This window comes from Gobius niger (genome assembly GCF_951799975.1).
Source record: "Gobius niger genome assembly, chromosome: 4".
Lineage (NCBI taxonomy): Eukaryota > Metazoa > Chordata > Actinopteri > Gobiiformes > Gobiidae > Gobius > Gobius niger.
In genome coordinates, this window is record NC_136855.1 from 26414045 (window position 1) to 26676217 (window position 262173).

Sequence of the window (262173 nt, forward strand, 5' to 3'; positions counted from 1 at the left end):
AATCAGTGTCTCTTTTTAGTGAGAACCCCTGCTTTACTTGGTTCCCATAGGCCTGTGATCTTGTACACATTAAACAGGCAGCAGCGGAGAGCCCCTCCATTCATGCCGCTGTTACAGATTTATAGAGACAACTAGTACATACCACTTTACTCTGGATTGAAAAGGCTTGTATCAGCATCAAAAGCACAGCAGGGCGTGTGTGTGTATGTTTACGCGTTGACTTGCACCCTTTACCTCGGGGTGGGAGCAGAAGGAAGGTGACACGTCTCCTGAATATAAATGCAGAAGATATGCTCCAAGGGATGACAGTGTACACTATACTCGTCCAGGAACGTGCAAGCTTTTCCCAAGGTCACAGCTTGCCGCCGGGCCCGGATCCCTGCTGAAGCAACAGCAGCACCACCAGCACCTAGCTCATTTGTCACTCGCCTTCCAATTTAACATGGCAACTCGATGGGGACTGTGCGGTGCGGGGAAGATCAGCCACGACTTCAGCGTGGCCATGAAGACTCTACCTCCTGGAGACCACCAGGTATTGTTCACACGATAAGCCAAACCATGGAACAGTGTGGAAAATGTGTCCAAATGAAGATGAAACTATATTACTAAACTATACTACCAAATCATCCAGTAGGTGTAAGCCTTTAATAGAAACAATGTGTATAGTGTATAGAATAGGTAAGCCAAAACACAAACATAGAAACTCTCTAGTTCTTCTAGTTTTGCAAAGTGGCCACTTTTAAACACATACTTTTGGGGAAAATGCATTTTCTTTTGTTAACAACTTACTTGTTACTTGTTATCAAAATGCAGAAAGTGCTATGCCATGAGTAATTATACAGATAGGGGTTAATTTACCAAGTGTTTGCTCATGTGCAAAAGGAGGAGTACGTGCTGAAGTGGATCAGCAGGCGAGTCATTTGTTTTTGTTGTTGTTTTCTGCACACGCAGCATTCTGTAATTCACATATCAGAATTGAGGCCCAAATACTGTGATACAGACAAAATAAAATGGTAAATTAGGTGCAATGCGTTCACAAAATAGCACATCATATTATTCAGCTTGCACTCGCCATTTAGCACACGTGTTGATGAATAACCCCGAAACTATTTTGTTTAAATTTTTCTTATCCTGAATGTTTGCACTCATTACCTTGACCACAATAACAAAGCATAGTATTCTGAATGTGTCTTTCTTATCTACAGATAGCAGTTGTTGCATCAAGAAGCTTAGAGCGTGCCCAAGAATTTGCAAAGAGGCATGGCATTCCTAAAGCCTATGGCAGCTATGAGGAGTTGGCCAGTGACCCAGACATTGGTGAGTTTATGCATCAGCGTTTGTCTTGTGGAGATAACCCCTGAACATAATTATCCCCGCAGACGTTGTGTACGTGGGAGTTCTTCACACACAACACTGGAAAGTCGGCCTACTCTTCCTCAAAGCTGGCAAAAACGTACTGTGCGAAAAACCCTTTGCCATGAACAGCAGACAAGTGCAAGACCTGGTCGCCGCGGCTAAACGGAGTGACGTGTTCCTCATGGAGGTGAGTGCATATGGATGATGTTATTGCTCAGTGAACCACTTTCCCATATGTTTTTTTTTTTTTTGCATAATGCTGGTTAGTCTTTGCTTATTATGCACACAGATGTTCTTGCTGAACCCGGTATGTGTCAGTAGGAGACTGCTGCGCATTATCCTTCATGCCAAGTCAATTTCATTTATAACACTTAAAGCACTTGATTTGACTCAGCGGGGTAATAGACCCTTATGGTGCAACATTATAATTGATGTAATAAATTGTTTCCACATTGAATTGTTTTTTTAATGTACTCATACAGAATGGTGTGGCTGCTTAGTTAATATGACACAAAATGGTTGGTATAAATATTGATGTTATGGACTAATTCTTTTCATTTTCTCTCTGCCTCATTACTGCCGTACTTGCTACTGCCATTATTGCCTCACTTATAAACCACATGACTATTTTAAATTCATAGTATGCCCATTACTGTGTCTTTGTTCAGGCTATCTGGTCACGTTGCTTCCCTGTGCATGCTGAGGTGCGGAGACTGCTGGCTGAGGAAGTAGTCGGGGAGGTGAAGCTGGTCAAGGCTTATTTCGGCTCCCCTCAACTGCACATCCCCCGCTCGGTGGAGAAGGAGTTGGGAGGAGGAGCGCTGCTGGACATCGGAGTGTACTGTCTGCAGTTTGTCCTGATGGTGTTCAGAGGAGAGAAGCCTTTGTCCATACAGGCCAGTGGTGTTCTGCTGGACTCAGGTAAAGACGCAGCTGCCAAAGGAGATTCTAAAGCTATTCAGTTTATTGCCTGAAATTCATGTTATGAAAAATAAAGAGCTTAGAAATTGATGCAAAGAAAAAGATAACCTGTAAGTGCTAATCGTCTTTCATTCTTTTTTTTAATTCACATTGGTATTTTTTGAAAGTGACAAGATAATGAAGTAGTAACAAGAATGATGCTCTTTCAGGAGTGGATGAGTCGGTGGTAGTAGCATTGAAGTTTTCCCGGAACAGGATGGCCTTCTGTGCCTTTTCCATTTCAGCCCGTCTACCAAATGATGCTGTCATCTGTGGCACCAAGGGCTCCATTAAAGTAAGCCATGTGGGGATGTTTCAATTCTTTAACCAAGGACTGAGAGACGCAGCAACAGGGGAGACTACTAATTACTTTCATTTTTAATTAAATTGACAGATTCAGAACCATTGAGACTATTCTGAAACCACATAGATATTATGCAGATTATCTTCTCCAATAGCTTTCCATTTGCATGTTAATATGACAGATCGCAATATTTTCCCAGGTGCTTGGCCCTATGCACTGTCCTACCACGCTGGTGGTCAATGACAAGGAGACCGAATATCCTTTGCCCGAGCCCAGTCTGCCCATGAATTTCACCAACAGCACAGGGCTGCGCTATGAGGCTGAGGAAGTCAGACAGTGCCTCCTTAAAGGTATAATAATATTTTGCAGAATTATGATTTGTATTCTTCTTCTTCTTCTTCTTCTTCTTGTGTGGTATCTGCTTACACAATTTCTCTCCTCTGTCTTGCTCTAATTTATGCATTGTTTGATTATGCACAGACACCTTTCTGGATCAGTGTGCCTGCGCTGTGACCACACTAATGTTGTCTTCATTCACAGGACTGAAGGAGAGCCCATTGATGCCTCTGGCAGAGTCTGTCCTGCTGACTGAGGTCATGGATGAAATCAGGAAGCAGGTGGGAGTAGTCTTCAACCAGGACAGCCAATGACAGCGCTCCAGAGCCAAGCTGTTTCACCTGATTTTAAGCCACATAGATGGGTAGACAGAATGGGCACAGTTTATTTGGTTTAGGCAAGTGAGAGACAAAGTTAACCATCATTGATTGAAATAGAGTTTGGCAAAACACAGATGTAAATTTGATTTTTATGACAATACAACAAAACACAATTCAGTTAGTTACCTAAGTTACATGACAATCTCATTCAGTGCAGGAACACACATGCAAGAGTGTTTTGCCATTTAGACTAAAACATCTGTGAATCCTGCATTTACACTAGTATTAACAACAAATAAAATATATGTTTTTTTTTAAACAGTAATAAGTCTGATATTTCTGCATGTTATTTTACCTCTGTGAAAAAGAGAGTAAGAAATGCTGTACAATATTGAAATAAGGTCCATGGAAGATGAGCACATCGGTCTCTGGATGTGTAAATGATGAAGCCAATAAAAAGTCAAATTCAGCTTGTTTATTTCATTTCATTTCCTACTTTTCTTTTTCTTTTTACTTATTTCAGTCATGTTATTTACATTTTTCACGTTTCATAAACAACTTCAAATGATTATTATTATTATTATTTTTAACATGATTGAAAAGGAGCAGAAATTAATGTTACATACTAATATTTACAGTAATTTGTAGGAGTTCATATTTGTTCATTTGAACTGTCATTCCACAGTTTCACTCCTGCCACGGTTTATTTCATTCACTGTAGCTTAATATGTGAATATGTGTGTAACAGCCCAATGCCACTTCAAACCTAACATGGCCATAAATGAGCCTATGATCTTTGGCCTTGAGTTTTTTTTTTCTCTCTCTCTTTTAAACAAACAAACATACAAAAACATGATGAACAATAATGAGTTCACTTCCTTGAATAAGTGAACCAATGCTTAATCAGTGTGGCCACATTAGATCCTCGTCAACATCCCAGATCCCACTGAACTAAATACAGAATACATTATTGTATAAATATTTGTATTTAATAGGTGACCAGTGGCCACGTCACCTATTCACTCATAGTGCTCTATCTCCCCCTTGTGGTCACAAGGGGTTACCACGCGTTAATCCAAATGGTTTAAACCGCGAGACCGTGAAGTTTGTTTGTCAGTGGACGTTGGACAGTCACCACGGCAGTAATGGCAACCAAGTGGGGAATCTGCAGCTCGGGGAAGATCAGTCATGACTTCACCGTGGCCCTTAAAAGTCTTCCTCCTGAAGACCATCAGGTAGCACACTCACTCTCTGTTCAACTAGGCTAAGTCTGTGCTTTTCTTTTTGAGCGTTTTTAGGTTCACTATGACATAATTCAATCAACTGCAATTCATGAGCATTAATGCAACCTTTCGTTCACAAATAATGAAAATGTTTGTAAATTCCTGTTTGTCTAAACTCATTCCTAACTTTCTTAACACATTTCTAGCATCCCAATTCTTCACAGGGAGTTTATAAGCAAGTTCCACAGCTTACTGTCAGGGAGCAATACTTTAATATGAATGGCAATGTAAATAAAAACAACAACAGCAACAACAACAACAACAACTTGCTACTAGTTCACAATTCATAAAAAAAAGCTTTATAATCGGATGTAGCAGGTCCTACGGCCCACAAAGGCCTTTGGTAAGATTTGCTTTTATTTGACTGGCACAACAACACATGACCAAGACAAGGTCAGGAAAGATGCTTGGAGCCAGGTTGTAGCAATACTAATTTACACCTGTAGTCCTTGGGCAGGTTGATGTATAGACAAGAAGACTTAAACATTTACAGAATTAGTGAAATGTGAACTAATCAACCACTTAGATGGTATTGATAGAACTAGGTTACTATGTTTTATATGTATCAACAATCACAGATATCTGCTTTTACAATATACTCAAAGACTACACTATCTTTACTCCACGACAAGAAACTAAATCTGGTTTAGGGCTTTTAAAGGTCTTTTGAAGAAGGGCACTCTCAAAGCTTTTTGAAATTGTTTGGTTCTTATCTAATGCGCTTATAATAAAACAATTAGCCTCGGTATATGTAACTGGTTTGGTAATGTGGAAAATAGCCAATGGTGGCCAAAGTGTACGGCATCAAATCACATTTATGACCAATAGACTGGCTCATGTAACATGTAGGTGGAAAGAAAATGTAGAAAGGAATTCATGAGAAGAAAAAGCTTACTCTTGGTTAGTGGTTCTCAAATCACCTCACCGAACTGAATCGAATCTTGAATAAGAGTACATTGCTTGGACACTTGGAGTCTCTGTATGTCATCAGTGCTAAATGTTTGTTAAATTGATGTTTGATCTCACAGGTTGTTGCAGTGGCAGCTCGCAAGCTTGATGATGCGCAGCGTTTTGCTAAAACACATGACATCGCCCGCGCTTACGGGAGCTATGAAGAGCTGTCCAGAGATCCGAATGTTGGTCAGTATATCTATGAATTGAAACTTGTTACAGTAGCCTGTGCACTGGTGATGCATATTTTATAACCATACTGGGCCATAGCGAGTGGCACAAAAGCAAAATGACCAACTAGGAAGTATTATACTGTGCTGCTTTGATGCTCTAATTGGTTAATGATTAATCTTTTTACATTTGACCTTCACATATGACTAAGGACACTGAGCTGATACAAGCTCCTTATTGTGTACCAACTAAAATGATATCCCAACATCAAATTTAAACAAGGGTTACTGCTGTGCTTGTAATAGATTTATGTTTATTTTTTCTTTGTGTTTTGTTGCAGATGTGGTGTATATAGGGGTGATTCATCCTTACCATCTGAAGGCATGTCTGCTCTTTGCTAATGCCAAGAAGCATATCCTGTGTGAAAAACCACTGGCCATGAACACCAAGGAGGTTCGGGAAATCCTTGCTGCTGCCAAAAAGAACAATGTCTTCTTAATGGAGGTAAAGATATGGCAAAGTCAAGTATGAAAGGAATAGGCCACCGTTTTTAAATCTGAGATTTGTTCTTACCTTAGCTTAGACGAGTTGATGTGTAGCTGTCTGGTCTTTACACGTGCCCTCAGTCACGTAAACAGAGCACAGATGGCGTGAAGACCAGACAGCTACATATCAACTCGTCTAAGCTAAGGTAACAACATATCTCTGTATTTATAAACGGTGGCCTATTCCTTTAATGCAACTTTATTTTTTGGTTTGTCTATATATGCTTGTTTCTGCTGTTACTGCTAGTCGCTAATGTGCAAATATTTTGCAGGCGGTCTGGACTCGTTTTTTCCCAGCCTCTGTTGAGATCAGAAGGCTGTTGGCTCAGGGAGAAATAGGGGAGGTAAAGGTTGTGAGGTCTGAGTTTGGGGAGCCTCTTACGACTGTGCCAAGAGCTGTGCAGAAGGAACTGGGTGGAGGAGCTCTCCTGGATATTGGTGTGTACTGTCTCCAGTTCACCAACATGGTGTTTAATGGAGAGAAGCCAGAGTCCATCCACGCCGAAGGATTCCTCTTTGACACAGGTGTACTAACAAAAACCCCTGGTGCAATGTCTTAGTGTCACATCAAAAGAACAATATCTTCATTAAGTCACATTTACAAGCAAGGAGTCCTGCAATTATAGTATTTTGTTTTAACCTTTATCATTTCTTTCAGGTGTGGATCAGTCTGTGGCTGTCACTTTGAAATACTCAAAGAACAGGATGGCTGTGTTCACATGTTCGAATGTTGTGCAGCTAGAGAGCGATGCGATTGTTGGCGGAACAAAGGGCTTCATAAAGGTAGACACTATTACTTTCACTCAATAACTGTTGACAGTAGTGATAGGCACGTTGATCACACACAGACAGCAATTCTTCCAAGCTGTGTCACCTGCAGAAAAGTCATGGGCCAACTTTCATGGTGTCATTTTGTATATCATTATGTCACACGCAACATGCGGTAGTGAGCAACAGGGGGTGCCAGTTCAATGAGAACATGGTCAGACACATTTTTTGACGTGAATTTATCATAATATGCTCTATGCTGTTTGTTGTTAAGTCTTTTTAATTACATTAGTGACTTGATATCGCTGAATAACTATACTCTATGTTAGGCTCAATCCAGAGTAGTTACGTCTGGTTGAATTAGGTTTATCACTTCAGCTGGTGAAACTTATTAAATTCACATTTTTACTGCTGTGATGCATTTTTCACCACCAGATGGCTCCCGTGCAATGTGGCCTGCCAACACTGAGTGGCACTGTACTTTAAAAAAAAATTGTGATCAAGTATTTTGTACTTTGCACAAATGTATTGTTTTTATAAACCATTTCAACCCCACCTCATGGTGCCTCCTCTCAAACCCCACTTAATATAACATTACAAGATGTGTTGTTTGTCTTGTAGGTCCCTGCTCATATGTGGTGCCCGACATCACTAAATGTGAATGGCAAGGAAACAGAGTACCCTGTTCCAGAGCCCTACATTCCCATCAACTTCCTGCTCAGCACTGGGATGCGTTATGAGGCTGAGGAGGTCCGGCAGTGTTTGCTCAAAGGTACTAGAATGACAACTATATACATTAATTTAGTTTGAAGGCGTAAGCTTAAGAGTGCATGTTCTGACTTATTTTCTTATCTAGGGCTGAAGGAGAGTGCCATCATGTCTCATGCAGACTCTCTTCTTCTTGTTGAAATGGAGGATGAAATTCGCAGACAATTGGGGGTTGTGTACCCCCAAGATTCCAACTGAGATGAATCAACAAAGTGCTATTTTGGAATGTCAGTCCAACACATTTTCGAAAATAATGCATGTTTTGAAAGTTCTTTAGTTCATAACATTTAACCAGATATTAAACAGAAAAAAAACATGTGGTGCTATCTCTTTATTGAAATAAATCCAGTCTGGTAGGGCAGCTCAGTAACACCAGCTAAAATATTTTTTACACATCTCAAGCATTACAATCAAAGCATACAGACAGAGCTAAGTGGACCACTAACACAGGAAAGATGACCAGCAGGACTTTCACCGTCACTTTACATCCTCCATGGGGAAACCCCAGAAAAGTGCATATTCATTATCAGTTAACTTATGATTCACACAATTCAAGTGCCAGAGATAAAGATACAACCCCGATTGAAAATGGAAAGGCTTAATAACACAATACAGTAACTCACTCAAATACATTTGGACACCAAAATGTGCCGATATATTGACAGAACATACTGTGGCATGACAGAACATACTGTGGTTACAGTCAAATTTTAAAGTAGTCAAGGAATGCAACAAGTTAAACAGCCATTACTGCAATAACTGGCTTAAGTGACAAAGAAAAAAGGCAGAGAGGAGCTGCAGTAGCACTGCACAACAGTAGTATTGGAGTCTACCCCATCGGGCCTTGGATTTATACTTGACATTGACATCAAATACAGCAGACAAAACAAGCCGTTGAATCGGAGCCCCTATTAGACTGGTTTTACTGGCAAGAAACAAAAGGGAATGGATAGGGAGTGTAAAGGAAACGCCTTTCATTTAATTTCATAATTTCATTTTAATATCTATAACTCTGGATGTATGAGGAGAGCAGTGGAGTGTGTGAGGAAGAGCTATGAAAGATAGATGAAGGGAGAAAGCAGCAGAGCCCGTGGCCTTTCAGGGCACCAGGACCACACGCATGGTGTTAGTGTAACCAGAGCCAGGACGCCAACCAGTGAGGACGATGACAAAGTCTCCCTCTTTGAAGAAGCCTCGGGCTTTCCCTGTAAAGGATACAGAGTAATTAGCTTAAGTGTCTACGTATTTAAAAAAAATGAGAAATTTGTCATTTTCATTTACCCATCTCCAGGGCAAAGTTGACACGCATGTCCACATCCTCAGCCCAAACGTCATGGCCAGGCTTCGTGTATAAAACTGGGAAAATGCCACGGTATAGATGAGCTTGGCGAGCCGTCTGCGCATTACGGGTCACCGCAATGATGGGGGCACGAGGTCTGTATCTGGAGAGCAGATGAGCAGACCTACAAACACAAAAGTAAAATTGACACGAAGCAAATTTAAACGAGCAAAGAAATAGAGCATACATTTTACATGACATTTAACTTTATTTGACAACTTTGAAAGGGACTAGATGGAAGTTGATGTTTTTATACTTGCTACTGCCACCACAGGTCTTGTGTGTAACTGCACTTTCTAAATTAAGCTGTGCATGACTGTACTTTGGACCCCAATTAACAACATTTTGAGTGACAGTGTAGGATTTTAGAGGCAGTTGTGGTGAATGTCAGGACTCATTCTACTCATTAGGACATTCCTGGAAAAACTCCATCTAGTTCCTTTAAGCAAGTAAAATATGCATGACATACAAAAACAATTTAAGTCAAATTAAAGCGACTTATGGTTAGGTTAATTATGCAATTCTACAAATTATTTTTGCCATCCACAATGATTACGGTACATATTATTAAATGCTGTCTTTCACTCACTCTACCTATTGCTATGTTCACCCATTCACAAAGCCATGTAAAATCGAAGGTTTAAGGGCGGGAACAAGGCACTGGGCAGCGCTACAGCAGATCCTTACCTCTTATGAGCGAGTCTTCAGTCTTACCTTCCACTCTTGGTGAGAACAATAATGGCACTAGCACGCGACTTGAAGGAAGCCTCGACAGCTCCCACAGCTACAGCCTCAGAGGGGTCTCTGGTCAGCTGGGAGTGTCGTCTGAGCTCCTCAAACAGCTGTCTGTGGAAGGTGGATGCCTCTGCCTCTCGGGCTATCTGTGCGCCCAGGTGCCATGAGGAATGGGTGAAGCAAGGAGGGTTACACACAGTCACTATGATTGAACACACTCACACCCCTGAGCGCAGCCTTGCAAGACTTCCACCAACTTCCTGATTGCTTTGTTTTTAGATAATGGCATGTTGACCTTTGATAACATTAACAAAAAAGACAATATTGTTGTGCAACGGTAGTTTGAGACAGAAGTTTTGCAAAACTGGTCCAGGCACATACTCAAGACCTAACTTTCCCTACTCTTAACTTGGAAATCCCCTTGAACCCCCAACTAACGGTTTGATCTTTTATGTGAAGACCACATCGCCTGCCTACCTTCCAGAGCCTGTGAGCACAATGATTGCGGAGGCTAGACTCTTAAAGGATGCCTCGACTGCACCGATTGCAATAGCCTCAGCGGGGTCTTTGCAGTGTGGGGTGGAGCGGCGCAGGTCCTCAAACACCTGCCGATGGAACATGGCCGCCTCGGCCTCACGGGCAATCTATCACAAGCCAGGTCAAGATAGAGACGAGGCATTCCAACATCAGACACGAAGAGATGCGGGAACAGAGACAATAAAAGACAGAAGAGATGCAGGTCAGTGTTAGAACACATGGAAAGGAAAGGGTTAGGTGAATTACAGAAATTAACCAGAAGATGTTAAGAGAAGTAGAAGAGGGGAAAAAACAACAATTTAATGAATCTTATTTTTCAACCAAGTACGATAACCAAAGAAAAAAAAACAACACCCAAATTGATTGAATACTAAAAGCAACTTTGCACCATAAATGTAATTTCTTTCATGAATTCAGACAGCAGGCACATAGATTTTAGTTAATAATGCAAGCTAAAACATCACACATGCTTTAATATTATTTTATTACCACATCTGAGTTGCCAAGCAAAGTTGGAGGGCAGCATTCAGTTTGTGCAAGTTCAGCAGATAGTGCCTGCTGAGTCACAGTGGGCTCTGCATAGCAATGAAGCCAGGAGAAAGGACAGGAAGGATACAAGTGCAAGCGATCCCATATCACTGACCACCTATCCCTGACCAATACATGATGCATGCGATAAATAAGTAGCATTTTTATCACACTGTATTGCACGAGTTAGTGAAAACAAAACACAGCAAGTACAGGTGAAACTCAGAAAACTATAATATCGTTCAAAAATTTATTTTATATAACTTATTTCGGTAATTCAATTTTTCTGAGTTTCACCTGTAGTTATGAAACGCTGAGATAATGCGGGTTATTGGCGGAAGGGTTGAATGAAATTGTAAGCCAGTTACTTGCAAACAATAACCATTGATTACTCACCATGTGCTGAGTGCGCACTGCTTCCAGAGGGTAGTCTCCTTTGGCTGTCTCTCCACTCAACATGATACAATCGGCTCCATCCAAGACTGCATTGGCAACATCACTCCCCTCAGCACGAGTGGGTCTTGGTTTCTTGATCATACTCTCCAACATCTGTATAAATCAGAAATCAGGCATCTTAAAAGGAATTTAAACTATTTCATAGAATAAAATATTGCCATATCTGACCTGAGTGGCACAAGTGATGGGTTTGCCAGCTTTGTTGCAGCGCCCGATCATCATTTTCTGAGCCACAAACACCTTCTCTGTGGGGATCTCAATCCCAAGGTCACCACGAGCCACCATAATACCATCACTGGCCTCCATGATCTCATCAAATCTATAAAAAAGAAAACTTGTACTAAACTTGTCATTCTAAAACGCATGTGGAAGATGTCTACAAACCGGCGCACGCCCTCATGGTTCTCAAGCTTGCTGATGATCTTGATGTTTTTGCCCTTTTCTCCCAGAACTGCCCGGACAGCGTGTACATCAGCTGCTTTCCGAATGAAGGAGGCAAACACCATGTCCACCCCCTGCGCCACGCCGAATTGGAGGTCCTGGATATCCTTCTCTGAAACAGCGGGCAAGTCCACAGCCGCACCAGGTAAATTCACTCCCTTCTTGCTCCCCAGGCATCCCCCGTTCTCAATCTCACACGTGAGGTAATTAGAGCCTGAGGAGACAGTATGTTATTTTGTTTTTCCCTTAAATCCTATCACTTCCAAAACCAGCAAATATTACATGGCTACTTACCAATCTCCATCACCTGCAGTGATATAAGCCCATCATCAATGTAAATTTTACTGCCCATTTCCACCACTTTGGTAATGTTTTTGTAGTCGAGCCACAGAATCTCTTCACTGCACTTCTCTTGGTATGCATCATCCAGGGTTAGCTTGATCATGTTGCCCTTGACAAGCTCCACTTCAGCTGTGCCACTCTGGAAAGTGAGAAAAACTCTTTATACACATGCTATATTTTTATGCGATGGTGCTTGTGATCAATAAAAATACAGACCCCGTGGATGAGCCCCGTTCTGATTTCTGGTCCTTTAGTGTCCAGTGCGATGCCAATAGGCCTGTAGCTGATGCTGCCAGGCTCAAAGCTTTCACATGCCTCACGGACATTCTTGATGGTCTGTTCATGATACTGCAGAATGGACGAGATATAGTTGCATGTGTGACCTTTAACCACTTTTTAAAATTTTATGAGCATTGTAGTAGTTTACAGCTATAAAACCTTATGAAACCGCAAGTATGCTGCAAATGAATGTCTGTACTGTGGAGTGCGGGCTTGTTTTAACAGCCAAACATATTCTACGTTGAAGATTACATTTACTGTCATTATAAAGTTTGAACCCTTGTGTGAGCTAGAGTTGACTAATGTAAGAATATCATCTACACCTTACCCAACAGGGACTGTTAAGGCATAGATGATAAACGACAATACACCATATCACAACATTATCAGCTCAGCAAGCTGTGACAACAGCCAGGAGCAGACAGTGGTGTGTGCAAAGAACAGTGGAATTACAGACCTCATGAGTTCCATGGGAGAAGTTTAAGCGAGCAATGTTCATTCCTGACTTGATCATCTCCTTAAGCATATCCACTGAACGGGAGGCTGGTCCTGTGTAAAGAGGAGTATTTTAATGTTGTTTTAAAAGTATAATGTTTTATAAGAAAAGCTACAAACCAATGGTGCAGATGATGCCGGTGTTCCGTGCAGTGGTGGGCTCTGAGTCGATGTCCAGCAGGCACAAATGTTCTAGGAAAGTGTCAGCCATCGCAGCATTGAGCTGCTGTGTCTGGATGAAGGCCGAGCCCATGTCCTGAACCTTTTGCTGTGGCATGACTTTCACTGGTGTAGAGCGAGTAGTCCTAAAAGATTCAAACAGAAAAGAAGCCTTTTAAATATGCCATAACCTTGCCTCTATGTCATCTTCAACATCAACATGTAATATTAAAATCATGGCATCAAAATCAACAGGTTTTTGCTAAACTATGCAATGAAATTCCACACGTGCAAGACACTATTCTGTTTAACACCTCTTTATCATTTGGTACATTCAGTTCTCCCTCTCTACTCTAAAATCACCATGGCAACATCACCACCACAGGGCTCAAATAGGGGGCACATATTTCCAAGATTTCACCATGACAATTTAACAGTTCCTCTATCAAAGACAAATATTGCACATAAAAGAGTTCCTCTTCTGTTACAAAATACCTGTGTGCCTTAGAGATCTTGGTTAAGTACTTAAGTATGATATGAATGAAGCAAGACTGCAATATACAGTTCCACAAATAGATTAATTGCTGTACTTACGCAACAGTCTGCCCAATGGCATTGCTTCTTCCCAACCCTTTTTGTTCTAATAATTTTAATATAAAAACAGGTTCAGTTTTAGTTTTTGAATCACCAAAAGGTTCATTCATTCAATCTGACCTTGACAGTGAGCAACATTCACACAACCACCTCAGCAAATGACTTTCCCCAACCATTCTCACCTTTTCACCTCAAGTAAAGCAAAGCACTTAGGTGGAATTTCAGTTTGTGTTACACTAAAACTAGTCAGGCTTTGTTCCACTCTCGTTCTCTTACTCATTCCATCTTAGTAAGAAAGAAAGTAAGTAAACTTTATTTATGTAGCACCTTAAAAAAAACAGAAAGTACACACAATATAAAAGGCCAAGGCAAAAGAAAAAAAATGTAGCTAATTAAAAGTCTAAACAAATAAATGAGTCAAGTTTGCTCTTGAAGGTGTCAAGAGTCAATTGAGCGCAAAGAGGGCGGAAGATCATTCCAAAGCCTGGGAGCAGAAGCCTGGAAGGATCAATCATCTCTAGTACGAAAAGGAGTGCGTGGAACCTTCATCTTAATTACAAATGCATCTCTACAGGGGGATCCCAGACATAAGCACTACACAGAACAGAAGCTGCAGTCTGCCTGGTGACGTAACACAGGCGGCGCAGTCCCACATACTAATGCCAGACCAATGATGTACGTGAGCAGAATCACATCCCACTCCTGCAGCAGCTCAAAGCATCAAAGCATCAAAGGCCTGGGATAAAGCCTACTGGACACGTTGGCATAGACATGTGGTGGAAGAAAAACACTGCCACCTACATTATTTTAAACTTGGTGTGACAACTCTTAACAATGGAGTACCAGCTACTCCAACGTGCAGAGCCAACTTTAGAAAGAGCCTGCAAATAATCCTCTACAATCCCCTAACATAGTATACAATGCAACATGCAGTTAATAAGAGCACTATTATACCACCGTTTTATTAGTTTGATGGATGTTAATCTTAAAATCAATTAATCTCATACAACTGTTGCATACTCAAACCATGCCAGATCCCAATTCAATCATAGTTCAGTCAGCATGCTAAGGTTCAAGCTACATACCACCAGTAGATATGCCTGTTTTGTCTGGGAAAACGCAGACACCTAACAGGCACTGCCCTCCACCACAGCCCCAGAGCGCTGGAGTGTGTACTACAGCAACCAGAGTCAAATAACCTATTCCCTGCGACAGAACTGCAAAAGAACACGCGCAGAACTGCTGCTGTTCTGCGTGTGCATACATACGACACTTTCAGGAGCTTCAGAGTAAATCCCATCAGTGAGGATAAAGGGCTTGGTACAAGGTTGTTTTAACTAGGCCTTTACCATGATCTCAGAGTGAACTTCCATGGAGTATCCTCAAGCAGTGAGCATGCAAGTCGACTAAAAGCCCATGTCACCGAACACCACACGCTAAAATGGGAAAGCCCAATATAACCTTCACAGTGGTTAGTTGAAATAACACATTTTAACCATCGTCAAATCACAAACTTTTCATTCAAAGGGGAAAAAAGTAAGCGCTTGTGTGATGTCTCTGAAGTTAAGAAATGTTTAGAGGATTTTCAAATTTATTATAGTGTTTACAGACCCCAGGGCTGTGTCTGTGTGAGAAGGAAACCCCTTGAATGCACATTGTTCCAGGGAGTATATTAATCTGCTTCATGAGAGCCATGGCAGCTGTGAACTGACCCACAACACACCATACAGAGAGCTAAGCAGGTCAAGATAGACTCATGAAACTATACAACGAACAATTTGGAACAATAGAAAGATAAATATATAATTGACACTGTATCCGATTCCTACAGGCAGTAAGTCAGTGAGATTTCTGCCATCATTGTGCATGGTAGACAATAAAGTCACAGCACAATACAAGAGTCTCTACTTTGCTGTTTACTTTTAGGCGTGTATGTTTATTTGCAGCTCAACTGCAGTGTTTACTGTTAACATTGCAAAAACAGTATTTTGTTTGAGGGGGGTTCTTTGTATTACTGTAAACGTGTCAATAAAAGGTCGAGGGCAAAACCTACATGACACTTCAGACACGAATTCCAGAAAAAGCACTGGCAAACAGAGTTGCTATTGAGAAGTGATAGTCTGTCCGACAGTCTGATATCGCGTGTCACTGGTGCACCGTCAGCCACAGAAACTACTGCAGTGAGGCGCTGCTCTGAGGCTGAGCAAAAATCTGAGGATTGCCATAGAAAATGTTGCACATGACCATCAAAAAGGGGTGTTTACGTGATTGTAACCTATTTATTCGCCCGCAACTAATCAGATTTTGGGATACTATGCCGATGCGGTGGAGGTCACGTTCACATCACTGCGTCACATTTTCCTGAAGAAGGAACATGACCGAGATGAGCCAATGAGCGAGCTCGACACACCCACAACAGGAAGAAACTTTTCTATCCTCAAGCAGCTCACGCATCACTGTGAATGTATTTTCACGCCTAAAAATGATGTTTCACGAAAGTGCACAAAAGCTGTATATTGTCATTAATTGTACACGAGCTACCATTAAACACCCAGTCTTGCATATTTAATCAATGAGTAGATAATCGCGGTTTCTCGTGCCCTGCCAAGTTGGGGGAATGGAAATGGTCTCTCTCAAACATAGACTGTAATCTAAGCTCTCCACAGATACAAAGAAACCACCTGAACGTTTCTTGTGTTCAGCTTGTGTCCATAAAAGCCATCCCTGTTGTACGAAAATGTTAATTGTTGTAATTGTGTTCTAACAACGCGCAACGTGACATTGCTGCTGCCGCACTGATCGCTACCAGTTAGCAGCAAGATGCCCAGAATCGCCAAAGTGGCAATGACTTTTGAGCAGCTCCTAGATCTAGAGTAATCGTAAAAATACCAGAAAGGCTGACCCTTCTCGGTACTGTGATAGACGCATACCCACCTTATCAACGGAGAACAGCTCAAAAGTGATGTAACAGGCGGTTCTCTGCAGCAGCTCAAGGTGATCCTGCTCTTGCTACAGGACTATTTAAAAGGGATGCTGAGTGAGAGATATCCTTCCGCGTGTCTGATGTCACGCCGTAGCTGCATTCATTAATTCATTCATTTAATAACTATTTTGGAAGCTTAATGAGGATGCTACTATCGATGCCAAGCTGCTGAATTCAATATATAATGTATTGTCCAAGCGAGAGTTCATTAAATTACAAATGTACGGTATGTGCGGAAGGACACAAGTGCGTTGGTGGCAGTTGGCAGTGCTGTGTAAACTTCGCCAACCAATCAGAGAGCGGAATAGCATCATGCCTGACATGACATGTGACTCAGGATGGCAGCTTCCTGAAACAAAGTCGATTTTAGCAATTCATGCCAAGTAGCCAAATACAATAAGATGCAGATGCAGGTATGCCTTTTCGTCATAGATTGCCATATACTGTCTCTCATATTGTCTCGAGACTACCATGTCTAATCTATCCATAAATATGTCGCACAATAGACGATGCTTTCTCTAAATGTGTGAAAATCATGTAGCTAAACTGTAGGCTTCGACGGACAATGCTTTTATGTAAACCAAGAGTTTTCAAACACAACTATTGCCAAACTAAGAGTAGCCTTTTTAGATGCTGATGCACGCTGCAGGTTCGCCTGTCACAAAGTAGTACTACAGCGTCACCTAGTGTTCCTTTGTGTGCAGTACATTCAGCAATGCTATTTGTTTATATCAGTAATAAATAAAGTATATAAAAAGGAAAACATGAAATACATATAATGACTAAATAAATAATTAGAGTACAGCAGGCAATTGCAGCAAAAGAAAGGCATTAATTTTGTATCAACAACATTACTTATTTCCCACTTTCAGATCATTTGTCTTACTGGCTGATAACTGATAAACAATATAGTAAATTTATAACTACATTTATTTTCTTACCTGTTCACAGCTGTATTGGTGGTATTGCTGCTACTCCCACTTCCCATTGCATTAGTTCATTGGCTGTACACAGAGCCACTAATAAAGACCAGCACGGGTACCTGTCCAGGTGAGAACATGACTGCTGCCCAGACCTCCAGCCAAAATCCTAATGTCACTCAGCATTAATCACAGCCACTCAGCCCGGGCGCACTAAGACGATTTGGGAATATAATGCTCAGAGATGAGACAAGTAGGACACTCAAATATTATTTCTGAGACAGCATAACGTGTACTGTGTTATATTATTGTGTTTTATACATCAAACAATTATAATAGTAATATGTATTTTGTAATTTTTAGCTTAATTACTTTTCAATCAATTAAAAATCACATAAATGTTTATGCCCATAGAATATATTTTTAAATAACAGAATGTTATTAATTTTTTAGGATGCAAAACAATATTTTATTATTATTATTATTATTATTATTTATTATTTTAATTATTTTTTTGCTTTTAAGTTTACATAACTTATTTTCCTATAATAAACTGTAGGACTTTACAATGTTTGATATAAACATGTTTGTGTATTTTAGTTCTAAACAATATTTAAATACTTTAATAAACTATTCATATTGATTATTTATTGTGGATAATAATTGGGCATAGAAGCCCTCAATGATCAGCTTATTCTAAAAGTGTGTGCCTCACACTCAATTACTAAGACATAACTGACTGCACACAAACAATCAAAGTGTTACGCAACCCATGCACACTTGCAACATGCAGACACAAGCGGACAAAGGGGTGTATGTACACACAAATGGAAGCTTTATTTCTCCATTTTCTTTGCCTTTTCTAAGCATGCAGTGCAGTCAGCTGTGAGTCACATGATCAGCTGCCAGGCACTACTGAGCATGCTCAGAGCTCTCAGTGTTGTCAGGCAAAATATAAGACAGCAGTAGGAGCGAGATCTGCAATAGATAAACACACCAGATGGTTTGCTCGCTGACACACACTGCTGGCACGGATACGCGGTTGTTGTAAAACTGGACGATTGTGAATCTCATGTAGCCGATTTGTTGTAATCATTTCAGACCGAGACGTGGGGGTAGAAAAAAGCAGGTGTGCCCTTTAAGAGGGGGAGCAGCTGAGGAAAGGACAGCATCCCAGTCTCCATCCTCTCTGGAGGTAAGTGTGGGATACAAAGGGGGAGGGGGAAAGACGCCTGACTGCATCTGTGTTTGCATTAAAAAGCCTGAAAATTGAGACGACCAAAAGAGCTGGGGGGGTTACAAGAACTGTCTCAGATCTATTGGTATGAGAAACGGCAATAGTCAGATGAATGGCGGACAATGCTGGCATGATGGTAACCGTGTCATAGAATCAAGGATGGCTGTGGGTTGCTTCTAGAGAAATGCGCCGTAGAGAAGATTTATACATGTGTCAATCCAGTATTTTGAAACATATGTAGCAACAGCACTCACAGAATGTATATTTTATGTTGGATAGAAAATCTGAATGGCAGCCATGATGTGCTTCTTTTGTCTGATAGCAGTTATGTCACTCTTTGATGGTTTCCGATAGTGAGCTAGAGCCTATTCTATGTAACTACACCGTAAGACCAGGAAAGGTATATGTAGAAGAAGCTGTTGTATTATATTCTTACCAGAACAACAAACAAAGAAAAGTGGCCATTCTGGGCTGTGAGCGTACAGCACTATCTCCCACACATTCCCCTCACAGTGATTAATGCCACTCTGAAAGGAGGCTGAAATGGCTGTTGCTAGGATACATGGCAAGGTGAAGTGCGGACGATTCAAAGAAAGGAGGAGGAGGGCACTGTTATACTGAATGGCATCACTCTAGCAGCTTTTTTTGTTTCATAATCTCTCTTTGTTGTTTTTGTGTTGTTTTTACGACTACAGTTTTCAGCAGGGTTCTCACTGCGTGGAATGGCTGCAATGGTTGGTAACGGCCGAGGGCCTGTCTGAGTGAGCCTATGATCAAGAGACCTAATGGTAAGGCAATTTCTATTCTGCGATCTTTTCCCGAAAATGCTATGTCATTTTGTCCTGACATTCGATTGTATCACGTATTCCAAATCAAGCACTCTCCCAAAATAAAACGTTTTAGCTTTGATGCTTTAAAAAGCTACCTTTTGAAGCTCTTCAGTGGACGCTAAATATAGAGGAAGAATGTCACATGAAAGGATGATGGCGGGAGGACTTGTTTTCTTTCCACTTCACCATATTAAGCTTTTGCTAATGTGTGGGCCCACAGGACATCAAAGGCCAGTGCTGGACAGATGAGGAGTCAGATGGGGAGAATGAGTCTGAGCAGTTTCTCTATGGCATTCAGGTAAAGCCTGTTCCACATTCATGCATTATAAAAGACAGCTCTATGTGGCATGTTGTAATATTCATGAATGTCTATGCTGACTCATGCTTTTGTTGAATGTCATCGTGTAATAAGATTCATGCACGGTTGAAATTCAAGTTCCGCAGTTAATACTTTCATAAAATTTCATACATATACTTTCAGTTTTATTGACGCATATCACTGCATTGCATCATGTTATTCTTCACTAAGTGGTTGTAAACTGTGCTGTTAATGGTCTGTACATTAAGACGCTTAGTTATTTTTGGTGGTAATGTTACACTGATGGAGAACATAACTGAAATTACAGCTATAGTCCACCGTGTTTGAAATGTGTCACTTGCACACATAATCTTAATTTGCAAGTTAAAAGTTAAATTCAAATCTATAACATAAAGAATTAAAAAAAAAAAAAAAAACATTGCTTGTAATTACCATTAAATAAATTTGAGAAGGAGAAAAAAGAGTACAGCACAATAGCCGAGGGCAGGCCTATTCAACTCAAGGCTCAGGGGCCAGGTGCGGCCCTCCAGCTACTCTGCTCCAGTCATTGGTCCAGTCGCTGATTACTTTTTATGTATGCTTGTTTTAGTAATGTCCTTTTCTTCACTAAAAGCCAACTGTAGACATAGTGTTTATTTTACTATTTATTTGGATATTAAGAGTGGTGGTAAAAAGCAAGAATAACATGTTGCTGATTTGAGTACTGTATGTCCTGCCCTCAGTCCATCTCCTTCCAAAAAATCTGCCCTCCACGAAGATACAGTTGAATTGCCCTGGTCTAGGGATTTGTGCTGTAGCACTTTTGCTGGGCTCTTTGCCAGCATCTGTGTTATGAGTCTTTGCACCGACAATTTGTTTATATATATTTTACTGTTGTAATGTTTACAGGGGAGCTGTGCCGCCGACCTGTACCGTCACCCGCAGTTAGATGCAGACATTGAGGCCGTGAAAGACATTTACACTGAGACTGCTATCTCCGTCAGGTACAGCATTCATTTTAACACAAGCATCTGTCGTTACCATCAGTATTATTTTAAAATCCATTGTGTCTGGCGTTCTGTACACAGGGAGTACGGGACGATTGATGATGTGGACATTGACCTTCACATTAACATAGGCTTTTTAGACGTGAGTCAGCATTCTTACAACTTCTTCCATTAATATTCCAGAGTTGACATTTTACAAAGCAGCACATCATTTGTAATGCACTGTGTGTTCATAGCTTTAATGGATTACTCTAATTAGGTATTTAACTGCGTGTAAATATGTGTGTCTGCCCTAGGAGGAGGTTGCAACAGCTTGGAAAGTAATCAGAACAGAACCCATTATATTAAGACTGCGTTTTTCTCTCTCACAATACCTTGATGGACCTGGTAAGATGTTCTCGAGTAAATATAGTCAATAGGTCATTTACAGTGGCTACAATGTTTGAAAAAAAGTGTCTCTATCTATACACACAATGATATTTGTGTTTTTCTCCAGAGCCATCCGTAGAGGTCTTTCAGCCTTCTAATAAAGACGGATTCAGTCTCGGCTTACAACTAAAAAAGTAAGTTGTAAACTTTTTTCATTGTGTGAAATAGCCCTTATGTTTTTGTTTTTGCGTCGATGTTTAAATACGCATATATGTATATCGTTTCTGCAGAATTCTGAGCACATTCACCTCTCAGCAGTGGAAACATCTCAGTAATGAATTTCTTAAAGCCCAACAAGAAAAGAGGCACAGCTGGTTCAAAGCTGGAGGAACTATCAAGAAGTTTCGAGCTGGGCTGAGCATCTTCTCACCCATACCTAAGTAGGTTTATGCTTTCTCTCATAGTATTCAATCTACATTCACAGTGAGCACCGTACTCTAAGCAGCACGCATGTGTTGCCTGCAATGGTATTTCCAAACACATGTTTAAAGTGACAACATAAAGGCTAAAATGTACTGTGTGTGTATAAAATAAGCAACATCTGTATTGTCTACCTCACTACAGTATAATCTATAAGCTATAAACTCAAATAGCCATGGCCCTATATGAAAAGGGAAAACAAATGGCAATTGTCTATTAATCTTTAAGTATTGTAATTGTGGATTAAAGAGAGTAACAAAAACCTGGACGCAGCATTGTCCAGATTGACAATTTAACATTTAGACAATTTCCCCACAGGGAAAACTCCTCTAGGCCATGTCTTACTGCAGGATGCTCTGACAGTTATGAGTGCTCTGGACGGAGGTCAGCCTCACTAACCACTGGGTTGTCTTGACAACTTCATGACTCGACCAGCATTTTATGTCTCGGGGGATGTAGTGTACAAAGTAGAGAGGTGCAAGGAAAGGCTTTTTTCTGATAACACCATTTTCTAAATATGTGTAGAAACACAGTTTCTTACAATAGTGGTCATAACTTACACACTTACACACCAGTTTTCAATCAACCCTTGAAAACAGCCCTTTACAAAGCAGACACAGTGCAATCATTTTCTTCTTCCATCTGCAGATCTCCGAGTTTTCCTCTGATTCAAGACACAGTTTTAAAAGGAAAGCTCAGTGTTCCAGAGCTGAGAATGACCCGCCTGATGAACCGCTCTATCTCTTGTACAATGAAGAATCCAAAAGGAGAGTTGTTCAGTTATCCACCAAATACTCAGGTCAGTGTCATAATGAAACTACAGTTACTTTACTTTCTATAATTTGTTGTTCTTTGTCTGCTTCTACCCACTCTGAACCTGCAATTTGGTCCTGCCATCTGCACTGCACCCACCTTGTCCCTCCCTACCCCATGCTGTTAAATGACCAGATTGCCTGTCCCATAATGTTTTGTCTCACTTGCTTCATCAGACTGTGGCTGTCCCAGCGGCCAGGGCCCCTGCGCAGATTACCACGAGGCAGCTGATTGAATTGTTTTTCTCATCCCAGGCGGGAGGGCACTGCAAGAACATCCCTACACTGGAGTATGGCTTCCTAGTGCAGGTCAGATAAACGCATGGATTAAAGCTGTAACCACATAGTTTGACAGATTGTTCATTTATTTTTAATTTTTTTTATTGTTACATTTTGCCACTTTTTGCCTCTAAGTGAGGATACTGCTGTGCTTTCTTTCCCGCAGATAATGAAGTACTCTGAGCAAAGGATTCCCACTCTCAACGAGTACTGTGTGGTCTGTGATGAGCAGCATGTTTTTCAAAATGGTTCAATGTTGAAGGTATAGAAGGCAGAAATACCACTATAAATTCTGAAAAAATTCTGATGCAAAGCAAAATCAATAACCACATTTAGGAAAAGCATAAATGACTGTAAAAAAAAAGAAGATACAGACTACAAAAGTTTGGCATATATTGGAACAATAAAGATACAGTACTTGATATATTAAGCTGTATATAGACCCCATGCATTTTGAGAGAATACATCAGATTGAAGTAAAAAAACAATGACCTTTTTAATTGTTTGTTTGTTTGTTCCCCCAACAGTCAGTATCTTGATTGATATCTTTGTTTCAGCCTGCAGTGTGCACTAGAGAGTTGTGTGTGTTCTCCTTTTACACTCTGGGTGTGATGTCAGGAGCTGCAGAAGAAGTAGCCACTGGAGCAGAGGTGATGAGACATCTTTTTTTATGCAAAGGGTGTCAAAATGTATTAAGCTAAAAATAATTTGCTCCCATGTTCTTGCAGGTGGTGGACCTTCTGGTGGCAATGTGTCGAGCAGCACTGGAGTCGCCTCGAAAGAGCATCATCTTTGAGCCGTACCCATCTGTGGTAGATCCCAATGACCCCAAAACCCTGGCCTTCAACCCTAAGGTCAGTGTCTACTTCACTACAATATGGCTCGTTCTGTTGCATTTGACTATACAAAATGCACTGCGGTATACATTTATGTGGGAAGTATTGACATATACAACTTCTAAAATGTTTGTTTACCTTTTCTCTTCGTTTCATGCACAATGGTTGTCTGACTTAAACAATCAACACAGAAGAAGAATTATGAAAGACTGCAAAAAGCATTAGACAGTGTTATGTCAATTCGAGAAATGACCCAGGTGAAACAAACTGAAGTACTTTGTAGTTTAAACATGCACCCACACTTATTTGTAACCTCTTTTACATTTTGTTTTAGGGTTCTTATCTAGAAATTAAAAAGCAGATGGACAAGCTGGACCCCCTTGCCCACCCCCTGCTGCAATGGTGAGACTTGATTGTTTAGTCTATGTTAAAATGTGTAAACTTCGGTTTCTGAACTTACGCTGGTCTCTCATTAGGATTATATCAAGCAACAGGTCACATATTGTCAAGCTACCTCTGAGTAGGGTAAGAAAACACATTTCATAATCAAGTAACTATCAAAGTAATCATACAAATTATATTCATTTCATTCTATTTGTCTTGTGGTAGCAACTGAAATTCATGCACACATCCCACCAGTTTCTGCTGCTGAGCAGCCCACCAGCCAAGGAAGCCCGTTTCCGCACTGCCAAGAAGCTTTACGGCAGCACATTTGCTTTCCAGTGAGTCCTCCTTGCCCCTTGTTTGTCTGTCATAAAGTCTATAAGGCTCCTACTCTACTGTAAGTTGTAGGATATAAATTGTTAACTTTATGGGTGTTGAAAATGCTATCAAAGACAGCAGATCAAACACATGGCCAAAACATTCATGCATAATTTAGATTTACAGCCGGACACCGTGTCAGACACGCACATGAGTCAGTTTAGCACCTGGTTTTTATGTAGAGTGCAGATTTTATTAAACCATAACCAACAGGCACACACAGCCTGGACATTCTGCTGGAAAGAGGGGCCATCAACCTTTGCCAGCACATGCAGCCAGAAATACTATCTGTGATGAAGACTCCTATCAAGGCAGATGGACCTCAGCTGACTATACTTCATTAGATGCAAAAAAGCATTTGAGGGGCAGCTTTGCTTAACTAGCTACAGTTCAGTTCAAAAGAAGAGCTATGAAAACAGAAATGTACTTTTATGGAATAGAGAAACTCTGCAGTAGATCTCCAGGCTGCACGAGTGGCATCTGTTATTGTGTCATTAAAATACACGTTTTTGCGGACAAAATTCCTCCTCACATGAATATTTATTCAGCAACTTATGAGACATAGATTAGGGAATTTAACCCACAAAGTGTTGTTTTGAGCTACACAGCACAATCAACCTGCTGTTTTTTTTATGTTTTACTCTCTTCACTTTTCACAGTGGTTCCCACATTGAGAACTGGCACTCTGTTCTAAGAAATGGGCTGGTCAATGCCTCCTATACGAAGCTGCAGGTATGTAAGCCTGACCTGTCATGTTTTTTTTTCCTTAAACTTTGACAATGTCCCTTATAATTTCAAGCTATTTAATTAAGCACGATTACAGTATTATAAAAAAAGAAAGGCAGTTGCATGCTCTCTGTTACTTGTATGATGAGACTGTGAGGCAGAGATGATATTCTGCTACACAATATGTACTTTCATTATTTGCTGTGCCTAGATGGCCTCTATTGGAAGTCAGTGCATTATAGCAGAATGCAGCCTCAAAAGAAAGTGGAACTTGTCAGCTGTAAAGATTTTTGATGAATGAAACACCATCGAACTTTCTCATTTGCACCTCAGAACTGATATTGATTGCTATAGGACATGATGATGCCGTCTGAAAATAGATTAAACACACAATTAAGTTTGAAATCTTTGAGATGTCTCACCTCAGTCTGGAGTGCTCTCCCCGGCGAAGAGATTCATTTATGTCTTCTTTGTTCTCCAACTTTTTGAACTGTCAATGTTTGATCCGGCCTGGGTGCTCATCTGCCTGCTCAATCTCCTTTCCCTTTTCACCTTGAGCGCTGACACCCGCTGCACCTCTGTCATTGTGTTTTGAAGGAGCGAGTCTGCCCACAGCTCCAGCCATCACACAGAATCTCCGCTCCATTATTACTTTTGATTCCTTCCAGATGTGTCATGGTCTCGTCTCACACTTCATTTCATGTATCTCAAGTGTCTCTTTGTTCTCCTTTCCTTGGTCACATTTCATGCACCTAGACTACTTTGTGAATCTTACCATCTCCACACCGAGAACTTTCTCCAGTCTTGTAAGTTTAATGTCCATCGTGTTTCATCTTCTCCCCTTTCAAGTCATTACCATATCTCACATTTTGAATTTTAAAAGAAGGATACGGACCTGTCAGGGCCTCATTGAACTTTAGGCTTTTACATGTAGTGTATTATTAAGACCTGTCCATACAATTTGTTCCACTGTTTTTTCACCTTTCTATCACTGACTAGATTCACTTTAGCAGGTGCAGTAGCAGCTTGATCACCACACAAGCCAGTCTTCACTACTTTGCATCTTGTGTATTGTGCACTGGGTCTTTACAATTTGAGATCATAAATCAAAGTTCAGTTGTGCTGTGATGGGAATATTTGTATACAATACATTGCATTTAAATTATTTAAGTTAATGTATCAAGATTTCTGGTGGTGCTTTGCAAATGGTCAGTGACACTTCCCTCTTGCTCTTTTCAACGCAAGCTGCATGGGGCAGCATATGGAAAGGGCATCTATCTAAGCCCCATCTCCAGCATATCTTTTGGATACTCAGGTATGAATGGTTTATTCCTCACCATTGGACGCTACGTGAGTCCATTCAGCTCCCTTGCAACTCTGTCATGCGCCGTGTGGGTTGAGTTTGCTTTGTGTGTCACATGCTTTGGTTTTCATGCTGGGAAGCTCCATCTCCACATGTGGGGTCTCTCCATGGTATTACCTGTTGTGCTGCATTTATTGTCCATGTTGGCTGCTGGTCTGTTCAATGAGCTGTGCCCTGCCTATCATCACACTTTGTGTTGTGGCTACAAACATTAGTATTTAATAGGTTTGATTGTTTCAGCATCTTTTATGGCGTTACTATATTTATATGTTTTCTCATATTTTTTGCGATAAGTCCCCACAGTACTGTGGGCAGTATAAGAAATACAATCTCAACATTGTGCTTATCTAATCATGTTAAATTAATATATAATTCCGTCATGTTTCAGTGAATGGTGAGAAATGTGAATATATTTATCTGGAAAATATTATATTATTAAAGGTTAATTAGATGTTCCAGCCGAAGTTTCTTGATCATAGGGCACCATGCATTTACAGTTACACAGTTGTGCATCGTTGTGAACAGTCATCCAGTTTTTGTGTACGTTGTTTAATATGTAAAATTATGGGCACTGCTGACCTCAAGGGTAATCTCCATTTCAGATCGCTTGAAGTGAGATTACGTCCACATTGTTATGGAAGCCAAAGTTACTCTTCTAAAGATTTTCTTCTGTGTGCAGGAATGGGGAAAGGACAACACCGCATGCCCACCAAAGATGAGCTAGTGCAGCGATACAACCGAATGAACACCATACCACAGGTAACACAATTCACCTAGTTGTGTTCATACTTTTGTGTGTCATATATTGTTTCATTTTTTTTACAATATTGTCACTTTTCTTTTAAACAGAGCCGTCCAATACAATCAAGATTTCTTCAGAGTCGAAATCTAAATTGCATTGCTCTGTGTGAAGGTATAACAAAAAAGAGACAAAGCATTATTGACTGTAAATATTAATTTGACTAAAACATTCATGTTTTTAACAGTAATTACATCAAAAGATCTACAGAAACATGGAAACATTTGGGTGTGTCCGGTGTCTGACCATGTGTGCACTCGATTCTTTTTTGTGTGAGTATTTACAAGGGTACAGTGTGTCCTGACCTATATTATTTTGATCTTACATTTCTAAACATGTATAGGAATAAATGTTTGAACCCAGATTTGATTGGTTTGTTGAAACCTGTCTTGTGTGTGCAGGTATGAGGACGGACAGGTAGGAGATGCCAATATCAACACCCAAGAGCCTAAAGTGCAGAAGGAGATCATGCGTGTGATCGGGACGCAGATCTACTCCAGCTAATAGAGTGGATCTATGCAGGAAAAGTGTCTCATACTTAAGGTCCAAGGAGCTTTCAGCCCATTTATTGCATTTATCCCATTTACCCACCTTACCTTACAAGTTCATAGTGCATATACTTTTGAACACTTACTATCTAGATCAAAACGCAGAAAACTTGCAAAATAATTCCAAACCGAAGTATTATTTTGTGGAATAGGACTGAGATTGTTTACAAACTACATATCTTTTACAACGCATACAACACTGCTTGGACTAGCAGCTAATTAGATCTTTGCCAAAATTTTGATCACCAAGCAATTGAATCATGTACGATGATGAACGTAATTATAATCTTTAAGAAAAATACGCTGTACCACTCGGACTACTAATGAGGTGTTTTGTCTGTCCTCATAACATAGTAATAGTCATCGATTTCATTTAAGCCGTGTCCTATTTTCAACTGACTGTTAGTTTATGCACTACATTCCCAATGACATGATATCGCACTTTACGAGATGTACATAACGGGTGGATCAGCGGCGAGGTTAAGGTCCAAGTCGGCTCCCATTTGTCGAATCCCAACCTGCTTATTACCGAGGGAAATTTACCGCTCCTATGTTTTCACCTTGGAGAATGGCAACCTTGTATAGCTAATCATGTTCATCAGTTAGTCATGTACTTTATGTATGTACGTGTGGGTTTGTATTCTCTCAACATTATACTAGACCTTGCACTTATTCTGCATATGCCTGAATCGGGATAATGGACATTCCTGGAATTAGCAGTAAATTGGAAGGCAAGAGAGTCTGTGTGAAACATCTATACGAAAGGAAACTTTGAAATGGACATTTTGCCTGATAAATGGACTTTGGAGCACCGAGAGGCAGTGCTTTGTACATAAGGACATTGGAGACCATTATGAAATGTATTGCTGGGAAAAGGTGCACATGTACAGACTACTCCTTTTTGTGTGAGAGCCAACGCCAGAAATGAAAGCTGCAAGTGTCTTTGAGAATCTTTTTCCTTTTGCTGACTGTCTCTGGCGAGTAGCGTTTTCAGAGATGATGTTGACGATAATGATTGCAATTATAATGATGATGAAGATGAAAGGAGCTGATGCCGAGGGAAAAAAAAGAATAAAGCTTGATTTTGCACAGTTTTACACACAAACTGTCCCTTTGATGCCTCTGTGGAAATTGGTATCATCAAGTAGCCAAGAAATCTTTTTCTGCCTGGAGAGATGTGTAAATATGACGAACAGAAGGGGGCAGTAGTACTCCACAAACCCACTGCCGAGAGAGACAGTGTGGGTGAAATAGGGAACATAACATAATGTTCTCTCTCATCTTAGTACAGACAATTTTGATGTCTTTTGAAATGTGTAATAGCCATTTTAACTAAAGGGTAACGTTAAATGGGTCTAACATTATATCTACTATACCGAGACTGTAAAATGATGAAGAAGTAGCAGACCTTATTTGGTGGTTTTATAAAGTGGCATCAAATGTATATGGTTATTGCTTATAATCATCCTATTATTAGAAATAAGATTCAAATAAGCAATAGATTACATCTTTAATATAATAGTACCTGTTCATATTCCACCAAATCTGCCACAACTTTCAACTGCCTATATCGGTGAATGAGTAGCAGATGATGTGCAAGGTTTACTGTCTGCAGCTATGATCTCTGAAAAACCCAGCACTTATGTTAGACACAGTGTTCTGGTTTGGCTTGGGCCTCTTCACCCAAAGCCAGCTGGCCCGAGGCAAACCATTGTACTGAAACACACACACAAAACAACTCTGCTCTAGCAATCACCACTAGGGGGAGCTCTCGCTTTACTGAACTCCTCAACAGGCTTTTTGTGCATAGCCTATAGTGCACATATGCAGACTCACAAACAGGTAAACAGCACACAGCGGTTGTTTGGCCAGATAAAAGAGTCCTGACAGGGGGGCAGAGGGGTCACAGCGGGTGTCTGGCCCACGGCGAAAGCCAGTGTTCACGGCCTGCGCCACCTCCGCTGCCTCTGTAATAAGTGGGACCTGCCTGGTTCCAGCCGAAAAAGGAGCAATTATGGGGAGTTGTTTAATCACCCACACTTTTATTGAGCTTGGGGTCTCTTAGCTTGCAGCTCAGGCCCCCGTTGGCGTTGGTAAGGAAGGTAGCGGGCGACAGGAGTGACAGAGAAGGTCGGTGGTTTAACAGGGCGAGAAGGGGTCTCGTTTGAATTAAGGCTATTCGGTACGCCGCCTGAGCCCCCGCGGGACAGAGACAAAGAGGTGGAGGAGAGGACCGCGAGACAGCCGCACCACTGAGGCGGAGAGATAGATGGACTTAAAAGAGGAGAGACGGGAGGACTAGAGGGCAAGAGTTTGGGGGACACATCAGAATAAGAATCATTTTCAGCCCAAGTAAGATAAATCTGTGGAATTTCCGAGAGGAGAGAACATTTGCAAATATTGCTTTCAGAACCCAGCCTACAAAGGCAGCACTTGTTGAACTAATAGCAGGGAATGCAGGACATCAGATGAATAGCCCATACAAAAAGATAAAACCTACTGATACAGCAAACAGCTTGAACAAGCCCATCATTTATTAGACCTATAGGCTATCTTGATCTGAGGATAAAACACATTTTTCTAGATGTTGTCACTCTTGGAATGAGAAACACCCTTATGGGACTATGCTCTTGATTCCATGTAGCTTTACAGAAGAATGGTTCATTCTGTAAGGTTTGCTGCCAACAATTATCCCAAAGGTGTAGATGAAAGCTTAGCTTACTGGAACATCCTTTTTTTTCTCTCCATGAAAATGTGCATAAACTATTTGAATAATCAAAACCCAGTATCAATTTCTGCAGGAATTTGTACTTGAATCCTCTTCTCCACCAGGTCTTCAGTCCAGTCCATCAGGATGCCATTTATGCAAACACGTACTTCTTAGGAATCTTGAGCTGTCTGCTGTGTCTTTTCATGCACCACCGGCCTTGATTTGATCTTCATTGCATGAAGTCTTGGTCCTGGTACATTCTGTTCTCATCCATGACTTACCTCAGTCAATAGCACCACAGCAGTGGACAACAACAAGTGGGACTGACATTCAAACCGCTTTCATTTTTTTTTAAACAAATGGGCTATGTGTGAGAAAGACAACCAAATTTGATTTTCCTACTTTACAGTCAGCCCAGAGCCACAGTCAGCCTGAGCTCCCATTCAAAACAGCGCTGTCAGTGTGCTTTTTATTGAATTTTCAGCTCGGGTGTTGGTTGTGTGTGAGTGTGAATGTGTATGGCCTCCTCCTTCGCCTCTTCCCTGGATATGAATGATGGAGTACAAGTCCTTGTCCAGTCCCTCTGAGATAGTGAAGTGCAAGGGAAAAGGCAATGGGGGGCAGTGATGGTGATTTGCAGAACTCCGGTCCAAATATATGCATTTTGTTCACTGCAATTCTGCGAAAGAATATGGTTTTCTTTAACCACACTATGGAAATATTCATACAAAACTGATAATGTATGACATTTTGGACTTTTTTTAAATATAGCTTTTACATTTCAGGCATTTCAGTCAACATTGCTTACCATTGTCTTATACAGTGTGGCCTTTGATTTAGCAAATATTCCAATGCCTTGTAACAGTTTTATTTCCCTTTGTATGTGTTGGAATATGAATTGAGATTCTAGAAGAAGAAAAAAAGGTCTAAGGTCTAAACTTGTCCAGTAACAGACACAAGCCATCATTTAAGAAACTTTTCGAACTCCATTCTCCAGAAGTTTCAAAGAATCGAGCCCGAACACTCATGCCCAACACCAGCCCATGTCCAAACTGCTGGGAAAAGAGCAGCTCCTCAATGTATTGTTGACAGTGGGGATGTGATGAGGGATGCAGATAGACAGATACAGAGATTTAAGAGTGGCAGTGGATGAGGGGTGTAGGGAGGAAGAGCGTACACCATGGCTGCTCATAAAGCCAACAGCTGTGTGGGTAATGTTTTGTGACACCAAGCCACTCTGAGCCCTTCTGTTTGCCAGAGAGCGAGGGAGACGCCATATTCCGCCGTCACAAATGGCTCTGTCATTCACCCCCTAAGTCTTAATTATCGCTCCCGGTTTTTTGGCCACATTTTGCTCGGGCGTATGGATCCATCTGCACGCTGTATAATTCCACTCCGCAATTTACAAGTGGCATTTATTACAATGGCCTATGTGGCATATCCTCTTTAACACCAGCAGCCTTTTCAGAGAGACGAGGGGGACAAAAGAGCAGCGCAATCTGGCAGCAACAGTGCCCACTCTCACTCCTCTCAATAGTCTTTGTCTTCTTTTTTTTTTTTTGCTCCATCTGTACCCCAGCTCTCTGTGCGACTCCAGATTTCCACCCCCGTACTACTAATTTTCTGCTTATACTTGTGAGTTTCCCCCCTTTGTTGTTAATTTAATTTTTATGGAACCGCAGTTACTCGCACAAGCCGCCCCCTATCTGCCTCCAAGCAGAGGAAAAGGAAATAGCTGATGTTGATTCCCCACCCCCTCTCTCTCCTCTACTACTCACCCCTTTGTAATTCATTTTGGATTAATTCCTCCTGTCTTCAGAGACAATCCTAATTCTTTATTATTTCCACTTCACAGGCTTGATGACATCCCCATATCCACATATCATATCCAGGGGAAACTTTACACCCGGTAGACTTTCTTGTTTTTGTCTTCCTGTCTCCTTCCTGCTCACACATGTGGCACCTCTTTCAGTTCCTCTCTTTCTGGTTTGCCTGTCTGTCTCTTTGTTCTGTCATTAAATTCATCCCTGCCCGTTCACTTTGAGGTTTTATTATGCGCCAAAACAAAGTTTCCTGTCGAGCTGCTGGTCTCCCATCTGCAGTTAGCGGCACCCAGCTGAAGTCAGCTGTCTGGTGCCCACATATTTCCACAGCATTCTGCCCATATTGTACATGCAGTGATAGTCAAGATGCGTGTGAGAATCGATTGTTTTTTTGGGAACTTATCACTCACATTATAATGTGATAATTCATGCCATTTTCTTCTGTTTTATCAGGGGCCGGGTTACGCTTATGAAACAGCAGTCTAGGCAAAGATCCCCACATTTCCCAGTTCCATGGATATTTCCTCCAGCAGGGGGTCTTGCAGTGCATATGACATGATATGATATTTTAAAATATGACTTATTTAGATGGAGAACATCAGTTGCAAGTTCATCAGGTGCATAATTTTCATTTTACTTCAGTGAAACGGCCATTTTAATGGAGAAATGTTGGGCAGAAAAGTTATTTGTATTGGAATTTTTAAGCTGACATGTAAGAAGGTAGCATTCCATAGCAGTTAGACTCACTCATTCCCCATTGATTTAATATGGTCGGCACGGCAACAGTTTAAAATTAAAGTTTACCCTCTTCTATGTCATTTCCTGTCAGTGTCCAATAAGGAAGTGAAACTATAAATATCACAAAAATCGCCAAACTAAAGAAAGCTGGGTAATATCTTTAGCAAAATCTTAAATATAATCATGTGAACTATATTTTACCAAAATTGTTGTCTAATTTGTCATGAGGTGTTCCAAGGCAAAAAATATAGTCCTGCCAGCGTGCCCAGGTGGGACATGCCTAGGAGACACCAGAAACAAACACCAAAGCCACCTCAGCTCCTCTTAACGTGAAGGAGCAGTGGCTCTAATCTAAGCTGCTCCTGGGTAAATTAACTCCTTACCCTATGGCATAGCTGTCAAGTGTCCCGTTTTTGCCGGGAAAATACCATATTTTACCCCCGTCTTCCCGTATTATCTTTCTCCCGTAAATTTCTTGCATTATTCCAAAATATACAAAAAAGCAGTCCTCTGCCCCTCCGAACTGAACTCTGTTACGAGCCTCGCGAGAAATGCCGCCTGCAGAAGGCTGAGTGGCAGTTGTCGCGAGGTTGTATACCTGTCAAGTCTCCCATTTTGGCCGGGAAACCACCGTATTTCACCCGTCTTGGAGCTTGATCGGGCTGGTGAGACGGCTCGCAAATGGGCTCACAGCGGGCCCTAGAAAATGTCCCGTATTTTTTAAACCAAAACTTGACAGGTATGCCCCAAGGGTCTGCTCTGCCACCCTAAGGGGAATAAATATTGGATCGCTTGTTTCCACTATATTGTCCTTTTGGTCTTGCCGAAATCTCATGAGCATAATAGTGTAGGAACGTATAGATTTACCACTGTCCGATACCATCAATCTGCACTGATTCATCTGTCACTCTGTTACTTGAACTCCTCAACTTGAAGCAGCAACTATCCACAGAACTGGTCAGGGTAAACCTCCTTTTTACAGTCAGGAACCATGGTCTCCGATTTGTAGGTGCTGTGTGGAACTAAAGAACTTAAGGTACTTTAGGGGGAAAAAGTTACCAAAACTGACAAAAAAAAAAAGAAATCTTATGATACCAAGTTTGGATGCCGTATAGGGAGAGGGTGCTATTTGTTGCAGCCTAAATATATGTAGATTGTTCAAAAAACTAAATAAAAATAAAAATGTCATTGGAAATTATACGTACTAAAGAGGTCGCTTAATCTCCTAACCCCCACCTGGACCAGGCACATTTTCTCCAGTTTGGCATTACCCAAAACTAAAAGCTTCTTGAAAAAAGTGTCAGTACGACGACAACGTGACAAAAAGTTAGGATCAGTTTTGTAGGCCTTAGCTTTCAAACGAGGCATAACACTGTTGCTCTCCAGTTGAGAAGCTTTTAGATTTGGGTGAAGTCGAACTGGAGAAAATGCACTTGTTTAAGGCGGGGGTTAAGAGGTTAAGGCTTCACAAGTCCACTCCATGCACTTGCACTTCCCCTTTGCCCTTGAACCAACAGCCAATGAGGAAACTTGCATGACAAAGATCAATATCCATTGCATGGGGGGAGTATGTAATGGAGGATTTTTGTTTTTAAATTTAGTCCAGAAGCTTGATCAAATGGCATAATATGTTGCAACATTATCAGCTGTTTTCAATAGTGCCAGCTCACATATAGTTTGTGAAACGTCAGCTGAGTTTCCCCCCTCACCTTTGTTTAAAACAAGCCTGGCTCAGATAAAGACGACCATTTTCACCCTTGTCACTGGCACTTTCCTTTGTCCTGCACCGTCCAAACGCTCTCACATATATATGTCCCATCTCCAATTCAGTATTAAGTGGGCCCTGAATTTCCCCTGAGCTCCAGCGTTGGTGGAGGCAGCCTCTGGAGTCCGGCTGAGCTAGATGTGTTGTCTGCTCCCTTACCATTCAATTACCCCCCTGTAATCTGACAGGCTCCTCATGGCCAGCACCGGGACAATCACAGCTGTGTGTATCTGCGCCGTGCGCCACAGTGTGTGTATTAAATCTGTCTCTGCAAATGTGTCTCACATAGAAAAGCTTTTGGAACCATCGCCCTCACTTTCCTTTTCCGCTGGCTTGAATGGAACTTCTCTTAGTTCGCGCCTTCCAAAATCTCTGGCCTGAAGTCACTGGGCATCCGGCCGCAAAAAATGACTAAATGGCAGCAAAAAGGCAGCCCATTGTGATTGTCCAAACCCGAATTTCTTATTCCCAAGTCTCCACATATTTTGATAGAGTGTGTACTTTGTGCTGCCAGAGTTTGGGATTGAATGTTATGGCAAAAACCTGCCATTATGTTGATAAAAGGCAACAACTTCCTTAGTTGTCAAAACAATATTCAAATAGTAGCAAAATAAATCTGAAACAAACTCTACATGGAATCAGAATACTTCAATAAGTGATGCAGTTATGACAACACAATCCTATCTTTATTTTTACATACAGAAAGAGTGTGCAGGCGCTACTTTTACAAATTAAAAACTGCAAGGAGCTTTTTCGATGAGGACATTCAAGAAGCCTAACTATGGTTAGATAGATTGCCTGTATAGAAATGTCATTGATCCCAAAGGAAATTACAGTGTTATCAGCTGCTCTCATTCACACAGCACAACAAATAAATAACACATTAAAACATTACAACACATTAAAAACCCGTACCAAATTGAAAGACAAATATGTTGGCTAAGTCAGAGAGTTATGCAGTCTAATGGAATGAGAGACAAAAGACTTTCTCAACCAACAATATTTAACGGAATAAAACACTGTATATCTGACCTATATACAATCATGCATTGTATGGAGCAAAACAATTACATTCTAATCATTTCAAAATTCTGTGTATATTTTTCTTGTAGGCCTAACACTTTGTAATGCTGCACAGCATATTTCAGGTAATTTGGGACATTGTGAAATAGCAACAGAATTATATTTTTCACCTGGATACTTTAAAAAAAAAAAAATTCATGATCAAGAAAGTCATGTTATCAATCTGAACCGTAACTGCGCCGTGGAACTTGCAAAAAGTGGTTTGAATCAGTCGTGCAGGGAGGATACTGCAGTAGTAATATTAAAAACTTAAACCACACAAGGACTGCCTTTAAAGGAGTCGAAATAAAATTAACATTTGTTTTTTAATTAAGTTTCACAAAGCATTTGAAAATATTTACTGGAACCTTACTGGGACTTGGACTGAATGGTGCTCTCACATTTTTGTGTTTTGTCCTGATTTGTATTTGTCCAGTTCAGTTCTGGTTCCTTTTTGGAGACTCTAAAACAGCAATTAAGTGGAACTGGACTGCATGATTACCAAACACAACCCCAAAAACTTGCTCTCTGTCAACCCCAACAAAATTGTGAGTCACATTTGTGTAAAAACATCAGAAAAAATTCAAATTTTAGAAAAAAGAAAAAAGACCCTGTGGATTTTAGAGATGTAGCACATGCTGGGGCATTGTCTCCATTGCGGACACGAGCGAGGTCTTAACATGAAAAATAACAAAAACTGTCCCAAATTACCCATGGATAAATTGCGTTAAACACTTTAGGACTACACTTCCTATGAGTCACTGCGAGGCTGATGAAGCGAAGCAGGGGCAGGTGAAGATACGGCACTTCTGCAGACGACTTATAAACTCTCTTCAACAAAGAAATGGACAAAAAGCCGGCGACTGAAAGAGCACGAGCTTCTAAAACAGGTTGGAGACGGTCACATGGCGAGGGGTGAAACTTCTGTGGTTTAGCTAATCATGTGCGCATAAAGTTGGCATTGCAAACACTAGCGAAATAAGGATGGTTTAGTCACGCAACGTGTCTCTGTGCGTCCTGTGACTCTCCATGGGGGCGACGGTGGCGCAGATGGCAAAGCGCGTCGTTACAATGTTCGGAAGGCCGGGGGTTTGAATCCCGGCTCCTGCAAGTCCGTGGGCACTTCACCCTCCTCTCCTCCAGTGTCTGCGTAGATTGGTGTGTGAATGGGTGATGTAAAGCGTTTACATGCGCTGTACAACTTCAGACAATTTAGCCTAGGCTACCTTTGACCATTTACCATAGGCCTAAGGTTAGTGCCCTCCGATGATCTGCTCCGCACTGGTGCATAAACGGCGCAGTGGATGACACAACAAATAGTTGGATTGATAAAACCCCTAGAACCTTAAAAAATATAGCTAGAGATAGGCTTTAAAGGAACAGGCCACCGTTTTTCCATACTGAGATATGTTCTTACCTGAGCTTAGACGAGTTGACGCGTACCTGTCTGGTCTTTGTGCGTGCCCTCAGTCACGCAAAACGACCAAAGATGTTTTTAGCATTTGGCCTCTTCCAATGTATTTCTATAGCTCCAAACAGGGGTGAAGTTAGAAGCTACCACGCTCTCCCACAGGCACGCACAAAGACCAGACAGGTACGCATCAACTCGTCTAAGCTCAGGTATATCTCAGTATGGAAAAACGGTGACTTGAACAAAAAATAAAAGTAGTTCAATAATTATCTAGGCTACTCTTAGTTTGTTGCGCCCAGACCAACACTGTGTTTGCATTTTTGGGCGCCGCTCCAAATGAGCTTGAGACCTCTGCTTTACGATGTTGATGTAAAGGTTTTCAAATTTGGTAAACGAAAATGTAACTATACATATGTGACCGGTGGACTTCTGCGTTGTGTAGTTTATGCAGTTTGTGATGTGTTAAGAAGCCACGAGACACAGCGGTTACTTTTGGAGGCGGTCTCCGTTTACTCTGGCGAAAATATATACAAAAATACAATCAGCATGTGCCGCTAACAAGATCCAGCCCAAACTAAAGGAGAGAAGACAATGGACAATATTAGCATCTCCCCGCATTACTTCACATGAATAAATTAAAAACATCGGGGTATGGACGAAGCTCAATATCAACGTAAATACAAATGAAATATGTTCTCAGAAGAAAATAAGTGCAAAATACTGACAAAAGGACTCTTAAAACATAGGATTACAATAGATGACTGACCTCTTCCCAATATCAGATTTGCAAAGGGAAGAGGCAGGGGTCAAACCCCGAATATATACAGGGGCATCTCAAAAGTCAACGAAGAAGAAACAAAAACATAGAAGAAGTGGCTGGAGGACCAAGTCTGCACAGTGTATCAAATGCCAGGTATGGACAAAATTCAAGTAAACAAAAGGACAATTTTGTGTAATTATACCGTTATTACTTATGAACGGGTTACACATATGCATATCAGTTATTTCGTCAAGACAAGCATCACATTTGGTACATAAAGGAATAAGTGTAGAAATGTATAAGGAGTGTTTGGTGATGATGTTGGATTTTGACTCCCTCTTCACAATCAATCTGCCCCTATAGACAGCTGTACCTAAAGAAGGAGTTAAAAGAACAATGTACTAATGCAAATCTTTATGACTTGGAAAGAAATGAGCAACATGTATTATTATTATGATAAACAAAAAGTGATTAATCATTTAAATATGTCTTCATGTCATGTCGCTGCAAATGTATCCAGCTTGGAAAAGCTTTTGGAACCAGTGCCCTCACTTTTCTTCCCTCTGGCTTGAATAGAACTTCTCTTAGTCCAAGATCTCTGGCCTGAAGTCACTTGACATCCGGCTGCACTCCCAGAAAATGACAAAATGAAAGCAGCCCATTGCGACGGTCCAAAAACCCAAGATTTCGTCCGCTCATCCCCATATGTTATTATTTCTCCCTGCAATCTCGCGCTCCCATTCTTATCATGCCATAGCCTTTCCTTTCTCTCCACCATTTTATCAGCCTCCCCTAATCACTGTCCCCATGTTTGTCGGCTTTATCTCCGTACTTCTCCCTGTTCCTCTGCCTGCGTATGCGTGGCAGGATGGCTCTCGGTGTTGACCTGAGAAGGACTGACATTCAGAGGCCGGTCCCCTGCCTGCAGCACTGACATTTCTGCCAGACTTTGATGGCGCCTTTGAACAGAGATGTGTGGAGGGGAAGAGCTGCTGCCTGCCTGCCTGTCTGTAGCGCCTTCCAGCTTCAGCGCTGTGCTCCGAGTGAGACGTAGCTACTGTAGCATGCCGCTCCCCTCGCACAAACATTCGCACATACATGAATAGGAGAAGAACTTATTCAGTCGGCTTCAATCGGTTAGGCAGCCATCGCTCACGCTAATGTTCCCGCACGCATACTTCACTGCAGATTAAATTATGCACATTTGTAAGGAAAAAAAAAGCGGGCCCGTACAATCGATGCATGCATGCAATCTCCTGCTGGGATGCTTTCAAAGACCCTCATTGCCCCCCCTCTGATAAAACCGCTGCACAAAGATGGGACCTGGTTAACTCGCCCCAGTCTACACTACCCCCTCACGCCCCATCTACCCCGCTGTGGAGCCTTCAAAGACACCCATCCCGTGCGTGTAACCCGGTAGCATCCCCGTCTCCAAGCTTTTCCAATCTGCTGCATAACCACCTCCTTCCTCTCCCTCTCTGCCTTTGTTAATGGATCCACGCCAGGCTGCAAAACACAGAAAGGAAACAAAATACAAAAGAAATAGAGACAGAGAATTGCTTGATGGGTGGGCTGCATTTGTGACAATTTGAGTGCAGCGTGATGTAAAAATGGCGCGCAATTCTGTGTTATTCAGTGTGTGAATGCCATTTGCGAGCCAGTGCCTTTGCCTGCCCCAACGCAGTCCCCCGCCAAAAGGAAAATGGAATGCTTCTTTTCATGAGTTGGAGGTAGGGACCAAATTATGTAGGGGCCGTTGGGCTGATTAATATTTTCCACTATGCACAATACAATATAACATTCTTTTCCCCCCAACAAATTAAAACAAAAGAACTAGCATGAAATTGGATAGAGCAATCATAAATGGCTAATTAGCAGTGCGGCTGTATACAACAATGTCCGGCTGGGCATGTAGAGCGAATAACATTTTTCATCTTGTTTGCATAGCCGTCGATAGAAGGTCGAGAAGAGGAACCTGGCCACCTTGTAGGCAGTGCAAGGAGACTGATGACATGAAAATAGGAGTCAAATAGTCTTTTTCCACACGAAATGAAGCGCATACCCTTGTTTTGTTGCTATTTACATTTTAGAGTGCCAGACCAGGGCTGATCAGCACTCAATTTGGAACCATCTCCCCCCCCTGGGCCAAGGATAGCCGTCCTGATGCTAACGTGATGTGAACATACTGCTGGCCTCTGATTTGCCAGAGGAAATTTAAGATTTCACTGTGGTGCTTGCCTTTTGAAGTTGTCTTTTAGATGCCTCTTTTCTTCTCATTTTTGGCTTGACCCTTCAGAATAATTGCATGAATTCCATCAAAAGACGTTTTTTTTCCTATAGTGTTCACCTTGCCGCCCATAGATTTTCTTGGTTGTATTGTAGCTGCCATCATTATTGTGGGTATTGCAGTTGTGTTTCCTCCATAGGAACGCCCACTACTGCTGCTTATAAATGAAACACTATACAGAGTAGAGTTCAGAAGCGTGTAGGGTTGACACATACTAAGTGGAAAACAGCTAGAGGTGTCAGATCAGTGGTAATTTTATAAAAGCATTGAATAGTTAGTTGTCAGTCATTCAATGTAAATGCACAGTTCAAATTGAAATTGTTTTATCTGCAGAAACCAAATGCTTGAACTGTATGAGAAAGGATAATTACTTAGCCGTATGATGACTTCAGCTTTAACAGTGCTTTGTATTGGATTCACTAGATGTGCTGTGTTCAAGCTATTCTCTTCTCAAAATCACAATAAAGCCATGTTAGCATGTTTGGCTGCTAAGATTTTATGAGTATCAGTGTTAACCCCTTAACGCCTATTGGCGTAAATCGGCAACATACCTCTTCTTGCCAGACTGTGGCTAAAATAACGCACGTTTTCCCTTGATACCTGTTTGCGCACATCCATGCCGTACCTAGGAACGTTTTGCAAGCACTAGTTTCTCGTAGGACCGGTCAGAGAAGGAACCACAAGCGGGTCATGGTAGCTATTTAGCGGAAATAGCATTTCTGCAAATCGAGGCAGCAACTTTGATGAAATCTTCAAATGTAAATTGAGTTGTGCTAAAATAAAATTATGCAGCAGCTCCTTGTTTCCATCTTTAGATTATTGATTGGAATGAACTTCGTGTGATGGATTTTTTTTTTGTTATTTGAAGATTTAGGTACGTTGCCAATCGGCAACATCAGGCCATAAAGGAAAACTGCAGTAGCTCCATCTGGTGGCCACAGTGACCGCATTTTAGTCGTATTTAGATGTATTACAGTGCTAAAACGTTTTTTAGAACATGCCATTTTAGTGAAATTCTATAATCATTGTAACAATAACATACAAAGATATAAAAAAAAAAGTTAGCCCTTTTTTTACACAGAACAAAATGAAACCGTTGGTGTTGTTTGCAAAGCGACCACAAGGTGGACCTACTGGACCACAAACAAGAGTTCCACGTCCGAAAATAATGTGCAATTATAATATAATTTGCAAATAAGTAATGGTACATAGAGGTATCTGATGTACAATGTATTATAAAACCTCAGGAAAGGGAGCAAAATCTGATAATTAGTCATAAAAATTGTAGATATTTTGTAGATAAATTGTCTGCACCTTTATAAAGTGCTTTTTTTTCACCTCCCTACATCAGGTGATGAAGCAGCAGCAGCAGGGAAGGCACTGATGACAGGAACAGCAGTAATGAAGATGTTACTGAACATCCTGATGCCCTTCCTGTTACCAGTGCTGCTGCTGCAGGACGGCATCAGCTGCTCAAAATCAACACTTTGCAAGAATTTAGTGAAAAGCGTTAGCTCTGTTTACTGTTCTAATATCCTAACCTGAATACACAAGTGTTCAGTGTATCTTACAGTGCATTTACATTTGTAATAATTGTGAATAAATACATTTTGTCATTTTCATACATTTACAACTTTTGCCTGTTGTTGCCGAATTACAACATACCCAAAATTGCACTTATGCCTGTTGTTGCCGATTGGCAACATACCTAAAACTATATCTATACTATGTGCGACATAAAAATTTACAATCTCCACTTAATTTAGCATCAGCTTGAAAGCAAAAACACTGATAATAAATTTTTTTATATAATGGGAAATTAGTTCAGGCGTTAAGGGGTTAATTTCATTGACTAAAATATTTTGTCATAATTTTGTCAGTGATATTTTTTTCTGACTAAAATTAGACTAAAACTAAATTAAACGTGGTTTATGAAACTAAAACTATGACTAAATAAAAATGAAAAGAAGATACTAAAATCATCCAAACCTCCAATGACAGTTTGGAAAAGCCTTATATAATTTAACATCACTGCCAAAAGAACAGCTCTGTGCTTTGTCCATGTGATAGACGAAACATAAAGCAGAGGACCTAGATTAAATACTATGATTATAATAACTATTATGAATGTAAAGTTGACTAAATTCATCTCAGATTTAGTCGACTAAATTTACATGCAATTTTAGTCGACTCAATTGAAGATAATTATTATATATATATACAAAATCTTGACTAAAACTAAATGACATTTTCATCAAAAGACTAAGTTGAAATATGTTTATATACTATATAGTGTGTATAAATGAACATCGATGAGCATACATGTCAGGGACTTCATAGAGTGATTCCAAGCCTCTCTGTCTGTGCAGTTTTTAGGTTACTATAGTAGTTTCTTAGTTTTTTATTAGTTACATCCAATTGTGTTGGTACTTCTTGCACTCATCCATTTTTGATATGTAACTTAGGTTTTTATTTAATTTAACTTTTTTCCTTTACATCCACAAGTTTTTAACTAACTAAAGATTGAAAAGTGTGGACCTTTGTCTGGCTTTACTTATATTGATTTTATTGATGTTCCTCGAAAGAAGCCCGGGATTAATTTACCACATGAAAGCTATAACACCGAGTGTCCGTCTTGTGGTATTTTATCTCGTTATCTTTAAAGTCTGGTGTGTTAAGAGAACAATAGTCGAGACAAATTTGTGTGGGCCCAAAGCAGCTCAGTCACTTTCAAGTGCCTTCTTAAATCAGTTGACATCTAGAAAAGAACAGAGGAGTAATCAACCTCTTTAGTCTCTCACTCCATTTGAACAAAATCCCCTGAAAAAACATTGTCGTTGTGAAACATGTCTAGAATGTTATAAGCTACTAGCTGCTGGACAATATGGCAAAAATTGTATCTCTCTTTTTTTTTCCTTATATTGATTGATCTCTATTTTTGATTTGATTGTATTGTTTCATAGAACATACAGCTGATTCAGGAACTTAGACAGTCCTTTTATACAAACTCTAGTGTCATTTAAACACACAAAAATCTTCCATTTTCACCAAACTCCAACACGAGGTTCTGTTTCGACCAAAGAAATGGCTGTAAACCTGTCGATTAAAAAGTCACATGACGATTATTTGAGATTGACCAAAGCAGGGATTGTGATTTCGATTACATTTTGATTAATTGCCCAGCCTTATAGCCTAGTATTTATGTGAAAGTATAGTGGACGGTAGTTTCAAAACTGCCACATGCACCACACACCATTGAATATCGAATCAACTTATGGCAACAAAGTGACAATTCCCTTCCACTTTCAGCTGCCCTGTCGCACCAATCTGGCTCCCCCCTCAGCGTTCCCTTCCTTCTTCTTCTCGTTCCCCCTCAGAACTCCTCCCTCTCTCCCCCCTTCCCCTGCCAGCCTGTGGGGGCCCCAGGGTGCCTGCCGCTGCCGCCAACGTAACCAGCGCTATTGATTGGGACCAGAGCTGCATCTCACCTGCTAATTGAAAGCCGATCGGGGCCCTGGGGCAGAGCTGTAAAACAGGCCCCGTGTGGCATTAAAAAGCTTGAAGGCTGACGGGCCACTGTAAATCCAGAGCTGCTAATAGCCAGGCCGTATATCCATCTGCATTAGTGAAGCCGAGTGTGTCCGTGCATATAGCGCGCCAGTGTGTTTCATCTGCTTAAACACGGCGCAGACCTACACAGGTGGTTCTCGGTGACAGCCTGATGTCCCATAGCAGCAGGGGAACAGTCTTGTCGGTAATGGACACATCCGTTCTCCTCTTCTCAATCCTCCTGACAACAGCTGCGGCAGCGTCTCCTCATCCTCCGCCGCTTCACTCGCACACACTCGCACACACTCGCACACACTCGCACACACTCGCACACATTCCCTGCCTTCGTGTGTGTGCGTGTGTCTCTGTCGCTTCTTTTCTTTTGTCTCAGCTGTGATCCTTCTTAAAGACACCCTGTTAGTCTGCCCAATGTTTGTTGATATCCACATACATTTGGTGCTTTTGGTCTACTCTAGCCCAAGAGACCGCCTGTAGGTGTATTTCCTTGTATAAGCACATGAGGGCTTTCAATACTTGGATATTATTGCCATGTGATAAAAGGTTTCCAGAAAAAAACAGTCTCTTCAACTAACAACTTATTTCACCAGTTCAATTAGTCGCTAGCCTGACTACCCCTAAATGAAACAGCTCACATTTCTTAACCTCCAGGCAGACATCATCTACACTCTCTACACTATTGTGAAAGTGTGGAGTGTGGAGATGTAGAGATGAAGTACTCAATAACATCAGCTTATGAGCCTTGCACAATCTCTCCTGTCTCCTCAATTTCTGCCTGCTTCTGTTTGAAACGTGTGCGCCTCCTGTATATGTACTGTATGAGTAGCGTCTGTGCTTCGTTGGTTATTCAGTTTGATCCAAAAGTTGAGAGATTGTGCTGGGAACAGTAAGTCATATCTCTGATTCCAAAACTAGAGTATTAAATTAAACATACATGTATTATAGCAACATGAGTTCAAACCCACCATAGACAATAATTGCTGCAAACCCACACATTCTAGTTTCTGGCGGTTCTTCTTTAAGCACTTTTACTCTGCGACATACATGTACAGTATAACTATAGTGAATAAATGACCTGGATAGAGTAAGTGAGGGCTATCTCAAGTACCACCTCATAAATAGTTCAAGGCCTAGCTCAAGATCAAATCAGGACTAGAAACTAACATAGCCCACAAATTCAAGCATCAGCCTTCACTGAAACATGGACCATTTTCAATTCTAACATTCATTCAACATTATTGTTGTCAGCATTTCTTACCTTTTTATACATTTTCTGCTGTACTTTTCTTTAATCTAGGTTTGTTTTTTTTGCCAAGGCAAAGGGCTTTATGTGTCATTGTACAACTGTAGAACACCTCCACCTCCTAATTCCTCTTCTTCCTGCACAGCTCCCTCCGCTCCACAAGAGTCTTTCACCATCTTCTCCTTGTTTGTCCCTTCCTTGTTTCCCATAGTTCCTCTTGTGAAACCACTGTGCTGCAGGTGTAAGGGCTCATGGTGCCTCTTCAGTGTTTCAGAAAGACATGTGTAGGTCTCAAATGTCTTTAGCTCATAAGCTAGCTGTTTGTTTACTGTTAAAAAGCTGCTGCCCTGCTGCTTCAGGACCATTATGGAAATAAAACAATAAAAAATAGCCTAACGCCGTGAAGACGTACAAAAGCATCCAGTAATATAGAACACAGAAACCACAAATGCAGTTCGCAAAAAAAGGAAGCTGTACCAAGAGAGAGGGAGGTTGCTTCTTGTTTATGTGTCACCATGACAGCCATCACACTCATCCTTTTTGTCTATTTCTTCCCTTCATTACATTATTTGTTTTTGGCTTGCTCTCGGCACGCCCGGTTCAGTGTATCTGAGTGGCTTGGGCCTCTTTGCCTCTCCTGTGCCCTTGGCCTGAGACCTGGAGCTGTCATGCCCTGAAACCTCTTCTTTTAATGCTTTTCACAAGAATAGGCATATAAAGAGGGGGGAAAAGGAAAGAGAAAAAGGGGAAGAAAACAAACTCAGGCATAAACACGGGATCGGGGACAAAACAAGACTTGACCAAGACGATAGTTATGTAAGGGGATGCGTCGGCCTTACCTGTTCACTTCGAACGGGCCGTGTCTGGGCATCAGTAGAAAATAATTTCTAACTTATGAAATATTTATTTCTATCCACCCCTCATGTTTTGTTTTTTCTTTCACTTTTTCTTTCTCTTTTTCTTTATTCTCTCTCCATCTCCTATCTTCACTTCCTCTTTCCTGTCCTTTGTGTTATTATTTTATACCCCTTTTTTCCTTTTCTTGTTGTTACGTGTTTTACCATATTGTGAAGGGAAAATAAATAATTGTGATAATTATAAATATAGATAAATAAATTAAAATGTAGGCATTCATGCATATCGTAGTCAGCCAGCCACGCACAACTCCTCTCTCCCTATTATATACCCCCCAGTGTTGTGCTATGTATTATCTGTTGTCTCAGGTCCCCCTCATCTCTGGAGAAATGTATAGATATACTGTACACCTTCTTCACTGTTGTAAATAATGTATGTTTGCAAAATAATAATGAAAAAAATAAATCAAGACTAATCTCGGTCTAAAAAGGGTCTAAAATAGACATAAATTGGACTGCATTATGCCTAAACTAAGTGTAGAAACCTGAAAGAAATTCAACATACTTGCATTACTAAAGCATAAATGAAATGCAAGTTAGGCTGATGGAAGGGTGGCTGCCAATCTGCACCAACGGCCCCTCCGACATCCACCAACCACTCACGCTCACATACTAACCACATTAGCCTATCACATGTTTTTAGTGGTAGGGGAAATCGGAGTACCTGGAGGTAACAGACACTACTTGACACTAGCCAGGCATCCAGAATGATGGCCCTCTGTATTCTTTATATACGGATTATCAGTCTCGGCAGGATGCCACGGCTGCCAAACTCAAACGGATCCGTACAATCAGATTTGTTTATTTGCAGTCACGTGTTGTTCGTGAGCAGTGTCACTCTTGGGATGCGGAAGTCCCCTCAGTCACAATCTACGGACAGCGCACGGGAGAGAGAGCTTTTTTCCAATTGACGGTAAATGACCAAAAACACATCGACAGTAGGTGAGTTTTGTGATTCGTCAGCCTGTTCAAATATTAACGCAAAACTGCTAAAAACACTTCTGATTGGTTTACTCCACTTCCTGTTTGCTTGCGTATGCTCCGCTGTGGAAATGTAGTTGATGCCGTTCTTCCAGGCAAGAACAAACTCCACACTCTACACAGTCCTGCCGGGGATCGAACCTGTTACCTTCTAGCTGTGAAGCACGAGCACTATCCGCTGCCCCACTGTGCCGTCCAAACTGTGGTACACGTACAAGCACTGCTCTAAATAATATAACAATATACACAGTAATACTAGTTCACCTGTGTGGTGCATGGGAGAAGTTGAAATAATGTTCTTTTAATAGTTGCAGTACAATTTCCAACTTGCGACACATTATCTGATCTGCCACACAGTGTTTGTCAACCCCTTGGTCTTTTTCTTGTCTTATTGTCTGGTCATGTCTCCTTATGTCTTCCTCCCCCTCTCCTTCGCCCCTCAGTCGTCTCTCTTCCCATCTCATCCTCAGGCCTGCCACGCTCTCATTTGTCACATTTACAATGGAAACATCCAAATTTACAGATGCTATCAATTAATCACCTCCGCTCTAATTACAATCCAATTAACCTCGGTTTCAGCGCGCCATGCTGCAGGACGGCCAGCACCCTGTGCACTCAATCACACTGTTCTCACTCAGTCCCTCTGAAGACACGCCGGAGACCTAATGGAAGAAATACTGAGTCCCAACAAGGCCAGGATAGATACATTATGTGGCTTAAACTGAGATCTCCACTCTCCCAGTGGTTTTGTATTCAGAGATAGGCTCAGTGCTTCCGACAAACGCTCAATCAGAACTGTAGAGTGAATATGTGCGTTTGTTTCTGTGACATAAGTGCAATTAGTTTCAGCAACAGTAGAAAACATAGCAACGGCCTAAGTACTTGCGCTATGGATAAGTTCTTATTCATTTCCATTGAATTATTTGTTCATGTTGCAGAGAAGCTGAGGGAAATTGACCAAAATGCGTCTGGAATGTATTGTAATGACAGTCGTCTGCTCGCAGCTTGAGGGTTCCTCGGCTCGCGCTCGTGTACATGTGTGCACTCTCGTGTGTAACCTGGATCTATCAGAGTGGTCGTTCCGCACATTAAGCGAGCCCCAAGTGCAAGCAGGACAAGAAACTTTATTTGGAGAGATAAGACTCCGCTTTCCTGAGCGATCTACTGTTAACTTGCGATCGACTTAATGGGCACCTCTGATTTACAGTGACATTTCCATTGACATTTTCATTGACAGTACAGAGCAAGTGTATCACACATAACATTATCATTACTCGGGTAAAAAAAAAAAAAATGTATTGGCAGCTATTTGTACAATAAGTAGTCAAGATGTGGAGGGTAAAGTAAAAAAGGGTGTAGTTCGTCTGCAGGGTAGGATTCTGGCAATAGAAAACCTTAGTACCAAACTAATATGGTAGAGAAAAAAACACCAACGTCACCATAACTACAGATCTTGGGGATTATCCCCTGTCTGCATGGGTCAGTATGAATCAAAAGTTTTGCAAGAAATGAACAGATTTCTTGCAAAGATTTCTTGTATGTGGCTTCCAAGAAAGGTGGTAATAGTACTTAACATCATAACTATTATTAGCATGAGTCATAAGGTATTATCGCTGTATGCTGCTGCGGGTCAGGCGCATCCTCTGATTGAAGAGTGGCAAAAAAATAGAAAAGATGCAGTGAAAATATTTGCTGTTGTGGTTGGAACGGCAGTCGGATCGCAAGGATGCGGGCCGGGTGTGTTTGCACAGCTGTCTGTCTCCCAAGCTCGGAGATTATGAGCGCGTGCCTGCTGGAGTGCATTTGTTTGTCAAAGTCACTACGTCTGTAAGTTGCATGCACCTGGCGTTTGTGCAGTGCCTTATATGTGCGAATATACGGGCATGCATGGGTATCAAAGTGTGTGTTTGTGCAATGGTGGTTATCCAGGGAGAAGGGAATCCATCTGTCTTGCTGAGGAAAAAGATGCCAAAAACATAGAAGGAGAGTTTCGGATCCAAGAAGGAGGAAGCGAGCCAAGCAGATGCCCTTATAACTCCTAAACTGTTTCCTTGTCGCCTGCTTCCCGCAAGATGTTCACCAACTTGTTTTATGGGAGTACTTCTGTGCTCTAAGAGGATATGCATTAGCCAGTTACATAACTTTTAAAGACATCCATTATTGTTTGTCATATATAATTCCCCATTTGCTCTATTAGTTAATTTTGTTATTGCCAATTAATTTTCAGTCGCTACTTGAACATTGTTTGTTTAATGATATTACTCTGACCAGAATAAAACATCTTAAAGTTCAGCATTACATGTTCAATTTGATATGACAAGAAGCTTTTCAAATAATTTGTGAAACGAAGCACTTTGCTGCTTTTTACTGGCTGTTGTGCCTCTCTGTTGAGTCGCTACCTTTGGCACTATCTTGTAATGGTAGAGTGTTTGTTTTGCTTTTTAATTGGGCTTTTTTACTGACCAACACTTTCACCCTGTGCACATTTTTAAAGATCTAAAACTGTTGCGGCTTGCACACTGTGTGTTTAGAGTGATATTTTCTGCCACTTAAGGTTACAGCAATAAACATATAATTTTATGGGCTATAATCAGCATCACTTTGTCATTAACTAATTTGTAAACAACTTTATCCTTCCGCTTAATGCTATCCAAATGAGGCTATTCATGTTTTGCACTCTAAACACAACAAATGATTCCTGCACGTTTCAACATGACCAATTACGGCCACAAAGCGTTGCTGCACACGAGGCGAGCACTTGTAAATTTAGACATACATTCTTTCTAAGCGACATAAAGGGCGGTGTTATTTTTTTTTAAAAGACAAAGAAATGAGCCTTTATGTCAACACTAAAATTGGGCTTTTAGATTATGGCTATTATGCTTGTGTAAATGCTGATTACAAAGGGAAAAGCTCTGACAGATTAATGGGATTATGTATATACGTATGTGTGTGTTGAAATAAGCACACCGTGATTTATTGGTTCACGAAATCATTTCCGCTAAGCATATTATCCGCGGCAAAAGTGTTGAATATATACATGAATATAGTTTCTTTGTCCCTCACTTGCACTCACTTTGCGGCCGCCCATCAGTCAAGTCCAATTGTGTCTCTCATTTGTCCGTTTGATATTTGTTTCATTATTGCTGCTGCTATTATCATGGCTGTAGTTTGATGCATTCCCCGACAGCTCTTATTTCCATTATAAGTCATCAATTAATATGGAGAAATGTAATTATTTTGACAGGGCATCTAATGTAGGGCCGCGGGGATGAGGAATGGGCGGCAACGGGGTGTGCCTCCGACTGTCAAATATACAGTGCCGAATTCATGTCGACCCTCGCGATCACACAGCCTGCATTACCAAAGCCCCAGCCTGCTCTTTATTCCGCGTTTGATAGAACTAAATGTTAAAATTTCATGAGGGAACACAGCGGTTTTCACAGCAAGAGTGTCTTTTGTGATATTAGAGTGAAAAGAAAAATCTCTGCGCATAGTTTTTGGAATAGAAAGTTGTTTGTGCAGCCAAGGTAAGTTTTGAATAATTAACTTAGATTCCAAATGATTGACTTGTCTTTATTACTTCTAGTCTTTTTCCCCCTTCTTGGATTGCCACAGTAAGTCTGCCTCCTCATGATTTGGTTATGTTTTTCTCATGCCAGATGCCCTGGCACAACTGTCTCCATAAATTAAAGCTAAGATGCAGCACATATTGTATAGGGCCTACTTGATGCTATGTTTGCACATAACTCACTTTATCACACATAATTATCTTTGTCTTACTCTGAGTGGCATGTAAATTTGATGCGTGGCTCGTAAACGGCCAAGCAAAACACGCAGCATTTTGTAATTGTGAAAAACATTATTATTGTTTTGAAGAATCAAGTTATTGTCATTGCATCGAGCCATAAAAACAATGGTGGAAAACTTAATAAGAAAAAAGTAATAAGAACTATTAAGTTTGCGGTATCATTAACAATTTCATTAATTCAACTTTGGACCCAGTTGATTTTTAATTAAACTTTATAAAGGTGCCATTTATAGCTACAGCAAACTCAACTCAATTGAATTTGCACAATGCACTTAGCAACAGCCAGAACACTTTGAATTGATCTACGGGCACAGAGGGAAAACAGATTCAACAATATGTAAAGTCAAATCTATATAGGCGGAAAAAAGGACTTCTATTTTGCAGCCGTCTCAGTTCAGCATCAGTTTAACTGATTTTTAACTGTTAATATGAGGACTCTTGTTCCCAATTAGAGCAAATGGAATATTAAGAAAATGAAAGGCCATTATCATTATGCAGGCTGAGTACACAGCCGTGTTTAGACAGCGTGCTGAACTGTGTCTAATATGATTACATGACATTCCTCACTTCTCACACCGGGCCCACAGGCTTGTGCTTGGCCCCACGTTGACCTCCGTTTCTCGTCTGCCCCGGCCTTGACTCCTCCATGGCTCAGTCGGCTTGTCCTGCAGACTCATTCTAAGAGTAAAACTCACGCTCAGCCTCCCACTCTGGCATCACGCTGCATTCGGCTCTTTATCCCTCCTGGTTTCTGGGCTTGTCCTTTCTTGTTTCATCTGGGCTCATCCTGCCAATCTTGTGTCCTTGTTATCCGTATACCTTTCTCTCCTATGTCTCCCCCATTCCTTTCTTGCTTTCCCCACTGCTGTGGAGGTCAGCCATGAAGAGGAGCCAGAGAGCTTGGCCGTGTTTAATTACATTAATAAAACAGCCTGTGAGGTAGAATGACCTCGCGCCCTGCAGCTCGCTCCGTACCCCTTTACTCCTCCGCCTCTCCCCGCGCCCATCTCTCCCTCCCTGTTGTTTAGCAGGCTGGGGTCCGTGGAGGCTCCCCGCAGCTCTGCTCCAATTGGTGCCAGGTTGCATTTCATGGCTGATTGCGAGGCATGTGTTTCTCTCTCTTCGGTGAGTTGCTGGTTACGCCCTCCATCCTGAATCTCCAGTGGTTTCCGACAAGCACACTTCACTCGAGGTCATGTCAGAGACTTCCCCTGCCTCCCCGACCTGCCGCCGGTGAAGGACATGGAGCATGATGGGGAAAACCCAAGCTCTCCGCAAACAGCTGTAATGAGGGACATGCCCTTCCAGATGAGCTACTCGGAGGTTACAACCATCCAGATCGCCTGTATTTCCCTTACTTGGTCCCATTTCACCAGGAGCCTGAGCAGCTTTACAGATTTGAACACATTGACTTCATGGAGAGAAGGTGGAGGCACGCTACATGTGGCAAGGTATTTGGAATGGCTGGATGCTGCTCCTTGCGTCATAAAGTGAAATCTCAGGCACACAAAATGCCCCCCGGTGCAGGAGACAATGGCCCCATGCACATAAATTATGTCAGAAGCAGCATGGCATATGACAAGTAGCAGTAACTTACTATTATTGCCTGCAACCAATGATGACAATTTCCCGCTGTAGCCAACAGGTCGGAGCAATGTAATATGCATAGGATTCATGCAAATGGGAATGCCTCCAACACGTGTCAGAAATATCATCGCCACCGGGTAGAAAGCCTGTATCTTTGTAACAGAGTCTTATTTTCATATTGACAACCAAGCATTCATATTGTAGTTTATGAATAGAATTTGTGGGCCTTGGGGTCACACATCTGCCACTTCCAATAAAGAACCACATAAAGCTTTAGCCCGGCTCGGGAGATGTAAAATTACCAGTTGGACTCCCAACCAGCAGCTCGTCTCATTGCAGCTGTCTTCGTGTTTTCCATGAATAGTCAAAGGCACAGCCATGAAAAGTGGCATCATCTTGTATGGGGACATTACTGCCTAATGTGGACACATAACTTACGTGTCCCATACAATAGCGTACGGCGGCGCTGTTAAAAGCTCTCCACACTTTGCTATTTATGTGCCACATTTCCTCGCAGTGCATGTATGTTGATCTAGCAGTGCCATTGTGCCATGTTGTTGCCAATATATTATGGGCTAATGGCTAAACCACAGGGGCACTCTGGCACCCTAATGGCTTTGATGGTTGATGCTTTCAGTTAGATTGTGAGAGCAAAAAGTAGTTAAAAGTGTCCGGGGCTGTAGGCGGTGCCAGTGTTTTTGGTGCTTTTCTAAAGACTGACATTTGTGTCCTCAGAGAATGGCATTTATCTGAGAGAGGGACATGAAATATATGGCAGGGAAACATGTCTCAGATGTTTATTTGATAAAAAGCCGTCCGCTGATGAAATAAGATCATTGCATGTCCCCTTGGGTCAGCTTTTAAATCTTTTCCTAAAGCACGCCTCACACGAAAGCTCTTTATATTGTTTTCCTTTTTCTTACTATAGACGCTTGTTTTATTGATCTCAAATACCTTTTCCAATTTATGCTTGACATTTTTATGGCTTATCCTTGTGACATTGAATTAATGCTCTTTCACTGTCGGGAAAGCATTAACTGCCTTTAATAGCTGTACAAACACCTTTATTGGTGTAATTATTTCCTATACTCTCCAGCTTCTGCTCCCCCTCCCTTTTTTTCTACTTTAGACACCCTTCTTTGTCGGCTTTGTTATTTGTTTGGAGTATTTTCATTAGATTTCCAAGCTTGCAATTAGAGCCCCTCTCCAAAGCGAAAACCGGATTGTGTGACTCAATGCCCCATCTCTTTATTGCACGGTTAAGCACCCTTCAGACTCACATGGTTATTAATACCACCGCTACTGAATCACACAAAATGCATTGTAGCTAACTAGGTTACAGCACTGTTTACTTTGCCTCAAAACATCAGGTTAAACAAATTTACCTTTCCCCTCTTTCACTTTCTCTATCCTCTCTTTCCCCACTTTGAACATGGGCACAAAGAGGCACCGAGAGGAAAGTTAATTAGATAGAGGTCCAGGGAGGTAATGGAAAGGGGCTGTATGGAAACAGATGGCCCAGGATTTATTAACTTGCAGGAGCGCTTGAAGGAAGCCACTGCGACCAGACATTAGGCCAGTCAGTGTCTGGGTGTGGGCTAGCAGGCAGGCAGGCGGCATACAGGTAGAGGCTGTCACGACCCAAAAATAGCACGCAGATTTATCTCTGTGTTGTTGCAAATCATCTATCAAGGAGAAGGGGGGGGGGGACAGTGGATGCAATCTGGCTACCTACTTGACAGTGATTCGTAATGCCTTGCGAGTCACTCCAGTACAACACCAGCACAACCTTAATCTCATGTAATAATGTTCATAGGGAATTGATTGATTTATTGTTCATAACCTAAGTATACAAGGACAGGGCCGTGGTGGGTTTTGGATTGACCCTCCTCTCGTTTACATATCGAAAGGTATTCTTAAGCAAGTTGAACTCACCGTCTTTGGAATAATAAAATGAACGTCATTGTTTTGAGAGCATATTTGGTTGCAAAAATAACTTGCTAAAGACGAACTAAGTAACTTGTTTACTTCATTTTCGTAGTCCCTCTCGGGGTAATACAAGTGTTAATGGGATGATTTGGGGGTCTTTCATCTCCCCCTGGTGTCTCTGTCCACAAAACCACCCTTGCAACTTTCCCTGTGCTGGGACAGAGGCGCAATACACACTATTAAAATCATGGACCGCTAACAGGCTAACGGGCAAAGCTAACTGTGCCACTTAGGCAGTATTTACAGCCAAGTTTGAGTGAAAAAAATATCTCCATTGTGTCATTGAGTCGTGGCACAATGTACATTATCCCTCTCTCCCTTTGTCTCTTTGCCTCTCACAGACAATTAATGAGTTAATGAACAAAACGCAACAAGCTACGACATCTGCAGTGGCGCTTATGGCCTATAGGGGAATGAGTTACTTAGTTCTGCTTTAATGGATCATTATTACTTTTTATCATTTTTTTAATATGTTGATCGAAATCCAGGTATGGGCATCACATTGCAAGACCGGATCAATGCCTTGGCAGAGGTAATTGCTTTATTTTCCTTTTTTTTTGGAGCGATATGTGTGTTTGAAACATTGTTGTGCAGAATACAGTGCGCCGGCTCAGAACCCATTTACATAATTGTAAGTAAATGTTATTTGTAAAGTGCCTAAGTAGCCTAAGGTCAACATTAGCTCATCATGTCTGTAATTTGCTGCTATGCCAAGGTGCGCTATTACACACACACACAAAAAAAAACAGCAAGTCATTTAGCACTGTGACAGACAAATTTAAACCTCTATGTTTCACTTATGCAGATGAAGGAATGTAAAATAGGTTTCATAAATTAGAACAAAGTTTATAGGAAAACATCTCGGAGTGCAGCATTCAGAGCCTAACCTTGACTGCTTGGAGACACAAAACACATCCTTTAGACTGCAAAACAAACGCTTCCTGTCCTTCCAGCACAATAAACAGCACTATATTGGATGGAAGCACACTATTGGGAAAAGAAAATTCTTAGAAAATAAGTATAAAACAACAATATTATGTGGAGCCCCAGAGGTCCTCCGACTTCTGAAGGAAGGTGGATCTGTGTGTAAACTCAAGCTGAGTCACACAGAGCACAGAAATATGAGGCCATATAGTGACTGAGGAGAGGAGCCTGCTCTGTTGAATCTATAGCCGGGGCACTAGTTAAATGAATGTAATTTATCATGGGCCAATAGAGACGCTCTGCCACGTTTTCTTCCACAGAGGTTCTCAAACTGTAGTGCAGATTTGTGGTCTTCAAATAGAACTTCATTTGTGTGGTGTAGTACTGGTTTATTTGGTATTTGTCTACAGTGGGAGGAAAAAAACAGCAACATACCAAATACTAATACCACCCACACATTTACACTTTATCATATTTTTATTGGCCATAACATGTAAACATTCACAGGAGAGTGTGGAATAAGTAAGTTGACCATTGTATTAAAAAGCTGTTTTTTTGGCAGCAATAACTTCATCCAGACGTTTCCTCCAGTTGCAGATTAAACATGCACAACAATCAGGATGAATCTCGGACCATTCCTCTTTCACAAAACGGCTGCAATTCAGTGAGATTCCTGGGTTCACTTACTTTTTCCTCCCTGTCCTGTGAATGTTTACATGTTATGGCCAATAAAAATATGCGAAAATATTTGTTGTTCATTCTTGTGATTTTGATGAAGATCAGACACCACATTTTATAAGCAATTGAGGCAGAAATGTAAGAAATTTGGTGTACTCACTTTTTCTTCCCACTGTATGTCATGGGGATAGTGTATATTATGTTGGATCCTAGACATCGGTTAGTTTCATTGATTTATTCTCAAAAAACAAACTCTACAGTGTGCACATATAATCGAGTTGAGTAAAGTGTCTTTCCCAAGGACGCAGTGACCGTATGTACCAGTCAGAACTGGATTCTCAGGATGAATGCTCTCACCTCTGAGTTATTGTAGTCTGTAGTTGTGTTTTAACCTCTTAACCTCCACCTGAACGCAGCACTTTTTCTCGAGTTTGGCTTCACCGAAAAAAAAAAAAAAGTAAAAATGGTGACAAAAATTAGAAGAAAACGCAGCAAAAAAGCGCCAAAATGAACCGATGAAAGTGCGACAAAAAAGTGATGAAAAAGCCACAAAAGAGCAACAAAAATTTAACAAAAGCTCATCAAAAAAGCAGCAAAGATGTGACAAGAATGTAACAAGAGTGACAACAAAAGTGATGAAAGTGCAACACAACAGTGGCAAACATTAGATGGTAAAAGAATGTAGAACACGGCAATAAAGCAAGGCAAAAGATCTGTTTAGATCAGTTTTGTAGGTCATAGCTTTCAAATGAGGCGTTACGCTGAAGCTTTTAGGTTTGGGTAAAGCTGAACTGGGGAAAATACACTCACACAACATGGGGGGTAAGAGCTCAATTCTAAAATTTGCTATCCTTTATTCATAGTGTATTATGATATTATTTCAGACCATTAGTCAGTCACAAGTTTAACTCGGTGCTTGTTAGAGTGAAAGACTTTACTAATTTTTGACACCACCATTAGAAACATGTCCCAGACTCAGTAGGCTAATGCTCAGGTCAATGCCCATGACCTATGTCTCTGGCTCGGATCTGGAGACGGTCCCCGGGTGAGTCGGCCCACCTGCGCCACATGATGGATGAGTTAAATGGAGACAACCAAGGCCTGGACAAAATGTGTGTTGTCTGGAACTGTAGAGCAGGAGTAGATACAAGTAGTGTGCAATAATACTAACAATGCTTCATGTAATAGCTGGTGGAACACAAGGTTTTGAGCTTTTGACACAGACAGAATAGTAAAAGATTTGAACTATGGGTTAAAGCTCAATTATCTGTTATTTCAAGGATGATTTAATATTAAATTTGTGACCATTTCTCATTGCAGAAAAATAACAGATTATGCGTGAATATCATTTGGTTATATGCAAAATTCAGCAAGAGAAGTGTAACATACTCACTTTCTTTGCTCTAAACTACTCTTCACTTGTGTTCCCTCACAGTGTATTTACGTCTTCACTATTCTTGGTCTCAAACAGGAACAGATCTTCCAAGGGTTTTAGAACTTGTAAAGCAGATGTCTTTGTTTTGATGTGTTGAGTTTGAGCTCAAAGGAAACTCTGTTGAAATCAAACACTGTTGACAATGCGGTGCAAAAAGCTAATGAAAACCGCACTTAGTTTAGAAGATGTTACTTTATTTCAGCCCTCTCTAAACACTTTTGTTGGATGGAAAACAACACGTGCCGGTGAACAGCTTGTTGTGTAGGCTCTGTGAAGCCGTGCCGTTTGTATGAGTCAACTTCAAATGCCATGTCCCTGATGCTGCCAGGCCTCCACCAAAGTAAAAATAGAGCGTGATGACAACTGTGTGCTGACATAAAGACGCCTATTAACAATGTATGTTTCTGCTGCCGCTGAAGGCGGCTCCGGTTCAGCCCAGCACGGCCTGTCAGAGCCACCACATACTTTCTGCCTTAATCAAACGGTCTCTATGACTTACATCACCACTAACCAAAATGCAGTCTTTAGAAAGGGGCCTCCCAGCAGAAGCTAACACTGGCTGACTGGATGCTGTGCGATACTGTGTTGCTGCGTGTGATGGGAACTGAGGGCTGGCTGTTAGGGAGCAGTGCATCGAGTGTGACAATGGCAGAAAGAGGCTAAGCTCTGCTCTAGACTATAGGGAGGAGCTGTGTGCAGTGTAGCTGGAGGCACTGTCCTCAAATGACTCTTTTAGTATATGTACAGAAGAATAGGTCATAATACTTCAAAACAGAGGCATGATTGCATTTGTGCATCTTGGTTCTTTGTTTACTTCATTCATGGTTAGTCTGCACTTCAGTTCGTCTTTTGTATCAGACAGTGGCTACACCAGCTTTACCTGTGGAACATTAAGCTGTTCCATTAAGCTGTTTGACCCCTTTGATACTTCTCAGGCAAGATCTCCATCATTACTTTCTTGGTCAGTCGAGCTCACCGACCATTTTCTTGCTTTTTATAGAGCCTGGCTGTAATGAAAAAGTCACTACATTGTGAACCTTTAATCAAATATCTCATATTCTGCTGTTTATTTCTGATTGGCAATATAACACTTCAATAAACACATAATGGATATTGCACAAATACACAACAAGGGCATGCTTGCACCACTCAATATGTTGCCTCATACCCTCTATGGTACTGATAGCTATTTTCCATAATGTACAGTACATACATGTAATGGGATGTCTTCATTTTACATTGACTTTGCATTGCCTTTGTCTTTTTTCCACAACCTCAATCTAAGTATAGCATGCCACAAGTATATGTGTTCATAATAAGGCTTCTCAACAGATGTAGCCAATCACATTGTAAGTGGCTTTCATTTACTGTACATGCAAATGAGAAAGCAAAATTGTTTTTGAGTAGTGTGCACAAAATACATCAGTATAATTAATTGACCCCTTCTGTTCTTTAACAAATAGACTACAGCCAAATTCCTCTGCATATGCCATAATAGTCCAAGTTGTACCCATGTATTTCAGCCCTGCAAAACGCTGTAAGTTATCAAAATCTCAAATAGAAAGAATTGTCTACCAGGAACATTACTTTTCTAATGTGAGCCCGCAGTGACATTATGCTAAACCCATTTCTGAATCGAGCACTTTCACGATTAGATTTTTTTTATTGTGTCATGATGATTATGAACAGATAACTGACTGTAATTTCCATAATGTTAATGGTGCTTTCAGGGGGGCTATGCTTGAGCTTAGGTATTAAAAAAAATGTTACTATGAATTCCAAGGACACTGCAGCACATCAACGCTTCCCTCTCTAATTTTACATATAAACATCTGTCAGAGCTTCCCCGCCGCAAATTGTACCAGCGCTTTCCATTCGGATGTTTTCAGATGCAGATGACATTGTGGCGATGTTATTGTTAGTAATGGCACGCTGTAAGGGGTGCTTATTTTAAAGCACTCACGACAATACGGCTTTGAAAATGTCTTTTTGCAAGCTGTTGAGATGCCAATATCGTTTTTATAGTCGACAGCTATTATCTTGTCTTTGCATAGGCTTTTAATCTTCCAGTCTGAGTGTAGTCAAATAAAGGACATTTATATCATGGCTGCTGCATGTAGTGTAGACATATTAATCACTGCAAAGCTACACTGCACTTTTGTGTTATGGTCCTTATTGCGCTGCCCTAACTGACAAAGCGATAAAGGAATTTTCAAACGACTTACTTGAGTACTGCTCATGTCAAGGGGGCTATCAGCTCATCTCGCTGTACACAGAACTGTAAGATTTGATTGCTCTATGATGATGTTCCGTTATTTATATTGCAATAAATATGATATGCAGTGGGGAGAAGATGCAACAGGGCTTTGCCTGCAGACTTTTGCAACATAATGTAATGTAAGCAAAGTACACAAAGAACCAACAGGAGTTTTATTTTCCAAAATCTTTTCCCCCCTACCAGCATTAGCCGCTTTACTATAGCACTATTTCTTCAGAAGTGCACAGTAGCTCCTCTGTTTGGATTAGGAGGACTACATTTGTAGATATGGACCACTGCAGATCCAAACCACTGCAGACTATTGTACATCCACACATTCACTTGGCATGAGTTAAATGACATGTAAATAAGAACTGTAGGGAAACAGTTTTTCATAAACAAAATCAGGAACCAGATGAAAGTGTGGGCGATAATAAACAAGCAAAGCAGCAAACAAACAAATAAGACTGATTAAGCATATCCATAACAAAATATTTCAGTTTTATTGATACAGTGGTGCGATCCTGTAAGTACATGTGAGACTATTTTACATTTGTAGTTCCTGGCTAAAACCCATACAGTCCAAATCACTTACTGCAACCTTGTCCTTAGCTCACCAAGATCTCCTGACCTCATCTCCTTCACATCCCCCCTGCCTCCTAATGCAGTAAAGCTCCACAGTATAATCTAATGAGGCACGCTCTTTGTTAGTTAACTGTTATGTAATTGTCTGCCTCACCAGCGTTTGAACTTTCTTAGGCTTGCCGACAGAGCGTTGTGTGCGGCTTTGTGCATGCACGCAAGTTTGTGTGGAAACTTTTCAAACATTTGCAAGACAAAAACTAGGTCAACTTTATCAAAGAATGGGGCATGAAACAATTCAAGTTCCCATTGCCTTTGAAAGGGGGGACTTTGATTCATTTTACATCAAAAGTCAGATATGGCGAAGCTACAACCTTTAATAAACTTGTGAAATGCGAACCGTGATTTGTGGTAAAATGAGGAAAACGGTCTTTTGCATGATGTGCTCATAGACAGACAGGTGCTTAAAAGAGGAATCAAGGATGACAGAAAATTGACATCGAAACAACAGCCAGAGGGAAGGGGGGTGGGCGGAGAGCGTGTACGCTACTATTATACCTTTTGTAAAGCACAATGAACTCTATTCATTTTGCAGCGCACTTCGACACGTTGAAAGCAAAGTGTTGTCAGAAGAATGTCACATTTAGTCATATATCAATTGCATTCAACACTGTATTTTCTGCACTGCATGTGTCCCTATTTAACTCTGAGCTTTTAAGGTAGATGAGGGCGGATTGGATGTAAAGATGTATGTATTTTGTCCATGTTGTACTGCTCTTATTATTAAAAAATCATAAAAAGTCCCAACTCTGTAAATTTGATGACAGGTTTTAGGTATAGTTAAAATGTGTGAAGCAGAGAGAGTAAAAAGTACACAATGTTCCTCTATCTATACTCACATCTGCAGGTTTGCTAATGTGCAGAGGACAATGTTTACTCATGCGCCCTCCTCCTTGACCTCAATGCCCAAACCTCAAAACTACTTTTGACTTCATCCCCTCAAGCAAAAGCCAGAGCAACACAGTCACTTCCCAGTTAATGCTAACCAAATTGTACATTTACATGCAAAAAGCAGAGGATGTAAACCCAACATAGCAGTACTCTGGGGAGGCCCGCCGCAGTGCATTGTGGGATTCATTATCTGCCAGAAAGCCGATGACTCATTGCGCTCTCCGTGACCTCTGATTTGTTTTTCTCTCATTTAGCCATTACTTTGCATAACAAGTGATGCTAAGTGTGCAGCAGAGAACGTGTGATTCCAATATACTACATCAAGCTACAAAACAGAACACACCTTTTCATTATGAAAAACTTAATTCATCAGATTTTTACTCAGGCTAGTAGCAAGTGGTGCCAGTGCACATTTTCCCCCACAGCGCTGAAACAAATGAACTGGCAAGGAAATTGTGTTTTAAGAGAAAATGATAGTGTATGATTGAATGTTTCTGTGTAGGTGGGGGATGTTGTGGGCACCTTTCTTGGCGAGCAGCTCTCTATGGTTGAGATTCCAGTCTGCTCCAGCATTACCATATACACTCACACATTCACAAAAAAACTACTGTCACACCTCGTACGGCCTGTGCCATGAATATCAATAGCTGCTCCTCTTGTGCGCTCACATACAAAACAGAGAGTAAGAAATGTTCATACATGACTACGTTCCACTTGGCCCACCGCATACACCTTGTTAATGGGATAATGAACGCACAGTGTTGTGCATGGCACCGGGGTGTTAGCCACAATGCCTGACTTATGCCAGTGATTTTGCCTCCTTCAAGGGGCTATATTTTGGTAGCTTTTTCAAGTGGAGTGTCTGTGACATTCGAACAAGTCACCTTGACAGTGGTGTGAATAATTTCCGTAATAAAAACAGCAATGGTGCCAGCTCATGACTGGAAAATAGTAGCTGAATTGTGTGAAATGCTTATAAATGTGTTTTCTTTTTTTGCCCCAATGGAAATGAGGTTGCTGACACATTTAGCGCAGCTTCCCATTTAGATTCTTTTTTAGGCAGAAATAACCTTACATTTTCTATTAGAATGGATGAATATTAAGACAAAACAGCCCTGCAAGTAGAAATGTTTACCTCGAGGTTGGTGGAGCTTTGCTTACAGATTTGCACACCGGTATCATTGGGAAATAGAAATACTATAACAAACAAACATCTTTACATACACATACATATGAGGGATACCACAGAGAGCAATTTATTCAGCTCCTGTTCAATGCTGGGGCAATGGGGTTGAGGTGTTTGGACCAGGGACAACAAAATGAATTGATTAAAATGGAAATCCAAGCCCTGTAGGAAAGGGGCAAGCTTGTAGACCTCAAGAATAGCTATTGAAATAACCTGGGACTCCTTACTGTAAAATGTGGTCGGCAATTATGTTATTTTCACTTGGCAACTCATTAAAAATCGGGTTTAATAACATTGCATTTGACTTTGTTAATTTCCAATTTCAATAATGCTGTATTAAGCATTTAATTAAAAGTACATCATATACAGTGTCATGTACACCGCGTTCCAAATGATTATGCAAATTAAATTTTTCTCTGTTTTTCTAAACTGTCAACTCAAATGAGAGTCAGCATAATTTTCAAGTCTTTAACTTGTAGAAGGTAATTTAAATGTGGTTGAAAAAATCTCCCAGTGACAACAGTATATTTTTCAAAAATAAATGTAGTAAAAAAACTCAAAATCTACTGTTCCAAATTATTATGCAACTCATCGTTTCAATACATTTTAAAGCTTTTAATTAACTGTAAATGGTCATTTGTTGAATTTGCAGCATTAGGAGGTCATATTTACGGAAATCAAAAGCTATTTCAATCAAAAAAAATCTTAACAGGTCAAGTTATATTTTAACATGGGAACCCTTCTGTGAGTCTTGAGAGTTTCTGCCTGGATTTCTTAGCAAGATGTCAAAATAGCCTCCCAGAGCTGCTGTTTGGATGAAAACTGCCTCCCACCCTCATAGATGTTTTGCTTGTTGAGGCTCCAAAGGTTCTCAATAGGGTTGAGGTCAGGGGATGATGGGGTCCACATCATGAGTTTCTCTCCTTTTATGCCCATAGCAGCCAGTGATGCAGAGGTATTCTTTACAGCATGACATGGTGCGTTGTCATGCATGAAGATGATTTTGTTCGGGAAAACATGGCTCTTCTTTTGGTACCATATAATTTAGTGGTCAGTCAGAAACTCCACATATTTTTCAGAGGTCATTTTCCCACCTTCAGGGATCCTAAAGGGGCCGACCAACTCTCTCACCATGATTCTGGCCCAAAACATGACTCCGCCACCTCTTTACTGACGTCACAGCCTTGTTGGGACATTGTCACCATGCACCAACTATCCACTACTCCATTGATCTGACCATCCAGGGTTACACGGCCTCATCAATGAACAAGACTGTTTGATAATAAGTCTTCATGTATTTGTGAGCCCATTGCAGCCGTTTCTGTTCAGGAGTATTCAATTAACGGTTTAGGGTTTATGAAGGTTTATGCACAACTGCAGCCTCTGGAGGGTCCTACACCTTGATGTTCGGGAGACTCCAGAGGCACCAGCAGCTTCAAATACCTGTTTGCTGCTTTGTAGCAGCTGTTCTATTCATATGATGTGTTTTTCTGGCAGAAACCGTCCATATTGTGCCTTTATCTGCACAAACCCGTGTGTGCTCTGAATCAGCCACAAATCTCTTATCAGTACGATGATTAAGCTTAATCTTTCATGAAATATCGAAGGTTTTCATAGGTAGACCAAGGCATTCAACTATTCATTTCATCAGCAGAGAGATCCTTTTTCTTCTCCTTATTGCTTGAAAATGATGGTCTGCTTAATAATGTGGAACGTCCTTCTTTAATAGTTTTTCTTTTAACTGGGCTTACCTGACAACTACTCATCCAAGGTCTCTGAGATAGATGTCTGTGATTCAAAGAGCCCTGAGACACAACACCATCCATGAGTTTCATTAAAAACATTTTTTTAAACCTTTTTGACACTGAAATACAATTTGCATAATAATTTGGAACGTATGTTTATTTCTAGTGTCGAACCCCACTTTGGAAATCCCAGCAACAAGGCTTACTGTATGTGATGTCCAAATATGTCCTATTTTAAGATTTTTGTTCCCCTAATCTTTCCTTCTGGTATGCCATATTGCTGTTGAAATATCAAGTATCCCTGCTTTAAGGGAAGAATAGTGGGAGGAAAAAAATCTCATAGGATTTTTCATCCAGAAATAATTAGTATAAAATGTGTCTCTAGGTGAGAAACATCCTCGAGGGACATTATTCTTTTGACTTGCTCTTTAAATCACAGCTCGAACGACACATGCAGTCCTTTTGTCTGGGAACAAGGATCGACAAAGGTGCCCTGTGCAACCATCCAGGTGTTGAGCTTGGCAGAGACAAGAAGAGGTATCCTGTCAACCTTTCCGCTGCGCCTGCCCATGTTGGAACAAAGAGGATGCTTACACACAGGAATAATTGACGAGATCATGTGGTACTTGCTTTTCCTTTTGGCAGGTACTTTCCAAGTCTACACAGCTGTGCCGGCAAGCTTTCCGCTGAGAGATGACAAAAACCAGGATAAAGAAAATCTCCAAGCCAATACACAACACTAGAGCTAAATTAGCTGTGTCTTTGAATTGAGAAGGAACAGCACATGCGGTATCAACAAGGGACACTCATTGTAATTTTGATTTCCATTCATAATAGAGGCTCGGCAGGACATTGGATAAGAAGGTCTGTGAAGACATGATTAAATCGGAGTTAAATAAATATTCATCACAAAGCAAAGCACCCTGCCAGATGTTACTGTTAGCTCTCGAAATTCGACTGTCCCACATGCACATGCCTCTGACAGACACCAGGGGTTAACAAACCGGTGCACACACGGAGAACAGGAAGCGCATAATCCATCAAAAGCTAAACAAGATCCGCACCAAATTGCACCAGGACACTTCAACAGTAGACTGGTGAGCATGACGTCCAATTCCCCAAGGACTGACACCTGATAAATGTGCGTGCTTATCATACCAGGCAATGTTTTGGGGAGAGGTGGCCACCCTGATGTCTAGTTGTGATAGATAATGCTGTTCACTGATATGGGGACACTATTTAAGTCGAACAAAAGGCTTGCAAATGTCAAATTTGCATGGGGACTGAGAGAGAAAGAATCAAAGTCTGGCACATATCACCTAGAGGAATGGTTCATTTGGCTGCTGGAATGTGTGTTCTTTTAATATTATCTAAAGGCCCATACAGAGAATTTTCACTAAATATATTGTCATTTATTTACTTTAGCTACACTGTAGCTTAACTGTCTCAGAAAACAAACTGAAAAAAGTCTACTCAGCTCTAGAGGGTTTTAAGTGTGCATTCAGCACCATGGACAGCGAAACGGCCACTGAATAGTGAGTGTTGAGCTGGAGCGGTTCAAAGTTCTGTTTGTCCACTAAATATGTTTCTGTCATCAAATATTGAGGGCTAAAACAAGTACATTTGTTTTGAAAGAGCCAAATTGATGCTGCTACATGTTTCTTCTCAGCATGCTGCTATCTTTTTAATTATTCACTCCACTATGCTTTTGATCTGTGCACCTTACTGTGCTGCCGTCTCCCTCTCAATCATTTGTAAAAGAGAAAAATAACTTGACATGAAATTCACAAAATAGACAGCAAAAAAAAAAAAAAAACACATCAGCAAACAGAATATATAATATATTCATATAATATCAGTTTAAAAAGACTTTAACAATTTTATATTATTTTACTCACTTTTTTTGTATGGCCAAAAGGTTAATTGAAATAAGCGTGGGAATTGTACAAAACCACGAGACAAAGCTGATGTTTTCACACGTAGCTTAGTACCCAAAGGAGCTCTGATTTTCTACCTCCTGGGTAGTTAATAGCATTCACCTGGTATCCCAGGTGAGAAATAGTCCCGTTAGATTGTTAGAATGAAAATCAGCAGGACCTGAGCTCCTGAGGACTGGCTTTGACAATTGTCGCTATAGAGAACATTTCTATACAACTCCACAGCTGTGTTGATCATAACCGCTACTACTGTGGGCTCACGGTCCTGCTGTCATACTCCTGTGTCTGACAGTGACTTCTCGATCAACTGAAAGGCATAATGAAGGCAATTATTTACACAACAGCAAGCTGCATCATAAAATCAGTGGTGCGTAGAAAATAATGGAAGGCATTAACATTGAAATCATTTGCCTTCAGTCCATAACAGGAGAAGGGTTGTTATTTAATGGCCTATACTATGTTTAAAAGCTCTAAAATAGTAAGACGGGATTTATAAGCCCCGAGCTCTCCACTCCACACTAATGTTTGCGTTCGTACTCTGTCCTGTGGCGTCTTCAGCCTTTGGTTCGCTCCCATTGGTCAAGCCACCGCTTATTATACCAAGTGGGCGGGGCCTCATCTGAGGAGTACGAGTGACGTCACAGCCAGTGTGGCAACTGATGGGACGGGGTGGGTGGATGGCGGGGTGGGGTTGGACTTATAAAAAGAGGATGAAAACACACTAAAAAGCACAGTCCCGGAAAAAAATTAATAATAAAGGCGCCCGTGGTTGGGACTAAACAAGGGAATTTGGTTCAAAAGGAGAGAAGGAAAGGATACGGATGAGCCGAAGGGAGGAGGAAGGGGGACATATAACGAGGAGACTAGGGGGTGTGCGCTGTGCAGTTGTGAGGAGTGACGGGGGTAGGAGGAGAGATAGAGTGGAGAGAGAGAGTGGAGAGAGCCGGCCCCATTGAGGAAAGATGGCTACAGTCACTGCAAACGGAGTGCAGCAAGAGAATGGCTTCAGCACCACGAACAGCGCCGGCAGGATGAACGGGCTTACCATCGGCCAGAACACCATCCCCATGAAGGACCACGACGCCATCAAGCTTTTCATCGGCCAAATCCCCCGCAATCTGGAGGAAAAAGACCTCAAACCGCTCTTTGAGGAATTCGGAAAGATATACGAACTCACTGTACTGAAAGACAGGTTCACGGGAATGCATAAAGGTTGGTCCGCTACGCTACATCTCCCCTACTTTAGCCATAACAGTAATTGTCACATAGGCTATGTTTTGACCGGGGCACTTCCTCCTCACACGTGGAAGTGAAGTGGGGTTAATTGTTCGCGCATGTGAATACTACAGCTGCTTTTGTGTGTTTACATTGGCTCCCGTTAAGGGGGAAGGAAGGGGGCGGGACACGCGTGGACGCTATAGCCCCGCTGCCTGCATGCTGCCGCGCCGTACATGTGCTGGCTCGCTAGCCCACTTTCTTTAGCACGTCATTAGTGTTGGAAAATAGTGTTTACATGGCAGCTGCATTGTAACGCGGCGGCTCCGTGGGCGGCTGGCGTGCAGTCAGGAAGTACAAAGCGGGATAATGGCAGAGTCTGACATCCAGCAGGCTATCTCCTCGTTGGTCCTGTCAAATCCCCTTTAGGTCCAGAGCGGGGTAGTTATTAGTGAAAGATCACAGCTGGGCCATTTCTCTCAGCACTTGTAATAAAGAATAGTGGCTTTGTTTCCCTTGACAGTGATAACGTTTAAAGTTCTAAAATGTCTAAAACACAGGACTGTGAAACACTTCAAAAACTTTTTATTGGAAATGTATAGAATTTGGAATAAACAACAACCCAATATTTTGCAATTATTTGCTTTTTCTGTAACAGATATTTATTATGCCTAATACAACACGAGCTGGTAGCCCTAGCTATTTTGTGTAATACTTTTGCTTTCGCACAAACCCTAAGTCACAAATCTAATTGCACAGATTTAAATACCACTTTTTTATTCTTCAATGAAAGTGTAAAAGGATAATAAAACGTATGCATCAATAATAGGCCTATTTACTGAGTTTACTGTCACTCGACTGCTTATAAATAATCTATACAGAAAGCAGGCAAATTATGTATGACATGTAAGTCAGTGGCCATAGTTCATGATGTTATTGATTTGCCTGAGTCAAGCGCTCTTGAGGGAGAAACAGCCTCAGTCTGGCTTTCTAGTGTGTGCACGGACCCTGAAGGTCTTCATGCGCCACCTGTTCCTCTCAAACTACCACCACATGTCTGCCTACTTCTTCTTTTATACCACTGCTCTGCTCCTCAGAGTCCCGTGATCGATTAAAACAATACTCCTCATGTTTGTGTTGTTTACGCCTGTCCTCCAGCATCCCTGAATGTCAACACTTGAAGGAGGACGTGTACCTCGAGTAGGATAATCCTTTTCCAAAGCCAGAATGCATTGCCTGCTCCAATCATGCTCCTCCAAGGTCCCTCTGATGTATGCATTATGCCCACTTCATCCTGCGTGACATTCAAAGTCACTTTGGGAGCGCAGACATGCACACTTTTAATAAAATTTCACAAATGCATTACATGGATGAGTTTTTCTTATTGGCCACTTACCTCGACTATGTTCATAGCTCTCGCTGCATCAGTGGGTGATACCTGCATGAAGCATGCAAATACCATAGTAGGAAAATGGGATTAACTGTGGTGGAAAGTGAGCAGAAGGAGTAGAGAGGGAGATTTAAAAAAGCCCTCTAATGAAATAGAAAGTATACTCAAAATAACAAGATTCAAATACCAAACACAAATGTTTTAACCCCCAGAATTAGGAAAGGTTATCTATAATAAACGCTTATACAGTTGTACCAACTTCGTGAGCCTAACAATGTGTGCAATGTGAAAAGTCATTTTCACAAAAGTCACAAAAGGCAACTTTTATTGAGTCAAATGAATTTGCATATTATATAAATGTAGATGTGGAAACCAGAGATCAGAAAATAAATAAATAATCAAAAACAATGACCTCTGTTTCCTCATACGTTTGCATATCTGTCGTTTATTTTTCTGTTGCACTTTTTAGCTCAGTAATAACATGGTAATAGGATGGAAATTGCATCGTAGCTTAATGCATTTTGCAGTCAAGAAAATACTAGCCATGTTTCTGGTAATTTATAGTCTTCACATCGGGTTAGGGCAGTGATTCATCCTTTCACAATTAAATAGATTAAGTATGTTTCCTGCTTCAGTGTATTTACCATAATTGCTGTGTTATCACACTATTAGGTACCATGGTTATTCCATCCAATTTCCATGTATTACTGTGCTAAAAAGTGCCGTCTATTTTTCCAATGCTACTTTTTTTCAAAGATAATCTTAAACAGTAATAAAGAAGTAGCTTTAATTCATTGCTGCAGCTTTTCCCCAGACCTATATATATGTGATAAACACATTTTCTTTAAAGTAATTCCACTGTCGGCAACATATTTTCATAAGAGTTTGGCTGTTCTTATTCATCCTCATTCACCCGAACTGTGGTCGTTTTTTATTGTTATTGTCCTTCTTGCGCCAGTCCCAAGCCTGAATAAAGGGAGAGTGCTTTCAAAATGACAGCACACTAAGGTCAATGTTTTTTTCCCCCGCTGTAATCCCAGAAGCAACAAAAGCCCAGTGCATTTCTTTGTGTGATTCAGAAAATTGATAGTAATACAAACCCCAGAACTGTTGCATATTTGTGCCTTACAGTGCACCTCACTGTTGAGAGAAATGCTTAATATGCCGGCACACAGTGGAAGGCTATTATGATAAAGGCCTTGGAGGCAGCAGATAACATTATCACAGATTGAATCCACATTTTCTTCATAAGCAGTAACACAAACATATAAGTGTAATAAGAGTAGGAGGTTGTAATGAGCTTGGCTGTGCTATCCAAAAACATCAAGTTCATGAAGCTTTAGTGCCTGCATTTAAAGCATATTTTTAAATTCAGATTATTAGTTTTAACCAGATGGAGCGAAGTAATATAAAGTAATACCTTTTTTCCAACACACTTTTTGCGCGCAGAGAATTACAACATAATTATAGTCTTAAAGGCAGATCAAAATATGGCGTGTTTGCTCATGACTAATTCATGTGGATTATAATGCATGAATTAGAGCAGATGTTTTGTGCTTTGCGAATTCTAACTTTGGGCATTTCTGGGATCTCCGGGGACTCGTGGTTGTCTTGGGAGTTTTCGCTTTTTCCCAATTTTTGCAGCACCACAATGCCGATGCGCTCTGTCACTTGTCAGATCCCCTGCTTGTGCGGATGATTATACCTTGTAGTTAGACATTGCGTGTGTGTGTGTGTGTGTGTGTGTGCTCTGAACAGTTTGCAGCAAGTGGGGATGACTTGACACTATTGCTGGACCACTGTGTTGCCCAGCCAGGTTAGGCAGTTTAACATGGGCCGTTTAGCTAAGCAGTACATTATCATAATACTTAGTGGCAGTGCCAGAATGCATGCATTGTTCAGACACGCTGAATGCCGGCGGGGGGCAAATCTTTCGGTTGAGTAGCGGTATCTATCAATCCGTCTCCGGTGCTGAGAGGAGGGACTTAGAGCAAGCACCACGCAGCCGGGAGGAAGGGAAACAAAGAGTTGTTAAATATTCACATCCATTCTGCTCTCCTTGGTTGGTCTGCGCAATGTAATTGACTGTAAATAGCCTGGAAAATTGACGTAGAAAATCCACTAAGCCATTGAAATGTCAAAAGCAAACCGCAAAGGGCGCCAATATCTAATTTGAAGTGGAAAAGTCAATGCTGGTGTGCCCTTGCAAAATGCACGTTTGAGAATTATAATATATAATACTTTCACCAAAATACACAATGAAAGATAATTTTGTTTAAGGACAAAACAAGTCCAGGTCTAGTCCCTTAATCGAGAGCAGCTCAGGCGGTCGTGTGGGTCGTCTTATGACTGAGGGGTTGGCTGTTCGAATCCCAGGTCCCACAGGTGCCATTGCCGTTGTATCCTCGGGCAAGAAACTTCACCTACCTTCCCTCCAATCTCTGTGTACATTGGTGAATGGGTGAGTGGTTCCTTGATGTGAAGCGCTTTGAGTTGAGTGCCTAATGTAGATGGAATTGGAGACCACTTACCATTACATATTTATTTTGTGATGCTCTCTCTTTCTGGACATTTCCATCTGAACTGAAGGATCTTGTAGTGCTGGTGTGGGAGCTACATGTTTTTTTTTATTTATTAACTTATTTTATTACTGTTTGTCCACACTGCAGAAGGAGATGGACTTGGTTGATTGGGTAGATTCCTGCATGGCTGAGAGCCTACACAAACATGTTGTATATGTTTGTATGAAGCTGTATCTTCAATATAGTGCTTCAGGATGGGCCGGGCAGTAACTGACAGTTGGTGCCGTGTGAGTGACAGGTGTAGCTAAAGTCTACAGATGACCTCTTTGATCATTAGGAGGAGGCTGTGTGCGAAGCAGACAGCTCCCTGCTCTGAAATGAATGTAGATGGATAGACAGCTAAATATAGGGGGAGAATGTGCTGCAGGTAATGTGTGGTATTATTGGAAAACCAAGTGCCAAATGGGGTCAGTTATTATTATTCTTTGCGTAAAGCATTTGGTCACTTTTCTTACTTAAAGGAATAAGCCTCCATTTTTCCATACTGAGATATGTTCTTGCCTTAGCTTAGGCGAGTTTATGCGTAGCTGGTCTTTACGCATGCCCTCAGTCACGCAAACAGAGCACAGGCGGCTTTGGCATATAGCCTCTCCTCTTCTCATCTATGGATCCAAATGGAGGTGAAGTTAGAAGCGACCAAGCTCTTCTGCTTTCCCTATTTAAATATTGTTACATGAGCCTTTACACGATCCAAGTATAGTTACACAAAATTAAACATGTTGATTTTCTAAGCGGATAAAAAGGGGAACTATTTTGCAAGGCGTAGTAATATTACGAAGAGCTTGGTCGCGTCTAACTTCACCACCGTTTGGAGCCATAGATAAGAAGAGGAGAGGCTATATGCTAACGCCGTCTGTGCTCTGTTTGCGTGACTGAGGGCACGCGTAAAGACCAGCTACGCATCAACTCGCCTAAGCTAAGGTAAGAACATATCTCAGTATTTAAAAACGTTGGCCTATTCCTTTAAGTTGTACCCTGTGTCTTAAGAGAACGCCATCGCTCAAATCGACCACGAGCGAATCTTTCACAAATTTACCGCTACTGACTTAAATTTTTCACGCAAATTTCTTCACAAGTTTTTTTCAATTACATTTGTCTGCTGCCTTGAGAAGCTTTTATTGCCTGGGTGCAAGCAGCAGTCAGCACAACCTAATTTTCATTTTAGAACAAGAACGATTACAAGTAGGAAAGTTCTTTTAAGTAATTACCACAAATGTGTTGAGCAAACGCACAGGCACATCCCTCTTTGGAAGTGTTTTCCGGCCCGGCTTCTCTGAACTGCCTTAAATACAATGTGCTGAACTCCTGTCCTCGGCTGAAATTATAGTGAAGTAAATTGTCTTTGATTACCAAAGTATTGCTTTCACCCCACTTAACCTTACATAACAGAAGAAGAACCAGAGAAACTTTATTCCCATGAGACGACTTAAATCTTGTCAAGTGTTTGGTGTGGCAGTGCTGGGCCGTGGACATCCTAAATCTTTTACTCTCTGTTGCATCACTAGACCAATCGACGTAGATCCTTTGGTATGGATGAATAATAAAAGAGGGGACACCAAGTCTGTATGACACCAAATATGAATTTAATTCCATGCCAATTAGTCAACTTAAAGTTTGGAGCTGACAGCTGTAACCCACTCCCAGCTGCTAAATCCCTGTTATCTCCTCCCAAGCATTATGCCACTTCTCTTTGGTCTCCCGTCTCATCTGGTGTACAGCCGGCTTACCGGAGGGCCAAAATAGTCCCTGAGCCAAAAGCTATAAACTATTTCACCACCTTTTTCTTGTCTATTGATAAGTTCTATGTCTTTCAAATTCACTTCCCATAAGAGACAACCAACAAACAAAGTTGTCTTTTATTAAATTAATATCTGTCTTATTATAATGTATTAATATTATTGTTACTATTATCATTATTATACATCAGCTGTCAGGCTTAAGAGAAAGCAGGCAATCTTTTATTTCATGTGATCACTGTGCATAGCGGTGAAAAATATAAAAGCAAATGTCAAGCCAATGGCGACGAGAGTGTCATCCCACAATTACCATAAGGTTTAGTGGGACATGCTCCCGAGGGGGTGCTGACTGCTGTCCCACAGTTTTGCAATTTTTTACAAAGGATGAAGAGTCTTTCCCGAGGCGCCCAAACTTTTCTGCTTCTGCCGCGTGACGTGCGGTTTCATCAGTGTCGTTCATGCACTGTTTTCTGTTCTTCTCTTGAATTACTGCCTCATGGTGGCGTTGGGTGAAGGTTGTAGTGAAGCTCTTTTGGCCAGATGCCAGGGTGCAGTGGTTTCAGGGGTGATGGGTGCTACACGCTGCAAACCGGGTATCATTTGTTAATGCATGTGTTATTGAGGAAGTCTGTGTCATTCCCATGGGAATCCTAGGCGGCAGGTGTGACACGTAGTAATGGGAAATTATGCTGCACAGTGCAGAACCTCTGTGAATGGGGTCACCCACTGTCAGCTCCACCAAGCACAGAGCAGGCCAAGTACTGGGCCTTTAATGAAAGCTGTCACTTACTGACGTATATTCATTCTCTTTACACTGAATTTTTTAAACTTCAAAAGTCTCGAGAGATGGCTGAAGGAATTTTAATTACAGGGTTTTGAAAAGCGTGGCCTTTTTTTTTTTCTGTGCACTTATTCATAACTATAGAAGTGACATTCTCCAGTGTGAGGAGTTTTAGCTCATCTTTGTAAGTGACACATTTTCCAAGTTGTTTTAAGCATCTGAGGATTTTTTTTTTTTTATCCTGACACGGAAATATGACTCAGCCTTGTTAAAAAGAGTTCACATTTTGATTTCCTCTGCAAATTCAAATTCATTCATTGATGTTAATACATTGGAACAAATACGTATTTGTCTCATTAGTCTTTGCGTCACCACACGATAGATAACGCTTAAGATACTGCTAAAAAAATTTACCCCATTCTGTTTTAAAACCGTAGGGTTGTTCTGGAAAACAAACAAACAGATGAAACTCACAGCAATCCTTTAGAAAGTTGTTTTATTCAGTTCATTTTCTGAAGTTTGAGTTGAGCCTTGTAATGAAATATCTGTGTTATATGTTTTTATGATGGCCAATGAAAATAACAGTAACACATGTATTTATTTTCCTTTCATATGCTTTCATATTTATGGCTTATTATTACATCTTCCAACAGCGCAACACTTTCAATGGGACTGTAACTGTCATTGGCATAAAGGCTGCTAAGCTCTCCAAAAAAGCACGACACACATAAAATGTTTGCTAAATAAATCCACAGTTGCCATAAGCGCGTGCATTAATGCTGGGTAGTAGTGAAGCTGTAATCTTTTCTTGTGTCTGTGGATGTTGCAGGATGTGCCTTTCTAACATACTGTGCCAGAGAGTCAGCACTGAAGGCCCAGAGCGCCCTCCATGAACAGAAGACTCTGCCAGGGGTAAGTGCCTCCAATCTGCCCTCTGTCTGCGACTGCAGCCCCCGGAGCCCCAAATCACAGCAGTATTAGCACATCATCATAAATTACTAAGCAAACATAAACTCAGTGTCGGGTATCTGTGAGAGGGGAACGATATAAGGAAGCCATTTTTTTTTCCAACCAATTGAAATAAAGCAGAATATATATAACACATATTCTTCAGAACACTTCACTCACTTTATCCCTTTCCGATACATCTTAGATAAACACAACCGATCTAAGGCTGTACAATATGAGAAAAACAGTGATCACTGTCTTGAATGTTGCCATAATAATATTGCAGCAGGATCAACAAAGTATTTTATTATTCCAAGCTGATTCCCCCCCCCCCCCATCATATTATGTCAAACCAAGAAAAAAGACAAAAATGGAAATACATTAAAGAATAATCAATACAGGTTTTTGTTTTAGGCTGTGTTTCCTACAAAAGTGAACATCCCCGTCTGATTGAAGACCTCAGGGGTCACATAATAATGATAACTTGCTGATGCATTGTACAGCCCTAATCCAAATCATTGCTTTTAACTCCAACCACACAGTTCTACTCAAGTAATTCACTTGCTGTGCTGGCAGGGAACATCCACCAAAATGTGTTTTTTTTTTTCTAACAATAGGTTCCTGCGTTCCTCAGAAAATTTGGACGGTCGATTTTGATAACTACCATCACTAATCGGTAATAGCTACAAATTGAGGCGCAGGTATCCAACAACATGTTATGCTAAGGAGTTTTATTAGCATCCTTGTTTGGCCAGTGACCAATGGTTGCTAAATTAGGGCTTGGAATGAGCGCAGGTTTCTTACTCCCCTCGTTTCCACTCAACACGCACACACACACACACACCACACACACACACACACACACACACACACACACAGACTCGCAACCCCCCCACGCATGAGCAGACATAAAACAGTGCGAGTGGCCTATCTCACCTTGCAGTGTCTTATTACACTAATCACCCCGGCGGAGATATTTGATAAGCGCTCCTTCATAACAGGCTGTGTCGTCCTTCCCCTGTCCTCTCACAATATGGCTGCCACACACTCTAATTGCCTTGAGGAATCACACTTTCATTATCACATATAATCAAACAGTAAGTATAAACAATCATTTTTGCCATGTATATCACCATCTGCTGTTTTGCTTTTATTTCCTTTTTTTTTTTTTTTTTTTTTTACTCAGTGCTGTTATTGTTTGCCTTTGGCGGCAAGGCAACTTTTTCAATTAAAATAATGGACCCATTTAAATGACACAGGTAAATTGCGGCCATGGCTGTAGATTTTTAAGCCCACCCAGGAGGAGGCCCTCGGTGTGGGATGAGGCTGAGCTGTTGCTGTCTGTCTGCACTTGAGCGCTGTAGTGGGGATTGGGCTCTCACATCAGGGGAATTATCGAGGTGTGATTGAATTACACCCACGGGCCACTAAGTAGGAGAAGCAGATTCACCAGCTCCTTATACCCACACCCCCCCTCGTCTTTCCTCGTACCTCTTACCACACACCGAGACCCCCCTCCGAGGTTGCGGATTTAATCCCAATCTCTGGATATCAATTCAAATCTCTCGGGAGATGAGGAGCGCCATCAGGGAATACATGGGGAAGATACAGAGAGTTGTGTTTTGTGTTGTTGCGATCCAAGTTGGATTTTCAGTAGTAAAAAAGTCAGACTATAGCGTGTTATGAATCGCTGTCCAAGGAGGTAGCATGCCAAATAATTTTGATAAACCGTCATCTCCACTTAGGCATGTGTAGAAGAAGAATGAATACAAACCACAACTATTTTAAAATAATTTGTTACTGTATTTGTTTGTACATCAGAAGAACATTGGGAACTTTTTGGAAAAGCTAGACTGAACACAGTAAATAGATGAAATCTGGGTGAAATATCGCAAGCAAAAGAATGTGCTGGTTATTTTGATATTAATGAAGAACTTGTAACTTGTTTACCATAATAAATCCTCTTCGTAGTCCCTCTCGGGGTGATACAAGTGTTGATGGGATGATTGGGGATTCCCCCTGGAATCTCTGTCCAGAAAACCACCCTTGCAACTTTCCTGCCTCCGGCGCAATACACACTAATAAAATCACGGCTAACAGGCAAAGCTAATTGTGGCCTAGCGACACTTTAGCAATGTTTACAGCCAAGTTTGAGTGAAAAATATTATCCTTACAATATATATGTACAATATCCCTCTCTCCCTTTGTCTTTTCTGTCAGCTTAGTATTTACTCTCACGGACAATAAATGAGTGAAAAAAACGCAACATGCTACGACACCTGCAGTGGCGCTTATGGCCTCTAGGGGCATGAGTTACTTAGTTCTGCTTTAATAGATAAATATGCAACACAATTCATATGGTAATTACCGTACAGTAACATCCACATAAAGCCCCCAGAGGAAAGCACGGCTGTATATCACAAAGCTATGATATATTTCTGCCACCTACATGTTGCTAAATGTTTATTTGCACAGCTCCAGCATTTGATTGCGTTGACGCTCCCAGTGCAGGCAGCTCCATATAGCTCCACGCGTCGTCTTAATAAGTTGTTTGCACTCGACTGCATTTCAGCGGTACTTCACTAAGTGTTAGACACACTGGTGCACCGCAGAGAAAATGTCCCTCGGAGACAGGGCTCTCCGGGTCATTACTGCCACCCACTGCTCCGTAATGAGATGATTGTCATGATGGTCCTGGATAGGTTGTTCCCGGCTCGATTGTGTGCCCTGGCGAAAGCACATTCTTGTTTGCCTTGTGTCTCCAAAGAGGTTAATGGCATGTACTGTGGGGTTTGCGTAAACATTTCCCCCTGTACGGCTCACAGCGAGGGGTCAGCGCTGCAATCTCAGGCAGAGCACGGGCTGCATACAGAGGCCTAATAAAGATGTGCTGTCTTCACTGTGTGCGAGGGTGAGGGGACGGAGGAGGAAAGAGGGAGCAAAGAAGCACTAACGGAAGAAAAAAAAAATCAGGGCGAGGTGACACTTCTGGACAAGCCTCATTGTCATCGTCATGGCCTGATGGTTTGAAATGCTCACTCTTATAATGCTGCCATCTCACTGTGTTTTCTCTCCAGTGTTTTTGGCTGTGCGGTTTTTGGAGTCTGCTTTGGACGAGCTTGTGTGTGGTCGCTGGCCACACATCAACGCTACAAGTTGAAACACTGTGAAAATTCATAGTCGTAATCACAGACCATTGTGAAATAGATGGTAGCGTATGGCGACACTTGTGTAAGACGACTTGAGTCTTCTAGGCAGAGAATATAGGCTGTTGATTTGAATTATCTTTTACCTCAACTCTGCAGGAACACTTTCAGAACGAGTGGACAGTAAATATGTTTTATGTAAATGCAAATACTATCCTGGAATCTAATTAAAATAGAGTAGCAACCAGGGAATCCAAAGTCAACAATGGCTAATATTTGTTCATTGAAATGCTTTTACCTATTTCTCGACACTTTATTATGCATTTACCGTGATAATTAGCTATTTTCAGTTTTATTGGAAATGTCTTCATGACACTTCAGTCAGTAACTACATATTTACTTATAATACAAGTATAAAAGAAGCATCACGCTCTCAATGTTGGGTACTGGCTCCGAGTAATTTTGGTGCTTTCGAACAGCACCGCATTTAGAAAAGCATAATTTTGTCCTGGAAATGATTGAATAGGCTTAAGAAGACACTTCTGGACAAGCCTCATTGTCATTGTCATGGCCTGCCGGTTTGAAATGCTCACTCGTATAATGCTGCCATTTCACTGTGTTTTCTTCCAGTGTGTTGGCCGCGTTATTGTGCAGTCTGCTTGGGACTTGCTTGTGTGTGACTGTCGGGGCAGCCGAAATGCTAATTTTGTTCCAGTGAGACATCTGGCATTTAAAAAATAGCTACTATTCTTAGGAGCTGCCACGTTATTCAAATGTAGTGCTTTAATGAATGAAGGAATCAAATATAATAGACCTGACTTATTCACTTATGTCAATTATGTTATATATACCGTTTTCAAATGCATATATTCATGGTAAATAGGTCCTGAGCTAGGCAGACATAGAGATAGAGCCTAGTCTGGCACAGCCTCCTCGCTCCATCAGTGTGGAAAATATTGATGGAGATTGTTGTGAATGGCCAAGAGACCGTAGAGATCTCATAAACGCTGAGGTGGTCCAAGTACCTGATTTCATTACTTGGGTAAGAGTACAAATAACAGTAAAAGTCGCTCTGTCAAATTAGTACTTATGTGAAGTATTCAAGGTAGAAAGTACAAATCCTTTAGACACAAACACTGTGTCCGAATTCGCCCTATACACAGCAACATGACATGGATAAAACTTCTTTCTCATTGTGAGTCGGTGGCATTTGACCGAACATCTGCACAGCGCCACCTACTGTTCATAGAATGTGCATTATTACGTTTTTCAAATAAAGAAAAAACATGGCCAAATGGCACTTTGGAGCCTTTTTAGAAATGTATTGAAGTACAGAGTATATATTTATCTTGATAGATAGATAGATAGATAGATAGATAGATAGATAGATAGATAGATAGATAGATAGATAGATAGATAGATAGATAGATAGATAGATACATACATAGATACATAGATAGATAGATACATACATAGATACATAGATACATACTACTACTTGTTCATGATTTGTATTGCTGATGGGATTATTAATTTTGAGCTATGTTGTTGCTGACTCTCTGCATAAATGCTATAGTTTCTCTTTCTACAAGGCACATGTAAATGTTTAGGTTGAGGCGAAGAGGAAACTTTTCCAAGCAAACATTGCAAGGCAAGACAGGTTTCTGATTATTAAGGACAAAACATAAAACAAAAACAAAACAATATGACCACACACACACACACACAAAAAGACTCTAGTGAGTTGTTTTGACATTATTCTTGGTAAACCTAGAATAAACTTTGCTGGTGGGAATTCAGAAAGTAGCTGAAGTACAAAGCCAATAGGGGCTCACAAGTGTGTCAGGCCCAAACTATGGTAAATGGGCTCTGTATGTCAAAAATGGCCTTCATCTTCAAACAATGAACCAAATCAATAAGTGCATAACATTATTAACAGATAATTTGCTGTGGCAGGCAACCTTGGAGGCACTATAACCCCAAAAGGAAAGTTGCTTCAATAATAATATGATCCTGGCTTCCATGTCGGTTTTGACTCAACGATCAATCAATAGTAACCAACATATACCTGTACAATTTCCATATTGTGTCAGAAAGAGCAAACTGTATAGCATTGTATAATTGACTGAGATGAACAAATAAATTGTGCAGAAGTGCTCAATTGAGAGTAAAATTACAGACAGGAAATGAGATGTTTCATTGTAAACAGTAAAGATTGCCTAAACATTCCTACCTTTTTTTGTGCCTCCTCTCTGGGACGCAGGTATTTACATGTTGGCAGAGCTCCACAGATATAGGCCTGGCAGCGAGACCGCGAGCAGGCACTGGTATTTATGTGTGTGTGTTCTCTCAGCAGGGTGCCACCATCTTAAATCAGCTCCAGATTGACTGTGAATGTTCACACCGTCATCAGTCACTTCATTGGCTTATTTACTAAATCTTGTAGTGTGTGTAAAGCGTTCTGGGTGTCGCCGGGGAATCCAGCACTGTCTGTTGTGGCTGAGGCAAGCTCTGTTTACATTGTTTGATTAATTGCATGTAAAGAGCGTAATGAGCGCTCGATGTCCTGTGCATCAGATCTTGTTGCTACATCTTACTGTAAATGTAATCAGAGGTGTGCATTCTCGCCCTTGTTGAACTTATTGCGTGAACAGGCACATTAGGATTGTTGTATTGTAGGAAGGGGAAGGTGGTAGTGTATGGCTGGGCAGGATAACAAGTGACAATATATCACATGGATTGTTTATTGCATTAGATGCGGTTACAGAAGGACCATACTTTTTCAAATGTTTGATTCATGATTATTCTGAGAAAAAATATTGACTTAATGATTAGTCACGATTATTGAAATTACTGAGAATTTCTCAAAACCTTTATACAATATACACATTACATTAAATTATATGTACATTTTTATTTTTATTTAAGGCTGTTTTAACTGAAAACCTACTTTTAAATGTATAATAATGATTTTATAAATAATGAATAGGCTATAGAATGCTATTGCCATCTAATCTTATCTAAAGGAATTGGTGTGAATGTTTTCAAAAGATCTTCTATAATAAAATAATTCCTCTCTCATTTGTTCCTGATCATTCACCATAATTTCAAGAGTGACCTAAACAAATCAAACTAGACTATCAGCTGATTTCCATATGCTCGCACAGTTGCGCTGCACATGGTTCTTTTGGGACTCTTCCTTTAGCTTTCTTTCGCCTTTACTGATGAGTGTGCACCATTGAGAACACAAACACTATGGCTCATGAGACGTGACAGCAGTTTACCGTGGGTCCTAAAATTCTTGGGGATCCTAAAAAAAACTGTGTAACTACGTCAATTACACACTTCTTTATTTGTTGGTTTTGGTCGTGGCAGTGCATGTTGTGAACACATGTGAGACTGATGCTTGTAAACATATTATGATGATAAACCCAGAGATAGAACATGCAAACTTAGTCACTGGGAATTAGGAGTGAGGAAAGAGGGCTACCTGTGCCACAGTTCCACTCAATTGTATCAACTAAAACAAGCATGACATTACAGATAATACAACAGAGCACTAAGCCGTAAGATGTACTGATGTTATGTTGCAGGAATCAGCCACTAACCTTTTGGTTACTGCGCAGCACACACAACATTTGTTAAAAAAAAACTCTTTCAGTACTGTCTTCAGAGTTGGCTCTAGCTGTGGACAAGGATGGGTTCAGCATGTGCCCACCCAATCACATCTACTAATAAACAATACATCTATATTTTTGGTCTGCCCACCCAAATTCAGTGGGCTACCGATAAGTATACTATGACAAATACAGTACACTCCAGATAGATTGTTAAATAATCAACAATAGAATATTTGAATTATAATGTAATGGATTATTTAATGGATGAATAAAAAAATTCTAGTTTTGACTCTTTGATTAGTTGTTGGATGCCCACATTAAGCACAACACTGCTCTTTGTCTTTTGTTTCCCTGGAGTCTGGAATGTGGAGATGATTCCTGGCCAGTGCATGGCTTCCTCTCTGGCCAATTATCTCCAGTGTTCACATGTAACAAGCATGCTAATTGGCTGCTGCTGAGGCTCAAAAGCCAATTAAAATTCCCTAGAAAAGAGAATGTGTATATGTGCATAGCTTCCTTTTTGTCTCTGTTCTCACCCTTGGCTCCCTAAGCTTCTCAGCTCTCCACAGAACTCAGCCCCATTGTGTTTCGGCACATTTTCTCCACAAAATGTGCTGAGTGTTAAGTGGCACCATAACCTTACACTTGTCATTTTCAGGGTATGGATTTTTTTTTTCTCCTTGGGATCCATTTCTTGGTTTCTGAGTGCCAGCACTACCTGACCTCGGTATTGACTGTGAAGATTTTGTTGAAAAAAAAACCTCGCTCCCTTGTTCTTTTTACTGGTGCTATCTTTTAGTTGGTAAATGGTTGCAAACAAAAAACAATGCATTGTGTTAAAAGTCAAATCAGCAGGTTAGCCCAAAATAGAACTCCAGATAGATTTATATTCACAAAAAGTATTGAACTTCACTACAAACAACCATAGCACAATGAGCCATAAACAAGCAAAAGACATAAAACTGTACTGTAACATCCCAATAATTACTTGCGCCGCACCCAGGGCTGATAAGTCGGCAGCCCTGTTTGTACAGATTGAAGACAAAGCTGTATCATTTAGTCAGAAAGTTTACATGGACATGATCAGAACCCTCAGCCAGCCACACTTTTCTTATTCTGCACAGGGGTTACAGACTCAGGGTTACAACGTCATCTCAGCAAGTTCCAATGGGCATAACTGTTAGGCCAAATAACAAAGAAACACATGGTCTGAAACACACATACCTGAGAAGAAGAAAGGAACTGATAAAACGAACACAGAAGATTGAGAATTAGTGCCCTTTGCAGACAAACCAACAGTTAGCTACTAAACTGATAATAGCCCTAGTAGTTGAGGGCAGGGGACAATACAACTCTATGGGAGAGATACAGTTTTTGTTGGATTGGATTCACAAACCCGCCATATTACTACTTTTATGCCTGACCAACATCACGCTGATGTTTTTCAATCTTATCACCACTTTTGGACACATTACAGAGAAAACAAGTGGACTTTAGTTTATACTGTATGAGCTGACAGAGAAGACGTTGAACTTTGAGACAGTTTTCGTTTCATGTGGATTCTCCCAGTAATGACTGAAATAATAGCCAAAACCTAAAATAAAAATATTTGCAGTTTGACAGTTACCGACTATTACTCTTTAGAAAGTTGTGATGTCAATAGAAAACCAGATGCTCTTTTGAAAATAAAGTGGCTACGTTGCTAGGAAAACTGCCAACCATTTGAGCCGTATTTTTTTGTTCATTCAATCAATTATTTTGGATAAATACTTAAATGCTCCGGCAGAATATGTGCCTTTATGGACTCAAGTTGTTGTGTCGGCAGAGTTCTGTTTTCTGATGGTGCCCTATCAAAACTCAGCTCCAGCACAGTAAGTCCCGTCCTGGACAGACATGCAGTTTAAACTAATAACACAAGCCACACACGGCTGTTGCCCATTCTTTTAAGGGACAAATTGTGTTCTGTTACCGATCAATTTGTCCTCTGTGCCAGATTTGTCAACCTCCAATGCCCCTAAGCGTCTGCTATTATGAGAGAAAAAAAACCCGGCATGGCCAGTGGACGTGAGACCTCTGCAAAAGCTCCCCTCGTTCTCCTCATCATCAATTATGTCTATATCATTTTCTTTCTGTGGCTCGTGTTAAGAAAGAAATTAGAAAGCCCCATTGTTTTTCTTATCCCCTTGAGAAGAAAGCCTTTACTAAGCTACAGCACAGTGCAAGCCATCGCACCGATTAGGGAGTGAATGGAATCACAAACGAGGGATGCTCAGTCGCGTCTTTTATTATGTGGTTGGTGGCCCTGAATATTGCACAAAAATTAATTTTGTTCATCTGATGGGATTTTCAACCTTGGAGAGAGCAAAATGTTAATAGTGACAGGCAGAGGGGCGGACATGCTAGAATAGCTGTTTTTATTCTTCACTCAGTGCCAGGACTGGGCACAAACAGAGCTGCTGTACAGAGCCAATAAATGACCTATAAAGATGGCAGGCCAGAGGCAGCTCACAGATGAGCAGCGCAGATAGCACTTTAAAGGCTCACGGCACAAAAGGACATTACAACCTGCACCGTTTGTCCTTTTGATCTTGAACTTGTTCTTTCTACAATACAAGCATTTTAGGAGGAATATTCAAGTACAAGAAGGCATATTCAATTTAAACATCATTTGACTTATAACTTCCTTTTAGCTTCGCCAACAAAACAAAAATGTGTTTTTTCATAAACACATTGTTTTACATATTGAATTGCATGATAGTGATATGTTATTTCAGGGAATAGGCCACCGTTTTTCCATACTGAGATATGTTTATTCAAGTTTATTCATACCTGTCTGGTCTTTGTGTATACGCTCGGTCATGCAAATGTTGTTAGCATTATGCATCTCCCATCAAAGGTATAGCTCCAAACTGGGGTGATCACGCCTCGCAATATAGTGTCCCTTTTTATCCGCTTTATTTTTGTGTAACTATAACTGTATATATATATAACTGTATTTAAATATGGGAAACATTGAAGAGCTTGGTTGCTTCTAACTTCACCCCAGTTTGGGGCTATACTTATGCTGGGAGAGGCTAAATGCTAATAACATTTGCGTGACTGAGCGCACAGACAAAGACCAGACAGGTACGAATCAACTCGTCTAAGCTAAGGAAAGAAAAAATGGTTAAACCTCATAGCACTTTACTTTTGTCCATATTTTATTTTTGTTTTGTCTAGCTGTAGCACTTTTTTTTTTAGCATTTCTGTTTTACCTACAATAATATTAAAACAAAACCCGATAGCCTACTTTTCTCTGCTGCAGAAGCCTTGGGTTTACATTATGTCTCTTTATATTTACGTACATATTTGTACTAAAATCTGTCTTGTCCTCAGGGCGCCCTCTGTTCCCGTCTCTTGTCAGTGTGTCAGCCTGTGTGCCTGCGCTCCTGTGCTAATTCATGCACTTCTTTAGCCGTAATGAGGCAGAACTGGTAAATGTGGGGACAGCATTGTTAACATTGCTGCTTCACCGGCGAAGAGGAGAAGGCTGACAAATAGCAAAGGCAGCGATGGAAATGAGCCTTGTGCACTGTCATACCTTGAGGAATGATGCTTTTAGTGTTCCGCGTGAGCCTCGATCACTGTCTCTCCGTTACGCCACGCAGCCAGATATGACATTTCCTAAACCAATTAAACATCAAAGATCTGATTGCGTTGAGTTTGGGCTTTTTGGCAGGGAAACGGCTCAAGAAATGGGATAAACAAACGGTTAAAAAAATAATGTTCTGGAGCGTATTTTTGCCTCCCAGAAAGAAAAAAAAAAAAAAAAAGAGAAGAAGTCTTGGGATAAAGCCAATTAAATCTAAGACAAACAAGGTGCTAATCTGTGAGTCAGGTAGTTGAAAGGCGTCTGGGTGAAGGGAAAGCGTTGTCTCATCGCAAACAGATGTTGACAGCCCACATTCAGATGGTAGCGCGGTCTTTTGTGCAACAGACAGATGTGGTTTGAAAAAAAAAAAAAATCCAGAAAGGCACCAAAGCCATCTATATGTGTTTGTTCAAAGCAGAGAAGAAACTAGGAAGGGAAAGTTGGTATGTTTCCCTCATTTAATTGCTTAGGTTATGTGACAGCTAAAACGTACATTAAGTTTATTTAGATCAGTGACATAAATGTATCACAATTTTTCTATCATTTCATATTTTCAGATGGGAATAGATTTCAAAAATAAAAGTTTCCAGATGAGATGAAAACGTATAGGAAAAAAAAAACATGCAGTATAATTTATGCAGCTCCCCCAGCACATTATAACAACAATGGGAAAAGACACAACAGAAAACAAAACAAAGAGATAGAACAAAATATAGAACAAAGAGAGAGATTGATGAGTCACCATGACAGGGACGAAGCGCCGAAAGGAAAGGCTTGCACCACGCGCATAATTAGCAACCGAGCTTCGCCGGGGACAAACTCCTCCATCAGCGTGTCCAAAGGATTAACTACGGCGTGCTGCCTCCTTATCTGGCTATACCCTGCTTCCCTTTTAAAGAAAACCAAAACGACCTTGCGCTTGTTTACATGCTGATTAAAGACAGAAGGGAGAGGAGCCCGTGATGGTGAGAAAGTCAAACTGTAATCAGAGGAGTTTGTTAAGTGAGGTATTTTCGGCGCACGCTCGGGCTCGCTGGCTGGCTTGTGCATGCGTTCTCAGCAGATAGAGCGGAGGGAGAAAGAAGAAGAAGAAAAAAAAAAAGTGAGAGAGAGAAAAAGTAGAGCTGGGGAAGAAGTGTGTCACAGCTAAAGCAACACAGAAAAACAAGGCGCTAACGAGCAATGAGTGGGCTGGGACAAAGAAGACGAGAGTGTGTTTGTTTGGTGAAGGTGGTGCGCGATAAAAAAAAAAAAAGTATGTTTTGCGTGGGTGCTTCCATTAGTTAGCCGGGGCCTGTTTTATTGCATTGGGACTGACTGCTGCTGCTCGGGCTCTGGCAACAAGTCAGTTTATATGAAGTAGTATTTTGCATGGCATGTTGTGTGCGCGAAATGTGTTTGCGTGAGATTGTGCTGTGAGCTCGTAAACATCAGGGGGAAGTTTTCAGAAGTGTGAGCGAAAGGCATTTATTGTGCCTGAAGCTCGCGGTGTTTTCGCGTGCATTAAAAAAGAAGAGAGAGAGAGAGAGAGGGAACGTTCCCATAAAGATTGGAAACAACGCTGATCCTTTTTAGATGATTTCATTCATTACTGAGACCTTTTTGGAGTACATTTGGCCTCTTATTTTCGGCAATGGGGCACAATTATGAAAAAAACAAAGCCCGGATCAAGCCGCGTCCAACGAAAACCAAGGCAAATAAATAAATGCATGCGGCACTTTGTCTGTGTTCTGTTAATTATCTGAGCCGTGAAGTATGAAGTCAGTGCGTTTCCTTGGGGTTGTGTTTGATCTTGCTCTGTCTTTGGAGGGTCACTCCCGAACTGTTTATCGTCTGCGAAGTGTCTCTAAAGTAATGAGAATGATGTGACGATTGGATTTCGAAATGATCATCTTTCATCACGTCTAGAATTGATTATTGCAATTCTGTTTTTGCGTCAATAAGACCGATCGCGACAGACTTCAGATTGTACAGGTACGTTCAAGACAGCCCACATCACCTTCCATTCAAATTTTGCATAGACCACAAACTGTCTGTAACCTCTCTAACGTGTTGTGGACACTGGTCTGCTCAGTAACCATTTAATCTTTATATCTTTATTAAGTTAGCTGAGGGTTTCCCTATGAAATAAAGGACAGGTAGGTCTGGTAACAAAAGAAAAAAAAAACAAGAAATAGTAGAAAAAGTGTACAATTCTTTATTTAGCAATAATCAATACAAAATAAAGCAGCACTAAGTAACTTGTTTACCTTAATAACTCTTTTCCATAGTCCCTCTGGGGGTAATGCAAGTGTTAATGGGATGATTGGTGGGTCTTTCATCTCCCCCTGGTGTCTCTGGCCAGAAAACCACACTTGCAGCTTTCCTGCCTCCGGGTCGGAGTCACCAATACACACTAATGGATCACTTAAACCGTATTTACAGCCAGTTTTGAGTGAAAAAAAAAAGATCTCCATTGTGTAATTGGACGTACAATATCCTTCTCTCCCTTTGTCTTTTCTGTGCGTAGTATTTACTCTCACGGACAATTAATGAGTAAAAAAAAGTCAGTTTTGTAGCCCTGCCTATTCACCTTATTCCGCCCCGCCCACTTTTGCCTCTTTTTGCCTTGTCTTGGCACTTCCTTTGTATGGTCACTACCAGTCGAGCACGAAGCCCGTTTATTAAGCGGAGAACAAGGGAAAATATTCGCTGCTAAAATCTGAGGTTTAGTAGATTGATTTGTGTAAAATGTCCAATGTTCATTTGCGCCAACAAGTCAACACTGCATTGTTTCTCTGCGCGGCCTAAAATCGGCTTTGTTTTCGTTTAGTAACTGATCTTATCTTGACTTCTCCAGTCCAATGTTAACTGATAGGAGAGAAGGGGCGTACACAATTCATGCCGCGGGAACTTCCGGAATAAGGTGAATATCCCAAACCCCAACCCAACGATTGGGCCATAAACACTAAATGTAGCCAAAACAAAAATGATTACTTTTTTGCTTCAAGTATGTCTCTGCTGAAAGAAAGAGAGCACAGAGTAGCTTGGCGTGCCCCTGTATACTGCTGAATATACTGCGATGTACGGGGGGGTGCGCACCCTTCGACCTTCAGGCCAGGGTCTTCTGAAGGTCCCAAGAATCGTTTTAAAACCCCAGACCCTGGAATGACTCACCCCTGTCCCTCCGTATGGCTGATGCTGTGGACTCATTCAAAAAGCAGCTCAAGACACTGCAATGTACTCGGTAATCTGGAAGAAAAGCAAACAAAGAAACTTGAAAAATATTTCCAGTTAACTTCATAGGTGCTTTTCCTGCTAAAAGCAATATAGTTGACGGACAGAGAAGCCATAGCTGTGTTGAATCCAGTTGTTTTACCCCTCGCAGTTTATCCATCACTGTATTTGTTTGTCCCAGGCTGCAGGAGACGTTTATACAATTGTGTTTTGCATCCCTGCTTACCTCATAAACATTACTTGAAGTTTTGGAAACCTAAGCGGGGGCCATTTGCACAGACATTCAGTCATTCCGCTGCGAGCTCTGGGCTGAAGTATGGAGTGTTTTTTACATGCGGGCGGCTCATTTTAATAAGCAACATTTCCATAAAGATCTGAAACAATGCTGATATTTTTGCTCTTATTGCTGCGCTTAGGATTTCGGGAGGATATGAAGGCCACACATCTCCTGCTGCGATGGATTTATTCTTCTTTTAACTTTTCCCTTTTCAAGTCGGCTTCATTCTTTACAGTCATATTGGGAATAAAAGCAATTCCTGTGTTTGAAATGAATGGAGGTAGTCTATAACTCAATGTCAAAACGATATAAAATTACCTCCAGGGGTAGTGCAATACTGTGCAATATTAAAATAGCCTTCATCTATGAACGGAGACGAGTCCAATTCAAGACTAACATTTGGATAGTTTCCAAGTTAGGAATAGTTTGAGAAGAAAAAGGCTTATTAATGCCTATAGAGCACATCATCAGTAGAGTAAAACTAACCTGTCTCAGCATAGTTTGCTGATTTTTCTGCCTGTCATTTTGACCCAATCTTTCTTTCTTTTTTTCAATTTCCCAATGCAAACTAATTTGAACAGATTTACATATTGTCTTTCCATGCCTTGTTTTATGATATATGCGTTTAGAGAAAGCCTATTGAAAATAATGTTTTATTGCGACAGTCAAATGTTTTGTAGTGTTTGAGTCTCTATAATATTTTTTGTTGCTGTTGTATTTTTTCTGTAGGCAAGTTCATGGACAATTTCGAGTTATATCGTATTGGATACACTTGTAGATGTTTTCACAAAAGGGAAGAGGCTTTATGCTGCGGTTTGCTTCTCTCTATGCTGTCTAAATTGCATCAGACCTGGCACGTTTCGCTGATTGGCTGCGTGTCTATCAATTTGAATTCAGTCGTGTATTCAATTAATTTCTGTTTGCTTAATTACAATGCCTGGAACTTCATCTTTCACAGAGTGTAATTTGTCTTCACACAAATAAGGTGTTTGACCTATCTCGCAATGATAAATATGTCGTGCCAAAACGAGGATTTGATCCGTCTAGTTTGGGGGTAAATGCACTGATATTGTAAACCCCGGTTCTCTGTCGCAGTAGTAAAGACAGGCTGAAATAATAAAATAACTGATTATTTGCTGCTCCAGGATACGATTGTCATAATTAACAAGTAAACCATTTAATAATAATAAAAAACGAATAAAGTAAAATCCACCAACTGTGGGAAAAACACATTAATTAGGGTGGCTGCCCATGCTAAAGACCTTAGAAGTCATTGTCTAGCTCTACTTGTTTTATTCCACTACTCTTCTAAATGCAGCTTTTTCTACTTCTCTAACTAGCTTACAAAAGTCTGCTTGGGGAGAATTTTGACCTGTAACTAATGGGCACTCATGTAACACTGTGTTTCCTAATGAGCAGGAAAAAAGCTTGAGGGAACACATGCTCGATACAAAGGAGTAGAAAGTTGTGATGGAGAATTTGCGGCTCAAGTTTGCCTTCAATCGACCCGCCACTGCACAAGGAGCTACTGACAGCAAGGTGTCGGGAATAGCATCAAGGCTAACACTTCCCCCTCCTGCTTATTAATACATATCTCGCCAAGCCACTTCGCATAGACGTTCAGGCACACACACGCACACACACACACACACACACACGCACACACGCACGGACACACACACACGCACACACACACACACACACGCACGCACGGACGAACACACACACACACACACACACACACACACACACACACACGCACACACACACACACACACACACACACACACACACACACACACACACACGGGCGAGCCAACGTACAATAACAAAGTTCTCACAGCTCCCTGGCTTGTACAAAAAGGCCGGCGCACACGCTTTTTCATTGGTAACTTACACACACACTTACACACAGCATATTGTCAGATCAATATTGCATTAGTGCGCTGTGTTCTCCTCTGAGAGGTTACAGTGATAGGTGAGAGGGGTGTGAGTAAGAGACCTTGTGGTGTGAGCGGAGTGGCCGGGCTCGCGGGGCACATCTGAGGAGACTTCGCGGGCTCTGACAGCTAATTTCACCTCTTGACTTGCCCACTGTCACTTTATGGCCCGCGATCATATACAACATGTGTACAGGTATGTCGGCCCGGGCGTAGAAACATGTGTCGGAATGCAAGCCAGACGATACGGCTCTGCTGGGACTGTTAGTAAATGTTGTATAATGTAGTAGATATCAGTTTGCTAAATAATCAGTAATGGCATGAAATATGGACAAATGGAAGTTGGTTTGATGATAAATTTAAAAACAGGATTACAACCATAGCTTTTTGTCCTGAGAGCTTATGTGCATTTAATACATACCCTTTCGAGCTTTTCTATATGGTGCCAGCACATCAGAGCAGGTACTATTTTCTTACTCCCTTGGCCAAAGGAAGCCAAGGAGGTGCTAAATGCGGCGTCAACAGACTGCCGGCTGCTGTCTTCCAGAGGAGAGACAAGACAGCCCTCTGAAACAAGCAGAGCGTGCGTGATTTAATATTTTACAGCATAACGCGGTCGTGAGAGGTAATTTTCACAGACTGTCAGCTACTAGCATTAGCCACTGCTAGCCCTATCTTCCCTCCTGTGTTTTGGCTTGGCACTTCTGAACAGCTCCATAAACTGAACATCAAGAAGTGTTTTTTGTGGCCTGCAGACGCCCCGGCTTTATTTGTTAGGATGACAAAACTCTAGAGTATTTTCATTGTTTGTATTTTGTGGTGCAAGTATCCCTCTTCCTTTATTGTAATGGAAAAAGAACTGGTAGCCTTTGTTTTGCGATTTAGTACCGTCAACACTTTCCCTTCAAGGCCAAACCATGGAGCTAAACCAGATATGGACTGAGCTCTGGGCTCATATTTTGCGTAATTTGCCGGTCGTCCTTCCTGTCCCCAAGAAAAAATTCCAGCACCTGACCTGGTGTACTGTGTATTTCCCATGTCTTGATGTTTTTTTGTGCCTTAACTTAACCTGATTGTAATTTCGCTTATCTTCTTTTGTAGGGTGCATTGAGTTGCCTTGTGTACGAAATGTGCTGTATAAATAAACCATATGCCTTGAAAGCCAGCCTTTTAGTCCACTGTAAAGAGCTGAGGATGTTCTCTTGAATCTCATTAACAAAAAAAATAACTTTTATTGTCATTTTACTGTAGTATTCAAAGTACATCATGCTACAAGCCTTGAAAACCCCGGGTATAGGCTTAAAGTTAGTTACAAACTGCCAAGGTCAACGGCAGATTATATTTTGCCCCGCCAAACACATCCAAAACATGCATAAAAATACGGTTTGGAGGTGTTTTTATGCATGCTCTCTGTGGCGTGTTGGATCCTGTATAGACCGTCCGGCGAGGGGAGTCCTTGGTGCTGTCCGCAGTTTTAGTTTTTCCTTTTAAAGTGTATCATTAAAGCAGTCTGAGCAGCCTCCACACCTCATAAAGTGAGAGTGCCACGCCAGGCCAAGTCGCACGCACCGACGCATTTACAGCCAGCTCACACACTTTTTTTTTTTTTACACACCCTGTCCTCTCTGGCTTTTTCCTCCCAAATTGCTTGCTATATCTGTTTATATTATATTACTCACTCCATGCTTTACTACTTTTTTGCCCCTGATAAGTATTGACCGCTATTTCAACCACCCCATTTAGAACTCCCTGCGCCTCCCCCCTTCTCTCCTTCCCCCCTTTTTCTCTCTCCTTTGTCAAATTCTTTCAACAAGGAGCCGGAGCGCAACATCGAAAAGGTATAATCAATGGAAAAGCACCACTTAGGGGGCCCATTTGACGCATACTGTAGGGCAGAGTTGATTCAAGGGGGTAGATTAAGTCAAGCCTCATTTCAGATCCTCCCCAATTAGTCATCCAGCCCGTGCCCTCCATAACCCTCTTTTCCAAGGGAGGCGCTGGCGCAGTTCACTCTATGGATGAGTTAAAGATGAACTACCCAATTTCACTCCTTTAGTCCGAGCCACTTAGATTGAAATCTGTTGCCAGCAGTACTTACTTAAAATGGCGTAATAATGGTAGCTATGGTAACAATTGGGAAATCCCACCCGTTTTTATTACAATTACAGTACAGCATGTCAAGATGAAATAATTGTGATTATTTTTATTTGGAATACAATGACAATGCATGGTTTACATTTCTGCCAGTATTTTGGATATGTGGTGTATCTTCTTCGAAACATGAAAAGGCATTGCATCGCCATAATCAATTCTTCTTTACTTACTTGTGTGACAATATTTGTATTATATATATTTTTTTTTATTGGTTTATTTGGTTGGGACAGTGCATGTTAATGAACATGTCTCATGCATGCAAACAAGCCACACCGGATTGTAGCCTTGAGTTAATATCCATCTTCTATTGTACATGTTTTTAGTAGGTATAGTTTAGTAGCCATATTCCTTGCTTTTCTTCAGGTGCAAATCTACAATCTGGAGCTCTTTTGTCACTCTTTTGCGACGTTTGCAACTGTTTAATCTCTTAACCTTCACCTGAGGCACATTTTCTCCATTTCCAGATCTAAAGCTTGTTAAAAAAAAGTGTCAAAATAGTGACAAAAACATGCCAGAAAAGCAAGAATGACACAATTAAAAAGTGACAAAAATACGAGTGAAGTAACAAAGAGTAACAAGCAAAAGAGTGACAAAAAACATGATGAAAACAAGGGGAAAGCGTGACCAAAACTTGACAAAAACGTGATAAAAGCGTGATGAATACATGGGGAAAACTTGAGGAAAACGTGACAAAATAGCCACAAAAATGCGATGAAAAACAGATGAAAACACAACAAAAAATGTACAAAAACACACAAGAAGTGATAAAAAAGACGGCGTTACACTGGCTAAGCTCTCCAGTCTTTTAGATTTGGGTAAAGCCGGACGGAGCTTGGTTAAAGGCGGGGGGTCAGAGGTTAAAATCTAATCAAGTGTGAGCAAACCAATCTTCCACCGTGCAGCCAGTCATAAATAATTGCTGCTATGTTAGTTGATAGAGTTTTCCAATAACATCTGTCATCTTTCCCTCTTCCTCTCATCTTCGCTTGGAGCGAGCCCGGGCGCCTCACCTCTCCTCTCCTCTCACCTGCTCATTCCTCCTCTCCTTCCTCCGCTCACACCTGTACAACTCTTCTCCTGTCTATTCTCCCTCCGCCATAAATCTCCACCCAAATCCCACTCTCAACTCACATGAGCAGCTGTCCTTAAAACTCCATTATCCACAATTACTTCAACATTAGGGAGCCGGAGCACACCTGCCCCCACATAAAAGTACCCGTGTTTAAAAATATTAAACCAGCCCAAAAGGGGGTCTGTGTGATTTGATGTTTTTTTTTCTTTTTTTTTGTCTTTTTTGTCTTTTGTGTTGTGCGTCTGGTGCGCCGGCCCCCGTGATGAGCCTTTTGAACCGAAATGCCAGCAGTGTGGATTAGAGGTCCTGATTAGTGGGTGGGTATGTAAATGCGGATGTCTGCTCTGTGCTGGGCCCAATCACTGGTGGGAGGTCACTTTCACCTCCTGATGAGGGGAACAAGTGTGCAAAATTTGTCGACCATTTTCGACGTCGCTTAAATAGCTCTGCGGTGTTTAATAGATTTCAGGTTTTTTTTATGTTTCAAGGGGAGTTACTTAGCGAGGGAGTCGTGTGAGTTTTACCCCGTGGTTGTTCAGCTACAATTACGTAGAGTGGGGTCTACGAGTTCTCTCTGTTGAGGGTCGGAGTCAAATTTGTACCGTACCAATATCTATTATCTACTCTTATCATTATTCATTATTACCATTATGAATATCCATACAGAATACTAATTCAGAAATTCCATAAAGTGCTATGTTTGTCTTTCATTGGCTACAGTGTTGTCAGCGTACTTACCCATGCCCTTATTATTCTCAAGCAGCACAAAAATACTCACAAATGGAAGGGATCTTTCTTCATGTTCAATTTGAAAGAAAGCCTCTACCATCTGTATTGCAACAACCGGTGCTTAAAATGTTTCCTCAGACTCTACCAATAGTTTCCAACCTTTTTTTTTTCTTACAGGCTGATTTTTATTTATATTATATTATAATATAGTATAGGAAAGAAAGTGGATTTGTCCTCTTCTTTTAAATCTCTTAACCCTAACCTGAACCGAGCACATTTTCTCCAGTTCGGCTTTACCCAAATCTAAAAGCTTCTTGGAAAAAAAGCGTCAAAATAGCAATGGTAACAAGGATGAAAACACAACCAATGCGTGACAAAAAAAGTGATAAAGAAGCATCAAAATATCATGAACTTGCAGGCTTTTTTTCCCCGCATTTCGGTGAAAGTGACCCTGAAAAAGACCCTGCAAATTGCGACATGTGCCTATGAACTCATCCCTATGAAGAATTGGAATGCTACACATACAGTATGTGAGTAAAGTTAGTAAAGTTAGTAGAGTTTGGGCCACAACTAATGTTTTAATTTAGTGGCTTCCTCTCTCGTAGCTTGTTGTGTTTTTTTACTCATTAATTGTCCGTGAGAGTAAATACGACGCTGACAGAAAAGACAAAAGGTGAGAGGGATATTGTGCATCCAATTGCATAATGGAGATAATTTTTGTCACTCAAACTTGGCTGTAAATACTGTTTAAGTGGCGCTAGCCCGCAGTTAGCTTTGCCCGTTAGCCTGTTAGCTTCTTCTTTATGATTCCACTAGTGTGTATTGGGGCCTCCGTGTCGGAGCAGGGAAAGCTGCAAGTGTGGTTTTCTGGCCAGAGACACCAGGGGGAGATGAAAGACCCCCCAATCATCTTATTAACACTTGCATTACCCCCAGAGGGATTACGAAAAGGATTTATTAAGGTAAACAAGTTCCTTAGTACTGCTTTAGGTCCAAGTTTTGTGTCATACCCTTGAGTACTCCCTCCAGCCAGTAACTCGCCAGCCCAAGAAGCTCTTCAAAGTCATTCCACATTCCACATGTAATAAAGACATCAATTAGTTCATTTAAGTTAGCATTTTTTTCCTTTGTGCTTCAGTCGATTGGGTTCATGAACACATTGAACACAATCTGCAAATATTTAGATAAATATTGCAAATCATTCCCAGGAAACTCATGTTCTTAACCACAAACTATTAGCGGCGTACTCCACCCAAGTACCACAGTAATGCAAGTATTCTCAAAGCAGAAGTAGCTTTCTGCTATTTTTATGTCGTAAAAGTACATAGGGAAAATCATTGGCTCAACAAACTAAAAAAAGAAGATATCAGGCAACTTATTATATCATCAAAAGCCATGCAGCACAAACATTCTAAAAGCTGTAAAATTCTCCACAACAAAACATCAATTTTAACATTAATTGCCATCTTTTTTTTTTTATCGGAAAAGAACTCCCATACACAGGACCTTTGTTGAACTCCTGTCCACACTAATCCAGACTACATTACGCTAAATTGTGCTGAAACAAAAGCATTTACCCAGACCTGTCGGTAAGAATAAACACCGCGAATGCTTCCAGACCTTTCCTACAATGACCTGCTCCGCGTGTGGCGAGACACAGGTGCAGTAATAGACATATAGAGGCGCTGCTTGTCAGGGTTGAAAGCGGAGGTGCGGGGTCTGCTGGACTCAGCTGTAGGTTGCCTGATCTGCTCTGACTGACAGTGATGGCAGATAAGGCGCTTGTGGCGAGGGGAATGGTGAGCCGTGCTGCAGGCTGAGATAAGGGCCAAGATTAGCACCCCGCTACGCACCCCCACCCCATCACTCCACCACACACACACACGCACACACACACGCACACACGCACACACACAGGCGCCGACACACCTGCACACAGAGAGAGAGAAAAGAGTCCAACTGAGAGGAGAAAAGATTGAGATGTTGACGTGGAAAGGTATTGGCTACAGCGGATACAATGGGCATTCAAGAGTAAAGACTTAGTTGATTCGTTTGTGTGTGGGTACTGCTCACCGGAGCGTGGCCCAGGTAGCGTGCACGTATCCCGGGCAGAGCAGGCAGCAAGGGTTGGGGGGTCTTCACGCAGGACGAGAACTAATCAGCTCATAATCCAAGCGGCTGGCGTTTCCCGGGCAACGCTGTCTGTACGCTCATGCATGGACGACAGCAACAGCCCTATTTCTTTTCTATTTGTGTCTTCTTCATTGATCCCTATCGCAACCCTTTAGCTTTTTGCTGTTTTTCCTCAACCACCTCTCACCCTTTCGCTAAACACTGCATGTGTTTAGTCATCTGGCATCTTTGTGCTGAATGCCAATATCTTTTTTTTTCCCCCGCCATCTTTGGCTTCAGAATAATCACACTCTAGAATGACCTCGGTTGTGTTAATCAGTAAACAACACAGCAAGTCAAAAGTTAAAGATTTGTTGTTGATTTCAAGATTTTTGACTAAATTTTAGAAAGATTTGATTAGCTATTTGCCAATTTAAGTTGTTGTTTTTTTCTCCAACTCCAAGTGCATTGAGATTGGAGTGTAACAAAAAGTTGAATTTGATTTGTTTTCCATTGGCATCTACTCAAAATCTGCTCCAAACAAGATAAATTGGCCTCCTCTTTCCAAACAAATTTAACTTAGAATTACTTCTGCAAAGTAAATGGCATTTTATCAACCCAGTTTTAAATTCTCTCTTACAGTGGAAGTTATGCCTCACCTATAATTACATTCAAAGTAGGAACAATAAAAGGAAGGAAAGGACTTCATTTGAAAAGCAACTTTTGCAGACATGGTCACAAAGCACTTAACATGGGACAATTCTGTTTATACTCCATATGATATAGTAAATATAATATACTGAACATTTTGTCTGGTTTACGCAAAAGTTAAATAAAACTATGTTCAAATTCGGCCAGTGAGACACATCTCGAGTTATCTCCACCAAAGGCCCCTAGTAGCTGGGATGTGTTCCAGCCTGCGCTCGCCTGGTTTATAGTGCATGCATGTAACACTGAAGCTTTATTGTATATTCTAACTCCATAAGTTGCTATCAATTCTCCACATCTCCCTCTGCCTGCGTTTTAATTTCCTCTAAGCTTCCATATTTCCCATGCTTTATTGCCTTCTCTCCCCTCGCGTTGCAGTAAATACTCTTTGTCTGCTCCTCCTCCTTCCGTTGCTCCGGTCGTGCCAGGGGGTCCGGGGCTGTGGATGTCGGAGGCCTTCATGATCACTCTCTAGGAGATGATTATGCGGTCAGGGCCCCCGCAGACCCCCCCCCCCCCCGCTCCCCCCCGCACGGCTGGAGCCCGGCGCATTACGGAGACGCCACTTAATATGCATTGTATGTGAACGCGAATACATGTAAATACTGTATGACTCCCGCTTATACGATTTCCAAGAGGGCTTTAAAATGTGACTGGCTTCAAATATTACAAATGCAATATTTACTCGCGCTCATTAAAAGTACATCCAGTGCCGTTGCCCGAACACTTTCTCGACTTGGACTTTTGACTCCGTTTTCAAACTCACATTATCCCTATCACTCTTCCAGCTCTGCAGGTGATAAAAATGCTTTATTTACTTGAAAATATGTCAGCTTGTAGGGTAATCAATGTGCTCATTATGCCTGTCACCGCGATGCATTTGCTCCAGGAATGTAGTCATATTTTTAGTCTGTTTACAGTAATCTGCTCATTAGAACAAACTGTACATCAACTCAAGCTACAGCTGGCAAGCTCCTATATCAGTTAGAATATGCTGCTAAAGCTCACCCAGCATTCTGTGCTTGGACAAATATTGTGAGGTTCTGCAAAAACATATATGCTTGATTTATATGCAGTAACTGAACTGACATTCAGCAAAGGAGAAACAAGAAATAAATAAATAAAAACCCACCCACGCGCTTCTTTGTTTGTTACAGCGCCCGCCCCTCACACCACCATTTTCATATAAAAAAATAAATAAATCATTACAAGCACAAAAAGATTTATCCAGCCAAAACAACATGTAGTGATCACCAATAACAATCAGGCCCCGCAGAGCTCTCATCTGTCCCTTAGTCCCAACAGGTCGACTTTCATCTTTATTTTGTATAAAAAAGCCTGTTCCCGGCCTCTGGTCATAAATGATGCTCCCAGTTTATGAAAATAAAGCTGAAGTTCAAGCAAAAAATGGTTTAATAAAATATTGTTGTATTTATGTGACACTTAATTTTTACTTCCCCCCTCCTCAATGTTTTTATTAAGTTTCAAACAGAGGCATAAAGTAACAATTTAACAAGACAAAAAGACATGGAAAAACGCAGATAAATAACAATAATTAACGGGGCTAGATCATAGAATTATATAGATGCAAATTGGTAATTTTTATACTCACTACTGCCACCTCAGGTCTTACGCGTAGCTGCAGTTTCTATATTAAAGGGATATTTCATGATTTTTGACATAGGGCCTCATTTCCTAGTTATCCAGAGTGTTGTTGATTTCTGGAGATACATATTTTTTTGTAATTCATGCAGTTCTTATGTTTGAAGAGTTTCGTGGCGCTAGGTTAGTGCAAGGCAAGCGCATTTCTATGGTATCAGCTAGCCTGCATTAAAAACAATCTGACACACTCCACAGTGCGCCTGAGGCAAATCACTTATAGCGCCATAAAACCATATAAATGTCTGTGTCGATAGACTCATTTTTGGAACATAACTGACCTTGCATCACAAGAATGATCACATTTTGAGGGACTATTTTCTAGCGGATCACTCCGCTGCTGCGTAGCTTATACAACCACGAAGCTGATGCTGCTCAAAGATAAGTTATTTTAAATGCAAAATGGTTAAAATTATCTCTCCAGAAATCAGCAACACTCTGGATAACTAGGAAATGAGGCCCTATGTCAAAAATCCTGAAATATCCCTTTAAGCTCATGCATGACGGCACTTCGGACCCAAAGTAACACCTTTTTGAGTGACAGTGCAGGATTTTAGAGGCAGTTGTGGTGATTAGGTCTGAGCTTATTCAATGAGCTGGCAAACATCAGATACTTGAGTAGTGAGAGTACTGAGTGACTGAGTGTTTGTGTATTTTAAATTTCTTTGGTCACTTTTGCCACTTAAAAATTTACTCACAGAGGAAAAAGTAACTATTTTTTACTCAAGTAGAAGTACAGATACTTCATTATAATATTACTCAAGTTAATTGTTACCTGCCGGTTAGAGGTTAGAGTTAGTTAACCCGAATCATGATAGGGTTAAGAACGGCAAATGTAACATAAGTTGTGTTTCACTCATACAGATCTCACACATATTTTTAGAAACTAGAAGGTCTTGGCTTTCAAATTAGGTATCACACTGCCATATTGGCTGCAAGCTCTCCAGTCAATATGCTTTGAGATTTGGATGTAAATAATTCTTAACCCTAGCCCTAAGGTGGCAGTTAAGTGGTAAAGTAAAAAGTACTGTTTGATGAAACTACTCAAAGAATTGACTTGAGTCGATGTAACTGAGTACAAACCGTCTCTGCGTATAGATGATATGCTGCCCATGCAACCTGTCCAGTTAGTCGCGCCGTAGCTAGACCCATCACACATCGTCACACAGAAAGCAGACAACTACAAAAAAGCTGCCAATCCATCAGTATAATGTTACTAAATGCTCCAAACTGGATAAAAATCCATAAATGTTTCACAAATTGTAATCATGTGACGCTTCCCCATATTTAAAGCCCATCTTTTTAACGATGCTCATAAAGGGGTTCCAAATATCACTAAAGGCTTCCTTTTTATTTTTCATTATGACAGAAATATCCTCCTAGTGAGACAAAAGGACATCTCGCTGATCCAGTGGCCTAAATATGGTCTCTGCTTTCTTTTCCAATGTTGTGGAATAAGGCGTTACTGCAGACAGATGTTAATTAAAGCTGTTTTGTTTGCTCTGAAATGGTGAGTGGGAGAGGTAAATACCCAAAATTAGTAATTTAGGTAGAAATGTTATATTAGTGTCCATCACGCTCTGAATAAACTGTATTATCTCTTTCCAACATTTCCTTATCTCACAATACTCCCACATACAGTGTAATGGAGTTGCATACAATATTCATTTTAATTCCATGATGCTGCTGGCCCCATAGTGTCTGCAGTTTCTGCCCTCAGGCAAATGTAATTGGTCACTGATATACAGTGAAACAGTTTGTTCTATCTTCTGTATTTGGTTATATGGCACAAATTGGAGCCCCAGTGACAGTGTTAAAAGTTGAGAATTAAATCCTCTGCTGTGCAGTGTGGAGCCAGCACGGAGAGGACATACAGAGCAAGGCCCTGCAGCCTTTTGACATCTCCTCAAACGTGGGCACAGTCTTGGATCCTGGCAAGGAGCTCTGGGATTGCAAATACCTGATCTGAATGCACGAAGCCTGCTTAGCCTATAAAATATATTTATAAGACTGGGGTTATGGAGAAAGGTCATGGTTTTGTTGTAATTTTAATGTGGTATTAATACGCTGAACATGACGTCTCTTTAGGCTTCATCAAACCAACTTGTAATTTCTCGCTGAATTTTTACGAAGCGCTCCTTTGTGCCCTGAGTTATCCCTCTGTCGGTTAGCAAGAAAAGTTGAATTATAATTTGAATCTAACACTGAGGAGTATTTACATTATTACAATTTCCCCCCCAATTGCTGTGTTTTGGAGCCAGCTTTTTCAAATTGGGTCTGACATAATGGACATAACTTTGGCTCTAAAACTTCATCAATCAATACGTTGCAGCGTGCAAATTGGAACAGCTTCCAATAGTTTCTTGATCACCCGAAACAATTTAACCTGACAGTTTGCGAAGTTTATATTATTCTGCGTTTCCCCCCCCCCTCACAAACAAAAACAACAGCGCGTTACATAATAAGCGTTTTAGAAGGTTATTTTACAGCAATTTCTCCAAATGTTTTCCGCTGAAGCAAACATCAGTTGTTTGTGTAGTTGCGCGCAGCCTCTCTGTATTCTCTTTGTCTGTCTCGGCCACATGTCTTCTCCCAGCCGTCTGTCTGCAGCTGAGGCGCGGAGCTGCTTTCTCAGGCAGCGGTGTAAATAAATAACTGAGGAGAAAAAATATGCATCTGTAGACGCCTTGTTTGCTCCTCAGCCCCCCCTCTCCTTCTCCTTCTCTCACTCCCATTCTTTTGACCTCCCTGTCTGTTATTCCACTTCTTCACTTCGCCGTTCAAAACTGTTAAGTCCCACCCTGAAAGCAAACACAGATGCCAAAGTGCCCTTGGCATTTTGACTAGCTGCGAGATTCTGTACCAGAGCAAAGTGTTTGATAGCTGTGGAGTGAATAGCGAAACAGTCGGTCATGGCGTTCCAAGCCGCTATCTCTATACACTATACGCTCAGGCCTGACTGCGGCGGATCTCCAAAGAGCAGAGGTGTGTCCCCTTTGCCACACAGCCAATCAATTGCTTTCATAGAATAGAAAAGGTGGACATGAAAGGGGATGATAAATAGCCGGCTATTTGCCTCTAATTGCGACCCTTTAGACTACCTCTGTGATGATTTGAACCGGCTTTTCTTCAAACTTACCAAGATCAAAGCGAAAGGACAGAGGAGATGAATATGCCCGCATGCTTCCAACTCGCGACCTCATGCTACCTTGGGTCCGCGGTATCTGTACACCTTACGGGGGAATAAATCAAAATCTCTCTCGAGAAAGCTGTCTTATCATGAGTTACGCCAGTTCCTGGATCTGCGCACCGTTAATCATCAGCCCCCATCTCCAACCTCAACCTCATTACGGCTAACTAAGTCTGCATAAACATGGCAAAAAATATGATGCATAGAAGCTAGTAGTTTCGCCATAATTGCAAATCAGCATCCCATAAGCCTGGAGATGACAGCGGAAAGAAAACACAACCGGCAAAAAACACATGTACGTGCCAGGAGTGGGGATTTTAATAAAGACAGATGACAGTCAAAAGCCAGGGGAAAGGAGAGAGGTACGCGGCGACGTGTGTGTGAGGGGCGGTGATGGAGATAAATGGGCTAAGATCAGAAGAAGCCATTAGGACGTCGGAGGGGAGCAAAGAGAGTAGAGGTGTGTGGGGGGCGCTCGGTGGGCCCCCCCAAGAGCCCGGCCCGAGACGATGTTTAATCAGGCCCGTGAACCTGTGAGACTGAGGTCACCCCGGCGCACTCATTACACCTGATGGGAGCACTGTAGCACGACAGATGAGCGCAATCTTTAGCCCGTTCATCCATCTCTCAAAACACACACATATAATCACCTTGTGCCCCCCTTGAATACCTCATCTCACACTCCTAATGTGGAAGACCCATACGCAGGGACTGCTGTGCGGCTATACCCTCCGCTCAGAACTGCTCTCTGTGGTGAAAGATAGTTAAACCTCGTTGAGATCCAGACTTTGATCATCAGCGATGTTTGAAAAGGTTATTTACATCAATTTATCTCTGCCATACTTGGTCACGTTACTAATCAGAATTGCAAAAACATTTTATAAAATAATTGAGACCAGCTCAAACTGAAGTGATTCTTGCTCCGTCATACTGCAGTGTGTCTCCCGCTTTGTTAGATCAGTCTGTGCTGCTAAGAAGATGTTTGACTACTTCCATCTCAAAAAGGTGAAGTGGAAATGGTGCTTGCTCTGCAAACAAGGAGATAAGGATGTGAGCATTGGCACTGCTTGCCTTTTCATTTTGAAAAGGTTATTATTATTTGCTTTAATATGGAATCAACTCTCTTCCACAATAATGATTGTGCCTATAATTGTCTGTCGTCTTGTCAAGACAATGAATCACTGCAGAGATGTAGATGTGATTTGCCCAATCTCACAATGGTTCCTACGTAAAATTCATTGATGTTCTGGGGGGGAAAAAGATAAAATAATGAATATACTCATTCAAAATGTTAGTTTTTGAAATTTGCAGTAATGACAAATCAATAGTTAGCTTCTATCTTCTATTTAACTGTTAAACAGGCTTTGCATGGACACCTAAATCATTACTGTACTTGTGAACTTGCAGAAGTAAAGGACTTTTACGATTGTGCAGCCTGTAAAATGCCTGTTGATGATAAAGCTTACGCCATTATAAAAATGTTAATGTTTGTCCGGGTTTGAATGCTTATGGAGGTGTAATGGAGCTAAAAGAGTCCCCGAGGAGCCACAACAAACTACATGGACTTTAACTCAAAGACCAATCTTCCATCCGCATGCAACTATCGGCAGCGATGACTCTGAGCTTTTCTGTCGAGTTTCGAGCTACAAACTCTGTCAATAAAAAAGCAAACTTGTTGCTTTGCTATACTGTAGGTTAATGTATTCAGCCCATACACAATTATTCCAGTTAGATAATCAGGCTGGGGTTGATAAGGCGTAAGATAGGGATGTTTGCGGTGCCCATCATATAGTAAGAAGCAGAGAATTATTACCATGCAAATGACAGCCCCCTAGTGCATGCCCGGGAGTTAATTACATGCCAACCTATCACAGGAGCTACATGGCAAAATAGATCTGGCATTGGCGGATTAGGATGCAGTCGGGAGGATGAACCGTGATAAAGGCAGACAGGGAGCGGGGATGTGCATCGGCCAAACACATTTTAGTTTGCCTGGTCACACACAGGAGAATAAACAGAACATTGGTTAGCCCGCAGTTGTTGTTGAGGATATTACAAAGACAGACAATAAGTTCATTGTTTGTGTGGTATATATCGCCCCTGTTGCTTTTCCCGGACTCCAGCGCCCAGCCAGTTGGCGAAATTCAAGCTTTTTTTGTGTGTTATATCACGCACTTCTATGGCCCAAAGTTGGTTATTGAAACGGGCAAGGACGAGAAGTGTCAATATAATGAGACAATATTCGCACCAACCTGGGCTCTTGGTGCACAACGCTGTGAAAACAAGGTTTCACAGACGTCCTGGGGAAACAGACTTTCTTCAGCGCGGCGCTAAAGGAACGTCACAGTGAAGGAAAAGAATGAAGAAAGAATACTTTATGTTTCTCTTACGGGAAGAGAATGTCCTATAAATCGTGGACGTGACAGTCGTGTAAATATTTATGCTCACAAGCCAAGCGGAGACTAACAGCAAAGGACATAGTGACTGGGAAAGTAGCCTATACCTTTTTTTCCGCCTAAACTCAATATTCATCTTCCTCTGTGGAGCATCTCACAAACACACACATGTATATTCATAACTGACCTCTGCCTGTCTCTGCCCTGGGAGCGATGAGATCCAAAGGCCTCCGTGACAGCGCGCTCAGGCCGATTCCGGGCACACAGCGCGCACAAAAACAATCTTTTGTGTGTCACTAAAAACTGCGAGGTAATAAATGCAGATGCTAGCATGTGCTGTCTGGAGGGGCCGTTTGTGTCCTTGTTGCCTGAGAGTGATGTGCCGAGCTTTGAGCGGGGGGGTGGGGGGGTGGGGGGCTGAGTGTGGAGGACAGAGGAGAAGGAACATGGAGAGGACTTGACCCGCGCGGCTGCTGGGGAGGCTCAAGGTGAATTCGCCTCCGGTGCTGTGGTGGAGAGCTATCTCCAGCTACAAAGACGATGTCAGCGGTTGTCAGAAGGGTTTTTAATAATTGTTTTGTCATTGTGGGAGTACGGAATACAGTGTAGAACGTTTGAGTGACTTGTGTGGGTGTAGCTTTGATTCTCTGTCTTGACGCAAACCCACGGGGAGTGGCACAAGTTGTGACATCTTGCGGTTGGATTGATTATAACCAAAATGTCATGAATTTTATTGCAGTGTATAGTAGTTTTTGCCTTGCTCTTTCAAGAAAAAAAAAGTTTAGGTAATCTTGATACAAAACTGCTTGTGTTATGGGTACCGTTCTGACGTGTTAAAGGTCAGAAAGACATTCAGAGTAGTCCGCCTTGACTTTTTATACTAAGAATGATAGCGACATGCATGCAGCATTACAAAGTTTACCGTCAGGCGCAAAAACAAACGCATGAGTAAATGAACAATTGCAGAGTGCTGTATGGTCAGCGCAACATCAAGCAATGACTCAAACTTCCCAAGTAAAAGCAAAGCAATAGAACAAATACATTACAGGGAAAAGGGGAACTGCAGTGACCTCTGGGGGGCTGGAGAGGTGCTGGGGGTCTAACAAGGATGTATGGCTGTTTTCGGCTGTATACATCTGCGGCCACTTTTCCGCCATCACTCATTCCCTCACCCCCTCGCTCCCGCTCTCTCACGCCCACTCACTCCAGCAACAACCTTTCTTGTGCCATTACGTCCACTATTACAGCATTCTTCTCCAAAGCTGACAAATCTGAGGCGTGCTGAGAATCCATAGGCGCGGTGGCCCCGGTCTCATCTCGGGCTCAGTAATGGAGGTAAAGCCTTTATCGCTCCTTCTAAGCTGCCCACTTTCTATCTGCGCCTGTACCTCGGGGTTAGGCACACTCCAGCTTTAGCTATCAAAGCTCATGGAAAAGGCCTTATTATCAGCTCATGTCTCTGCACCGGCAATTATGGAGGTAAATTTAATATAAAGTGGAGAGAAGTCTAGGTGTGCAAACTATATGGCAGTCAAATTTAGGTGCATACGGTCTAAGGACAGGTGCGCCTAAAGCTACAGGCACTAAAATAGTCCAGCGAAAGTGATTGGAAAGAGAATGAGTATTATACAATATACAAGAGGGGGGTATGATACAAGTTTTTTATTTTTATTTTTTTTTTACATACGAAGTTGTATGTAAAAAATACAAGTACATATCAAAAAAGTTCCTCCTGAGGATTTTTTTTCTTTTTTTTTCTTGTTCATTGAAGCAGCTGTGCAGCAACAGGGGAGCAACAGGAGAGAGGAGCTTAGTGTATTTGGAGGTTTTTTGAAGAGCATGGTTCCCAACCTTTTTTTGTTTCACGTACCCCTTGAGTCGTTCATTTATTCTCCTCTCGAAGATCCTTCCAGAAAGTTTACAAAGTGATGAACTAAACTTGGATTATTCTGTATTTAGTAGGAGGTTAGGGACAAAAATAAACTGTTCTTTGAAAGTAATACTGAAATTCTACTCCTGCTCAAGTACAACACTGGTGTAGAAGATCCGGAAAATAAACTACTGGATATTTTCTTTTAGTTGTTCTTGGTCAAAATGGGATTTTCTAACAAACACAATGTGAATAAATAAAGAGGAAATGATTGCCAAATAACAGCAAAAAGAATACCTCCTCTTTAAAGGGGCTAGATGCAAGTCATTTTATACTCATTACTGCCACCTCAGGTCTTTCGCGTAACTGCAGGTTCTATGTTAAGCTAGTGCAATTAACAACTTTTTGAGTGACAGTGCAGGATTTTAGAGGCTGTTGTGGTGAATAGGTCTGGGCTCATTCTACACAATAGGACCTTGCTGGAACATGTAGGGGGAGGAAATATATATGCAATAAAATGTACACATTTAGTTACACATTTTATTCATATTTAAAAGTTTGTTCTGTTATTGGGATGTAATGGAAGTTTATTTGCATAGCACTTTTCATATGACACAAGTCAGGCTTCACACAGATTTGTTCTTCATTCACTCCGCACACAGTGGTGGTAAGCTACATATATAGCTTTAGTTTCCCCTGGGGGAGACTGACAGAAGCGCTGTCGCGACTGCTCACATCTGCACCAATGGTCCCTCTGACCACCAGCATTCATGTATGCACAGGCATCATTCATCCCTCTTGTACATGTTTTTAGTGGTAGGGGAAACCTGCGCAGATACAGGGAGAACATGCAAACTCCACACGAACGCCAACTGCTACTGTGCCGTTATTGTCATTGCTATCCCCTATGCCTGGCCAAGACTCATCAGCTGCCTCCCAAATTGTGTTGTGACTGGCGTTCATAGTTTAATTGAAAGGTCTTGTTATCCTACGCACCACTTTTTATTCCAGCAGCACAAAGAAGAAAACTTTGATTCAAAGTAAGCACCTGTGGCAGGAAAGGCGAGTATTGTACAGTGTCATTAATTTTGACTTTGCCACTAGCTGCCATAAGTGTTATGAGGAAATTATACATGACGCTCAAGTCTTTTCTCAGGTACTTTAAAATGACATCTTTGAATCAACTCTCCTTTTAACACAAAGGTGGTTTAATAAAAGGCACATTAGCTTTCTTATACAAGGCAGTATTTTAAATGCAGATGGCGTCTCACACTTGAGTTACCCCTGCCTTTATTCTTGCAAGTAACACTGTATACATTGATTCTTAATTTTACCATAAAATCCCTCATTTATTCCCTGATAATTTCTTTTCCGGTATAATCTGTTTATTACACCTTCATATCTCCATAACCTCACTGATTTGAACTATTACCATGCAAATGGGAATGACACAGACTGCAACAGTGGTGGCAAATTGGAAAACATGTTTACTTGACCCAGCTTCACAGGCTATCATTACCATATCCAACAAAAGTCTGAATGCTGAAAATGAAGCCTTTCCCTTCCGCCTTGGTGGATACAGTGTGTCCTTTTCCAAAATAAACAAAATTACAATTTATTTATATATTTCTGATGTGTTGAGCAATGTTGATTCTGTAAATAAATGCATAGTGTTCATATGCAGTAGATCATTTCTAAGCAAATATTCACCAGTGGGTATTGCAAATGAACCAGTAGTAAACAAATAAACAAATAAATGAATGAATATTATGTTTTTAAAAGATTCTAATATAAACTAGATGTACATTGTTAAAAAGTATGAACAAAATGTACATGTCTAAAGCAATGCAAAGAAGTCTGTTGTGCCGTTATGGAAAAATGGACTGTCTAAGTATAGTTACACTGACAAACACTGCATAGATTTGGAATGCACAAGAGAATGAGCCAATACAAAGGACGCCCCCCCCCCTCCACCGTCAGAAACGCCACTCAAAACGGAGCGGATTACATAAAAGGTCTCCGCAGTTGTTTACCACTTTTAGTGATAGGTAGAAATATCATCAAATTAAATTTCACAGTCTGCGCTGGAATCTCGACTAATCCAAACATTGAGCTGTGGAGTGCGTTTTAATTAAAGCTCGGGGATGGCGGCGCCGGATAAGTCTGATTCAGGTGAAAGGTAGGACTCACATGAAAAGCCGTCTTCATCCTTGTTCAGTGGTGCCCTTGAAATCAGCACTCAGCATGACGGCAGCCTGATTTGCATCTACTGTACGCTGTGTGTGAGCGGCGCGTCGCACAAACCGGAGCAGAGCAACTTCCCCCTGCCTTCATTACCAATAATAATGCAAGTTAGCATATTTTATCAGGGAAAATAATGCAATGCGATTAGATGGAAATTACGACAACGTTGTTTGTTTAAGAGGCATTAAAGCGAATTATTCAGCACAATTACAATGCTACCTGTTTAGGAAAGTCAATCTGGATGCATGTAAATTCAATACAATTATCAGACCATCAGAACTATGTAGATAAATAATTCACTATATGCTTCATAATTCATTTATCTTCTTCGAGATTAGGGTTAGAACCTTAGGGCCTTGGATGGCTGACAGGATGCCTATCAAATATTTACTTTTATCATGGAGATACACACTGACAGACAACCCATCACATCAATTCAATTCAATTCAATAAGAGCAATTTACCTCGGTCAAGAGGTCGACCAATATGGGTCTTTCATGGGTCTGAGCATGCTGTGGTTAGCATTAGCATCCTACTGCATTAGCAAACTGTTGCTAGCCGCGGCTTTTTGCGAGGACATCATAGATACAAATGTGGTTAAATCTACCTGTCCATATTCACTGAGATTTAACTTGTATTTAACAAACTTGTAGCTAATCAATTTTCTTTGCAATGTTTCTCAATTTCTCTGAGGCCTAGGACGTTGTGGGACTTGTTTTAATCCCCTGACTTCGCTCTTTCAAATGCAAAAAAAGGCTCTATCACTTTCAGTCCCGAAGATATCGGCTTTTATCGGTGCCAGATGGGCCAATATTGGAAAATATCGGCCCAAATATTGGCCAGACAATATTATTGGTTGACCACCATGGGCTGCCTTACCCCAAACAGTGAACCAGTGGGCTCCATGCTGAAAGACTCAAAGGCTAGCCTCAATAGCATGAGGTCACCCGAATAGCATAAGTGAGCAAGTCATATTTTACCAAAAGGTGCAGAGTTTGTAGAGTAAAATGAAACAGAAACTTCAATTTGGCATAACAGTGGCAATTAAGGAGGCAGATGATGCTACCGAATGCAGAAATACAATACAGCCATTCTAAACAGAATATAGTGTCCGTTTTCCCCATCTTCCACTGGGAACTCAAAAATTTATTAATTTGCCAATAATATGTGGATGCTGGAGGTTACTTTTGTGTCCTGCTCTGCTCAAGGATACAACAACAGTTTTTGTGCTAGAGGGATCTAAGGGCAAACTCCCAGCCTTTCAATCAAAGGACAAACCCTCTTCCAACTGAGCTGCCGCTTCCCATTGTACGTGTTTGTGAAAAACACGCAAAGCCTCATCAGCGTCACCCAAGTTATGTGGCCAGAAAATGCTTTTGCTCCTTCTATGGGAATGGCTGTTGTTTGCTTTTTTCAGTATTGATCTATAAATCAGTACCTTGCAGTATACAATACAATACAAGACAGTGATGTACCTGCAGTATACATTTTATTGAGTCAGTAGTTATGTAGGCATTTTAGCAGTTTTGTACAGTGACATGAAAAGAATGAAAGTTTGAATTTTGTTGTGACCCGCAGACGTACACCCGGCGCACTCCATCACCTTGCTCTAGCCTATGTTCTTGCCTTAGGTGTGACAAGTCAGCATCTTTTCTCTTGCCTCCACTTACTTCTCAATGCTTTCTCTCTTGTGTGGGCCTCATATCCACCTTTTTCAGCACATCCTTTAATGCTCTGCTGTTCCCTGTCTCCGAGCCTAACCTTGTCTCACCTCCTCTCCTCACTCCACCAATGAAACCTCTCGCTTTGATCCAAATAGTGCCGTTAGAGGAATGATAATACATTTTTTGTCTTGGGGCCAATGCTGAAATGGAAAAGGGTAGGCCAACCTGTCGAATAGAACATTTCAACTCCTCAATGCTGTGCACTTTAGATCAATGGTTCTCAGTCTGCATGGTATGTTCGCGTAACTCAAAGACATGCATGTCACTGTGGAGTTCCTGGTCCTTGATTGGCGTTGATTTCGTCCTGGTCCTGGAATTGTTTAGTCACATAATTTATGGTTTCGTGCTGCTTCAGTCTTGGTGTAGTCCTTTTGGCTGTAACTCAATGGCTCTTTGATTAGTGCGTTCACCCACAGATTCAAAGGCAACTGACGCATACTGCCGCTGTTTCCTTGAGCGAGACACTTCAGCCAATTCGCCTTTGTGAGTGTGCGAGTGTGTGCTGGTGCTATGATAAGCCATTGGCGCAAATTGGCAGCCATATTCCTTCCAGTCAGCTCCAAGAAAACAGCGGCAGAGGCAGAATGTTTTCACCACAGAGGGGGCGGGGTGAATGGAGTGTTTGAACGATGCTATGTAAGCGTAAAGCAGCATCAGTCTAAGTTCATTGCCTGTTTAGTCTCTTGCTAGTATTGCCCGCTCTCCTAACAGGAAGCAGTTCTGAAATCTATTCATCCAAAGTTGTTATTGGTATTTTAAAGTTTGTGCTTTGTTGCCCAGGATTACTATCTCTCTTATAACTTCGCATGAACCTTGCTAGGTAAGGGACATCAGGACAGGCACAAAAGCATCAGGCTCTCATGAGGTCTTTCACAACTGAATCAAACCATATCAGCATGCAAGTGGAAGGCCCTGAATGACACAATTTGTCATAGCTCTCTCTATGCACACGTCTTCCCAAGCCCCTAAGCCTCTCGCCTCCCTGATGGGAGACAGTGCCTCGCTGCTTGCTGGTGGGGGTGATAAAGCATTTCCAGCCTGTTCGGCCCAGCACCATAACCTCCCGCCTGGGCTTCTTCCTGCTCCACACTCCCAGGCTCCCGCTGCTTAAACCTATCGATCCCCACAGTCATGCAGCTACGCCCGAGACAAAGCCGGCGCTCTTCCCGCGCTCGCTATGAAAATAACAAAAAACAAAGCATGATTCTGTGTTCCCTCTCGTGTGTCAGCTGTATGAAGATCGTCTTTTGTTCTTTCGGTGTGAAGCGCGTGACTCAAGGGTTTGTACAGGGCAGAGCCAAAGTTTGAGAGAGGTGTGAAAAATAATGATGAAATCTTCTCTCAAGATATTTTGTTTTACTTTCATTTCAGAATTGGTTAGAAACTAAACTTGACATTGATTTCAAATCATTTTAAAAAATCAGAGGAAGAAAACGTTACATTTTGGCAGCTCTTTTCTTGCAATGACGTAAATATGCTAGATTTGTCTTGTCAAGCTATAAATCTATTTACAGCACAGTATAAAAAAAGTGGTAATATGGTAACTACATGGCAATCTCTCTTTCTAACACAGTTGTCATTCCACTTTGTTGACTAATCATAATTTTAACACATTATAAATATATTACATGGGGAAAGTGTCACCAAATTGTGTGTTTATGGCATTGTATTTTTATAAATTGCTTTATAATTGCAAGTGCCTTGAAAATGTGTTTTCAATGTGAAATGATCCCAAGTATGTGTGTTTGTTTGTTGTTGTTTTTTTTGTGTAAAATTTGAAGTTAGACTATTTTGTCTTTAAATATCTCACCATATATTTGTTCATGATCTACATAATGACTGCGCGTCAGGCAGTAAAAGCCAAGGAAACTTAGATGCCCTCAAAGTCTGACGGCAATTAAAAGGCTGGGGGAAAAAAATGACAACGTTAAAATGGCACTTAAGCGCGGCTGACTGGTCCCATTTCTGTTTGAGTGGCTACTGACGACTCCCAATTCTCTCAACCAATTATCTGAGCACATATCTAAGCACAGCAGGGCCACTCCCCTCCCCTGACCAATCGTGGGTCTAAGTGCCCCAGGTTACGCACTATAGCAAATGACTTTCCATACACATTCAAAGACCGTTCCAAAGTTCAGTTTTACAAAATGGAAATTTGGGGGCTCAAAGAATATATTTCCAAGAACATGAAATTACCTCTGAACAATGTGGAATAAAAAGCTGGTATTTTAAAACCATAATGGCACGATGATAAGGAGAATAGTGAGTGCTTGGAGCAAAAGGAACACATTTCTTCAAACGCACACGGAAAAAACGGGTACGGGTATTCTTCACGTGGTACTGAGGCTTCACTTCTTAGTCTTTCCTTTAATTTAATGGGGTTAGTCTATGTATAATTGGCATTTTGTTTGCTATTGTCCAATGTTTTAGACCTTGTTTAGTCCTAGTTATAGCCTATAGTCTTATCAATCTGATTGAAACATTTCCTTAGGTGTTTGAGAACAAAAATTCTTCGACATTGAAATGAGTAAAGTTGCATGCACTGTACAATATATGAAACCATGAAAACAAATAAAGTCAAACCGTCTGCTTCTAACTGATTGATTATGCCAAAAATACCCCTTTCAAAGAAACTATCTTCTGGATTTCTTCCCTAAATTGAATTGAAGAGTTAACAATCCATTGCACCCTCACCCTTATGTATTTTATGCTTGTTTTTATATATGCCCAAACCAATGGTCATGCAAATCCCAAAGCGGTCCCGAGTTATTACCACATTATGTCATGAGCGTTCATTTTATTGGCAGCCTGGAATTAAAACTTTATCCACTGGCAAGGCTCCTGCGAGTGGCAATAATTGAGGGAATATTGCCTGTCTCGAGGAGTGAGCCGCGCTTTACGTGAGGGCCCAGAAAGTCATTTCATTTTTCTGCCCATTACTTTTTCCTCTCCTCTTTTTTTTTTTTTTTTGGAATCAAAGTGGTGTTGAGCTAGCGCTTTGAGACTACAGGCGACGGAGACAGAACACGTGTGTCGCCCCAAAAGCGCCATGAGAGATGAGTAGGACTGATGTGACTGAGGGAATTACCTGGGAGAAAGATGAGGAAAAGGTGGCTGAGGGGGCGCTGATGGGAGTGAGCGGCAGCAGGAGAAGATAGGGTCACAGTGATATATATGTCACAAGTGTGCCATTGTGAGCCACTCCGCTTCCATTCTAACCCATCCACCAGCGCGCTCCACCCTGCTCCATCCACACTCCATCCCTAAGCACTTTCACCTCTTCCACGCTTCCCCTCTCCCTCCCTGGCTGTTTACTGTGACATTAATTTGACAGGCCCAGGGTTGACAGACTTGAAGACAGCAGGATAAGCGATTGTCAGTGCTGGCATTGTCGGGCAGCTGCTGACTGGCCGAGGATGCAGGAGACGATGCAGGAGCTGCGGCCAGCTTGGGAATTGATGGGGAAGGCGAAGAAGAGCTGTCGCGGCGGCGTGATGCGATGAAGTGGGATAGACGGCCCTTGAGATGCCCAGAGGGGGTGGAGGGACGGAAGGAGGAAGAGAGTGGCAGTGCAGCCCGAGCCAAGCCAAGATGTCCGAGCCGTCGCCCAGCAGCTCGGCTCTGTCCCTGGGAGGGAAAAACAGCCCGCGGATGTGTATGACACTGTGCCACCTCTTTGATTACCACCAGGCAATCTCGCACAGACATCAGCAAGACACCTTTCATACTTCGGCCTTCACGCAAATACTTTTCCCATCAGTCATCAAGCTGTGCTGGCATGTAGAGAGCTGGACATTTTCTTTCAAACACTGTAGTTTGACCACATACTTGAACCGTGATGGATTGAATAGATACTATCTCGCTATCCGTAAAAACTGACAAGTTCACCATGAAAATACAGAATGAAAAAGTAAATTGTTTCAGCCACGTCGCGTGCTTGTATCAGCAAAGCCCTGTTAGTCACCCTAGTTTATCTGAAGAACAAATAAATCAATTAAAACTCAAGAAACACAGGTGTAGCAGCAGATAAAGAAAGTTGGTGCTTTCATGGAACTGAAGCTTGAAGCAGGCAAACACGCCAGCTGGACGCAGAGCAGAGTCCCCCGTAGGGCCAGCATACACTTATGTAACCTATTGAGTTTCAGCCTGGCGTGCACGTACACACATCACATATACAGCCAGTGGCGTATAGCGTCCAAATGAAGTCGCACACATTCGTGCGTAGCCCAGCAGTAGAACACATAACAGTGCAGATGCCAACCTGGCTGGACTGCACGAGTGGACAAACACCCCAAACACACACACACAAACTAACACAACACACTCTTGGCAACCTTACTTACCCAGAGGAAATCAGCATTACTTAGGATCTAAACAAAGGCGGCCTAAAGCTGTGACGTGATCTGCATGTCTCCCTAGCTATTGTAGTTCTTTAAATGCTGCATATGAAGACTGGCCGTAATTTTAGCCAGGACACTTATGTCTGAATAAACAGGTCACATTTATCTGACCTACATGTCATCAATACACTACACATTTACAAGTCACACCTCGCAAAAAAAAGGTTTCCCCCAAGAATTTGAATGGTGTATTAAAGGAAAAGGCCACCGTTTTTAAACACATAGAAATGTTCTTTCCTTAGCTTAGACGAGTTGATGTGTAGCTGTCTGGTCTTTACGTGTGCCCTCAGTCACATAAACAGAGCACAGATGCCGTTATAGCCTATCCTCTTCTCATCTATGGATTCAAATGGAGATGAAGTTAGAAGCGACCAAGCTCTTCCACGCTTTCCCTTTTTAAATATGGTTACATGAGCCTGTACATAATCCAAGTATAGTCACACAAAATTAAACTTGCCGATTTTTTAAGCGGATAAAAAGGGGAACAAGTAATATTGCTACGCCTTGCAATATAGTAGTATAGGCGTAATACAGTTCCCTTTTTATCCGCTACTTAGATAATGCTCCGCAAGAACATATCTCAGTATTTTAAAACGGTGGCCTATTCCTTTAAGACCTACTGCTCTGACTCTGAACGAAGCCTCAGATGGAGATTTGTACTGGCAGACCCCACGGTGGCTGCGTGGTTGGCAGTTTGATTTCTGGGTGCTGTCTTTCTCTGTGGAGTTTGCCTGTTCTCTCACCATGTCTCGATGGGTTCCCTGCTGGTGCTCCTGATTCCATCAACCGTAAACTTGCACTGATATACTGTATATGACGAATCCTACAAAATTAAACTCACGCTGACTTTGTAACTAAACCAGAGTACAATCCACAATGATTAGTATGCACTGTAAAGTAGCCAAAGAGAGAAACAGTAATTAATGCCTGTGTATGTGACCCGTGTGTACTGTTGCTCAAACTGCTGGTCCTGCTGGTTCTGAATAGAAAAGTGTCATTATAGTTGCATGGGGCTTTTGTCATCGTGACTGCCAATAGCTGATGGTCAAAACTCAGCTGACTTTCTGTTGTTTTCGATCTTGTTTTTCATGTCCCCACTTCTTGTATTTATAGTCAATTATGAGGGTCCTGTCTACTCTCTTAAATATAAATGTGTATGCTTCCGCTCCATATAAGAAAGTGGGAAAAGCACCGAACCCAATGTAACATGGTTTTTTATATGCCATCAGCAATAACCTAGTCTTGCCGTACCTGTGGACACATCAGAGGGGTTTATGGGATCTTTATTCCTGATTGCACCCTTGTGAGCTGACAACGGCATAAATCTCAGTGGTGCTTTAAGCAGCAGCATATGCAGCTATGAAATGCTCAGGGAGGTTGTTACAGTGAAAAGTGGAGAGGAAAAATCTCCCTTACATCAGTTCGGCCTACATGCTTCTCCAGAGAATCTCTCCCTGCTTCTGCACTGCATAAAAAGTATATATAAAATTGTGCCGAATAGCACAATATCTGAATAGAAAGTAATATATTTGCTGAATTTTCCCCCTATATTGAAGTAAGTAAAAGTTTAATGCCAGAGGCTAGATTGAGCTTTTAGACAATTCACATTATATGGAGTAACATTGAATCATTTTATATAACAAAAAAACAGCAGTGGTAAAGCAATAAAGTCACTTATATGTATTTCACTTACCACATAAAATTAATGCTTTTCCTTTAAAAACAGTGCATGGGATGTAATTGGGCTATAAACATCACACACAGTTTTAAAACAAAACAAAAATATGGGGAAAATGAGATTGATTATCATTAAGTTGTGCTTTTATTGGCCTTTTTTTTTTTTTAAGCCAAAATGTCACAAAACATTAAAAAAGAAATGGTGAATGGTGAAAGTGTCTTAAATTAAACATATTTTTTGCAGTGCGCAGACTGGGGGCTGATCAACGTTGTCATCTCTTTGGCTCGTCCCCGCTGCACCTGCTGCACTCAGACTGAACAGAGCTGAAACCTATTCCCATCCTGTCTCTTAATCAACGCCGCAGCGTCCTGTAAGGCTAACTCATGTTGGCAGAAGTGCCAGAGCCCCGTGTTAGCAGCCTCCCCAGTGTTCAATTGAGCATGATTCCTCAGGCTTCTTCCCTTTTATCATTTTCCACCTTTGTTAACAGCAAGCATTTTCACAAAATAAGTCTGACTGAAGCCACAGATGGTAAAAGGGGGGATTTAGCAAAAAAAGATTCAAGATGGAATATTTGTGTGTGTGTGATACGGCGCTACACACAGTTTCATCAGCTCCTCATCTGTTGTGGAGCCTAAATTCATAATCAACATATACTTGTGTAAGTGCAAATACTATTTTCACATTTAAAGCTTACTGCAGAGAAAATTGCTTCTTGACATGTCGATAATTTATAAAGAGATCCAGTCAAGGATCTTTAGGTTATAATTATTTTATATTTAGCCGAAAAGTCTTGCACACAATATAGTCTGAGTTTAGGCTGAAGCACATGGGCACTGTGCAAAGTCATCATGAGTTTGAGTCCCTGCTCCAACAAATTTGCTGAATGTGTCTCTTCGGTTTCCATCCCCTTTCATCCCTAATGAAGCCTTTGGGCCAAATCAGCTAAAACAAAATTTAAGAAATGAACCAGGGTAGTCATAAATTAAACAGACACTAATACTATTACCACTCTTGGGCCATTTCCTAATTTCATAAAAATCTTCCCCTACATGTTGCCCAATACATTACCATTAGCCAGTGTCTCCTCACAGTGGTGTTTCTTTAAGCAGGACTCCTCTGTAATGGAGCCTTAACGAGGGCTGAGCCTCCCTGCGTGGCCCAGCATCTGTGCTTGGCTTGCTGGGTAGATTACGTGGTGCTCCAGCCAAAGTGCCCCCATCGCTACTCCCTCGCAGCCTGTTACTGCGTTCCCTAATCCAGCCTGCAGAGATGTTGCACTCGCTCCCCTCTCTGGCCATATGTTCATCCAAAGATCAAGTCGAATGAGAAGGTTAGCCACCCTTTCTGCCGTCTCCCAGCATCTCTGTTTACTGCGACCGAGTTTAAAAAGTGTGAAACGTCTCGCGGTTTGATGGGACAAGGTTGAGTGAGCTTGAGGAGTTCGATGTGCTGTAATTTGTTCGAAACGTACCCGCCTTTGCAAAGTTTGATTTTGATTCTTCCTTTTGACAAAACAAAACAAAACTGTTCATGGGGCTGCGGCTGCCACAGAACATCAAATGCAGTAGAATAATTAGATAACTACTTCTTTTTTTTTAATCTCTTTCTCGAGTAAGCCAGCAACAGTTACTTTTTCAGACCAGTAATGTGGTAGCTTTCCAGAGCTTTCCATTATTAGTTTGTAAGTATTATCAGTAGTACTCCATTATTAGTTTGTTAGTATTATTAGTTGTACTACACTATCCCACACTGTTCACATACTAGGCAATGTTTCTGAAAAAGAACCTCTCAAACACCATAAAAGTAAAGAATAAGAGCGAAACTGGACTGCATATTCTCAACCACTCATGCCCTGTGGACAGTAAACAGGTGAACTCCACTTCAAAGCATAAGCTTATTCCTGCAGCATATACACAGTATCACACCAACTCTATACTTACTCGAAGACAGAATAGAATAGGACACCATCAAACATTTCTGTCTGTCTTTTACACTTTCTTGAACCTAACATAGTTCTCATTCCAGATCATGTTTATTGGAGCTCTCCCCTTCTGTGGCCTTCCATTTCGTTGTAATTTCCATACAGGAAATTACAGAATTCTTGTATCTAGCTTTTGAGCATCCATTGAACACCAGTGGAAAATGTATTTGCAAACTCTTAACAAACAGCAATAATGTGTCAAAATTAAAGGTCTTTTCAATAAGCTTTTTATAAAACCTTTCGTAGCTTTGTAAAATCTTACAGACAGAAAGGGAACAGGCAGAGGAGCCATGTTTCTATACTTGACATACTACAACATTTTGATGTGGATATAACATTAATCTTTGACTTGATCCATTTAAAGAGACATATCACACAACAATTTGCAAAGTTTACACAATTTTGAGTGGGATTTCTTACTTTGTTTGTTTCTTCTCCTGCTGAACCACTCCAATCTATTGCCTGGAATTCTGTTGTGTCATAGACGGAGCACAGAACTGTCGTCCACAGTTTTAAAGCCTATCATCGATCACTGGAAACGTTTTGAGCAGTTCTACTTCAAAGAGAAGTAAATTAAGCCTCAATTATGCATGAGATGTCCACTTTAAATCTAACTCACAACAAACCACCTCAGTCCAAGTGGGACATTACCTTACAAAGGCTTAAACTGCCGAACAGTGCGAGTGAAAGTGGGGCAGGTGGTCACTCTGTTCACCTCCATGTCTGGGTGAGAGGGAGAGGAAGGCAAAGCAGCAGCAGTAATTCATGGAAGCAGATGGAGACGTCAACTCGTATTGTTCTCCAGTGCGAAGTCTGAACGGGACTGGTGAGCGTCGGTCGCTAATCACGCGGTCCCAGTTGATGGGCTGATTACGGGGGATACGGAGGTGTCTGACATTATGGATTTGACATGCTGAGAGACCAGACTGGGCTTGGGGTTTTTAGGGTACCCACAGGGAAGCATGCAGGGCTGCTCCGAGGCACCCCCGTAACCGCCGCGTGAAACCGGATGGTATGGAGAGCAGCGGGAGAGGCCGGCTGCCAGGGCCCTACCAGTGAGCTATGACCTTTCCATAGCCTCGGTCTGAGGTTGTATACCGGGGAGAGGGAAGCCACGGGAGCAAGAGAAGAGCAGGGCTGGAGAAATGGTACTAATGAGATTTGGACCAGCAAGTGATTGATAAAGAATCTTTGTGTTCAGTATCAGAAATGTGAGGTCTCTCTCCGAAAACAAGTAAATTCAAAGGAAAAATACAATTATGTTTAAAATGCACACTTGATTCTTAAATTTATGCTCGAAGTATCTTGCACACATCAGTTCCTATCTGTGGCAGCCAACTTCAAATTTGGATTAGAAAATTACTTTTTGTTTACAACCCAATTCTGTCATTTTCTGCCAAATTGATCTTGTTTATAAACTCAGTTCCACTTTTTGTCAAGCCAACTGAAAACAAACCTTTATTTTTTTCTTGAGGGAAAATAGTGTTTTTCACAATGACATATCTAGAGTTCCTATATTATCAGCTACAGGCTAAGATATAATATAATAATATATCAAGTCATTGAGATTGAGACGCATGTGGGAAAAGCCTAATTTTGATATTTATTGTATGTGCACATGCATTATGGTGTGCACCTATATACACCATCATTTAAAAGTCTTGTCCAGTGTAACTCAGCTTGTTTGGGAACTATAGTGAGATTTGAGCTGCACGGCAGACTCCGATGTGCAACTGAGTGAATTAGACATGTGGCTTCATATTTAATTCAAGGCTGATACCTTCTGCAGATGAAGTAAATAAAGGCCCTGGGCACCACTTAAACTAAAATGGCTTGTGTCACGCTGTCCCTGCAGAATGACTGTTTCATACAGTAAATGGACCCATCTCTGTTTAGACTTGTAAAAATCAGTGCTAGTCAGATTATATTCAGCTTCATTATCAGCCACGGATGACTCGGTCTGACTACCTCACGCAATCTATTATTAACTAATGAGTTTTTGGTTTGTTTATAAATCAGAAATGCGGAGAAGGCCAATGTCTAACTCCATTTTCCTTTTTCTTACCTGAAGCTCCTGTTCGGCTTCAATCTGTTCATTCAGTGGCGTAAGAAAAGAGATTGGAAACGCTTTGTCTCATCATTGTTTCTCTTTGCTGTCTACTTTCTGTCTTTAGTCTTCACGCTGTTCTTTTATCCTGCACATTTCAAATCACGCAATCCTCTGATGACTATAGAGGCGGTATACAAAAGCGAGTGTGCAAAAGTAGGATAGCACAGGCTTAGCAGAGAACTGAAAGGTCATGATGGTAAATTTCGGCTTTGTACGTGACGAGTCCTTTGACGATAATGTGTAGGATTAAGCCTGGCCTTTGTACAGCGGATGTGTCTGAGGAGGCTGACTTTTTATTAAGCAAATGCGTAGCGTTTCCTTAGAAGAAGTTTTTTGAAGAGTTTTGAAGAAAGATTAGAGCAGAAATATGCATACGGTTATATTACTTTTTTGATTTGTTTGTTGCCGGAACCACATTGGTCAGCGCCCTATCTCCACGCCGCATCCTCGACTTTGTTCCCCAATTTTCTCTCACTTTTCATCCATCGGCCCTAGCGGATATCATTGGTGGGCTTCATTTTCATATAATCGAATTGAGGCTCTCCCCACTGCGCGGCAGGATTTGGTTAAGCTGCCAGTCTTCCTCGGCTAGCCGTTAGCCCGCCTCAGATTTGGTTACAGCTGTTACCACGGCAGCAGCAGCAGTGGCAGCGGTATAGCAGCCCTGCCAGAGCCCCGTCTCTGTGGATAGCCCGCCTAATTACAGTGTTTATTGGAAATTAAAGATATACCAGCTAATGAAACGCAGCAAACATTACCGTCGATGCAATGTCATTAATTCAGGCCCGGCTCCCATCTCCCAAGCGAGGCAGAGGCGGAGAGAGGTTCCACGTATTAGCATAAATATGAATTTTAGTCAGCTGGAAAGCATTGACTGAACGATGAAAAAAAAAATAATGAAAAAGGTGTGTTTTCATTTCGCTCTTTATTTTCTGGATCAGGATAAATAAATAGATGATGGTGAACTGGGCAGGGGACAGTAGATAAAGCGGTGTGCGGCGCTCTGTACGCAGGCCCTGGGTTTGTGGGAACGGCGTGGCAGCCAGACAGCAGGAGGAAATGAAGGAGAGAGAGAGAGGGGGGGGGGGCAGGCATCAGTATGTGAAGTGGCTTGTTTGTGGTTGTTTGCCAAGACCAGCAATGCCCCCTAACCTCCTTTTTCAAAGCACTTTCCCCCAAGGCAAGACAGAACCTATACTATACGGACTGCCGGAGTGCCTATATATATCATAAACACCCACGTCTCAGCGGATGGGTCCACTAGTGCCCTGCATTTGGATAAGAGCACGCCATGTGATGTGTCTTCAAAGCAAAGTGAAGCAAAAGTAATATAGAAGAATGAATTCTGTCTTGAGGAGGAATAGTTACAACATTAGTTATTATTACACAGTAGTGAAACAGGTATGAGTGTTTGTGTAGGCCTGCACAAACACAGAACATACCGTCCAAACTCATTCCCAACTTTACTAACATATTTGTAGCATCTCAATTCTTCACGGGGACAAGTATATAGGCATGTTTCACAACTTGCAGGGTAACGTTTTAGGCTCACTATGCAAATTCATGAAATGTATACAATGCTTTATAATTAGATGCACAGCGTTTTTCCAACAAATGTCTGAATTTTCAATGTACCAAAGGAGGACAAAACAAATTTCATTCCACTGCTATATAAAAAAAAAAAATCTGGTATTGTGCCTTTTAAAGGCCATATTTTAAAGGGACTATATGGAGTTTAAAAATGTTAAAACTAGATAGATAGATGCACACAGCACAATAAATAAATTACAAAAAAATATTTTCATCCCCCCACATGTTCCAGCCATGTCCTAACGTGCAGAATGAGCTCAGGCCTAATCACCACCACTGCCTTTAAAATCCTGCACTGGCACTCAAAAAGTAGTTTTTTCGGGTCTGAAGTGCTGTCATGCAAGAGCTTAACATAGGGACTGCAGTTACGTGCAAGACCTGAGGTGGCAGTAGTGAGCATAAAATGACCAACTTGCATAGATACAGACGGCATCTCGTCATAGAAGAGGGCGTGGCTTCGCCGAGGGGGAAAATAGAATCTTTAGAGAAACATAATTTTCCCTCTTTTTAGCCATTTCTGGTGGAATATGAACTTATTTATCACACATAAATAAAGTCAAATGTAAATCAGGCCTATATGGATATTTTCTCACAGCAGATTGTTCAGTAGAAGTGAAAAAACGGCCGTTGTAGCAAGCGCTAACCGTTAGCATTAGCCCGATGCTAACATGTAGCATGAAGTTAGCATTCTCTGTTATTCATGTATTTATGGGCTGTTGAACCACTTTGCTCCTCCCCATGTCTTTGTTTCTTTATTTAGTAGAAACTATATTCTTATTCAGCATTTGTTACAGTAGTTTTTGAATAATTAGACAAAGTTTAGATTTTTTCAAAATTGTTTTCCCCCTTAACTGTTTTCAAAAATGACCATATATGGGCGATTCCAGAGATGCCATCTGTATCTATCTCGTCTCTTTAATGCTAAATGATTGCAACCTTGTTTAGTTTTTAGATTTATACGTAAACGTACGTACGTATACGTAAGATCTGGCCCCATGGTGTATTCCAGGCAACTGGTAACTGATATCTTTCCCACTTGAAAACACGTTTGTTGTGTGTGACATCATGCACAATAATGATCTACCTCCGGGTCCAAACTGTTGAGTGCTATAGATAAACACAGCAAAAAACACAACTTTATCTGAATCTCCTGCTCAAACAGATAAAAGGCTGTTTTACACCTAATTCAAACAATATATCTCACCATTTCTCCAGGGAAAATTAAGATATTTTCATATTTAAAATAAGCGTTCACTGTGTATGAAAAAAATAAGTTGATAATTAATGCCAGAAAAGCATTACTAAAGAAAATCGAGAGTAAATGTAATATTTCTTTGTGATCAGCTGTTTAAAAAGAGCATTGTATTCGGCTCTATAACAGGTTAAAATGACCTAAATCCCATCATAGTGAATAAGTCTGAAGCTCTGTTGGACCCGGAAGTAAATCGATGACATCATCACTTAACAAAACGTACGACTTACGACCTCTGAGCGTTCCAGGTGAATTAACTCGTATGTAAACAACACGGCTTAATGCTACAACAGTCAGCTCATATGCTATTGTTTTATGAAAGCTTCTCCAAACCAGATAAAATGAAATACATAACATTATGTTGAAAGCTCTGACCAAAGGTAACGTTCACTTCACCGATGCAGTGGTTTTTTACAGTTTTATCATTAGCAGTGCTCCACCACTGGGGGCCGCCATTACTGTCTTCATCTCGTATACCAACTCGTCGCAGTCTCGAGGTCTCCGAGTTTACAAGGAACAATTACCAGTTCGAGCGGCGTTCCAAGGCATTTTTCCCAGTGGGAGGTGGGAAATTTACCAGTTACCTGGAACGCACCAGAAATCTGATAATGTTAAGCAAATTTTCGGTCAAATCACAGCAGCAACATCTCCATGGAGACGAATGAATGATGTCCCACTCCCAGTAAAGTTACAAGTCAGGTCAGACACAGTAAAGATGTTTTTTTCACCTACTTATTGGATGAAATGTCACGCCATGTGGCTTTAAGTAGCCCAGCTTGAATTCACCCATTATTTGAAAGTACTAATTGAGAACTTTCACCATGTCTGCCATTCAATTATTGTGTCTAAAAAAAAACAAAAACAAAAAACTGGGCAAACGCACACTTGCTTGGTTTTCTCATTTCCTCTTTTACCCGCTTGAGTCTCGTCTTCGGTGCACTTAATTCCCATGTACAGTCACGCCCATTGGCTCATCCCTGTTTAATTCCCAGCCTGGATTCCTTACAGTCCCGTTTTAGTGCTTTGTCGAATTGATGTTGATGCTGTTATGGCTTGTTCTGACTACGCTATCGACCCCCTGCGCCAATGCACTGCCTCCTGCTTGATTTAGATGCTGCTATCTGCATCGGCTAAAGCCCGTCTCGCTTACAACCATTTGTGGTCTTCAGATGAATAAACGCGGCACTGTACAGAACTGCAGAAGAGGGCACGCAAAAGGGCTGTAGAAGATGTCAACCAGAACAAATAATCGCACAATGATCACGCGACATAAAAAAAAAGAAAAAAAAGAATTAGGCATTTAAACATTCAGAGAGAGTCCCTTGTTTTTTTCCCCCGTAGTTTTACAAATTGATTGTCCTTCCACACAGAGCGCTGCATAGGATTTACAGTACTCCCTGGAGGTACGGGAAGTGCTTATTGAAGGGACAGAGCCAATAGCGAATTCACGGTTTACATTGTTTAAGGTGTCAGTGAGACGAATTACAAAGAAAATTGCATGCACGATATTGGATGCTCATAAATTCTTTAAGTGACACAGCATCTGATTTTGCATTAAAATTACTCACGGCATGATGAATTACAAACACTTACAGGTTCAAACTTTACATCTTATTTGTTTAGCTTTAGATGTATTTGTTGAAAAAAAAAAAATCATGAAATGGGTGAACATGAAGTTCTTTTTTATATTGCTGCAGTGTGATTTTTATAAACTCAACTGTTTTGATGTGAAATGTTCTGCGTAAGTGGTAGCTGTCAAACATGAAGCTTTTTTCCCATATTTCTGTGATTCAGTTATCTCGGTAGTTGACCAGATAACAATTGATAATGCTAACTAGTGTGTTTTTTTTTTTTTTTTTTAAGAAAGAAAGAAACAAAACAACATTAATTCTAGAAACAAAAACACTAAACTCTGGACCTCTCCTCTATAATTATTGTCTCGCTGCAGCCCAGGCGCCATTTGCCAACAAGCAGTGAATCATGTTAGCTCTTGGGAGAACTTTGAGTACTTTAGCAGAAAAAAGGCTTTGGGAAGTAATGCGCGATTGTAGACTGGCAAAGAATAGTCAAACTTTGATTTGGTTGGATTCAGGCACCATTCTGTCAAAACACTGAACAAACTGCAGAACTATCACACGCTAATCTGCTCCAGCGCTGTTGTTTTTAGGCAACGCAAATGGTTCTACAGCATATTGCCACTGGTACTTGCATAGACCACAGATAGATAAAGAAAGAAAAAGAAAAAACAACCAAACACAATGCTATCTTTTTTTTTGGGGGGGGGGGTTTACAGAAGCACAAACTTTCAGCGAGAAAACTAAAGGTAATGTACATAAAAAGCGAGCTTATACTGTAGGCAACACATTAACAAGATGCTCCACATTTTGCTTTCTGCTTTTTGGCTGTTTGTTTGAAAACAGCTCAGTAGCACCTCTGTTCAGTCACCTTCTCTTCCCACCTTAGGGTGCATCATTTCTCCGCCGCTCCTCCGATGTTTTCATTTGCAACGCGCTACAAAGAGAGCACCCAGGTTTGTACAGAGGAGCATCAAAGATAAGAGAAATGAAAAGGAAAAGAACGCAAGGCATATTTTTCTCTTTTCTTGCGTGGCTTTCTTTTGACTGTGTGTGTGTGCGTGTGCGTGTGCATGCGTGTGTGTGTGTGTGTGCGTGTGCGGCAGTACCCTGTGAATAAGCTCCCCAGAGAGGCTAGCTGCTGGAGTGTCACTCATAGTGGACATAGGAACTCTCGGGACTGCTGCTTTCACTTCCAGGGATTACTTGTGAAGAATTGTTTCATCCTTGCTATCCCCAAAAGAAGAAGAAGAAGAAAGAACTTCCCGTCTACTTTCTTTTGTTTTTATTTGGAAAAACATGTAGATAGCGGTGTAAAGAAATGCACTTGAAAGGCAGACGTGGGCATCTTTTTGTACTGTAAATATCTCCGTCTCCTCGCGGTGGGTTCAAGGGTACGCATCAGAGACGTTTTTAGTCGCTCACTTTGTTGTCTGTTTTATATGCCGCAGCTAATTACGCTCCCCATTGAATGTTATAGCCCATATTTAAACAGTAAACAGGAGAGTCTGAGATGCGGTAAAGCCTCCCCGCAGTGACTCAGGAACATTTTATCCAAGAACATATCTGCCACGATGCGAGTATTGGTCATGACGCAGCCATGGCCCATGTGAGAAGTAAGGCAAGGCAAGGCAACTTTATTTATACATTTTCGTACACAAGGCAACTCAATGCGGCTTACAAAAGAAGATATGCGAAATTACAATCAGGTTAAAGTTAGGGCAAAGCACATACATAAAAACATAAAGACATGGGAAATACACAGGACACATGGTCACAGGGGGCAGGCAGTTATTTGCAGGTCCTTGAAATGAATGTGTTTATAAATATAGTGATGCTGCCTCACTTCATATCTGGTTAAACTCTGTGACTTGGCCTTCAATAATCCCTATTACTAATAAGCCCATTGAGGATGATTTTTTTTTTGGGGGGGGGTCCTCAAAGTTGGATGATACAAGAAGGCCCTGTGTTTGATTGTGGTGCCTTTCTGTTCTCGCCAGTGCTCTGCTTCGGTTTCAACTAGGACTAAAACATGTACAACAGGGACACGTCTGAGACCAGGACTCCCGTGAGAAGTACATTATGAAATTTCCACGGAGACCATATATAATGTTAGAAAGCGGACTTGATTTGAGTGACTTGAAGACTTTGATCACTGCGTTTGAACGAAACATTGTTCAAAAGTAACACTGTACGTCCATATCACACATTATGACCATCAATATTAGAGGGGTCATAATGTTGACCGTTAAGTCTCAAATCCCAGACAGGGACCTAGACTGTTCCTTTCTCTTTTCTGCCCCGCGCACATTTCCTTGTGTGCCAAATGTCCTTCCTCCACCTCCGAGCGCCACCATAATGTCATTACCGCCGTTATCCCAGCAGTGGCCCATGCTTTAGTGTGGCGCGTCTGCCCTTTGGACTGTCTACTGCTGCACGGAAGAAGCCAAACACATTTATCAACAACAGTAATATTAAACCACACCAATTACATCATCCAACCGCCAGGAAAAAATACAAATAATAGCACTGAAATTCAATTTGATAAAGCAATAATTAGATTTGCAAACATTGGAAGAGAGATGTGATCCCGGATTATTTGTGTAATGAAGTCTTGTGATATTGGCTATATGTAAATGGCTAACCATGGGAAATGTTTAATAAATCCAACGGCACGTTTGCAGCGCAGAAGTGATGAGAGGAATGCCGTATTTGGGTGTGGAGATACAGGAGGCCTCCTGGTGTGGACATGGGGAGTGACATGGGGAGTTTGATCACATTACAAACTGATTGATGATTATGAATGCAGGGCGGCCCATGCTGGGGAAGAGGGCTGGTTAAGACGCTCAAAGGCCCCGAGCACATGCATGAAGACTGTCAAACGTGATGGAGGAAGTAATCAGAATCACGACTTGAGTGAATTTATGCTCACTGCGAAATTCTTAAGCGGGATTTATTGTTTTGTATTTTCATTCTTTAGATATTTATGGCTATATTTCAAATGTATTTTCCATTTGTTCCTTTGACTGGTTGACGGCTTTCATTGTCCAGCAGTAGACAGTAGACAGTGTTTTGCCCAAGGACACAACAATAAGATGAACCATTGTTTTTGCTTTTCTAAATCCACTGCTACTATAACTAATAACTAATTCTTGCTGCAGAGCAAGCAAGGCTGCTTTAGTTAGTTCAATTAAGTAAAGAAATAATAATAAAAAAGCTGCGCATGAGCGTACTTTGTTCACCAAAATAAGCAATTAGTGTGAGTTGTATAAAATGCAAACTCTATAAACATCTTTGAAAGTACAAAGTTACACTAAACCTTTGTTAGTAAGTTATTTAGGCCAGAGACGACATCATGACACTTGGCATGTACAACACCTTTTACGCCTTCTAAATGTGTTTTGAATCCCCGATGATTGCAGGATCCTCTCCAACTTTGATTTGAACTGTTCTATCTCGGGACGTTCGGAATCTATATCATCAGCGCTAATTCCCAGGCTTTTTATAATGGGGTGAGGGTTTGTGGAGCATATAGGGCCCTCGTGGCGATGTGCATTAATCGTCCAAATGGCAGAGAGCATCGACACCCCCTGCTGTTTGTCTTATGTGAGTGGCCTAAAGGGACCATTCTGACACGCCCTGTCTTGAAATCTGAAGCTTGTCAAAGGACTCTAAAGTGAAAATTTAATGAGCCGCCATATGCATTACCCCCAAGTGTGATTTTTATACATTTGACTTCAAAAGTGCGTGCCTTTGAGTGCTGTCATTGGAATGTATCAGCCGCTCGGAGCAACTGATGTATTGAAACAAAGCCTGACCTCTATGTCATGGCGAAATAACTACAATTATCCTGTTGCTTCCATTTTCTCTCGCAACTAAAGCTGCGGCTATAGCTTTGCACGCACTGGTGACCTCTGCCGTTCTCTTTGGCTGTGTATTGGTAGCGTGACCTATTTTTGTCCAAACATCTCTATCGCACCTCCAGGCCTGATGCAATGTAGCTCCGAGGGAAGTAAAAGAGAAAAGCCCTGTGTTTGCAAAGCTTATTTCTCCTTCATGTTCTCAGCAGAGGTCACTATACATTCTCACATGCAGCATAAAGGAGACGATTATAATTTCTGACACGTAAAATGATATTTGAATGTTGTAATTAGCGGGAAGAATTTATAGCTTTCAAGCTTTTGGCATAGCCTTTGATTGATCCCAATACGCTTACACAAGCTTACGCAAAAATATTTTCTAAAACTCAAAAGCTCAGTTTGTGGCATCAGTCTGAGACAGCAATGGTCCAAAGCAGGTCACCATGTAGGCTAATTTGCTAAATCGTAAGCAACACAACCAATGGAATGAACCACTCCTGGATAAGAGGGGATTTCTCAAACATGCATGAATGAGTCAAAACAAATGCCTGGTATTGTTTTGACACAGTAGAAAGCTCAGAAAGTTATGTTAGCATACTGTAATAGGGCCCGTCTAACTCTCCAGTGGCCAACAAGACAAGACAAAATCCTAGATCCCCTTCACTTCTGACTTTACAACTAAAATAGGCTATATTGCCCCGGGATGTTGTTGTTGTTAAGAAAGAAAAACATTCGAGCTGATTTAAGCTTTTTCCTCATGTGTCACTGGGTTCATGGTCCAGTGTGTCAGTCCAGTGTGTTAGAGACATGTAGAGACAGACAGCGAGACAGGTTTGAGTTTGTTAGCAGCGTCGGGTACAACAGAGAGCGGCTGTCTGAATGTGAGGGAGATTTTTCAGCCTCCAGGTGTTTACCTGCAGGATACACATCTCTCTGAGGAACACATCAGTGTCACTGGCTGCTGTGGGCAGGACATGTCTCAGTGCAGAGTGAGGCAGAGAGGGCGGGGCCTGTGGCGCCAAACAAACAGAATCCAGGGCAATGCGACGTTGTGCGCAGCGGCCCTGCTGGAGCTCAGACTCATTAGAAATGAAGCCATCTCCAAGCAGGCATCTGTATCCTGTGAGGGTCCCAGACTGCACTGAGAGCCATCAGATCTTCTACAGTGGGACGCTTTGAACACAAACTACCAGCCCCACGCTCCCTCATTCCAGCTCCCATCTAAACACAGACAAGGGATGGAGATTTAATGAGATTTCTACACTGCTTAGGCCTGATGCAGCTGCTGCATGGGGTGGCTGTGATAGGAATGTTTTGTTCACTTATTTTGCCCTCTGTGTGCCGGCTGTGGGGTGAAAGTTGCAAATGGAAAGGGGAATAATAGATGAGTATCTGCGTGCATCTGATGAAAGGTCTAAGTGATACAAATGTGTCCCATTCCAGTGATCCATCCAGGCTTGTGTCATCGCAGTGATTTGTGGGAAAGGTCGTGCAAGAAATGACTTTGGCTGAGGAGGCGAATCCCCGGTTTATGTTTGTTGTGCGTGGTGCGGCAGCCTGCAGAGCGATGGGATGGGGAGATGGGCGTCTGGTGCAGGTGGTGTTTTTGGAGGATAGGGCTGATATATCATTTGCCAAGGTCGTACTCAATTAGGCTATTTGTTGAGCATAGCTGCATGAGGTTGGTTTAATCAACCGAGGAATGGAGACAACAACGACAAAAGAGGAAATAAATTAGGCATGGCCGGGCCACACTGTCAGGCATGCAGCAGCAAGCTGGAGAAATGCTCCATTTAGCTGGTCATCTCCGCTCACTCACACGCCACAAGCAGACTGTGCAGACACACCTCTCTTTCTTTGCGACTTTCTAGCACAAAGCCAACAACCTTTTTAGTCACAACAGGCCATTGACAAAGGTCAATTATGCCAGATGGGCACATTCACGACATGAATCACATTGAAAACAAAGATTTCAAGGGAAAAGTGGAAGTGACTATAATGTGTGGCATGCATCAACCAAGGTGGTGCCGCCATGACAAAGAAACAACATTTGTTTACTGTGATTAAAGCTAGACCTTGAGGGGTCCTGAAGCACCTGTGTAAGTGGGTTCAGCCCTGGAGAAGAGGAGTCAGGCTGTGTTAATAGTGGAGCAATCAGCGGCCATTCAGGTTAATGGGCTTTCAGCTTGTCGGCTCAGGCTAATGTGCGATTTGGAGGGTCAGTCCGTAGCTCTGCAGCAAACACCACCGCCACATGCCGTTCATGCAGACTTTGGCTTTCTCTCCACACCCTCAGGCCTCACGGCTGCGTATGAGAATAAATATTTGATTAAACACATGAAAGTTGATTAGCTGTTGAAGGCCTGACAATAGACTGTTCAGTGTTTAAAAAGTGTGAGCACAAGGCGGTGGCTCTCACAAAGGGACCATCTTCAAATTACCCACACTCTCTGCTGTCATCTGTTGGGGCTGTAAACTAAGTTACAAAGTGAGCAAGAAGGCTGTGGGACGATGCCAGATGATTAATTCGATTATACACAAACTCCATAGATAATGTGACAGGCTCGCTCCGGAGATAAGGACTAATGCATCGATCCCTCGGCTGCGTTTCCTCACTCTCACCTGTATCTCTCTCTCTTCCTCACTTGCTTTCTGTGAGACCTCTTAAGCTGTGACATTTCCGTTTCCCTGGAGACTGAGCGTGCCAGGCAGTTGCCATAGCAACTCCCTGCTCTTTAAGGCCCGCACAGCATTAGTCCACCCCCTACCCCATAGTAGGGATGGGGGGTAAAGGAAGAGTGGATCGGGAGAGAAAGCACACCTGCTGGCTTCCTGCTAATTGGCTATTTCTCTTTCTCACTTTCCTGTTTGTGCTTTAACTTTTACCCCCTCCCTGGACTGGCGCCTCTGTACTTCTATACACCCCCATCTTACTGTCTCTCACTCTAATTCTCCACCTTTACTTTCGCCTCTTCACTGGCTTCTTCTTGTTGGGCCCAAACACAACTTTGGCCTCCAGCATCTGGCATTTATCTTCATCTGCACCTGTCACTAGTGCCTTCCTCGACTGCCTCATCCCATTTGGCAGTGCAAATCTTTTATCTCACCATGGCTGCTTTGACCCTTTCAAATTACACACTTATTACCCTAACTCCGCCACAATATTTTGAAGATAATTTAGTCTGAGAATACCAGGGAAATGTAAAAGGTTAAGCTTTGTCCTTCTTCTAAATATCCTCTTAACATCTACAGATGGAGATAAATCTTCTCATCAGCACTGCTGTGACTTTTACCTTGATTCGGGCTCAGCGCTCTCTGTGGAGTGTAAATTGCAATAGGGCTGCCGGCCAGTGTGTGTTGGGGCCACGGTTTGTCGTCCAGGTCCGCCTCCCGCTGGTGACAAATCCTTTTATTCTCCCGAGACCGCAGTAGATTAGAAATCATCACAATGGTCTTTCACACACTTTTCAATGTCCTTTGCCGCTGTCCACAAGCCAAACCGCATGTCTGAGATTTCACCTCTTTGACTGTATTGTGAGCCCGCTGAATGCACCGACTGATTGGATGACATGTTTGTAAAATGATATTTAGTGTGCAATCAATGTGTTGTTTCTTCTGGGCTATCTCTCTGCAGACAGTGTTAGACGGCTATTGTCCGCCGCATGAATGCCCTGCTTTCAAACACTGCACTTTTCACTTTCTTGTACATGGTGTGTCCAGAAGTGATAAGAACGCCTTTTTAGTTGAACTTCTTTAAAGTACGGAAGGGTAGCGAGTGCTCTTAGTGATATACCGAAGTTTGGAAATGGGGGAGGAATCAGTGTGTGCTGAGCTGAGTGCTTATAGTTACACATCATCAACTCAAAATGCAAACTTCGGCACATTGCTTATTAATAGAAGTATACCGGTATGTACTGCATGGTCCAACTGCACAGCAAAAAGTATGTTAAAAATGATTCTTATTGATTCATGGACACACCGCAGAGCCAGTGTTAATGCCTTGTCTTTTCGCGTCAAAGATTGGCTTGTCACACCAGGCCAGTGCCTCGCCGGTTGCTGTGTGACATTTGATTGGAGAATGACTTTGTGTGCATAACGGCGGGACGCACATACTCCTGTTCAATTAAGTCCATGAACAAACATTCTGTGTGTTTTCCAGCTGATAAAGTCATAGCTATTGACTTGAGGAGCGCGGGCAACAATTATGCAAGCTGTTTGCTGTCATGCTATGAATGTCGATCAGGCTATTTGCCGGCAAGGAGATAGGCAAATAGATTGGTTATATCTGCGAGATAGAACAATAACAAACAGAATCTGAAGCATAAACCACCATCAATATGCCTGTTAATGCCAATAAGGAAGATATTGGCTGTCATCCATTGTAAAGGTGTTTTTTCTCTTGCTGTCACTCCTTGTATTGGATGTGGCGTCTGCTGCCTCGGGCGCATATGGCATTATTTGATTTATTACATTGCTCTGTTTACCTAATAGCAGTTTTAGACAGATTTTGGAAAAACAAACTGAATATGACAACAACAACAACAACAAAAAAGAAGTTTGTTCAATCTTTGGCGCCGTTAAAATGGCCTATAGAACCTGGAGCTCACAATTACAGTATTGATTCATTGACTGCACTGGCTTCATCTGTCCAAGCCATCCACCTTCCAGCACTTCAATTATCAGAGCCATCACAGCCATACAGCTCCAAGTGGCAGCTTGTCCAACACCGTAATCTGTCAGAGAATGGGATCCTGAACGCAACATATGTCACCAGGTGCCCCATAAGTCACCTTGATCATGAGGGAGAGTCCAGGCCTGACAAAGTTATGAAAAAGCTCAAATGGACACATAAACATAGGTAGCTTTTGTTGCAATGACCGTCCTGTCAATCAAGTCCAAGGTTGCTGATTATTGCGGTTGTGCTATAGGCGCTGTTAATGCTTGTACAACTAAAAAAGCAGCAGATAAAGATAAACAGCCAAATCGTTCCTTTTTTGTGACATTTAATAAATCGTTTGCATTAGAAACAAGCAAAATGGCTTTGTATTCAGAAATCTAAAAGTAGTCAGCATTATTTGACTGACATTGTATTCTGTTCTTTGGTAAAAAAGCCTGGAGCGCTAAAAGCACAAGGACAGGTTTTCACATCCAGTCTGTCCGGCCTGAACTAGCTGGTCAGCGGGGGACAGGATATTGATCTGAGATCCAGTTTGAGCTGGGCGAAACAGCACGGCCATACCGCCACCCACGCCAACACACAGCCACCGCTCTATAAAAAGACCCAATTCCTCCAGTAAAAAAAAAGAAATATAAAAATAAACTGTGTGCATGTCAGAAAGAGTGACAGGAAGAAGGAAGGGTGAGGCTGTATATACGCGGTGTTCGCTGGTGAAAATGTTTGTTAGCGCGTGTGTGCCAGCTTGTCTGTGTTTGAACGCCCCCACCAGGGTGACTCTTGCTGACAGCCCCAGGTCTAGAGAGTTTGTGAGTCAGAGCCGCCGTAATGGACAGAGCGGCGCTTAAGGCAATGCCAAATGGACTGCATTCAAGACAGAAATTAGTCACCACACTTTTCCCTATTACAACTACTACTGCTGCTACAGAGATATGACTAACACGGGGAGATCTACAATGAAAGGTGTTATTTTTTCTTTGTTTTTGTGTGTGTGCGTGTGTGGGTGTGTGTGTGCTAATTTCTGATCTTTGTCAATGTTTAGAAAAAAAGAAGCAAAATCCCCATGCTTTGCACTTTTCCATCGGTTCATCTGGAACATAGACTTTTGGGGGAAGCAAGCAACTGTATTCACGTTAGTTGCCCGAAATACATCCTCGTCCCAAGTGTCTCGTTTACTGCAACTCTTGCTCATTCATTTGTTTTATCTGCATAATTTTACTGTGCGGTAATTACCACCACAAAGATTCGCTGTCCTCGGGTGACATGGCTCATATCACAAATTCAAACTGAAGAGCTCTCAAATAGCATTTAATATAAATGAAAATTTGTTTTGGAAGTTGATAGCTTTATCATGGGCAGGCGCAATAAACGCTCCAGATTATTATTTGATTTTAAAGCCATTATCTCAGTTGCACCTTGAAATTTCAAAATCGTTGGGACACTGTTTATTATGAACAGAATCCATTGAGTTGTAATTGTAATAAATTATAGATTATTCACGAAATATCAGCGACAGACAATAGATCACATCACTTCAGAGTAGGAAGATTAGGTGTGATTTGGTTTTCTCATGTCTGTCAAAGAGAACGTAAGCTTTGGATTGGCCACACGTTTTACTCGCATTATACAAGTGTCAAAACTTTGTGTTGACTGGCCTTGTGCGTGTCATTAGTGTAGATCCCATGACATCTAAAGTGGCTTGTTAGTCTATCATTATCATATCACTGCCAAATCAGAGGCTGACAAGAGCAACATTCGTACACAGTTTTACAGCCCATCGGTTTATGGCAAAGTACGTAACACACACTGATGACATCCACGTGTAACCAATGGTAACATAAGGCTGTCGGCACGGTCGGAGCCGCACTGACGTTATGCTGACAGCTTCCTCACGGACTGATGATGGGCAGAATCGGTTAAACATTCGAGACACGAACGCTCAGGCTAACCTCAAAAACATGAAAGCCGTATACGTATCGACAGTTTAAGATACGCACAAGCTATTTTTCAATGGTTAGAGGACTATTTATCGTACATTATGTGAGATCAGTAATCTCAGCTAGCAAGTAATACTAACATTTAAGCCATTGTAAATCTATTTTCATCAAAACAATATAGACTAATGTTTTTTATTTATTTTTATTTTTTTGGCAAAGAGTGTATTTTTGTTGGTTTAGTTATTTCTAATTTTAACCTCTTAACCCCCACCTGAATCAAGCACATTATCTCCAGTTTGGCATTACCCAAATGTAAAAGCTTCTTGAAAAAAAGCGGCAAAAACGAGGATGAAGACGTGACAGAAACACGACTAAAAAGTGATGAAAAAGTCACAAAAAGGTGACAAAATTAGCAGCTGAAAAGTGACAAAAAGATGCCGGAAAAGCAACAATAACACAACAAACAAAGCGACAAAGCCTCTAGGCCAGCGCTACACTGGCCTAGACGCTGTAAGCTCCAGTCGAGAAGCTTTTAGATTTGGGTAAAGCTAAACCGGTACTCGGTTAAAGGAACAGGCCACTGTTTTTACATACTGAGATATGTTCTCACCTGAGCTTAGAAAAGTTGATGTGTCTTGTCTTTGTGCGTGCGCTCAGTCACGCAAATGTTGTAAGCCTTTAGCCTCTCCTAGCATAGGTATAGCTCCAGACTGGGGTGAAGTTAGAAGCTACCAAGCTGTTCCACGTTTTCCCTGTTCCCGGTTACGCATCAACTCGTCTAAGCTCAGGTAAGAACATATCTCTGTATGTAAAAACAGGGGCCTATTCTTTTAAGCCGGGGGTTAAGAGCTTGATAATCACTATAGGGCCATTTCTGAAGGGTCTTTTATTGAGCCCATAACAGTGACTAGTTTTCTTTTGTTCCACTTGTTGTTTTCATGTTTTTGAGCTGTCTATTCTATTTCCCCGTTCCTGTTGTTGACCACTGCCCCCCACATTTTGAACAAGAGCACGCAGAAAAATCTTTACCACTTTAGATAAATGTATAAGCAGGCTGTTTGTGTCAAAAAACCCATTACAGTATTGTAGCAAGCACAGAAATACCAAGGAATGAAAACTCAATGTCACAGGAGCAAGGAATTCCTTCAAGTTGCAAAGCCGCTGTGACAAGGCTAAGAAAGGAATTATCAAGATGAGCGTGGCCCTTCTGTGCCCCTGCGTGCTTTAACAGGCACTTTGCAGTAAAAATTGCTCTAAGCCAGTGTATATTCCAGCTTATCTCCCACATATCATAAAACTGTCAACATTAGACCCCATTTTCATTTATATTGGATTCTGTTTGAGAGACACTGGATTTGAATTTGCGCTGCACGAGTTCGAAGTCTTTGTAATGGTAAATTCGGCCCTGCAGAATTCCAAGGCCAGGCAAAGTCTCTCATATAGAGAAAAAGGTGAAGTGGTTTCTGTGTCGCACTCATCATTTTTGAATGGGCACTTCAGGGCGCTGCAGTTTCCTACCGGCCAAACACATGGTTACCTGAGGGGCATTCTGCTTTCTTGCCTTTTTTGGGGGGCTTTTGAGTTAAACCTTGAAGCCTTGACCAAGTTGTGATTGATCTGAATCATTGGTGCTGCTGAGAACGTCTCACACGTGCTGTGATTTTAATGAAGTCATGGGAGAGAGAGAGCTCTGATGATGAGGATGATGTTGTTTTGAAAGATTTGCTTTTAACCCCCACCTAAACCAAGCCCATTTTCCCCCCCACTAAATAACAACAGGAAAGGGACACAAACGAAAGAAGAAAATGACAAAAAAGTGACAAAAATTTGTAACAAAAATGCAACAAAAAAAGCCACAAAAAAGCAATAGAAAAGGGACAAAACGCAGCAAAAAAACACGGAAAAAAGGTCAAAAAAGTGACAATGAGAGGAGATAGATCCATTTAGATCAGTTTTGTAGGTCTTCACTTTCAAATGAGGCGGTACACTGGCCTATAGGCTGTGACCTTCTAGATTTGGGTAAAGCTGGAGGAACTGGAGGAAATGCACTCGGCAGGGGTTGAGAAGTTGAATTCAGCCTGACCTTTCGTAATGTGTATGTAAAAATCACTTTTTAATGCTTTTTATCATGTTAGTGTGTCGTTCCCTCCTGAAAATCATACATCCAGTGTTGCGTAGATTGATTCACGTAGTGTTGAGTAATCTTTGAATCTTCTGCCAGCAGCCATGTTCCTGCTGTTTTGCTGGAGGGGACGAGCCTCCGCCTGGGGATGAAGCCCCTCCCATCTTCTCTTCCTCAGTTCAGCCCACAGCGCCCGCCCCTGCAGACTTAGCTTTTAATAGATCTATTTTAAATACTGTTGTATGTTGTCCTTGTTTGTTGTTTTTACTCATTTATATACACACTAGCTGAGACCCGGCCTTTGGCCGGGCCTCGCTAGTCTCCACATTTGATATTCAGAGATTATGAGTTATTACAAAGAAATGTCCAGTATAGTCCCTATAACCCGTCACTCAGTACAGCTGTAGACCCGCAGTAAGCAGACCAGTGGTTCCCAACCCATTCCTAAAACTATGGCCAGTCCAAATGTTTAAAATAATGAATGCTAAAAATAATGTCAAACAAACTGCAATTGGAGTGTTTGCACCCGTACTCCTTTCTTATAAACTACATCGACAATATGTTGCAAAACTCAGGGAATAGAAATCAAGAAACAGTGGAATATTTATGGAGAAATATTAGCGGTTCAGCTCTAACGGTTCGGTTCACGGTGCAGGACCCGTGGTTTGGAGCAATCTAAAAAATAAGAAGTTGTTTTTTATTAGACAGTATTTATATCCTTATAATACAATTGGCAATGCTTTCAAAGCCGATTTATAGAATGTAAAGAAGAAATAGAAAAGAAATGGTACAGCAGCAAAGTAAAAAAAAACATAAATAAAAAAAAAACGCTACAGTGCAGGCCATGCGCTCGTTAAGTGGTTTCACTTTCGCTTTCCGCACACGGAGGCTGAAGCTCTCGGAGCAGCGCGTTTCATTGGAAGCTCGTGTTTCTGCGTGTACTTTTTTTCGGAGACAAAACTTTGGAGACGGAATATGACCAGGATTGGATCTTACGCATTTGTGTGCGCTCTGACATGACGCAGCACTGGATCTATAATGAACCACAGCCTCGGTCACTGCAAGAGAGACTTAAACAAAGACGCGTAGATGTGTTTTGGAGGATGTACCTGTACCTGCGGAGCGTCTGCAGCTGCAGTTTAGGGTGAGTGACGATGACACACATCGCCCTGTTAGGATGCGCGCACGCACACATACACACACACACGCACGGCAGTCAGATCGCGTGCACTCGCGTTGTTGTGACGGCGGGTTGTCCTCGGACAGCAGCACCGCGGTCCATATGGACCCGTGACCAATGGCCGCGGCCGGTGGGACGGTGACGTGGGGGCCGGCCGCGGATTTTTGGGAAATGAACATATGGCAAGTCTTATATAGCGCTTTTCCAGACGCTCGTCGGTGTACAATTTGTTGCAGTATTCATTCAGTCCACTGCGCACATCAGCCCCCACCACCAACCACGCACACACTCACTACTGTCGCCAGGTTCCCAAACGGTCTCCCATCCCAGTCCTAACCAGGCCCGTCCCTGCTTAGCTTCAAAGTCGGTATGGGAAATAAACATGGCGGCGCCCAGGCGGCGGCCATTGAGATAGCGTTTTCTATAATAGATAAAAAGAAGAAGAAATTTAACAACAACAATGTACTGAAGAGGAGTGCTCATAGGCGTGTCAGAGAGGCACGGAGTTTCTTAAAGAGACAGAGGCGATATCGCAGCGTCAGGAACAGTGATGCTATGAGGGAAAATGCTTTTCATTTGTTTTAGATATTTGATGCATTTTACAAACAATTTTGGGTAGCATAGTTATTTGAGCATGCTATAGAATGGTACTATGTGCCTGAAAAAAACATAATGCCCCACCTTTAAAAATGTAATGGGACATCACAGTAAAGAACAGCAATTTGAGAAAAGGCATTTCTAAAACATCAACAACATTACTCTCCACTTTATTCATAGAGCACCTTTCATGCACAGAGAGAAAGAAACACAACAACAAACAACTATTCCCTAACATTTCAAGTAACAGCTTTAGTTTTGAGCGGAAAAATATCAATACAAGGTATCAAGGCGATGATTTTCAAGCAATGTGCTCCATAATTGCGAAGAATAGAAGGCAATTGGGGCTTCACCATATTTAGTCTGTTCTCTGGTGAACTACCAGTGGACCAGCGATAATCAAATCTTCCACCAGCTTGAGTCTGTTACGTGTGAATCCGAATATGGCTCTAGCGCTCTTCAGTCTTTCTGTCAAGCCCTTAGCCCTTTAGCTCTGTTCCCTTCGCCCTGTCAGATGTTGCACCATATTGTCTGAGGTGTTTCACATGGAGGGAAAAAAAAAAGAAAAGAAAAAAAAAAAGTCCACCCCACTCATCTCTTTCACGCTAAACCAGGATTAGCATCTATGCATCCTCTCCAGCTTTTTATCAATCGCTAACACCTTTAGTTTCACAGGCTCCGCACAAAACACAAACCCACTGAGCCCCGTAGAGTGCGCGCATGCTGCACGTTCCACAACATGGGCACTCTGACTGCGCCTGGGTGTCAACACCACTCAACTCAATTACTTTAGTCTGCAGCACGGCGCTAATCCCCACCCCTGCGCGTCTCTACCCCGCCACCATTATTCCTGTACATCAACAGCAGATTTGCATGTGTTTTCACCCACTATTTAGTTTGCTGTTTATTTTTAGAAGCCCACGCCTAATTAGAGGGAGCTGGTGTAGAACACAAGCATAAACGGCAACATTAGTGGCGGCACTAATGACACACAATATTGTGGGTAAAGCTCAGTAATTCCACTGTGTGCTATTATTATTATTTCATTATCATCTTTGCAAATGACCCCTCAATCTATTATTCTCTGGGCATCATCTTTTTGACATGCTTCATGCCATTTGTGCGAGCCTCATTATGGGTAAATAGTAACCAAGGCATTATGGTTGCTAATGCAGATGCCTCAAAAGACCTGGAGTAATCCATGGTATCAAAGAAATGCCTTCGCCTACATGTCCTATTGACAGTAATGTTCTTAGGATTTTTGGAAGCATACAGTAAAATAACAGTCTTTTTTTACTTTTTTTTGTTGAGGATGTCACAGCAAATCTGACTCCTACAGATAATTGTGAATTAGTTTGATTATTTTTCATACAACGTGTAGCCGCATGAGAATGAGTAGTTTTAAAAGTTAAATTTCTACGTATTTACGATCCAACAACTAAGTAACATTTGAAAGGCAGACTATTTGACTGTTGTGAAATTTCACTGAAATGCAATTTATTTTGGAAATTGTAAAATATAGACACGTAAGCTGTCTATTACTGTTGATCCAAATTGAGATGATATAAAACGATCACAGACAAATGCATCTATAGTTTCTTTAACAGTGCATTATGGCACTTTTTATGCCCCAAAAAAGTAATTGACCTTTTGGTTGTGTGGCTGGTTAGCATGGCACCTTTACTTTTGATCACAGTGGCCTCTACAATGCTCCAGGATCAGTTGTTTTGTAGGTTTTGTGATGAGAGGGTCCGTCAGCAGCGATAACCTGCCAGAAACTCTAAAAACAACTGATCAAGCGTCATAGAGGCCACTGTGATACAAAGTAAAGGCGCCATGCTAAACACCTACACAGCCGCTGGGTCACTAAAAGGTCAAATACGCACTCATACAAGCTTTTTCACATGAAAAGATCCATGTTGACTTTTCGTTTGTGTTCTGTGTCTTGAAGCAGTCTGTCAACAAAGACAAAAACCTCAAAACTGCTGAATATGATCCCCTTAACCACATATTAGCCCTACTATTTATCTAGACCTGAATCAGTTTAAGTAGGTAAACTCATATTTATCATTATAATTAGCACCAAAATATTATTAAGTTCACCGTGGTACATCAGAGAATCAATGGCAACCACCTGCTAAGCCATTCCCACCTGGACAAAAGCAGAGCATTTAGTGAGTCCCACTGGAGATGAGCAGTTTTACACTACGTAAACCTGGTCTCTCTCTCTTATTAGCTCTGAAACACCCCGCTCTCCCCAAGGCGTCTAAACCGACTTGAAAATTTCACAAACTTAACCACCTGTTTTGATATCCTCGTTTTTTGGAAATACCGCCTTAATGTGTGTCAACACACTCCTCCAGATTTCAGGGGCCTCTAGCGGCCGCATCTGCCTCTGTCTAAGCCTCACCCACCACAAGACGTCACAATGTTTACAAATTTGTAAAGTATGTTGCATCATGACATTTTCTTTGGCCCATTACATGCAAACACACTATTTAACCCCCCACACAACAGGTGAACATATTCCAGTGGACGGGTGTGGAATGACGTATGGAGACCATGCGCTAAATTGTCCGTTACACATCTATTTTTCATATCAGCCATTATGTACAGGTGGCCCGTGCCGACAACCATGCTCGCTGCTCACCTCATTGGGAAAGCAGACACTGCGGAGAGAATCAAAAGCAATCAGTGTCCGTCAGGGATGCTTCATAAACCCCCATCCCGTGTTGCAGCAATGATTCGCCCAATCACTGCTTGATTTACGTGCCTCTGCTTTTATTTTTTACCGTGATAACACTCATCAGTTACTATAATGCACCTGGGCATGTTCCACGCAGATGCTGATGGTTTTTTCATGCAAGGTGTTGCGGTGAGATGGAGTGTTTGGTTGAGGTGAAATGGAGAGGTATTGCACAAATTATCTATCACACGAGCGATGCGTCGGTGATAGCGGAGCACGCATGGCTCTGGGCAGGCAGCTGTGTGTGCCTGCTTTGACACCAGCTCATTATCTTTATTATTCTTCCTGTGCTAGAAGGACACTGGAGAGCAAGACTGTGGGAGAGCAGATAAAGGAGTCACACGTAAAAGCACAGAAATGGATGCCTGAATGCTGCATTCTATGTTTCTTTTTTATTCACTCAAGTATTTATTTGTATGTCTCTTTGTGTATTCACTGTTTTTCTGACGCAAAAAGGGTTCAAATTCCGCTCAAATTGCGACACTTGTCACTTAAGGAACACTCAGCTCATTTTGGCACAACCTCATAGTCGTTTTCAAGTCTTAACTCTTCTTTGAAAACCACATCAGACTTTTTGCATTATATAAAACACTGGTGTCTATTTAACACAGATTGCAACAGTAACACGGTCGTGCTAGAAGATCACACTTTTCCCAAGGTCCATAAGACAAATAACATACGGCAAAACAGAATGATTTTGTTTGTATTTATACAGTGTGACTTTTACCAAACTGGCTTAAATTTTGCTCACAAAGTATGAATATTCTTGGTCACAAACTGTCATTTTTTAAAGAGAGATTTGTTTTGCAAATGATGAAAACGTTGTGCCATACACATACCGAGTATACCGAGAGTGCTTTTGCGGCGATTCTCTCTCATGTTGTATTTGATAATGTGTTCCAAAACAAAGGCAAAATAGTCTCAATTATGAGACAAACAAACTTCCACTGTTAATTTTAGAAATTTGACTATTCTCTCCTGTTATCTGTTATTTTGGATATGTTCTCTTTAGTGCCTTGGAAACATCAAAGTCTGGCATACACTATTAACTGTTAACACTACAGTCCACAACTTCACTTCATATGAAAGACGGAAAGATTACAATATATAATCTTAGAATATCTGTCAGATGGAATAGGCTGTTGTACAATGGGAAGTATGTGGTTTAACCCAAGTTGATATGCAAATCGCTGCATGGAAAGCGTTGGGCCATTTGCTTGCGGTGACCCTGGAAAGTAGAACATGGAAAGTTCGGAAACTGAAAAGCCTCAGTCTGGTGTTTATGACATTTGGCGGTGAGCTGATTCATCTCAGTGTGAAAAATAGGAGCTCATAGTTGTCATTGGTTACCTGGGCAGTGACAGGCCTGTGTGCCGTCATGCCTGTCTCCCTGGCGGGCCCCTCTCTCTTTCCCCTTTCTCTGTCTCTCTTTCTCTCTCTCAGTCTCCCAGGCTCCAGCCCCCGTGCGCGCCTCTGCCTAATCAGCCTGCTCAATATGCACCACAAACCCCCGTACCCCCCCCTTCAGCCCACCCCCGGCCACTGACCTCCCCTACAGCTACGCCGCCGAGCCGTGCCGATCTCTGCCCAGTCAGCCGCTGCCAGATGTCAGCCGCTGTGGATGGCAGAGATAGTTATGCACCGAAACACGCCGGGCCTCATTCAGGTATAGTGTAGCGTGGCCGGGCTGTCTGGGCCGGGGCTGGCAGAGACGCAGATGCAGTTTGCCTACCGGGGAGCCAGATGGGAATTGTTTGTTTGCCATGTAAGACAACAAATATGAGTGTGAAAATGTTACAACGCTCAGGACAATATCTGAAAAAAAAAAAAAAAAAAGGAGGGGGGTGGGGGGATGTCGGTTTGTTTGTATTTTCACAGATGGCTAATTCTCCTGATGCCATACCAAGAATTAAACAATGGCAGCTAAAGCGAAAGCAAATATTGGACTTAATAGGTCTTTTTAATTAAAGGCACGTCAAAAAGTTTGTACAATAGCCATGTGGATTCTGTAGATAAACGGTGTTGCATATGCTTTTTTTTTTTTCGTTTTAAGGTTTTGTTAATTGCGGTTGAGGCCGGGGGTTGGTAATCTTTTTCACTGCTTGCTGTTTGTGAGCAACACTAGGCTGCGCTGTGACTTAATGTCGTCACCGAACATCAAGTTAAACAGCTTCTTTTGCCATCAGGGCTTCCGGATCCACGGTAAATCCTGCGGAATCGTGCAGATTTTTTTTTGGTGGTGGGGCGAAAAAAACTATCGGCGTGTTTTTTGGCCGTGCTGTTTTCCACGGAAACAGGCTTATTCCTTAATAAGAATCCCTATTTTGAATGATAAAACCTCAAATCCAAGGCAATCGGAGCTGCTATTTCGGCAAGAGTGACAGAAGGGGGACGTTCCGCATCTTCAGAGGAGCGCGGTGGCTCTGTAAACGAGGAAAATAGATTGGAAGTTCCAGCCACTTTGGGCAGTTTTCAGATTCCTGTGATTAGTTTCTAAAAAGTCTAATGTCTTATTTATTTATTTGTAGGAAAAAAACCTTGAGATGCAGAAGGGGGTCCTAGACAGAAAAGGAACGGCAATAAACAGTAACAATCACAGTAAACACTTTCGTACCAACGCTCCATTCTCTTACAAAAAGTCCTCGATCATAACTTTGAACGAGAAACCTTAAGTCAGGTTTCCAGATGGTTGTCACATTGAATTAGGGGTTGGCTGTCACGATGGAGCATAAAGGGTGAGGAAATTCTTTTGTCGAATCTATATGTCTTTTTGTCCACGCTACCCACAACTGTAGCCCTTTGTAGAGGCCATATTTTTCAGCGTGATAAAATGAATTCGCTGGAGGAGCAGATGATTTGCGTGGCCACCCTGGAACGGAAGAGAAGGCTGAAGCTGAAGAATGATAACGTAGCGATAAACAAACAAAAAAAAACAACCTGTTTAATCATTTCTCACACTCTTGATTAGCATTTGTAAAGAACTATTATTTGTGTGTGCATAGGTCAATCCTGCCACACTCCCTAATGAAGACCGGGCTGATGTAATCCCAGGCAACTCATAACTGCGGAACAGATGTTCACACACCTACAATATGTCAGGAAATTTCAACAGAAAATGAAAAAAAAAAAGTGTGTGTGTGTGTGTGAGAGAGAGAGAGAGAGAGAGAGAAAAAAGAAAAAGCTCTTCTCTTTGGGATTTCAGAAGTAAAATTCCTTCTAAACATGTCACACCTTAAAAAGGGTACCTGCTTATTGATCTCGGGGAAGAAAGTCTGTCAGAGCTGGCTGTGTGCTCTTGCCCAGGGCTTCTCTCTCAGCCGCAGCCCAGCAGGGTTGTCCTCCCCTGGGGCTGATTAGAGGCATTTCACTGGGAGACTCTTAGGTCACTTTTTTTTAAAGATCCTTCCCACCTCTGTGCGGCTGCCATGTCGCACTCGCTCACTGTGAAAGATGACTACTGATTAAAATGAAATATTCCGCTGCTCTTACTTCTGCTGATGCGCTTTCAAATACAGAGCGGGCTCCTGTCTGTCTGTCTGTCTGTCTGTCTAAAGCCAGCAGTTTTCCATTTTGGGTGTAGTATATGAAATGTTTCACCGGGCTGCTTCTCATTGTCAGTGCTATTTGATTGATCACATGGTCTGATTCTGTCAAACGGGAGTTCCATCCAACTCGCGGGGATGACAGAGTAAGGCACACAGTGAGGGAAGCTGTTTTAGAGGAGTTTTAGACAGCGTGGTAAAGTTAATTTTGCATAGAACTGGCCGGTAGGATCTTTTATTCCTTTTTACTATATCCGTGAGAGAGAAAGAGGGAGAGGGAATGTTGACAGTTCGCTGTAAAGCAGAGGGAAGCAAACCAAAACTAGCTTCCTCGGATTTAGAAAGTTGGAATTCGATTAACTGTGCAGAACAAATGCTGCGAGGTGAATTTATCTCAAGAAGCAAATTAACACGATCAGTATTCTTAACTTAACACGTCAGCTACGGCAAGTGTCGATCCTGAGATTGTTTACAGGTTTATGATGAAAAAAGTTCATCTTGAAATTGGTGCCACTCACAAGTCAGGATAAGATACAGCTTTTGTCATAAGTAGCTTGACAAGTGTTTCATTCAGTGTGATGATTATTCCACCCCGGAATAAATGATTTGTGCCCAACTTATCTATGTAAACTCCTGCAATCAGACATTAATTGCGTTTTCCCCCAGTTATTTTCTGAAAAATGCAAGATGCGACATGCTGAGAAAGGTTGCTTAGCATGTTCTAACTTTTACACATTGGTGGTGGACATCATTGCGTGAAGAGGCGCCTTTGTTCAGACAGGAGTGAGCAGTCCGTCTTTGCCTCCTTCCATAGCACAGACCCTAAGGTTGTGGAGCCGTGCCTTCTGTCTCGCAGCGGGCCAGAGCAGCGACAGAGCATGTTACCGGGGGACAGCCTGACCTTTACCTTATTGAGTTAAGTGTGATGAGATTACAGAACAACCTGTACTGCCAGGCCCATTACCACCCTGTTGTCCATCACGGCCTACTGCTGCTGCACACTTCATGTCTTCAAAGACAAAGACATGGAGTTGGTTACATGTGTAGGAAAACACACTATGGGCTCAGAAAGTGTTCATTTCAGTCTGTTATTATTCCTGTGTTAATGTCAGCCACTGTGAATATTTAGAGACTGTAATTATCTCTACATTTTTCCATCATGGGCAATGAATGAATTTAAAGACCTAAACTTTTATGAAGTTTGCTACAGTATGATAGAAAGCAATGGAATGGACCCCCATTACTTGAATAAGATCTGAAATGTATGTCACTATATGGATTTTTTTCTAGCTTGCAGCAAGTTATTAGTGAAGATCTCTCACCAACTGAAGTTACATTTTAGTATCAGACACTACAAAATCAAGAAATGACATCATTAAAGCAGTACTCAGTAACTGTTTTACCTTGATAAATCCTTTCCGTAGTCCCTCTGGGAGTTATGCAAGCGTTGATGGGATGATTGGGGATAGGATGATTCTGTTGAAGAAGGAGCTAACAGGCTAACGGGCAAAGCTAACTGCGGGCTAGCGGCACTTAAACCGTATTTACAGCCAAGTTTGAGTGAAAAAAATGTATCTCCATTGTGTAATTGGATGTACAATATCCCTCTCTTCCTTTGTCTTTTCTGTCAACGTATTATTTACTCTCACGGACAATTCATGAGTAAAAAAACGTAACATGCTACGACACCTGCAGTGGCGCTAATAGCCTCTAGGGGCATGAGTTACTTAGCACTGCTTTAAAAAACCTGTCCGGACTCACTGCTTTATTGTTGTTTTCTGCGCATGTAAGAGTTTATGTGAATATTTATACCCATTAGGTAGACCCATGGTGTAGACTGCTCATAAATACTACATTATTTATTTTTTCTTGAGCAGTTTTCGCTCCCTCTTCCGCCTTGTCGCATGTGTCTGTTCCTATCTGCCTCACAGCCTCCTCCGCCTCCCCCTCACTGAGCCTGGGGAGTGATTAAATCAGTGTATGCCTGTCCACAAGCCAAAGAGACTGGCACACACACACGTATAGGAGGCAAGAGACAAAATGCATTGTGAAAATGGACAATATGTTTCCCTCCAGTCACTAATAATGATTGTTGAATATGTGGTTGTAGCGGTTCCATTATTATGGTTGTCAGTACTGATTTTGGTTTTCAACAACTTGTATTTTAGTTGAAGCAATAGTAATTATATGTAGTTGTGGAATTACAGTACCCAGCAGCAGAAGTGTTGGACTTGTTGGAGTTTTACCACTGGTTTGGCAAAGTGGTTCTCGGTAAAGAATAATAATTTGTAGGTGCCAGATTGTTGTACAGCTGACTGTTTTATTGGCTGTAGTAAAAGTATTTCTTCACAACATAAGTACACAAGTAACAACACTTTTTGAGGCCACCCCTGTCTCTTGAGGCAAACACTACAAGACACATGTCTATATTCTGCACAGTATCATTACCATAAGCTCATGAATTGCACATTTACGCAGGGGTGAGTGTCTGGCATGTGGATGTGCGTGTGGCAAGTCATCTTTATGATAAGTGAGTCCCAGGCTGATTAAAGAGAACCCTTTCTCTCCATAATGAACACAGGAGATCCATCAGCCATTGCCTTTGAGGAACGCCAGGCGCGTCAGCAGCTAAAGTGCCTGTGATCTCTCAGATTTCAACCAACGCTGATTAACTTGGCAGCATATTAAGTGGAAAGGTATTGAGCTGGATGGAACAGCAAAAACACATTACAGAGAGTTTATCTTATAGTCAGTGGGATGAAGTCCTCTTTTCATAGTCAAGTATGGTTATGGATGAGGATCAGTGTAAATGGCGGGCTTTAAGGTCGCCAGGAGGGTCAAATTATTACCCATCTCATATCTGTTTGCATAATGGAGAGGAGGCAATGGTGCGGCGGATATGCCACCCTGTCATCTATCATTTCCATATGCATGTTCTTATGTCTAACCTATCCTCCAAAGCTCAAATTCATATAGGTTGATGTAAGAATCAGTGAATTGGGGTCACAAAGCAGATTTGCATTTGCGCCTGCCCCACACCTGTATGAATGAGTTGTCAGAAAGGACCGTCGGCATGAAACTTGAGAAGCCTATTGTGTCATCATGCTACAGCTCAACTGTTTATTTCGACTGCAGTACATAAGGTGACTTTGTACTCTTCCGAAGCACAGTTCTGAACAAGTTTAAGGCTAAAATAACTTTCCTATCTCTTTAGGGAAATCAAGTACACAGTAGCTTTTTTTTTTTCATTTTTATCAGCAACAATTTCTGGATCAAAACTAATCCCCCTGCACACTTTGATCCTTTATCTTCTTGGTGACAAACAGCAGTCAGGTAGAACAAAACTGGATTTGCCGGGCTTCCAGTGGGGGGAGAGGAGATGCCGTGGTAAAATTGCAGGAGGGGCAAATTGGGATTCTGAGGAAACGAACAAAGGTAAACTTCAATAAGGCAGCATGGGGACTGGTCCTGCTCCTTTATCATTTATTGGGCGGTGCCTGTGTGTCCTGCTGGGAGTTGTCCCACTTATTCCGCCATACAAACTGTGCCACGTGGTTGAACCCTCCTAATATGGGATAGGCCCTTGCTTCTCCTGCAGCCTACTGATCTGCTATCAGGCCTTTGGGAAGGTTTGTTCGCATTTTCTCTCCAACCACACATTTCCCTGGAGGGGGAAGTCTAGGCTGCGCTGAACCCAGGGGCAGCTGATAAAGAAAGGTCCTTGAATGTGATTCTGCTCTTCTTGACTGGAGAATAAAAAAAATAAAAAAAAATGCGAGGAATGAATCGGGCTTTGTGCAAGCTCATATTTCATCTCAAAACATTTCAACTGTAAGCAAGCTGTCCTGTTTGGAAGTTGGTGAGAGAATTTTTAAGAAGTGGGGGCATTCAAACGTTTCCAAGTCAATTTCATCCCTCTTTTGATCTAGTCAGTCATGGATTGTCGCTCCCCTACCATCGTGGGTAATTTGTTCCCTCATGTTTACAGCATCAGACATGGCTTTTGATTATGCATTTTGTGACTGAAAATGAACTCATCACATTCAGTTGTGAGCCAAACTTGCAACGCGCTGAAGCCGCCTAGCATTAATGATCCGCCAGGGCCTGACCTCAGTGGTGGGATGACTATTGTTGCATCATGTAGTGTACATCTAAATCTCCTTTTCAGCCTGGTCTTGATAGGCTTTAGTCAGCTTTTGTTGTGCACTATTCCACTGACACTCTCACCCTGGATTAAAATCTTAATTAACTTGAGTGTCAGTCTGCCTCGGCACAGGGGAACACACAGAAGGGGGGTGTGCAAAGCGGATACTGTGTTACATGGGATCACAGGATGATCGGCGGTCGGGCAGGGACACAGTGCGAGTTGCGGCCACTGAAGCCATTATTCTTGTCTGCTCAGTGTGTTCCAGCCCTTTCAGCTCACAGTGTTTGGCCTCCGTCTGTCTCCAAGATAAGCCTTCAGAAAGAAGAAAGGACGAGAAAAAAAACGCCTCCTTTTTCAGCTGGTGACCTTTTGTTGAGTCAAACAGGACCAAAAACAACTTTTAGCTATCCATGGGAGAATAGAAAATGAATATTTGCCATTACGCCAAGCACTAGAGCACTGGCAAGTTGACACGGGCTTATCTTGTGGGTCACCTTCATGATAGAAATGACACGGCTGATCAAAGACTGGCCATTTGCCACTGGGATGTTCCAGTCTTTGCATGTCGTTGTGGGCTGCTTGGCTGACCTTGGCCCTGGGTTATGGCAGTTTGCAAGGCACAAATGGCTGATAAAGCTTGTGTCACTTTGTGTCCTCTTCTGTTTGAATCTTGCATTCCTACTGACACAGTGCTGAGATTCTTCATATACATTATGGTAAATCCCAACACGGGTTGAGCTGGGAGGCCTGCCATGATGGCGATCACTTTCATTGATGTAGATTCTTTCTTTCTCTATGTCAACTCCTTCACGAGCTGTGTAGGTCAGTAGTGAATTTAAGAATGTCTATAGAAATATTAATAATATATTTCCTGGCGGAAAGTCCCCTACTGTGCCATAGTCCAGCCCGGTATGTACTGCAAGCACTATTTTATCAGCTTTCAATGAAAAACACATTATTTCCTGTGATCAGTGATTTTCATGACCCTCCTACTGCAAATAATGAAAGACCTTTTCCATGTAGAACCCATAACTCTTTATAGAGGATCATTTCACTCACAGTATCTCTGAGCCAAACATGAGCGTTATATTCAAATGCTGAAATTAATTCTTCAGCCAAGGTATAAAGGTGAACAGTCATAACAATAAACTCTGCTGCTGCCATCTCTTCCAGCCAGAAGCAGCATGTTTTCTTTCCTTTATTTGTTGCTGGGCAAATGTCTTTTGCATCTGAAATGCATTAATGCACTACTAAGGTCAACTTGGCTCATTTGAAAACAAAACAGTGGGTGAGTTGGAGGTTCAGGGGTCTGCTGGCACACAGGAGAGATTTATTGTGAGCCCTGTGCTTGTCCTGACCCCATCCTGCTGACATCATTGAGACGTTTGATCTCTTCGTCCAGACAACCACTGTAGGAATACAGACTGTGGAGCCGAGACTAGTGCCCTGGCACTAGGGTTGACTTTGTGCGGTGCCTGGAGAGTTGGGTGAGGGGAGACATCTGTTTCCAGACACCCACTCTGCACCGCAACTCGGTATTTGGTCTGTATCCACCCTGTACTTTCTGCTGAGTTTTACGATGCACAAGTGTGTGCCTAGTGTTGTGGAGATGAGAGGTGGGATGGAGACCCTGAGGGAGAATCTTTTACCATATGGTCGATTCACTGCTTGAGAAACAGACAGCAACAGGATTCAGTTGTTAAAGCTCTTTCAAAGCCCCAGCAATTCTTTATTTGAGATATGAAACTTATCAGAAAATACAGTTTTATTTGGCAGTTAGTTGCAACGCACTTTAAGAGTAATGCAGGATACAATGACAGCAACAGTCGATCTGAATTTGGATGCTATTTCCCACCAGGATCTCAACAAAGAAAGTTCTGTCACTTTGTACTGTGTAATCCTTTATGTTGGCTTATCTGCTTATTATTATTTTTGAAATACGTTTTCCAAGTGTAAAACCAAAGCGGCTAAAAAACAAACACACTTGAGAACAGAAAGTTTTTTTGTTTTTTTTTCAGGTAATTGAAAATCGAGTGACTCAGCAACACTTTAAAGTAGATATTAGATCGGGCACTAGATTAAACTGGGACAAACTTTATTATAACCAGTAAATCGTTTTTGCTCAAAAGCAGGAGATATCTTTACCAATATAGTGTAAGCGAGCTTTGATTGAAAACCACAAGTGATGGATGTGATCTGACAAAGATACTGATAGAGAGGACAAACTAGCCATCGAGAGTCAAAATTTACAATCGCTTGCCAAGGGCGGCGAAAATCCCAACATCTGAGGCATTTAAGTGGATTGTTTGTCAAATGTAGTGAAGCAACATCAATCTTCCTTTGACCCTCTTAACACTTCACATGATGTAATGTTTTTGAATTCAGTTGGAAATCATTTGTTGGAAAAAAGTGAATGAACTAATAGACCCGGAGACAACCTTGAGTGTTTTTCTCAGCAAAGACAAGGTGAGCAACGAGGAGGACACATGTGACCAATGGCAGGCAGATTCAACAGGATGTGACAATGGGAGTTTGTTCAAATCTTTTCAGGACGTGAAGCAACCACAATGTGTCGTATTAGCATATGACTTACCAACATTTAGTTGGTGCCTTTGCCGCCCGGCTTTCAGGTTAGATTAAAGGACTAAAATACAGTCAAAGTAGGGAAACCCATTTTTAACAACTGACTGTTTCACAACCAAACATAGTAAATGAAAGATGAATGCACTGTCCCTATCAAATACATAAATACAGTGAACATGTTTTTTTTTTTATGCAGTTCAAATCTAATCTCAGACTAATGATCGAAAAGGTCACACAGGTGCACACTGTTGTTGTGTCCTTGGCCACAACACCTCACCCACCTTGCCTCCAGGGTCTGCGTACATTGGTGTATGAATGAGAGTGTGCCTGGGTGGCTTTGTGTGGCAGGTGTAGGTGGAGAAGCGCAATATTATCTATTGTGCAACATTAGTAATGTTATCAGCTAATTTTTTCACATGATCTCATACACAAACAATCATTTCCACAGTATGAGTTCGTCCAGCTAGTCAATTGAGGAGTGTATGATCTGTATGATTCAGTTTCTGATACAGACAAGGAGTAAACCAGTGACATGAAAACACATCTCTGCTCTTTGATATTATAATCAAGCTACCAAATATCTGGACATATTAGAGGTTTGAGAAGCCAACCATTCAGAGCGCTCCAGTTTGTTTAACCCCTGAACCGCCACCTGAACTGAGCACATTTTCTCCAGTTTGGCTTTACCCAAATCTAAAATGCGACAAAAAGTGGCAAAACCGGGTTAAAAATGCAGCAGAAGAGCGACAAAAAGCTTGTCAGAAAAGCAAGACAAATACGGGGGGAAAAAAGCGATGAAGAAGTAAAAAAAAGGCACCAAAGAGTGACACAAACATGCAGAAAAACACGACATAAACAAGATAAAAACACTTCCAAAATGTGACAGAAATGCGGTGACAAAAAAAGTTACGATCGCTTTTGTTTTGTGTAAAGCAAAACTGGAGAAAATGTATTCATTTTGGGCGGGGGGTTAAGAGGTTAAAAAGAGAAATTTGATGCCAATTAGCTCAATTTGACAAACTAACACATGAAGATCCCAGTATAAGAGAACTAACTTTAGTGTATAAGGTTTCCGAGCATGGAGAGAGCAGAGGCAGATCAAACCTCACCCAAAATCTCAAAATAACAGTTTCTCAATTTCCGCCTGGCACACCGGCAAGCAAAAGGATTGAATGTACTACATACAGTAGAGCGCACAACATAGTGCAACCCCCTGATCCACTTACACTGAGAAACATACAACTGCAATAGTATACTGCACTCAGAATAAACCTCACGCCGAGAATGCCACGTCATTAAACACAGCAACTGAAGCTCATATTAGATGTAAAGGGCAAAGGTATTTTCTTTTCTTTTTTTGTCTTTGAAGCTGGGAAGCAAATTCATCTGGGAGGGCTTTACAAAGAGGATATGTGAAAGAAAGACATCCAAAAGAGGGGAACCAATGATGCCACTCGTGCACTGGGACTGCCACGCCCACTTAGAGGCTCGGGGCTCCGGAGTGAGGGAAGGATTTCATCTGTTTTATCTCCTCTGTCGTCTCTGTCGTTCTTTTTTTAGGTTACACAGAGCACATCCCCTCTTCTCTCCCTTCCTGCTACACACACAGACACCAAGATCTTAATCGTCCCTGACCGTAATCTACCAGAGTGGAAAGCTTTCCTTCAATAGACAAAAAAGCAGCTTATAGTTGCTGCGCCCCGAAGGGTGTAATATCAGAGGTTATCCGTTGGCAAAAAGGGAACAATGTATCCTATGATTTTGTCACATTAGTCCCTGTTGTTGCAGAGCAGACGGCGGCATAATAAAAGAACGGCATGGAGAGAAAAAAAGACGGGTGCAACTCAAGTTTTTGAACTGAGAGGAATTAACATAAGGACGTACAAGCCATGAAGCAGCCAGGGTGAAGGTTTGAAAAGAGGAAATCCAAGATAATCAAGTTGGCAACATTTATAGTATTGAGTTCTGGATTATTGTTGTAGAATGAGCATTGCTGAGCACATAGCGAGCACATAGTTGAACAAATTCCGCGGGCCAAGCCTTGGACGCGTGACGTAATGATGGAAGCGTACAGTTGCAATGAGGGACTGCAAATCTGCCTCATATCCAAATATTTTGTTTTTAATCTCCAAGCTGTCTGACGGTTTGGCATGTGACAGTTCAGCGCATTTCAAAAGTTGTCGGAGTTGACAATTTTGTAAGTTTTCTGGCATATGAGCTGGCCTTATGTGGCAACCCATCCATCTGGTGCTTGGTTCGGGCTAAAGCTGACACTATATGGTATTTGCAAGGAAAGGCACAATCACATTCACTTTGCCTGCTGTAAAATAAAGTTAAAAAAAAGTATTATCTTTTCCGGTACTATGTGTCTCGCCGCTGGGATGTTTTGTTCTTTTATTTCCCATTTCTTATGTCTTATGATCGACTCGATTTACATCATCAGTTTTTTTTTTTTTTTTTTTACTGTCTCGGACTTCTCATTGTTTAGTTTCCTTGTTGCTTCCCTGTCTGCTGCATAATTTTGCAGTAAACCTTCACGAAGCTTTATTTCAGAGGAATAATAACAGTGGCCATCTTTGCCCAAAGCGAAAGCAGGCACATCACTTTTCAAGGGACTCAAGTGGGCTTTAAGGGAAGAGTTAGTTATGTAAGACATGCCTTAAATTGGGGAGTGAGTTTTTATCTGATAATCTTTGTGTAGTGCCTTGCTATCTAGTATTCTATACAGGTGAAGCAAACAATATTTTCTGTGTTTGGTCCTCACCAGACATGGCAGTGTACTTTTAACATGTTGTTCAAGTGAGTGTGCTCTGGAACACATTGGACTTGCATGCGCCATGTATATTTGATGACACATTTCATGGAAACAAACAAAATCTCATGAGATGTCAAACATTGTCAACAATTCTCCCAGGAGCCACGTCACGCCAACATTTCGTACGGTTTATAAAATATACATTGAGACGTATCATCCCCTTGAGCTTACCTTGAAAAAAAAGGTCTTTCACACCGTAGAGTTTTTGAAAAATCCTTAGAGAGTCTTTGATTGATGATGAACACAATGCCGCCATTCTTCAGTCCTCTCCAGTCAAATGTAGAATTCTTCAAGCCTGTTTTAAGCTTGTTGTGTCTTTTATGTTACCAATGAGTTTGGAGACATGGGACCTTGTTCACGCTATGTCTGTATAAGTGTATGATTCAAGAGGAAGAAGATCTTTATTTATATAGCGCCTTTCACAGACATAGTCACAAAGCGCTTTACATAATTCAGGCCTCCTGCAACTTGCTGACACTGACAGTGTTGGGCAAGTTACTTTAAAATTAAATTAAATTAAATTAAAAACATATTTTGTGTTAGCAAATATATAGTAAATATAAAAAAGTGATATATTTTTGTAATTCCTTACTATTGTAATACGTTACCCACAAGACTGGACACTGAGACTAGTGGAAAAAAGTAAGCCAACTGATTCTGTTTTCGTCAAACACAATACAGCAGATGTCAAATTTAGCAAAATGTGACTTCATTTACTGAGTTGTTTTTGATTGAATTACAACAAGTACAAGCTAGCATTTAAAGTAATGAATTCAGACAGTAAAAAAATATCAAATTATCCAACAATTTGACAAGTAGAAGTTAATGTCTTACAGTCCAGCTAGACTAGAAGATGTTTGTAGCAATGATTAAGAACATACTGTAGCCGTCATGTATTTTCATTTGCCTTGGATTAGCTTTTGCTGTAACGTATTAATAATTCAATGCATAGCAACAAGTTGTTTCGAATTTGTTAAATGATGGCGAAGGATAATCTCCATCCCAAGACCAACCCCGGTCTGGACCATGTTTGCGCGCGCTGTGAGTTGGGTAGAATTTGATCAGGCATAAATAATGGTAGCTGTCTGTAAATAGCACTGGAGCCGGGGAGCAACAGATGCCGCTCCCGCAGAAGGAGAAGGAGCCTGCTCTCCTCCACTGCTCCCCACATGCTGCCACTCACGTATTTGGACCCATTAACACTGATCTATATTAATTCCTTGGGAAAAAAAAAAGAAAAAGGAATGAATAAGGAAGTTGATTAAGGAAATGAAAATCTATTTTGCGGAGCTGGAGCTCAATGTGTTCCAGTCTGTTTCACACTGTGGGATTTTGAAACCGTAATGGCTATCCAGTTAGTTACAGATCAGCGGAGCAAAGCCAGGATACAATGTTTATTTATCCATTTACTTTTTTTCTTTCAAACAGTTAACCCATCTCCCTACAGAATAGAGTGAGTTTATTGGCTGCTGTTTGAACACAGAAAAACACTTAAGAGGTATCTCTGCGTGTGTAGTATGTCAGTTATTCATGCTCGGACAAGCAACTAGTATATCCTCTATGACATTCTGCATAAGTCCAAAAACTCCGAGAGCTACAGTAGTTTGACGAAATGTATCTGTCATTCATCAATTGTTGAAAGGAAAGCCAATGCATTGTTATGTCCGCTGAGGCCTGTATCCTCTCATTGATTTCTAGCCAGGCATTTGCTCAGCCAAGCCTAGGTCCAAATGCAATTTAAGTGTTGTGTGGGGACACATTTCTAGCATAGAAGCTGACATGGTGTGGTCAATAGCCCCCGGCAGTGAATGAGCTCTCAAGTGGTATACAGCGCGATGTATTTCCTCTTCCAGCTCACCTCATGCCTTCTCATCAAATTAAACGATAGGAGCTAGAGGGCTTTCTGCGGGCCTTCAGCGCGCCTCCACCCCTCAGTCCGAGAGAGGACAGGCAGACCGATGACAAACACGCAGCAAAAACACTTCAATTATTTCATTCAAAATGGCATCAGCTCTCGACCCTCTACTTCAGGAAATTAAATTTCAAAATGGACCAGGGCGGTGACAGCAAAACAAAGGCGCTTGGTGATTAAGGGTGTTTTTTAATATTGCTAGTTTTATCCAGAAAGCTAGAGAGTGAAGGCAATAATGTTCAGGGGTTACAGGTTAAAGCAAAGAACAAAACATGGATTAAGGTTTGAGCTGCAGAAGCTAATGATGTTAAGGTAATGCAACACTAATGTCTATTCAATGTCTAGTCTTTACACTGCTATTCTTTGTGTCACTGCTAAAATGTAACATTTTGAAGAGCATTGTATTAGTCCATCCTATTTCACTGCTACACAACAACAGATCCGGTTGATGTGTAGCTTCTGGCACAACAGGTAATGTCACACATTGTTCCAAAAGATGCAAATATGTTGCAATAATATGAAAAAAAAAAATGAAAAAAAAAAAGTGCTTCATAGACCACATTGGTGAAATGATCATAGTAAATTATGGAAATGGCCTCTACACATGATGGCCTGTAATGTCTGTTTGGCATCGTGTGGAGATAGAGAAGAGAGGTCAGGACAATATGGTGATATAAGGACGCTCGATGCCAAAATGAGAGTAATATTTGGGACTAGAGTGCTGCGGCTGTAAATAATTTTCCATTACACAATGAGAAAAACCCATTTGTGGTCTCCAGGTGTGACCAACAAAAGAAGTGAATGTGTTTGTTTCAGATGTGTGTAAATGCTTTTGCTTTATTTTGCACGAAGGTAGAGAGGGACTGTGGGATATAGGTGCTTTGAGTGCCAACTGCATAATTCTACTCTCTATGTTGGACAGAGGGGTACATTGTGGACCTAAAAAAACAAATGCCCATTTGGTGTTGGCACATGTGAAACGCCTGGGGGAAAGGCAAGAGTCACTGCAAGTGCACACAAACCTACAGGCAAACAAATGATGATGATGACACTTTGAAATTAGGTCTTATATCACAGGTGTAAACTATATTATGAGGTGCAGAAAAGTCAATGAAAAATACAGCTATTGTTTATGTCCCAGGACCATCATAACATGGTTTATAGATGAGGCATCACAAAGTGCACTATTTTTGTCTGTAACCTTGTTCTATTAAATGCTGGTGCCTGGTCCAATGCAAATGAATAAGAGCCAGTCATTTCATCCTCACCCTGTCAAACTTGCAATGGAAAACAAATAAAGATAGATTATATTCAATTCTGATTACTGGCATCACCACATCCAGGATTTTTGGTTTACTTTATCAAGATGTAGCAGAGCTCTGCATGACAGCATGCCACAGAAACAAATGGCATTTACATTTCCGGAGGGTGGGTGCGGGCGGCAGGTTCCTATTCATTTAGCCAGTTTCTCTCCTGAAGTAATGGGAGGCCCTGACCTAGAGCCTCTCTGTCAGCCCATTAGTGAGTGTGGAGAGCACTGAGTGTGCGCCTGTGCTGTTCTGCCACTCACAAACACCCCCTAGAATCAACACAAACAAGCCGATCGCTGGCCCTCCTGCTCACACACACAGGCGCGATGAAGCTGGGGCATTGATTTTATAATGATGCCCCGGCTGCTTCCAGCCATGAAGGAATTGGAGCTGGCTGACTGGAGCTCTTGGTGAGTGAGGTTTTTTTTGGAAGGCAGCCTGGTGGTAGCAGCAGCGAGTGCAGTGGAAAGGCTACGCTCCAGACGTATGCACTGGCTGCATCCTGAGCATGTAGAACTTTACACAGCTTTGCTCCCACAGCAAAGTGTCCCTTCACAGCACACACAGACCTGCAACTGCCAATCAAAGCAGCCTCGGGCGCTGCCATTGCCGTACGTGCATAAATTAGCATGTATTTGCATAAGAATCCACTCGTTTAGCAGACCCACTTGGCTCTCCCCCCAAATGGCATTTTCTCAATCCCCTCCTTCTATCTCTCACTTTGCCTCTCCTTATCCCTTTACAAGCACCAATAAGAGCCCGAAAATAGTGTGTTAACTCTTTTCATTCCAGACCTCTCTTGACACAAATTAGAATGTGTACATGCATGATTGTGCACATATGCTTGTTTATTCAGAGTTTGCAAATAAGGACGATTAACAGATTCAGCAAACAAACACAATGCCTCTCTTTTTTCCCCAGTGCTGTTGGGACATTTTCACCTACATTTGCTTTGCAGTCTGGGTGTTTGTATTTATTCTCTGTGGGATAAATGTCTCAGCGTGGCAGTTTTTAGGAAGTCTAATAAACTTAAACCTTTGCACAAAGAGCTGTTTCCAGTACAACGACATCCCTTTAAGTGGGTCCTAGAAAAGTCAGGCTCAGACCATAGTGCACTGTAGTCAATCAAAGTTCAGAGAAAGAGGAATTACTTACTGGTTTATAATGGTTACGCAGTGACACTGAGCAAGACAGAGGGAGAAAATGAACTAAAACACTTTTTTTCACCAAGAACAGTCAATCAGGATGCCATAAAACAGGCCTTGCAGGAATTAAAAAGTAAAGAATGGGCTTCCCGTTGCCCTAAGCACACATTTTGGGAGACAGTAATTGGGGAGGACTGTGCCTTCTGAGTCAACCTGAATCCTGGCACTGGGGCCTAATGAAGGCTTGGCTCACACTACTGCTCGCTTTTTTTTGTTCATTTTCAGTACGGCCCTTGGCTTAGGTTATGCAAATTATAACAACTGCTATTTGGCCTATAAAGTTTGAACAAATCATTAGAATTGCATTGCAAAACATAAAACTGTAAGTCAAATTTCTCAAAGATCAGTGTCCGTTCACATACTTTAAAACCAGGAAGGTTTTTGGCCATATGGGGATTCATTTGTTGTTTCAGAAAACTACACACCAAACCACTGCACTCTCACTGTGGTTGTTTTGGTTCCAGTGTGGTCTGATGCTAAACAATCCTGGCACAGCAATAGTCTCACTTACCAACAAGTTGTATTGTCAAACCTGTATGTCCAGATCTGAACTGAACTTTAGCGTTTATACCATGTCAGTTTGCTCTTGCCATATAGTGTCATTTTTGGCTGGCAAACAAGTTAGCCCCCATATCCGTACATAGCTATATTTATGCTTTTATTCCGAGCCCCAGTCGCAGCTGAAACCCCGGGAGGTTGTGAACTAGCTCTGGGCAGCTATCCTCCGCTCCCCTGCTCCCCGCTGGTCGTGGAGGCAAACGGCTCATCTCCCTGTCACCATTTCCAACCTGTGTTAGTGTGCTTTGCTGCTATCTAATATGAGTCACACACACACACACACATACACAGACACACACACACACATGCGCGTACCCTCACAGACCCGAGGGGCTTACGCTGTCCTGTCTCATCCCATCTCCTCAGCGCCTTTGATCCCCAACCCTTCCCCAAAAATACATGGCTCCCTTGCAATGTTAACTTCCTGCCATGCTATTTAAGCTTCCTTGTCTGCCCGAAGGTGCTGCTTTAGCTTTAGCTGTCTCCTAATGACAGGCAGTGTAAGAAAACAGGCAAGAAGGGTGTTGGACAACGGGAGGGGGGCAGAAGACCCTGGGGTTACGGACGCCTCATTAAAGCCCAATAAGGGTTAATACCCAGAGGTGGGTTATTGCATTTACTCAAATTTAGTTATTTTCAAACAACTATTTTAATACATTCAAGCTGAGTTGGTAATGCCTCAGGTGATCATATAATTATTTATGCAGGAATATGATGACGATATGATACTTTTTATTCCGATATTGATGCTTTTTATCACGATATCAATACTTTTGATCATGTCATGCATTTTAATGAGCGCCATCGTGGATATTAATGAGGCAGCAGTGCCCCACGGATTTCACAGTCAATAGAGGCCAAAAATGAAGAATTCAGTCAGGCCAACAGGGGGCAGCACTGCAGTTTTAAGCACTTGAACCAAACACTCTCACACAAATAAATTACTTTTAATGATGATTCATTTGGGGTTGATTCCTTCCTTTTGAAATAGGACTGTAGTTTCTTGTTTATTTATATGCAAATGACAGATCTATAGACCCATTTTCAGTGTGTAAATCAGGGTTCATTTATGGACACAGAAAAAGGGGTACAAAGCACATGAAAAGAAATATAAATTATGAATAATATGTAGTATGTTAAAATAAAGGCTCTCCCTCTTTTTTTTCGTGATGTATCGTAGGTTCATTTTTGTGCAATATATCGATTATCGCAGTGTCGGCGTATCGTGAGATAATCGTTATCATAAGCCATGTATCACGTATCATATCGAATTGTGAGGTACCCAGAGGTTCCCACCCCTACTAATTGATACTAAAGCTGGCATTAACTAAATACTCATTTGAGCTGGTATCAATTGCAGTATTAATAGAAGTAATGTAACACCATATGACTGAATGTTAGATTCTAATACTACGGAGATTGTAAAAGACTCTGCTCACATATGTGGAATTGTCAGACATTCTTTCTTCCTTTTTTCTTCAGTATTTAAAGTATTTCTGCGCATACTCAAGCCATAATTTTTACTCTTTAGTATCACTTTTAGCCTCTCTCCCCATCCCAAATGGCATCTCCCTGAACAGTTCTGCTTGTTATGAGAGCTAATGATGTCAGAGGAGGGCCCTGCTTGTTGATTAGCCTAAACGGAGGAGCTAATAAAAGTGTGTGAGCGTAATTAATGACAGCCTAATGCCGACAAGAGCGTGATGCCGCGGAGGTGGGTGTTCCCGGGTTAAACGTGTCTCCGGACGACCACGGAAAGGGCCACTTCATCAGCTGCCAGTGCTCGCATCCATGCCCACCCGTGCCGTGCCCTGCCACGCCATGCCACGACACCCTCCCCGTGGAGCTCAGACAGGCCGGGCTTTTTTCGGTGGCCTGAGCCTAATTAGCCGTCACAGCAGGTGAGGCAGAGACAGGGAGCACGGGGCGGTCTGCTCTTTGACAGCGAAAGTCCCAGAAGAGCTTCCCCGAGGTCTCCACAATGACCACACAAGAGCGAGCCACATGGAAGCCTTCGTGGACATTACCGTGTGAGCTCAAGGCTGACAGATACAGAGGCCAAAATGACAGGTTTACGATATATATAGTAGTTTCTGAAAGCAGATCAACAAAAACAGGCAAGAAGGAGGTGATTTGGGACTGACGTTTTATGTACAGTACACGTCTGCAGAAATGTATTTATACTTAACTAAAGTGTCGCCTGTCATCTTATTGACAGAAGCCTTTCTCTGGATTTCTGTGTGTTGCAACAGACGATAATGGGGATGACATTTTATATAATCGGAGTCAATATAAGGCTAGATGACACCAAAAGAGAAACCCACAACAGAGAAAACTAATAGAAGACCAGTGTGGCTTGTTTGCGCAAAACTGCTTTATCTAAGAACCATTGCCCCAAAGGCACCACCAGATTACCAAGTCCAAGGGGGTCATTTATCAAGAGAGGTGCGAGTACAAGCTGAAAAATAAAATATGCTATTTTGTGGGCGTTCTGCACCTGATCTAACATTTGAAGAGATGTGTATTACTGTAGTATGGCCACAAATCAAATATGTAAATAAGAAAATGCTGTGTGAGTAAAAAACGTGTTTTGCTCGTCAGTAAACGCTGACGAGTAAACGCGTGTTTAGAGCGGGTTGTCTTGTGACCAGAGGGTCGGTCGGTTTGAATCCCATAAGGTGCACACTGTCGTTGTTTCATTGGGCAAGACACTTCACCCACCTTGCCTCTTGTGTCTGCGCACATTGGTGTTTGTATGAGAGTGTGAATGGGTGAGTGGTTCCTTGATGTAAAGCACTCTGAGTGCATAAGGCAGGTGGAAAGGTGCTACATACTGAAAATATCACCATTTACCATTTATTTACCCAGGAATACACTGATCCTGTATAGAGTTAGGGAAATTTAACCAATAGTCTGCAGGTTATAAGATCCCAGCTCTGACCTGAGCATAGTTTGGTTGTGCTCTGGAGCTGCACATCCCTCCCAAACATTACATTTCTTTTTTATTTGAACATGGTCATTCTTTTCTGTCACCTATCTTGAGGTAAAAAGCCCAGTGTTTGCTATAGACAGTTATGTGCCCAAAAGACATTATTCATTGCTTCATACTCATAATAGTGGCCCATTTGCAGACTTTGACTGTGAAAACACACCCCTGTCACCTACCCCCCAGCATAATACATGACTTATTGTGTTTTGCACAAAGCCCCCTGCTGGGTCTGTTTCTCCGCTGCTTTATCGTATGCACACACACATACAATCCATATGGATGCCCACTTGTGTATGCTATAGGGTATGCGGAGGCAGCAGCAACACACAAACTGCCCTGCTTTAATCTATTACCTTTTTATGTAGCTCAAATATTCAGCTAGTGTTAACCAATGCATCATTATGAGGCATATAACCATAAAAGCCAAGGGATTTATGGCCTTGAGTAAAAATAGGACACAATACTGTAACTCATGAGGTTTATGAGTAGAATCTTTTAAAATATTTACTTAAATGGTAATAAAAGGAAGATATTTTAGGGATCTGTGGTCTTGAGAAGAAAAAAAAACACACACACTTTTATCTGTTGATATATTGTGTTTTATTTCATGTTAGTCTTAAGCAAGTAAGACAACTTTAAAGCGATAGTGTCAGAATAAAGCCTCCCAAACATCATCACTGCAGGTCCCTGGTAAAGATTTAAAGATTCAACGATGCGTATGAAGACGTGATTTTTTTTTTTTCTGTTTTGTTTCTTCTGAACAACATAGCACATCCTCCACCGAAAAGATTAGTCCAGTTCTGTTCTGAGCATACAAGAGGGACACTCAAACGAAACTCAGCCTCTGCCTAGACAGCTTTCTCATTCAAAAGCCGACTCCCAGGGACTCTTAAACTCTCCACCGACCTGAAGGATTTCTCTCACAATGTCAGAGATGTACTATTAGAAAATCAGCAGTCTATGGCGCGGCCGGTGGTCGAGTGGTTAAGGCGGCCGCCACGTACAAGGAGCACTGTTTGCTGAACGTCTCTTCCCACTTTTTTTCTGCATGATAAAACCTATGGGCCAGAATATAAGCAGTCTCAGCGCTGGCAAACATTGTCACCTGTGATGTACAGATTTACAGTAGCTATAGCATGGCTGTGTTGGAAACTACCTGTGGCTAAATCTGGCGTCAACCACAGAATATTCTCTCTTTCTCTTGAGGTTTAGATGACCTATGCTTGCTTTTATTTACCATGAATTATTTGTATTGTGCATAATGACAAATGTTACACTTCACCACACACGCAAGCAACTCCCACAGTGATGTATGGCATGCTTGCAGTATAATATGTTTTACACTTGGTCACTATACATCACCCCCCCACCATGTAGCGTGAGTAGGTCTATTTGATCCCATTTGGCAGATGGATCCAATTGTCCGCGCCCGTGCGGGGTTGTGACAAAAAGCAATCTAACGGCAGCCTCATTGATGATGATGAGTTCTGTTCCATTGCTCCAAGATCCAGTCCAATTTCAAAAGCAAATTCACTCATTCATCTTCCAAATAATTGTGGCACTTTATCAATTGCTCCCAGTCTTTTTATCTATCACTTCGATTGATGTGATCATTCTCACAAACAGCCTTCTGTACTCACGCCGGCTCGGAGCACACTTGCAGGGGTGTGTAGCTGTGCAGGGGGGGTGGGATTCTTCTCCAAAGGCATGGCTGCGCACAACTGACAGCACCGGAGTATGAATGTCTGTCTGCTTTTTGTGTGTGTGTGTGTGTGTGCGGTGCCTCCGAAACATGCAGGCATGCATTCGTGCAACTAATAACAAGCCATTCACGGCTCATAATAATTCATCTTGTGTTTCATTATAAGAGCTGTTTTATTTGTGCATTTGTTCGACACTGAGTATTTATGAGACCATTCATCAGTGATACTATCTGCTTGATAAGTGCCTCCATGATCTCAACTCCATCACTACCACCGCAGCAGAATTACATGTAGCCTCTGCTCACAGCTAAGTGTAAGCTTCATTTATACACGTATCAAAAGATTCAAATTTATTTGGAAACACATTTTGGAGCAATTTTCTTTTAGATGAAATTGAACTTTTACCGACAACTCACTGAAATCCTATGACTTACTGCAATGGTGCTACAACTTCTATTAGTTGCCATAGCAGTGGACCTTTAGTGATTGTGTATGTCTTTATCTGAGATATACAGTAATGATTCTTGCAAAGATACCACATATTGACTGCAGGAAAAATGGTGGCGTTTAAACTGCTCTTGTATTACCAAAAGAACATTAAGGCACAGTATTCAGCAAAGCAAGTCCAATCAAGTGATAATGAGCCCATTCAGTTTTTATTCTAAATGTGCAATGATGCCCAAAACAACAAAATGATTTTGCCCAAAAATGCTTTTGGTAATTGCCAAATCCAAATCAAAAAGGAACAAGCAGCTCACCAAAATGACATGCAAATGAGAAATAAGTAATGTGTGGACCAAAAAGTACTCATTATTGTATCGTGTGATACAAAGCACCACTACACAATCTTCCATCTTCTTGCCTTCAATAGAATGAAATATTTACGCTGTTGTTTTACGCTGATGTGAACCTCTTTCATGTCCTTTTGCCGTTTGTTTTATGTCGTGCTTTTTCAGCGCAAGTGCATATGCTGTGGGCTGTGAGTGTCCCATTGTCAGAGGTTGTCATTGCCCATAGCAGAGCAGCGGAGTCCAGTTGCGTTTCATAAGCCACTCATGGACTGTTTTTCGGGGGGGGGGGGGGGGGGGGGAATGGCACACCACTGACTGTTCTGGTCTGTAGGCCGTTTGTGCACGCCCCAGCAGCAGTAGCAGTAGCAGCAGGTGAAGAGAGGAGCAGAGCAGTATGGACTCATAAATCTGACAGACGCATGATGTGTCATTACCTTCCACTTATTATTATTCTCCCACTCCTCTTTATGCCGTGAGCCACTTTAGCGCCGCTCTCCCGTCTGGGCTCGAAAACATTTGTACTGTGGCCTTGTGTGTGATGGATGCTCTCGGGAAGTGCCAGCTCTTTTGTTTGGATGCACTGATCATTTCTGTGCATTTCACACAAAATGCCCGTATTCTGTGCTCACAAATACTGTATTTCTGAGTTTACGTTGGCATTTTAATGAGTAGCTTATGAGTTATAGATTACCTGTAATATTGGGTTGTATATTGATCACTTTTTAAAGGTGTATTTTTCTTGATTTTGTCTATGAAGTTGTATTCCAAAACCTTATCTGTAAATGTAAAAACTCTGCCTTTCAAATGTTGACTCAAGTTGTTCATTTATTTGACCTTTATTAAACCAGGTAAAAACTCATTGAGATTTACCATCTCTTTATACAAGAGGAAAAGTTTCAGCTGATTTGATTTTGAGCTTTTGCAAGTCACTGTCCGGCACTAAGACTGTAAACCCATACAAACACAATATGAAGTGAGTATGAGCAAGTTCTATTGCCATTGTCAGTGAAAGGTTCACAAACTAGGAATTTTCTTTGGTGCAATAGTGCAACATGAGTCTAAGGCAGTGGTTCCCAACCTTTTTTTAATCTCCTATATGTTACCCTTACCTCAAGGATCCTGCTGATATACTGTATTTATAAAGTGATGAATTAATGGTTAGTGGAGCTTTCTATTCAAATTAAAGCTAAATTACTCTCAAATACAAACCTTTCACCAAAATACATCATGAATATTATATCACTTTTTTTTTTATCTGAGGAATTTCCGAGCACCCCCAGTTAAGTTCCCGTACCCATGGTTGGGAATCACTGGCCAAAAGTAAATAAATGACAATAATATTATTTAAAAAAAAATAGAACAAGACTAACCTCTGAATATACACATGGTACATACAAACAGTGCTATAGATATGTACTGTATATAAACTTATATAAAAAGTACTGGTACTGTACTAGAATGACCATCACTAGGTTTGGTCATGAGCATTGTCTGCACCCGGGACTGCCAATGTAAAACACAAGCATTTTAAAGAAATAATAATAAGAATACTAATGGCGTTCACAAGTTTCTCAAAGTGCTACACTGTAGACATTATTTATTCACTCCATACCCGGTGGTGGTGACCTATTGTTGTAGCCACAGCTGCCCCGAGGTAGACTGATTAAAGCGGCTTCCAATCTGTGCCATCTGTTTACTCATACTCTATAGTCACACAGGCAATTTCCCAAGTACACAACTACAGTGGTGTCTGCACCAGGTGCCAGGACTCGGATTGCCAACCTCTTGATCGCCCTGCCGACAGTGGCTCAATCGCTTGTATTATATATTGAATTTTTCATCTTCAAAACCAAAACCTCAAAGCTAATCATTTGACAGTTTCTTTTCCGCAACATTTTATTTCTGTATTCTATCTATTGAGCTTTCTTCTCACTGTTGAAGCTGCTATTCTTCGTGCACACATTTCTGGCCCTGCCTCTTATGCCCTAGGACACGGAGAGGGGTGGAGGGCCAGGCGCCTCACAAGCACAGACCTCATAAAACTCCCTGTCACTTTGACTAATTTGTTAGTCTTGTCTCAGTGTGCCGAATTGTCACCCTACCTCCCTCCCTACGCACCTCCGCCATGACTCCCCCTGTCTATTTTTTTTTCCCCGTCCCGACATCCAAGCGAAAAGAAGGAGGAAATGGGCAGGAAAAGAGGACCAATAAATGTAATATAGTGCACTGGCCATTGGCTGCAGTGATCTACACAGCAATCCATCCGCAGTCAGTGTTAGAACAGAGGCTTTATGAAGCACGATGGCATGATGGTTCGATTTCTCATCCATTTATTCTCCTTTTCGGGCTGGAGCGCACCTCGAGAGGTGGCCCACTCACCAGACACGAGGTGAAAATAAAAATAGGCAAAGAAAAATGGATGTCCATGGATGCCGGCTGGGTTCGGAGTTCGGATTTGGCTACGCTGGGCCAGGCAACGGGTGGGGGCGATATAGATTGGTTCAGGATGTGCAGCTGGGTCTCCCCAAGGACCGAAGAGCCAATACCGGATTCATAGAGATAAATTAAAAGCCAAAACCCTGCTCTGAGGGGAATCAATTTCCAGGTAATTATGGCGAACGGGACAGAGATTACAGAGACAAAACACAAACAGTGAGATGCTCCCCTATGACGCTGCACATCACACGGGGGAATAATGGCTGGGCTCAACAGGAGCTATGTTTTTGAGCAGATGCTACCCCTCCTTTCCCAAACCACCCCCCAGTACCTATCTTTAAAAAGGAGCGCAGACTCCGAGCTAAAAATAGGTCACATTTCAGCAGCAGCAGCCACCCTCTGCTGAGCTGTCAGCGCCCCCTTCTCCCTCTTCCTCTCAGCCACAGACACAGGCTTCTTCTTCTCTGGTTTTTGTGGGAGACAGAGCGTGCACCAGCGCTCTAAACTGTGTCTCCAGCTCCTCGCGATGTGCTGCCTTCTCTGGGCGACTGTGGGGAACTTACACAGCAATTTGAGGAGAGATTCTTTCCTGGTGCGTTGGCACTGGTTCTCTTTCACAAATAAAATGAGGGAAAGGTACCTTGACTTGAAGAAATTCATTTGAAGGGCGATAGTCCAGACAGTCACACTGAGGCAGTGTCATATTGGACTGCTGAAGTGAGTTGAGCTGTATTTGATCATTTTTACAGCATTCTTGTGCCTAATTCCATATATCCTTTGTTAGGTAAGCTGTAATAATCACTCATCATTATTCAATATGCAGTAAAGGTTAATGACTTAAACAGCTACAGTGTATTTACTGAGGCCAAACAGAAAAGAAGCCTATTAGGGTAAAGAAAAAAAGAAATCAAAGTGTAAATGTATGAACTCTTTCTTAAGCATTGAATCCTTTTAGCCTCAGTTGTAAAATCAGTAGTCGCCACTCAAAACATGTATCTCTGATTCAGGAGTGCATGTTATGTTCTGTGATATTCAAAAGGTGCTCTATGGTTTTGCATCATGGTCTCCTATTTTCTTGTCCAACACACTCCAATTTTAACTTTTATTGCCGAGTGTAAGTAAGTTCCATTCTTCCACACGGGTGGCTCTCCACGCCCACTGTGACTTCTGCTGTCTTTTATTCATTGTAGCTGAATGAAAAATATAGATTTGCCCCTGGAAATTAGCAGGGAAAATGTATAGACATGAAGGAAATAGAGCATGAAGGACTGGGAAATATGGAGAGGTGCAAAAAGTGTGTTGAAGAAAGAGAAATGTAGAAAAAGGGGACGTTGAAAGAGAGATGGCCTTTCTAAGTGCAGCAGCACACAGGCACAGAGCTGTGAGTTCCCAGGCAAGACAGCATGAGCTGCCTATTTGTCAGCATTGATCAACCCATTAAGGGGCTGTGGTGGGAAGCATATTGGTTTTGGAGGCCAAAGGGGCAGAGAGAGACAAAGATAAAGCAAGACGGGGGGTGCTGAACTGCTCTCAGCCTCTGCGGCCACAGCCACCTCAACATGTCCGCACACTTTATTCTGTATTTGCCAATGGGAAGGCAGAACATGTCATTTGTCTTACAGCATCTCCAGAGGAGCCAGTGCACTGTATACTATCTTAGATGTACGCACTGCTGTTGTTAATAAGTACTACCTATAGCTGGTGTAGCAGGCAGCATATCTCTTGTGCGTGTGCGTGTAAAGGTTGGTGGTGGGGCTGGAGGTGGGTCTTGGCCCAGGGGGATAGCAAGCAGCCTCTTCGCCCAGCCTCTGATGAATTCATATAATTAACTCTGCCTTGATCTGTTGGCTAATCCTGCACTCAGTAATAAGGGATTAAAATGTCACCTAAGCCACCTGCTGCTATTGAGCCCCCAGACTTTTGTGCCTCTGTATATGAGTGTGTCTGTGACAGGATGAGCCTGGACTGAAGATAAAAGTAAAATACACAGCAAGCGTCATGGCAGCAAGCTTGAAATGATGGAAACAGTCTCTGTTTGCATGGGGAAATATACAGAGAACGCTGATGTCTTCACTGCTACCGGATGCATGCAAGCTCTACTGCACATACTGCAACATGACACTGAACTTCATCATTTGGCAGAAGCTGGAGCAGGGGTTACAGCAGACCTTCCTGAAAACTCATTGTCACAGTAGCTAAAAAGGGACATGGAAGTGGGACATGCTGGAGGTGGGAGTTCAGAGAGTTGTTCCCTCCCGCTCCCCATGACCTCCTTGGACTGAACAAAGTATGAAGAAAAAAGAAAGGAGTGCCAATTGGTTGGCTTGCGGCCCACAGACTGGTGGCCAGCCTGCCTCGCCTGGCAGCCACCTTCCCCCCGTTGCCTGGCAACCTCAAAAGTACTTTTGGCTTGGCTAATGACTCTAGTTGCTGGTACGGCTCAGAGGCGACTAATGAAGCCTCCTGACCAATCGTGTCCGTTTAAAACCTAAAAGCTGGCTGATCACTGCCGTGGGATTTAAGGACTTCAGGTTAATGTAAAGCTCTTATGTGTGACAACTTTTGCCCTAAACACAGCTACAGGCAACAGGCAACAGGCAACAGGCAACATGCACCTGCACCGTTTAACTCCTAACACCTCTGCACTCATCAGACTTCTGGAGCTCACGGTTAGCTCTTCAAAATTCCCTTAGTAAACTCAAGGGCAAACTTTCACCTGTAGCTTTTGTACAAAGTGTGTCTGTAGCCCAGTACAAGGGGGGGCGCTTACTCACTTTTACATATGATAATTTGGTCACCTCTCCCTTCTTTACTTGTAACTATTGTGTCATTGGGCAAGGCATGTGATCCAGTGTGAGCTTATATGTATATTGCTTGCTTATAAAAGTTAATGTTGAGTAGCAATAAAGCTCACACATAATGTTACTGAATGCACAAAAAAACTATGTACAAACAATACAAACAGTCATCAGTTTCCTTGCGTGTTTATTTAATCATGGAATCAACTAGCAGAATAGGACCGTTAAAACTGTATTTTATTTCCAATACCAGGCCTTGTTTTTTGTTTTTGTTTGACTGGTTTGGTGGTATTTCTCAGCGCTACAGTGCTCACAGTGGAGGCTAGTTTATTATCCCCATGTGCGACCGGTCTTTTGCCTATACAACACGTCTTCCATGTCATTTCAGCTTTGTTCTGGTGTCACAGCTTATTGCGATGCGATGTCCCCCGGGTGTCACTGTGTATGTAATTGTCTATACATGTCCACCACTCACGGGTCTATATTTGGCCACGGTCTCGCTTCATGTCAAGTGCTGTCAAGCGCCGTGTTGCCTGCGGGCCCCTGCACCCACTGCGCTGCCCTAGTATACTGATCTGAGTGGGCAGCACCACCTTGGCACTCGATTTGGACCTGTCCTCGTAGCCTACTTAGAGATAGAGGCCTCGGACAAAGCAAATACAAAACAACATTTTAAAAATAACACAAGAAAGGGGATGTGTGTGGGATACGCTAATAAAGGGGGTCTTCAAAGGTGCTGCTTAACCACCCACCCTAGTCACCGAGGAAAAGGGAGATTTAATTCTCTTCGCACACGCACAATCGAGTGTCTTTTCATCTATTCATATTCAAAATCCAGGAGTAGGTAGAAAAAAAAATAAACCACAAATAGTGAGGGATTTTTTTTTTGTTCTATTCATGGCAGCCAGTTTTAAAGCCCTTTTATGTAACATTGGCAACATTTTGCTTTCACCTCACTCTCAAATGGATCTTCAAAGGATGTTTATTGATTCCCTACTGTTAACCTTTCACATGATGTTTTACGGTTGCTGTGTTTGGTGGCCCTCAATAGCTTTTACAGAAGAGGATAGGGGCGAGGAGCGGCTTGGCAGGCCAGACCGGGGGCACAATCGTAGCAGGATAAAAAGCCGAACATTTGGAGACGGAGGAAGAAAGATTGCGCCGGGTCAGGGATGAGCTGGTGACTGGGTGTCTGGGGCCGGCAAGGGACCAGAACAGAGTGGGCGGAGGTGCGGGGGGGAGAGTACTTGTCCCTGCGGGGTTGGGAGTGGCTGATGTAATGGCATTAATCTCCAATTGCCATCTGACACCTGGCGCGGCTCTGTCATTGAAAAGTGCTAATTCTGCTGAACTGCGAGGGGAATACAGGCATCTCTAGAGGCAAAGCCGTGGATTAATTAAACACAATGCCACGGAGTACCACATAGATTAATCTCTCTTACAGCATCGTCACTCTTTGATTTTTGTGTTCAGCTCACAGAGAAAGAAAAAAAAACCTTGAAACTGACCTAATTCCTTGCCTGTTTGTTCGATACATTATAGAAAAGTGGTTCTTAACTTATGGGCTCTCGCGGTACAACTTTGTACAAAAGTTTTTGCAGTTCAGTTTTTGCAGTGGTTCACACCGAGTACCCCTGAGACAAATGTTGGGCTTTCTGAGTACAAGTTATTGTATTATTATTATTCCTGGTTAAACATTGTTTAGTAATAATGCACTCTTTATCTCAATATTGCCTTATTTCTGTTTAAAGATTCCATGGGATGTTCTTTGGGGAGACTCACAGACCTAACTAACCTGGGATTTCCCTTTCTCTTCTGTTTCTCTTTTCCCCTCTCCCTGCTCGGTCCAGATGAACCGTCCCATCCAGGTGAAGCCAGCCGACAGCGAAGGACGAGGAGGTAATTAACCTTCTCCTAGTCTCCATCGAACACCTCTTAGACCACACACCAAAACACAAACACGCAACTCAAATGCAACACACACACACACACACACACACACACACACACACACACACACACACGGTACCCTTAATATTCTGCTCTCACCTGAGACACGGGGAGTTAGTGGAGTACCTCGTAATATAGGTCACTTGCTTCTATTGACTTCCCATCTGTGCCAGCACCAGGACTGTCTCAGGTTCACAGTCACTGGGAGCAGTTCAAAGACAGGGGCAAGGATGGCCCCCCATAAAGATACTGAAAAGAGAGACATATCCCCCCAAAATGTATGGGTTTTGATTTTAATTTGTAGTTAACAAAAACCTCTCACAGTTTTACGTCATTTATCATACCTCAAATGCAATTTACATGTACTTATTTTTGGTAGTATAACTTAAAATGTGTCGAGAAAGTATCCGCAGGAGTCAAGATGTAAATGTAGGCAAACAGCTCGAAGTGAAACCTTAAATGAGAGCTGAAAGAAATGTACTATGTTTGATAAAAGTGTGTGGACTTTAAACACAGAAAAGCTTCATGCATTACTCTGTGTGACGTTGGGCTGGGCGATTTTGGAAAAAAACATAATCCTGATTATTTTCCCCATATTGATGGATCTCGATTTTCAATTCAATTTGTTGTTTAAAAGAAAAAAACAAACAATAAATGTGGTCTTTTCTGGACTGGCAAGTAAACAGATGCTGTGGCCAAACTGAAAACTGCAGCTAACTCCTCCTCAAAACAAATCCACATGGTTCTAATAGCGATCAATAGTTTTGAAGGTAAACCTTTCACCCTCATGCGCGCGTCCTGTTCCTCTGAGGTTCCCCGCATGCTTTTGTTTTGCCCATTAGACGAGTTAGTGCAGCGTTGTAGCAGGCCCTCTCCTCTGGCTGCCGCATGTGCCATCCTGTGCTTCCTGTTTGTTTGGGCCGAGTGCTTCACGACTAGATTAAAATTCAATTAATTGTCCAGCCCTAGTGTGATGTATATCGGAAATTGGGCAGGCGTTTTGGGTGAAGAAGAGTTACTGCAACATGTAAAGAAAGACACATAACATCAAACATGGATAAAAGATTTGAATAATGAAGAAACTGTAACACCCCCAAAAAAGACATACTTGTTGAATTGAGTCGACTTCCGCGTTTTTAATTTGAAAGAGCCAGGAAACTGTAACATAGAATTCCCTCGCAATCAAAAATAGTCCACCTCTCAACAATTGGAAATGTATGCCCCTAAATCAGACTTAGACCTGTCACTCCGAACTGTCTTTCTGTCAAAAAACACAGACATGGGCAAGTTTCCCCAAGTTCTGCATTCAAAGTCGGAGAGACAAAAGTTCTACAAAGCCCCGTGTTTGGTTTGTTTTGCCGTTTACCATCCCCTCGCTCACTAACCAAATAGCTCCGTGAAGCATCCTCTTCTCTGGATAGAGTCTGGCTGACACATTGATTGACTAGATCATTCTGAACCCATTTGTGGGTACCATCAGCGAGGTTAATACAGATTAGGCCAGTTAAAGATTTACATGGTTGGCTGTGGCTCTAATTGGCACGGTCTGTGTCTGGCCTGTGCGTGCGTTTAAGAGTGCTGATTTAAACAGCCCAGGTCACATCTGAATGAGCCACTGGGCTGATTTACTGTATATGGTCAGCCGTGAGTCAGATGGGCCAACGCTGTTACCACACACACACCACATGGAGATCTCATTTTGGTCATGGAGGCCTTTTAATTAACAGCCATCTAAAAACAAGCAAAGTCTGACTGACAGGGCCTGGGCAAAAGCCAATGGGCATTCTCTCCAAGATAAATTGGATCTCTGGGCTTAAGAGGGAAGGATGGATGGGTCCCAATATCAATTACTATCCCTTTTCACTGAAAGAGAAGGGACATGAAGCGGCAGTGTGAATAAAACACCGACTCGTAGGCCAGCGCAGCCTCTTAGCGTTTCAGCGGAACTTTCTTTACAAGAAAACGGTATAGGACACAGCCCAGAATGAAATAAGACCAAGTAGACAGGCCCCAACAGAGATATTGAGCGTTAATGGCAACAGGAAGTCAGCAGACAGGCCAAGGAAGTAAACCACAGCCGCCACTGACAATGAAATGAGATTTACTGTGAAGGCCTGTGGTTAAAGGAAAATAGACAGCATAGCTGGGGGAGGAAAGTAACAAGGGATTCATCTCCAGGGCGGAGGACCAGCCAGGTACACCAATCCCTATGGGGCCCACTACACTGTCAAAGCCAGGCCTGCACCGGGACATTTGCACCTTTCCAATGGAGTCACATTTATCACTACCAAGACATCGGCAATTATCTGTCATGGGGAGTTGTGCAGAGGTCTCGATTATGTGTCTGCACAGGCATTAGGGGCCATTACTCCATTTGGAGACTCCAGTAGACCCTCTTTTGTTCACCGGGTCCCTGAGAGACATGCCTCTCTGGGGATGGAGAATGTCAAGGAGAAAACCAGTCCTGAAAAAAAATGACTGGGACGTCTGGCACCGCATAGGCCTGCTGCTCAGTGCCTCGTGGATCACAGGTCTTATTCTCCTGCTGTCGGCTGCACTGACTCATGTCTTTATTAATTTTCCTTTGGATTATTTAAAAAGAATGGAACAGTGTATGAGTTTTCTGGTCTGCGGGTGGACCCGACTTTTATTCGCACATTTAATTTTGTGTGATGCTTCAAAAATCTTTATTTTTAGCTTTGTAGACTTGCAAAAATGCAGAGAAAGGTTTGTAAATGCGGAGTGATAGATTTTTCAACTAATGTGGGACTGATAAAAAAAAAAAAAAAAAAAGAAAGACAGACATAACTAGCTGCCTGCCAACCTATTTTCAACATTCTGCAAAGATGCCGATTTGATCTATACATTTCCAAAACTTGCAGAATGGTAAATCAAATAGGTGCCCATATGTTATATAAGTCAAATGCTGGTGTAAAAGCACTTTAAATCCAAATAAATTGCCCTAGAAAGAGCAGCAGCATTTGCTTTCATCCGTGAACTTGGTCTCAGAAATACAATGGGAGAGAAGAGGTGAGGGGGAAGAAAGACGGGAGGCTGTGCTTCGGTGTAACCCGTGGAGGAATATGGAGCGGGTGAGAGATGGGAGACAAAAAAGTGAGTGAAGATGCGGCGACAGGATGAGAAAGTTAACGGAGGGTGATGGAGGCAGCTGAGTGAATCTCAGCAGTAAATCATCTCCGAGCCGCCCCAGCCCTATCTCCTCCTCGCCTTGCTACGAATCTTTTTTCCCTCTGACCTTGTCTGCCGCTGTGTCTGTGAAGAAAAGATGGGGCCAGATTATCTATGATTGGAGATGGCCATTATCTAAACACAATCTTGGAGCCAGGTCCCACTCTTGTGACGAGTGCTGTGAGACTGGAGACCACACTGATGAGAAGCGAGATGATGGGTCGAGCAACAACACCCTCTGCTTTTATTAACTGCGATAAGGAGGTTTCCAGACTCTTCAAATGTCCCGCAACCTCCATCAACACACATTTTTTCACTATGTGCCAATCACACTTCATCTGCACTTCCACTGTCTTTAGCGCCTTTATTAATTACTTCCCTAATGTCGTTTAACTCAATACTTACAGGGGGCAGTGCAGTCATCTTCCCTTTCTGTCCCTTGCCCTCGCGTGTCAGGCAAAAGGCGGCCATTGTGTGTGGACCGTGTTTGTCCTTGCCAGCCCGCTGCTCTTCAGAAGGTTGACCCCAGTCGGACAGTGCAGAGATTGACAGGACCTTAAGATGTTGCACACTGAGCAGTAATGCCCCGACGCAGCAGGTAGCGGAGAGTGAAGGCTGCTGGCTGCACGGGCTGGCAGGGCGCAGAGGAGGGGCTGTCTGGCGGCACCACACTCCACTTTACATGCAAATTACTCCAAAAGATCCCAGCGCGCCTCTGGACACAATCATGCCAATTCTGAAAAGTCACATGAGTCATTGTATGTGCGCTATAAACACACTGACAGAGTGGCAAAATACAAATTATTTATAAAAGGCAACATAAACCGACCAACTACACAGTGAACAAAACTGATATCACGCTAAAAGAAAGGAAGAAACCAGACAGTGGTGAAAGCAGCCTTGTAGGAGGTGGATCTTAACATTTTAGATTTGGGTCTCTCCTTTTGGTTCACTAAAATGAGTGGGATTATGAGTAAATGTGCGGGGCCTCTTATGCTTAAGAAGCCAGAGTGAGAGGGTTTGGACCAGAAACAGATTCTACATAGAAAAATGAGGGGGAAATGGGGGAAAATAACACCAGGATAACAATATATTATAATAGTTTCTAATTGGTTTGTGCTATTTTAGGTTATGTACACGATTACCTCATCAATCTTTGCAATTCTATGCATTTGCACTTTTCTCTTTATTAATCACAATCTTAATTATTTACTGTTGTTAATGATGCTATGTAATTGACTTTTGGTGATTAGTTCCTCAAGAAAGACATGAATCCATTAATAATATTAGCACAGTTTAATGGACAGGGTATCAATCATTGTGATACTGTGTCCTGGAGGTGAAGTGTTATTCCCTGGGGCTACAAAGTTAAGCTGATTAAAGCTGTCAAAAACATTGCCAAAGGCCTAGACTAACTTAGGTTTTAATAAGCTTCAACAGCTATGAATTATAACTGAATCCTTAACAAATCTGGGCTCATAATATGGAGTCTTTGCATCAATTGAAAGGGAGCTTTTGAAAAAGATGCCAATACCATCAAACTACTTTATGTATAAAACCGGTTAAAACCAATGCTATTCATTTTGAAATTAAAAATCTGGTGCCACACCGCAAAAATATATAAAAAAAAGTTCATACAGATCTTTTCATGTAGTCCTCTTTTTGAATTACATAATATGTTCATTATAGGCCTATAGATCTTTTTTCTCTCTTTGTCTAATCTATTGTGCATTGATGCCGATATGACCCTGACTTCAGCTCTGGGAAACACAAAGTCTGAAGTTTGCCCGCCAACATGCGTGCGTGTATCTGGTGGCATGAGCCCTCAGGCTCACGGCCCAGGAAGCATCAGTGTTTTCTAATGAGTCCATAAGAACTCCTCTCGACTCCGTGTGTTGTTGTGCTGCCTGCAACATTATTGTGTGTTTGAAATGCACCCAGTGGCCTAGGAGGCATCTTTTATCGTTGAATGCAGCTGTCCGTGCTTTCTGAACATTTACTACCACCAAGCTTCCCTAACTACTGCCAGCGGGGAAAATGTGATAGAATCTGTGAAAAAGAGAGAATATTTACCGCACAAGACAACAAAAGTCCTTTGTAGAGAATATTAATACCATTGGAAGCCAAAAACTTTTTGAAAACCCGACTTTACAGAAAATGGATAACAGTCTGGAGATAGTGTGAAGGATGACAGCAAAGGGTGCTATGGAGACATGGGAGAGATGTATGAAGAGAAAGGTACACTCTATATGCATACACTGCCGCCTATAACACAAGTACCACTTTATTCCACAGAGAGAAGCATCAATCTTGACAGCATATGGCGTCTGTGCAAAATCCATTAATTTTTAATATACCGGGTGCTGAAATGAAAGGGCTTCCTGAGACAAGCAATTGTCAGATGTCAGTAGTGTTTTTATAACTTTTTTGATCTCCGTTTTTATTTGCGTTCATGACACAGAGCTGTCAACGTGACATCTTGGTTTGGACATCTCCTTAGAGCTGTATATCAATAAATTGGGACATGGGTGGAAAAAGGCGATAAGTGGTGGTGTATCTGTTGAAAAATGGATAAGCAACATCAAAGTATCAGAAAATTGTGATCCAATATATTGTAAAGTTTCCGCCTCAAGAGGTCACTATAATAGTTCTTGCAGTTCTTTTGTCTTTCAACAGACTCAAGGACATCGTAATAGTAGATAATAAATAAATGAATAACAAGCAAGCAAATAAAAGAACAAATAAATAAATATGTAAATAATCTTATGAATACACGGAGGGGGATAATTTGTAGCTTAAAAAACAACACTGTACTGAAATTTTGCTGAAATCTATCAAAATACAAATGGTTGGCAACGATCTCAGCCCCAAAAGCATTTGTACCTGCTAGTGTGAGTGCTGCCCTGCATTATGTGAGCAGAGAAACCTTTAACATTTAGCTGATATCCATTTGGACATGTGGGCCGATGTGAGAGCAGAGGACGCATTAGAAGATATTTATTAATATTCATAAAATGTCAATTTAAACCTCACAAGTGGCCATGGGAGATGTGCAGGAACTTGCAAAATCCAATAAGAGCTGCTTGGAAGACAGGTGTAAAGTGGACTAATTAATAGCAATCTATACTCTAGCCAGGGCCTGCAGTGGGCCAACGGAGACGCTCTTAGGTCCGGCAATGAAAAGATAGCAGCTCTGAATTCATTTTCTCACAGTGGCTCTCCCAAAGGAGGCCTCTGAAGTACACTCACACTGCCTTTAATGCCTTCACTGGGGTGTCATTTATTTTTGCGTTTGCCAGCACATTTGGAAAGTTCATTACCTCACTCATGGCTTGTTAATTAGCCTTGTAAAGCCGCCATTAGATCTCTTCGGGCCGGGGCCGAGATGAGACTTTTTTGTCCCGAAACATTAGCACACTGCAGGAGGCAGTAAAAGTGCACTTATGCCCCGTTTAAGGCGGGAACAGTGACACCTCGCTGAAAACGTGTTGGAAGTGCAGACAGGAGCGGGCTGCTGTGATCCCCATGTTTCACCTTTGCTATCACAGGGAGGGGTCAGGCTCATTTCTGCCGCGCACCTGTTCAGGGCTGACTTCAGAGGGGTTTTTATTACTGCGTTCACCTAAAAGACAAGAAGTTCAAGAGATTGTTATCCACAGCCCAATGTCTCTGAAGGAAGTTTGTGCCGAAAACACCCTTTTTCCCGAGCCATCCAATCCATTTTATTTGTAAAGCACTGTGGCTGATATTCAGATTTGCATCCAGTCGCAATAATAATCAGTCAGAAGGCTTTTAAGATCTCATTTCATTCCTTCTGACAGACATAATGTCATTCCTTCATTAAAACCATCCCTAGAGTTGTATTTTGTTTTATTCACATGTCTGTACTTCACTCAAATTCTCTACAAACAATTAATTACAAAGATGCCATTGTTTGGGATATTCTTTTTATGCTTTGGTTTTTCCCCCTGCCAGCAAAAGCAGCACAACCTGTTGCTACACTTCATTGAATGTCGTTCCCTTTACCTAAAACAAGCCTTAGATATTAAATTTGATACATGCGACTTCATATGAGCCAGTGGACAAACATGGACATCTCTGGCAGCAGCAGCAGCAGCAGCCGCAGTAGCTCCGGTCAGTGCAGTCTCATTCATTATTCAAACACTCATTTGTGTGGTCAAGCGAGCAGCCCGAGTGTGATTCATATGAACTTTACAGAAATGGAACAGGTTCTGATTTCCCCGTCGCCACTAGCAAACCCGGGTGCTATATTTTTAGAGCAGCTGCATCTAATGGGGCCTGGCAGGTACAGGAGGCGTCACATCTGTCCAAGACCAGGTGACCCCCCCCCCCCCCCCCCCCCACACACACACACACACTCCAATCCCCCCCACCCCTCTACACACATATGCACCCTCCCGTACCCCGGGCCCCACCAGTCAAATGACTCACGCCGAAGATCAACAGTGTCATTTCCAATAAAATTCTTTTCCTCTTCCTGCCACCTTCCATCAGTTCTGGCGATGGCTTCTCGCTCCTGGTCATTTCATTCCACAACATGGCAAAATAGGGAAAAAGCTTAATGTTGTACAAAAGTGTAAGTTGAAAAACGAGCGTGATGTATGTCCAAAACAGGGTTTGTTCGTTAACTCCTAATTGTGATAGAGCTTTCTAAAGTTGTAGCGGTGGCGACTGTATGTTTTGGGTGAATATCGTACAAGGAACATTTTCAGCGTTGTGTATGAGTAACAATACTCTAATGCGCTTGTAACCGAGAGCATTTTCTCCAGTTCGGCTTTACGAATCGTAAAAAACTTTTTGCAGCCTACAGGCCTGTGTAACGCCTCACTTGAAAGCTAAGACCTACAACACTGATCTAAAATTATTCCTCATGTTTCCATGTGCTGTTGCTGCGTTGTCACTTTTTTTTTTAACTTTTTTTTTTGGTCAAATTTTCATTGTGTTTTTGTTGCTTTTTCATCTTCATTTACGTTTTCATCTCTATTTCGGGAAGCTTTTAGATTTGGGTAATGCCTGGATGTCTGTATAATAACTGGAGAAAATGTGCTTGTGTAGGTGGGGGTTAAAAAGTAAAATAGTGTATATTTTACTTACTTGATCGAAGTAAAAGTACAGTGAACAGATTACAGATATTGTATGCTTCCTCAGTCAAAGCTTTGACATCCACATTTTTAGACCAGTAGAATGTGGTAAAAACCAGGTTAAGTCCTTCGTGGACATGTTTAAGCCCTGGTCTGGACCCAGTTTAGCCTCTGACTGGCTATTCAAAAGGTTGGTATACTAAAGCAAGAATTCACTCTTCAAGTCAACGCCCAACTCCCCTGACACAAAGTTTACATGTTAACCTTTGATAAAGACTAGATGCAATGTAACATCCTATCTATTTATTCGCTGTGAATAAAGCATCTCAAAGATCTGAAGAACGCCTACCTGAGCAAAACATTCTCTTTCTCTAGCTCAAACCTAAAACCCACAGCGCACACAACATCACCACTATCAAACATCTTGCTGGCTGACTTGAATAGCTCACCGGAAACACAAATATATCTGCCTTTACGCCGGGACTGTGGGGCGGGGGTGGCACACCGCACCACTGTAAGATCAATAACAACAACAACAGCGGCGGCGCTAACACAGCCGACTGCTGATAAAAGTAGGGCTTGAGATGCTCTAGCTCCTCAGCGCAGCGCAGGTATAGAGTCTGTTGCCTCCTTCCCTTACGCCCTTTCTCTATCTCTCTCTCTTCCTCTCCATCCAGAAGACAGGAAGCTCTTTGTGGGAATGCTGGGCAAACAGCAGAGTGAGGATGACGTGCGTCGCCTTTTCGAGACCTTTGGGCAGATCGAGGAGTGCACCGTGCTGCGAGGGCCTGATGGGGCCAGTAAGGGTCAGAGCCGCCCACCACCACACACCTCCATCACAGAGTAGTGTCCTGTCTGCGTCCTGTCTGTCCCCTCTCTGTCCCCTGTCCGTCCTCTGCCTCTCTCTCACCTCTGCTTCAGGTTTCGGCACGCCAATGTCAGACAAAGTTACTGCAGATTCTTAGGGATGAAAACAGCCAACTATTAAGATCAAAGATGGTAGTACTGTACAAGTAACACCTTAACTATCTCTTAGTATCAAATAATGATTCAAATCTCAATTTAAAAATAAAAAGGACGGAACATTTACGGATTTATTTGAAGAGTGTTTGGGGAAAAAAATCTGCCGTAACATCATCTGACATTGCGCTGTAACTTTTATATTGAATTTGTTGGATTTGTAACACTTCTGATTACATTGTGTTAATTACTGCAAATCCTTGTTTGTGTAAGCTCTCAGTTGTGCAGGAATTTACCATAATACAACAAGATTGTTAAGCTGTCACCTGCACTTGGTCTAGTTTAAGTGTTGCGGTTGTTTCACCTCCCATCCAAAAAGCTTCGTCAGCCACTCTCTTTGTTTGGCAGCAGGATGTATATACCGATCCAGCAGGGGTGAGTGTTGGTATCACTGAACAGTAGAAGTTTTTGTAATAAGTTGGGAGTAAATGAGTGCACCATTACAAATGACCTGCCCGGAGAGTTGCTGATGAAGCTTTTTGGAAGAGAAGCGAACCACCCGTCAAACTTAAACTACCGTGTACAGATGACAGCTTAAGAACCTTTGTCAACAACTGCAAATGCTTGTGTGAAATCACTCTCCTCTTTTTGCATGGAATTTGATTCTGTAACGCATTTCACAACGGCCACACCTACCAGACTTTCTTTCCTCACTACTTCTTGCCGTTCAGTTCTCACTCTGCTTCCTGCGTCTCATTTTTCATCCCCATCCTCTTCTGTTGTCTCTTCATTACTGCAGCTCTTCTCTCCAAATACATCACAAACACCTTGTCTTTCTTCTTCCTCCTCCACCAGCCCCCTCTCTCTCCTCACACTCTTCCTGTTATCAGCAAAGTGGAGGAGTGTAATCATGTTTGTTTCCCACATTCCCATCATCCCTCCCTGGAGACACCATTGGACGATAATGTCCTACTGTAAATAAAGCTGCCAGGCTGCGGGTGATGTTTCTGTCACTCACTTTGTTTCCGCACATTTCGCCACATTTAGAGGCATTCGCTGTCATGTCTTAAGCTTATTACATCTATTTACAATCCTTGTTAGATTTTACATCAATATGCTTCCCGACCAAAGGAGAGTTTAACCAAAGCATGCAAATCATTAGAGGTGGGTTGAGCCTGAAATGGATGCAAAATAATACCAATCAAGCAGGATTGCTTTTAAGTCAAACATAATACTGAAGTTAAAATGTGCTGGATAGAAAGGCTGATTTAGACTGTTGCAGATGCATGGGAAGACCAGTACAGGAGTGGCATGGTATTTAAAGAAATGTCCATAGAAAATCCCACCAATCCCTGGCCTATATTTTAGTCATATTGATCTTGACAAAATATGCATTATTCAAGTTTATTTCAAGTATTTCCTCACACTTTAGCTGTGGCATTTTAGTTTTAAAACTTAACGAGAGTAAAGGTATGAAAAAGTAATTCTGCTCTTTTATTGAGCAAACAAAATGCTTGCACAAGCCTTCTGCGCTCACACAATGAAATGAAGCAGGTGTAATAATGCCCAAAACATCCGCTGCTCTCACTGGCAAGACATAGGGCCAGTTTAAGACCTGAAATGATCAGAATGAATCAAGTGAACCTGATAAACTTCGCAGACGACGGAGCACCACCGCATGACATGAGAAGAATGACTGAATATACAGAACTACTCCTGAGAGAGCAGAATTTACTAGCTCAAAAAAAGTCAATTTAGCATGTACAGAAATCACAGAAATGCCTTTAGCTTTCTTAGCCTGTTCCTGCAAATGCACACATTGGTAGCTGTCGAATCCCAGACCTGAACCGCCCATCCCACACAAATCAATAGGGAAGACAAGCGCAATACTAACATATGGGCAGGTATGTTTTGTACTTTTCGTGGCATACATGTAACTTCTGTAGTTTCTTTATCATTAATTTATTGTAAGATGATGTTTAGTGGCCATTGGATGTGTGTCCGACCCCCACAAAAAGCAGAATTTAGTTAGTATTTAGCTCAGAGGACACTTTTAGACGCATATTTATATCTAAAGTAAAATCTCAAAGGGTGTGTACAGTCAGTAATGATTTCTAACTAGGCTTTGACCTCACCTAAATGTGGTCGACGGGTTGAAACATCTGGATCGTTCATAATTTGTGATGTTTGGTGGCTAATGCTTGCGGCTATAGGAAAAATGAATTGAGCAGGCTAACGGACTCTGAAAAGTTTCCTGGACAAGCCTACTTACTAACTGTGCGCATACGGATCAAACGCCACTTCTCCTTTTTATTTCTATGGATTTAGCATAAGTACTTTCAACTGACAGCATTTGCAAGATTTGTTGTGTGATAGATCCAGTATCAACGGTGATATTAACTCTAAACTAGGTCAAAAACAGTAGCATTATGACAGTTAAAAGATAACTCCTATACCATAGTAACTGTGCATCAAGAAGAATCTCTTTAGTCACAATGTTATCCTGATCTTACAACACAAATTTAGACTGTTAGACTTGTGTTGTGAATCGTGTGAACGGAAATGTTTCCTTGCACTCGCTGAAAGACCTCCCGCACTGCACAGTCTCAGGCAGTTGATATAAAATGCATGGAGTATTTCTGGAGATTGTGCCATTTTAGCTGTAGCAAGTGAGACCCAGCCCAAGCGAACGGCGGTATTTGAACACAGGATTGGTAAAAGTTTTCCATTAACAGAGCTACAGAAGGCCACACTAACTTGTAAATATTTTATGGAGCAACCTTTTCTGTTGGACCACCTATAAAAAATATTTATACCCCGAACAAATTGAGTAAAGTGTTTTTTGTTTTGTGTTTGTTTTTCAACTCGTTTGCTGTACCTATTCTGGTTGGGAAGTTACTCAAAATGTTGTATTGCAATTTGACAAAAATCAGTTTAGAAATCAGTGACATAGAAAAATGTACCGTGTGTGAATATGATTTAACTATCTTATGATTTTGCTACTCATTATGCTTTACCTTTTCCAAATTATCAGTTGTGCATCTTGCCATGACCCTTCTGTTCTCTGTCCTTGTCTGTTTCCACTCGGCTTGTCTCTGCCCTGAATCCTCTCTCTCCAAGTACCTCAGATGTTTAGAGTTGATTGACAGCCCATAAAATGAAAAGGGCTGGCTGCAGGAGCTAGTTTTCTCCCTCATTCAGACAGTGGCTCTGTGTCACCTGCGCCTTCCTTCACACCCATCAACTGTTGTCTTTCTACTGTCTCTGTGTGCTATTTCTATTTGTGTTTAAATCAATATGATCATCACTACGCTGCCAAACTTTTATCGTTTCAAACTCCAGAGAATACCAAGTTCACGGCTCAAATGGTACAGCTTGGTATTGGTATTTAATTTTACCCACTTTTCAACAGTCCCATGGAATCATTACAGGATGTTACGGCAATTTATTTAGCCAGATCCCACACCAGGGATGAGTTTTGTGTAATTTGAATGAGACAGACCTTGAAATGACAGTGCTATCTGTTCCATGATGGAGGCTTTGTCCCTTGTTGATGTAAATGTATGCTACTCAGAGGCTTTTCAGTGGCCCTCTCCACCAGTAAAAAGGCAGAGAAGTTTGACATCCATTTCTTTACGCTGCTCCTCAAAGTACTTTCAAAGTGCAACACTTGCTGCCAGAGCTGAATAGAGCTTGGAATTGTCAGGAATAATAGAGAGATGGCTTTTAGGACTATAATTAAGTTGTGTTATAAATGTCACCCATCCAGTGGGATGGGATTCATGCATACATATTATTACCCCAGGAATTCAAAAGGCAGAGCAGATCCCCTTTGCTTGAAAGCAATACAATTTCTCCCTTTTCTTCCCCCTCCACTCATTCTGAGCCATCAAATTCAGAAACCTAAATGTGCACTATAATTTATGAGGCTGTAGCACTCGGCTAGATTCTTTGGAGATGCTGCACTCTCACTTCCCGCTGTCCTTTTAGTGTCACAAAATGGCCATCACTGTTTATGCATTTACTTTTTTTAATGTGAGAACATTGTATGTTTGCTGTGACTCTGGCAGCTTTTTAGACGGTCTGTGGTCTCATCTGATAGTGATTGTGAACAGCAATTAACTCTCTGTAGAAAAAAAGAGTTTCACACAATGAAAGTGCCTTCTATTATACTCAATTACAAAGGTTAAATATGTTTGCTCTCTCCGTCACAAGGCCATGGTTAGGTCGAGCCAAAGAGCAACCGAATTCTGTGTCAAAAAAAAAAAAAGATAATTTTGCTTTAGATCTGTTCAACTGTGAGCACTTGAACAAAAGATGTGGCCTTTGCAAGTGTCTAATTTCTGAGAGATTCTTATCCTCAGAGTTGTATATAAAGCATGTATTTTTTAAATTGTTCTTAAATGACTTCCCACATGGAGCTATACACTTCTCTGGGTTTGGCGAAGAGATGCTAATTTATGCTCCACGGAAGCAAAGATGACACCGCATGGCTGAGTAGTCGAGACATCTGACTTTCTTCACCTATCACAGATCATTTAAATGAATCATCACTTTCCCTTTGAGAGCCTAAACTGAATGAAAGTAACAAATAACTTTAAAAACTTGTCAGAGGATGGAAACGTAGTCTGAACTTGCCTGGTTCAGCAAACGCGCAGCTTGATACATGAAAAGGTGGTGGAATTAGTGCAGAAGTTTGTTAATTAGGTATATCTCTTGATTTAACACATCGGCTACCTGAAGGCAAGGATAAGAATAGGACATAACAGAATAGCTCTTCCACTCTATTACCATCATAAAACTTAGAGAAATAGCCTCTCTTTAATTTAATAGCTTTTGGAAATTTACCAGATTTTACTCAGCCGGTATATCAGTCCTTGGGCTTATTCTTTATGTTATTGTAGTTTATAGGTCGCCCTGACATGTCCATTGACACACACTAACTCAACATTAGGGTATATAAGCTTGTGTTATTATCAGAGTAAATCAGTTTTTTTTTATATGCTATTTGAAATGTTAATACAATAGGGCTCCAGAAGGCTGTCGCCACTGGCTGCTCTTTTGTCTCCTGGCCAACTTTTTATGTTGACGTTTCCCAGCGCACATAAACTACACACAACTGATTCGAGATCATTTGAATACCCCTTGAGCAAAATGCTTCTCCCTCTAGTCTGAAATTATTTGCGAGCAGAGATCCGGTTAGATGGACAGATAATAATACTATGCCTTGTCATCATAATCTCTTTTTCTGAGTGACTGCACACAAATCTCGATGTGTAAATATTAAACAGATTAATAATCACAAACAAGTCAGGCTGGTAAACGCCTGGGCTCTATTCACCAAAGTGGAATAAAGAAACAGGAAAGGGAAAGGATGTTCCGCCGAGCTGTTGTCCCCAACCACAATTGATAACCTAATTTATTCGTAGTCCAGCAACAACAAATTAATGGCAGAATCTATTTAGAAAGCAGAAACAATGGCGATGGCTGCCTTTCAATATGCAAGGCCATCTCACTCATTATGCGTTTCTTTTTATTTTGTTTGTCTATACAGGCTGTGCCTTTGTCAAGTTTTCCAGCCACGGAGAAGCCCAGGCAGCCATCAACAGCTTACATGGTGGACAAACTATGCCAGTAAGTATCAAACAAATCAAAAGTCATCTTTGCATGAAATGTTTGACAAGTAATTCAGAGCGAATACAGTCCAAAGGAAGTTAAAAAGTGAGTATGTCAGTGCATTATTTGTCATTGTACAACGAAATTGTGTTCAGGTGTTAGTTCTGAGCCGCTGCAACTGAGCCGCTGCAACTGAGCCGCTGCAACTGAGCCGCGCCGCATGTTTTTGGAAGTTGGGGAAAACGTTGCACCCATAGGAAACCTGGCTGGTTGCCTTCAGTCTCCTCTGATCCTCTGAACCGGTGCAGCGCCTCCTGGGTTTGTCCCTGTTTCAGAGCGTGGTGTCCTGCACTGGTCAGCTCCTCCACCTCATCCTTCCTCTTCCTCCTGAGCAGCTCCCTCTGCTCCCGTCTGTCACCATCTTCTGGGAAGAGCTTAGCGGTTAATCTGTTTTATTCTCAAGTGAATGTCCATTAGCCAGAACAATATAAGGCATGTTTGGCTTCGCTGTGAGTATGGCCCGGATATCTCCTCGTTTGTCCCTTTTTTGTGTCATGTAGCGCCTCTTGTCACGCCTTCACTGTGCTGCAGGTGTGGGGGGCTCTTGGTACCTCAGTGTCTCAGAAGAGGAAATCTGTAGGTCTGAAATGGGTTTAGATTCACTTATTGCACACACACTCTCATTTATCCTTCTTCACGAGGTACATGTCTTCTAAAACAAAACCAAAAAGGGTTCTAAAAACTGCTCTGAGGATTTTTTTTTATTAGTTATATGGTGGAGGATGGAGATTAAATGGTGGTTTGGGGTATTTACATCCTAAAACTCTATAAAAGTATTTATCCACTCATATCCTCTAGGAAAAAAAAGCAGTCAGGATGATTGAATCCTTTCCATGTTTACGGTGCTAATAGTCACAAGAACATCAATTTTCAAACCACATCAACTACACAACTCTCACAGTCTGTCTCGCTGTGTGCTTTAACAAAAGATTCCTTGCGTCAGCGTTTGCCACATTCATGCACGCTCCGTACCTCCCCCTTTAGACTCAATATCCATGTCTTACACTTTTCAGACCATCTTTTCAGCAGAGATATGCTGTTTACATTCACACCTCTATCAAGATGTGATTACTTTGCACAGTGCATGAATCTTTAAACATGTCCTCCGGAGAGATTGTGTGGCATATGATTTTGTGATATTACGGACCGCCAAAGGTTCAAAATGAAGTCCAAGTATAGTTTGATGAAAACGCTCCGACAATTTTAGCGCAGATGGAGAGTGTAGAAGTTACAACCAAAGTCAGACCAGAAAACATGGGTAAGGTTTATCATTTTAAAAGCACGGGCAATTCCATTAACCTGATGGTGCGGTTGGAAATTAGTGTGAAATTAGTTGCCTTGCCCGGAAAAATGTCCAAGTCATGTTCACAGCAAAAGTGTATTATTGTTGCAGTAAACTTTTGAACTTAAAATTGGAAAATGTCTAGACATGCGTTTATCAGTTACCTCCATTATATGTGAGTAAGGCCATTTTTATAGCTATAAAAAGAAAATTCCAGCACTTTTTCTAATATGTGCTGTGCAGTGATAATAGACCCTTAACGTGCAAAACATGCTGTGTTGTACTTTGTCGCTGCATACAGTCCAAAGGTACTTTCTCGAATCGACAATGCCGAATACATGACCTTTGTGACAGGGCCAGGAACCAAACCTCTCAATTATGGCTCAAAGTAAAGCACCACTTCCTGCAAATGCCCAAGTTGTGGATCATATATCCTAACAGGGTGTTTGGGGGCAGAATCTTAAGGTAACTGACTGCATTCAGCATTTAAAGAAGTATTTGATTTCTGCTTGTGCTTAAAGGAATAGGCCACTGTTTTTGCATACTGAGATATGTTCTTACCTGAGCTTAGATGAGTTGATGCGTAACTGTCTGGTCTTTGCGCGTGCGCTCAGTCAGGCAATAAGACCAAAGATGTTGTTAGCATTTAGCCTCTACTCCTCTCCTCTACTGTATGAGGTCAAACGTGGGTGAAGTTGGAAGCGACCGAGCTCTTCCACAGTTTCCCTATTTAAATACGGTTACATGAGCATTTACACGATACACATATAGCTACACAAAATTAAACATCCCGATTTTCTAAGAGGATTAAAAGGGGTTCTATATTATGTATATTAGGTGTAAAAAACCCTTAGGAGCACTTCGACATCCACGCAGTCAAGTCAAAGTGCTCCTAAGGTGTTGCGCCCTACAATGTAGTGCCGCTTTTTATGCTCTTAGAAAAGGATAGAGGAGAGGTTGAATGCTAACAACATCTTTGGTCTTTTTGCGTGACTGAGCACACGTGTAAAGACCAGACAGGTATGCATCAACTCATCTAAGCTCAGGTAAGAAAATATCTCCGTATGCAAAAACGGTGGCCTGTTCCTTTAAAGTGCCAAAGTCATCTTAGGGGTCAAAGGTTCTATGCCGGGGGCCTGTAATGGTGTGTGGTGGCAGAGTGGTTAACTATTGCCTTGTGAGTTTTGTGATCAGAGTGACAACAACATGGGGTGGCATTATCCTGTATGCTTTCTTTGGATTCTCCACATATACAGTACTTCATATTCTACCCAATGTACAGTGACATGCACGTGTTGAATTGGGGAATCGAACACCAAATATAACACAGAAGACACGCGGTCTTTGAAGGATACGATTTAAACAGTACTTTACTCTGGCAAGTGCAATTCTGTCTTGGTTTGCTCACACTTGGCTTCTCTCCATTTCCTTCTAAAAGCATAAGGGGCGGAGATGCTGCTATTTATCTTCATGTATTATGAAACAGTTTGAGACTTTAAATAGGCAGAAGTGATTGGCGTGCCTGCTCACTCCAGGGAACCTTGGCACTTCTGTTTGGGCTTGGTGATGTAAATGTCTATTTGTGTGTACACAACAGGCTATGGGGACTTGCTAATGCATTTGTCCAGTCTATTATAGAGTTAAGTTTGAGAGTCAGCCTCATGCATCTGGAACTATTACCCAGCTCCTTTTACAATAATTGTAATTTCCTTTTTCTTCTGTCACCAATGAAGCCTAAGTAAAAGAAATGATGAATTATGAAGCATTATACTGGCAGCATTTGCACTGAGTACTGCACAGCTGGACACATACACACTCACTTTTGCTGGCAGGCGCCCATACCTTCACACACTCCACTGATGTTCTGCAATAAATATTTACGGATGCTTCCTGGCAGTCAGAGAGTGTGCTGGAAGCCAGATGTAATTTACACATCTTTTTGATGCTGTCTCATTTTGCATTACATTGAAGTAGAGAGAGAGCAGGACAAACTGCTGGAGTTTTAACTTTGTGTGCTGTGGAAGCCAAACTTTCTGCCGTGTAACTCGCACGGGTCAGATTTTAATAAGCACAGAACAAACACCAGAAGGATCACTCTTTGTTGGAAAGCGTGACTTTACAAACAAAAGGTATGCACTAAAATGATATTCAAAAGTAGGATTATTCCATTTTCTTGCAAACTGAACATCTGAGAGCACTTTTAATGACTTTCTCTAAATGCAAAATACACCACAGGAGCAATAAACATGATCAAATCCACACCTGGCAAACTTGTTATCACCTTGTCTTGCTTTCAAACTTTCAAAAATCATGCCGCATTTAGTCACACAGCGCTAACAATGTTAAAGTAAGGTACGAGTTTTCCCTATTGCCGTGTTGAGTATTAATTTACGGCACATACTTTGGAAGAAACCATGGACAGTTCATTAAAAGAACAGAGTCGTATATTTCCATAAGTCTCATCGGAGTACGTTCACTGTTGAAAACGAATTGTACCCCGCTTTTTCGGCGTAGAATATATGATGATCTTTAATAATGCAATGATAGTTTTCCAGGAGATGGAACCAGTCCATCTGCGGTAGTTTAAATGATCTAAGTTAATGATTGTATAAATATCTCCTCCATCGCTGCACCTGTTATCCACTGCGTCCAAATCCTAACTGCCTTTCAGATTAATTGGAAAGGTGGCCATTAGCACCCGGCTAAGGCTGTGGTACCAATGGGCTACACAGTTAATTTGGATAATATCAGTGCCACATGTCGTCAACAACAGACTAACAGGAGGCGTGATTCGGAGACTCGGCTGCGCTGCCTCTGCCCACTGCCAGCTGTGGCTCTGGCTGAACCTTGAACAAAGAAGTGTGCCTCTCTCTCTCTCTCCTTCCCTAATGTTCTCTCCGCAGCATCTGTGTTACCTGGCACACGCGCTCACGCCATCATTAATACCTACAGAAGAACGCGGCGGCCTCAAATGAAAGGCTGTAATGAAGTTTAAGGGCGCGGGATGCCACTAAAGGGCACGCACTGATAGATGCGGTCATAGCTTTAATTGATGCTTACTGTGGATTGCAGGTGCCTCGGAAGCGAACTTTAAAAGGGGATTGGGCACGGGGAAGGCGCTCTAACTGGTTCAGCTGTTGTCTGGGTGTAAGGCAGCAAAGGGGCATGGCACGAGTTCAGATGGCAGGGAGAGGCAGACAGGAGCATTGTCATGTTCAGTGTCACGCCATGGCTGTCACACCAGTGAGAACTGGCGATAACAAGGCATGGTCCATACTGTAGTCAGATACTTCCAGTACTTCATCTATCATCTAACTGCTGAGGTGCATAGACGAGCCAAAATATGAGTAACATTACGGAAGTAGTAAAGTAGTGACTGAATGATCACTCAAGTAAGAGATGAGAGTATAGAGTTTGGGAAATTCCACAGTTACCATGGAGATCCGCCATCTTTGCAACTGTTAGCATACATTTCCATTGACTAACATTAGCTTAAAAACAGTATAAAAAGTACTGCTGGTAAATACATCTAACACTGTGGTGTCCAAGTGTTTTAATGTAATGCAAACTGTTGGGTCTGGTCATTGACAGTAGTCTTTCTTGGACAGAACATATTAATGCTGTTGTTAATAAGATGGGACGTGCCATTGCAGTTTCCAAAAAATGTAGTCGTTATGTGAAACATGACACTTTGGAAATGGTTACCCAGTCTTTAACTTTGTGCCACTTGTCATATTGTTCTGAAGTGTGGTCCTCTGCTGCTAAGAAAGATCTAGCAAAGCTACAAGTGGTTCAGAACAAGGCAGCGAGACTTGTTCTTGGATGCTCAATTAAAACTAACAGAGAGCACATGTATTCTACTCTGTCACGGCTCAATCTAAGTCAAAGAATACAAGTTACATTGGGCACCTTAATATATTACAGCCTATCAGTCAAAAGGACTGTTTTTATATTCAATCAAATTGTCCTATTAAACTCTGTGCATAAGCATAATACTAGAATGGCATCCAATGGTCATATAATAACGCAACATCCTAAAACTAATTTCATGAAGTAAACGGTTCTCTATAGAGCTATATCTACCTGGAACCGTATTCCAGTTGGAATTCGTGAACTTAGAAATAAGGTACTATTCAAAAACAATGTGAAGCGTGTTTGTGAGTTTGTTTGCTCCTAAAAGTATTATGAATGTTTAAATCTATCCTACATTTTAAGTCAAAGATATATACATGTTATTATATTTGTTTTTAAAATACTGCATATACATATTTTTCTATGAACATGTAAAAGTTGTTTGGAATGGGCCCAGGAAGACTAGCTGACTGCTTTTTGCTCTCAGCTAATGGGATCCATATAAATAAACAAGTAAATGTGAACAATAACTCCAGTATTTTAACTTTTAAAATCTCCATTAGTTTACAATTGCTGCTAATCCCATAATGTTTAGCGATATGACATTACATTCCCGAAGTCTATACGTTTGTTAAGTGTGACGTCACGACTTCCGCTTCCGACTACTAGCAGACCGGCAAATATGCAAGAAAAAAACATTTAAAAACTCTTTAAAACAACCATCAATATTTCTGAAACTCAACGGAGAGTTACTCAGTCTACTTATTTCTCAGACTCATTAGCCAAAAATGCTGCACCTACTGCTAAAAAAAGTAATATTTACTAAAGTCGCTACTTCCAGGTTTATACACCATTAGCATTAATCTCCGCTAACCCGGATCTGCCGATTTTGGTAAATATTTCTTTTATTGCAGTAGGTACAGCATTTTTGGCTAATGAGCCTGATAAAAAAGTATGTTCAGTAACTCTATGTTGAGTTTCAGAAATATTGATTGTGGTATTAAAGAATTTTTTGTAGTTTCTCGCACATCTCGGGCTCCGGAAGTAGAGCTGTGATGTCACCACTTAACAAACGTATAGGAATCTATCCTCCCGCCTCCAGCTATGCCCGGTATGTTTACAAACAATTATTATGGTAGTACAAGTAGCAGTTTAAAAGTGTTTTACTCGTGACACAAACAGACAGAACATCAATGTGAAAAGTCTGATCATTCCAATTACCATAAAAGTAAAAAGAAAAATACCTAAAAGACTAGATGTGTTTGCGACTCACCTCGGCTAAGACCCACCTTTACATTCTTGGATCACCCTCTGCAAAAAATAGCATTTCATGTGTCTAGCTGGTCATTAGGAGCATGTTCTGTATTGCTGGCAACAGTGTAATCCAAAATGTTATGCAGTGTGGGAGTACCAAAGTAAGGTGTGATAAAACTCCTCGAAAAGTCCTTAAAAGTAACATTTCTTTGATGAGTCACTCAAGTGAATGTACCTGATAATTGCCTGACTCTGCTACAGGTCATGGCGGTATTAGTTTAATATTGCTTAAAAAATTGACAAGTCAGAGTCATGCCGGGCTGGAGTTCGGTTTGGTTCAGCCACTGATCTGAAAGAAGAAGAAGAAGAAGAAGAAGAAGAAGAAGAAGAAGAAGAAGAAGAAGAACCTATTAACAAGTTTTTCTTTAATTTTATCTACATCCTTACCGCGTCCTTTCCCTTTACCGTATAAACTGATTTTTATTTTTTTATTTTTTCCAATCCCCCATCACGGTGACCCAGTGCGAGTTGTTTTTGGCTTGTTTAAATTAGGAGTGTGCTGACTGTCCACTGCAGAGACTAAAGTAGGTGTCAAAACTAGGCTAAGTATCCCTTTAAAGCTATTTTTACTATAGCGGTCACTGTGTTGTAGGGACTCTTTCTATTTGCTCTTTTTATATCACTGCAATGTCATTTCTCTGCTGTACTTTAGTTCTAATCCCTCCAACATTGTGTATTTCCCTTCCTATACTTTCTGTATAGGCCCATACGAAAATCCAATTCAGGAGATTTTCACAACTCAAGTGTGTTGTTGAGGGAATTAGATTAGTTTTTGAACCCATGACAAATTCCTTAGTTGTACCTGTCAAAAGTGAAGACTCCCTGTTGGCCCTTATCAAATTCAGCAAATTCATTTTCTCTCCAGGTATAGGACTCACGCCGGCTGAGGTTATTATTCTGTTTGTTTGTCAGCTTGTGATTTTCGACACGCAGCGAGGAGTGGCTGCATTTGCATCTATGGTCTGCTGCCACCTGTTTCTTAATTAGGTGTCCATATCATATTGTTTTATGTGAAAATGATTTAACCATGATGAGATTTCCATTTGGCTTTTTCCTGTCTGGGGTTGTCACAATAAATAGTTTATTTGAGTGCATATTGATTCAGAATTTGACAGGTTTTCCTCACGAAACGTAGAACTGTTTATGTGAGCTTTCAATCATCCAGGCTTGGTCCATGGTATCAAAAGTAAAAAAAAAAAAAAGATAAATTAACTACTGTGCTGTACTACGCTCTCCTCACCAAACATCTAATGTGTGGATATCAGATCTTTCCTGCAAATGGACGATAATAGCTCACTTCATGTCACCCACAACATTTAGTCTCTTAAAGTCAGAACGTCTCGACTCTGATGTGACTTGCCGTGCTGTCAACACCTGCAGAGGCTGTGATAGTGCTTCAGTGTAGCTGCCAAAGCCGCTCAGAAAAGACATTGTGGCTCGCCTCCTCTCTGCTGCCACAAAAGCACTCTGCCGTAGAGAGGGAGAGGGGAGAAGAGGCCAGACCAGGCCAGACTTGGCTACATCCTGAGTCACTGAGCACCCACTACAGCCCGCGGCTCGCACTGCACGGCGGATGCTCACAATGTATTCTGCATGAGGTATTAAATGAACATAAGAATACAGCAGATACACAAAGAAGGAAAATTGAAGTGATCTAAATGCCAGGCGCTGCTGCAGGCAGACCCGTGCCCCACTGCCACTGGTGGAAGGATGTTTGCTCAGTACTATTCTCATTAAATCCGACTGCACTTTCCCTCCAAACTGGTCTACAGAGTTGAGAAAGTGGTGTAAAAGGTCAGCGAGAGGAAGGAAATGAAATTAACGCTGCCACGTCAGAGTATTGATTTAACTAATTGAAATGGCATCGAGGGAGGAACAGCAGATGGGTCTCCGGCCTGAGGAGCAGAGCTGCCTCTCTCAAGTGTCCCAGCTGAGGTGCTGTGTCCCCGGGGCTCACACTTCACCTTCACCACTTTATTTGAGTAACATTTATCTTTCATCAGTCTTTCAGACCATTGAATTGACTGATTTGCCTGAAAGAAACTCTCTAATTTAGCCTAATAAAATTTTACAACTATGAAAAGCAGCTAAGCCCAAAAAGTGTTGTGTTAGGATGCACTGGCATCACAACAGCCACACTCCTGAATACCAAACTGAGCTCTAAATCAAAGTGTGGATTTGTCCTGACCCTGTCAGGATGAGGCTTTTTATGAAGCACTGTTTCATGTTGTGATTATAGACTACTTTTCTCCCTGTGTCTTTGCTTTTATGATCTTACTAATCACGTCCTGCTTGCCCCTTGGCTGCATGCGTCCTTCTGTCCTGGTGCCTCTCTGTGCTCTTTCCCAGCATGCACTGCCTGTAATTAAATAGAAGCTGGTTCTCCTGACAGTATCTATGGCTGCATTCTTTGCCTGGCAGCCTCATCCTCTCCTATCTGTCTGTTTCTTGTCCGGGTGTCACTCGAGGAACTGACTCTGGTCTTTGTCTCTCAAATGATTTAATTGGATGCAAACTGAGGAGCAAAAACATCAATGCAGAGTATATCTGCCATAAGGCTGAGCCATTAGTCAATAGTTTGCCCTGCACATGCCGAAGGCTTTTGTCAGACCTAATTACCCAGGACTGGAGTCAGTGGAGCTACAGGAGAGGACAGGGGCTCCTGGGACCTGCTGAGGATCACAGTTCATCACAGTGTATACACTGAATTGGAAAGTTCACAAAAGCAAGAATCAGTCACCAGTCAATTACAAGTAAAATATGCAGCCTGACTGCATTCAACAGATCACAAATAGTAGGATGTAAAAACCCTATATATTACCCTACACAGAGCTTTCTTTTCGCTGGCAAATGAAATGCTATGAAACCTCTATTTTCTGTTAATTTCCCATGATACACGATACATGATGCCTAAGGATACAAAATATGCTATGAATATACAGTATGTATATTACGTAAAATATAGAGGACAACATTTTTTTCATATGATTTCTATGACTGACAAGCTTGGTTGTGTGTTGTTACAGGGCGCCTCTTCCAGTCTGGTAGTTAAGTTTGCAGACACTGATAAGGAGCGAACCCTGCGCAGAATGCACCAGATGGCTGGCCAGCTCGGCATCTTCAGTCCCATGACCATCCAGTTTGGGGCCTATGGCGCCTACTCTCATGCTGTAAGTCTCAGCCCGGCGGGGGAGGAGACGGTGAGCTTTAAAAAAAGAAACCACAAACTGTTGTGATTAAGCTTTGAACCCACTTTCTCCCACTAGGTACGAGGCGCCCCCTGTGTAATTTACACTATTAAATGCTTGCTGTAATCTCAATTTACATAGCATTATTATAATACTGTTTATCCTGCCTCTTCTGCTACAAATGATATCATATATGCACAGTGTGGAACTTTGAACTGTTGCTAATAACTGTGTTTGTCTACCTCATTAATGGCTTTGTGAGTTAAAATCTGTTATCTTTCTAATGTGTACCTGTATAACCACTATTCTTCCTGTAGGTTGCGTGTGAGAGAGATGCACAAACACCTCCAAAAACATCTTGCATCTCCACTTTCCCCCTACATGCTCACACTCCCAACCCCCATTTTACATTCACACATGAAAGTCACAGCCTGAATTAGGAGTCAGTGAGATTTTGCACTCACACAGTAGCTAACAACTCACTCTGACAGGTGAGAATCGCCCACTCATGCACAATCACTGCACAAACTCTGCTTCCAAGCCCCTATATATACGTGTACTACCTCCATTTAGACTTTTTTTTATGTTTTTGTTTCCCAAACTCACCTCACATTATCTTTATCTGGTGGGAGCATAATGATCTCCAGACCATTTTATCGATGATAGGGGAGCAGTGCTGCAGGCAGGGCAACACCGAACAAAGACAAGCAGGCATACAGACATATAAGAGTAAACATGCTCCGATCCTGCGGCTAATTCACCCTTCTCTTTCTTCTATACCCTTCCCTAACCCTTCCACTCCCCCCTCCTATACCTGCTCTTCCTGCCGCTCTATAATCCTACAGCAGATGATGCAACAGCAAGCCGCACTGATGGCAGCCACACAAGGCTCGTACCTGAACCCCATGGCAGCCATCGCAGCAGCGCAAATGCAGCAAATGGCAGCTTTCAATGTCAACGGGCTGGTGGCGACTCCCATGACTCCCTCCTCAGGTATGCAAACAAGTTTCCCAGTGCAATAACCCAGTAAGCCATATGCAAACAACGGAGGTGAAAGAATATATGGTTTGTAATAATGTTTAAGTTTTGGAATCAGAAAGGGGGCCTGCGTTGCTCCCTGGGAAATTCATATCAAATCTAAATTATCATAAGGTGGTTCACTAGACATTTCAAGGCTTTGGTGAAAACAGTGTTTCACCTTGTTCAGGATTTTGCTTTCTGTTAAAAGATGTATTATTATAAACAAGGGGAGAAAAAACAACATCATTGCACGTTCTGGTGTTTTGATCACGTTTCAGGACATGGACAGTGTTTAACTTACAGTGGGAGAAATAGTTTGTAGTTTGTCCTTGATAAGATGTGCGAGGCTTTGCACAATGTTAATGTGAAGAATAGAGCGAATAGGAAGAGTCAGCGCTGCTTGAAGCAAATCACGCCTCAGTCTGCCCCCCTTTTTTCTTAAAGCGACGGCCCTCAGGCTACTGGCGAAAGCGCTGGTGCACCGTTGTTTGTACGCAAGATACCAGCTTTGCCTTGAGCAAGATCGGGCCCTATTTTCTTTGTTACTTTTTTTTTTTGGTAGCAGTAGCAGTAATTCTTATTTATTAATTAATGAATTTATTGGTTTATTTCAGGGGTCCACAACTAAATCAGCAAGTAAAGTTACTTTCTATATACTTAACTAAGACATTAAGTATATAGAGAGGAAGGAAAGGCTTTGGGGTTCAGACTCAAGCCTCTGGAGGTCTGGATCTGGATCCAGGTCTGCCAGTTGGGGACCCCTGGTTTATTTGGTCGGGACAGTGTATGTTAATGAATACGCCACACCAGTTTGTAGCCATGGGCTTATTTCCATCTGTTGTCCCCCACTCGCATCCTCAAACACACTTTTATTCATCCTGGGGAGAACATGCTCCACACAGAAAGGCCCACCATGGTTGTAGTAAATGTAGAAGGAGTGCTGCGGGGAAGCTTGCGCCTGTGTGTCCACCATCGAGGGGAGGGAGCATTGTCTTGCAAACAACAGCAAACACACACAAAAAAAGAAAAAAGCAGTTGTAAAAGTTTTGGTTGTGGTAGTATTAGTCATAGCAGCAGTATACAGGTGATCTGCAACATCATACGATACCACATCATATCATCATTTGTCTGGCATTGCTTCTTTGCCTCACACATAACTTTTTTTAGCCCTGAAAAGTCTAACTTGTATATCTAACCACAGAATCCGTAATAAAACATTCTGTGCCCTTGCTGCGTTTTCAAGCCCTGCTCTGAAGTGGCAGCCAGTACGTGCAGAACTGAAGTTGAGCCGTGCATTGACAGTAACATGTAAAACATTCCCTGTCACACGTTGGCAGCCACATTACAGTAATTCTCAGGCTGCCATTATCTCTCCCTCTGCCTTCATCTGTCGCTTCTTCCCTCGGTGGCAGAATGACAGTATGTATTTTCTGGGAACACGGCCAATTCACTGACTTTGGATGCTGAGTCCTTTGCTTATACAATATAAGAGCAAAGATTTGTGCGAGATAATCCTGGCCCTCAATCTGAACTATCTTTCTGGCTCTCGTCGTGAGGAGCTTTGATGGCTCGACACTAAGTAGGTCGCCCGCCTAAAGCTGGGGTCACTGCAGATGTATTAAATAAAGTGTCTGCATGCTGTATATGGCATTTGTAATCCACAAGGCCTACATATTCCTTTCAAACATAATCCTACACGACTTAAATGCCCTTCACCTGGATTAGAAAAATAATAAAGCAGGCCCACACTGTCAAGGTGACTGACTGGGATTACTGCCTCAGGTAAAATCAACACTAAAAAGTCTGACTGTCTCTTACGCTGGTCAGTAGGTAAACACAATAATTAAATACTCACCAAACAAAGATTATCCTTGTGTTATTTTGGAAGATAATTATAAAGCAGGATAATTACATTGAATTAATGTGGTGTTTGCAGGCACCAGCACACCTCCAGGCATCAGTGCCACTGCCGTCCCCAGCATAGCCACACCTATCGGAGTGAATGGATTCAGTGCCCTTCCGCCTCAAAGCAATGGGCAGCCGACGTCTGAGCCCATCTACACCAATGGGATCCATCCTTACCCAGGTAATTCATTAATTTGTATTACATGCCCTGATTTTGCGTAATGAACAATCCTAGATCACTGATGTTTCTATTACTATGAAGAATATACCAGTATTCTTAAAACTGGGTTTATACTGTGTGATTTGCTGGGAGATTTTGAGTGCACCAGATTAATGAATTACTTATTAGGACTGATTCTCATGGGAGGTGAGTCCAAGTTCAGGTGGAGTTACCCACACGAATAACAGTGTTCATAGATACAAGTTTGGTTCGTCCAGTCATCTAGCACGTTTTGAACGCACAAACATTCAGTTGGTAAGGCAAACGTCAGCAACAAATGAAAACCAGCCTAGCTTAAATAAGAACCAACAACCACCAACTTATCCTGACTTTGATGTCTGTGGTGATTTGCTCACAAAGACGTATCTTACAGTTTGTTTCCTTTGTGCTCTCTTTTAATCCTGTGTTTGTCTTGCAATCTAGAATTCCGTCAAAATCATGAATTTGAGCATCCTCAAATTTCCCCGATTATTAATCTTAGCAAAATATAGTTCATTTTTGTGGACAGAGAAGAAAATAATCTTTACACAAGTTTTTGTTTTATTATGACAGTTTCTGTATTTGCAGAGATAATAAACCTTAACACTGGTTAAACTTAGGACATTATATAGAATGTGTCAAAAATTACACAGATTGTCTACAAATTCAACTGAAGAGTGATTAATGTACACAAAATGTCAGCAACTACTTTAGTCAGTATACATTAGAGTTGTCAAGTGAAGTCAGTCCTCTAATGTGGTGATTCTCAACCAGTGCGTCATGACCCTAAAGTGGGCTGTGGAACCATTTTCAGTGGGTCGCGAGTCTATTCCAGGGAACATGTGTTTCAATATTTTCCATCTGAAAGTGCATGCAAATAGTACCGGAGTCTGTTCAATGATTATTAATGGGTTGTTTGGATCATAATTTCAGTTTTAAAGGCATGTCTGCTGCTTGTTCAAGAAAAAAAAATGTGTGTGAAAAATGCAATATTTTGTATGATATATGACAAATGGCATTATATACGGGTTGCGGCTTGTTATATTGGGTAATGGTGGTTCCGGAAGCCATACAACTTGAGAACCACATCTCTAATGGATGGTCACCATATGAGCCAAATGCAACCATAAAGTGGTATGCTCCAAACTATGTATCATGTATATTAACACACACTTGCATTACAAATTACACATTGTAAGTGTGTTTAATGAAGGCCTAGTATTAATAATGAATGTAATAATCTCATTCAAATTAACTGCAATGAATCGGAATAAGTCAAAATGCAAAAGAACAAATATGACATTATTGAAAACACATATGTTCCAGATTAAAAGTTGCCACAGCTCTCCATCAGACATCTTTTTCATATTTGAGTTGAAGTGCTTTAAGCTTCGAGGGTCAGTCAAGAGTGTCTTTGGCAGATTTTGGAGCTGCCATCCTCAGTATCAGGATGAATTCATCACTTCTCTCCATCAGTCCATTATGGTTAATTTGATGTGTCTCGTCCCGTCCTCGGCTTCTTAATGTTGTCTGGGGCTCATTCCTGAAGAACTGACAGACACACACTCCCCCCACTGTCACTGCATTATTCAGAGGCAGCTGCAATTGTAATGAACTACAAAGTGGTTTGTTTGGCATGTTGTTAATATTTGATGCAAACATCTGGGGTGAACAGGCATTTTGAAGAACTCAGAGAAATGACAACCCAAATTTCTCCCACTGTGATCCCGCCCCCCGACGCTCTCCCACCAGCTCAGCCAATTTCCAATTTGCTTTTTCTCTCCTCGCGCACCTTAACTGTTTGTTGCCAGCATCGTGCTGCATTCACAACATGTCGGAATCTCCACAATTTACTCAATATATAATCACTTAAAAGTCATGCTTCAAAATATTTACAGTAGTTGGTATGGCACCTCTTCCGGCCTCAGTGGCATTGCTCTGTTTTAACTACAGGTATGAGCTGACTACAAGTTGTAGTCTCTTCTAGAGGTCGACCAATATATTGGTGTATTTTACAATAGGCCAATATCTCTGGAACTGAAAGTGCTAGAGAACCGTTAGCATTGGAAAGAGCCCTAAAATCTCCCACAACTTCCTAGGGCTCCAATAAGCAGATAAATATTGCAAGTTTGCACACCTATTTTAAATATTGTAAATAAGAGATAGAGACCGTTTCTAGTTTGGGAATCTGCTCATTTTTTCTTTTGCATGAGGTCCCCCCTGAAGTACCTACTAAACATAAATCCATAAATCAGCCCTCTGCCCCTAATAAAGCCCCCCCTACTGTCACAGTTCAACACTGGCACATTTTACAGTTTAGAAGCTTCATACACAGGATTATAGATGTGACATGTTTAAAAATCGGCATCGGCCAATCAAAATCTTAAAAAATTGGCATCAACATGAGAAAAATCCATTTCGGTTGACCTGTAGTCTCTTCCAAGTGCTTTATTTTGATAACCCATTATCTGTGCCGAGCATTAGGAGCACATCTCATATGATTGTTTGTAGATGTTTTGAGTTATGCCATTAAATGAGTGTGATGCATAGCAACATGTAACCTGTTTAACTGAGGCTTTAATAATGTCCCTATTTGATTTTGGTCGTAAATTAAATGAACAATAAAACCCTACACTGAGTGCTCAATCACTGCCTACAGATATGTTATTGTTCATTCATCGCAGTAGGTGCTTAATTTATTTGTTGCCAGAAATGATGACATCAGCAAAGTGTAGAAAAAAACAGGTTTTAGATTTCACCTAAAAACATAGGCTTAAAAAGCATACGAAATAGATGCACAAGTCATGTTTTTAAGCAGGTGCTGTTTTCCCCCATGCCAGACCACACAATGACGCCATGACTGTATCTATGAAAACAACATATGCAAATATTGTTTTTTGTTATTTTTGGCCTCCATGTTTGTTTTACAATTGTGTAAGCTTACTTTATTCAGCAGGGCAGACGTTCCAAAATCTCTAACTTGCATGGCGCTTTTGGCTGGAGTCTTCCTCTCAGTCACCCGTGTTTCTGGCTCTTTTCCTGTTCCTGCAGCACAGAGTCCAACGGTGACTGACCCTCTCCAACAGGCTTATGCTGGCGTCCAACACTACGCAGGTGAGCCGTCTCTCCTCTACCTGCTCAGCCCTCTCTCTCTCCCTCTCCATCTGTCCCCTTCACACTACACCTCTGTTTGTCACGTCACATTGACAGGGAGAGATAGCTGCAAGACATGTCAACGATTCTTCCTCGATAAGACAACTTGACATACATGTGGATGGTTCATTTCCATGTGATAATAGTCTTGGGACTTTTCAGAGCAAAAGCAGCTAATAGAAATCTGGATCAAATGGTGAAAAAACCAAACATTAAAATCTGTCATGTTAGTTGCCAGCAGGATGAATCACATTAGAAGAAGAAGTAAACAAAAGAGCTGCCGAATAACTTGGTTCAGTAATGGGCCAGTAAATACATCTGTACATCTGCAATGCACTGTTGCATGAATATACTACTTCTATGTGAACACCAACTTGAGTATTTAGCATGTTTACCATCATCCTTAGTGAACATTCAGTGCAATATGTCTCTAAAAACCTTACATTTGAGATTACATGATGACTTGTTTCAAGGGTTGCACAATAAACCTGTAACTGTATTGTTTTTGCAATAAAAGTAACACAATATTGCAAAACAAGAAATACAGTATTTACATAAGATTATGTTATGCATGTCTGCCTTCAGACTTTTTAACAAATAAGGAGTCAACTAAATGTAAACAGACATTCAAAATTATATTTTGTCACTCCTATATGTTATGCAACTCAACTTGCTACAATTTGAGACAAATGTATTTTATAGTTCCTGGTTCTCTTCACTTTCATGAGTCAAAGTTGAGCAATAATGTTTTTTAGCCCCTTTTTGTATAGCTTTATAAGAATGCAGGTTACCTTTATCATAGATCAGATATCCAAAGTGTGGATTAAAGCACGCAGTAAATTCTTAATATGACTTTTGTTGAGTCAAATATAAAAATGCAGATACAAAACAAATTTCCTCTCTGTTTTCTCCCTTTGCAACAGCAGCCTATCCTGCCGCCTATGCGCCAATCAGCCAAGCGTTCCCCCAGCAACCAACCATCATTCCCCAGCAACAGAGGGAAGGTAAGAGCTAGCGAGCGCGCCCACCCAAGATAAAAGGTGATAATTGCCATGTTCCATTCTAATGTAGCTACGCTGCTTTGAATTAGCAGGAAAGAGCTGGCTGGGGAAAATGTGAGAAAAAGGCTCCCCGTTTAAAGAGACGAACATTAGCAGTGAGATGGAAAGTTAGTCTGTCATTATTCAAAAACTGCACTAATTCCAACTCACAGCATCGGACTGCTTAATCAGTCCATTACAATGTGTTTAAGTGGTTATAAATATTCATCACATTAATTAGCTGCATGCATAATCATTTATTGCCATTCCTAACATAGTGCTCACTCTTGTGCCATAGCATTAGATGTAATAAAGCATAGGATATACTGTGATTGTAAATCACTCCATTTGGCAGAATTTGTCAGTCTCAATTATCTTTCTGTATGATTGCCCAAGACAGTCTGGAAAGGCATGAATATTCATCATAAGGACTGCACTTTAGTGTACTTTCAAAACTGCCTGCAGGAGGAATTAGTTTGTTTACATTATTTGAGTGGTGCCAGTGCATGACAAGGATATAAAGCGGAATTGACACAAAAATGTAAATAGAGCAACTACACAGAAAATATATGAATTTAAATGTGATTCCAATCTGTTTTAATGGGGGATAGACGTTTGCCAGTTTGGATCCCTTTGGCAGTTCTCTCATGGCTTAAGTAAGTTCTCTGGCTCAAGTATTTATGACAATTTTTAAATGTTCCACTGCACTTCTTTGCACAATGCCTTCTTAATGTTTTTCCCCATGCACCTAGCAATTTGTATTAATATTTAAACACAGTCTTTAAATGACCCAAAGAACAAAATGCACATGTCCAAAAAATGTGTCACCACTTAGTGTTTGCAACATAAAAAGGGGGGGGGAATAAACTCTTGGGCCCAGCCTGTATAAATAAAAACATAATCTGAAGTGTGAATTTGTGTGTGTCCCGTATCTCTGTGAGCCTGGCCAGCTCTGCAGTCCTCTTATCAGCCTTCTCCTCAGCAGCAGCAGCAGCAGCAGACCTCCTCAGTCTCATCTGGTCATGCTATCATGCTGAGCACTGAGACACGACAGAATAGTAGCCAGTCAGCCAGCGGCGGGCTTACTGTCCCTGAGTCCATCACATTCCAAGGCCCCCCCTATGTGTGCGTGTGTGTGTGTGTGGGGGGGGGTGCGTGGCGAGAGAGGTGGGGGGTATCCATGCTTGGCTTTCTCTAGTCCAGTCCACCCCTTATCCAGATTGGCCCGTACAATATGCGGCAGCTGGGCGAGCAAGTGTGGAAGCGTGGAAAGGGAGAGATTGGAAAGAAAGTCCCAACTGTCACCACACAGGAATTGGGGCAAAAATTTGGCTTATGTCTTAATGCGTGCTGTGGTTTCTCCCTACTCCGGTCTGTCACAGTGGTTTATTTCTTCTAAAACATTGATTCCATGTGGCTCTACGCTCTTGCCTCATAGCATACAATGATTCATATTGATTTGTCATACGTTTTAAGTCACATACCCTCACTGAAACATTTTTCTACATGTATATAGGCTGAGCAATAGAGAATATCACATGTTTCTATGTGACTATATGTACAAATGTATAATTGTCTGTAGCTTTTACACCAGATGCCAACAGAATCCACAATGGCACACTGTTTGCGACTTGTGGTTGTATTATTATTTACAAAATGTGTCACTCTAATCAGCTGATACTGAAAAAAAGAAGATATCGGATATCGGCTCCAAATATCCGATACTGAACCAATACCAGTTTTGGCTCTCAACACCTTAAAAACACAACTTTTACCACCTAAATCTAAGTATGGGAATGTTGTATGTCATTTTAAAGGAGAATTCATTCATTCACACAGAATTTAGAATTTTGATCGCTGCGCAAAATGCCGCACTAGCAATAGCATGCTAAAGCGGGTGGGTCAGAAGGTATGATAGAAATACCAAAAGAAGCCTAATACAATAAAATAACCACTACCGAAGCCAAGTGTTTGTATTTTAGTTTAAGAAATAACTGATCTAACATATTTGTAATGATCACATCACTTTATGTGAGTTGTTTATATTGATGTAAACTAAAGCCTGTCATATACCCAAGGATAATTAGTATAGATTGATAATTGACAATTGATCTGTAACATTGTGACAATAAAATTTGACTTCATTGATCTCAAAATTGTGAAAAGTCAATTCAGTTTTCCACTCAGAGAAAGACACTTTGAAGAAAGTCTCTTGGTATCGATAAATATCAGATATCGGCAGATACACAAACCCCAGTATCGGTGTTGGTAGCAAAAAAGCTGGATCGGTGCATTTCTAGTACAGATGCCCATCCACACTACAGAAATCAAGCGTGGGTTTAAATTACTTGAATTGAGAAAATCAGTCTTGTTTTTCAGCGATTTTCACTCATCTAGACTTTAATCCTGATCGGACCAATAATGCTTTGCTTGTTCGGTGACATTTCAGACTGGTTCTTCTAAGCTATTCTTGCTTGAAATAACAAAGTAAAACTGCCAATGGGACAAGTGCAAATTTCTTACTCCATTGGCAGATGAATCAACCTGAAACAAAGACAAAATGTATGGAATCGAGTCAGAAACAACTCAAGTGAAATAATTTGAGACGTTTACAATTTTGGAGTGCATACAGTTATCCCGGCTTCTTAATGGTGCAGAACATGACCATTATGACTGACTGTAAATACAAGCATAAAAAATACATCCTGGTTTCTTGCTGCTGGATTCTACTTTCCTTGTTCATTCCACTGAAGTGTTAGCCTTTGCGTATTCGCTGACACATTATCCGTGGGCACTGCATGTATACAGAGCATTAAAATGTACTAATTAAGATTTAATGTGAAAGAAGGGATTTGCTCTCAGTTTAAGGCCTTAAAATGCAAATCATGCTTCTATAAATGCCTCTATAATTAAGTGTTTAGGACTACATACCAAATGTACAATATTGAATCAGAGCCATGTCAAAGGATTTAAATAGATTCAAAGATAAAGCAATATTCTACGATGTGTTTCATTTGCAAAATGTTCATGTTATTGCTCAATGTACGCCACACTTTCTGTGTTAAGTGGTAAATAAAATGTGTCACTGACTGTCAGTGCTGTCACTGACATTCTTCCAAACAAAATGTAGGTTTTTCCGCAGAGTTCAAGCATATTGTACAAGCTGTGGTTGGTAAAACGTGTTGACCTAGTTGGATTGTGGTGGCGTTATATTTTATCCCCATATTGTGGAGGTCAGTCTGTGCAGAGTCTGGCCATCCCTATGTTTATGAATGCATATAATCCATTCTGTTGTCTTTCTCTCATCACCAGGGCCAGAAGGTTGCAACCTGTTTATTTATCACCTGCCGCAGGAGTTCGGAGACGCGGAGCTCATGCAAATGTTCCTGCCTTTTGGCAACGTCATTTCTGCCAAAGTCTTTGTGGACCGGGCGACCAATCAGAGCAAGTGTTTTGGTAAGTTTCAAAAATTGACGTTGAAAATGTCATTAATAATTAGGCTGTGTTTTGGCAATCCACTCCAGCCTCTCGCTCCTCTCTTCCAATTAGTTTGCGTTTATCCCCACTGTCTATTCTAATCAAGGCACAATTAACATTTTAAAGGTGGTGTTACATGCCACTGAGCAGAGAGGCGAGAAGGGAGACTCAGCCTCATGGATACACACACGTCTATTCCTACATTCATTATTTGTGAAAATTTAACAAGACACAGACAAAAATGAAGTACAGGTTGGTGGATGTTTCAAAACACGTAAAGGTAATCATAGTTTAAACGGAGAACATTTTAGATGTATTTAAATTGAACAGCACATGCATTATAACTCTCATCATACCACAAGGAATTCATATTTATAATCAAATAGAGATTAGCCTAATCCCATGAAAGTCTATGCATCAGTGATTATGCAACAGTTATATACTGCAATATATCTGGAAGAACGCATCAACAAAACAAGGAAATGAGGGGGAAAAAAGGTCATCTAAATTATGTTTAACCTCTTACCCCCCTGGAGTGCATTTTCTCCAAGTCGGCTTTACCCAAATCTAAAACTTCTTGACTGGAGTTACAGCCTATATAGTGTGACATCTTATTCTAAAGCTAAGCCTACAAAACTGATTGTGACTTTTTATAATGCGTTGTCGCCGTGTTTGTCACATTTTTGTCGTGTTTTTGTCTCTTTTTTGTCTAGTTTTCTTGGGGGTTTTTTTGTCTGGTTTTCACGTTTTTTTTGTCTGGTTTTCACAGGTTTTTTGTGATGTTTTTGTCTTTTTTGTCGCTTTCGTCATTGCTCTTTGACAATTTTTTGTCATGTTTTCGCCACGTTTTTGTCCTTTTTTTATTTTGTTTTTGTTGCTTTTCCAGTACGTTTTTGTTGCTCTTTCTTTTTTGTTTTTTTGTCACTTTATCGTTGGGTTTTCATCCTCGTTTTCGTCACTAGTTTGATGCTTTGTTCAAGAAGCTTTTCGATTTGGGTAATGCCAAACTGGAACATCTTATTCTTGCATCTATACACATGTATGTTCCCGTCTATTAATAATTTTAAAGTACATTAAACCCACAGAAGAAGTAATTCTGCGCTGAAATGCTGCAACGATCTCTAAAACTTCGCAACTCCCTGATCCAATTTCCAGAGTCGCTATTCATTTGACACCCACCAGTATATTTACACATTTGATTTGACTTCACATAAGTGTTTTTCTCGGACACCCCACTCCTCACCACAGAGCCACCAGTTGGATATCACTATCCCACCTCCCCATGTTCTACCTCCCACACCGCAAACCAATCCAGTCCAATGGGGAAGGTGCATGAGGAATCCACGGGCTTAAAGAGCTAATAATAGACTATAGTGTGGGCCTGTGCTGTTGATTTAGTTGGACAGCAGCCCCCGGGAGACGCAGGCAGACTCCCAGCATTGGCTTTCCTTCACTTTCTCCTCAGCAAGGCACATCTATGAGGCTTTTCTTTGCTGTCCATCTCGTGACACTGTCTTTCTTTTGGCCTGTCTGCCTCGCCGGGCCCTTTTCTCAACATATGCCTCTCACTATCACTAACTGTCACTCAACAAAGGAGCCGGACAAAGGGAGCTTGACCTCATCAGTCTCACTGGCATATTTTGCACGGCGAGTAATTAAGATCCTGGCTTGAAATATAGCAAATTATCCACTGATTCTTTTCTAATTTTTTTTTCCCAGACTAATTGTTATGGCAGAATCCCATGCCTCTTTTGTACGGAATTAACGAATGAAGGAAAGTGACTATGTTTCGAGTCTCAAGAGAAATCATTTCATCACCGGCAAAAGTTCTTAAGCTGTCGTCTGTTCTGGGCTGTTTTAGCGATACCGATGTTTCGCTTCTCAAAAATAGCACTGCCTTAATCGTGACAACTATAAACATTTAAGACATACCATTTTTACCTTAAGTAGGCGACATATTTGTTGACACCGACTCCTTTTGAAGATGTACACAGAAATACACTTCCACAGCAATATTTCCCTTAATCCTCAGCATTTAGTCACTCAATGATGACTTTTAAAGTGATCAAAGCTTACCTTGTTAAGTGGAATTAACTGGATTCAACTCATGAGTGCGTTTCAAAAGGTCGTTTGAGAACAGAATTACTCAGAGACTTAAAATAGGGCCGGAATCTCTTCTGTTTTTTGCTGCAGGGTATAAATATGATACTATAAGGAGAAGAAGGGGTTTGCATTCAAGTAAAAATTGTGTTGACACTATCTTCAGTCAAATATGTAATAACCTTGATTTGTTTTGTATGTTATGTTCGGGGTCTCCTGCTTTTTCCCCCCCGAGGGCTACATTTACAAAATAAAAACGGCGAGGAGCGACTCATGCTTTTGAATATACTTGATGAAACAAAGGCGCATCACATCCTGTAGTTTGTACCCAAGAAAATCAATTTAGTTTTGTCTTATACTTAACTATATTAACTCAAATGTTCAATGTGTTCACGATTGAGTTGTTGCACACCGAGAGAGAATGAATTTGCAGATATTGACTGGTGAAGCTCATTAGGCCGGATTTTTGTGGCGAGTATCAAAACTATACATTTCTGAAAACTTTATGAAATAAGCAATCAGAAAAGTAATGTTTCGATTTGCTCTGATATGTAAAAAAAAAAAAAAAGTGTGATAAAAACGTTTATATGGGGAATTAAAAACGTAAATTTACAAAATTTCATGGTCAATGAAACCCTTGTCATATGTTTCATGGAGTTACCGTAGCAATGACCAGAACTCCCCATTTACTCTCATGGAAAAATGACATGGGCAAATAGAAAGAGTTTTTCTCATTGCTTACGCCATAAGGTTTCCAAAAAATATAGTTTTCATACTCTCCACGTTAAATCCCACAACAGTGGAAATCTAAACATAGTGAACCTTACTATATACATGTCTTTCAGTTATGTGACTTTTGTTGTTATGGTGGCCATTTTGAATACTGAAGTAGAATTATGCAGTACTATAACATGTGACAATATCTCTACTCGGGATATAAAAGAAGGACAACTGATTGACAGTGGCATTTTTATGTACTCGTAATCATTGCTCAATCACGACCCCAGAGACACACGTTTATGTGAAGAAACGGGTGAGTCAGTGTTTAAACTGCTCAAGACGTTAGCATGCTAGCGGTTTGCATTTAGCTTCAACACGATAAGCCTCTCCAAGAGAAAGCCCTGAACCACACTCCAAACATCTACCCTTGGATACAGCATGTGACAGAGGTCAGAGCTGAGCTGTTACTGTAGTATTTCCTCAGTGTTCATAGATGTGAGCCACACATGTGTTTATCTTGTTGTATTCAAAATGGCGGCCAGAACTATGCGTGAAGTCATTGGAAACACATGTATATGAAGAATTGTAAAAGCTTTTGTTGGGGAGGGACCTGGAAAGGGCTGGGAGGTCCTGATCTTCTACGGCATAGACACTTTATCACACTCCTGAAAGAACTCTCTGAATGCTTCTTAACCGTATGACCAAGGACATCAACTTTGCCACATGCTTTTTGCAATCATCATCACAAAGAGTCATGGCCGCTGATACAGTGTGCGGCAGTCGTCTCTTTCTAATAATCTTTCTCGTAATGTTCAGGGCATTGAGTGTCAGGAAGAGCAGCCATTTTAGTTTAATGCATATGTATCTGAAAGTACATGGTTTCAGATACACTCCTACTGTACCCTGACACTGGCCGACATCTTTGGCATGTAGAACGTGAGGCATGAAGGTTCATTAAAGGCGCGCGTGTGAGGGGATCGGAGCGCAGGATCACTGGCAGCTGACAGGCCCTTTCCCTGCTCAGTTTGTTTAAAGGGTTTGTAAAAGCAGCAGCCTTATCTCGCCCCGCACTGACAAAAGCGTGCCCTCTCCCCCCAAATTAAATTGGACCCATAGCGGTGTGATCAAATCAGCTGGCAGGTGGAAAATTCGGCCTGTCAATCACGCCGGGGTTCTGATAAGAGCTTGGCGAGGAGTCCCGATGCCGTGGAAGGGCTGAGGGCTAATTCTGCCTCCACAGCGGGGCGATAACTCAGGCAGCAGCAGCACCTTGTGTCCTACTCCAACACCTCGCTCCCAGCAGCTCATCACAACCCGCTGCCCTTTACTTTCCACTCCCTCACGCAGACGCTCGCACACACAGCCACCGACAGGCATGTCAGGTCTGGTAACTAATACAGGCATGCGCTTTGTTCTTGTCAAGTCTCAGATAGCGCGCACCTTTCGATATTCTACTATGTCATTTCATGTTCAAACAATCAATTCTGTGGGAAATAAAAACAGCCGGACAAGGGGAGTGATGCAGATAAAACAACACTGCACAGGCAATAAGTGGAGGCAATTTGAGCACTGGAATGATGAGTGCTGGTCTAGTGAAGCTGGTCCGTCTTTAAATCATGACATCAGCAGGCATGATTAGAAGTTTAAAAGTTATTTTAGGGGTTTAGTTTCAGTATACTGCTAATTGTTGTTGAGATAAATCACTAAATGTATTGCTATTTGTCCTTAATCTTACAGAGATTTACAGAGGGAAAAAAAGTAAAGGTGGCATAAATGACAAAGAACATTGCATGATCTTATAGAGAACATGTGAATTATGTGAACTTATGTGATTCCTTTGTGATGAATAAATTAAACATGTCTCAATCCTTTTCGTGTGTGGACACAACACAGAACCCGAGTAAAATTATAGACACTTTCCTTGTAAATGCCTTCCCCCCCATTTTATCTTTAATACTTTTTGTTCTACCTGGGTTTCTAAAAGCTCCTGTCGATTTTTTACACTTACATATCAGTGTTATTAGGCACCGGTGCTCGGTGTAATCTTTTCTAATTCAGAGATTTCCAATTAATCTGTTCAAAAGACAAAACAAAAGCCTATTGTCATGTCATTGTCAGGCGTTAAAAAGGGGTCTTCCTGTTCGCTCCTTTCATCACGTTCCTCTATTCACTGTGCCTTTCTCGATTTCTGTTATCTTTTTGTGAAAACTTCAATCCCAGACCTTTCTTCTTTTCTCATGGGCTCTCCTCTGCGTTGTGTTTCAGGTTTTGTGAGTTTTGATAATCCGTCCAGCGCTCAAGCGGCGATCCAGGCCATGAATGGTTTTCAGATAGGCATGAAGAGGCTGAAGGTACAGCTCAAGCGGCCAAAGGATGCCAACCGACCTTACTGACTCGCCTGCTGTCCATACCCAGGTACCGTAGCAAAACACACAACAGCGCCATGTGTTCGGACCATTTTTCCTCCTAAATAAGTTTATGTATATAATGTACATGTAAATGTTAATTTCCCCCCAAAAAATAAACAATATGCTCTTTAAAAATGCATATAACCATATTTCACCTTATCTCCTTAGCATTAGTCTACAAGTTAATGTTAATGTATTTATATTGTGTGCAAGTTTTTAAAGAATTGTAAACTTGTCAAAATTGACAGAGCAGGAGTGTTGGTGAGATACTGTCTGCTTATATTTCTGTGCCTATTTTTGGTCGTGCTGTTTTGTATGTGTCAGGGCACCAGCAACTCCAGGCATCAATTTTTGTTAAATGAGCCTCTTCAGATTTTTGTCAGGTCGCCCTGCTCCACAAAATTGTTTTTGTTTCCTTTGCAGTCTAAAATCTAATTTGTACCGGATGCAGGTTGCTCCTGTGCAAATTAATGACATCATCAATACCTAGCTGTGCATAAATAGCTGTCTGCTGGGTATAGCTCAGAGAATCAATACAAGCTGTTAAACCAGCAGTTCACAAATGCACAGGCCAATCAGTTCAGCCTGAAAATAGTACAGCTGTAGACTTTGCTGCTTAGCAACATGCAAAAGTCAGTTAAACATTTATTTAAGAGAAAGCGGCGCTCATCAACACAATGCATATTTATGATACACCGAAGCTTTATCTCCACAACGTGGGCTGCGTTTTATTACAGAAGCAGAAGAAAAGTAAAATTGACTCGAAGATCTGGCATTGAGATATGTAAAAGTCATATCTAAAAAAAGATTATTTAAACTTTTAATATCATGGATGAACTTATGATGACTGCAGATGGCACACAGAGAAAAGTCTAGATTATGTTCCTCCATAAATAAAAGCCTTAAAATGCCACTTGTTTGCTTGTTTTTGGAGTCAGAGATTTCAAAGGCAGAAAATAGCGCACAATACAAATGAGGGGTGTTTATTTTGTACATTGTGATCTCATCTGAGGTGTCTACGAATAATCTCTTTCACACAAGCAGGCTTACTTACGGAGGGAGTGGAGGACAGACTTTCATTTTGACTTCGACTGTACATGAAACAGTTTTACTTTTAATCGTGTGTGTAGGGAAGTGTGTTGGTGTGAGAGTGTGTGTGTGTCTATCCATGTGTCACATGTCCCTTTGTCCTCACTCCTAATCTTTGTCATACTCTGCTACTGCAATACAAACCAAAAGCTGGGGGCAGGCATTATAAAGAAGAGAAAGAAAGTTTTGGGGAGCGAGGCGAGAGCCAGTGAATACAGCTTTTTAATTCAAACTTCTGCATTATTATGATGAAATAACCTGATGAAACGTGAATGATGAGCTTTTGTGTTCATAGGTAGAAGTGAGCAAACCTTAATGCACTGATAACTTCAGAGCCTTTCTTTCTGTAATGCTTTGCTACTTCACTTTGAAGTTGAATTAAAAACACCATCAGACAGCATTTTCTTCACTGGTCTCTGGAGCCATCCTATTCTGAAATTGCGCTCTGTGTCTTAAAGATAAACTTAATTCAAGAAAAAAATCACTGTATGACCACCTTCACAGCAAACAATGCTCGGCAATTCCAATTACTGTAGGCAGGGCGAGTTCCTAAAGTACGTCTCTCTGCTGTAAGGGTTATTCTGTGAATATAAAACATCAATTCAACTTTTTAACCTGCAAATATTCCACCGCTGGAGAGGCACTTCCTTGCCCGTTTACATCCCTTGTTATTTCACTTTGATTGTCTCTTTCTTCCCAACCAGCTTGAGAGTATTGATAACTATGATAATCGTTAATTTGCCAGACGAGACAAGTGAGAGGGTGAATGTGGTTTTAAAAATGTGACTTTAGAAGAAGAAAATCCCACTGTTTGTTTCCTTCTTTTGCACCCCAACATCGTGGCACCTGACATGGCCCATCACAGTGTGAGGTGGCCTGCCTGCATTAGCCACACCCCCTCCTGTCTGGGGCCGAGTTCCCACAGCTGTAAGTGAACCCATGGTGTCATTTTCTTTTGGATGACGTCATGTGGTGGGACTGTGACTGCGTTGCATGACGTGGCGTTGGTATCTCTCCAAATCTATCTCTGTAGACTCTTTATATATTGATTGTAAATAGTGTATTCTGTATATTGGCAGTTTGTGGAGTGCAGTTTATTGACGCCTCTCTTGGCTGGTATTGTTGTTCTTATAATGTAAATGATGTGATGACTCGTTGGTGGACTATAACTGGAAGTGGCCTTAATCCTTTGTGCTTGTGTGTGCCCTTGTGATGTTTTACTTTCTCCTGTGGATTCATGTGTATGGATGTACTGCATTTCTATTTCTATATTCCTTCACATTCATCAACAATGTCTTTTCAGCTGCCTATGATTTTTAAACTTTGCAAAAGGCTCTTTTCTGCCCTGATCGACAGCTTTTTAGTTGAAAGATGGCCAGAACAACCTTATGTTTGTATAGCCAATTAATTCTCCACAGCGGGTTCCAAGAGCACAAGCAAATGTTGACACTCCACTTCTCTGTGGATTTCATCTGCACAGGGAGTACTTCTGCAAGATTGTTTTATTTGCCTAACATGAGAATCACTTCTCATTTATTTATTTATGAAGGAGCAAACCAATTACACCAGGAGAGCTGGATGCAGCACTCCAGAGCCACATCGCCAAAAGCCACTTTGTACACATGCATTTGCAAATACAGAAAAAAATACACACGTCATTATTTGCTTTTGATTGGTGAACTTTTGATAGCATTAAGCCTACAGATAAATGTGTTGTTGTTTTTATTGTTTTCCAATTGTCTGCACAAAGCAGAATAAGGTCCCTTTTTGCAAAAGCAGGTTTATATCTTTCTCTCTTGGCCATAGTTTTTGTTCCTAAGCTGGTTTGCCTTGTTTGCTCCACTGCACTGCAGTCGACACCCTCTCCTGTTGTGTATGCAATGAACTCTGCTGTTTCCATCCAGGCGTGCGGCAAGTGATGAAGTCTTTCTATCAATACACTGCCTCTTAACAGTCAGGTGTCTTTTATACAGCCATCTAAAAGATGCTGACGTAATGTGGAGACAAACAGCTCATACCAAAATGCAAGAGATCATGTTGGACTGTTAGTCACTTGTGGCTTTGGAGAGGGCATGTGCCTTTGGGTTTGTGGTTTATATTGCTAACGACTATTGTTGCTTTAACACATACAGTAGAAGAAGCTCGAAGCCTTTCCCTCAGCAAACAGCGACATATGAAATAATAACAAACTCATTTACATTATAGGTATGGCAAAGAGCAACTGGGTACCCATGGTCCCACCCTTTCATGTTGTTTCCCGGGGAGTCTTTTTCTTCAGGGCGGTACATCCACATCATTGCTCACCATATTAGGGCATAATAATCTGTAAACTAGATTCTCTGTCAGTGTGGACACATTAAATGCTGAGGCACAATTTCAAAGCAGGATTTGAAAGAGTGTTTTCTGTTGTACCAATTAAAGTCGATGTTTCCATTCACACTGGGCTACTATTGTCGTGCCTTAGTCATTACACCACGGTCTGTCCAACACTAATGTGTCTCCGAGAAATGTTTTAAATGAGGTTTGATAACTCAGAAAGTCAATTTCTTTTTTCACATGGCTCCAACAGGAATCTTCCACCCCACTCCTTGCCCACCTATTTCTGTTGACTGACACCCTCATGGTTTTTTCCTCCTTCCTTTCCTGTCTTTTTCTCATGCTGTTGGCTGTGCCTGTCAGTCTGTGTGATAACCAGGATCCAGCAACCCTGTGCATGTTTGCCACCGCCACTGCTCTAAATCCACTATTTCTGTCTCTCTTCTCTCTCTGTCACAGGATGAAGGGCCACAACACCTTATTTCCACAAGTGCAGTAAAAGTACAAAGACTTCTTGCTCTGCTACATATCATGAAGGAAGGGTGGTCCCTTGATCCTGCTGGAGAAACCTGCGGAAAGATTGGGTGACTGAAAGAAGGATCCCAGAGTTTTTTCTTATTCTTCTTTATGTTTTTTTTCTTCGCAAATGCCTCTTTTTCCCTGTTTTGCTTTGGCGTCTGTGGAAGAAGATTTTTTGCAGAGACCAACTTTTTGCTGCTGTTTTTTAGACATGACGGGGAAAAACCTTTATAGACTCATTATGCTCAAAGCATGCATACCAACACAGGATATAGAGAAACACACAGAAAACAAACCAAACATATACACAAAGAAGATATAAAATGAAGAAAAAAAAAAAAAACTTTGTACATGTATAAATACGTGCAGATGCCAACTCAAGTACTGAAGCGAAACACGACACACTAACACACACACCAGCCTGCTGCCATTTTGGTTTTTGTGCCTACACAGGTGTTGTGCTCTGTGACAGGGCAAGCTCTGGATTAAATGAAGAAAAACAAGACGACAGAGGAGACGAGGAGGAGAATCCAGGATAATTTACATGCATCATTCCTTAGGAAATAGGGACCAAAGGACTAAATGCTTTTTAAAAGAATATAAATATATAAATATATAAATATATATATTTAAAAAAAACTCATACCTTGTAGCTGCAAGTATTACAATTTACTCGTAGTAAAAAAAATCATTAAATCAATATCCAGTGGCCTACTGTAAGTATGAATAAAAGAAAATGGAAATAGTGTTTAAAAAAGACATGGCGTCGTAGTATAGGGGCTGATTTTGCTCTGGCTTAGCACCAGGATGTAGAATAGTCAAATAGATTAGAAAAATAATGTATATTTGCAAAACCCATGCTGTTGTTTGAGAGAAAAAAAAAAATACTTGAAGTTGCTTTGAGTGGGGGGCAAACGGAGGAGATATACAGTTGAAGGAAGCGTTCACCTGCCCCTGTACACAGTGTGTTTTCTTTCTTCTTGGACATTAATGGTATTAGCCACTGGATATCTTCGCCCATCATGATGTATACGTCACTACGGTCATCGGCTCGAGAATGGACTGTTTTGAAAAATCTCCCAAAAAAAAAAAAAACAACAGAAGGACAATAAGACAAACAAAAACGACTGGACTTCTGGAGAGTCTGTGCTGGACAGGGGTGCAGACATGGAAGGCTTCCCCCCCCCCCTCCCCACTAGCCTTTTGTGTTCAAGCGACAATCCACTGTAATGACCAAGCGAAACAGACACCGAAAAGTCTTTGCTTTTTGTTTGCTCTGTTCGGCTCTTTTCCATGACCTTTTGTAAGTCAACATTTGAGTGCGAAACCTAAAAAAGCCACAGATTGACAGAGGGGGCCCAAGAGGAGGGGAGTTGGAGGAAGAAGCTACTAAAACTGCCAGCAGAAAGTACCGGTGCTTTTCACTATAAACATGCATGCTGTTAGAGAAAAGGAGGAAAAAAAACTTACAAAAAAAGAAACTACAAGACTAAACAACACGATGCCAAGGATATGTTTGTCCACTAGTTGCTGCAATAGAGTGTGTTCCTGTCAATTCAGCGATTTGTCTTTCCAGAAAATACGCATTTACAGTCACGTTTGACTGAATTCCGAGTAATATTCAAACACGTTCATTGAGCTCGCGTCTGACTTTGTTGCCGAGCAGGACGGACTGACCCACAGTCGTCTTGATTTACTGTCCAAGACTCTTCATTCTGACCGTTAGAACTAAGACCAATCAATACAGGCTTCAAACGAGTGTATAGGGAGAGACAAAGCTGTTTCTGTCAATCTTTACACTCGTGTGTCCTCCACCAGCTCGCGTCTGAACACTAGCCCCGGACGGCAGAAGTAAGACAAAAAGAGGCGGGCAGGGCAAAGAAGGTCAAGCCACAACTCTGTGATCCCTAAAATAAAGCTTACAGTATATACAGAACATGCTCAAACACCAGTATCCTGAAATTGACCTCTTGCATATAAACTTAAATAGCGATTACTGCAGAAGCGTTTAAAATAGACATTGACATTCTCAGAGCTTACTTCCCCCTCTTTCTGTCTTCCTTCATGTCTATTCCAAACCGAGAACACGTGCCAGCAGATTCAGCCGACTTCAGTGCACTGCCATTTGTTGTCATTTAAATAAGCAGAAGGTTTGATTCTCACTCTCGTTTTTCCCCCGCGCTGTGAGCCGTCCATGCCTTTCCGCTTTCTAAAGTCACGGCCCAGCTGCTTAGCAAACTCTCTTTTTTTTTCCCTTTTTCCCCCCTTCTCCAAACCCGCACATCGCTACCCTCCAATTATCTCCTGCACCGTATTAGACATGCTATTTCACCTTTCTCCCTAATCACACCGTAATCACCAGCCTCTATACATTAGCAGCAACCAAGTGAAAAATCGCCGGGATAATCATTTGGACCAAATGACGGGAGAGAGGATGGTCCCCTGCATGCACGTGGATGACAGAAGGAAGATTAGAGAGAATTATGTTTGTGCCTACTCCCTGGCAAGGCTGACCTGGCAATGATAGCACTGCCAAATTTACCCAAAAGGAGGACGCGGAATAGGGCTTTCCACAATTAGTACGGAAAGTGGTTCACAAACAAAACACTAGAAGTGGTTATGAGGCTTCTTTGGCCTTTTTTTTTTTCTTCTTGTAATTGGCTTGGTTCTGGTTTTGGTCCAGTTTAGTCCAAGAGTTGTTGCAGTGTTTTGAGTTCAGTTCCAGTCTGGCCTATAAATTAGGTAAGGTCATGCTTCGGTGGAGACACTGCAGGCCAAACACAATGTTTTTTTCATTTTCAGATTGGGGACAATTTGCTCCCTTAACATATAAACTTTTTATTTAATGTGTCAACAAAAAATTCCCGGCTGTATCCATTACTGCATATAGTTAATTTGGCCATTCTTAAAGCAGTACTAAGTAACTCATGCCCCTGGAGACCATAAGCTCCACTGCAGGTGTCGTAGCTTGTTGTGTTTTTTTACTCATTAATTGTCCGTGAGAGTAAATACTACACTGACAGAAAAGACAAAGAGAGAGGGATGTTGTACATCCAATTACACAAATGAGATTTTTTTTTTTCACTCAAACTTGGCTGTAAAAATACTGTTTAAGTGGTGCTAGCCCACAGTTAGCTTTGCCTGTTAGCGGTTAGCTTCTTCTTCGTGATTCCATTAGTGTGTATTGGGGCCTCCGACTCGTAGACAGCGGAGTTGCAATTGTGGTTTTCTGAACAGAGAGACCAGGGGGAGATGAAAAAGCCCCCAATCATCCCATTAATACTTGTATTACCCCCAGAGGGACTACAAAAATGATTTATTAAGGTAAACAAGTTACTTAGTACTGCTTTAAAAGTGCATTATGCAACTTATAATGAAAAATACAAGGTGATGTTGTGCGTATTTGACCTTTTAGTGACCAAGCGGCTGTATGAGAGCTCAGCATCTTTACTTTCGATCACGGTGGTCTCTACGATGCTCCAGGATCAATTGTGTTGTAGGTTTTCTTGTAAGATGGTCCGTCCACAGTGAAAACCTTATTGATCCCGGAGTGTCCGAGAGGCCACTGTGATGGAAAGTAAAGGAGCCATGCTAATATTCATACAGCTGCTGGGTCACTACAAGGTCAAATACGCACAAATATCAACTTTTTTTCCCCCACATAAAAAGTTGCATAATGCAGCTTTAAACTGTATAAAACGGCTCGTTCCCAAATGAAAACATTAAATGCAAGAAAACGGCTTCACCTGCAGTGTCTCGCCTTAAGATAAACCTTTTTCCAATTGTAGCCAGGTAAAATGGTAATTGGAGCCACATGTATCTATCACCGGGGACATGAATTTGCCAAAGGAAAAAGTAGGACAACAATGTTTCTTTTGTCAAATATAAAGTGGGTCAAAACAAAGAATTCAAATCCTCAAAATGTATCCACGTTACGCTCCGCTACTTAATCCCGTCCAGCCAATCTACACCAAGACTGCGACACACTTTGTCCGCTTGTCCTCAAAAGCATTGCTCTATACACTCGCTCTTTTGTTACCTGTAACCCCAGCAGCAACACTTGCAAAGCACGTCATTGTCGCTTCGAATTTGTGAAGCACAGCGGTACTTCAAATTTCAAATCATTTCCATCAAAATAAGGGAGGCAGTGCGGGGATGGTTTATGGTTCATCTCCGCTTGCTTGTATACTCTTTCATGTGCTTGCAAAGATTTAATAAGCAAGGAATTATGGGAAGAGACAAAACAAATTGGCTTTACACTATTCTGGATAGATAGATAAATATTCTGCTATTGTGCATTTGAGACAAACAAGGTAAGGTGGAATTTATTGCGTACCTATTTTAGCGGTGCATTCTTTCGCGATGCATTTTTTTTTGTTGCCAGATGCCGTGCTAATTCCCACTACCGATGGCGGGTTGTGTCCCCAGCGAGCCAAAGCCCAGCCTTGCCTAGTATCCTGCTGTCCGCTTGGCTAACAGTGCAGCATTATGTAGCATTTTCGCTATTCCAGGGCTAATGCTGGCAACGTGAAATCAGCAGTTTAATTAGGTGCTTTTTTAACAACCTTGGGGAGTATCAAAAGAAAGTTGTAGGATCTGTTTCCATTTTATTGTATTTTTGTTGTTGTTGTTCTCCGAATTTATAGGTGTATCACATCCACGGCTCAAAGTTTGGTGTCGTAAAAGGGAAAGTGGTCGAATATTATGCACAATACTGCTCCACTGCGCAATTAGTGGACCGTAACACATTGCAGATTGATAAATTTAGCAACCAAGAAATGACGTGTTTGCAATGAAGGAAATGGATCCGAGTACATTTGCTGAATAGAAGTTGTTATACTATGTAGCACATAACGCAATGATGACGTAATAGTCTGTACAGTGCAAGCTCAGATCGGAAGGGGAGTTACACTTACCAAATAAGCAGATTTGGTGCAGCATTTTTATTACATTGCTTGTGAAAGGGTCATTTGCAGGTGAAGTTATAAAAAAAAAAAAAGAATTGCAGTATTCAATATGACAGCACCTGTATGACTATATACATTCTCCGCATTTAATAATGTTCACAAGCAGTTTCCCTAGAGTGGACTTGTTGGGATTCACAAAGTGAACCAAAAAATTATATTACTTTCAACGTATTAGTGAAAAATGCCTTTGGGGCCTGGTTTTAGGGTATTTAATATCAAAATACATCTTTTCCGGACACAGACCTGCTTATTGATATTGTTCATAAGCATGTCTGTCAAAAAAAAAAAATTGTAAAACAACGTATCAACAGTCCCGTAACCCACTGAAAATGGCCGCCCTTTTTTGGCCCCAGCCCACCAGTTAAGAACCATCGCCACAAAACGTCCTTATTTTCTCATTTCTAATCCCACTCTTAGGTGCTCACCCAAAAATAGCAGCGATTGTCAAGGAAAGGAAGCGAAATGTAATTGACTGAAAGTAGAGAGAGATAATTAAAAAAAAAAAAAAAAAAACTGTTGGACAAGAGGAGCGAAATTAATGCCTCTCGTTAAATGGCTGCTTTGGGAGAGAGAGCTTTTCCATCATCTCACTTGCTGTGGATTTTGGGTGCATCGGGTTGTAGGAAACTGTGGGGGGGTTGGGGGGAGGGGGAGGGGGAGGGGGGGGGGGGGGGGTGCACCGAGTGGCAGGGGTGCTGTGTGCTAAAACTGAAACTCCACAAAATCGCTCCCTATACTCAGGGCATCAGGCGCCATGATGTCATGATTAGTGGAGAGGTTCAGAGCCTTGCCTTACCCCGTTGGTCGTGAGGGGAGGTCGAGCCGGATCGCAACGGTCTGTGTGGGCTGAAGAGCGTGCGCAAGCAGCAGGGAGCGAGCAGAAGGGCTGACTTAACCTATAGCGTTTTTTGGATTATCGACCATCACCGTTCAAAAATCAAGTGAAAGTATACATCCAAGCAACAATGCACAGTCAATTGCTTTCGGTGTGCTCCAAACATGCCTGAGTAATGAAGACAAAGACTTTTTTTCTATGACCTTGTGTAAATAGCATATGAAATACAGACGATGACGGTTGTACAGCAGTTTGTGTGGAGAAGCTGAACTCTGTGGGACAATGATGTCACTAACAAAAAAAAAGAAAAAGAAAAAAAAACACGTATCCACAGCAGCGCAGGGATCTGGGAGAGTCCTTTTAAGCCCTCATAGTCTGGGCTCTGAACATGCATCCTACAAGCATTAACTGGAGGCTTACGGGGCATTTGTGGCAGATTGGTCTGAGGCTGAGCTGAGGCCCTGCAGAGAGCTGTCATGTGCACGGACATGTTTTGATTTCCTGACAGAAAGAAGATGACGTCTGAAGTAATTGGCTTAGTGTAAATGGGCCTGATGGACAGCGGAGTTCATCCACACTTACTACTTGAAGTTGTGTCCAAAAGTAACATTAGAGGTGTACGTCTAGCCTTCGCAAAATAGAAAGGAGTTTGTTTTACCTAATGAATTTTTCAAGCTGCAAGAGAATTGTTTATTCTGTACATACGCCTTTATAGAAGACAATGCATACAAGTATTTACTCATGCCGAGGTTATAAGAACCATAGACCTCCACGAGAGACCCACGCGCTTGACCTTATCTGCAACAGCTCTGACCACACAACTGCGTCGACTTGTACATACGATAGCTTATTTTTCAATTCTGTTTAACATTCTTTATAGCTCATACAATAGACAGGTTTGAATAATAAAAAAAAATACGTAATATATTTCATTCAAGAAAAGGAAGCTATGAGACAAATTTATCCAAAAAAAAATGTTTTATTTCTTGTATAGCACTGATGTTCAAAAATGGCATTTTATACCCATGTTTACCATTTGTTAAATGCTTTAATTTCTTCTTTGATTAATCATCAGCTGAAGCTGGGATGAACACAGAGTAAGCACTTCCTGAGTGCCCTTGTACTGAAATGGGTTTAATTGTTTTTGATGTGTAAGTTATTTTTCAACTGCACAATCTATGTATCAGAAACTGCATGCATCATTTTAATGAAAAGATATATTAACTTTCCTTTCCTAACTCAAGTCATCAGTGTACAATCTGCATTGTAAATGGGGACTGACAGTACAAGTCACACGGATTCTGAAAACAAAAAGAGAAGAAGAATCCATTGCACAACAGAGTTCAGCACTACAGAGAATCTCATTTGATGCCTTTGGATGTTAAAAGGAAAAGCATGGATTGATTGTGAGTAATTTGCTGTCACATCCCACTGTTTCAGACACACGAAAACTGTCATGTTTGTTTTCTTTAGGTAACAGCTTTGTTAGAATAATCACTGATGTGTTTCTGTTTACGGTCAACTTTTCATGATCTGTGTGTTGTGATGTACAGCACTGTGGAAACATGCTGTCGGAGAAGTACAATGTGCCACAATGCTTTGCTGCCGTCAGATTTGTGTTAGGAGGGAATTCTGCCTTAACCCCAGCCTGTTCTCTGACAGTACTACCTGTGAACAGTGGTCACACACACTGTAATGTGGGATGCCAAAAACTCTCTGAACGATCTGTTGTAAAGAATCAGTTTGCCTCAAGTCCATTCGACACTAAGGATATGGTCATCGACTTCCATTGTCATTGGTTACAAGGACCAAAATGTAAACAAACTCAGATGACTGAGCACTTTGCTCTAATCAAGTGTTTGAATAGAGCCTTTAATTTATATTTAATCATGAGACGTTTTGCACCATCTATCTTTGTATGCTAAATTATACATTCCCAGCTTCACTGTCTTAATTTCATTCCAGTCATTTATTGACATAATGAATAATTTAACATAAATATAGATTAGTTAAATAAATTCAATTTATTTTTGCTTACATTTGTTGATTAAATTATCTCTTCTTTTGTTTGAAACAGAGACGTAATTTGAATTAATGTTGGCTCGGTCTGTTTCCCTGTTTCGGAGTGATAACTCCCATAGTGCTTCTGAACTCTGTAGTTCTAGTTCATTATATTCTGCTTAGACTAAAATAAAGCACAGTCCTGTAGAAAACGCTTGGTCCTGTCCTATTTTTAACATCATTTTTCCTGTGTCATCATGCAGGAGAGAGAGGTCTGTACAACTTTTTGGCTTAACATAAAAATGTAAATATTGCACCATTATGCTATTGCACAGCACGTTTATTTCACTGAATAAAAAAGTGTCACCTTAGTGTTCATATTAACACTTTCTTTTACATCTATTCTAATTCCAAACAACTTTAACACTGCTGTTTACACTTAAAAGCAAAGCCTCGTTGTGGAAAAGATGTCCATAAACAGGGCTTGGGTTATAAAAAGAACAAATTTAGGACATGTCATTGTATTAATTGAGCTAACAGCGCCAACCATATCTGCATACCAAATTAAATGAGAAGGTTAGTTGAAAATCATTTAAAAAGGGCGAATAATGCATAATAAATGGAAGGGAAATTGCAAGAGGGAGGGAACTAAATTGCAAATTGATTAAAAGGAAATGGATATTCCAGCGGTGTCTTGTGGACGTGTAACAGAGGAAACAAAATCAGGTGACATGAGCGCAGCTTTTCATCATGTGTGCGTTAAAGCAGGCCCACAGAACTGGATTTTCTTTCTGCATAAGACTTGCATAGGCTTATCTGGAGCTCTTTTTGTAACCTCAAACATCCCCTATCATTAACATCTTAATCACTTTGTCCTGTTATTACGACCCTGCTTTAGCCAATCTTTCTGTGATTCATGGGTGAGAGGACTTAACAAACCAGGGCTAATATCTAAAACTGCTGATGTAATTTATGGCCGTACAGTTCACTGTAACTCAACTAACAGGAAGATCACTCTTTAAAGCAGAACTAAGTAACTCATGCCCCTAGAGGCCATAAGTGCCACTACATGTGTTGTAGCTTGTTGCGGTTTTTTACTCATTAATTGTCCATGAGAGTAAACACTACACTGACAGAAAAGACAAAGGGAGACAGGAATATTGTACATCCAATTACACTATGAAGATATTTTTTTTCACTCAAACGTGGGTGTAAATACTGTTTAAGTGGCGCTAGCCCGCAGTTAGCTTTGCCTGTTAGCCAGCTAGCTTCTTCTTCGTGATCACATTATTATTGTATTACCCCCAGAGGGACTACGAAAAGGATTTATTAAGGTAAAGAATTACTTATTTCTTCTTTAAGCCACAAGATCCATAAGCACGGGCTGCAGGAATAAGGAAAGGAAATTACTTTATTTGTATAGTGCTTTTCACAGACACAGCCACAGTGCACTTTGCATGGGACAATTTTACATTCACGCCATAATTAGCAGTGGTAAGCTAAGTAGCCACAGTTGCTCTGGGGTAGACTGATGGAAGTGATGCAGCCAATCTGCGCCATCGGCCCCTCCGAACTCCACAAGAGAATGGGGAAAGCGAAGGAAAACTTTGACTGCACTTTTGCTAGATGGCATTATTACTATTTTCAGTTTATATTTTGATAAAAGTAAACCAGAAGTAACTCAAAATAGTGTGAGTCAGCTAGATTTTTGAAACAGTAATATGCAATACAAACATATTACATTTCTAAAACTGTAACTACTAATATAGAAAATATTACAATTTCAAAGTAACTTGCCCAACACAGGTGTTTGGTGTGTGTGTGTGAAAAGCACTTTATAAATACAGTTTGATTTTGAGCAAAGCAGTTACATTCTGCTGCTTTAACCCTTTCACCAATTGAGACAGCTGAATGATTTTCTACTGTCCGTCACAACAGAAGGTAACGTTAACTCCCTCTGACAGTAATTGCTCCCAGAATACTTCGCTATGACACACCAGAGGCAAACAATGACAACAACAAAAAACACAAGAAAAATCCCTTGGTACCGGACATCATTTCTTGTTTATTGGACCTTTCCGTGCAGTGGTGTTGATGCGGAAATAGATTTACGGTTGCTAAATTTGCAGATGATAAAAAGACAAAGACCAGCCAGGTGCTGCACTAACTCGCGGCTATTCACATGTTGACTCCCGTTGGCCAAATCCCCCGGGGAGTCTTTTTCATTGTGCGCCAGACACTCCATGATTCCACATGACAAACTGGATTGTTCCTGGAGTGAGTCCTGCAGAATTATTTTGGTCCTTTCGATTGCATCTTCTACCCCTGAGATTTTCCCCCGACCGGCTGCTTTTGAGCCATAAGCCTCGACAGCCACCGTTGTCGATACTCAATCTGTTCTGTAACCCCTAAAGCTGATGAAATGTGCTAACAGGGGTTTGTTTGTTTGTCTGCAGGAGGGGGGCCGTGGGAAAGAAAATGGAACAACAAGACTCTTTTGACAGTTCCATTCTTTCCAATGTTTTGGAGTGAGGGATAATCGTGAAGTATGGATTAGATAGGGGGAAAGTTATTACATTTTGTTGTCTTTACCCTTGTTTGAGTTGTTAAAAAAGGTCAGATTGCTCCAAACATGGCGCTTTACGGTACTTGGGTTTATCCACAGTTGTGACCCCTGTTCTCCCAGTGCGGCGAGAGAAAAATCGTTTTTGCTCAACCTCGTATCCCGCAAATCTTAAGCGCAAATCCAACAACCATTTTCTTGGAGTGTATTTACTTTATTGGTGTTGTTTGAGTGGTGTGTTAAAGAGTTCAAGTGGAAGCTTCCAGCAGAGCGATGGGAAAATGGATTGGAAAGATTAGTTTAAAGTCTGTGCTAGTTCAATCCATTCACAGAAATGTATAGTTTTCATTCTACCAGTCTTCTGCATCAATGTGTGTCAAGGAAGTCGTGAGTATAAAAAAAAATCTGCCTGAAAGATGGAACATTTTGTTTCCATTTCGAAATGACTAGAGAATGAATGAGAAAGCGTACACAGCGACGCCATGTATGATAAGTATTGTAAGAATAAAGTTGGGGGGATATCTTTATCGCAAACTTTTTGTCGTATAGTTAAAGGGATATTTCAGTATTTTTGACATAGGGCCTCATTTCCTAGTTATCCAGAGTGTGGTTGATTTCTGGTGATCGTATATAACTAGTTGTAATTCATGCAGTCCTTATATTTGAAGAGTTAAGTGGTGCTAGGCTAGTGCTAGGCTAGCGCATGTCTATGGTAACTAGTAGCCTGCATTAAAAACAGTCTGACCCAACCACAGTGCACCTGAGGCAAATCACTTATAAGACCAGACTACCGATATAAATGTCTTTGTTGACTGAATAATGTATGAAATATAACCATTTTGCATTTAAACAAACTTATATTTGAACAGCATCAGCTTCCTGGTTGTAAGCTACGCAGCGGCGGAGTGATCTGCTATGTTACTTGATCTACAGTAGTTTGTTTACCTGCGGCCGGCATTACTACGCGTGAAATTCACAAAGACGCTTTCTACACATTAGATATGGCAACGTTTGGAGGACTACCCGATGATTTTGAAGAGGTTTTTAATGCAGGCTACTAGTTACCATAGACATGCACTAGCATAGCACTAGCCTAGCACCACTAAACTCTTCAAATGTAAGGACTGCATGAATTAAAAAAAACATCTCCAGAATTCAACAACACTCTGGAAGACAAGAAAAGGGCACTATGTCAAAAATCCTGAAATATCCCTTTAATGTTCATGTAACTATTGTGCAGAGATGTATTGATTGTCAACAATGTGTGCACTTTGAAGTAGATCATGCTTAGATGGCGAAATCAACCTTATTACATTCTGGACATTTCACGCAGTACTTACACCCTAAAGCTCCAATTTTTCACGGGCTAATTCCTTAGGTCTGAACAAACCCAATTGTCTCATGTCATCGGCCCGCCGCATACTAATAAGTCGGAAGGGGGAAATTGGGCAACGCACCATTACTTTGTGTCACATTTAACTAAAAAGAATGTCATGTCCACAGGTAATCACGCGTAATGGCTTTTCAACTTCTTCCCCATGCTCTACACAAATATTTACTATCCTGACTTATCGCATGTCACTTAGGATGTATTTAGCGTTTGACTCTTATAGTCCATTAATCCATCAGTGCATCCATTAGGGACACTCTCCACACTCCAACAGGCACTATTAGCATGTCCCGTTAATGGAACATGCCGCGACGCATAAGCAATGCCACTTTCCCCCCCCCCCAACATAAACGTGCTGTCGCCGCACTCTTTATAATGTTGATTTGCATGTGTTTTGGCCTGTATGTATATATCGGCCATGGTATTTCTCTCTCTCTCTCTCTCTATTCGATTCCGACCTGCTTAACATGCAGACTCCCAAATAACAAAAGGGCCTAACTAAATAAGTGCGAGGAGAAGGCGGGAAAGAAGAAGAAAAAAAAAAGCCACACAATCGCTTTGATCCTATTATGTATTACAAAAGCTTAATCAATATCTAATCAAGGGGAATACAGCACGCCGTGTCTTACAGAGCTCTTTGTTGTCAGAGGTGAGGTTGCCATGGCGACCGGGACAGGTGTGCGGAGCTTATGGGCTGCGGCCGTATCGATGGAAATTAAGAAGCATTGATGAGACCTGGAGACGCCGGGATTGAAAAGGGAGATAATTAAAGAGAAGGCTGAAATGCGGTGGGCAGGGGCCGAGGGAGGAGGCGGGACGGGGTGGGGCGGTCGGGGCGAGGGGTTCAGGGGAGATTTCATTAGGTGATACTGAAGGTGATGCAGGCGGCAGTAACTTAGGCCTTTGCAAAGTGGGAAATGGACGACAAATACTGTACAAACCGAGGAAGTAGATGGTTAGATATGTCATTTTGGTTTCACTTTTTCAATCTACAATAGACATGGCCATTCAGAAAGTGTAGAATAAAGAGCCTTTTTAAAATAATTCACTGGTAGAGTCAAAGTTCGCTCTGAACTTGTCAGTATTTGAACTGTCAAACTGGTCCACTTTTACTTGGTCTATTTGACTAGCATGAAGCCTTTGCTTTTTACAAGGATGAACTGATTTTTTTTCTTCTAGTTTTTTAAAGTATGAATAGCCTTATGTAGCTAGAAAATATTGTCATTATACACAACATTCACAAATCTAAAATTGCTTTACTGCACTTTTGCGAGCGGATGGATTGTGAAAAATAAATGTAGTAGCTTGAGCAAAAAATATCTGAGTCACAGATGCATGTGACCAAAGCATAAAGTGTCAGATGGCCACCAGTCCTGTGTGTTATTCAGGCCTTGCGTCAGCGAGCAGCAGGAGCCTTACGAGTTCTGTCCAGTTTGGCCTTCAGCCCTCAGCTGTCCGTCAACACCTGATTAACACTTCAGATAATAGGTCATTAAAGTTCTCCTTCAATCAATGAGTCCAATCAAGTAATCAAGGCAGCCATTGAAGGAACCCAAAGCAGCCGGGCGCCCCGTGGGAGCCGAGAGCCTTTAATCAGTATTGGAGAGTGGGCTGCCTTCATCTGTACATGCACAGAGAACAGGACTGTTGTGCTTAAGAGCACACACTTTGAAATTTGTGTCCCTTTTACTTCTTTCTGTGAATTGAAAATCACTTATGCAGTGATTGAGCGTCATCATCCTTGTGCTGTCAAAATCTTTCAAATCTTCTCTATGTCATTTTAATAAAGCAAGTGGATTAACCCTGTGTCTGCTTCCATTGTGGGATCTCTTTGATATTCACGCATCAGTGACACGTCAGACAAAGGTTTGCATGACCTTCAGACTCGGTGACACACATGTCCCACGACACATCTGAATGGATTAGCTAAAGATCACTTTAGCTCTGATGGGCCAGTGTCATTTTACCTGGCACCTTCCAGACACAAACTGTCACCCGCTCCCATAAATCAAAATGAAGTGTCATTATTTTGCTATTACAGTCCTAATCACACAAATACACAATTACGGCTGCCAAATTAGCACACATGGGTAAGGGCTAATTTTGGAGCACACATATCACACTATGGATGTAAATAGCCACTGCAGACTGCCAGCTGAACCAAGCCCAAGAGAAAGAATGAGGCTCTGTGACAAAAGAGAACTGAGGGATCGAGCATTATCTTCAAAAACGACTTGTGCGCTCCCTACTGCGGCCTCACAGCTTCCTCCAATCAAGCAGTGTGTCTGTTTATTCACTTGTGGTGTCAGTCTAAACAAAAGTCTATCGTTCTGACTCAATGCATCTTTCTCTGACAAATTCCTCCATTTGGAGATGGAGTTGAACAGGACAGAACAAAAATATAGGGCAGAGAAGGTGAGTATGGTGCAGAGAAATCTTTTCTAATCAGTATTCTCATCATTGTTGGCCATTATCAGATTATTAGTGTTTCATCTTAATGTCAGAGAAGTTAATCAAGTTGGAATCAAATGGAAATTCTGCGTATAATAGCTGGTGCCGCTGGAGCTCATAAGTCACATCATGCGGAGCAGAGGTATCCAGACTTGCCATAGTTTCTTACCAGAAAATGTGGTTTGTTCCTGTAGGAACTGGCACACAGGGTGTCAGCGTGCTTCATAAAAAGACATATCACTGCAGGGAAGTGTGCCTAATTCTGCTCTGAGAGGAGCTCTCGTAAAGAGACATTGTGGCTAGCCTACTAATAGAGCTGTGAGAGAGAATGATGCAACTCAGAGGCAATGCTTAATTTGCCCTTGGTTTCTCGCACACGTCTAGGAACAGCCACTCCGTTCCAAAGCTGATTGGCCCGTTTACCTTTAGACATGAGCCAACCACTCGGCTCCAAGGGATGAGGTAGTAGCCGTTCATAAGAAGTCACTTGTGTTTTCTTGTGCATGATTTTGGCCTGGATAGGTCAAATGAAATATTTGCAATCTCTGTGACTGTAGGTGCAACACTGGGATGATTTGAGAGATTTTTATTCAGGACATAGGGTAGTCTTGCCAACCATGTTAGATTCATGTGTTTGATTAATGAAAGTTAATTTTTATCAAAAGATGTTTTAGTTCAGTCCACTGAGTCCAGGATGCTATTTGTATCTTAGCAACCTGTGCAGCAACAGAGGAAGATCAGAGAAGTACTTATTAACCTGTTGCTATGACTACAGTGGTAGGCAATAACTCAGAAGATGCTTTAACCCCTTCCTACACTGCTGTCCTCATCAGAAGACCAAGGCATGCCGTTCACTATATTGACAGAAGAAGCAATGAGAGCATTTTTTGATATATCCTTTCTGTTGTGCTCCAGTATGCAACAGTGTTTGTGTGCTTTTGTCTGAGCCACAGCCTGAGCAGACTGTGTTTCTACACAAATGACAGATAGTCATAACCTGCCAAACATCATGATGAAGAGGGAAACAAAGCCAAAGACATTTCTACTTCAGTTCCCTTCCTTTGCACGCCCAAATGTATGACGTGAAACAAACTCTCAAATGCCCAATCTGTCTGGCATTTCCACGTGAAAGGATGCAGATGTTTTCATTTCTCAGCACACCTCCAAACAAGAACACAGCGCAGTGACAAACGCTTCCACATGCGGAAGATGAAGCTCCAGTGAGAGGTGATGTGAATTGATGCTATTCCAGGAGAAATCAATGTATATATTTTTTTTTTAACAGCTGCAATTACAGCCCCCCACATCAATTCATCAAGAGATTTGCATGAGGTAATTGTTGGTTCCACGTCCACTGATGCATTTTTACTACATTTCAATTAGGAATGGAATCCAATTAGGGAAGTCATTCCAATCAACCGAAGGGGGTCTGTCCTCAGAGCAAAGTTACAGGGTGACGTTAGAGCTCCATACGTATGACAGGGCAAAGGCTCTCAATCAACATAAGGTTCATCTATCGTTTAACCACTCACAACATTCTGTATTTGATCATGGTTACAGCTTGCACTTTCAAAATGAATGAAAAATTATTATGAAAATAATGAGAGCCTCTCCACCATTTCTTGTGTACATATCTAAGCCAACATCAAGAGCAGTATTTAAGCCAGAAAAGTAGTAAATGTGACACTAAAACACTAAAAGCAAGCCCCACTGCACCTTCTTGGTTGGATAAATAAATTAACATACATTTTAATGATTACTTTTTTCCTCACATTTTTTTATGCCAACACAGAATTATCACATAATGTTTTTCCTTGATTGTGTCTGACATTTATGTCATTTTAGCTACAAGTCTTTAACTTTAATTCCATCACAAATATAGATTTTACATAGTATTTTTGAGTGATGTTTTTTTCTCCATTACTAACTCAACTTGAACTGCTCAGACAAAACAATAATCCTTGTTTTTAAGTATGTATTTTTACACTATGACATCATGTTAATATATTTTTTGGACTGTCAGAAACTAGTCCAGAGCTTGACAGAGGAGGGTGATGGCTGCTGCTGCTGCCACGGCACTGCCTTTGATCTGAAGAACGAGCAGAAAGTGTCCCATGTGGTTGCGCACGGCGCTACTGCCCCCTAGGGGTAAAGGGTTTTTTGTACTGGGAGCGGCGCTTTGCTGCTGCAGGTTCCATATCAAATAACACTTTCCACTCACGGGCAGAAAACTCCGGCTGAGTAAACAGTCCCACAGGTCCCTATCATCATCATGACTCTACCTTGCAGAAATATGGCTCTTGTGCAAGTGGATACAAATATTTTAGCTATTCGAAAACAACACAATTTCTTAAATTTTTATAACCATTTCTCCTTCTCTTGCCTTGCTTTTATACTTTGAAGACAGTTTCCTCCATGACACTCAAATGAGCTGTTATTAAGATTTTTCCCCCTCTTTTTTAATGTCAGTTTTGGGGAGATAATTAGGCTATTTCGAAACAGTTATCTTCAGGCAGTTTTAATTTTTCAAAGCCCAATTGGATGTGGCAATGTAGGCCATACCAGTACAGTGCTACAAAACCGAAGCAGTGCCTTTGTGTCCCTGTGTTTACCACGGTGCTGCTGCAGCCCTGTGTTCTTCCTCTGTGCGCACCGAGGTTTTCAGTCATTTTGAGCAATGCCAGTCCATTTCCTCTCCTCATTGCCGTCTCTTGTCATGCTCTCACCTGTCCCTCAGCTCCACGCCATCATCCAGGACCTGGTGGCCTCCTCAGCAGCACCAATACGCTCCGTATCTCGGCAACGCACCTAGCAACCGCTCATCGTAACTATGGATTATAACCTGTTGCCAAGGGAGACAGAGATGGTGAATTGATTTTTTTTTTCTTTTCCCTTTTTCTTTTCTTTTTTTAAATGTGAAATTGACAGTGAATTTTTGGAGACAAATGAAAATAGGCCTGGGTAACATTTTGTGAATTGTGCCTTTTGTGAGCTGATGTTGTTGCCGCAGTTTATAAACCAAACAGCACATGTTTACCTTTGTGAGACATCTTGCCTTTAAACGCTTGTGCTGCAAAATCAAACTTTAACAGTTGTTGATGGGCACTCATATTTGTGTGAATGTAAAGAGCTTTGTTGTGTTGTGTACAATCTCACAATCCAAAGCTTCAACAATGTAAATACTAGGCACATGTATCTACTGCGTGTTATTGCTACTGAAACTTGCACAACAAGGCCAATACGAACCAAAAACATGCCTCAAAGCGTAGCTCTGTTATAAGCTTACACACTCTCCAGTCTCTGCTCCCACTATTCAGTCCATCGCCCACTCCCTGATGAGGGCTTTTACATGGTCACACAAACTCACCATTAAACTAACCCTCCTTTTTCCGTAACCTCTGTGCTAAATTACCACACTCGGCTTGGCATCCCGTGGACCAGTTTGTGGATACATGAAAGCCCACAATTCCCCCTCCGTTATCACCTCTCTGGGCTCGAGCAAGCACAGTAATGATAGGCTGCCACCCGAGCGCCTGTGGACTGCACTGCTAATGTCCTTGGGAAGTGCAGCCCGGCATGAGCGTGCGCCCTGGACACTGACCGGTCCCCCCACCACCACCACCACCACCTCCTGTCCCGTTCCTGTGCGGATATCAAGCTCTGTGCGGTAATGGTCACCTATGAGCTTGAACCCTAATGGCTGGATGCTCGTGATGAGGGCCTGGGTCTGACAAGGGTCCCCTACCATTAGCTTAGCCTGCCTGCCTGTGTGCAAGTGGGAGTATAGTGAGCCGTGCACTGCACTACATCACATGAGGACAACACCAGAGCGCCACACCACAAGGAGGTTTTGAGGACCACAGTATACCAAAGATCTGCACTACGGTCAACTTTAGTATGTTGAAGATGATTTCTCCAATGATTTGACCCGAGAACACCATTGCCGGGTGGTTTTAACAAATACATGTATGTGATTTTCATGATGCTGTGTTTATCTGAGTGTCATGGGTCTCTGGGTAGCTTCAGCATTGTCTTTGACATCTTTGGCATGGGTGTTTTCCTAATCCAAAACACACTTTTTCCTGCAGGCACAGGTTTGGGTGCTTTCCACTCAGCAACAGTGATAGAAGGTAAAGTATGTTTCAGGTGGATTCTACTCAGGGTAAGGGTAGAGCCTTCACCAGGTAAGTCTCAGATATCCTAGTAATGGGTGGACCAAAAACCACGTTTCCATCTTCATCCATTTTTGTTTGTTTTGTTTTTTGGTTTTGTTCCCAAATTCCTAATTTTCCTGTAATTTTGCAGCATTTTCATGTGGTCCCCTCATGATGCTTTTCCAGTGATGGTGATTTGAATTACAGCTATAGTGTTCTAGGGTTTTAATGGTCTCTTTTACAAAAACATTGAGACAACCGAGACATGTTTACAGCATTATCAGTGAACTAACATTCAAAAATGAATATGCTGCATACACATTATTATTATTTTTTTTTAATCTTTAATTATTAGATGCTATAATTTTGGTATAGGTATGGAATGCCATGGTCCTATATGGCTGACATGGTTGTTTTAATTTATGGACATTTATTTAAGTCCCGTCCAGACTCAGAATTCCTAGGGGGAAACAGAGCACTGACAAAAAACATAGACATAGGAGAAGAACATGCAAACTTCACACAAAGACCTCGCTGGTCCGTACTTTGGAGAGCACTAACCACTGTGCCACTATGCTGTTAATCGCCATGTTCACTCCATAATAAGCTTTCAAAGTACTTGTCTGCATTTTTATGTATTCTCTATATTCCACTATACTGACACAGAATTATGGGGCATTGTACAAAAACCCAAACACTTTGAAATGAGGGCATTATGCAGACTGTTTTTCTTTTTCTTATGGTTTATTTGGTCGGGACAGTGCATGTTAATGAACACACATGGGTCTCATGCAGGTAAACACGCCACACCGGATTGTAGCTATGGGCTTATTTCCATCCTTCGTCCCTCTCAAACTCTCATTCATCCTGACCTATTGGACATGTTTTTAGTAGTCGTGGAAACCAGTGCGCCTGGGGGAAACCTACACAGACACGGGGAGAACACGCAAACTCCACACAGAAAGAACCCAGGGATCGAACCCGGGACCTTCTAGCTGTGAAGCACGAGCTCTAACCACTGTGTGATTCTAGTGTTTTGAGTCAATAAAGCAAGAAGACTGATGTATAGCCATATGTGCCAGGAGCTTACCACCATCTTGTGGATATTTTGGGTATCAAGATAAAAAAAATAAAAAAAACTGTATGACAATAAAACGAATACCTTACACAGCACAACCAAGAGAGCTTTAAATGAAGGATCTGTTTTCCACATTCACCGATGTAAAGGTTTATTTCGACTGAACAGTTCAGCATAACAAGGTGGCAAAAAGCAGTAGAAGAAAAGTGCTCAACAAGTATACCTTGATTATGTGATGATTCATGATTCAGTGGTTTGTCTTTTCTACAGTTTTCTTTTCTAAGCATAGCCTATTTGCATATATATTCTGTGTATTATATATTTTCACGGCTGTCAAAGATTAACCTTTTAAGTCAGATTGATCACACTTTCAATCAAGATTAATCATGTTATTCTTTGTTCATCATTAGAACGCCTACATACAATGCTCTAATTTAAAGCGTTTGCTCACATCATTAACACATTAATAGCTATTTTCACGTGTACGTTATAGGCCAAACATGTCAAGCAATTAATTAGCAACGCATTCATCATCAAAAGTTAATTATCTTTTGATTAATCATAAGTTAAACCAAATACTTTGACATCCCCAGTTTGTTTTATCTAACTCACCGAGGATTCATTTGAGGATGTGTGTTTGACTATATTTTGCACTGGCTTCAGCTCAAGCTTTGACATACTTTTTATAGGCCTATATGTTATCTGTAGCTGTATTGTATTAAGTGATGCATCGATGGCATGTTTATTGAATTTCAGAAGATGAAATGAAAGACAAGCTGTAGATACACAACACTTCCACATGAGGGCAGTAGTATTCTATTAGAGACTGGCGTGGACCGAGCAGCGCCGCAGTCCCGCTGGTAACAAAGGATTAGTTGGTGGTCCAGCAAAATCCAAAGGCAGTTGTGTTTAAATTGTGCAAATCCACTATGAGCCGAGGGAGTTAAGCATGTCTGATTTCACGCACAGTCAAACAAACCTCTGGCGAACCACACATGGCCGAGCAGAAACTGAAAAAGACGAATTCTTTGTAAAGAGACAGGGTCCACATGATGTACTTCTTGCATTGAGTTTTCTTTTTTATTACTATTATTAACTCTTGTGTTTAAAATGTGCTGTGTTTTAAATGTGGGCCCAGTTAAAGTATCTTTCTTTGTATCCTTCAGCGCCACTGGGTCAAACTGTCACCATCAGTGGGTGATTGCGGTGCACCCATGGGACCCATCTTCAGACCTTGAGATAGTTTTATGGTCAAGATTACCTGGAGGTTTAGGGTTGACCAGGGGGGAATAAAAACAGTCAGACATGTGACGCACGTGCAAACTTCAGACAGGAAGCAGGAAGGCCCCCATGGGTCCCAAACCCGGGACCTTTTGCTGCAGCCGCACTGCACACTTGTTTGCTGAACGGCTAAATATCTAAGTTGATCTACTGTGAGGTAGATTTAGTGCAATGCCACTGCGGGGTTAATCTATTCAGCGGGCACACTGGCCCTCTAACTGCACTTGGGGAAAATGGGACTTTAGCAGTGTTTTCTGAGTGAGTATATTGAGAGGAGAAAGGGAGCAATTTAAACTGGCATACATGTGGACTAAATATGAAGTGAGTGAGGTGGACACTGTAGTCCTGGCTGGCAGAGGCAGGGCAAATGGTCCACTGTTTATCCCGAAATGAATAACCCCATGTTTCCCGATAGAGTATTTACACTCAACATGTAGATTTTTATTTATTTATTTTTCACAATAATGTTTGATATTATGGTCGCTCTACAGCAGTGGATCCCTCCCACCCCCTTTTTTGTGGTACTCTGTGTACCCCCTCCCCGAAGAGATGTTACAGCTTATTTAGAAAACAGTCACTTAGGGACTATTTGTAAGTTTAAAAAAATAGGTTATACTTTATTTTACACAACCTCGATACATTGAACCAAACCAAATTTGGTACAATTGAATCTACTTTGTATCAATGTGTAATAACTTGTATGTCTGTGGTACATACACAATGGAATAATGTGTATTTGTAGTTTGGAGGTGCATAATGTAATAAGACATAAGACCCTTAGGGTTAGGGCTTAAGGTTGGGGTTTTATGTGTTAATACAATATGTACATCCAAACTACAAATATATTACATATTAAACCATAGGTACAAGTTATTACACATTGTTACATAGAACATTACATTGTACTAAATTTGGCAGGTACAATGTATTAAAGTTACTGTAAAATAAAGTGTTACCAAAGAAAATGTTGTGTTCAAAATAAACCTAAAATACTGCCAATAATATACATTTTACTGCAAAGATATAGCTTTTTGTTTTAAAATAATGTACAGTATCACTCCCTTTTTAAATCTAAAATAGTTCCAAGTAGCCCCTGCTAAGTCCTCGAATACCCGATGGGTTCCCGTACCCCTGGTTGGGAACCACTGCTCTACAGCACAGTCAAATATTAAACTACAGGCCTTCTTCATGTTAGGGTTTTCAATAAGAAAGCCATGAAATAAGATCTCGTGTGCGTGCCCCATTCATATGAGTAATTACCATATTATTACACTTGAAGTACTATGCAATAACTACTGTAGAGGCTTTACATATATTTGATCAATAATGTACTTACTCATACAGCATCCATTCTGCATATTTATTGGTGGAAATAAAAGGCGTTTTGGGCACAACTTAAATGTTACCATTTTTCTTGTTAACACATTGCATTTTCTGGTTCCAGCACATCATGCACCGCAGTGGTTAAAAATCACTGTCATGGTTCCTTTCATGTGCGCCTATATAAGCTTTTATCTGCAACAATTTGATATATGCACGACAATAAAAGTCCATGTTAACTCACTATTAAGTGCATATTTCAGAATAAACACCTCTGGTCCTATTTCAGTCCTGCTGTATGAAAGAGTGCAAAAAGAGCACATTATGATGATTGGGAAGTCGGCGACAGGCTCTGACGCTCTGAACGTGAGGAGTAAGTGGTGCTGAACGAGACAGCTTCAGCTCTGACAACCAGGTGGACAGGTCCCCACCCTCAGCTCCTCCGTCCCCCATTTGAATAATGCCTGCTAATTACCTACTTGCCACGTGCAGAACTGCCATCAAACAGGGCCCTAATAAACACCAGCACACATGTACACACAAGTGGCTCACATTCACAGGGAAATTCACAATAGAAACTTAGAACGTGTTTGATAAACTTGAGAAACCCCCTTAACAAAGCCTGACAGTTTATAATGGAGACTAATGATCACCCACGGCAGCTAAGGAAAAAAGCAGAGCACTGTGAAGGCACCATGTGTTAAAATGTTAAAGTGATAATCGCGCAACTTTAGAAGACGGCATAAAGCAGCCAAGAGTAAACTCATCCTCAAATATATACAACTTTCAATAGTCATTAAAACCTATCTTTTAACAAACAGATAAATATAAAGGTATTCTTGGGTTAGAGGAGGATTGTCACATTATTATCAATTGAAGCAGTGGATATTGACAACCTCTTTGAAATGTACAAAAGAGATCATGTACAGTATGTTCATTTGAAGGAGGTTATTTGTGTGCAGCATAAAATTCCCATTTTTCTCCAATTTCTTCATTTATAACCATTATGAACATATACAGATACAGATGGCATCTCTGGAATCGCCCAAATATGGTCATGTACAAATGCTGAATTATTGATATAGTTTTCTACTAAATAAAGATACAAAGACATGGAGGGAGCAAAGTGGTCCAACAGCCAATAAATATATAAATAACGCAGAATGCTAACATGATGCTAGATGCTAGCGTCGGGCTAATGCTAATGTTAGCTAGCGCTAGCTACAACTGCCGTTTTTCGCTTCAACTGAACAATCTGCTGTGAGAAAATATCCATATGGGCCCAATTTACACTTGACTTTATTGCTGTGTGATAAATAAGTTCATATTCCACCAGAAAATGGCTAGAAAGAGTGGAGATTCTGTTCTCCCCTTCGGCAAAGCCACGCCCTCTTCTATGACGAGATGCCATCTGTATCTATGGAAAGAACAAAGCAGCATCTGCACAAGAGAATGTATGAACATAGCAGAGACAACAGCAGTGGTGCATATTCAGCTGGTGCCTCTCCATTTAAAGCCCACCTTTGATGACAGTAAGATGAACGTTTTATCAAAGCAGACTTAAAGGGGCTAGATGCAAGTTGGACATTTTATACTCACTACTGCCACCTCAGGTCATACGTGTAACTGCACCTTCTAAATTAAGCTCGTGCATGTCGGCACTTCGGACCCGAAGAAACAACTTTTTGAGTGACAGTGCAGGATATTAGAGGCAGTTGTGGTGAAATGGTCTGGGCTCATTTTACACATTAGGACATTGCTGGAACATGTAGGGTGAGGAAAATGCATAATTTTAACATTTTTAAAGTCCGTTTAGTCCCTTTAACTTAAAAGTGGCAAATTACCACCATGGAAAATACTCAAAACGAAACGGGAATCTGATTTTGTGTGCTTAATGCTTTCAGAGACAAAATTTGGAACAGGTCACTTAATCAAACAAGAAAGAGGTTAGGTTATGGCACTTCTGACTAGGGCTGTGCTCAATATATTGTATTTGCAATATATTGTTATGGAGTACTTGACAATATCGTATTGCGGCTCCAGTATGGTGATACACAATTTATATTTTAAAAATGTAAAAACGTAATTATTTAAAAATCTAATTACTTTGTTGACCCCACAAGCACATCACAGAAATATAAGGCTTAACTTGCAGACCATATTCAGCTTAATAAAAAGATTCACCTTAATATTGGATACATTTTCTATCTATGTTTGTACATTGTATTGAGATACACTTTTCTAGAGACTACAGGTGGAAGTTATAATTTTTGTATAACTTGCTACAATCCATCTTTCCTTGTGGTAAATGTTAAATTGCACACTGATGGTTCCTGGATGAATAAAAAAACATACCATACCACACTATCGGGATATACATATCATATTGTAAAAATAGAGCTCAACAGTCCCACCAAGTCCTTTGGCCAGGGCTGGAAGTAAAGATCCCATTCATATTTTGCATTGACTTCGTGAAAAAGTCAAATATTAAGAGCTTAAAAATTACACACGCTAATAAGCTTTGTATAACTCATGGGTATAAAACAAGATTTATCTAAAACTTTATGAAAGAGAGAAGAATAGAAATAGAAGAAAGAATAAGAATAGAAGAACTGAAAAGTTATAAAAGCATTTCGCCATATTTTAAAGTATTTAGTGTTTTCTTTCTTATAAGATATCTGTGCAATGGTCGGTGGATAGCATGTAGCTGATAAGCCTGTGTCCTGCTTTAAACTTAATATTTTTTTTAAAGTCAATGCAAAATATGAATAGGATTTTTACTTCCAAAAAGTGTGTCAACCTAGTCTTACCATTTGTCTTTAAAGTGAGAAGAAGACTCTGAAGAAGGAACTGAAATGTACAATATTTCACAATATGTATGGCTGTATTATATCCAGATGGTTACTAAAAATCCTGCAACAAATATTGAAGTAAACAAGTGCATATCCAGTCACTGTACAATTACACATAAGCTACCATATCCTACCCTATACGCTTGCATTCACACTGCTAAATCATATAATCCCTGCATGAAACTAATGCTAGCACCACTTACATTATATTGTCGGAGCTCAGGATGTTTTCAGCCCATTCATTGAGGCTTGGTTACACAGAAAAATCCTCTGTTGGCTAAACCTGCAATTCCACTGATGAGCTTTCTGGCTGCAAATCCAAAAGTAGGTGACTGGCAAACTGTGAACCGTTGCTATAGTGGCTCCGCTCATGTGTTTGTGTGCATATTTTTCACCAGCACAAAAAAACTAGTTCTCTCCCCGTAAACAGTGAGGTAGTGAGGGCCTAGTATGACCCTTGTGCTTTTAAGGGACATCCATTGGTATGCAGGGGATGGTGCGTCCTCAACAATAATTCGGGGATAAAATCAATGATGCTGCCACTGAACGGCCCATGGTTTTTACTAGCTCCCCTAAGTGGCTTTAGGAGGGGGCGTGCGGGACCTCGACACAGCGGTTTGACAGATATTCAACAGCTGTGTTGGTGGAGGGGCCATGTGTGAGCGGGAAGAGCATGTTGACAAGGCTGTCCATTAAAGCCCTGAATGACACACGACCAGAGTGGTAAAGCTCCCCGTCCCCTACCACGGAGTTTGCTGCCCACAACCTTGCAATAATGGATTCCAACTTGACGGATTCCGCTTGATCACATCTCAGTTGAATCTCCATTAAGATGTCAGCTCGGTGGTTAATGTATTTGAGATTTTCGCCTTCGTCCTGCTAAACTGTTATTTATGACACTTATTAGAAAGCGTAACCCAGCCATCAATTAATGTCCTGCAGGCATGCTAAGCAATTGGGCCCATTGGCGCCAGACCAAATGTACTGGAACGTCCATTATTACTGCAATCCACACACAAGTGCACAATTCAAATGAGAGCGTTCAAGCTCTCGAACGTGGGACAGGGCAAAACAGCAGAAGGTATATTCAAGACACTAGAGTAGAGGTTTAATTTTCTTTAGTTCGAGCTTAGTGTTGGACTGGCCTCGGGTTTTTCCGCTGGATCACACAACTGCATGGCCTTCTAATATAATCTTTTGGCATATTTAGATGAGTGGAAGCCAATCTAAAAAAAATTGTGTGTCTACAGCCAAAGATGAATTCTTCTGTTCCAAACCATAATGTATTAAGCACAAGTCCCAAACATCGCACCATTTTCATCCACAATGTCGCTTAGATTTAACACATCTCAACTGAACCTTCAAAATGCATAATATAAGCCCTCAAATTATTCTTACTGCAGCCGATCGACTGTTAAATGGTTTTGTCTGTACATGACAACCATGAATCTATAGCCATTGGTAATTTATTTTCTGACAGATCTGTTTGTTCATGTTGTAAATGAGATTTTTATGCATTGTCTGCTTCAGTACGGTTTTGCTTCTTGTTTCCTCCATCAACCAAACACCTATTCAATGGGCTAATCTCCATAAGTCCGTAGTTAAAAGTGCTCCAGATCAGGCCACCCATCCCCAGACCTCGAGTCCTGCGGTCACCAAATACTCCTTTTAATCTTAAAAACTGTGAATAACTTTTGATGACTGTGAATATAATTGTTACCACTGACGATGTTATTGTAGTAATTTTAAAGTGGGGACTGTGGCACGGTGGCGCAACGGTTTGCGCCTCCACTTCACAGCTAGAAGGTCCCGGGTCCGATTCCCACCAGAACGTGGCCTTTCTGTGTGGAGTTTGCATGTTCTCCCCGTGTCTGCGTAGGTTTCCTCCAGGTACTCCGGTTTCCCCTACCACTGAAAACATGTGCAATCCTCCAGATAGGTGATTCTGTCCACCAGCCCGGCTCCACATCATGGAGATGGGTCCCCCGGCGCGGCACTGCTGTTGAACACTGCTCCTTACAGGTGGCCCCACTGGCATTGAAGGATGGTTTAAATGAAGAGGACAAATTTCACTACGGGGACAATAAAGTACACAAACAAACAAACAAAAGACTGATTGGTTGTAATGGGTGAATAAACAAATTAATGAATGTTTGTATTTGAGTGGTTTAATACCTTCGTTAATGTTTTTGCACATTGTTCTTGTTGTCATAACTTGTACCAAACTAAATGTAGTAATCTGCTCTGCAACAATGTGTAATAACTTGCACCTATAGTACATACACAATGGAATAATGTGTATTACTACTTTGGAGGTACATATTACTACTTTGGAGGTACATAATGTAATAAGACATAAGACCCTTAGGGCGAGGGCTTAAGGTGAGGGTTAGTGTCCTATGTTATATGTTACATTATGTACCTCCAAACTACAAATACATATTATTCCACTGTGTATGCAACACATATAGGTACAAGTTACTACACATTGTTACATAGAACATTACATTGTTCTAAATGTGGCAGGTACAATGTATCAAGGGTAGTGTAAAATAAAGTGTTACCAAACTCTCCACAAGTAGCCCCGGTGACATTGCAAGATGGGTTAAATGTGACATTGTGTAATTCACACTGTAAAAATATTTTTAGATCTGTCCAGAAAAAGCTGATCCTGTTTCACCAAATACTTTATCACCGCTTTAGTTGTATGTCATGGTTGTTGGGTTGAACAGATTCATTTGATATTCACTGCTACTGTGAGGTCTCTGCTTTGACTGGTCCGAGAGTGGTTCAATGTGGCATCTTAGTGAAAATGTATGAGTCACAAGTTAATTTCATCAAAGGATTCAAAACCTATTGATCTTTAAATGGGGGCTGAACAGTTACAACAGAGATAGGGAGCAAATCTGAAATCTGTAATCGAATGTGGGTAGAAGAATAAATACAGGTGGACTTGTTCGTCAGCCAACTGTTAAAAAGCTTTCTCACTGTTGGACAGCCGGCACACATATGAGTCACCACTGACTAGTTGTTGTGGATGACTATTACAGACATGTCAACATCATGAGGAGTTAACTGGAGAAGAAAATGGATGAAATGGTGGTTTAACATTGGTAACTCTGGTGCATGTTTTTTCACGTCCATTGTCAAAGTAACAGTCTGCGTCTCCTTTGTTCAGCCATTTTCAAGATAAGTGTTTTATTTTGGCAAGCCTTTCAAAGTGTGGCCACAAAGCTTCTCTCTGTCAGACAATCGTTCATTCCTTCGAGTAATAACAGCTTGTCTCCTCTTTTGTTGTGAAATGACATACGCCTTCAATGATGACTGTTGATTGTTTTCCACCATTTTCACAAACACCCAGCGTTTGACGAAGGATAATGAACACATTCAACCTGGTGACATAGATTAATCCCTGGTCTCGGCTCTTCACACATGACTGTACCGCATCTGTTACTGCGGGCTGCCATCGAGGGAAAACAGAGCTAGAGGGAAATTATCTTTTCTTTATGGATTTTTAGCTTGTCATGTTCTGAAAGCACTTTTAAGACGCCTGCTAACTTTTCATGGAAATTCGTATTTCCCTGAACACTTCTCAAAAGGCTACCATTTGTAAAACAGATGTTTTTGCCTTCAACTTTCACTATTTTCTGACAGCGTAAACATGATGTAACTGTTTTTTGTTTTTTACTATTATATACAACATGCAACTTGCATCGTTAATTCCCGATACCATCATGAGCAAAAGATGTCCTATGGCATCAGATTCAATCAATACAGAGACAATAGTCAAGTTGTTCATCTTTAGACTCTAAATCTACCAATGACACAGCTGCTTTTCTTTAAAAGCTAAAACACCAAGCCCTTTCGAAGACCAGTCTCTTTTTTTCTCTTCTATAGTTTCTGTGTGGACTTGTGAGTATGTGTGAACCCCAGACCCGCAGGGCAGAGGCTCCTGTCAGGCCCACGACTGAGTGATGAATGTGAGCGCAGCCAGGGGAACCGGGCGCCCACTGCATTGACTCTCTCACTCACTCAGTCAGGGTGAGTGTTTATGCATCTCGGGGAGTTTGGAAACCTACTGAAGGAAATTGTGGCTACACTGTGAAGTTGGCTACATACTGGGCCTGAATTGATGCAAGTCTATGGGTATGGGTCTGCGTGTATAAAACAGCAGTGGGGCGTGTGTCTGTGGCTCTGAGCGCCCGGTGAGATAATGTTACTCTCTTTCTCATGGGCCTGATCCTCGCTCATCCTGACACCCCCCATGCCCTCTCCGTCACACTGCTGCTCCCATCACAAACCTAATCGTCTCACCCCCTCGGCAAGTACGTGCTGAGCGAATTAAAGCACCCCTGCTACCCCATTCCTCCCTTTTGTACTACTCTTTGTCTTCTTCCAGCCTTCTCTCCATCCTTCTCTTTCTTCCCAATAATTTCTGCCTTTTGTATGGAATGGGTGCCTGAATTTAAGTGGCCACAGCCTTTCAATAATGTGTTTACTTATCTCTATTTGGCTATTGAGCTTCTGACATTTTCAATTTATGTTTACAAATTGCGGACATTAACATGTAAATGTGGAGGATGCCTCACGGGGTTTGCACATTCACTGAAAAGGGGTCATGAAACAGGACAACACAATCAGTAATGGCAAAGCTTGTTCCGTAAGCGCAAATGCACATCAACCGTTGTTGGACAGCTATTCTGCAGTTAATGGGCCAAAATATGCATACACAAAATTGCACTCACCGTGGCTACAAATGGACCAGTTTGCCTGTTTGCTGCTGGAGTTGTAAAAGAGACGTTTCTTCCTTTCTCACACTGCAGTAGAAGGTGCGGAAAATATTTTTCGTCAGCTACTTTCCATTTCAATATAGGCTATTTACTACATAAGGCCAGGAAGATACAAACATTAGAAAGCAATGGCTTTGCCAGAACCAGTCATTTACTGTAATGTCGCTTGTAGACACGTCACCATTGACCCTCCAGAAGGATAACACGGCAAAATAGCACAGCACAGCACAAGAAGCACAACACTTTTTCCTCAACAGCCAACCTGCTTTTCCATTCAATATACTGTCATGACTTTTACTTTACTTTACGGTATTTACAGCAGTACTAAGTAGGCCTACGTTGTTTACCTTAATGAATCCTGTTCGTTGTCCTTAATACACGTTTTAATGGGATGATTGAGACGTCTTTCATCTCCCCTTGGTGTCCCTGGCCAGAAAGCCACACTTGCAGCTTTCCGACCCGAAGGCGCTATGCACACTAATGGAATCATGAAGAAGAAGCTAACGGGCTAACGGGCTAGCGCCACTTAAACAGTATTTAAAGCCAAGTTTAAGTGAAAAAAAAATATCGACATTGTGTAATTGAATGTACAATATCCATCTCCCTCTTTGGGCCAGATCTTGTGGTTCATAGCGCAGGCTGTAGAGAAGACGAGTACGCAGACGGGTGGCGCTCCTTGCAATCTTCAGTGTCATACCTGGCGCAAAAAGTGGGCAGGACAGGAGGGGGGGACACACTCGCATTGCGATGTTGTGGTGCCGCCCCCTCCCCATGCTTTCCCCAGACCTGCGGAAGGCGGTGGGTAGCGGGGGGGTTCTCTTGTAAACGCGTAACATGCGTGATGCAACGCGCAATGTTTTGTAAAGATTAAAGAAATAAAACAGTCCCTCCGCTGCTGCAGCCACTCGCTGCAGATCCAAGATGAGCGGGCGGGACAGAGAGGCAGCAGCCTATCGTTGGACACCGTTCGAATGCGCAAAGTTACGAAATGTACAGGATTTAACTGATCAGAAACTGTCATATCGGCTGCGGAGGAGTTGCAGAGTTATGTAGCAGTTGCAAGAATACTGTAGCGTATTGGAACATTTGCGCTACAGCTGCAGGATTTTTGGAGCGGCTGAATTGGAAAAGAAAAAAAAAGTTGCTATGCGCCCTGAGCTGTTGCTACACAAGGAGCATCATCAGGAGGTAAAGATTGACACACGATGGAAATGTCACCTTAAAACTCAGATCAGACGTGGTGTTGTAGCACTTGAGGCATGTGTGGTTTATTTATGGAAAACTGTTGTTTTGGTGTTGTGTTGTGGTGTTGATCTACTGTAGAAAGTAAGCCGTGTGTATCCTACGCTTTGACTTTTCAAGTCAATTTCGCTTTTGTTTTCAATTTGACATCGATTCTAAGGAAGAAGACAAGGCAGTGGGATGTAAAGAGGAACATAATGTGAAGGTTGCCATAGAAGAGTAGTGCTGCTTGTAATGAACCACGCCTCAGTCAGCCTCTTTTTCTTAAATAACGCCCTCTCCCTAGCAGCGCAGCCTTTAGCGCAAAACCTGCGCCACATGCAAGATCGCGCGTGTACTCTCATGGACAATTAATGAGTAAAAAAACGCAACATGCTACGACACCTGCAGTGGCGCTTATGGCCTCTAGGGGCGTGAGTTACTTAGTGCTGCTTTAAATTGACAGAATTCACCCGCATGTCACAAAGGTACAACACAAGTGCTGCTACTCCGCTTTCAAAAGTTTTGCATCCTCAACTTTTTTAAAAAACATCCCAGCATCTGAGCTGTAAATAATCGCATATATTGCAAGGAGAATCGGCGCACCACACTGCAGCCTCGGAGGCATTTCAATCAAGCAAGAAGCCCTAATTCATTTTCTCCTTCAAGCCACAGTTGGTTGAAGTTGAGACTGTGATTACACGGACAGACTGAGTGACTCAATATCATAAAAGGCGCAGAACAAGGCAAAGTCTATATTCAGTAGTTCAGACTGTGTTTAGTGCTCGCGCCGGCTCTGAAGACTGTAACAGAGAGCGCCTGTGGCTGGGGAGCGGAGTAAGGCAGGAGTAATCTATAACTGAGAGGCTAGTAATGAGAAAGATGTGCCAACCGTCTGCTCGCTGTGATAAGATGAGGAAGTTCCCCTCGGGGCCTAAAGCATCTTTGACCCAAGCGCCAACAAAGACAACAAATGGGTTACTGCCCAACCATTGCTATTTCCCCCTCCTCTCTCCCCCATCCTTCCTTCCCATTGCGTTCATTCCATCTTCCCAATCACTACATTTATCCAATTTCTCTTCCCTCTTCTCTCCACTCCACAACTCCAAGACTTTACCCCATTGTCTATTTTTACTCAGTCTCTCTTCTCCCCTCCACAATTCTTTCCCCGCTCTTTATTTGTGCCCAAATCCAGCGCGCGGGTACAAAAGCCCGGGCCGCCATGTAATCGGTTTCATCAGCGTTTTTTATTAGCTAAAGAAGAATACATGGTAATTAAGAAGAGCGCGGCCAAGCGTGACGGTGAGAGAGAGGCTTCACCCAGTCGTCGGTGTGGAACAGGGAAGAGAAAGAAAGAAGAAAATGGGTTGTGCAAGGGGCAAGGAAGGGCGGGAAGGAGGCAGCAGAGAAAGGGCAAGAAGGGGAAAAAAAAAAAGGGAGGAGAGATAAGAGCGGTTTGAATGGAGACAGGAAATGAAAGGCTGGAGCAGAAGGGGTCACAATGATTTTGCTCTGGCTGTTGTGTGGAGAGGGGGTACGCCGGCGGAATGGCAAATGAGACTAATGTCCTGTTAATGTGGTCCGAATCACACTGCACCAATACGTGAGACCTCTGCAGCCATCATCTGCCTAATCCCCTGTGTCAACTTAAATGGCCCATTCAGAGCAAGTGCACCGTGAGGGCGCTATCAGAACAAGGACTCCATCGCTGTTTCATGCTAGGTTGGTTTTTATGCTCTTCATTGGGGTTGAATGATACATGTGCTAATGAAGTAGACGAGAGGCGCTCCCTCATTGTTGAGCAACTTTGTAATGCGGAGACACTGAGGGGGAAAATCCTGTACTGCGGCTGCACTGCACTTTATCAACTGAAATGTACATGTATATATGCGCTATGGGTTTATTTATTTCATATACCACTGGGAGTGAAGTAGGTGTAGGCAAGGATTTTATTATTAGTTTCATTGCCAAGCGGATGGTGAAAAAAAGAAAGAAAAAAAAGGAATGTAATTAAAGGGATATTTCAGGATTTTTGGCGAGTGTTGTTGATTTGTGGAGATTTTTTCTTTTTTTTTTTTAAATTCATGCAGTCCTTATATTTGAATGGTTTAGCGGTGCTAGGCTAGGCTAGTGCATGTCTATGGTAACTAGTAGCCTGCATTAAAAACCTCTTCAAAATCATCGGGTAGTCCTCCAAATGTTGCCATATCTGATTTGTAGAAAGCTCCTCTGTGAATTCAACGCATAATAACGCCGGCCGCAGGTAAACAAACTACTGTAGATCCGGTAACCTAACAGATCACTCCACCGCTGCATAGCTTACAACCAGGAAGCTGATGCTGCTCAAATATAAGTTCTTTAAAATGCAAAATGGTTATTTAAAAAAAAAAAAATTTAGTAAACACAGACATTTATATCGGTAGTCTGGTCTTATAAGTGATTTACCTCAGGCGCACTGTGCTTGGATCAGACTGTTTTTAATGCAGGCTACTAGTTACCATAGACATGCACTAGCCTAGCACCACTAAACTCTTCAAATATAAGGACTGCATGAATTAAAAATAAATAATATGTCACAAATGGTATAATATAATATATTAATTGCAATTACAGTGAATATTTGGTTGCTTGTAGGGGTGTAGCGGTGCTAAAATCTGATGATGTGCATAATACTGAAGTGACAGTGCAAGTTTTAGCCTATAAACAGAGCGCATGTGTGTCATCATTCCCAACCGCTAAACTGAAGGCTGCAGAAATTTGCAAAAAATTGCAATGTTTGCATTGTGAGCCCAGGGGCGTGCTTTATTTTAAAACAGTTTAGAAAAATTTGTAATCTTTGCCAATTTTATTCTGAACAATTAGGCTATTTTATTTCAAAACCAACTTATTATTTCCTATCGCGCTTGCACCGCGAACTGAACCTGAGGTAGCTGAGTCCTAAAGTGCACTGGGCTTACTTTACTTTACTGGGGTTACGACATCGTCTTCCTATAAGGGAATAGGTTATGTATGTTTGTGCCATTAATGACTGGCGCAAGTGCATGATAGTGTGCTTTTGCTTTGTAATTTGATATTTAGCAGGGGCTACTATATGCTAAAAAGATATGGCATGTGCAAAAAATAACAATATTCCTACACTACATCAACAGGAAAACAATGTGTATAAAACAGCAAACAGATTTAGCCAGATCTTTAACTTCAGCAAAAACGAGTGCACTCTTGTGTGCAGAAGTGGCTGGCGACAACTCATGCAGAGATGTTCATGTATTTTCCCAACACACAACGCTGATTTCACACACAGATCGTTACAGCAGAAGCCAGTGGACCAGAGAGACCTAACTCCCAGTATATTTCCTGAAACACGCCGACCACTCTGCCATCAAGCTGTGCTAACATTAATTTTCTGCTGAAACAGCCACTGGCCTGCACGCGGCGAGTTTGCCCAGAGCTGAAATATCAATTATACTGTTCTCCCTGGCAGAGAGGGTGTGAAGCTTTAATCTTCACAAAACCAATCAAAATGTCGTCTGGCCCGCACTGAAAGAGAGAATTGTTGGCCACACTTAAAAAGGGCAGCGGCTTCAACCCTTAAAGTTAGTATTGACACAAAGTCGGTCTAGTGCTGGTACTTTGTTCCAAGCTTTCAGTGCATTTGTCTTTCATATCCCACACAAAGACACGCCTCATCATTCATCGACCCTCTGTGCCCTGAAGTGAACAATGAGAGGGCGCCCTTGACTTTCACTACGTCCAAATACCATGGTTGTATTTTCTTTACTGTATTACTTATTTATCTATTTTTGCTGTGGCAAATTTTATAAAATGGTACCAAACCAATTCCAAATAACGTCTGTAAAACAATGATATGTTATAGTGGGCTCTCTATATTCTTTAAAATAAAATGTGTGGTGTTTTGACACTGCCTTCTCTTTTTCTCAGCTGGTATAACTTGATAAAGTAAATACAAACTTTCATGCTCCTCACAATATTAGAGCAGCTCTTTCAAGAACACTATCTGATCTTTGCATGATCATAAACTGATGCATACACACACACAGCTGCCAACACAAAGGCATTACCCCCAAAAGTCCCCCCATTCCTCTGTCTTCACACAACACTGGCCCCCACGAGCAGTGGCAGCCTCCCTGGCTGGCATATGAAGACTGTAATTTTCCGCCACACTTCCCTGCTGTTCACTGGCTCTTTGCTTGGTGCTGTGGAGATAGCAAACGAGAGAGCAGTGAACAAGGTACAGGCCGCGCCAGCTCTCCTGCCTCTCTGCGATTATTAATGCAGCAGCACCCAGCGTGGCTGCCAGGTTAACGCAGCAATCATTGTGCACTAAATAAGATCATTCACAGCCTTTTTAAGGCAGATAGACAGAACAGCAAAACAGAAACAGACCTGGAATATTCTGCTGGAGCTCGTACACAAACACTAAAGTGAAATTCAGCAGCTTGTCCCACTGCTGTGTAAAGGTTTTTTTTTTAAACAAAACTTTGTCAGGACCTTTGAATAGGAATAAGTAAAAGTAAAATGGCTAAATAGCTATTATGATGGTTGTTGTTTTCACCTCCACATGGTGCACAATGGATCGATTCTGTGGAACCAGGGACTGCTTTGCATGAGTTTGAGAATGGTGACTAACGGGGGCTCTGGCTGAAGGAGCTGGTGACCTCTGTGGTACACCAGCCTGTAAATGTCTACCTGGTGATGCGTCATAGAAACACTGAAACTGAATGTTTTCTCTGGGTATAGCCCTGTTATGGTGAGTTAGCTGGTCTCCAGCAATGAACAGATGATAAGCAGAGGCATTTGTGCTTCAAACCATGCGTGCAGCCACTGTGACCATGGATGCCCCCCACCGTTCAAATAGGCATTAGATCTGGTTTATCCCTGTTTGGAAAACATTTGCATGCTTTCAACGATTCACGGTTGTTGAGGTGGGGGTTCTTGTCGGCTGCCGTGTAAAGACAATGGAAATCAATGGCGAAGAGGTTGATGCATAAACAGATTATTAACTCTGTGTTGTGTGCCAATTTCACTGTATTACATACCTCTATAGTTCCCGATAGATGACCCGAAGCACAATGGATTTTCAAGCGTGAGCTGTGCAGAAATCCATTGGTAATTTCAGACTGATCAATTATCCACTCAGGCTCATCTCTTTCTCACTTTTGCTTGTTCTTGATTTGTTGCTGCAACAATGACAGATGAGCTCTTTAAGTAATAACCTTTGTATTTCAAACTGCTTTTTCTGACATTATGGTAAGATTAGGAATGTGAAAGAGAAGAACATTTAGAATATAATATAGTGGGTCTGGATATTTTATATCAGTGTTTCCAAACCAGGAGTAAAGTATCCCTGGAAGATATTTTGGAGTCAAGTGTACATATTTACTGATAAAGTTTTAAAAGATTGATTACTTGTATGATCTGAAACATCATTAAGGTAGGGAACCAAGTGGAAATAATTTATTTATCTTTTCTTTTCTTTTTTTGCTGTGTACTTCTTAAAGGCAACACGTTGGTATGTACACACTATGCTGTTTACTTTTTCTTGTAGCAAAGGATTACTGGGCTATCTCATCGCTGTGTGACAGAGCAATAACTCTGACTCTTTGATGTAGTGGCTGAAGAAGTACAAAAGTTATAACTGAAGCATTAAAAAGAGTCTGGTCTTAAAGCACACGTTTCTCAGTTTTTAAATGCATGAATATATTCAGGGACTGTACGCTTAGTCCACACTCAATGCTTCAATAAACATCAGCTTATGTCTTATTATGTATTTTAAAGGATCCTACACCTTATGGAATACAATTTGTAATTGATCATAAACTACATTCACTGAAAAAGGAGGGAAATGTGCTTATAAACTCATCCCTGTGCAGAAGTGGGATGGTAGAAACGCTTGGAATGAGTTTTCACCCCAATTAACAAAAAAGAAAAGAAAAGGAAATAGGGACAGAATGAAAAATTAATATACTTTAATGAGACAAGAAACAAGCCACAAGAAATGACTGAAAAGAGCAAGAAGACAAGGTGCATGCAAAGCAAAGATGGAGAAGTGCTCGCAGTTGTGTCAAGCAAGTGTTACGTCTCTGCTCTTGTGGACGAGGAAGCAGTCAGTGGGAAGAAAGATTGGAGGTAAAAACAAAACAACAAAAAAAAACCACTGCTGTGGCACTGATAAAGTGTCTGAGGACCACTACCACAAGCGTACAATCTCCTCCTCTCTATTCTCCCCCATCCCCAGCTGCCAAAGCATTTTCTTGCTGGCATAATAATAGCTCTTTCCGTTCATGCTCTTTTTTTTTGTGTGTGTTCACTTTTGCACATACACAACTTTGCGACGGCGTTTGGATGTAGCTTAAGCCCTGACAACCTTTCATTGCATAGGCCAAATTATAGGTTTGTAAAGTCCCTCCCACAATTCCCTCCTGAATACACCCGCCCCTACCTTGTCCTTTGTGGGCCAGTCCTGCAGATTTTTTTTTTTTTTTTCTTTTTTATCACCGGTTTGTCAAAAGGCACTATCTTTTTGAAGATTGGGTCTGTCTGATCCGCGCCAGCACATTATCACTGGGATGTAAAAATACCTAGAGTCAGAGCAGCGCACGCTCGGATAAAAGGGAAGAGGAAAAAAAGATATTAGCACAAAAGGTTCACAGTTGACGGCATGCAGATTTGCTGACGTCGGTAATAAAAAAAAGGCCAGTCGGGTGTGCAGGAGTTGACATTGCGTGGAGGTGTTCGCGCCGGGCATCTGCATACAAGGTCCTCCGTACTTTCTGCCAGCAGCCGTCATCGCCGACGACAGATTACGAAATTGTATGTGCAGAGGATTCACCGCAAATAATGAGAAATGACTTTTAAATTGTAGCTGAGGCGCTGTGGAAAAATGGGCCCTGTCAATATGTGATGTGGCGGAGCAAAGAGGGGTGGTGTGTGTGTGTGTGGGGGGGGGGGGCTGTTAGGAAGGACTTAGGGTTAAGCGACAACGGCAGCAACACGGTGGAGAGAAAGAGAGAGAGTAAGGGATCAGGGGATGACTTTGTTTTGGTTTACCGCTTATTACCATCATAATCCTTTGTCCCGCTTCGTTTTTTTTTTGCACGCGCTCTGCAGTCCGGGCACACCTCTCGCCTCGTCTCTCACGCTCGACACTGTGATTGCCTCGTATTTAAGAAGCCTTCTGTGAGCCGCTGTTCCGACAAATGCTTTTCCAATACCAATCACAGCTGAGTGCACCTCATTTGAATCTGTAAAAGGGGTTTTGATTCCATCAGCAGAATGCTCCTCCAAGCGCAGCACCGTCCATTCAATACTATGGGAACATGCATAAACCATAGATTTCTACTGTACGGTGTTGGGAGAAGAGTGCATTGATGCTATGTTTTCTCTGGTTAAACCATTTATTTCTCAGGTGAGGTGCACTTTTTTTGCCCTTGGATCACTGAATCAAACTCTTACAATTTTCAGGTTTGTCGACTTTTTCACTCTCCGTGGCCCCGTGGTCGCTGTTTTCCTTGGGTACCCCTACCACTAATAACATGTACAACAGGTCGACCTCTTAACCCCCAGCTTTTCTCCAGTTCAGCTTTACCCAAATCTAAAAGCTTCTCGACTGGAGCTTATACAGCCTATAGGCCAGTGTCACGCCTCATTTGAAAGTTAAGACCTACGAAACTGATCTAAACTGGTCTTTTTCCTCGTGTTTGTGTCAGCACTTTTGAGTTTTTTTTATCACACATTTTTGTCACTTTTTCATCACTTTTTTGTTGCTCGTCGGTGGGGATTTTTTTGTTGAGGTTTCATCACATTTTTGTCAATGTTTCAACATATTTTTGTCACTTTTTCACCGCTTTTTTGTCGAGGTTTCGTCACATTTTTGTCACATTTTTAGCAAATTTTTGTCACTTTTTTATCACATTTTTTTTAACGCTTTTTGTGTTTTCATCAAATTTTGGTCACTTTTTTTGTTTTTGTTTTGTTTTCGTCACATTTTTGTCACTTTTTCATCACATTATTGTCACTTTTTTGTATCCTTTTTTTGTTTTTGTCACATTTTTGTCACTTTTTCCAACACATTCTTGTCGCTTTTTGTTGAGTTTTCATCACATTTTGACGCTCTTTGCTGTTTTTTTGTCACTTTGTCAACATTTTGACTTTTTTCCAAGAAGCTTTTACACTTGGGTAACGCTGAACTGGAGACAATGTGCTCAGTTAAGGCGGGCGTTGAGAGGTTTTTCCTCCATCCAGGTCATTCTGACCATTAGCCTGGCCCCACATTTGGGTTCCTGGGCGCCAGCCTGTACTGTGGCTGCCCTGTGTTTTCCATGTCCTTTGTCGCTTCATTGTCTGCGTCAGCCTCGGTTCCTTTGAGTTTGGGTCAAATGCAGAGGACGAATTCCTGTACAGGGATCAATAAAGTAAACCTTCACTTAATGTTTTCGTGTGTGAGGTTTTGCATCTGATCATGTTTGAAACCAGGTTGTAGATCGCTGCCTCACTAAATCAACTACACTTTAAATACTCAAAATAATTTGTAATAATGATCAGATAGTCACCAACAATGCTATTTCGGCACAGCTTAACAAAATGAAGCATTCCAAACAAGTTAAAGCAGTACTAAGTTACTCAGGCCCCTAGAGGCCATAAGCGCCACTGCAGGTGCTGTAGCATGTTACTTTTTTTTTACTCATTAATTATCCGTGAGAGTAAATACTACGCTGAAAGAAAAGACAAAGGGAGAGAGGGATATTGTACATTAATTTACATTAACAATAAAAAAAAATTATTCAAAGTTGGCTGTAAATACTATTTAAGTGGTGCTAGCCCGCAGTTAGCTTTGCCCGTTAGCCTGTTAGCTTCTTCTTCGTGACTCCATTAGTGTGTATTGGGGCCTCCGGCCCGTAGGCAGCGAAGTAGGCCCCCAATCATCCCATTCACACTTGTATTACTTCCAGAGTAATGCAATCCTTTTTGTAGTCCCTCTGGACTACAAAAAGGATTTGTTAAGATTTGTTACGTACTTCTTTAATATAAATCAATTACTGTATGTGTCTACCATTAACAATGCAAGTAACATCTCTTTGAAAAGGGGTGTATTTTGACAAAACTTCATTTTTAGATGTTGCAAATGGTAAAAGACAAAAAACAAACAAAAAAAGACTGAAAGCCTGTTGGTGTATTAATTTCTTTCATTTACAGTGCAACAAAACACATGTAATAAAATTCATGCCTGTATTTTCTTTTCTTTTATTTTTTTTTGTCTAGGTGAAATGTTGCAGTATGACGATACCGGCAGCTTATTCTCTTTTGTATGAAATGCACGCAGAACACTGTTACTATCTTTACAGCAGTAGCTTGTTGACCCTAAAACTTATCAGAGCATATCTTGAGCTGGAGCAATCGCCTGCCGCTCTGACTGCAAGAAGCTTGGCTAATGCATCCAAATTAAAATCCTTTGTAAATCCCATTGCTTGATTGCTCTGGAGCCACTGAGAATTGCTCACCGTTAATGCAGAAGGACTTCCTGATTCCCAAAGTCATTTTCTCCCCATTACTCACGCGGGTATTAGCACCTCTTGTTTTCCATAGAGATAACACTCTGCACTGGCTCAAAGTAGAAATGTGTGTAGGTTAAAGCAATGATTCAGTTGTAATGAGGGTAAGCATACACCGCCTGACTAAAACTCTTATGATCCGGCATTGATTCAGTTGGTCAGGTCAAGGTTCAGCAACACTATGAGATCAGCTGACGACCTGAACATCCTGAATGACCAGGTTATTACATCAATGGATTTCTTCTTCCCTGATGGCATGGGCATATTCCAAGATGACGGTGCCAGGATTCATCAGGCTCACACTGTGAAAGAGGGATCACACATGGATTGGCCACCACAGAGTAACCCCATTGAGAATCCTTGGGATGTGCTGGAGAAGACTTTGCACAGTGGTCATGCTCTCCCATCATCAGTACAAGATCTTCGTGGTTACGTGAAGTGTTACACTAAGTATAATTACACAAAATTAAACAATGTGGATTTTCTAAGCGGATAAAAGGGGGAACTATATTGTAAGGCGTAATAATACCAGGAGTAGTTCGAAATCCGCGCAGTAATCTTCACTTTACTGCGCAGAAATCTTCACTTTACTGTGCGGATGCCAAATTACTCTTGGTATTATTATGCCTTACAATATTTTATCCGCTTAGAAAATCCACATTGTTTAATTTTGTGTAATTATACTTTGTAGTGGAACACTTCACGTAACCATATTTAAATAGGGAAAACGTGGAAGAGCTTGGTAGCTTCTATCTTGACCTATTTTGGAGCTTTAGAGGAGAGGGGGAGAGGCTAAATGCTAACGCCGTCTGCGCTGTGTTTACGTGACTGAAGGCACGGTGGAAGACCAGACAGGTCCTAAAGAACTCGTCAAAGCTAAGGTAAGAACATATCTCAGTATGTAAAAACGGTGGCCTATTCCTTTAAACAATGCCACACTGAATGTGAGCTGCAATCAAAGCTAAAGGTGCAGGTCTAACTAAATATTAGAGCATCTGACCCGAAAAATATCAGAATTCATATAGTGAATGTAATTTCTTTCAATTTGTTGCATCACTGAATGGGGTTGGTTTAGTTTGCCGGACACCGATTGGACTTGACAAAACAGCTACAGTACAAATGGGGCAGAAGGATGTATCATTTGCTCCACAGAGTAACGGATGAAGGTCAGAGGATGAACACACTATGACAATACATTTCGGGGTTTACCGCCATTAACATAAATAAATTACCGTAATAAACTTCCTTGAGGTAATTCATTTGATAGATTTGCTTAAAAATATTCTAAAAATGAACACAAACCATGATAACTGTAGCAAAAATATGAACAATAGGGAAAAAGGCGTAAAAATGATCATGGGTAGCAGGTGAATGTGTAAACCAGGTCAATGATGTTGTTTGATGTTAAGCTTTGTTTGCCTCGGCGATGCATGTGCTCTGGACCATCAAGTCATTTTGCACATCCATTCTTCCGCACTTTATCTGTTCAGTCTCTTCATTTAGTAAATTAGTTTGTACCACCCCACCAAATTTCCTTTTCTCTCTCTTTGTTTTTGTTTTTTTTAACACATAAACTCAGAAGCCCTATATAAACAGCACACATAGACATACACCTATACTGGGTGGGTAAAGTCAAAGGTGCTCTTCAATTGAACCACCTGAAGTCATTGTTGGAGTGTGTGCGTATGTGTAAAGGGTCCATGTTTAGTGAAAGAGGGTTTATGTGTGTGAAATAATTTGGCCTTTTTTTTTAGCTTTTCCTATTCTGTACAAAGAGTCTAGAGTCTCAACCCCTGAACAATTATGGACAGGATTGACAGGTGGATTGGCAAAACAAACATAGCTACAAAGTGGGTCTGAAGAAATTTTTGAAAGTGGACACATCAAAACTACAGAAAGACACAAGAATCATGGTGGAATGGTGGAAACAATGTGCCGTGAGGAGGTCAGCCGCTCGTGTACACGTATTTGGGAAGAGATGAAGTAGAACAGGTCTTAGAGGTGCACATTATTTAAAATCAAACTTCTCCCGTTTTGTACACAGTATGTAGCACTTTTGAAGTGAAATGTGCAAATGAAAGGGGCAAAGTTTAATGACTGTGTGGCACTACTACAATATCTGCCAACCGTATTAATTTTTTGTTATATCGAACACAATTTCATGGTTGACATGGTGGAAGAGGATTAACACCCAGTTTTCATACCTTTAAAAGAAGCTGACTGCTAATACGGTGGCCACTAATCCTCCAGCACTCGGGGCATGGTGTGCGACGTCTGTTAGCTCTGTTAGCCTGTGTCTCAGTCTGTGTGAGGATAGCTGACTAAAGCAGTGGCGGCGGAAGTGCAGAGGCTACGGGGAAATCAAGAGTTGTTGTACCCAGCAGCTAGAGAGGGACTTGACAGTGTCAAAGGATTATGTACTGTGGAGCTAACAATACTAATGGCACTTCTTTTGCATTATGATAATTGCCAAGACAAAATTGCCACCTAATTTCTCCCTGTTTCTAATTATTGGGCTCTTCAATGCAAGCAGGCAGAGGGAGCAGAGCATTGGCAGGCAATTAAACTCCTGCAATTATGGCTCTATTGTAAAGCGCGACGTTACCAAAGATTTGTAGGGCAGAGAATGATTGCTCCCCAGGGAATTTAAACGCAGGATAAATTTGGACATGTAATTGCATCTTGGAAAGTTCAGTTGTGTGTTTTCCCACAAACTTTTTCCAACTATAAAATGACTGAAAAGAGGTGAGAGATAAACATTTATAAAATACAAATTCTATTTTTTTGCAAACCAGTCACGTTGGTGAATAAAATAACACTGAAATTAGCTATTTCTGCGTTCTTCACTATCACATTTTGATCTTAGGCCAAAAATGTTAAAGTAATTCTGACCTAGTTTTCATGAATATAATAAACTTTTACACCTTTCAAGAGTTTTAGAATCTGTGTGAAATATGTATACTTTTACATTTAAATATAAACTTACTTCTACTTTTACTTAGGAGTATATTTGTTGTACCTCCATTGGGTATTGAACATGTTTTAAGTAAAAGTGAGGTACTACAAGACCCCAATCATTGCATCAGAATATTCATATCCAGCGTCTTTATTGTCATCACTGCAAAGGCACTTGGGGCAAAGGAAGATAACTTTTTGAAAACATTTATAAACAGTTATGTTGAATGAAAAGGAATGCAAAAAGCTATGGATGACTGAAGCAGTGGTGCAATGCAGCCAAAATGTGTTGAGCAAATGTGCCACAAAACATATGGCAATTCATGATTTATGAATCCAGCTTGAGAACATTTAGTTTTCAAAATGAACCTATTGTTACAAAGCTGTCACTGTCATCCTTTATGCAGCAGTGATGGCACATGCATCATCTGTGTTCAAGTGAAAGAGTTTGGTTTTCACTTCAGAATTGATCATTTGCAAGTGAGGGAAATGAAACTAACAGAATGCCTTGGAGCCAGAACTTATCTTATTTTTGCGTTACAACAGAAACAGCCAACATTATTATCAACTTCAGTGTGCAATGCATGCTTTGTTTAAAGGAATAGGCCACCGTTTTTACATACTGAGATATGTTCTTACCTTAGCTTTGACGAGTTCTTTAGGACCTGTCTGGTCTTTACCCGTGCCTTCAATCACGTAAACACAGCGCAGACGGCGTTAGCATTTAGCCTCTCCCTCTCTCCTCTATAGCTCCAAAACAGGTCAAGATAGAAGCTACCAAGCTCTTCCACGTTTTCCCTATTTAAATATGGTTACGTGAAGTGTTCCACTACAAAGTATAATTACACAAAATTAAACAATGTGGATTTTCTAAGCGGATAAAAGGGGGAACTATATTGAAAGGCGTAGTAATACCAGGAGTAATTTGGCATCCGCACAGTAAAGTGAAGATTACTGCACGGATTTCGTGGTATTATTACGCCTTACATTATAGTTCCCCCTTTTATCCGCTTAGAAAATCCACATTGTTTAATTTTGTGTAATTATACTTCGTAGTGGAACACTTCACGTAACCATCTTTAAATAGGGAAAACGTGGAAGAGCTTGGTAGCTTCTATCTTGACCTGTTTTGGAGCTATAGTGGAGAGAGGGAGAGGCTAAATGCTAACGCCGTCTGCGCTGTGTTTACGTGAC

The 262173-nt window shown here is 41.5% G+C and overlaps 4 protein-coding genes across 13 annotated transcripts; 3 read left to right on the forward strand and 1 right to left on the reverse strand.

Moving 5' to 3' along the window:
* Positions 1-204: 204 nt before the first annotated feature.
* On the forward strand, positions 205-8014 carry LOC306962359 (uncharacterized protein). Its single transcript, XM_079555478.1, has 14 exons — positions 205-532; positions 1206-1317; positions 1380-1543; positions 2025-2277; positions 2487-2611; positions 2820-2970; positions 3161-3269; positions 4394-4511; positions 5588-5699; positions 6022-6185; positions 6499-6751; positions 6885-7009; positions 7616-7766; positions 7851-8014. The coding sequence occupies exons 1-14, from the start codon at positions 443-445 to the stop codon at positions 7958-7960; spliced, it is 2037 nt and encodes a 678-aa protein (XP_079411604.1). The 5' UTR covers positions 205-442; the 3' UTR covers positions 7961-8014.
* A 64-nt stretch (positions 8015-8078) lies between these two features.
* Positions 8079-16749, reverse strand: pkma (pyruvate kinase M1/2a). 2 transcript variants are annotated; one of them, XM_079555339.1, is made up of 11 exons: positions 16602-16749; positions 13035-13219; positions 12877-12968; positions 12357-12488; positions 12093-12279; positions 11742-12012; positions 11526-11676; positions 11298-11450; positions 9816-9982; positions 9044-9225; positions 8079-8967 (listed from the first exon to the last, which is right to left on the reverse strand). In XM_079555339.1, the coding sequence occupies exons 2-11, from the start codon at positions 13189-13191 to the stop codon at positions 8861-8863; spliced, it is 1599 nt and encodes a 532-aa protein (XP_079411465.1). In that variant the 5' UTR covers positions 13192-13219; positions 16602-16749; the 3' UTR covers positions 8079-8860. The 2 variants fall into 2 exon arrangements, with proteins under 2 accessions (XP_079411465.1, XP_079411464.1); XM_079555338.1 differs by lacking the exon at positions 9816-9982 and adding an exon at positions 10314-10480 and having other exon boundaries at positions 16602-16746.
* A 1746-nt stretch (positions 16750-18495) lies between these two features.
* LOC306962175 (protein mono-ADP-ribosyltransferase PARP6) lies at positions 18496-29026 on the forward strand. 3 transcript variants are annotated; one of them, XM_079555255.1, is made up of 23 exons: positions 18496-18765; positions 19503-19595; positions 19858-19935; positions 20845-20939; positions 21024-21084; positions 21239-21329; positions 21439-21505; positions 21602-21751; positions 22440-22590; positions 22859-22912; positions 23049-23144; positions 23440-23532; positions 23611-23736; positions 23910-23975; positions 24053-24120; positions 24195-24243; positions 24328-24440; positions 25140-25212; positions 26452-26521; positions 27249-27328; positions 27419-27482; positions 27556-27640; positions 27770-29026. In XM_079555255.1, exons 2-23 carry the CDS (start codon positions 19593-19595, stop codon positions 27870-27872), a joined length of 1836 nt encoding a protein of 611 aa, XP_079411381.1. In that variant the 5' UTR covers positions 18496-18765; positions 19503-19592; the 3' UTR covers positions 27873-29026. The 3 variants fall into 3 exon arrangements, with proteins under 3 accessions (XP_079411381.1, XP_079411379.1, XP_079411380.1); XM_079555253.1 differs by having other exon boundaries at positions 18497-18765; positions 22781-22912; positions 27770-29024; XM_079555254.1 differs by having other exon boundaries at positions 18497-18765; positions 22781-22912; positions 23913-23975; positions 27770-29024.
* Positions 29027-66996: 37970 nt separating this feature from the next.
* celf6 (CUGBP Elav-like family member 6) lies at positions 66997-220583 on the forward strand. Of its 7 annotated transcripts, none has more exons than XM_079555345.1 (13): positions 66997-67471; positions 74793-74875; positions 172944-172992; positions 182012-182140; positions 187849-187928; positions 197445-197618; positions 198452-198599; positions 200563-200712; positions 203782-203844; positions 204807-204887; positions 208236-208379; positions 213486-213635; positions 217493-220583. In XM_079555345.1, the coding sequence occupies exons 1-12, from the start codon at positions 67222-67224 to the stop codon at positions 213611-213613; spliced, it is 1479 nt and encodes a 492-aa protein (XP_079411471.1). In that variant the 5' UTR covers positions 66997-67221; the 3' UTR covers positions 213614-213635; positions 217493-220583. The 7 variants fall into 7 exon arrangements, with proteins under 7 accessions (XP_079411471.1, XP_079411473.1, XP_079411472.1 ...); XM_079555347.1 differs by having other exon boundaries at positions 204810-204887; XM_079555346.1 differs by having other exon boundaries at positions 198455-198599.
* The last annotated feature ends 41590 nt before the right edge of the window (positions 220584-262173 follow it).

Coding starts and splice junctions, on each gene's coding strand:
- celf6 (XM_079555345.1), top strand. CDS start 67,222: ATGGCTACAGTCACTGCAAACGGAGTGCAGCAAGAGAATGGCTTCAGC. Junction 203,845..204,806: donor TGGCGTCCAACACTACGCAG/GTGAGCCGTCTC, acceptor CCTTTGCAACAG/CAGCCTATCCTGCCGCCTAT. Junction 204,888..208,235: donor TCCCCAGCAACAGAGGGAAG/GTAAGAGCTAGC, acceptor TCTCATCACCAG/GGCCAGAAGGTTGCAACCTG.
- LOC306962175 (XM_079555253.1), top strand. Junction 23,145..23,439: donor AAAATGGTTCAATGTTGAAG/GTATAGAAGGCA, acceptor TCTTTGTTTCAG/CCTGCAGTGTGCACTAGAGA. Junction 27,483..27,555: donor TTGCATTGCTCTGTGTGAAG/GTATAACAAAAA, acceptor TGTTTTTAACAG/TAATTACATCAAAAGATCTA.
- pkma (XM_079555339.1), bottom strand. CDS start 13,191: ATGCCACAGCAAAAGGTTCAGGACATGGGCTCGGCCTTCATCCAGACA. Junction 12,969..13,034: donor CGGCATCATCTGCACCATTG/GTTTGTAGCTTT, acceptor CTCTTTACACAG/GACCAGCCTCCCGTTCAGTG. Junction 11,451..11,525: donor CCATCACTTGTGCCACTCAG/GTCAGATATGGC, acceptor TGATTTATACAG/ATGTTGGAGAGTATGATCAA.
- LOC306962359 (XM_079555478.1), top strand. CDS start 443: ATGGCAACTCGATGGGGACTGTGCGGTGCGGGGAAGATCAGCCACGAC. Junction 533..1,205: donor TACCTCCTGGAGACCACCAG/GTATTGTTCACA, acceptor TCTTATCTACAG/ATAGCAGTTGTTGCATCAAG. Junction 3,270..4,393: donor TTCAACCAGGACAGCCAATG/ACAGCGCTCCAG, acceptor TTTGTTTGTCAG/TGGACGTTGGACAGTCACCA.